The following is a 288,358-nucleotide window of genomic DNA, read 5'->3' as shown; positions in this document are numbered from 1 at the left end:
CTAATTAATTGTATTAGGCTAAACGTTATAACGGAAAATAGGATTCAATTCATAACAAAAACGGTTGATCTGCATGTTTGTCTTCGGCGTAATAATCAATGCATGTGTGTCTCACGCACAATTTGTGAGAGTTAGCAACCCTGCTTTGTCATCGTTGACACAAAAAAAGCCTTCACCTGATGAACATTTTCATCAGTAATAACCCAGCAAACATTTGGACGTCTTTTGACCATTGAAAAGACGTCCGTCCGACACGTCCCGTCATGGTTGAAAAATAGTTCCAAAATGAAAGTTGAACCGACGTCTTTGACATCTTCTGGACGTGAACTGCACGTCTTTTCTGCACGTCTTCTGGATGTCTAAATGCGTCGATTTCTGGACGTCGTCGTTTAAATGTTTAAATGCGTTGCTGCATAGTTTAAGTGTATGTATATATAAGCCTGCATATAAAATAATCATACACCCACTGTGTAACATCGTGAAAGGCAATCAATTATGTCTTGAGGTTTAACACATCTTGACAAAAGTTCTAGATCGGTCCAGTCAGACCTGAACGTTTATAAAACATCTTAATCAAGTGTACATCACAAACAATAACACATTATTTGTGGACGTATGCAAAAAAGAAGCATGTTCTGATTTAGCACATTTTATTGTTTTTGAACAGTTTAGCATCTTTTAACCAAACTAAAATACCAATTCAAAAATACTGAATTATTATATAAAGGGATCCCAGCAAACATTGGTCCGACGGCGACGTCGTGTGCCCGGGGCCAAAAATAGTCGCGGTAGGACGGCATAAATCGATAGAAATATGTAACAACAGAACATTTCCTAAAAATGCATTCAGATATGTTTGTACATGTCTATAGTTCTATGGGGTTGCATGTATAATTGTTACTTTGACTTTTAGCTGCGTGTAGTTCACTATTTACCCGTGTTGTGAATCGGTTGTGAGAGGACGTCACTATTTGACGTCTTTTACACGTGCATTACACATCCATCGTGACCCTCTATGAAATCCTTGTGGAAAATGCAAAAGCTGTGCTTACACCTTGATTAATACTGCAATAATTAATTTAAGTGCACCAAGTAGTTTTTAAGAGGTTTTAAAGAGGTTGTGAATAGACGTCCACTGACGTCTTTTACACGTCTCATCATGGTTGTGAAAAGACGACCAAGCAAGACTAACAAGGAAAAAAAAAATTTTTATACAAAGTAAATACATTTACTTTATCTTCTTTAAATAAATTATAATGACTAACTGCCCAGTGTGGTTAAGTGATTGCCATGCTACAATTTAGTCATCATTTCAACCTGTTTTATATATTCGTTGTTATTATTTTTATGGAATCTATGCATATACAGTACATGTAAAACAGATATATATCCGGTCACCATTTCGGTCTGAGTTGTATGTAATTGCCAAAACGGTGCTGCCAAGATGTAGACACAAAACACAGTAATATATTTTGTGATATTACAAAATCCCGCGATAGGATAGCTTATCTCGCGAGATCTCACGGTCTTCCGGATCCGGAGAGGACTCGAAGAGGACTTGAGGAGGGAGATGTATCGATATATATTATATAAAATCTACTGTTGGGTAAGTAACGTACATTTTGTATTATTTGATTAACGTGCTTGAGTTTTACTTGTTTGACACGAAGGAACCGAGAGAAATGATACCCACGTTGTCTACTGAAATTCACTGAGTATGGCTAAAATCTGCTAACGTTAGCAGGCTAAAAGTTACTTATTGATGTAATTTTTATTGGTACGCTTTAATTAATTATTCAGGGGACATCACAGCCCTCCTGTCTTATCAGAAATGCCCTGTTCACTTTCTCACAGTTACACACCCAGTTAAGGGTGTTTCTCAATGGCAACACATTAAAACACATCTTTCATACAATAAAAATAAAATCTAATGCATGTTGATTGCCTTTTTCTAATGTTTCATTTATGATTCATTCATCTTGTTCCAAGGTTTTTTATTTATTTATTTATTTATTTATTTATTTATTTTTAGCTGTAGACCATAAAGATATTTTGAAAATAAGTGAATGTCATTTATGTCAAATTTTTTATTTTATTTATTTTAAAGATAAATATATTCTCTTCCCTCAGCTGCTGTGAAGAGGTAGAGTCTCTGAGACTGATGCAGCGATGGTAGAACACCTGAAGCTCACTCCAGGAAGAGCTGAGGGTGGAGGTTACAAGAAATGAGCCAAACTACTGTAATGTGTTTAAGGGATAGTTCACCCAAAAATGAAAATAGTAATAATTTTCTCACCCTTATGTTACGATCATAATAATTTTTTTCCTACAATGGCAGTTAATGGATTGTGAGATCTGCTTGGTTACAAATATTCTTCCAAATATCTTTGTGTTTATAAGACAACAATGACAAGATTAATAAAGACATGATAAAAAGAAACCATCTTTTAACATTTTAGTCGAAAACACGTGAACGCATTCTCAGAAATGTAATATTTTAATTCATGCCGGTTCTATATAGTTTAACATCATTTACGCTACTTTGATTTGATAAATAGCAATGATTTCAAACATATTTTATGATGAGGGTCTTCTATGTTTTATGATTTTCTTGTCACATGACAACAATGGCTCCTGCAAGGTGGTTATGCCACATTCAAATATAATATTCTTAATATTATTTATATGATTAAAGTATTTAAAAATAATTACATTTAATAAAAACATTAATAAACAAATACTGCGAAAATAGAAATTTTTGACAATAATAATGGATAATGGAGTATTTCAGCACTTTTTATTCAGTGATGACCCTCATTAAATCATATTTCTGATGAAAATGGTAGGCCTGTAAACTTATTTCAGAAATCCAAAATGGCGAAATAAAAAAAATATGTTGTGTTTTAATGTGTTGCCGTTGAGAAACACCCTTAACTGGGTGTGTAACTGTGAGGAAGTGAACAGGACATTTCTGATAAGACAGGAGGGCTGTGATGTCCCCTGAATAATTAATTAAAGCGTACAAATAAAAATTACATCAATAAGTAACTTTTAGCCTACTAATGTTAGCTAATTTTAGCTATACATAATTTAGCCAAATTTTTTCCTGCTAGTCTTGCTTGGAGTCTTTTCACAACCGTGACAAGACGTGTAAAAGACGTCAGTGGACGTTTATTCACAACCTCTTTAAAACCTCTTAAAAACTACTTGGTGCACTTAAATTAATTATTGCAGTATTAATCAAGGTGTAAGCACAGCTTTTGCATATTCCACAAGGATTACATAGAGGGTCACGATCGGACGTGTAATGCACGTGTAAAAGACGTCAAATAGTGACGTCCTCTCACAACCGATTCACAACACTGGTAAATATTGAACTACACGCAGCTAAAAGTCAAAGTAACAATTATACATGCAACCCCATATAACTATAGACATGTACGTACAAACATGCATCTGAATGCATTTTTAGGAAATGTTTTGTGTTACATATTTTTACCGATTTATGCTGTCCTACCGCGACTATTTTTGGCCCCGGGCACACAACGTCGCCGTCGGACCAATGTTTGCTGGGAATGTCCTTAATTAAATTAACACTGGCTTTGAGCAGTAAGGCCCTGTGTCCACCAAAGCGTTTTTAGCTAGCTGAAAACGCCAAGCACTCTGCTGAAAACGCCCAGCTGTGAGCGATTGAGAGCGCTTTTTGTGGGCTGTGTTTTTTTCAGTTGAGACGCTTTAGTTGCTATGATACGGAATAACGGCTAAACTGTTACTTGTATCTGATTTGGTAGATAATTTGTTTCTGACTTAAATGCTCTGGATGCTCAGAAACAAGCAATATTAATTTTGCCCTGCCCCTCCTGCGCTCTGATTGGTTAGCTGTCTAGAAAGTGACAGTGATGAGCGCAGCGCTTTATCCAAAGTTGAACATTCTTCAACTCTCGGCACGAGAAATAAACACCGAACGCTCAGCACTCTGCATGCTCCTGGCGTTTTTAAAAAACGCGGCGATCCCATTGAGAACAACTGAAAAAATACGCTAGCTGCGGGGGAAAAGGCTTTGATGGACATGCGGCCTTAAGGTTACTAGATTTAAAATTATTTGTTAAATAAATAAAATAACGAGGATCACTCTGTCAGCCAATTACACAGCGACGTTGCGCCCGCAGTCTGTAAATTAGTGGTGGGCGACACTGCAAAATTTGGTATCGATCCGATACCAAATACATATAGGGTCAGTATTGCCGATACCAATACGATACTTTTTACTTAAAAAAATAATAATAATACTTTTGTGTAGGGGAGAGCAGTAGGTCTATGTCATTATTTCTGAGGTGAATGAATGATCAATTATTTAGGCAATATATTTTTATTAATGTATTGAAGTCCACAAAATTATTAGTTATTAGGCACTGTAGAATTAATTCTTCACAGCCTTTTTAAAAAATAAAGAATAACAAAAATCTCTCCCTTTTTCTGGTTTTAAAAGCAAATGAAATAAAGTGCACACAATTATTAATGAAGAACAAACAAAGAACAAATATACCTGTGAAATTACATTCCCTGAGCCCCCCTTCTGCACTTCAATGTGCTATCAGCGACGCTTACTCTGTTCGCTGCTCCTAGGCGCGTTGTGTCAGTGAGTCACGTGACGACACAACAACGACTCACAGCAGAGCAGCAGGAGGGGGAGGAGTAGCAAAGTGGGCCAGGATGTGAAAGCACTGCAGCGTTTGCTCAGGATTGTAGAGTTATAAAGACACGAGCAAAGTATAATGAACGTAGATGAGAGATATTTAAATTAAAATATCGATTCAATTACAATTGTATGGATTGTATGTTGTGCTTTGAATTACACCCATCCAAGTGCACACACACAGCAGTGAGTAGTGAACACACACAGAGGGCAGACATCTCTGTATTGGATGGGAAGTGACATTTAAATATTTTCATACAGTTATGTTATGTGAAAAAAAAAAATGGGATTCACACCTGATGGTTCATACTGTTATGGTCTGGTATTCTGTTAAAGAATACCAGATTTGGAGACAAGAAAATACCTAAAACCAAAAGGTGTGTTTATTCGCAGTTTTGTAACAATTGGTACTGGCAGGAGAGTGCAGGTAAATAAATATTCTTAGGTTAATCAATAAGGATACTGATGATAATTTTCTTTGCTTTTTTGATTGAGTCTGTGGTCGATGATCCTGGTGTGGCCATGACAACACTAGTAATTTCCTACTTCTAAATTCTGACTAAACAGTGTGTTAATTATTGGACCAAAACCTCTGCATGTTATAACCTAGAACACTGTCTAAGGCCATGTTCGCACGTACACAGGTATTTTTATAAACAGAGTTTTTCCTTCTTCCATTTAAAAAAATAATAAATAAAAAATCTCTGTCCACATGAAAATGCATGCTATGATGCACTGTCAAGAGCATGTCAAACCTACAGGTGGCGATACAATCTCAACCGTAAAGCCATGTTGGCCAGTCAGAAGCCTAAGAAAGTTTCCAGTAGGTGGAGACACAGTATAGGCTCCGACATCACAAGCCAAAAAATCTTTGGAAATTTTAGTTTTTTGAAAATCACCCTGGCAGGCACTTTCAAAAGTGTTCAGTTTCATTAACCTGGTGCTGCGTTTGAGTGTGGATGAACGGCCAAAATCATAGAAAGAGCTGTGGTTTTAAAAATAATCATGTTCATGTGGACAGGGCCTAACACGGGATGGCAGCTCTGTTAATTCTATGTCATCAGTTAGGAACCTGGGTGTGCTATTTGACAGCAATCTTTATAAAATAAAAAATCACACTTTTTATCTTAAAAGTATAATGTAATCTAAACATTAATACAATCAAATAATCTAAAAATCATGACCTATGTATGAGAAAAGATAATTCATGCGTTCATAACCTCAAGGTTTGTCAGCTATGCACTGCCTCCCTATTAAACATAGAATATATTTTAAAATATCTCTATTTACCAACCCTGAATGTTTTAGCTCCTCAGTATTTGAGTGAGCTCTTATCGCATTATAGTTCTTCACATCCACTGCAATGAGCCCCAGAGAACTTGTTTACTATTTTTTACTCTGATGTTTAAAGTGATAAAATATAACTTAATTCCCACCATATTTCTGATTTTATCTGTCAATCTAATCTGATTAATTTGATTGTTCGCTTTTATTATAAATCCATGATTGCAGCACACCAACAGTGCATTAGCATTAATTAGCATTTCCATTCGTGCCTATCACAGTTTTCTTTTTTCTTTTCTCCTCTTCTTTCCTCTCTCTCGCTACTTATCTTTTCTCACTCACTACATTTTTTCACTAGTTCATCAAACAACTGTGGTAAGAATCTTTGATTAATCACGGTGAGTAATGGCTTCTCCTGCTATTGTTATTTGCATCACTTGCCACATGTATAGTTTAGCTCACTCTGTCGGTGACGAGGAATTCACATGTGAGAAATGCAGGGAAATAGTTGGGCTGGCAGAGAAGATTTCAGAATTAGAGACACGCATTCAAACTTTAATTGAGGACAGTAAGTATGTGAGGGTTCTAGATATGGCTTTGGATGCGACTAGCTCAGGGAGTCCTGTACATTGTTCGGTTCCAGTAGCAGAGCCACTGCAGCAGGGCAACTGGGTGACTGTGAGGCGGCATATTCGCTGGTCAAAACACCGCTCTTCTGTTCCGATCAAAACATTAAACAGGTTCTCCCCACTCAGTGACACACCAACTGAGAAACCTGATGAAATTGCTCTAGTTATTGGTGATTCAATTGCATGGAACATGAAAATAGAAACACCAGCCACCATAGCCCACTGTTTACCGGGAACCAGAGCGCCTGACATTTTGGCAAATTTTAAAGTGCTGGCTAATAATAAACGTAAATACCGTAAGATTGTTATCCACGCCAGCACTAAAAATGTTTGACTTCGCCAGTCAGAAATCACTAAAAATTAAATTAAAGAGGTGTGTGAACTTGCAAGTACAATTTCAGACACTTTAATATGCTCTGGTCCCCTCCCTGCTTGCCGTGTTGATGAGATACATAGCAGACTGTCATCACTCAATGGCTGGATGTCTAAGTGGTGAAAAAGATGCCGTGGGATCAGCATTCATAGACATTCTGAACACTTTTGGGGTTAGACAACACGTTTCACGACCTACTCATTGTCAAAAATCATACTCTAGATTCAATACGGTCACATGGAATTGATGTTGATGGTGTTGAAATTATGCAGCCAAGCGATGATATCTCAGATCATTATTTAGTTTTGTGCAAACTTCATATAACTAAAACTGTAAACTCTGCTTTTTGTTACAAGTATGGTAGAACCATCACTTCTACCACAAAAGACTTTGTAATTAATCTTACTGATGTATCCCAATTCCTTATCATATCCAAAACCTACGACAACTTGATGATGTAACAGAAACTATGGACTCTCTATTTTCTAGCATTTTAAATATAGTTGCTCCTTTAAACTTAAGGAAGATTAAGGAAAACAGTCTGACACCGTGGTATAATGAGCACACTCGCACCCTAAACAGAGCAGCCCGAAAAAATAGAGTACAGCTGTAGGAAAACAAAGCTATAGGTATTTCTTATTGCTTGAGTGGGGGGGGGGGGGGGGGGTAACCTATTCTACAGAAAAGCAATAAAAACTGCTAGATCTGATTACATTACATTACAGTGTCTAAATTAACGAAAAATAAAGCAACAACAAGCATTGACATTTCACACAGCAGTAATGACTATGAACTACTTTACTTCTAAGCTCGATACTATTAGAGTTAAATTGTAACCATGCAGACGTCAGCTACAGTATCGCATCAGACAGTGCACTATAGATCATTTGAGGAACAGTTCCACTCATTCTCTACTATAGGAGAGGAAGAATTGTATAAACTTGTTAAATCATCTAAACCAACAAAATGTATGTTATTCCATCTAAGCTCCTAAAAGAGGTGCTTCCAAAAAGTCATAGATCCTCTTCTGACTATTATCAATTTGTCATTGTCATTAGGATATGTCCCCAAAACCTTCAAACTGTCTGTTATTAAGTCACTCATCAAAAAAACACAACTTGACCCCAAATAACTACAGACCGATCTCAAATCTCCCTTTTCAGTACAAGATCCTAGAAAAGGTAGTATACTCACAATTACATTCCTTTTTAGAGAAAAATAGTATCTGTAGGAATTTCCAGTCAGGATTTAGACCGTATCATAGTACTGAGACTGCTGTCCTTAGAGTTACAAATGACCTGCTCTTATTATCTGATCGTGGTTGTATCTCGCTATTAGTGCTATTGGATCTTAACGCTGCATTCAAAACTATTGACCACAATATTCTTTTGCATAGACTACAAAAATTTGTTGGCATTAATGGAAGTGCAATAGCATTGTTAAAATCTTACTTATATGACCGCCATCAATTCGTAGCAGTGAATGAAATGGTATTATATTTATAACAAGTGCAGTATGGAGTACCTCAACGCTCAGTACAGTACCGTTACCCTTCATGCTTTACATGTTACCCTTGGGAGATATCATGAGGAAATATACTTCTAACATCCAAATCCGATTTTTAGGCTGCATTAATTAGTCCAACCGGAACTGGGAACACTTCCTCTAACACTCGATGTACTTGCTATATCATTAGAAGAATGGCATCTACACTAATATTAGTCTGTTTCTCTCTTATTCCGAGGTCACCGTAGCCACCAGATCCAGTCTGTATCCAGATCAGAGGGTCACTGCAGTCACCCGGATCCAGTACATATCCAGCCCAGATGGTGGATCAGCTCCTAGAAAAGGACCTCTACAGCCCTGAAAGACAGCGGAATCCAGGGCAACTAGATGAGCCCCAGATACAGATCCCCTGTAAAGACCTTGTCTCAGATGACCACCGGGACAAGACCACAGGAAACAGATGATTCTTCTGCACAACCTGACTTTGCTGCAGCCTGAAATTGAACTGCTGGTTTCATCTGGTCAGAGGAGAACTGGCCCCCCGACAGTGTTGGGAAGGTTACTTTGGAAATGTAATAAGTTACAGATTACAAGTTACCCTATTTAAAATGTAATAGTAGTGTAACTTTTTTAATTACTTTAATAAAGTAATGTAACTAATTACTTTTGAGTACATTTTGATTACTTTTATAAATTTCTAATGAATGTTAATTTGCAACTGTTAATCATCTTGAACCATTTTACTCCATGCAGGTTTAACCTTACAGTAGTGCTCAATACTGTCAGACTTTCATCATTCTTCATTACCTGAATTGAGATGATCACATTTGAACACATCCACCACACAATCAGACTTTAGTACTGCTTTTTACTTAGAGATTGATCTGAAGTTCAAAGCAGATTTAAAATCAAAAGAAATAGTTTATAGATACTGTTTTTGAAACCAAATCTTTGCATAACTACAGACATCTAACTGCATTTAACAATGGTTTGGGGAAAAATAGTTAATAAAAAAATAAAAGCATATACATCAACTCAAATACGGTTATCTAATAAGCATGTGTCCTATTTTGTGTACTACTCCTGAAACATTGGTGTCTTTTTGAAACACTGCTGTCTCTTTGTATATGATATGATGATAGTTTCTCAAAATAAGTAAAAAATGCTCATGAAGTGACTGTTCTAGAGATTAATTTCCATGAGGGGCGGACTGGGAAAAAAAATAGGCTGGGAAATCTCCCACTCATACACCCACAACCCATTCTGAAACATGGACAACCCTATTATTATTTTTTTGGACCTGACATGAAAAAGATTTGAATCCTTAGGTTGGGGGACTTGCAACGTAATTAAGAGTTCTCTCCTGAACTGCACATTCACTTCCATGATCCATCCATCTCTCTCATGACTTTAATACTGAAGATTTTTATTTGACTTTTACCATGTTTTGTAAGTGCAATTTTGTTTTTTTGGCAAATGAATTACCACTTGTATTTATTTTTACTACAAATTCCATAGTTAAACCACGGTTAGTGCCATACCATAGGCTACATTAATTTTCCTAAGGGTTGTGTTTTTGTATCCACTAGCTCCCCCTAAACCTATGATAAAATATGATGATTTGTCTGCTAACTTACTACTGTAACATTACAAAAGATAATAATGACGTCGTTTATACAGTATTTTGAGTGATTGCGAGCAATGTGCTGCTGCTGCTTGACTAAGTAAACAAAGACAAAACTACATTAGCATATTTACAGATGAAACTGACCTGCACCTGAAACCCTGAACAGAAGTGTCGCTTCTCTGCTCCAGCTGTGCGCTTACACAGTTCACTCCGGTCTCTCTCTCTCGCATTGATTACTCGGAGTCTGATCCAAACCGTTCGGCGGAGGCGCGGAGAGCGCGCGAGCCCAACCATTGCCAGTCACGACTAACCGATTCATGATTTATTAGAGATTTAATTATCGAATGGCGGATTCGGAAATAATCGCTTTAGTATATTCGGCCTGCAATTATACAATAACAATATTAAAGTAGAAGGCCAAATCGTCTGCCAGGCCACCGGGAATAGTCCCGGTTCTCACGATGTCCAGTCAGCGCCTGATTTCCACAGACACGCAGAATGTGCAGGATTCATATTCAGTCTTTTTGCGGCTTAATATTTACAGACATCAGTCCATATCGGGTTTTGATTCAAGTGTACTGACCTACTTTTGATTTATTCGTCCAAAATGTGGCATATTGCGTCCGCGTTATAGGCTGAATTACATTTTTATGACTGGATCCTACGAATGTGTTTTCCGCGTCTCGGAGATTATGGGCCATATGTCTTAGTATGTGGATGTGTGTAAATAAGTAAGCTGTATGTGGATGTGTGTAAATATTCAAATGTAATCCTCTTTGTAATCGTTACAATTTTCATAAGTAACTGTAATTTAATTACTCATTTTTTCTTAGTAACTGTAACTGATTACTGTTACATTTTTTTTGTAATTAAATTACGTAACGCCGTTACATGTAACTAGTTACTCCCCAACACTGCCCCCCGACTGAGCCTGGTATCTTCTAAGGTTTTTTTCTCCACTTGCCGCTGTCGCCTCTGACTTGCTTAGTTGGGGACACTTCATTTACAGCAATATCGTTGACTTGGTTGCTAATGATTGCACAGATACTGTTTAAACTGAACTGAGATAGATGATGACATCACTGAATTCAATGATTAACTGCCTCTGACTGCCAGCATTACATACCGCATACTGTTTTTTTTTAATGCGCTATATAAATAAAGGTGACTTGACTGCTTAGATGCCCCAAATTCATATTTTTTAAGTACAGTTCTCCAAAACACTAGTGACTAGTGGAACTGACTTTTTTCATAACCCAAAAAATTATGTCCTCACGGTACTCACAAGAGAATGTTGAATACAAGCCCAAGCCTGTCACTAGTGACTATTTTGCAGAGAAGACAGAATGTGGCATGGCAAATACAGTATCTCCCTTAAAATATTACTTATAATGTAATAAATAATGTAATGCAGTTTTTCAGCACAGCACCATCTGCTCCACAATCCCTCTAATGCAGAGACACCACTGAAATTATGCATTAATTAAGCATATTATTTCTGATAAAGAGAATTTAATCTATATAACTCAGTATATTTTCCTGAGTTCTGCATCCAAGGGAAGAATGGTGTGAATGTTGAATTTATGCCCGAAATGCCTCAATATATTTATGCAGGCCTCTTATATTGTTGGGAGAGGAGTTGTTGTAAGGGCAATTGACTGATCACTTTCCATCTCCAGGGGGAAAAGAACGCAACAACTGGACTTTATTCAGAATGGTGGAAAGAACAACATAACAAACTAGATGTAGCCAGTTTTAAGTGAGTTGTTTTGTATTATTAGTAATATTAACATGTTAAATCCGAAATCCAGAAGTTCTTTTTTTTTAATTGCTGAATTAAGTATGCCAATGCATTTTCCCCACAACCTTTAGTTATTGTTACAATATACGATCACGCTAACTGCGTGCCACTCACCAGCCCTGCAAAGCAGACAGAGTGGTCACACTCACACCTGTCATGCTCAACCTCCTTTTTTGGGACTGTTTGGTGTGATGTGCCAGACCATTGTTTGATAGCATTACTTTGGGGCTCTGTAGAAGGGATGACATGATTTTGAAGGTCTAAACCTGGAAACAAGTTTTTTTTTTTTTTTTTTTTTTAGTTTTTTTTTTTTATCATTTCCAGTTCCATCGTGATTAAGGTAACATTTATATATTTATTTGTTTATTATTTATTTATCAATATATCATTGCATTTTATTCTACAATATAAAATGCATAAGTAATACCTCCTTGTATGTGTATTTTAACCTCTTAATTCCCTTGAATAGGTGTGTATACAGAGATTGTTTGGTATATTAAATGTCATACTAGTCCGCTTTCAGAGCTTCATTGTCAGAACTTCAAAGACTGCCAGACTTGTTAGAAGATTAATGATGGTTATGTTGTATTGCACATTTTGTATGTCTCCTCAATACACTGTTTTGCCAAACTAACAGAATGCATAGGTGATATTCAAAACTGGATGACTATTAATTTCTTACTGCTAAATTATATAATAAATAAATTAATTAATTAAAAATAAAAACAATTATTCGAGTAAAAACATCTGCATGTAATGACCAAGACAACACATTTTCACTACCAACTCATCACATATTGATGCTTGGTCAGAAAACCTTTGGTGTCCCTTTTTGATGCACACACAGGCTATCATGAATCCTGCCCATGAGCTTCCTTTCAGTCACCACCAGAGGACATTAGAGTGCAGCTGGAGAATTATTTCATATTGCTTTGTGGGAAAATACGCTATCCTACAGAAAAACATTAAAAACTGCTAGATCTGATTGTTTCTCATCTCTTTTAGAATAAAACAAACATAACACCAGGTATTTATTCAATACTAAATTAACAAGAAAATAAGCATCAACAGGTGTTGGCATTTCCCAACACCACAGCAGTAATGACTTTATGAACTACCTTACTTCTAAGATCGTTACTATTAGAGATAAAATTGTAACCATGCATCTACACTATCACATCAGATAGTGCTATAGACCCCCTGAGGAACAATTCAACTTATTCTCTTCTACAGGAGAGGACGAAATGTATAAACTTGTTAAATCATCTAAACCAACAACATGTATGTTAGGCCCTATTCCATCTAAGCTCCTACATAACAAATGTCTTCTGGCCCAGATTTGGGCCACTCAATGACTTTTCCCTTGGCCCAAGTACCGCAAAGAATGACAGCCCTGAAGTGGCCCAGAACTGGATTAAAGACTCGGGCCATACATGGGCCATAACCGGCCTGAATCCCAGCAAGTTAATTAGCCTTAGCTGTCCCTGATCTGGGCCAAAACAGGTTTTATTATTGGTGCCAATTCTCAGCCTTAAATAAACCAGAATCCCCAAATATGAGCCACACCTGAGCCTTATATAGCCCAGACCCAACCCAGACAGCAAGCAGTGTCGGCCAACACTATATTGCTGTCTGGGAATTTTAATATTACATATCATAACCTTGTATATTACTATGATCGCAATTATTCATTTTGTGACATGCTTTAATGTAGACACAAACTATGCCAATAAAGTACATTAAACTGAATAGAAAATCAGACTTAAAACCCACACATCATGTGACTGTGCAATAAAAGAAATTTATTGCATTGGTTTTTCTATTTATTTTTATAAAGAACAAATAAACCAATAAAGAGTAAGTGTATAAAGTAAACGGTCTATAAGAGAAACGTAACAGATAGACACATATAACTTAATCATAATAATTTATTACAGATGTAACAAAGAGCAGTACCACAGTAGTCCAAATGACAATGCATTGTAGTTGCAGTCCACTCTGGCAGAATATTATAATAGTGTACGGAGCAGAGCATAATTTAAGTTGTTAAACGCTGAAAATACTATCCTGATCCACTCCCTCAAGGCGCTTGTTTCTCATTCAAAGCCATAGACAGTAGTTCAAAACCAGGCGGGAAGGAAGTCGACCGGAAGTTGAAGTCGGCCGCGTGCCGCCATCTTGTAGCAGAACTTCACTTGCGTTAGCATCCCATTGACTCCCATTCATTCTGGCGTCATTTTGACAGCGAATAACTTTACATCTGAGGCGTTTAAAGACTCCATTTATCCATTATTTATTTCTAAAGATACACGACAATGTATAAAGGGCTCCATTACCTTTTATGTTACATTATGGCTCCGTAGAAACAGTTTTTGTAAAAATAGGCTAACGATTGCGTCATAACCACTCGACTCTCTGTCGCACAGTAGAGAAATTACTGTACAGACAGGAGGAGAAGCTTGCAGGCAATCGGGGAGACGTCAATAGAGAAGCCCATAGATACAAGCCCTGGCGTTACATTTTAAAATACTATACAAAATAATTAATCAGAATACTTACTCCTGCTCACTCACGCCAAAGAACTCCCCGCTCAAGCTCGCCGTCTCTGCAAGATTAATGATGGCAGTTTGCACGCACAGCTACTAGAAGATTTACATCTGTCAGACAGGTTGCTGACGACATCAAGCTTAGTTTGAGTCTGCGCGTCAGAAACGGAAGTGCTAAAAATCGCTAAAAATGGCCTTCACTTGTCTCAATTGAGTTCCAATGGGGTCGCTGTGTCCATTTCTTTTACGGTCTATGTTCAAAACACGCATCACCGGAAACACGGCATGTCGCAATCTCTGACGAAACCAACGAGAGCCAATGAGCGTCTGATATCGTTGCCATAAAACTTGTTGTAAAACTTCTTAACGGAACATTTTTAAATAGTTATTATAGCTACAGAGGAAAGAGATACACATCGCCAATGAATGAGGTTTGAATTAGGATCTGTTCCTCACACTAAGTATCAAATGGATACAGGATTTAAATAAAAATAAAATACTTTCATGATCATTTTATTTAATGCTTGTGCATGACAGCATACTAATAAAAATGATGTGCCCCCACTCTCTATTATAGATCAGTGTGTGTCCCATAGTAAACCAAATAAATATTACATGATAACGGTTAAATACTCTCTCTCTTTCTCTTTCTTTTCATGTAAGGATTCTAAGATTATTTGTACCAAGAATAATAATATACAATTTAATACTGACTAAAAAATACTGATTTGCTTAATTTTTAAATGATATGTTTCATTCTGTTTTGACTTGCCATTTCAAAGACTACATTTTAACAATACATTTTAACATGTTAACATTTTAACATTTTTACTTCATTAAATGTATGTGATAATTTAACCATTATCATGCAATATTGTATTTATCTTGTTTATCAAGGGTCACATAATATGCTGCCAGATCTTAGCCTGATTTGGGCCACATATCACCTGACTGATCTGGGCCACACTCCTCCCATCAACAATCGGCCCTCATGTTGTTTGCCGGATCCCCGCCGTGCTGTCATTGCCACACATGGCCAAGCTCTGGCTGAAAGGGTACATGCCATTGCCGTCAGGAGGCCAGCAGTGCCACCTTGAGGCCATATGTGGGCCAAGTCCGTTTGCTATGTGGGCTCCTAAAAGAGGTAATTCCAGAAGTCATAGATCCTCTTTATTAAGCCACTCATTAAAAAAAGACCCCAAAGAATTAGTTAATTACAAACCAATCTAAGATCTCCCTTTTCTGTCTTAGATACTAGAAAAGGTAGTTTCCTCACAATTATATTCCTTCTTAGAGAAAAATGGTATCTGTGAGGATTTCCAGTCATGATTTAAACAGTATCATAGAACTGAGACTGCTCTCATTATCAACTGATCCTGGTTGTATCTCTCTATTAGTGCTACTGGATCAATTTGAAAAACTAACGGAATGCATAGTGGATATTTGATATCAATCTTTCCTTTGGAAGCCATGTTTCTAGCATTTGTAAAACTGCATATTTCCATTTCAAAAATATATCTAAATTGCGACCTATGCTCTCAATGTCAAATGCAGGAACATTAATTAATGCTTTCATGACCTCAATGTGTCACACCCCTGGACACTTTGTTGTTTTTCCCCATGTTCTGTGTTACCCAGTTTCTGTCTCCCTTGATTGATTAGTCCCCAATTGTGTCTGATTAGTTCCTATGTTTGTCTCCTTAGTTCTTCATTTGCCTGTCTTTAAAACCCTTGTCCTTTCTGTTCAGTTAGGTCGGGTCTACAAACCACATACGTGTGTCTTCTCAGTATTCCATGTTGAATATACCCTGTGTTGGATTAATAAAGTCCTATTTTGCTTTCCTCGGCTCTGTGTTCCTTCTGGGAAGCGTAGTGTGACAGAAGACCCAACCGAAAAAACTATTTATTCTGTTTGTCTACCCCCCGTTTGTTTTCTGTTTTTTCCCAGTCTTTTTCTTTCCGTTGTGTGTGATGGATCCCCTCCTTCGCCCAGAATACCTCCTCCTCCTGCTGGATCAAGGAGAGAATTTGCTCAGGGCACACACCAGTCTGTTCAGGATCATGGCAAGCCTCACCAACTACACAGATGACATGCTCTGTGCGTTCTACAATGCCAGTTTGAACATCGTACACAGAGTGCCGTCATCCGAGGATGGTCCCCGAGTGAATTTTGCCACATTTGTGGAGTGGACACTGGCAAGAAATGGATCTCCGTTCCCCACCTGTTCCCAGGGATTGATTGCCAGTGCCACTCCCGACCCAGAGCCCAGCCCACCATCTCCCCACAGTACGGAGCATAAACCCCAGCCCTCCGATGATGGAGAGCCAGAGCGCAACCCGTCAAACCAGGTGCGAGAGCCGGCGACAGTGCCCACCACAAGGGAGCAAGCCATGGACGGTGTGAGTCCAGAATGGAGCTCTGCCCCCTGCATCGCGGCTGAGGGTGAGCAAAATATGGAATGCCAAAAGATCTCACTCCAGTGTCAGCTCCAGCCCCAGAGCTTGCTCCAGTGCCTGCTCCTAGAAGGTGCCCTCCAGTCCAACTTACTAGAAGGTCTTCTGGCAGCCCCTCTGCTCACCATCAGCCCACCATGGGAGCTCGCTGGGTCTGCCATCCTCCAGCATGGCCAGAGTCTCCCTCACCTCCACCTTCAGCCTCTGAGCCCTAGACTCCGCCTCGACCCGTTGACCCATGGCTCCTAGCTCCCTACCTTCCGCTGTGACCCGGCAGTCCACAGGTTCTGCCTGGCTCCCTCATCCGTCCAGCTCTGCCTTGGTCTTGCATTGTCCATCCTACACCTCGAGACTCCACTCCTCTTGCTTCGCCTCATCCATCCGTCTCTGGCTCCACCTCAGTCCTCTGTCACTCTGGCTCCACCACAGCCTTCTGGATCCACATCTCCGTGGCCATTCCTCCTCCATGGCTCCTCCCACCATCGGCTCCACCTTAGGCCATTATAACTGTGGCCTGGGTCCTGCTGGGCTCCTCTTGCTCCTTGTCTCCTCCCTGGCTTTCCCCTCTGTTGTCTCCTTCCTGGCTCCTTCCTCCTTGGTCCCTGTCTGCTGGCCCCCTCCAGGGAGTCTGTCCTTCACCGGAACCTCCTTCCCACCCAAGTTCCCACCCATTCCCCCTCTCCTCTGTTGTTTATACGGTGGGAGGAGATATGGATAGGGAGTAATGTGTTTCTGTTAGTTCTCTTAGTCTTGTTTGAGTTTATAGTTTTCATAGTCTTGTTTCTGTTTCTGGTTTTCATAGATTTTTTTCTTGCCGTGTTACTAGTGTTTTGACCGTTTTGCTCTGGATACTGGATTACCCCTCTTGCTTAGCCCTCTGGATATTATTTGCTCATCAAATACCCACACTTGTCCTAGGATTATTATTGTGTCTTGCCCCCTGTATACCTGTTTGCCAGTGTTTGACCCATGCCTGTTATGAGTACGTCTCTGCCCAATAAAAGCTTGCATATGGATCTGCATATTTCACGTTTCTGTCACTCCGTTACAGAATACTCAGCCCCACAAGGATCCAGCAGCTTTCCACAGGAACATTTGTCAGGTATGGAAACAAAAAGAATATTGTTTGCCCTTAAGCAAGGCCTACGATCACTGGAAATCCATATTATAGAATTTTTAGACATCACTGACTATTCTGATTTACATTATTTTGATTGAGTTTTTTTGTGATGGCATAGATCAACCCCTTCGGCCTAAGATTTTACGCGAGGGTCCACGTTCCTCACTCACCGCACTCACTCATGTAATGGCAGCCGCACTAGAGCACGATCACAAAATGGCGTCAACAGCAGAGCCCGATTGCAAAATGGCAGCCATAGTGGACCTTCACGAGTCAAGTCACTGTTACTCTTCACGAATCAGGTCAAGTCACAATTGATCGTCATGAGTCAAGGCAAGCTACAGCTGCTGGTCCAGAGTCTCATCACGCCTCTGCTGATCTTCCAGAGCCTCGTCAGGTCTCAGCTGATAGTCCAGAGCCTCGTCACAGCTCAGCCTATCATCCAGAGACTCATCAACAGCTGATCTGCCAGAGCCTCACCGCATCACAGCCAATCTGCCAGAGCCTCGTCACGTCACAGCGGATCACCCAGAGTCTTGTCTCATCCTTCCTATTTCAACCAGATATTCAAGGTCAGTCCTTCGGTATCCCAGTATGGTGTCTAGTGTGAGGAATACACTGCTGGTGTCTGCATGTGCAGCTGGTATCCCTAAACCCACTCACTCTAGCCATCCTGTTCCTGAACTGATTCCACTGTCTGATGTGCTTCCCATGATAGGGATCGCTTTTTGGTGTGTTTGGACCACATACACTACCACAGAACCTCCTGAGGTTGCGGCGTCCACTATGGTGTCTAAAGAAGTGGCAGCTGATGCTGCAGAACCTTCTGAGGTAGTGGCACTCGCTGCTGTGTTGCCCGAAGCAATAGTTCCCTCTGTAGTTTCTCCAGAGATGGCGGCACATGCTGCAGAACCTCCTGAAGCTGCAGGGCTCACTTCAGCTCCTTGTGTGGTGGTTGTGCCCAGCAATGAACTTTAAGCTGGTAATGTAGCAGGCGAAGGATTCATTGCTGAACTCTTCCTGTTCCCGGATGGTACTGCTGTAGAACCTCCAGAGGTGTAAGTGGTATTGACCTGTGAACTCTAATTCTGTCCTGTCACGGCTATGGGGGCCATCTATGAACTCTCTGTGTTCCCTGCCTCGGTCCCTGAGACCATGAATGCATCGCCTGTGTTATCTGTCTCTGCTTTCTCTAGGCCCCAGTCTTTGCCATGGGTCCCAGACCCATCTGCTCCGCCCTGATGGGCTTCTATCCCGTCTGCTCCACCCTGCTGGGTTCCTGCTCTGCTGTGGAAGTCTTCTGCTCCACCCTGGTGGGCTCCAGTTCTGTCTGCTCTGCCCTGGTGGGCTCCAGTTCCGTCTGCTCTGCCCTGATGGGACAACACTTTATCTCTTCTGTCGTCATCAGGTCATGGTCATCAGCCACGATCTGCTGGCCTGTTGCTCTGGCCTGGTGGTCTTTTGCTTTGTCTGCTCCACGGTGGTGGTCTTCTGCTCCTCTGTGGTGGTTGTCTGCTCTGTCTGCTCCACCGTGGTGGTTCTGTGCTCCGTCCTGAAGGGCTCCTGCTCAGTCTCTTCTGCCATGGAGGTCTTCTCCTCTGTCTGCTCCACACTGGTGGGCTTCTGCTCCATCTGCTCCGCCATGATGGTCTTCTGTCCTGCTCTGGTGGTCTTCTTAAATCCTACCGCATGTTTCATGTCCCTGTCACTCCGTTACGCAGACACACTCTGTTAGATTAAACTGTAATCCAGCACCCCCCATTATGGGACTCACAGCTGAACGTGTCCTACCTAATGTAAAATTGTAACAGTTCCTTACTTCAGTGTGTTACACACATAATTTTGGTGTCTTTGGAAAGAATACCCTTTGTGCTTTACTTTTTAATCAACCATATTTGATAAAAAATATTAAAATAATTTTTGTATTATTATTATTTCATATAAAAACACATAAAATCAGTCCTGGAGCAAACTAGAAAAGTAATGGGTTGAAAGTCATGTCTCCCCAGGTGAAAAAGAATTCTATTAAAAATATACTTTAATAAAGTGTACTAAGTATATTTTCTACATTTTGTACTATTTTCGTCAAATCCAAGTATAGTTAAGTGTATTCAATTATGTATTAACTTCAACTTAACATCTATTTGACTACACTTCTAGTGTAAATAGTATACTAAAATGGAACAACTTTTTTTAAACTTCAAGTGCACTGAAATACACTAATGAAAATCAAGATTCATGAGCAATTAAGCACACTAACAGTACAATTGCATTGTATTGCCATTCTAATGGAAATACACTTAAAAGGCATTGCAGTGCAAATTATAGTTGCGTTTAAGTACATTTTGTGCATACTGCTATCATACTTATAATTACTATAAACTGTTAATTTAGTATGCCTCTGTAACATTTCAAGTGATCTACAAATGTACTTCCTAACTATATTTAGTGCTTTTAAAGTGTGCCACTATGACAATAATAATGTTTTTGAAGTGAAGTTCAATTACAACCTAAACATCATAGACACGTACTTTGAGTGCAATGTTATTATAGTTTAAGGTAGAAACAAATTGAAAGTACATTTCATTTGTAATTTTATCCCCATTTTGTTATACTTTAGCATGAATGTTGGTATTACACTACAAGTGTATTATATTACAATTCAGTTCAAGTACATTAAATCAACAGATTACAAATTGCATTTCAGAAAAGGATCTTTATTATTAACACAAAAGTAACACACAAAAGCAGATATTGGCAAAAGGAGGAACCTTGAACAGTCGACTTTCTCTGAAATGCCGGGAACAGAACAATGGCAAAACAACTTACTACACATGCATATATCTAGCTCTGACTTGAGTTACTAGAGGCCTTGTAGCTCTCATTGTTGCACTTCCTCCGTAGAAGGGCCCGGATCTCTGCCACCTCAGTGTTGGGGAATCGCTCCCTCACTGCATCTGTGAAAACAGGAAAGAGACATGGGGATGAATTAAAACAGGATAGACAATGTATAACATTGAAATACAATCATTGATGATAATGGATTTGTTAAGCAATCATGACAATGGATTTGGATTCGTAACTATGACATTACTGTACCTATAATTGCGTTGGTTTTTTCTGGCTCAAGCTGCTCCTTCAGCTCGCCTTTTTTTCCTTTCCCTGTGAGGGTTGCCTTGGCCAAAGTTTCCCTGCCAAATACCAATGTGGCCAGTTCCTGTGTGAAGAGGGACATCCTCCTCCCACTCAGCCTCTGATAGAGGCGTTTTGGGACTTGCACTAATGAGTTGCCCAATGACACCTGTGAAAACACACAAGCAGATTAACACAAAAGGTAAATTACAAACACTTCTCAATGGGGCAGGTTGGCACGTGTCTTGGCTACAAGTGTTTTAACACAAACAGTAACTCGAGCTATCTTGTAAGATTTGTGTATGCTTTCTGCACCCAATCATAACAAAGACATAACAAGGATTGGTATAAGGTCCTTCAGTCATACCATGTCTTCTTCACTGCCAGTGTGACTGCCAGTGCGCGGTGATTCGCTTTGGCTGGAAATCATGGAAGACAAAGGTGAATCTTCCATTTTGTTTAGGACTGTTTTGAGTGAAGACACCAGTCCTGGCAGCTCTAAAATAAAGTTATAGTATAAACAGGGTCAGTATCACATTATGACACAAAGAATAAGTATCACATTGTGACACAAAATAGCACCTTATAAATGTCATTTTACAATGGCTAGATCTGGTTTAACTTTTATTTATTTCTGATTGGATGAGGGTCCTTACTCATACTTTTCACAGCTAGCATGCATGTTTGACATGAATGTTCCACTCACTCAAAGCCACAGGGCAGTAAATCCATTATTGAGTGTGAAGATGGAGTAGGGCGAATGTTCAGTTTAGCTTGTGTAGTAAAGAGAAGCAAAGGGTTCCCAAGTTAAGTCAAATGTAAAATTGCATGACTTTCCCATAAAAACAAATTGAACTTCCATGACCAACTATGAATGGTGCAATAAACTAACTGACCAAGGATTTCAAATCACCCTCATAGCGTTCAAGCATCTTTTACTTTTTAGAGTGGGAGATGAATAAATGGTCATTGAAATTTGAATTGAAGTTGGGTTAACCACAACTGCTCAAGCAAGCAGTAAAGATATTAACCAGATATACACCAATTTTGCGTGGAAATTTATTTGTATTAAATGTATTTTGGCAAGACAATTTTAAACTGCTTAAAGAAAATTCCCTGATATTCCATGATTTTCCCCCCAAAATTATCCTGATATAACTTTTCCTGAAAAACCATGATATTCCAAATATTCCATGACCTGTGGGAACCCTGCAAGCAACTGCTGCAAATTCTTATGTGAATAAGACCATATAGCCAGTCTTACTGGACCCTTCTCTTGACTGAAATGTTGCGTTGCTTGGCAACAGAGATAGAAGATTAGAACTATTTCTTGGAGTGGATGAAATAAATAAATCTACATAAATGATTGAAAACACAATTTTATATATTCAATCGCCATTGAAGGGGAACAGATGTATAAACGCAATATGTCTTGTGGTTACAGTATTGGTACCTGCGCCAATTTGCCAGAGGCCTTGTAGTTATATCCATACCAGGGCTGGGACGAACAAAGTTTCACGTGGAGCATTCTGAGATATTTTTTTTGCTGAATTACCGTGGAGTGTGATCACACAGCACTTGCCGTAGGCTACACATCCAATAATGACATGTCTGATTCACAAACTAATGACTCATTTGAACCGATTCACATAAATGAAAGGTTAAAACAACTGATCTGTCCAACACTGATCTCATGAGACATCTGAATCGGTGTATAACAAATCGGTACACTTTACAATAATGTTCCATTTATTAAATTCTAGTTACCTACATTAGTTTTTTTTTTTTTTTAAGAAAAAGGTGAGTGGCAGAGTGTATTACTTTACGTTGTTGTTATTTTTATGTGAATGAAGAATTAAAAGATGCACTTTTTTCAGGAAGCTAGGACTAGGCCTATGTGTTTTCAACAAATGTTAAATTCTGTTGGTTCAGGAAGGACACCATGAGAGGCTGCTGGCTCCCACTGTCGCTGTTAATTTCTATTTATTTTTTGTTGGAAAAGCACTCTCTGTATTAGCTTAAAGCCCTCAAGTTTACATTGGTTACTGTATTCTTTCAATTGCTCTAAACAAGTATTTTGGGTGACCTTTTTTTTTATTGAATGTTAGACATCAATTTGTTGTTATTTTCATCTGAAAGAAGAATTACAAAATGCACTTTTTTTAGTAAGCTAGGCCTATGTGTTTAAGGCTTCAAGGTTTTATCGAATGCTACCTCTGACTAAGAATGCATTACTTTGCACTTGTATAGTCTTTTATTTTGGACTTTTTTATAAATTGGTATTAGTCAATTAATGGGGAGATTATCGATAATCGCATCAAACCGAAATAGAATCGGACTGAAAAAAACAAAAAAAGACTTGTTAGATTAATCGATTCACCGAAAAATAATCGCTAAATTAATTGTTAAAAAAAATAATCCTTTATCCCAGCCCTTATCAGTAACAACCCACTGTCACTTTTACCATATTGCTTAATCAGTGAAATTCAAACAAGAAGTATTAACAGTAGTCAATGACGGCAAAAATTGCAGAGTTAAATTGATTTTCAAATTTGTAATCTGGGAAGTCAGGTCTGTATTCCAAGACATAACACGTAACTTGCATGTTCTTTAAATTAAAGGGTTAGTTCACCCAAATAGCAAAATTATGTCATTAATAACTTACCCTCATATTGTTCCAAACCCGTGAGACCTCCATTTATCTTCAGAACACAGTTTTAGATATTTTAGATTTAGTCCGAGAGTCCCTCCATTGAAGCTGTGTACAGTATACTGTCCATGTCCAGAAGGGTAAGAGAAACATCATCAAAGTAGTCCATGTGACATCAGAGGATCAGTTAGAATTTTTTGAAGCATCGAAAATACATTTTGGTCCAAAAATAGCAAAAACTACTTTACTCAGCATTGTCTTCTCTTCCGTGTCTGTTGTGAGAGAGTTCAAAACAAAGCAGTTTGTGATATCCGGTTCACTAACGAATCATTCGATGTAACCGGATCTTTTTGAACCAGTTCACCAAATCGAACTGAATCGTTTTAAACTGTTCGCATCTCCAGTAAGCATTAATCCACAAATGACTTAAGCTGTTAACTTTTTTAATGTGGCTGACACTCCCTCTGAGTTCAAACAAACCAATATCCCGGAGTAATTCATTTACTCAAACAGTACCCTGACTGAACTGCTGTGAAGAGAGAACTGAAGATGAACACCGAGCCGAGCCAGATAATGAATGAAAGATTGATTGGTTCTCGAGTCAGGGACCGTTTCTGTCAGACGTGTCTGATTCAAGAACCGAGGAGCTGATGATACTGTGCATGTGTGATTCAGTGTGAAGCAGACCAACACACAGAGCGTCTGAACCGAAATGATTCTTTTGATGATTGTTTCTGAACTGATTCTGTGCTAATGTTATGAGCGCGGGTAAACCGAAGGCTTGAATCAAGGGCAATCATCGCCAATGACGCCATTGTGTTGAGCGCAAAAGAACCGGTGAACCGTTTTCTTCAACCGGTTTATTGAATCGAACGTTCCGATAGAAGTCAATGTTTTGTTCGTTATCTGGCTCGGCTCGGTGTTCATCTTCAGTTCTCTCTTCACAGAAGTTCAGTCAGTGTACTGTTTGAGTAAATTAATTACTCCGGGATATTGGTTTGTTTGAACTCAGAGGGAGTGTCAGTCACATTAAAAAAGTTAACAGCTTAAGTCATTTGTGGATTAATGCGTATTGGAGACGCAAACTGTTTAAAATGATTCAGTACAATTTGGTGAACTGGTTCAAAAAGATCCGGTTACATCGAATGATTCGTTCACGAACCGGATATCACAAACTGCTTTGTTTTGAACTCTCTCACACAACAGACCCAGAAGAGAAGACAATGATGAATAAAGTCATAGTTTTTGCTATTTTTGGACCAAAATGTATATTCGATGCTTCAGAAATTCTAACTGACCCTCTGATGTCACATGGACTACTTTGATGATGTTTTTCTTACCTTTCTGGACATGGACAGTATACCGTACACACAGCTTCAATGGAGGGACTGAGAGCTCTCGGACTAAATCTAAAATATCTTAAGCTGTGTTCTGAAGATGAACGGAGGTCTTACGAGTTTGGAACAACATGATGGTAAGTTATTAATGACATAATTTTGCAATTTGGGTGAACTAACTTTAACAGTGGGATGCATGTCTTGAATACATAAAGTTGATTTCAGGACCTCAATGACAATGACTGCAGGTGTATGGGAGGGTTCAGATGGTGGCAGAGATAACCCTGGCATCACTAGCATACATATACACCCACCCACCTTTCAGAGCCTTCAAACTGTCCTCATCCAGTTCAACAAAAACTGCAGGCACTGTCCCTGGCCGCTGAGACTCCGCCTGAGGGATGGCGTCCTCCTCCTCCTCACTGGTGTTAATCACCTATGCAGAAAACATCAACCTAATTACCTTAAACAACAATGGCAGCTATACACTCCTTATCATACACATGCTAAAGCACAATTTTAGTGGTGTGAGTGTGTGTAGAAATTAACAGTTCATACACTCTTGAATAGTAACTCATTTTCACAAAAATGCAGTTCTGCTACATCACAAGCTCACTAAGGTTTGTAGGTTGGGTTTGGACTTTGGTACTGGTACATAATTCAATTAAAGTGCAAAATGTGATTGTACATGCATTTCAGCACAAATAGGCTATAATCCATCACTGTAAACTCTGTAACATTTTCTGGGGAACACTGCACATTTGATGAAGTCAGTTACATTTTTAAACTTACCATTTTTCGTTTTTTGGGAGGATCAAAAATATCACAACATGTGTCATCAGAATCAGACTCATATCTAGCAGGAGTAGAACTGAGTTGTCTTGTAGGTTGCTGTTTGAGGTCCCTCTTGAGCTGTTCGCCTATCTTGGCCGTCTGTGAACCAGACTGACAACATACATCTTGTTTAAGAGAATGATTTTGAAAATGTCCACACCACCACTTTAAGTAATGTCACACACCGTCGAGGAATAAGAACAGCAAACGAACATGTATTATTCAAAATAGACTTGATAATAATAATAAATGTTTCTTGAGCAGCAAATCAGCATATTAGAATGATTTCAGAAGGATTGTGTAACACTGAAGAATAGAGAAAATTCAGCTTTGATCACAGGAATACATTTTAAAATATATTCAAATAGAAAGTAGTTATTTTAAATCGTAAAAATATTGCACAATATTACTGCTAAATGCAGGCTTGGTGAGCAGAAGAGACTTCTTTAAAAAAAAAATCTTAAAGTTACATTCAAAAACTTATGACTGGTAGAGTAATCTCTCTTAAAATACCTTACTTTTATCATGGGTTATGATAATCAAAACAGTCCTGAGCTAGATTAAGCTTTGATCTCTGCAAACCAAACTATCACTTTAATCAAATATTTAATAATAATGTTTAATACCGTAAAGCTGCTTCATTTAAATAAAAAACTATAGACGTGACGTGAATGGTTTGCTGAGCTCGTGCAAACATCCACATCAGTGTAATAAGATGCATTTTTAACTGCTACTTTCATACTGCTGTGATTTTTGTTTTTGTTGTTATTTCGTTATTGAGAGGAAAGCGCGTGTCATATATTTTCATATCCAAACGCCATTCTGTTCGGCCCGGGTGCGTTTCTCTGAAGCAGCGCTGAGTGCTATTTCTCTTCTTCTCTTGAATTGCATCGAGGAGAGCTGAATTACAGTCTTGCGCTACAGCGCCACACTGTTCAAACCGCATTAGTGCAGGCTCTAAATTAGGTCAAGATAAATAAAACGTGTACTCGACAACAGAAATATTTGTCAACAATTTTTTTTTGTCGATATTGTCGACTAATCGTTCCATAACTGTTAAGTCATAAATCAAACTTACAGTCATTCCTAGCTTCACCACCCTCTTCTCCTGGCCAGACTGACTGGAAGACCATATATCCCCCCGTTTGAGGAAAGCGACACGCTTCTGGACTACTTCTTTGTAGTTTTCTGTGAAGAAGACACATAAAATACAAATTCAATGTGACCTTTTAATAATAAAAAAATATAATTTCAAGACAGCAATGTCACTGTCATTTAATTTATTTGTACTTTATTACTTTCATCAGTATTGGGCACTAATGTCCATAACCACCTTATGGCGGGAGTCCATCCCTCTGTACATTGAAAATGTCTCCTTGACACAACTGTATTTGTTCTATATTTTAGCCTGTTGCACCTTATAAATATGCTGTTCCCAACAACCGAATGACTTTAGTAACTTTGTCTTAACTAATTATAAGAATTTTCATTAAATGGTCATGCTGCATAGCGACGACGAATTCCATTATACTAACGTTACTAGCTAACGTTTAACCTTCACTAGAACCTAAGCCAAACACTTCAAAGATAAGCTATGGGTCTGTAAACGCTAGGGTTGGAGCGTTCTCTATAGGAGGACTTATTAATTATGGCGTTTTTCCATTACATTGTACCTGCTCGACTCGCCTCGACACACTGCCTCCGTTTTCCATTGCAGATTTTAGTATCTCCTCAAAAGCATGGCTGTTCGTCTTATATGCCGGCTCGACGGACACACCAGCACACAAGTAACGTTATAAACATTAGCCTATGTAAGTGGCCTGATGTTTATACTTGTGCGCTGGTCTGTGCGTGGAGCCGTCATGTGTGTGTGTACGTAGGCTACGGCGAAAGCTCTGCCTGGAGCCTCCGCGGAACTGTAAAAAAGCGGCGCCAACTGCCGTGACCTAACGCGACACACACACAGAACGTAGAAGGTGTGTTGTTGTTGCCACAGTCAGAAGACACGTTTTGTTTCAAATGATGCTGGAGGCAGCAAAAAAAAAAAAAAAAAAAAAAAAAAGAACTTTGTTCAGGACACCCCCACCCCACCCTTCGCTTTCACGACAAAGTTTGGTATTGTCTCAGCTCGCTTGGAAACTAACGTTAGCTGAGGTGGTAATAAAAAAGTACCTGTTAGCAGGTAACGTTAATGTTACCAGGTACTTTTTTTCGTAAGAGTCGAGGATGGAGGATGGAAAAGCGCCATGTTTCAAGCACTTCATCTTCAGTAACGTTTAATTACATGGCAGTACTCGGTTAGTTAATGTTACAAAGAGTATTCCGAATATTTCCAATGTTTTAGAACTTACCCGCCATGAACAGCAGTTTGGCTGCAACCGGCTTCGGATCTTGCCTGCGTTTAGCTGGCAAAATCACCTCTATCCAGCCTTCCTGGGACTGGATGTCTTCCTTGCAGGTCACTGTAACACCAGCATTTATATATGCATCCTGTATAATAGATGTACTCTCTGCAATAACGGACCCGTCTACGAAATAAAACAGCCCATACATGGTGCTAACTTTACCCTGTTACCGCCTGAGTTTCAGTGATGAATTTCAAACATTAACCGTTACTAAATGGCTACTGTAGCTAATTGCCGCTGAAACTTCTACATAGTGATTGGATGTCGATGATACTGCGCACACTGATTGGATGTGGGAACCGTCGGGGGGGGTGGGGGTAGGTCCAATTCCTGGGTCCATTCGTAGCCATCTATTGCTTAGTCTTGATTTTTGAATCTTGATCTGTTGCAGTGCACAACAATAGTTATTCAAATATGCCACCTGTACAATCAAACTACAAGTCCTACTTATTGGTCACTAATAAGAAAATACCAAGGACAACAGAATACAGACACAGGAAGGTAATTATAGTTTGTATAATTATTTTAAATTTTTTTATATGTTTTCTTGTTCTTCTTCTTATAATTATGGTAGTAGTCGCCTACTACTTCTACAATAATACTAATAATAATTATAATAATAAATAAAATAATATTAAGAAAGCCCTAATATAGCAGTACTTCTAATAATATTAATAATAAATAATAATGGAAATAATAGGATAATGATATACTGTCTTGAAATTGTCTTTTGTTTCAGGGAAAAGGCAGAAGACATAAACAGTACAAGCAGTACCTTTGCAGCACTGGTGTTGAAGTCCCTGACAGAATTTTAGGATGTCATGACAGAGAAGTATGCTAGCATATATGATGATGTAAAGATTTTATTTTGTGCAGTGACATGGATGGTGACAGTTGTTTTGCTTACAGCCTCCAGTTCACCATGATGCACCACTGCAGCCAACAGCAGGAAAAAGAAAGAGAGCTGACAGTAAGGTCAGGACACTGACAATGCATAATTCATTCCTTATAGCCTAACTGTCTATTCTTTACTTTTTTACTTTGTAACAATGTGACCAACAATTGTTGAATTACTTACATTTGGATGGTTTCCTAGACATTAGTAGGCCTGTGTGCCAGTCTATAGGCGAATGTAATGTTCTACCCTGTAACTACTCATGTCTGTACCTGATGTCTGTTTGGAAACTTACTGTAAACCCTAACGCTCAAAATAATCAATTGGTTTGAGTAGGACAAACTTAAATTAAACTAATTAGTTCAGTCAAATTAACTTTTATGAGTATTTAGCACTTTCTTTTTCTTTCAAGTTCACATAACTGATATATTTTAAGTAAACTGATCTGTTTCGTTGTTTTGAGTTTTATGAAATGATTTATTTTAATTTAAACAAACTTAAGTTTAACTGAAACGGCTGTGATGTCTGTTTCCCAGCACTTGAATAGAAGAGTAAATGCTAAAATTAAGTTAAATATATTGTTTTTTTTGTGCAAAATTATTGTTAAGTGGGATATTGAGTATTGATTAATGTTTTGTGCTAATTTAGAAGAATTTCTGTTCATGTTGGTTTTAGGACAGTAACTATCATGGTGACGTGGTGCATGCGGCTTGATTTGAGAGCAAATAAAATCTTTATATTGTTGCACTCATACAGCAGGTGCTGTATAACATATTATTGTTAGCATGATAACAAAATAGTATGTTAGCAAACAAGCTTGTTAAAATAAAGTTAATACTAATGAAAGTGTTCACATTGAGATTATAAGAAGGTTTAAAGTTAATTGTAGGAAATAGTGTATTCAGATTTTAATTGTTTTTAACTTGAAATCTTTAAGTATAAACTTTAAATCTACCAGATCTGCTTACTTAAACTTTGAATTTCAATTTGATGGAACAATGTATGATATTCACATAAATCATACACCAAATTGCTCAGGATGGCCAAGAAAAGTGGGTTTCTGTCTATATGTGTTTGTGTGTGCAATACAATATGGGGCAGAGTGTAGTACAACAAAATATCTAGTAGTAGTAACATATAGGTTAGTGGCAATAGTGTGCAGATTAAAAAAAAAACATGCAGGCCAGGACACAGGTATTACACATTTGTTCACCATGCTAGTTTATTGGTATTTTGTATTTTGAGGAACTGACTCCTACAACGTAACAAACTAGCTCACACATTTTTCTCATTTCAGAGTGGAGCGGTTGGAGCAAGTTGCTTTACTTTTAGTGTTTTAAGATCCCACTCAATACCAAAAAAACACCAGATTCAGTGACTAACTTGCCACATACTTTGTGCAAACTTCAGAATGGATCAGCTGCTGAGGACGATGTGGTTGATATAGGAGAGCATCAGACCATGCAAGAACCAGAGGCTGAGAGACCCAACCCAAATCCGTCACAGGTAAGATTACAATTAATTATAGGCTAGCATTTGCATTATAGGTTTCTTTACTTCTAGTGTTTTAAGATCCCACTCAATACCAAAAAAACACCAGATTCAGTGACTAACTTGCCACACACTTTGTGCAAACTTCAGAATGGATCAGCTGCTGAGGACGATGTGGTTGATATAGGAGAGCATCAGACCATGCAAGAACCAGAGGCTGAGAGACCCAACCCAAATCCGTCACAGGTAAGATTACAATTAATTATAGGCTATCGTTCATCTTTGTGCGTTTAGTTTATCTTTTACAGGAGTGATTTGCTATGATGACTCGATGCACACAATCTGAACAACAAATTTCATTCTTCTGCCATAGAATAGAATAGAATTACAAAGACTTTATTTTCATGTCAGGCACTTCCATTTTGCTCAGCAGGCCACAATAAAAACAATTTATCAAAACCCATCAGAGACTAATACTAAACTAAAAATGGTTAAATGAACCCATATGTAAAAGTGCTCGATCCCAAGGGTTCCCAGAATAATACATACATTTCATGTGTAATCATATTTAGAAAATAACATATCACAAATAATTATAATCTTTTACTAGTGTTAGATTTTGCTCAGGTAGTAGAGCAAAGTTAATGTGTTCTGTGTCATTCATATAGGGCATTTTTAAATAATTAGAAACTTGACAATATATGATAAACCTGAATACTAGAGAATGTTTTGTTCATTGTACTGAATGTTTTTTTCAATCTCAATGTGTCATTTTGTAGGATGGAAATTGTGGAGATGACCTTTTGTACCCTGGAGCACCAATTACCAAAGGTCAAAGTTTGCTCCTTCTAATGGCTTACGTCCTGAGGCATAACCTGACCGGGATTGCTCTGGACCATCTTTTAAGAATTTTTCATGAACTTTTCCCTGCACTGATACCAGCAACCTCATATCTCTTCCATAAATCCTATGGCCAATATGGCGAGTATGTGCCCCATTTCTACTGCCATCAGTGTTCAAATTATATTGGAACAAAAGAATGTGGTTTGACACAGTGTGTTCTGTGTGAGACAGAATTTGATGTGGAAGCTAGTCTAGAAAAGGGTTCATATTTTTTGGTTATCAGTTTGTCTTTGCAAATTAAAGAGATTCTGGAAAATCCCAACATCAAAATCCAAAGACATACATCAACTCCAGGTTTTATTTGTGATGTGCAATGTGGAGGGGAGTATAGGAGGCTTAAAGATAGTGGTGAAATAGGTGATGATGACATCAGTCTGATCTGGAACAGTGATGGGATCCCTGTTTTTAAAAGCTCTAGATGCCAAATATGGCCTATTCAGTGCCAAATCATAGAGCTACACCCTACAGAGAGGAAGAACAACATATGTGTTCCTTGTCTTTGGTTTGGAGAGAGCAAGCCTAATATACAGACTCTCCTAATTCCATTTGTAAAAGAGCTACAGGAACTTCAAAGTAATGGGATCACCTGGGGAGATGGTTGCACTTCAAAGGTGCATGCACTTGTATGTAGTGCAGATTCAGTTGCAAGGCCACTTCTCCAAAATAAGAAACAGTTTAATGGCATTTATGGCTGTGACTTCTGTTACCACAGAGGTGGAGGCTCCTATCCATATGTTATTCCTGAACCCCGTCTTCGTACAGAAGTTGAGCATTTTGACAATGCCATGAATGCAACACCTCAGCAGCCCATAATGGGAGTGAAAGGCCCAAGTCAACTAATGAAACTAGACAAATTTCAAATGGTGCAAGGCTTTGTTCCAGAATATCAGCATAGTGTATGCCTTGGAGTTACTAGACAGCTGACTTCTCTGTGGTTAGATTCCACAAACCATCAGCATGGTTGGTACATAGGCACCCAAACTGAGCAGATCGACGAAGTGCTTAAAAAAATTTCACCACCAACTGAGATCACAAGAGTACCACGATCTATGCAAGAAAGAAAGTTCTGGAAGGCGTCTGAGTGGAGGTCGTTTCTTTTGTTTTATGCTTTGCCTGTTTTAAATGGCATCCTCCCCAGAAAATACTGGAATCATCTTTTCCTTTTGGTTTTTGCAGTATATCATCTACTGCAAGAAAGGATCAGAGAGGCCGAGGTGGTGATAGCCGAGCAGGCATTGAAAAAATTTGTCAGGGAGTTTCAGGGGTTATATGGCACAGCAAATGTGTCATTTAATGTGCACCTCATGACACACTTGGCTGCGAGTGTGAGGAACTGGGGACCATTGTGGGCCACATCCACATTTTCCTTTGAATCTTTTAACGGTACCCTGTTGACATATTTCAATGGCACAACTCATGTCCCTGTCCAAATAATGAAAAGGTACCTTAGGGAAAGGAGTCTCACAAAGAAAGGAGCAACAGTTATGCATAATGCCAATGAGTATGTCAAAGATCTTTTCTATGAACTACAGGGGAGAAAGTGTTTAACTGACAAATCAGTTCAGATCAGTGCCCATGTCAGAGTTTTTGGTAAATCAGTACAGAAAGATGTCTCGGTTTTACACATGCTTGCAATAGATGACCTACTAGGTGTTAGAGTGAAACAAGCCTCCTGCTACAACCGTTTCATTGTGAATGGAATACTGTATCACTCTGACACAAACAACCGCCTACAGAAAAGAATCAACTCTGTTGTTGAGTTGCAGAATGGCACATTAGTCAGAATTGTGAATTTGGTCGTTTCTGGTGCAACACACTGTGTTTTGGTCAAGGAGCTTGTTAAGTCTGGAAGGAAGCTGTGCAGAGACACAACACTTAATATTGCATCAAGCTTTGTGTATGAAGTGTCTGAGTGCAATATAGTGTATGCCATCCATCCAGAGTCATTGACACGCAAATGTGTCATGGTTGAATCCAGGGAGAAGGTATATGTTATTCCTCTGCCAAACAACATTGAACGAGACTAATGTGGCATCAAGAAAATTGAATACTGCCAAGAAGTCCCAGAATTCCTGAGACCTATTGAATTGACTTGTAAATACAATATCTGTACTAAGAATTACGGTTCTTTACCTGTTACATAAAGTGACCCTTCTGTCAATCAAGTGTTTGTGCATTAATACAAGATGTAACAGTAAACAAAATGAGCTTGTCTTACTCACTGCAGCATTGTAGCATATGACCCTTTAAGAAATCAGCCTAACAATGTCAATACACTTTCCATTAGTTGCCTACAGTAAATTAATAAATATCTAAATTTCCACTAAAAGTGTTTGAATTTTAGCATATTTTATGACAGTACTGTGATATGCTAATAAATGTACACTTATATTTTAGTGCACTTTGTTTACAGTGTACTAGGATTACACTACAGATGAAGGGAAATCATTGTACACTTTAATAAATTATACTTTGTATTACAAATAAACGTACTTACTAAAAGTACACTAAATTACCACTATACATTTTTGTATTTTAACATATTTTATGAGAGTTCTCTGATATGCCACTAGAAATACACTTATTTTAGTGTGTACTGTATAAAGTGTACAGAAGTCACACTTCCAATGAAGTGAGAACATAGTACACTTTAAAAAAGTATACTAACAATTAATTTCCAAAAAATATACTTCCCATAAGTACACTGAATAGCCACTCTAAGTATGTCAAATTTAATATACTTAAAAAAAAATCTTCAATACAATTTAAAATACATTAACAACAAAGTACACTTTCAAAAAGTACATTTAAAAATAATTTGATTACTTATAATTTAGTAGACTTACTGTTTGGACTATTAAGTTGAACTTAACTACATCTTTTTTGAAGTATACTTTTAAAAAGTACAAATCAAATACTCTTTAAATAAAGTACAACAAGTAGAAGCATACTTGTTTTATAATTCATGTACTTCATTCATATTTCAAATACACTAAAGTATACTACTTTTTTACCTGGGTCATGAGTTTCTAATTGAAATCTGAACAAGATACCATGAAAAATGAGATTCCTGCAACCATTTTTTGAGACTATGTCTAGCCCCCCCCCCCACCCCCCAAATATATATATATTTTTTTTTTACCAACTGTATTAAGGGGTTCTACAAACTATTTTAGTAATTAAATATACCACTTTATTTGAGCACTAGAAAAATACAATAAGAATAATTTGAATAAGAAAAATTAGAAAAAAAAAAAAAAAAATTACAGAACATCCTGAGACTGCTAGAAATGCAGCATTTACAATGAATTAAAATGAAAATACGTGCTGATGGTCAGTTACAGAGATGGTAATAATACAAATGTGCCATAAAGTCAATAAATCACACTTGATTCATATTGACGCGTTCACATTGATAGCAATGATTACACCGTAATAGCGAGCTGATTTGCGCTCAAACAGATGGTAATCATGCAGATACAGGCACATTCAACATAAACCATACTCACACATACCGTATTTTTCGGACTATAAAGCGCATCTGAGTATAAGTCGCATCAGTCCAAAAATACGTCATGATGAGGAAAAAACATATATAAGTCGCACTGGACTATAAGTCGCATTTATTTAGAATCAAGAACCAAGAGAAAACATTAACGTCTACAGCCGCGAGAGGGTGCTCTGTGTTTTCAGTGGTAGACTACAGGAGCATAGAGCAGCATAGAGCGACCTCTCGTGGCTGTAGATGGTAATGTTTTCTCTTGGTTCATTTCTCTCAGTTCATGTCAAATTAATTTTGATAAATAAGTCGCACCTGACTATAAGTCGCAGGACCAGCCAAACTATGAAAAAAAGTGTGACTTATAGTCCGGAAAATATGGTATATGAAAACAGTTGAAAATTAAAACAAATAAAGAAAAATTAAATCGCTCTATCAGATGATACGTGCGTCACAGAGCGCATCATGATCCGCCACGAGAGAGTGCCAGAATTCAAATAAACAATCTTCACCTATCTTTCTCTTTTCTTTTTGTGGATCATCTCATTCTGTTTGTGGCACTGTCCGCTACAAAACCATGCTGTTTTTCTACTACCATTTCTACTACCAAGACGCAGTTTCTGAGTGTGAGTTATTCCATAACGGACACAAACAATAACTTTGTTGGACTAAACATGCTCCATAAGATTTCGTTCAGTGGAACCTTACCTTCCTAACTAAACCAGGATTTACAGCTGTGGATCTGTTTATGACTCGTTATTACGACAAATCTGGTATGTACTGCGTTTTCGTTCTTCATGTTTTGATGTGTACTGCTTACACAAATGTAGCAAATACATTATTTTTAAGCTTTCCATTTAAAAACAGCGATCTGTCATCAATGCTTGAGGCTTAGATCTTTATAATGATATATAGTTTGTCAAGATAAAAATTTTCCCGTTTCATTTAATCTACTCCGGAAATATTGACACATGTGAACACGGGGAGTTGAGGACATGGGCATCAGGGTGCAGGCTAAGAGGTTAAATCTAGGTTAAAGACCCATCTCTTTATCCAGGCTTACACATAACACACTAACACATTTCTAATATTCAAATCCGTAAAGGAATTTTAGGCTGCATAAATTATAATAACCTGAACTGGGAACATTTCCTATAACACACAATTTACTTGCTACATCGTTAGAAGAATGGCATCTACTCTAATATAAGTCTGTTTATTTCTTTTTCTGAGGTCACCGTAGCCACCAGATCCAGTCTGTATCCAAATCAACATCTCTGAATGTCAGCAAAGACCAGAACAACTGGATGAGCCCCAGAGACAGATTGACCTTGTCTCCTAGACAGCCACCGGGACAAGACCACAGCAACCAGATGAGTCCTCTGCACAATCTGACTTTGCTGTAGCCTGGAACTGAACTGCTGGTTTTGTCTAGCCAGAGGAGAAATGGTCCCCCGACGGAGCCTGGTTTCTCCCAAGGTTTTTTCTCCATTCTGTCACAGATGGTTCCTTGCCGATGTCGCCTCTGGCTTGCTTAGTTGGGGACACTTAATGTCCAGCGATATCGTCGACTTGATTGAACAGTTACTACTTGTATTTAAATGGAACTGAGCTGGATGATCACATCACTAAATTCAGTGATGAACTGTATTTAACTGCAAATTGAGTGTTTACTATTGTCATTTTGCATTATTGGCACACCATTTTCCTATTTAATACTGTATTGCTTAGACACAATCTGTATTGTTTAAAATAATATGTAAATAAAGGTGACGACATTCATCACCACAAGGACTCTCACAGTTTACATACTATCACAACCCGAACTAGATTACCCATCATGCATTGCATTGATTACATACAGGTATAACTCATCAGACACTCCTTATCATCCATGCACTTCCTCTTTCTGCTGAGTATTGTCACTGTTGGCGCTGTCTTAGCGCAGCTACTCTACAGAGTCTTTTCGTGAACCATTGCTCTGTTTCCAAGTCCTAGCCTTAGTCTAGTTTTGCCTTGCCTGTTCTCCAGTCCTTTTATTCTTGTCTGTGTGTATTGAATTACCCGTTTGCCTGACCCTGTTTTGGATACTGTTTGCCCCAGACTGGACTATTGCTCATGTTTACAGACTTACCCCTTTTGTCAAGCCCTCTGGATTTTGTTCACCGATCGATGACCCACGCCTGTGTAACACCTGCGTCGACTGACAGGCACTGACAATATACTAATATCTAGGTTCGGCTCAGAAGGCATAAATTAAACAGCTCAACTTTGTGGGGAAATAAATCTGTATTGAAAATAAATTGGTTCTTTGTAGAGAATATAGTGAAAAAAAGAAAGATAATAATTTTACAGAATTCACAGTTTCAATTGAATGACACTTCGTAATGACAAAAAAAAAAACTCATCCAATCATCCAATAACTATAGAGAATAGATAGACTGCAATCATATAACAAAGTTCACTATTATAACTTTTGACAAGATCAGTTAACTCAAAACAGGAAAAGAAAACATTTTGAAAATCAAAATGTTACAAGAGCAATTCATGAAATTTTGATTCAATAGATTCTGTTCAATAACTCTGTATAGTACATTCAATTTGCTAAATAAAATTCAAAAAGGTTTGGTTCAATAAATTCAATTCAAAATTCAGTTCAAGTGTCTCGGTTCAAAATGGTTCAGTTCGATAGATTCACCAGAAAAATTATTCGATTCCCCAGTTCTGCAAAACTCTGTGTGCAAACAATAAGGAACAACAACAACAAAAAAGTTCCGTCTTCAAAAAGACACTCCTTTGAGTGGTCTCTCAAAGGAAAAAAATGTTGCTCCATTTGTGTGAACTAGCAGGTAATCAGAATTTCCCTACCCGGTTCCTGGGTTAGATTAAACTGTTCAGCGTTCGTCTCGTGTGGGTTGACTCGCCATCTCGCATCATCCTCAAATTGAAATGATCGGAGTTCCTGCATAAAAAAAAACCTGACCTGTATATATATATATACAGGCAACATTAAGTTCACAAGCATATCAATTCACTGTTTCTAGTACAACCGTACAGATAGCATTTGTTGGCCTGCTAAGCATTTAAAAGTAAACTTTCACCGTGATTCAACAACTCAGTCGACATTACGCCATCTAATTAAGGAATAAATATCATCATCAAACAATATGAACACTTGCAACTCATATACGTTACTGCTTAGCCAACAAACCTCTTCTAACTTGTAATATACCAGAACTCATCAGTATCACATTATCTCTCACTCACATACATCTTTGCACATATCTGATTGCATATAGCTTAAATTATACAAATACAAAAAAATGTTGAACAAAATTTTTTTTTTGGGGGGGGGGGGGGGGGGGTATTTAGGAAAAAGTTGCCACATGGCAACAGTGTGAAACAATGGAAAATGGCCAAAAATGTAGTTTTTCTATTAAATTATGATTATCTTTTCTATTTAAATTGACATTTCTTTTAGATATTGATAGATTTTTATACTTGGAACTCATGCAAACCAAAAGTAAGTAGGTTCCTATCATTTAACCTTCAAAATGGTACTTAAAAGTACTATAATAATGCTTGCATACGGACAAAAAATGCTCTTTTGTACCATATATGCATATTAAATTAATCAACTGTTTATTGTTTTACATTCACAAAGTTTCCAACAACAAAAACAAGTCTTTTTGAAAGTATTTTATACAAGTTAAGTAAATTTATGGTAGCTTGAAACATGCACTAATACCATGTAGAACATGAAAACATAAAATGCAGGTATTACGATAGGCGGCTCCCTGAAATAAAGTAAAAAGTGAATGTTGTGACATTTGCCAAGTATGGTAACCCATACTCGGAGTTGGTGCTCTGCATTTAACCCATCCAAGTGCACACACACACACACACACAGCAGTGAGAAGTGAACACACCATGAACACACACCCGGAGCAGTGGGCAGCTATATATCCAGTGCCCGGGGAGCAACTGGGGTTTCAGTGCCTTGCTCAAGGGCACTTCAGTCATGGGTATTGAGGGTGGAAGAGAGCACTGTTCATTCAGCCCCCCACCTACAACTCCTGCCAGCACTGAGACTCAAACCTGTGACCTTCGGGTAACTAGTCCAAGTCTGTAACCATTAGGCCACAGCTGTGGGTTTTCCCCTGTCCATCCATGTGCATCTGTCTCAATGCAACTCATGCCACATTTCATGACATTCCATGAAACTTTAAAAAGCAGTTCCTTTCAGCTGTGATGTAAAGGTGCAAGTCACATTTGCTGCACTTCATGCGGATGATCCCCCTGCAGCCAGGTTATTTGCACTTCCCTTTCTTCGCCATTACAGGCCAACTCTGCACTCTTCCTATTGCCCTTTGCATAAAATATAGCTGTATTCATTTTCTGAAAAGAAGACATAATTTTGTTATTTATACATAAATACAACTATACTACAATAAACACTTAAAAATCATTAAATAACTGTGATAATTTTATTCATGCTACTATCTATAAATTATCCCAATGGGGAAATACATTACTGCAATTCCACTGTGGTACAGTGGTACCATATGGCAACACACCTATTTTTACATAGTGGTACAGAGTTGCCATATGGCAACCTTGATATATTCTTAATTTACAGTAAAACTATGTTAGACAAAATTAATTTGTGAATGAAAATATCTAATTTACTGACAAAGATGTTGCAAAAAAATCCCCCTTGAGAAAAAATCTTTAGAAATTAGGTTAATAGAGCAATTTCTGGAGCACTTCATCAGGTGTCTTCTGTGTCAGGGTGACAGTGGAAAAGGGAGTTTTGGGAGGACATTCAGTTATCATGTGACTTAAAAACAGCACATCATTGGCTACCTTAAGGCCTACCCTTTTAATTCCCATAATGTGATATATCGTAGTTTTTTCAGAATAACAAATAAATGGGTATAAATTAAGTGTTGCCATATGACAAAACTCCGTACCATAGAGGGTTAACATGATCCTTCAGTTACCCTTGGGCAGTATTAAGTCAGCTTTTGGTAAGTCAGAAAGACTCATGAAATAAACCACTGCCTCACTCAAGGACTGGAACAAGTTTTGGACTACTGAGGTAAGAGGATTACCCAACTCTGGGTAATGGAATAGTTTTGGAGATTTTGGTACCCTGTTTGATCATCTTAGGTTATGATCTGCACTTGACCTTGCATATGCATTAACTTTTTACATTTCTTCTTCCAGATCCTGTGCATCCTTGGACATATCCTTTACCTCCTCATCAACAGCTGTATGGGATGATGGTAAATATTCTCCTTCAATTTCGCTTCCTGTTGGTATAAGTTCTTGTAGTCCAGGATCTGTGGGTTCATGCATTTCGATCTCCTCTCCTAAACTTTCATCCCTTGGAAGAATGTTAGCTGGACTGTTTACAGTCTGAAGTATTTCTGTTTCACGAGATACTGTAAGTCTGGTTCCTGAGGTAAACAGGATCTCTGAGGCAAGTCTTTTTCTTTTCCATCAGCCATTTTTGACTTTGCGATGTCATAATCATAAGTAATCTTTGTTTTTTCCAGCAGGAATTCTACGGAATATGCAAATTTCATCCTCTGAATCCGATTGTTCCTCATTTAAAAGTTCTCTCTTTTTTTGGCTTCGTGTCTTAGGCTTGGAGATGTTTTCTGCATCTGGAACGCTTTCCTCCGGAGAAGCAAGGAAACCACAAGGTAATAATAGGTCCCTGTGCAATACTAGCACTGGAACATCACTGATTCGGACATTCCTCACAAGGACTTTATCTCCCACGTCAAGAGTTGACTCTTTCACTTGTTTGTCGAATCTGTCCTTATTCTTCGTTGCAGACTTTGAAGCATTTTGGGTGGCAGTTCGGTAACTCTCCTCAAGTCGGGCTTTGAGACTTTGGACATATTCGGAATGAGACTCATGGACAGGTTTTTCTACAGGTAGCCCAAAGGTTAAATCCACCGGCAGTCTGGGTTGCCTTCCCAACTTGAGCGCATAAGGTGTGAATCCAGTGCTCTCATTTTTTGTCCAATTGTAAGCATGCACTTACGGTTTCACAAAGTCTAGCCAATGCAACTTATCCTGTTCCTTCAAGGAACATGTTTAGAAGCGTCCTATTGAATCGTTCTATGGGATTAGCGCGAGGATAATAAGGAGTTGTCCGTACTTTGTGAATTTTTGCCATCTCGCAAAGCTCTTTGATAAGTTTGGACTCAAAGTCAGCTCCTTGATCACTTAGTATCCTCTCCAGGAAACCATAGTGGACAATGAATCCATCCCAAAGGCACTTAGCCACCGTCCTGGCTTTCTGGTTGTTGGTGGGTATGGCAACTACATACTTGGTGTAATGATCCTTCATGACAAGTACATTCTGGACATTACTTCGGTCAGGCTCAGTGGAAAGAAAGTATATACAGAGCAACTCTAGGGGCCGTCTAACCTGGATGTTGACCAAGGGGGCAGATTTTTCTGGCAAATCTTTCAGCTTAACACACCGTTTGCAGGTCTTAACCCTCTGGAGTCTAAGGGTATTTTTGGGGCCTGTAGAAGTTTTGTCATGCCCTGACATTTGTGCTTTTTTTAGTTTCTTATAAATATCTAAATGGGCAAAGTCTAATCTCACTGTAATCAGCACAAACTGGGCTGTAATAATATGTGAAATTATTGTACGTACATGATTGTGTTTTTGAGAAAAAAAAATGTTATGCGTGGTTAGTGAAAAACAAAAAATGTTAAAACACTTGAATAAGGCAAAAAAACACATAAAGAGCAATGGTTCCCGCGATTTTTGAGAACTGGAGCTTGTAGCCTAGAATTTTTCTTTCTAAATTATGTGAAAATCATCTTGCTAACTCACTTACAGAAAACAATATATTGATTTAAATTTTCTAAGACAGTTTTTGTTGGTAAAAGTCATATGCGAGTAGGCGTCAACTATCATGAATATCATTGTGATTTAAACCTGAGAAGACAAAGGCCTGCACAATGGGCTGCATAATGAGCCATTCAGTGTTCTGTGCCACTGAGAGGAAGGAGTTACAAGAAAGAATGTGAAGACAAAATAAATGTATATAATTTTATGTTTGTAGTTTATTTAGAATATATTTAATTATCCCACAACATAATTTAATATCCACTTGGGGGAGCAGTTAAACAGTTTATCAGGAACAATCAAAGCTGACTTTCAAACTAATTTTTTGCATCATTACTCCAGTCACACAATCCTTCAGAAATCCTTTTAACAATCGTATTTTCTACAAAAAAAATGTATTGTTATTATTATTATCATTATTATTATTAATGTTGAAACGAGCTGAGAATATTTTTTCAGGTTTTTTAGGGGGGATAAATTAAAAGAACACCATTTTTTGTTACATTTATTACAGTTACATTTATTTGTTACATTTATATTATTTACATCAAGCTTTTGAATGGTATATATTTAGGGCCCGAGCACTGCAGTGCGAGGACCCTATTGGAATTGCTCCGTTTCTTCTTCTTCTTCTTCTTCTTCTTCTTCTTCTTCTCCGTAATGAAGCGCATTTTTGAGGGCCTAAACATGCTCCAAAACTCACGAAACTTTGCACACGCATCAGGACCGGTGAAAATTTACATCTGATATAGGTTTCAGAAGTGGGTGTGGCAAAATGGCTCGATAGCGCCACCTGGTAAATTTCAACGGAGTGTCCCTCGAGCTACGTTTCACGTACATGCATGAAAATCGGTATGCACGTGTAACACACCAATACCTACAAAAAGTCCCTTGGTACAAAATCCAAAACCCAACAGGAAGTAAGTTATTTTGAATGACCTGTACGATTTTTGTGCAGTTTTTGCCGTTTCCATGCCTCGTACTTTGACGAACTCCTTCTACAGTTTTAATCGGATTATCTTCAAATTTGGTGAGGGTCATCATAAGACCTTTGTGACGTTAAATTGCGAAGCTTTTGAGTTTTCGTCTAGGGGTGTGTCCCTGGCGGCCTGACAAAGTTTGATGTTTCGCCGTGAAACAGGAAGTTGCTGTAACTCAGGCAAGCAATGTCTGATCTGCCCCAAACTTCACACGTGTGATGGGTGTTCTGTCCTGAACAAAGACCCATGACCAAATTCAGTTATAGTCATAGCTCCACCTGCTGGTAACAGGAAGTGACATGGTTAACACAGTTATGGACTCCTTGCAAAAATAATAAAAGGCATCAACAAGGGTTAAATAGGCTGGCAAAATTTTATAAGCATGCTAATTAGGGATGCACCGAAAATTCGGCCACCGAAAATTTTCGGCCGAAAATGGCATTTTCGGTTTTCGGCCGATAGACTTTTATCACCGAAACAACACGGCCGAAATGTTGTGATGACGCAAACAGAAACCGCGACCTGCACGTGCACCTGCATAGCGCAGACCACGAGCTCCCCGTGACATTCACTTCACACCAGTGAGAACATTCTCTCTCTTCTTATTCCTTTATTCGCAGCACTAAAGCGTCTCTGACTGATTGAGACGGACCACGAAGTGAAAACAAAGAAAAGTACAGTCTTATAGAGTCTGTTAGCACACGTCTCACTGAGATCTTTTCGGATCTTCTGCACTTCATCACGAATGTGCTTGATCCGCGTTATAAAGACCATTACTTGGATGCGGAAATAAGGTAGCGCGCTATGATCCAGGTCACGCTGGATGCGGAGAACCCGCGTGGAGACTGAGAAGCGCCAAGCGCAGGAGACTGAGATCAGAGCGCAGAAAAAAAGATTCATCTCTGCACCAGATGAGGCGCATGCACCCTCGGTGTCTGATATGTTCAGTGGAATTCTGCAAGAAAGTGCCTCAAATAATAATAATACGTTGGCTATTTAGTTCTTAGGCTACTATATATGTGACATTTTATATATATATATATATATATATATATATATATATATATACAGAGGTGGAAAGTAACGAATTACATTTACTCGCGTTACTGTAATTGAGTAGCTTTTTTGTGTACTAATACTTTTTAAAGTAAATTTTTAAATCTGTAATTTTACTTTTACTTAAGTATATTTTGTTTAAAGTATTGTACTTCGCTACATTTTAAAACACATTAATTACTGAGTAAAAAAAAAAATCGCTCCCTGGAAACTACGTCAGTAAATAATGGGCAGGAGGGCAAACTGGCGCTAAAATCAGAAGAAAGATGCAGACGGTAGTGGTGGAAATTATGATTCTTTCTAGAGATTCGTTCATTTTCAGTTCGTTCACCAAAATGATTCGTTCAGAATTGTTCACTGATTCGTTCAGTGATCATTTCTTGGTATTACACAAAATATGCCAGCAGGTGGCGAAAAAAGAGTGTATTATGTGTTATGTCTTTAGTCAACGAACGTATTCACTTGTTACAAAAACTGATCTGGCTTTATTAAAATGTGTGTATAATCGCATTCAGTATATAAAGTCTAATTAAGTTGTTCAGATGAACAAAGCACAAGGTTTTCTTGCCTAATTAGCATTTTAATTGTTTGGTCAGACAATTTGTATATTATATATTCACATTTTAAATCGGGGATCAAACGTGGAGTTGCTAAATATCAAAACAAGCGTATGTGCACAATAACTGTAACTGCGCTTTGCATTTTGCGAGATTGACATGCTAAATGGCAGACTAACCCAGTTTACTCTCATTCATTTTGTTCACAAACGAGATAAGCAATGTACCAGTTAATTTCATTCACGAACGACATGTATCCGTTCATTCAGGTTCACGAATGACATGTGTGCCAGTTCAGTCATTTCATTCACTAACGAGATGTACTAAATCATTCAACTCGTTCACGAACGATAAGATCTCTAGATCTTGTTCAGACTCATATGAAACTCGTTAATTGAAGGGCGTATTCGCTCACTACATTCAACAAATCACATGCTCTGTCAAATCTCATACTCAAAGGCTATTGGCTCGAGGTTGTAACTCTTTGACAGGATGAAATGGTTGTTACTCCGTTCACTGAGCTGCGCATGCGCTGCTTATAGCGCCGCACTGCTGTGGAGGGAGTAACTTCAGTGAACGATTCGTTCAACTAAAAGATTCGTTCAAAAAGAACGATTCGTTCACGAACGACACATCACTAGCAGACGGTCAAAACAGGCGTTAGTGGTGCAGACACCGCTGAAAACGAAACCCCGTCATATTCTGAAGTTGAACTCGAAGGAAATGAAGTGAACCCCTGGCCATATGTATGCTCTATTATGCAGTGTAAGCTGTACTTGCCTAGGGAGACCAAACTAGCAGCTTATAAAATCTCGACAAGACATCAACCCTTCGCAAGAATGTAGAGCTAAGCTAAATGATTGCATCGTTGCACTGGTGGTTAAAATGAAGCTTTGACATTTTAGCAAGAGGTTTTGCACAAATTAGCCAAAAAGACAGTGGTGAGGAGTGTGCTATATATATATAGTCTGCGATAATATCATATTTTTTGTTTTAATGATGTGCGCGCGCATTTATAGTGCGTTCTTTCAGCGGGGTCAAGTTGGTTTTGTTTTCGATATTCGTAACACATTCAGCGGTAAACGCCAATAACTCCAAAACGAATTGCCCTAAAAAAATCTGAGCAGTGTGACCGCCAAAAGGGCAAAGTTGATCATGTTTCACATCCTTCTTTTACTATATTTTCCCTCGATATAATAAGCACGGCCCCGTACAAGCCGTCGCAATGTGCAGAAAGCCGGGAGAGAACGCTCTCAGCAGAGTCTTCAGTTAGGGACCGTGGGGAAAGTGCAAACTTTCTTCGTTTTTTGCTATAGCTCAGTATGTGTTTTTGTAATAGCTTTTTAGTTAAAGGGCATTTAGACATGAAACCAGTGTCAATCAATAGTGGGGGACAGTGGACATTTTTAACAACCTTTCTTTTTACCACTACTGGTAGAAAAGGGAATTGCATGTCCAAAATTAACCTTCTTTTTGTAATAACTTTCTACAGCAGGAAGATAGAGACATGAAACCAGTGTCAATCAATAGAGGGAGAGAGTGCATATTTTTCACATACTTTCATTTTACCCCAAGTGGCTGATTAGGGAATTGCATGTCCAAAATTAACCTTCTCTTTGTAATAACTTTCTACAGCAGGGACACAGAAACATGAAACCAGTGTCAATCAATAGAGGGAGAGAGTGGACATTTTTCACAATTTTCTTTCTTTACCCCAAGTGGCTGAATAAGGAATTGCATGTCCAAAAATAACATTATTTTTGTAATAACTTTCTTCGGCAGGAAGATATAGAGATGAAACCAGTATCACTCAATAGAGGGAGAGAGTGGACATTTTTCACATCCTTTCATTTTACCCCAAGTGGCTGATTAGTGAATTGCATGTCCAAAATTAACCTTCTTTTTGTAATAACATTCTTAAGCAGGGAGACAGAGACATGAAACCAGTGTCAATCTATAGAGGGGGACAGTGGACATTTTTCACAACCTTTCTTTTTACCCCTACTGGTATAAAAGGGAATTTTATGTCCAAAATTAACCTTCTCTTTGTAATAACTTTCTACAGCAGGGACACAGAGACATGAAACCACTGTCAATCTATAGAGAGAGAGAGAGTGGATATTTTTCACATCCTTTTATTTTACCCCAAGTGGCTGATTAGGGAATTGCATGTCCAAAATTAACCTTTTTTGTAATAACTTTCTACGGCAGTGAGACAGATACATGAAACCAGCGTCAATCAATAGTGGGGGACAGTGGACATTTTTCACAACCTTTTTTTTTACCCCTATTGGTAGAAAAGGGAATTGCATGTCCAAAATGAAGCTTCTTCTTGTAATTACTTTCTACAGCAGTGACACAAAGACATGAAACCAGTTCAAATCAATAGAGGGAGAGAGGGGACATTTTTCAAAACCTTTCTTTTTACCCCTACTGGTAGAAAAACCTTCTTTTTGTAGTAACTTTCTTCAGCAGGAAGATAGAGACATGAGACCTGTGGCAATCAATAAAGGGGACAGTGGACATTTTTCACAACCTTTCTTTTTACTCCTACTGGTAGAAAAGGGAATTGCATGTCCAAAATTAACATTCTTTTTGTAATAAATTTCTACAGCAGGAAGATAGAGACATGAAACCAGTGTGAATCAATAGAAGGAGAGAGTGGACATTTTTCACTTCCTTTCATTTTACCCCAAGTGGCTGATTAGGGAATTGCATGTCCAAAATTAAGCTTCGTTTTGTAATAACTTTCTAAAGAAGTGAGACAGAGACCTGAAACCAGTGTCAATCAATAGAGTGGGACAGTGGACGTTTTTCACAACCTTTATTTTTACCCCTACTGGTAGAAAAGGGAAATGCATGTCCTAAATTAACCTTCTTTTTGTAATAACTTTCTACAGCAGGGACACAGAGACATGAAACCAGTGTCAATCAATAGAGGGAAAGAGTGGACATTTTTCACAACCTTTCATTTTACCCCTAGTAGCTGATTAGGGAATTGCATGTTAAAAATATCCTTTTTGTAATAACTTTCTACAGCAGGGAGACAGAGACATGAAACAAGTGTCAATCAGTAGAGGGGGAGAGTTGACATTTTTCACAACCTTTCATTTTACCCCAGGTGGCTGATAAGGGAATTGCATGTCCAAAATTATCCTCCTTTTTGTAATAACTTTCTACAGCAGGGAGACAGAGACATGAAACCAGTGTCAATCTATAGAGGGGGACAGTGGACATTTTTCACAACCTTTCTTTTTATCCCTACTGCTAGGAAAGGGAATTGCATGTCCAAAATTAACACCCTTTTTGCAATAACTTTCTACAGCAGGAAGATAGACACATTAAACCAGTGTCAATCAATAGAAGGAGAGAGTGGATATTTTTCACATCCTATCATTTTACCCCAAGTGGCTGATTAGGGAATTGCATGTCCAAAATTAACCTTCTTTTTGTAATAACTTTCTGCAACAGTGAGACAGAGACATGAAACCAGTTTCAATCAATAGAGGGAGAGAGTGGACATTTTTCACAACCTTTCTTTTTACCCCTACTGCTAGGAAAAGGAATTGCATGTCCAAATTTAAACTTCTTTTTGTAATAACTTTCTACAGCAGGAAGACAGCTACATGAAACCAGTGTCAATCAATAGAAGGAGAGAGTTGATATTTTCACATCCTTTGATTTTACCCCAAGTGGCTGATAAGGGAATTGCATGTCCAAAATTAACCTTCGTTTTGTAATAACTTTCTACAGCAAAGAGAGAGATACATGAAACCAGTGTCAATCAATAGTGGGGGACAGTGGACATTTTTCACAACCTTTCTTTTTACCCCTGCTGGTAAAAAGGGAACTGCATGTCCAAAATTAACTTTCTTTTTGTAATAACTTTCTACAGCAGGGAGACAGAGACATGAAACCACTGTCAATCAATAGAACGAGAGAGTGGACATTTTTCACAACCTTTCTTTTTACCCCTACTGGTAGAAAAGGGAATTGGATGTGCAAAATTAACCTTCTTTTTGTAATAACTTTCTACAGCAGGGAGACAGAGACATGAAACCAGTGTCAATCAATAGAGGGGGACAGTGGACATTTTTCACAACCTTTCTTTTTACCCCTACTGGTAAAAAAGTGAATCGCATGTCCAATTTAACCTTCGTTTTGTAATAACTTTCTACAGCAGTGAGACAGAGACATGAAACCACTGTCAATCAATAGAAGGAGAGAGTGGACATTTTTCTCAACCTTTCTTTTTACCCCTACTGGTAGAAAAGGGAATTGGATGTCCAAAATTAACCTTCTTTTTGTAATCACTTTCTACAGCAGGGAGACAGAGACATGAAACCAATGTCTATCAATAGATGGAGACAGTGGACATTTTTCACTACCTTTCATTTTACCCCAAGTGGCTGATTAGGGAACTGCATTTCCAAAATTAACCTTCATTTTGTAATTACTTTCTACTGCAAAGAGACAGATACATGAAACCAGTGTCAATCAATAGTGGGGGACAGTGGACATTTTTCACAACCTTTCTTTTTACCCCTACTGGTAGAAAAGGGAATTGCATGTCCAAAATTAACCTCCTTTTTGTAATAACTTTCTACAGCAGGGAGACAGAGACATGAAACCAGTGTCAATCAATAGAGGGGGACAGTGGACATTTTTCACAATCTTTCTTTTTACCCCTACTGCTAGGAAAGGGAATTGCATGTCCAAAAGTAACCTCCTTTTTGTAATAACTTTCTACAGCAGGAAGATAGACACATTGAACCAGTGTCAATCAATAGAAGGAGAGAGCGGATATTTTTCAGATCCTTTCATTTTACCCCAAGTAGCTGACTAGGAAATTGCATGTCCAAAATTAACCTTCTTTTTGTAATAACTTTCTACAGCAGGGAGACAGAGACATGAAACCACGGTCAATCAATAGAACGAGAGAGTGGACATTTTTCACAACCTTTCTTTTTACCCCTACTGGTAGAAAAGGGAATTGGATGTCCAAAATTAACCTTCTTTTTGTAATAACTTTCTACAGCAGGGAGACAGAGACATGAAACCAGTGTCAATCAATAGAGGGGGACAGTGGACATTTTTCACAACCTTTCTTTTTACCCCTACTGGTAAAAAAGGGAATCGCATGTCCAATTTAACCTTCGTTTTGTAATAACTTTCTACAGCAGTGAGACAGAGACATGAAACCTGTGTCAATCAATAAAGGGGACCAGTGGATATTTTTCACAACCTTGCTTTTTGCCCCTACTGGTAGAAAAGGGAATTGCATGTCCAAAATTAACTTCCTTTTTGTAATAACTTTCTACAGCAGTGAGACAGAGACATGAAACCTGTGTCAGTCAATAAAGGGGACCAGTGGACATTTTTCACAACCTTGCTTTTTGCCCCTACTGGTAGAAAAGGGAATTGCATGTCCAAAATTAACTTCCTTTTTGTAATAACTTTCTATAGCAGTGAGACAGAGACATGAAACCAGTGTGAATCAATAGAGGGGGACAGTGGACATTTTTCACAACCTTGCTTTTTGCCCCTACTGGTAGAAAAGGGAATTGCATGTCCAAAATTAACTTCCTTTTTGTAATAACTTTCTATAGCAGTGAGACAGAGACATGAAACCAGTGTAAATGAATAGAGGGGGACAGTGGACATTTTTACAACCTTTTTTTTTACCCTTACTGGTAGAAAATAGAATTGCATGTCCAAATTTAACTTTCTTTTTGTAATAACTTTCTACAACAGGGAGACAGAGACATGAAACCACTGTCAATCAATAGAAGGAGAGAGTGGACATTTTTCACAACCTTTCTTTTTACCCCTACTGGTAGAAAAGGGATTTGGATGTCCAAAATTAGCTTTCTTTTTGTAATAACTTTCTACAGCAGGGAGACAGAGACATGAAACCAGTGTCAATCAATAGAGGGGGACAGTGGACATTTTTCACAACCTTTTTTTTTTTAGCCCTACTGGTAAAAAGGGAATCGCATGTCCAAATTTAACCTTCTTTTTGTAATAACTTTCTACAGCAGTGAGACAGAGACATGAAACCTGTATCAATCAATAAAGGGGGACAGTAGACATTTTTCACAACCTTGCTTTTTGTCCCTACTGGTAGAAAAGGGAATTGCATGTCCAAATTTAACTTTCTTTTTGTAATAACTTTCTACAGCAGGGAGACAGAGACATGAAACCAGTGTCTATCAATAGAGGGAGACAGTGGACATTTTTCACAACCTTTCATTTTACCCAAGTGGCTGATTAGGGAACTGCATGTCCAAAATTAACCTTCTTTTTGTAATAACTTTCTACAGCAGTGAGACAGAGACATGAAACCAGTGTCAATCAATAGAGGGGGAAAGTGGACATTTTTCACAACCTTTCTTTTTACCCCTACTGGTAGAACCCCTACTGGTAGAAAAGGGACTTGCATGTCCAAATGTAACCTTCTTTTTGTAATAACTTTCTACAGCAGGGAGACAGAGACATGAAACCACTGTCAATCAATAGAGGGGGACAGTGGACATTTTTCACAATATTTCATTTTACCCCAAGTGGCTGATTAGGGAACTGCATGTCCAAAATTAACCTTCTTTCTGTAATAACTTTCTACAGCAGGGAGACAGAGACATGAAACCAGTGTCTATCAATAGAGGGAGACAGTGGACATTTTTCACAACCTTTCATTTTACCCCTACTGGTAGAAAAGGGAATTGGATGTCCAAAATTAACCTTCTTTTTGTAATCACTTTCTACAGCAGGGAGACAGAGACATGAAACCAGTGTCAATCAATAGAGGGGGACAGTGGACATTTTTCACAACCTTTCTTTTTACCCCTACTGGTAGGAAAGAAAAATGACTTTTCTTCAACAGTTTTGTTTCAACATACCGGTTGATCAAAACATACTTTAACATTACGACTGAAATTTTTATTTAGTTTTATTCATTTACTTTTAGTAGTTTTTTTTTTTTTTTGCAACACAACATTATTTGTATTTATTTATTTATTATCTATAATACATTTATTTTATTAATTTATTTATTTATTATTATTTATTTATTATATATATATATATATATATATATATATACATTACTCTTTTTTCTATTTTATTAAAAGGTTTTTAGAAGTAAATCAATAACTATTAACATTTTACAATATCTAAAGTCTAACACATATAAAAGCTAAAAGCTATTGAATAAAAACCAAAAAAGAGCTTAATTGGAGAAAAACAGGTGTTTGGCAGTAACATTAAAGTTACACACAGATTTTAAGATTTTGAAATCATGTGCCTCAAACTTATGGGACATATCTAATCAAAATGTAGCTATGTAAGAGAAAGGGACACATTAATATTTCCTGTTCATAAATGTAGGGGTGTAGTTAAAATCAATCTCGGCCAATACAGCAAAACATTTGCAAATTTACAAATAAAATATGAAAGATAAACACACACACACACACACACACATATATATATATATATATATATATATATATATATATATATATTCGAACATCACTATTTAAAAAAAAAAAATCCAAAATTTGTTTTTAAAATAAAAAATTATTTAACATTTAAAAATTATTTTATAACATGACATTTAGAGGTTACGGTTCGGGGCAGCCACCAGCCATTGGAAAGTACCCAAAAAATTATAATTATGATACAGTTTTAAGTTTACTGATATTTTATATTTTATGGGGGGTTTAAATAAATAACACAAGGATCTTGGTAAATATCTAATGTTTGAATACTTAAATGCATTTTTCAATTGTTTTTTGGTTTTGGGACATTACTTGGCACCAATTCTGTGCTGCTCATATTCATATCAGACATTTTAGTTGACAGATGAAGGCTGTGATACTGTAGTTGTTCACTAGATGGATTCTAGAAGATACAATGACCAACAAATACATAAATTATGTTAGTATGTACTGTAAGTATAGTATTATTACTGCACTACTAGATCATTAAAATAATTTAAATAATGTTTTTACATAATTACAAGTTTTGGTAGTATTTTAAAAATAGGTCTAATTTGTTAACACTATTTAATGCATTACTATACATTAACTGAATATGAACAATATATATTTTTGGAGCATTTATCAATCTTTTAATGTTTTAATGTTACTTGATTTATTTTTTTTCATGTTGATCCACGGTACATTAACTGATGTTAACAGATACACAACTGAAAGTTAATAATGTATTTTTAGTATGTAATTATAGAATTAATACTATAAAACATATTGTTCAAGTTAACATGCACAGTTAAGTACTGTTAACATATTAAAGGAACATTCCACTTTTTTGGAAATGGGCTCATTCTCAAACTCCCAGTTCATACCATTTTTGAATCCATTCAGCCGATCTCAGGTTTTGAGACCAGCAGAATGGCATTCAGAAATGACCAAAGAGTATGGATATTTTTCCTATTTAAAACTTTCCTCTTTTGTAGTTATATTGTGTACTAAGACCGGTGGAAAATGTCAAGTTGTGATTTTCTAGGCCGATATGATTAAAAACTATACTCATTCCGGTGTAATAATCAGGGAATGGTGCAGCCATAACATGAGCGCAGCAGTCGCAGTGATATCACTGCAGTAAAACACAACTTATTAACTCTGGGGGAGTTGGAGAATGAGCATATTTCCAAAAAAAGGGGAGTGTTCCTTTAAACCTTATTGCAAACCATTATTAAAGGTTTATATTTTGTTGTCTGTGTGCATGGTGTTTAACCATTTCATTGCTGTAACCCCGTAACCTGCTGTAAACCAGACTGCCAAACGGTTAAAATCAATGCATGCATGGATGGTGGTTGCACTAGTGACTTGGGCTCGTCATTGCAGCTTGAAGCATTTTGTACTTTAATTTAGTAATGGCATTTTCCACCAGGGAGATGTAAAAGCAGTGTCAGTTAATAGAGGCGGACAGTGATCAACTTACACAACCTCACATTCAATCCTTACTGTTGCACAAGGTAGTTGCATTTACAAATTGTACCTTATTTACATCCTGACAATTACGAAATTTATGTAATGCAGAATTATCCTGTTAATACTGTAAACTAATTTGAAACGACAACAGCCAACAGTACAATAGCCTTTTTGACTGAACTGGTATTTATGCACTGATCAAAAATTTATACTGATTTTAAAATTTACTGATTTTAACATTTATAAGGAGCTGATCAAAACAAAAACAACAACAAAAAAACATTCAAGAGTAAACAATATATTTTAACACCTACACTTGTAAAGTACTTTTTACTTATAGAAAACACACAATCACTTTCTCGTCTTCCATTTTTGTACCTCTTTTTAATTCATTCCGAGACAGACAGAGTGGTACCATTTTTTACAGTTGCTGCACTGAATCTAGTGGAAATAATAATTGTCACAAGTAAACTTAATTTTTAATTATATTGAACATATGTTACGTTCGGGAAACCAGGGAAACACAGGAGATGAGAGATCCAAACGCACTGTGAGTTTAATGGGTAATCCAAATTCAGAATCCAAAAAGCAGGGGTCAAAACCAAAAATCCATCCAAACAAACAAACAGGAATAGGAATAGGAACAGGAATAGAACTTGAAACTCGGAAGGCGAGGAAACTGGGTGACGGAAAGAAAGGACTCCATGAAAACAAACAGAAACAGACCGGTTAATATAGGCAGGGTAATGACTATCAAGTGAAGACACCTGAGTGCAATTAACAGGAGTGCAATTACTGTGATGAAGGGACAAGGCTTTGTGGGAATTGTAGTGCCTGCGGTGAGGTGCCTATGGGGAAGTGAGACCACTAGTGGAGACTCAGGGAAACAGAGACCAGACAGCGTAACAACATATTAAGTTAAAAATAAACTGTAATTCATTCTTTTATTACTCCATTATTAAGATATTAATTGTAATTTCAGCTAAAAATCATCAAATTGAAATATAGACAATTGAACAAACAGTAAAAATAATAAAACCTTTTGATCTGTATTGACCTAATACAAAATACTACTTAATATTTGATGTAAAGTCATTTCTGTATTAACTGCATACTAATTATCGGCATAATAATTATCTATTTAGTTGAAATAATTTAACATTTCAGCTCTACAGATTGTATAATACCTCATCTTCATGGGGAAGTTGTGGCCTAGTCCCAACTGCTCCCCGGGCGCTGCAGCATAAATGGCTGCCAACTGCTCCGGTGTGTGTTCATGGTGTGTGCACTTTGGATGGGTTAAATGCAGAGCACAAATTCTGAGTATGGGTCACCATACTTGGCTGAATGTCATGTCACTTCACTAATTACTAATTTCTCAATGAAGGAGCCTTACTTCCAACTGGACACTCTTTTCCACACAGGGAGCAATGCTGTTTGGGGTTAAATACTGAAAATACAATATCACAAATCAAAGTTTTATTTTAACCATTTGGTCAGACAGACAGACCGACCAGTGTATCGACAAACAGATAGACAGACAGACATACACTAACCTGAAGGATTATTATGAACACCATACTAATACTGTGTTTGACCCCCTTTCGCCTTCAGAACTGCCTTAATACTATGTTGCATTGATTCAATAAGGTGCTGAAAGCATTCTTTAGAAATGTTGGCCCATATTGATAGGATAGCATCTTAGAGATTTGCGGGATGCACATACAGGGCACGAAGCTCCCGTTCCACCACATCCCAAAGATGCTCTATTGGGTTGAGATCTGGTGACTTTGGGGCCATTTTAGTACAGTGAACTCATTGTCATGTTCAAGAAACCAATTTGAAATGATTTGAGCTTTGTGACATTGTGCATTATCCTGCTGGAAGTAACCAGCAGTGGATGGGTACATGGTGGTCATAAAGGGTGGACATGGTCAGAAACAATGCTCAGGTAGGTCGTGGCATTTAAACGATGCCCAATTGGCACTAAGGGGCCTAAAGTGTGCCAAGAAAACATCCCCCACACCATTACACCAACACCACCAGCCTGCACAGTGGTAACAAGGCATGATGGATCCATGTTCTCATTCTGTTTATGCCAAATTCTGACTCTACCATCTAAATAAATCTAAATACCATCATAAATATAAAATAGGTACATATAACAGTGTTCTTTATAAGTGGATAGCATGTTCTATCCACTAAATCAGAAAGATGTATTTTAATGTTGTCTCATAACATTTTTTTTCAGGTACCTTTATTTGTAATTGCATAGACATAAAACCATACATTGTTGACAAGGATTGTGCTATATGTAGTGAAGTGAAGTAAAGCAACACGATGGTGAAGTATAATAATAACAAATACTTGGAATTTGTGGAGTTTATCACTTCCACATGCACCTGGCATATACTTTGTATATTTACACAAAACTGCTGTCATTGTGTCAACAGTGTATGGTTTATGTCTATCCTTTATGTTTTTGTAAGCATAATGAACTCTTAACTCTACTTATCACAATTTGTTAGTTTGGACTTAGTCTGTCTTTCATACTTTGTCATCTGACCTATATTTTGTCTCACATTTTGATTACATAAGTTCACCTGTGGTGTTGCTAATTATTTCATTTGTTCTGTCTAGTTACGTTCTTGTCCTTTTAGTTTGACTTTGTCGGGTAATGTTTTTGACCTCATGACTGCTATCTGTGGATACCCTTTTCCTATGTCATGTGGAATAAATACCTTCTGAATCTTCTCCTATGTGCACCTTTTTCTACAACCTAGCTTCAGTGTGAAACTACAAAATATAAGGTTCTTTAAAAGTTTAAGTATCTTAAGAACTACCATCACCATGTTTCAAGTGAAAACACTTTATTAGTAATATGTAGTAACCAAACCACAATCAAATAAAATAACTATTCACTCATGCAAATTAAATACATGTAATTAATTAAAATAATTAGTAACACTATATTTCAGGGTCTATTAACCAGTTGCTTATAAGTATGCATATTTATAGAATATTAGCCATTTATTAGTAGTAAGCACATATTAAAAGAGGTGTAAAATACTTGAGTCATTTTACTTGATTACTGTACTTAAGGATTATTTTGGGGGATTTGTACTTTACTCAAATACATTTTAAACTGACTACTTGTACTTTTACTCGTTTACATTTCTGTGGAAAAAAACAGTGCTTTTTACTCCTTACAATTTTATTTAATCTTGACAAGTACATTATATTTTTATTTTATCTTATGCACATTAAATATGGTAAACAGAAAGTCAAACGTGTGTGCCTGACGTGGGAACTAATAATCATTGTTGTCATGCATCAAACACACACATTTCTACTTTAATTATTACTTTTGTCAGGTAAATGTCTGGCTTCAAAAGTTCACCATCAAATCTGAGGGAGCATATTGAGGTAGCAAAGTTGCGTTTCCCCCACAAAAAAAGTTTATTCCTTATTTGTTCTGTTTTGATAGAGCCATTAGCTATGATAAACTGAATGCACAAAATAGTGCAAATAAAATCTGTGATGAGAATTTAAATACTATTAATATTTTTGTGGGATTTTTTTCTCATTAATCTAATTAGTCACAAATAACAATTTAGATTTTGCTAGGAAAAACTACTGTATAAATGCCCAAAATAAAAATTGTAAAGATTAATTGTCCTTTTAGACAGTGATGCTGAATAGACAACACAAATAAAGTGGACTTTAAAAATTTTGTATGTATTAATTCTATGACTCTCCTCATTAATTGAACACATTCTTGTTTTCTGTTTGGAATATATTTCTAGCCTCTCTATCACATCTTGCTCTTCTGTCACAGTCTTGTGTCTTTCTGTCACTGTTTTCTGTGAGTGTTGTGTTTGTTTGGTGCCATGTGCTCTCTCCTGTCTTTTTTTGACCCCACCCATCTTGTTACCTCATTATTGTTTAGTTGCTCCACCTGTGTTTCTCAATTGCTCCCGGACTCATTACCTTCACTCTGCACAGCTGTTTCATCCACTCACACACTTACACACACACCTGGTGCCCATTGTCAATGAGTATATATTCTCCACTCTCACACCACTCTGTCAGGCTGTATTAATTGTGTAATGTAAATTGTGATTTGTAAGTGTTCCTGGATACTCGTGTTTTTGCATCTTGGCTGCGTCTGCTCTTGTCTCCGTGATTTGTTTCTGTTTTGTTTTGCCTTGTTGGCCTTTTAGTTCTCATTTATTAAAAAGTAATTTCTTCCCTGCACTTGGACCCAGACCCTGTTCTATCCACTGCTCCGTTTCTACCACGCCCTGACATCTTCAAAGGGATAGTTCACCCATAAATGAAAATTCTATCACCATTTACTGACCTCTGTCATCCCAGATTTTTATGACTTTCTTCACATGAAAACAAGCAAAAAAATTGTATTTTTTTTTTGAACATGCAATTCTCTAATCAGCCACTGAAAGGTTAAAATGAAAGGTTGTGAAAAATGTCCACTCTCTCCCTCTATTGATTGACACTGGTTTCATGTCTCTATCTTCCTGCTGTAGAAAGTTACTACAAAAATAATTCTTCAGGACATCTGAACTCCATTGTGAAGCCTCAGAATATAATGCACGAGTCATACGAAAAAATATCCATTCTCTCTCTATATAGATTGACAGTGGTTTCATGTCTCTGTGTCCCTGCTGTAGAAAGTTATTACAAAGAGAATGTTAATTTTGGACATACAATTCCCTTTTATACCAGTAGGGTTAAAAAGAAAGGTTGTGAAAAATGTCCACTGTCCCCCTCTATAGATTGACACTGGTTTCATGTCTCTGTCTCCCTGCTTAAGAAAGTTATTACAAAAAGAAGGTTAATTTTGGACATGCAATTCCCTTTCCTACCAGTAGGGGTAAAATGAAAGGTTGTGAAAAATGTCCACTGTCCCCCTCTATAGATTGACACTGGTTTCATGTCTCTGTCTCCCTGCTTAAAAAAAGTTATTACAAAAAGAAGGTTAATTTTTGTACATGCAATTCCCTTTCCTACCAGTGGGGGTAAAAAGAAAGGTTATGAAAAATGTCCACTCTCTCCCTCTATTGATTGACAGTGGTTTCATGTCTCTGTCTGCCTGCTGTAGAAAGTTATTACAAAAAGAAAGTTAAATTTGGACATGCAATTCTATTTTCTACCAGTAAGGGTAAAAAAAAGGTTGTGAAAAATGTCCACTGTCCCCCTCTATTGATTCACACTGGTTTCATGTCTCTGTCTCACTGCTATAGAAAGTTATTACAAAAAGGAAGTTAATTTTGGACATGCAATTCCCTTTTCTACCAGTAGGGGCAAAAAGCAAGGTTGTGAAAAATGTCCACTGGTCCCCTTTATTGATTGACACAGGTTTCATGTCTCTGTCTCACTGCTGTAGAAAGTTATTACAAAACGAAGGTTAAATTGGACATGCAATTCCCTTTTTTACCAGTAGGGGTAAAAAGAAAGGTTGTGAAAAATGTCCACTGTCCCCCACTATTGATTGACACTGGTTTCATGTATCTGTCTCTTTGCTGTAGAAAGTAATTACAAAATGAAAGTTAATTTTGGAAATGCAGTTCCCTAATCAGCCACTTGGGGTAAAATGAAAGGTAGTGAAAAATGTCCACTGTCTCCCTCTATTGATAGACACTGGTTTCATGTCTCTGTCTCCCTGCTGTAGAAAGTTATTACAAAAAGAAGGTTAATTTTGGACATCCAATTTCCTTTTCTACCAGAAGGGGTAAAAAGAAAGGTTGTGAAAAATGTCCACTCTCTCCTTCTATTGATTGACAGTGGTTTCATGTCTCTGTCTCCCTGTTGTAGAAAGTTATTACAAAAAGAAAGTTAAATTTGGACATGCAATTCTATTTTCTACCAGTAAGGGTAAAAAAAAAGGTTGTGAAAAATGTCCACTGTCCCCCTCTATTGATTTACACTGGTTTCATGTCTCTGTCTCACTGCTATAGAAAGTTATTACAAAAAGGAAGTTAATTTTGGACATGCAATTCCCTTTTCTACCAGTAGGGGCAAAAAGCAAGGTTGTGAAAAATATCCACTGGTCCCCTTTATTGATTGACACAGGTTTCATGTCTCTGTCTCACTGCTGTAGAAAGTTATTACAAAACGAAGGTTAAATTGGACATGCGATTCCCTTTTTTACCAGTAGGGGTAAAAAGAAAGGTTGTGAAAAATGTCCACTGTCCCCCTCTATTGATTGACACTGGTTTCATGTCTCTGTCTCCCTGCTGTAGAAAGTTATTACAAAAAGAAGGTTAATTTTGGACATCCAATTCCCTTTTCTACCAGTAGGGGTAAAAAGAAAGGTTGTGAAAAATGTCCACTCTCTCGTTCTATTGATTGACCGTGGTTTCATGTCTCTGTCTCCCTGCTGTAGAAAGTTATTACAAAAAGAAGGTTAATTTTGGACATGCAATTTCCTAGTCAGCTACTTGGGGTAAAATGAAAGGATCTGAAAAATATCCGCTCTCTCCTTCTATTGATTGACACTGGTTCAATGTGTCTATCTTCCTGCTGTAGAAAGTTATTACAAAAAGGAGGTTAATTTTGGACATGCAATTCCCTTTTCTACCAGTAGGGTAAAAAGAAAGGTTGTGAAAAATGTCCACTGTCCCCCACTATTGATTGACACTGGTTTCATGTATCTGTCTCTTTGCAGTAGAAAGTAATTACAAAATGAAGGTTAATTTTGGAAATGCAGTTCCCTAATCAGCCACTTGGGGTAAAATGAAAGGTAGTGAAAAATGTCCACTGTCTCCATCTATTGATAGACATTGGTTTCATGTCTCTGTCTCCCTGCTGTAGAAAGTGATTACAAAAAGAAGGTTAATTTTGGACATCCAATTCCCTTTTCTACCAGTAGGGGTAAAAAGAAAGGTTGAGAAAAATGTCCACTCTCTCCTTCTATTGATTGACAGTGGTTTCATGTCTCTGTCTCACTGCTGTAGAAAGTTATTACAAAACGAAGGTTAAATTGGACATGCGATTCACTTTTTTACCAGTAGGGGTAAAAAGAAAGGTTGTGAAAAATGTCCACTGTCCCCCTCTATTGATTGACACTGGTTTCATGTCTCTGTCTCCCTGCTGTAGAAAGTTATTACAAAAAGAAGGTTAATTTTGCACATCCAATTCCCTTTTCTACCAGTAGGGGTAAAATGAAAGGTTGTGAAAAATGTCCACTGTCTCCCTCTATTGATAGACACTGGTTTCATGTCTCTGTCTCCCTGCTGTAGAAAGTTATTACAGAAAGAAGGTTAATTTTGGACATGCAGTTCCCTAATCAGCCACTTGGGGTAAAATGAAATATTGTGAAAAATGTCCACTGTCCCCCTCTATTGATTGACACTGGTTTCATGTCTCTGTCTCCCTGCTGTAGAAAGTTATTACAAAAAGAAGGTTACATTTGGACATGCAAGTCCCTTTTCTACCAGTAGGGGTTCTACCAGTAGGGGTAAAAAGAAAGGTTGTGAAAAATGTCCACTTTCCCCCTCTATTGATTGACACTGGTTTCATGTCTCTGTCTCACTGCTGTAGAAAGTTATTACAAAAAGAAGGTTAATTTTGGACATGCAGTTCCCTAATCAGCCACTTGGGTAAAATGAAAGGTTGTGAAAAATGTCCACTGTCTCCCTCTATTGATAGACACTGGTTTCATGTCTCTGTCTCCCTGCTGTAGAAAGTTATTACAAAAAGAAAGTTAAATTTGGACATGCAATTCCTTTTTCTACCAGTAGGGACAAAAAGCAAGGTTGTGAAAAATGTCTACTGTCCCCCTTTATTGATTGACACAGGTTTCATGTCTCTGTCTCACTGCTGTAGAAAGTTATTACAAAAAGAAGGTTAAATTTGGACATGCGATTCCCTTTTTACCAGTAGGGCTAAAAAAAAAAAGGTTGTGAAAAATGTCCACTGTCCCCCTCTATTGATTGACACTGGTTTCATGTCTCTGTCTCCCTGCTGTAGAAAGTTATTACAAAAAGAAAGCTAATTTTGGACATCCAAATCCCTTTTCTACCAGTAGGGGTAAAAAGAAAGGTTGTGAAAAATGTCCACTCTCTCCTTCTATTGATTGACAGTGGTTTCATGTCTCTGTCTCCCTGTTGTAGAAAGTTATTACAAAAAGAAAGTTAAATTTGGACATGCAATTCTATTTTCTACCAGTAAGGGTAAAAAAAAAGGTTGTGAAAAATGTCCACTGTCCCCCTCTATTGATTTACACTGGTTTCATGTCTCTGTCTCACTGCTATAGAAAGTTATTACAAAAAGGAAGTTAATTTTGGACATGCAATTCCCTTTTCTACCAGTAGGGGCAAAAAGCAAGGTTGTGAAAAATGTCCACTGTCCCCCTCTATTGATTCACACTGGTTTCATGTCTCTGTCTCACTGCTATAGAAAGTTATTACAAAAAGGAAGTTAATTTTGGACATGCAATTCCCTTTTCTACCAGTAGGGGCAAAAAGCAAGGTTGTGAAAAATGTCCACTGGTCCCCTTTATTGACTGACACAGGTTTCATGTCTCTGTCTCACTGCTGTAGAAAGTTATTACAAAACGAAGGTTAATTGGACATGCGATTCCCTTTTTTACCAGTAGGGGTAAAAAGAAAGGTTGTGAAAAATGTCCACTGTCCCCCTCTACTGATTGACACTGGTTTCATGTCTCTGTCTCCCTGCTGTAGAAAGTGATTACAAAAAGAAGGTTAATTTTGGACATCCAATTCCCTTTTCTACCAGTAGGGGTAAAAAGAAAGGTTGTGAAAAATGTCCACTGTCCCCGTCTATTGATTGACACTGGTTTCATGTCTCTGTCTCCCTGCTGTAGAAAGTTATTACAAAAAGAAAGTTACAGTTGGACGTGCAATTCCCTTTTCTACCGGTAGGGGTAAAAAAAAGGTTGTGAAAAATGTCCACTGTCCCCCTCTACTGATTCACACTGGTTTCATGTCTCTGTCTCACTGCTGTAGAAAGTTATTACAAAAAGAAAGTTAAATTTGGACATGCAATTCCCTTTTCTACCAGTAGGGGTAAAAAGAAAGGTTGTGAAAAATGTCCACTGTCCCCCTCTATTGATTGACACTGGTTTCATGTCTCTGTCTCCCTGCTGTAAAAAGTTATTACAAAAAGAATGTTAATTTTGGACATCCAATTCCCTTTTCTACCAGTAGGGGTAAAAAGAAAGGTTGTGAAAAATGTCCACTCTTTCCTTCTATTGATTTACAGTGGTTTCATGTCTCTGTCTCCCTGCTGTAGAAAGTTATTACAAAAATAATGTTAATTTTGGACATGCAGTTCCCTTTTCTACCAGCAGGGGTAAAAAAAAGGTTGTGAAAAATGTCCACTGCCCCCCTCTATTGATTGACACTGGTTTCATGTATCTGTCTCACTGCTGTAGAAAGTTATTACAAAAAGAAGGTTAATTTTGGACATGCAATTCCCTCTTCTAACAGTAGGGGTAAAAAGAAAGGTTGTGAACAATGTCCTCTCTCTCCCTCTATTGATTTGAACTGGTTTCATGTCTCTGTGTCCCTGCTGTAGAACGTTATTACAAAAAGAAGGTTAATTTTGGACATGCAATTCCCTTTTCTACCAGTAGGGGTAAAAAGAAAGGTTGTGAAAAAGGTCCACTCTGTCCCTCTATTGATTTGAACTGGTTTCATGTCTCTGTGTCCCTGCTGGAGAACGTTATTACAAAAATAAGGTTAATTTTGGACACTCAATTCCCTTTTCTACCAGTAGGGGTAAAAAGGTTGTGAAAAATGTCCACTCTCTCTCTCCACTGATTTGACTCTGGATTCATGTCTCTGTCTCCCTGCTGTAGAAAGTTATTACAAAAAGGATATTTTGGACATGCAATTCCCTAATCAGCCACTTGGGGTAAAATGAAATGAAGTGAAAAATTTCCACTCTCTCTCTCTCTACTGATTCGCACTGGTTTCATGTCTCTGTCTCCCTGCTTAAGAAAGTTATTACAAAAAGGCAGTTAATTTTGGACATGCAATTCCCTAATCAGCCACTAGGGGTAAAATTAAAGGTTGTGAAAAATGTCCACTCTCTCCCTGTATTGATTGACAGTGGTTTCATGTCTCTGTGTCCCTGCTGTAGAAAGATATTACAAAAAGAAGGTTAATTTTGGACATGCAGTTCCCTAATCAGCCACTTGGGGTAAAATGAAAGGTTGTGAAAAATGTCCACTCTCTCCCTGTATTGATTGACAGTGGTTTCATGTCTCTGTCTCCCTGCTGTAGAAAGATATTACAAAAAGAAGGTTAAATTTGGACATGCAATTCCCTTTTCTACCAGTAGGGGTAAAAAGAAAGGTTGTGAAAAATGTCCACTGTCCCCCTCTATTGATTGACACTGGTTTCATGTCTCTGTCTCACTGCTGTAGAAAGTTATTACAAAAATAAGGTTAATTTTGGACATGGAATTCCCTTTTCTACCAGTAGGGGTAAAAGGAAAGGTTGAGAAAAATGTCCACTGTCCCTCACTATTGATTGACACTGGTTTCATGTCTCTGTCTCACTGCTGTAGAAAGTTATTACAAAAAGAAGGTTAATTTTGGACATGCAGTTCCCTAATCAGCCACTTGGGGTAAAATGAAAGGTTGTGAAAAATGTCCACTCTCTCCCTGTATTGATTGACAGTGGTTTCATGTCTCTGTCTCCCTGCTGTAGAAAGATATTACAAAAAGAAGGTTAAATTTGGACATGCAATTCCCTTTTCTACCAGTAGGGGTAAAAAGAAAGGTTGAGAAAAATGTCCACTGTCCCCCTCTATTGATTGACACTGGTTTCATGTCTCTGTCTCACTGGTGTAGAAAGTTATTACAAAAAGAAGGTTAATTTTGGACATGCAGTTCCCTAATCAGCCACTTGGGGTCAAATTAAAGGTTGTGAAAAATTTCCACTCTCTCCCTCTATTGATTGACAGTAGTTTCATGTCTCTGTCTCCCTGCTGTAGAAAGTTATTACAAAAAGAAGGTTAAATTTGGACATGCAATTCCCCTTTCTACCAGTAGGGGCAAAAAAGAGGTTGTGAAAAACGTCCATGGTTCCCCACTATTGATTGACACTGTTATCATGTCTATATGCCCTTTAACTAAACAACTATTACAAAAACACCGCCTACTGAGCTATAGCAAAAAACGAAGAAAGTTTGCACTTTCCCCACGGTCCCTAACTGAGGGCTCTGCTGAGAGCGTTCTCTCCCGGCTTTCTGCACATTGCGACGGCTTGCACGGGGCCGTGCTTATTATATCGAGGGAAAATATAGAAAAAGAAGGCTGTGAAACATGATCAGCTTTGCCCTTTTGGCGGTCACACTGTTTAGATTTTTTTTAGGGCAATTCCTTTTGGAGTTATTGGCGTTTACCGCTGAATGTGTCACGAATATCGAAAACAAAACCAACTTAACCGCGCTGTTCTTTCACTGTGTGATTCAGTCTCCTAAAATGCATTTAGAATGATCACAAAATTGAAGATATAGGGGCAGAAAATTCACATATTTATATAATTTCATATATTAAATCAAAATCACACAAAGAATGCCGTCTTTTCCTCCAAAAATCATCATGAATATATACATACATACATATATATATAACAGTTCAGTAAACAAGTTAATTAAGAGACTTGCGTTTTAGACACCATATTGCCTTTTTTAGCTCTATTTCTACAACAGAAAATAATTCCAAACACAGTCACCAAAGCACAGTTTTGGGTCTCTGAGCAACGTGACAGTGTTTCGTTCCTGAATGAATCAACCGTTTAAATGATTCGGTTCAGTCGCAATGACTCACTTATTAACAGTGACTTGCTGACACATACTGGCCATTTTAATTTCACATTTAAAGTATCATTTTTTAAATAATGAATTTCTTATCATTTCAAATGAGTATTCAACATTTTATGTCTTGTATATCAAAACATTATTCATGCATTTGTAACTGCAGGTTAAATGCATTCTTGTCCTGCACTAAACAGTGTAATACGTCTAAATGCCACTTCCAATGAATCTTCTGCATTTCCTCTGCATTAAAAGATGAGTTTGTTGATACTTATTTGCCTGGTAACAGCCCAAATGTTTTATTATTCTAAATAACTGATTCCTTTAATTAAAAACAACTAGTTTGAGATTAATAGACCTATCCCAGGGGTGTCAAACTCAGTTCCTGGAGGGCCGTAGCCCTGCAGAGTTTAGTTCTAACCCTGCTCCAGCACACATATCATGTAGTTTTCAAATAAACCTAAATAATTAGATTAGCTGGATCAGGTGTGTTTAATTAGGGTTAAATCTAAACTGTGCAGTACTGTGGCCCTCCAGGAACTGAGTTTGACACCCTTGGTCTGTCCCATTTTTGACTCCCTCCCACTGTTAAAATGTAACTAAGTAATTTTTACTCTGAGTAAATTTTAAATGAGCTACTTTTTACTTTTACTTGAGTTGATTTTTAGACTGGTACTTTTACTTGTACTTAAGTAAAATTTCATTAATGTAATGGTACTTTTACTTGAGTAGAATATTTTTGTACTCTTTCCACCTCTGTATGTATATATATATATATATATATATATATATATATATATATGTTTATATATATATATATATATGTTTATACACACACACACATACATAATATCAGATTGTAGCCATATTTCTGCTAGATTTCTGCTTTAATTTGATAAAAATGTTTATTTATGACCTGGCCCTATTTAAATACACTCTCTCGAATATTTCTCAAATGTCAGGCAGATGACAAGCTCAACTGCTCATCAGCTAGATGGTTATCTGTCTGAAGTCCCCATCCCCAGAAGTGATAACAGTCTTGCCTACTGGAGAAGTAATGCACTTTCTAGTCCTACAGAGAACAATTTCAAATGCACTTCACCTAAATGCACTTTGTTTTTATGAGAGAACAGTTAATTTTAAAACCTTTCTGCAGGCCAGTAGGCCTGTACATTATTATTTAATATACACATGAGTGGGATACATTTTTAGTTTGAATTTTATTTTAATACTGTGCATTGTTGCAATGTGCTTAATAAATATTTGCATAATTTGTAATTATGTATTTTTAGGTTTAAAAAAATAATAATTTATGTAATTGTAATAATCTTTGAAACTTTAATATTCATTAATGCAATTGCAATGTCTTAATTTTAGTATAGTTAGTACACGGTCATAGCAATAAATGCAATGGTACTAATAATTGGCATAATTTCTTTCGGTGTTTCGGTTTCGGTTTTCGGCCTTGGTTTTCTCTTTTTCGGTTTTCGGTTTCGGCCAAGAATTTTTATTTCGGTGCATCCTTAATGTTAATACATGCTAACAACATTTAGCTAAGTGCTAAAGCATGCTACTAATGCAGTGAAACAGGAAGTTGCTGTAACTCAGGCAAGCAATGTCCGATCTGCCCCAAACTTCACACGTGTTATGGGTGTTCTGTCCTGAACAAACACCCATGACCAAATGCTGTTATAGTCATAGCGCCACCTGCTGGTAACAGGAAGTGACATGGTTAACACAGTTATGGACTCCTAGGAACATATTAAAAAGTGCCAACAAGTGTTAAATAAGCTGGCAACATGCTAGTAACCTACTAATACATGCTAGCAACAATTAGCTAAGTGCTAAAGCATCATATTATTGCAGTGAAACAGGAAGTTGCTGTAAATCAGGCAAGCAATGTCCAATCTGTCCCCAAACTTCACACGTGTGATGGGTGTTCTGTCCTGAACAAACACCCATGACCAAATTCAGTAATAGTCATAGCGCCACCTGCTGGTAACAGGAAGTTACATGGTTAACATTGTTATGGACTCCTAGGAACATATTAAAAAGTGTCAACAAGTGTTAAAAAAGGCTGGCAATATGCTAGAAACATACCAATACATGCTAGCAACACTTAGCTAAATGCTAAAGCATGCTAGTGATGCAGTGAAAAAGGAAGATGCTGTAACGCAGGCAAGCAATGTCCGATCTGCCCCAAACTTCACACGTTTGACAAGGGTCCTGTCATAAATAAATCAACATGCCCATATTCGGTTATAGTCATAGCGCCACCTGCTGGCAACAGGAAGTGTCATTTTTAACACTTTTATGCACTATTTGCAACACAGTAAAATATGCCATTGTGTGCTAATCATGCTAGAAATATTTTCAAACATTCTAGCAACACTTAGTATGTGCAAAACGATGCTATTAATACTATAAAACAGGAAGTTGTTGTAACTCATGCATACAAATCCCCATCTTACCCGAACATCACATGTTTTATAAGAGTACTGGCCTGAACACAATTAAAGGCCAATATTCAATTCTAAGTATAGCGCCGCCTGCTGGCAACAGGAAATGAATTATTTTATACTAACTTAAACATGACTTGTCTGATCTGCCCGAAACTTTGCATGTTTGGTAAGAGTCCTGGCCTGAAGAAATTTACATGTTAATATTCTGTTATAATCATAGCGCCACCTGTTGGCAGCTGGAAATGTGGCATATTTTATAAGCATATGGCCCAACGTTCACTGTTCCTCCTATGGGCACCGGGTGGTGGTGAGCCCGAGTACGAGGGCCCTTTCATCGCTGCTTGCAGCTTTAATGTATATTGTTATTGAAACTTCATAATGTTTCACTTGATTATACATTTAGTCAGGAATTATAGTTTGGAAAAAGTCTTTGGAAAAAGTCTAACTAGTAAAATATTTACACGTTGTGTGAAAACTAGTACAAGTATATAAATAAATAAAAAGAGACTTACTCATGTTTATGATCTCTGCTGAATAAAGTACTTCATTCTTTTTTTTTCTGAGGAAATCCATTTCTCAAATCCTCAACCACATCACGTCTTTTTGGGGTTAATTATGTCTTATTCCTCTCATCGCGAAGCAAACAGTAAAATAAAAGAAATTGAAGAACAGTCTCGCTGCTTTTTCTTCTTTGTGGGCGTATTCAAGCCGCACGCTTCAGTTTGAATCTGAATAGCGTGTTCAGCGCGGGGGCGTGGTCACATTAGATTTAATGAAGGGAGACTTGAAAAACGGCCATCGCGTTGTTTTCATATGGATTACTTTAACACAGAATATCTGTTTTCGGCAGCACTTATTTAGTTTAAAAGTAGACATGTCAAGCTTTCTATAGATATCTCTCTCATGTCTCTTCGTTGAGTATTCACTGAGTTACAGTTCATTTTAATGACGTGTTTGTAAATGAAGATCAGCGCAGACAAATGCTGCAAACAGCACACCTTGTTTGTTATCTTTATTTTATAAGTGCACAAAGTTTTGTTGTTATGTCTGTATCCAACAAAGTAGACCCTTTACAGATTCGATTGATGTAATGCTCTTATCTGTACGATTAAAACTGAAAGTGTAATTTAAGTTCTTTTCGGGGTTATCAGGAGAAAATGACTAATAACGCGTATCCGCGTTAATCGACTCCAGAGGGTTAATCTTCCTCTCAACATCAGTACTCATCTTTGGCCAATAAAAGCGAGAACGGACAAGGTTGAGGGTGCGATCTACTCCCATGTGGCCCATCTGATCATGCAGGCTCTCCAGCACCATTGCACGGAACTTAACATGTAACACCAATTGGTAAGTTGTTTGATCGTCCAACTGTCGTCGTCTGTACAGAACTCCAACCCTCAATTCCAAGCGGTTCCACTCCCTCAACAACAAGGGCAAGTCTGGGCATTCATACCTCACCATCCAGAATGTCATCTGGCCTTCTTCTAAGTGGCTGATAACTTGGTTCAGTACTACATCTTCTCTTTGTTCATGTTGCAGGTCTATACCAGTTAAACTGGGAACTGCAGACTCATCTTCAGTCAGGTCTTGAGCAAAATAACCAGGTATAGCCCCTTGTTCCATTGCCAAGGACTCCAGTAGAGCAACAGGAGTTCCACATCCTTGCTGAATCAGATGCTTGTCCCACACATCTTGTACAACAGCACAGTCCAGGACAACACCTTTGTCTTCACCCAGATGCTTGGTGGTAAATTGCTGTATCCGATCCAGTTCCTTTTGTGACAACACATCATTAATCAGCTCGCCATGGGGACATCTTGATAACCCATCGCATCTTGGTTTTGCTTTCCTGATCTAAAGGTCAGATTGAAAGAGAATGTGCTAATGCTGATAGCCATCAATAATTTATGGCATCAAGCATTGCGGAGCTTAGAATGTAAGTAAGAGGATTACTGTCAGTTATGACAGAGAAGTGATTTCCATACAAGTAGTCAGAGAATTTCTCAGTGTACTGCCCACTTTAAAGCAAGAAACTCCAATTTAGGGGTGGGGTATCGAGACTCACTTCTGGAAAGACCTCTACTAGCGAAAGCTATGACCTTTTTCTCTCCATCTTGCACTTGATATAATGCGGCACCAAGACCTGTGGTGCTTGCATCTGTGTGGAGGATGTAAGGCAAGGTCGGGTCTGCAAAACCCAGCACAGGAGCACTGGTAAGTTTTGAGACAATGGTGTTGAATGCTTCGTCACAAGCCGTTGTCCATCTGCTCCCAAATGACTCTCTTAGATTACTCTTTTAGATTATTTGGTTTTGGCCAGGTCTTAAGAGCACTTATCTTTTCAGGATCTGTCCAGACTCCTGTCTCCGATATTATATGGCCTAAGTACCGGACTGAAGTTTGAAAGAACTTGCATTTTCTGGGGATAATTAAAGTACTTTTAGAAGCCGTTCTTCATGCTCCACGGGGGTCTTGATTAAATCATCAAGGAACACCAAGACCTCGGAAAGATGTAGATCCTCCATGCACTTTTCCATTAAGTGTTGAAATGTACTTGGTAATTCCTTGAAGCATCCGATTAAATTCCCAAAATCCTAAAGGACAAGAGAAAGCGGTTTTGTACTTGTCAGACTCCTCCATTTCTATCTGGTAATAACCAGACTTCAAGTCCAGAACTGAGAACCAACGAGAACCTGTTAAGGCAGAAAAAGACTCTTCGAGGTTAGGCAAGGCATAGGAATCTTTGACAGTCTGTGAATTTAGTCTTCTGTTATCCACGCATAGTCTCACGTCGCCATTCTTCTTTCGTACTACTACGATTGGGGATGCAAACGGAGACTTAGATTCCCGGATCACTCCTCTTTTAACTCTTGCAAGTGCTGTCTGACAGCAGCCAGATCCTGAGGATGGATAGGACGGCTCTTTGTTTAAATGGAGTTTTGTCAGAAAGCTTGATGTGATGCTTGACCTCGGATGTTCAACCAAAATCGAGGTCATGTTGCGCAAACACATCAGACATATCACTGAGCTTCTTGCTGATCCTATCCCGGCACTCTTTGGGCAGTGGGGATTCTCCAAAGTCAAAAGTAAGCACTCCCTCTGAGCAGTTCACATTTGCTTTTACACAAAGAGCAAACCTCTGCTGTGGTGGAATCACTACGGGCTCCTGGCTTTGTAGTCTCACCAATCCAAGGCATCCATTGGCATTATGTTTATGCCGTAATTCCAGAGTTTTAAGCACAGCACTGTACCCGTATCGTGGAGAATGGTGTTCAAGGATGTTCAAGTTAGAACGTTCAGCATACAAAGGATCAAGAGTATTCATCCCGATTAAGACTTAAGTTGTTTTTTCTGGTTTGAAGTCAGGAACAACTAGTGCCAGTGTGGAAATTTCAAACTCAGATCCAACCATGTCTTCTGGAAAAGTTACTGGAATTTCTACATACCCTTTGTATGGAACTGGCTGACCATTTGCTCCACTGACCTCAAGCAGAAGTTTCAGGGGCTTGATGGGATGATTATTCAAACAAGCTTGATAAAAGGACCAAGGAACTGTGGTCCCCTGCGATCCTGTGTCGAGTAAGCAATGACAATTTTGACTTGCGCTAAACACTTGGATCCAATCAGACGCTGAATACGAAATTTGTGGTGTAGGCCTGAGTTCTGGGGGGACAACCTTTAGGTTCACTCGTTCCAGTTTGTCCCGCAACTGGAACTGCTAGGCGTTTAAAGAAGCTGCACCAACATGACGGTTTTCTCTATCCCACTCTTGTTGCTTCAACCGCAGGTCATTTCTTTTCTTTTCAACTAGCCTTGGTTTCAGAGAATTTTCACAGGTTACCGATATGTCGCCATCTTCACCACATCTGAAGCAGTAACCAGGGCATGGTCTGGATTTTGTGACAGGATCACCGGTTGACTTAAACGGTTGTTTAGCAATAAACTCAGGAGTGGTAGGAGAGGGTGATGTCTTATGCTTAGGTTTGACAGTCTTTCTGGACTTTGGGAGGGTCAGTGATGTTAACTGTTCCTTTAGCTCAGCAATGTGCTTCTTCAATTCAGCTGTCTCAGACAACAACTTTGACTCATGAGGGGATTTGCTTGAAATGGAAGTATCTTGGCTGTAAGCATGAGCAGATCTAGGTGATGGCTGTGGTTTCTGATTAGAAGCACCAATGTGGCTTCTCATATGCAACAATTTCTGTGCACTCTTGTCTTCTCTGGTTCTAAGGGAACGCAGTAAGTCTTGGAACTCGATAGGGTCGTCTCTACGAGTTTTGAGAAACAGATGCAGCCTCTGCAAAACTGCCGCAGAAGATGATGGTGGGCCTCTGTCGATTTAACTCCACCTCCCCTGACTGCCTTGCTCAGAGTAGCTTGAAGCCTTTGGAGATAGCTAGATGTTTTCTTTCCATCATTCAGAAATGTGTTCATGATTTTTGAGAACAACTCATCACCATCATCAATTGCACCATAAGCTGCATCAAGCACATTAAAGGGATAGTTCACTTTCAAATTAAATTTTGGTATGTTTTAGCTTACCTCAAGGGCATCCAAGATGTAGGTGTCTTTGTTTCCGTAGGTGTTGTAGTTCCCATTTTTATATTTTTGGGTCAAACCGTTCTTGTCTGTGACTCCTCAAAAACACATCAAAGACACCTCAAAGAGCATGCACAGAGGAGTCCAAATTAAACAATTCCCCATTGTAAGTACATATTGATGACCTAAGACATGAAACGAGCAGTTTAGGTAAGAAAACGAACAGTATTTCTCAGTATTTCTCAGTATATCTCTTGCGCGTGAATGTCACTCATTGTTTACTGTTTACCACACAATACGTCACCAATCTGCACTGTCTGAAATATAATGCAGAAATTGTAATTGATTAATTTGTTTATAATGCACCCTATAATCGTTGCGACTATAATAAACACAACACATTACTCACTCTATTGACAGCGTGCCATTGGGTCCCTCTGGCATTGGACGTGCCTCCAGTTTATATGTGGCAAACAAAACACACTGTGCAAAACGCTGCGACTCAAGAGCGGAGAAAACTCAGGATCTTCAGTCAGGCAAATGTGTGTGAGTGTGATGTGATACTGTCAATGTCCTCGTCGTCGTCTTGTAGTTGTGGCATTGCTATGTTCCATTTGTGACAACATATGCTCTCCACTTCTGTTGGCATCTCACAACACTTGCTACTAAAACACCACCAATTTTGAAGAGATCTCTGTCTCTCTGAGGCTTGAAGACGTTGAGGTAACATACTCCGCAGCTTGGCAATGTTTGTAAGATGTAAGGATGCTGTTTTTGTCAAATGGGAAACATGATTTTGAAGTTGCTGTCTAATATAACACATATTTTTGACTGTCGAGGAAGTAACAGTACATCAGTCTAGATGCAAATTGTAATCTAAGAGATTCTGTGTACTGTTTTTTGGTCCAATAAGTTATTTCTGTTTTATCCGAATTTAATAGGAGAAAATTATAGTTCATTCAGTCTTTTACATTTTTAACACACTCTCTCATCTTAGATAATTTAGAAGTTTCATCTGGTCTTGTTGAAATATAGTCATCAGCATCATCAGCATTCCAATGGGAACTAATCCCATATTTCTAATAATATTACCAAGAGGCAACATGCACAATATATTGAAAATAGCAGAGAAACAGATACTTGTGGGACTCTATACTTTACTGGCATTTATTCAGAATATTCACTATTTAAACTAGACAAAGTGATAGCGATCAGACAGGTAGGATTTAAAGGTCCCGTTTTTCGCGCTTTTTTAAAGTTTTGATTGTGTTTACAGTGTGCAATATAACATGTGTTCATGTTTCGCGTGTAAAAAAACAGTATTTTTCACACAATTCGCCTATCTGTATACCGCTGTTTTCACTGTCATAAAAACGGGCTGATGACTTCCTTGTTCTATAAAGTCCCTCGATCAGAAATACGTGACGAGTACTGATTGTGCCAGCGGTTCCTGTGTTGTGATTCAACAGCAGCTGATCGCATGCTGCCCACCTGGGAACACGATTGGGCTAGTTTTGAGAAGCAAGTGGGCAGGAGCATGTGCTGGAGATGTACTTATAATCACAGGTGCGTTTTTACTGACGAGATGCACATGAAAATCGCATTTGATTTTTTTGCACAGCCCTAACATTTAGTTAACAAAGCTAAACAGCATTGCCCTTTGTGTAATAAGTTACAGAAACTGTTAAATGCACTAATTTAAATTATAAAAAACACTTACCGGTTGTGGTCCATAAACAACGCCTTCTCCAGACAAAGAGGGAACTTTTCCATCTTTCAGGAATAATCTTTGTGCGAATCCGGCATTAAACTGATTGAGAAAGCTGTCCTCAGCAAGCTGTCCTCAGCAAAATGTGCTGCACATAGTTTTACATGTGGATTATAATTTTTGGAAACCGAGTTAAACATAAATTGTAACCCTTAATCTCCAAGTACAGCGTCCCTAGGAAGGCCAAACGAAGGTGATTGGACAATAACAGTGTTTCGACGACATGTCGACAAACACAAACGCAGCTCTTCCTTCTCCGTCGGAACACATCAAGACCACGCCCCCCTGTTTGTGTTGTCATGTGGGTGGAGGTTAGTCAAAAAACTGTTTAAGTGACGTCATTACTGCAGGAACTAGAGGGATGTAGTCCAAACGGGTTGTTTTTTGTAGGCAAATTCTGTTAAATAAAATATCTCGCTTGGCATTGAACTTTGAGCTTTAGAATTTTACAGATATTATTTATACTCTAACAACAACATTACACACTAACTAAAGTTTAAAACATGGGATCACGAAGAACGGGACCTTTAAACTATCTTAAAGCCTGCCCTTGAATACCTGTATAGTTTTCTAATAGATCTATGTCATGATTTATTGTGTCGATTGTATGACCAAGATAAAGTTAAACTAGCAATAAGATGCAGCCTTGGTCTGACACAAGAAGCAAGTAATTTGTAATTTTAACAAGTGCAGTTTCTGTGCTATGAATGGGGCCTGAAACCTGACTTAAGTTCTTCATCGATAAAATATTTTGCAGGAAGGAGAATAATTGAGCAGACACATTTACATTTAGTCATTTTTCAGATGCTTTTATCCAAAGCAACTTTGGGGGATACATAAAGCGCTTCATCTTAAAGAGGCAAACAGACACAGGAAGTGCTTGTAATACCAAGTTTTAGACATTTTTCAAATAAGTACAAGCTAGCAAGAGAAGGAATAAACAAAGAGAAAGACTTTTTTTCATGAAGCCAAGTAGTTTCGAAAGAGATGAATTGTCACCTGTCGCTTGAAAATTGACAGGGATTTAGCAATCCGGATAGGGGTAGGAAGATCATTCCACCAGACAGGAATGGAGAATGAAAATGTTCTGGAAAGTGATTTTGAGCCACTCTGTGATGGTACCATGAGGCGTCGCTCACTAGCAGATCTCAGACCTCTGGAGGGGATGACGATTCGTAATAGTTATTGGAAGTAGGCAGGTGCTGAGCCTGTGGCTGTTCTATATGCAAGCATCAATGTCTTGAACTTGATGCGAGCCGCAACCAGTAGCCAGTGCAAGGAGAGAAGCAGTTCTTCTGCTACAGGGAAAAACTTTTTCAGTAATTTAGTGGGTATAGGATCTAATAATGTTGGTTTAGATGCAGTGATACGTTTATTTAGCTCTTCCTGTCCTGTAGTTGTAAAACACTGCAGTTTTTCTGTGGGTGCGACAAATGAAACTGAATTACAAGATGCTGTAGTTCTACATTTGCATTGCATTTTGGATATTTTCTATGAGTTAGCAGATATGCTCAGACCTGGCGGCTTTTAGGGTCTGTCTATATCTGGAAATATCCCTTTTCCATGAGAATAAAATAAATGTCTGCATATTAAATAGCTATCAGGACATTAAAATGTTAAATCCTTATTGAGCAACAAAATAATTCAGGCCTGCAATATTACAAGTGTCATCCATTATTCCATTATTATTATGACATGGTTATAACTGTATCAGTAACCTTATTCTGCAAAACTTCGTCTTTTATTTTTTTCCTTTTCTTCCTTCCTTCCTTTCATCCTTTTTTTTTCTTAGTTAAGACAAATTTGTCTTCGTTAAATCAAGATTCTCTATTAACCCTTAAATAGACTGCATAAGACTGCAGACGCAGTTGCTGTTATAGACATTGTACTTGAAGGTACAGTTGAAATAATATGGAGACAACAGTGCAGATCATAATCTCCTGTTACTCACTAAAAAATGGATTCTTATTGAGTGGATTCACCCCAGACCACCATCTCTTTCCCTTTGGTATCAAGAGATCTTCAGAATATTGGCTATGGAAACACTTACTGCAGTGGTCAGGGGAGACAGTACCATGTTTGAAGAGATGTGGAGGCCTGTTATGAAACATCTTCCAATCAGTTTACAAGAGATTATATTTGAGGGAAGATTTGTATTTGTATGAGATAGAATGACAAGGTCAAGAGGTTCATGATAAGCTGAGAATTGTATATTGTGAAGAGTTGGGCGGGGCCGAGGGACATGGGAGCGAGGCCGGTGGAGTGATTGGAGATGAACTACACCTGTTCGACCCGCCGGTCTCGAGGCCCATGGAGGAGATGGAAGGATATAAAACTGGAGCGACGACAGTGAAGGACGAGAGAGGAACAGGCCTGGGATTTTAGTTGTGTTTTGGTTTCATTTTATTTGCACGCACCAGTCGTCCGTGAGGGACTGGTGCGCTGTTTTGTGTTTTTTTTTGTAATTAAAGTTTCATTTTGATTGTCCGCCGGTTCCCGCCTCCTTCTTCCCGATGATTAGCAAGGTTTATATCATTACAGTGGTGCCGAAGCCCGGGAGAAGGAGGGACGCGCTGCTGAAGATCCCTCGCTGCTGTGGTGAATCCGCGGTGCCAACCAGCAGGCGAGGAGTGTGCCGCCATGGACGCTCGAGGCGGTGGGCTGGAGCGAGTTGCCGGGGACGGGCGAGCTCGCTACCGGCCGCCCACGATAGGGAGGGGCGGCTGCCGTCCGTGAGGGAGCGGAGGAGTCTGCGCCGTTCGCCAGGTGGTCAGAGCCTGCTGCCATCCGCCGGAACGGGGAGGAGCAGGGAACGGGGGACTCCTGCCGGCTGCCCAAAACCGGAGTAGTGTCGTGTTGTCCGCCGAGGGCCGTCCAGTGCCACCGCCAGGCACCGCGGAGGAGATCGCCCAGCTGGTGGAGGGCCGAGCAGCGGTGCGTCTGGGAACCGGATTTTTTTTTTTTTCTCTCCCCTCTCTCATCTCTGTCGCTCCTCCTTCCATCTCCTTTTCTCTCGCCTCGTCTGTCCTACCCCAGGTTCCCGCAGGTCCCCGTGAGCGGCCTCCCCCGGAGGGAGGGGGGGGGGGGTAGAGCGCAGTCTCGGGATTGGAGGTGGGGGTGGCCGTTAGTCTGCGCCTCCGTCATCCGCTAATCTTGGGAACGAATTGGCCAGCATTTCAGCAATTACTGGGGTGTTTGACAGCGGGTGCCGTCGGGGGAAAGAACCGGCCGAGGGTGGGGCGAGCGCTCAAGTGGGAGAATCTGTCCCAGGACCTAGCGGGGCGGTCTCAGGGGATCCGAGCGGCATGGCGAGGGTGAACCGTTCCAGTCGCGATGACTTTCCCCTGGAACAATCCCAGGACGAGACACTTAAACATGCCTTCGAGCAGGTCCGCTCTATCGATGGGCAGGTCCTCCACCCTGAGCGTCCGCTATCCCACCCGTATTTTGCCATTATCAAAGACGGGTTGTATCGAGTGACCCATGACGCTCAGACAAAGGAGGATACAACCCAACTGTTAGTAAAGTCGGGAAATGCTTTTCCAGACGGCACACTGTAATCCTATGGCAGGGCACTTAGGAGTAACGGCAACACTAAATCATCTAACGACCCGATTCTTTTGGCCCGGGCATTCACGAGAACGTGCGCAGGTGGTGCGCGTCTTGTCGGGAATGTCAGTTGGTAAACCCACCGGCCACCCCAAAAGCGCCTTTGCGCCCTATTCCTCTAGTGCAGGTCCCCTTCGAGCGAATTGGTATGGACCTCGTCAGACCGTTAGAACGATCGGCACGGGGACACCATTTCGCGTTGGTCTTAGTGGATTACGCGGCACGATATCCTGAAGCAGTGGCGCTCCGCAACATCTCGGCAAAGAGTGTGGCGGACGCCTTGTTTCGTTTAATCTCCCGCGTGGGAATCCCAAAGGAGATTCTCACGGACCAGGGCACCGCGTTTATGTCACGCATGTTAAACGAAACGGCATTTAAATGGTGCGTACCAGCGTCTATCACCCACAAACGGACGGACTGGTTGAACGGTTTAATCGCACATTAAAAACCTTGATCCAGAAGTTCGTACAGGAAAACGCGAAAAATTGGGACCGTTGGCTAGAACCCCTCTTATTTGCTGTGCGCGAGGTCCCCCAAGCCTCCACGGGGTTTTCCCCCTTTGAGCTTCATTATGGACGTCAGCCCCGGAGGGTGCTAGATGTCCTGAAAGAAACTTGGGAGGACGGATGCTCGGATATCAAAAGTGAAATTCAATATGTCTTGGACCTGCGCGCAAAACTCCATACACTGGGGCGGCTCTCTATGGAGAATTTGCTTCAGGCCCAGGGCAGACAAAGCCAGCCATATAACTCGTGTTACTGCCAACCTCTAGCTCCTAATTATTAGCCAAGTGGCAAGGACCCTTTGAGGTCACACGGCGGATAGGAGATCTCAATTATGAGGTAGTACGAACAGATAGAGCCGACTCACGGCAAATCTACCACCTCAACCTCCTTAAAAAATGGAGCGGGGAGGAGTCAGTGTTGCTAGCGACGGCAGTGAGTGGGGAGGAGGATCTCGGGCCACCGCTGGAGAAGAGGAAGGGCGGATGAACCTCGATGCCAAGGAATCAGAAATGTATTTCTCCATGGCCTCCCTCTCCGGAATAGATAGAGAGTAAAGTTTGCCTTTAGGCGGAGATTTACCTGGCACTAAATCTATAGCACAGTCGTAGGGATGATGCAGAGGAAGAGAAGCAGCACGGGACTTACTGAACACCTCCTTCAGGTCCAAGTACTCTGCGGGCACGTTTGATAACACCATGGTCTCTTTCTGAAAGACAACTTTCACTCCACAAGGTGACAGTGTTGGAACCCCAATCCACTTGTGGATTATGTTTGATTAACCAGGGGTGACCTAAAACAATGGGAGCTACAGGGGAGTCCATGAGGTAAAAGGATATGGTTTCACTGTGGTTGCCTGAGGTGAGCAGAGGAGAGAGTCAATGAAATTATCTTCAGCCCCAGAGTCCAGAAGGGCGTGACAGTCTTGAGTGTGGTTCTCCCACCTCAGTTTCACCGGAAGGAGAGTCGATGATGTGGTTGAGGACTTCCTGGCAGAGATCCCACCCGATATTAGCCTCAAACTTACTACCGGGCTGGCTCTTTTACCGGGCATGAATGGATGGAATGCTCCGAGCCACCGCAATATAAACACAGTCCTTGGGACCTCCGCCGCTCTCTCTTCCTCTGGGAAAGCCGAGCTCTACCCACCTGCATGGGTTCGTGATCATAGACGGCACTGACCATTTTCTCTCGACTCGAGCGGCACCTTTCCGGGGGGACATAATAGCATGTAGGACTGACTTGTATACCCAGGCGGTTAATCCGAGCGTCCACCCGAAGGGCCAGGTCGATTAGGCCATCGAGCGTTGAGGGCAGCTCAAGGAGGTAGATCTCCCTCTGAACACGGTCGGCCAGCCCATGCAGGAATCGATCCCACTGCGCCGCCTCGTTCCACTGGCAGGCGGCCGCCAGGGTGCGGAACTGAATGGAATAGTCCGCCACTGATGATTTTCCTTGTTTCAGGTCCGAGAGCTGGTGAGCGGCCTCCCTGCTGGCTGTGGCTCGATCGAAGACCCGTTACATCCCTTCGGAGAGGGAGTGGAATGAGGCGCAACACTGATGTTGATTCTCCCACGCCGTCCCCCATAAGGCGTACCTGCCAGAGAGCAGGGTAAGAGCAAACACAACCTTGGACTCCTCTGTCGCGAAGGTTTGGGGCTGCAATGCAAAATGCATGGAACATTTGTTAAGTAAAGTCTTGCAAAAGTTTGGCTCACCGGAGTAACTCTCTGGCGCCGGAAGTCGCGGCTCTGGCCGGAAGTGGTCCTGGGAGGTCTCCAGGGGGACGGGCAGCACAGGTGGTGCGGTGGGCACAGTGGGAGAGGTGAGTTGATGAATCTGCTGGGTGAGCTCGGACACCTGTGTCACCAGCGCTTGGATCGCGCGGCCGGTGTTCACGATGCTCTCCTGCTGCTGATCCATGCAGTTGACGCTGTGGTGAATGAATACAGACAGTGAAGTGGTGCTCGCTGCTTCCATGGTTGGTGGGAGCGTTCTGTAACGACTGGGTGAAGGAGTGGCAGGAAGCAAGTGCGAGATTAATGAGATTTAATGAAGACAATGAGACAATACAAAACTGAGACACAAATAACGCTGGGAGGAATGCACAGTCCAAGATGGTGATGAGGAATGACGAATCCACAAGGCAGAGGTGAGTTGGCAGCAGGAGAGGGTGACACGGGAACTGCGGGGAAGCGAGCCGAAGGTAAGTGGTGTTGCTTGGTGGTGGGTTGCGTAGAGTGGACGGGGTTCCGGGGAGACACGGACATCCAATGCAGAAACACACAAGAAAGCAAGATATAGGTTACAAACATGAAACAACGCTCTCACGAACACAAGACGCTAGGCACGCCAATATATAGGGATGAGTAATGAGTGACAGCTGTTGCTGATGACAATTAACGGAGACGCCCACAAACTAATCAGTGGTGGCGCATAACACACAGACTTCAAAGTGCAAAACCCAGAGATCACGGTTTACCAACCGTGACACTTCCATTAGATGATGAAACATGACTGCAAGGAATTGCTACCATTTCGATGTAAGCACGAGTGAGGTTATACTGTAATGTTGGACAATTGGGGGCTGGCATGCATTTGGGGTTCCAATCCATCCTAAAGGCATTCAAAGGTGGTTAGGCCTGGTACTGCCAAGATATGTGATTTTTTTTTGGACTTTTCCAGTTTCTGTTGATAAAAGCCTGAAACACATCAAGCAAACCTTGTGTCACATATTTAAAACAATGCAAGACATGAGGCTATGAAAAATGTAAATAAATACATAAATGATGCTCATTATTTTTGCTGACTGTCTGCCAGCACCTACCTTTCCACTTAGAGAGCTAGACTGTTACTGGTCTTTCTTTCTTTCTTTCTCTTTCTCTTTCTTTCTTTCTTTCTTTCTTTCTTTCTTTCAATGCATTTTCTCTGTTACCCACATCTTACTCTTATTCCTTTTTTTGTCCTACATTTATTAAAAACAGAACTGCGATTTTAGAGATTCTTGATTCAGTTCTTTCCCTTTCAGTTACCCAAAGCCATCGCAGCAGGACAGTTAAAGGTGCAATACAGAATTACATAGATCTGATTATTGCTCACCACACCTCCTAAGGCAAAGGTTACCTGTCTTCTCCTGTTAGATTTTCCTCCTACCTTTCAAACCCATTAGACAACAGTGCAGACAGATCCCTACATTTCTATATTTAATGTTAACCACAGATGTAAGGTGTGGACAGAGCTTGACTTTGTTTTGTTGACCTGCTGCCCTGGCAACAAGCATGCTGCTGCAGCCAGACATTTAGTGATCATTTTTCATTTTCAAATTTTTGTTCTGCATGTTTTAGTGTGAGAGTGTCATATTATTATTCTTTCTATCTTTCTTTCAGGTAGACATTTCAGGACATTCACTCATTCACTTTTAAATAAATGTGTACCGCCACTACTACCAGATTACGTGCCACCCAAACCTTAATAGGATTCTTGTTGACCCTTGGAAATGTTGAGTGATCCATTAATGGCTTTGGTCTAATAAACTCTAAAAGTTGCTATTTTAATGCTAGTGAAAACATTATATGAGTGTGTGCTTGCACATGTGCGTGCACATTCTGAACATGCCATCTCTAAATTTGTACATGTAGATAACAGAAACGATGTTTCAGTTTTGTCTCTAAGGAGTTCCCAAAAACTGTCTTATGCTTGAAGTAGCCCTGATCCTTTAGACTTCAGATTGAGGTGAACTCCCTGGTGATTCTACAGTCCAAGTATGCAACATGCAATACAGAGTTCCAAATAAAGTCCACCTTACACCATCTTTGAGTCAAGTTTCCGTGTGCTAAATTTGTTTGACACATGGCACATGCAATTCGCTATTGAATGCTGAGGTCACTGGCTCCATTGTTAAATAATGTCACTCTGACTGCTATGAGGAGCGTGACCACTATGAAACACAATATCCAAGGAAAATATTTGTTATTTGTATAAGCCCAATTGAGGACATATTGGGAGATTCCTGTGACCTGAGACATGGAGTATATGACCAGTGGAAAGACCAGTGCACAGTGTATTGATGTTAAGTGTAAACACAGATAAAGTTTTATCCATTTAATGAAAATGTTGTGCTGGAAACACCATTTTAACAAATATGAACAAGCTTTCATGCACAAAGCAAGGAAGCAATTATTCTCCTAATGGTTAAATGACATGAAATATTTCAGAGGTTCTCAGAACCTTCTTTGTGGTGTGACATGCTATATTCTTTATAAAACTATTTAAATAGCATTTTAAACAACTATTTAAACAGATGTTTTAAGAATAATTCAGCTGCTTTTGTCTATTCAATAAAAGTGTTGTTTAAACTTTTCCAACTTTAAAAAGCACTAAAATAATGCATACAATTATTATCCTTTTCAGTTAATCTCAGTGGATGTTTCTCAGATCAACTGGAAATATGTGATATGAAATCTGACATCTTTAAGACAACGTAATTTAAGCCAATCATCCTGTAAATGCCCAATGAGTGTTGAAGTAAACAAAAAACTCACATAATTAGTTTTATCAATTGAGCTGATACTTCGGAACCTAAGTTCTTGCCTAAGCTTTATTTTTGTATTTGATAAAAAAAAAAAAAAAAAAATTCATGTGCTGCTTATCTTTGTGCCATTGTTTTGCTTGTTGTGCATGTGGACTTCGAGGGCCTGTCCACATGAACGCAATTATTTTTAAAAATTGCAGCTTTTTCTACATGGTTTGGCTGTTCGTCCACATGTAAACACAGCGCCAGGATACTGAAACTCCTGCAAGGGTGAGGATTTTCAAAAACTCCGGCTGCAGTGTTATCATAGACAGTGAAAACTGACTTTTTGGCTGTTTACGTCAGACCCTCCACTTTTATCTCTGCCTACTTGAAACTTTTTCAGGCTTCTGATTGGCCAACATGGCTTTACCGCTGAGATTATATCACCACCTGTTGGTCTGGCATGCTCTTGAAAGTGCATCATAGTGTGCGTTTGCGTATTCATGTGAACAGAGTTTTTTTTTTTAAACGGAAGAAGTAAAAACTTTGTTTATAAAAATACCCATGTACACGTGGACATGGCCTGAGTTTGCAGTTTTGCTTGGTTCCTGTTTCCCCTTGTCATTACTCAGATTATTACCACCTGGGTCTACTTAGTCCTGTAAAAAAAAAAAAAAATTGAAAGTGATGTGACATACAGCCAAGTATGGTGACCCATACTCAGAATTTGTGCTATGCATTTAACCCATCCAAAGCGCGCGCTCACAGCAGTGAACACACACCCAGAGCAGTGGGCAGCCATTTATGCTGCGGCGCCCAGGGAGCAGTTGGGGGTTCAGTGCCTTGCTCAAGGGCACCTAAATCGTGGTATTGCCAGCCCAAGACTCAAATCCACAATCTTAGGGTTAGATGTCAAACTCTCTAACCACTAGGCCACGACTTCCCAAATCCAAATCCTTAATCCTTGTGTATGTAAGCCATTTCTGTTATTGATTTTTGGTTTATTCATTTATCTGGTGGTTTTGAAGGTGTTCTTGGTTTCTCATGCTTCATGTTTGTTGTATGCTTGATTATTTCTTTAATAAACTTTATTCTTCACATGGATTCTGCTCTCGTCCATCTTTGACTCACCAGTGTTACAGACCACCAAACCATAAATGGAGCCAGAAGCATTACCACCAGGAGTGTGTCTGCTTCTCTATCAGGGACACGTTCATAATTTCTTGAAGACCATATCTGTGACTTTTTAGACAAATCGAGACAACTTAATGGACCCCATTCAGTGGGGGATGTTGAGCCCAAAAACCATTTCAATTTCCAATAGTGACAGTGTTCCATATTCCAATAGTGACAGTGTTCCATAACCCAGGGTTTTACCCTAGAGGTGGCAGTACCTGCTCTTGATTGCTTGAAATGTCTTGAAGTGTCATTCCTGAACTCCCTGTGTTACTTGCTTGTTCTATTATGGCTGTCTATGCCATCTACGTCCCTGAGTCTGTTTGGTTCCCTGTCTCTGTTCCACTGGGGTGGTCTTCCACTCTGCTGTGGCAGCCATCTTGAGTTACTTGGTTCTTGTTCCTGTTGTCATTAGTAAGATTTTTTTTTCTGCCATAATTATGTTAATTCTCATATGGAGTGAACATACCTTGATTCATAATGTTCCTATGCATGCTTTTGGTGACTGCATTGCAACAGCCTTTGTCATGGCCATTGTTTGCACATTTGGAATATTTTGTACTATAGCCTGTACTACAGGTATACTAGTACAGTGTGCTATTTTTTTGTTTCATACAGATAATGTGATGATCATTGTTTCAGTCTTAACGAATGCAGTATTCTGCTTTTGATAGGAGGGTCTGCAACCTTGCGCTACAGATTCTCACATACAGCAAATAGTATGTCAGATTTCCAAACTGAATTATTTTTTTTTGAAGTTTTCTACCTTATATTTAATTAGGTAGTGTGTATACTCTATATATAGATTGGTTTTATTTTAAGCACTGTTTACTTGATTTTTCTCTTCACATCTTTATCTACTAAGTGATTACTTTAATAATTCTGTATTATATTTTAATCATTCAGGGTTTTTTTAATGAATTTTTGAGTTAAAATCAATTATTGAGCAAGTAAGCAAAAAACGGTGTTCAAAAGTGCCTCCTTGCCTTACCATGATACCAACAATCCCTCCAATCAATATACACATATAGGTGGCTTGTCAAAATCCCTATAATAGAACCCATCAAAGTGTATACTACAAATGCGCCAACAGGACACTTTCATATTAATGCTTTGTACTCTTTTATCTGCATCATAATTTGGGATTTGCATAGCTCAGTTGGTAGAGCATTGCATTATACAACGATATGCAATCATGTGATTATGAGTTTGATCACAGAAAATGCACATGCTTATAAAATGTATATGCACTGTACATTTTTTGTTGGAGGACAGTCTGCATGATACAAAATGGTATAATTATAATTTAGAATTTGAGAGCTGCCATATCATATTTTAAACAAAAAAATTGTTCAAAAAGGCAATGAGCACTGCAGGTCTTTCGGGGTGATGGGTTGTGACCAGGAGTGACTGGCTTGTACCCTGACAGGATCCATTGATATGCCACTGGGGTGGTAGCTCAGGATGTGAACATGAACTGGACATGTTGGACGAGGTCTGTCTGGTCCAAGTCCAATGGACCCCAGTCATCTTGGTTAAATTGGCAGTGTGAGTGAAGGAAACATTCTAGGTTCTGGCTGAGACACTTGGTTTGTCCATTGTATTGGGGATGATAACCAGATGAAAGACAGACAATGACATGTAAAAGACAGTGAAATGTTGAAAAGTCATTCTGAGGGTTGATTAGAGCAGGGGTTTTCAAACTGTGGGTCGCGACCCACTCGTGGGTCACGGAATGGAACAAGGTGGGTCGCACAAAGTCACTTGGCTGCAGCTAATTTTGCGTTTCAATGACACACAGACACTAACACAGTTCAGTCTAGGGCTGCACGAATGTGACGAGTGGGGCGGGGCCTAGTGCCATGGGAACAGAGCTAGGCCGGTGGAGTGATTGGGAAATGAGCAACACTCACCGGTCTCAAGAACCACGGAGGAGATCGGAAAGATACAAAAGAGGAGCGATGACAGTGAAGGACGAGAGAGGACCAGGCCTGGGTTTTATTTTGTGTTTGTTTTTTATTTGTGCACGGCAGTCATCCGAGAGGGGCTGTCGCGCTGTTTTGTGTTTATTTGGTTATTAAAACTTTGTTTGATTGTCCGCCGGTTCCCACCTCTTTCCACGAAGGAGTCATCGAGGCGGTGGGCTGGAGTGAGTTCGCCCCCCCCCCCCCCCCCCGGCAACTCACTCCAGCCCACCACATCGAGCACCCTCGGCGGCAGACTCCTTCGCCCTGCTCGATGGCACTGCGGATTCACCCCAGCGGCGAAGGATCTTCGGCAGCGCGCCCCTCCTTCCTCCCTGGCTTCGGCACCAGTGTAAAACATTAAAATCTTCACAATCACAGGAAGAAGGAGGCGGGAACTGGGAACCCACTCATCACAACGATATAGCCCACCAACATTAATAATGAACTGCAATATCCTTAGTGTGATTTTCAAATTGCAATTAAGTCCGTGTGCGTTGCGTGTTTTGAAGGTCTCAGAGCAATGTCATTAAAAGGTTCAATCGGTCTTTTTTTACCTATTTCACAATTATTTTAATCTCCAAACTGTTTTAGATAGTTCTGCTTTGCTTCTTATGCTTTTCTAAAAAAGTGTTGGATTGTGCTCCGTTCTCGCCGACACACACGGAAGGATCATGAATGCAACAAAACACAGCAGCGCAGATCACACTTCACTGGAGTGAGCCTGCTTCACGTTTTTATGGACACTACATATTTTAACGCCAGTAAACAAAAATTAAAACTTGTAAATTTGTAGTGAAATTTTCAGTTGTACTCTAAAATAAAATGGTTATTTTTCTTAAATACTTAATTTCTGTCATAAAAATTTTAAGTAAGATTAGGTTTAAAGTAATTTCACTCGTTGTTTTTTTTTTTTTTTTAATATTTTGGTGGGTCGTTAAATATATTACACTTGTCTAGGTGGGTCGTGGAATGGAAAAGTTTGGGAACCACTGGATTAGAGGATTTTATAGTTGGCTATGTCATTGTCAGGTAAGAGAACCAGAAATAGTTCTGGAATGATTCAATAGTTGCTTGGATGCCGGGGTGACCAGAACATAAGAAGGTATGAATCCATCTAAGAACTCGAGGCAGCATACAGTAACATTTAGAAAATGCATAATGTGAGAAGGTCATTCTCGAAGATTCAGCCTAGCTCTTGGCAGAACAAATATACTCCAAGTTATGATAGTCAGTTAGTATTTGAAAACAAGGATTACCAAACAAGGATTACCTCCCATTGCATGTATTGTGGAAGCTTGAAGCTGATTTGGCTGGGTCAGTGGCATGGGTGAGTTCGAAAGGAGTTTGCAGAGATCTTACTAATTTACAGATTTGCATGCACAACTGCTGATGATGACTGGCTAACATCACAGCCAGTGAAGTGACTCCAGCATGAATCTCTGATGGATCTTGTTCAGGCAAAGTTTTTTTGTGACAGTGATATTGTCCCTAGATGGGAGATATTATTTGCTCAATAATAGTCATAGTTCATTTTTAGAGAATATAAATTAAGTATTTATAAACTGTCTTGTTGTTTTTTGTTTTGTTTTAAAGCTTTGTTAAAAAATCTCCTCATGGATTAAACCATAAATGCATTATGATATTATATATATATATATAGAATATATATATAAAAGAGGCCTTTTTATTGTAGTTGTTTTCAATTTTCTCTGTGTACCGTGGATTATGGGATGCCCTTTTTTGAGGTAAGTAGTTAGTAAGTATAATAATTAATGACAAATGTGGGGTCAACCTCCTTTATATATAGGAGACATGCACACCTGTAGCTGTAGAAATGAATTTGGTTGCCAACAACATGCAAGTAAACCTTTCTATGACAGGAATACTAAGATATTGTCTGACAAAGCACATACACAGTATGTTTCCTTGGATATCAGTAAAAGTTTTTTTTTTTTTTTTTTTTTTTTTAGGTTAGACGGGAAAGCCCTTGTTCATTTTTCCCCATGTCACTCAGTAACACCTGTGATGTGGTGTTCATTTTCCTACTTGAGGCGATTAATTATGACATCATTGCGATGGGGAAATCAATGCAATGACAGATCAAGGGTGAAGTTCTCGAAAAACAGGCTTAAAGTCATTAAGCGATCAACCATGACTTCATGAAAAAGGATTTTGCTCATTTGCCTGTGTGTGTGTGTGTGTGTGTGTGTGTGTGTGTGTACAATTGAGGAAAAAAAAATTGATACATTGCAATAGAGCAATTTGTTATAGTAGCCCAAGTCTTGGCAATGTGAGGCGTTCCTGTGGGTGTGAGACATTTTTGTCTTGCTGCCAAAACAACTAATATAATACACCATCATGACATCCTAAGGTAAGTGGCACAAAAAATCCAGGAGAAGAAACGTAGACCCCAATTGATTTCAACTCAAAAAAAAAAAGTTTTCTTGTTAAAGTACTAAATATCTTAGCACAAACCGAAACATCACGCTATTGTTCTGAAGCCATTTGGTATATATAAAAAAGACTTGACATCACCACTTCATATAGTAACTACACAATGTTTCAAAACAGTTATGACTAAAATTGGATTAGATAATTATCTATTATTTGACAGTTTGTGCAAACTAAATCTAAAATGACTTGAGGTAAAATATAGTGTTACTCATAGGCTGTGTCTAACTATCCCTATCACTTTGGGAAGCAGTGAAAGTAAAAGATAATAGAAAATAGAAAAGACTATAGGATATCATTGATAAAAACAATGTGGCAGAATTGCTCTATTTTAATAATGACATTTAAGACAGTGAAGTGAATATATGTGAAGATTTAGGTTTTTTTTTCTTTATACTTCTCATAGCAGAAATGACAAGTGTTATACTATAGTAAGCTCAATAGGTGCCAGAGTCCCCAAACCGGGCTATGTTTCCCTAAAGTATTGTAAGCCTAAGTAGATTGTAGAAACCATTAGCACATTGCCTTAAACTGCTTTTAGGAAAAGCACAAATGTCAAGTTTTGTTTAATTTTTGGTTTGGGGTTGGCACCAAGGAGTTATATTACACCTAGAGAAAGCTATCCATTAGCATCCCCATTCTTTATATGCATCAGTGGATCAGTGTTCAGATAATTCATGAATTCAAACCAGCTCAATTTGGATATAACTTTTGAAATGGAGCTGTGGCAGAAATGGGAGGAATTCAGTTATAAAGTAACTCCACCTTTTATCTAACGCCCAGCATATGCTGCTCTTTCAGCCTCCCACCCCTAAACAATCTCAGCTCTTTAAAAGCAGCCCATGTTGCATTTTTTGGGCAAAAATTATCCAATTACTCTCTTTTTAACACCTGATTTCTCCTGCACATCCATAGTTCTTCCACTGAATATTAAAGAGGGACATCAATAGCAAAAAAAGAAGCGGAAGAGAGAAGACCATTCACAGAAATTAAAAAAAGAAAAAAAACTGCTGCTCTTGATCTGCTGAGGTTTTCTAAATTGGACAAAGATGGTTGCTTTACATTATTTACTAACACTTATGGTTATCATTCAACTCAGCCTATATGGCTCCAACTCCCTTGTATTAGGCTTAAAGAATATCTGTACATTGTGTAATGGGCCCTCAGGGGAATCCAAGGCCCACAGAGGTGAGCGTTTATCAGGGGAGGAGATCACATCTGTGTTGGCATTAGGTGAACCCTGTGGGGTTTACACTCTACCGTGTGCTCAGGGTCTTCGGTGTATCCCTCCTCTTGGAGAGCAAAGTCCCCTTCAGGCACTGCTTCAGGGACGAGGGGTCTGCAAAAACATCAAAATTACCTTTACTGACATCCATCCACCTACAGGTAAGAGGACTGATCTCTGTGCATCTCTTAAATTGATTTTGTCTGGTTACATTTTGAGTAACTGACTAACCTAAACAAACTAAACCCAAAAGTTGTGCATGTAGATGTATACAGTACACTAGAAAGAAAGTAAATACACTTCACATAAAATGTAGAATTTTTCACTTGGAAGTGTAAAATGATTTATAATCCACCAACACATTGCTAAAATACTTTTAAATTAGTTTTTGCATGTTTAAAAGGGATAAGAAACCAGCAAACGTACTGCAAAATGCTCATCTTGTACAATATAAGGGTATGATATTTTTTCTATTACGGTAAGAATATAGTTTGTATGTTTTCAGATTATCTGTTACTTCATTTTACAGTCCATGTAATTTTTGATCCTTTGTCCTGAATTAATATTTTTAGTACAACCACTTACAGTATCTGCCGTTCAATTGAACTAAAGCTATACTGCAATCATATTAAAACTACACATATTATTATTTCAGATTATCATCCATCAAGCAATGAAGACAATTTTGAAAAGGTAAAATTTTTGACTCAGTAAATTACTGTTCTATGTAAATATTTATCTAGTGTTCCTGTCTGATTGTAGTCAGAAATCAAAACATTTTTTACATTTAGCATACGCTTCTATCCAAAGCAATTTACAGTGCATTCAGGCTATATATATATAGTTTTTTTTTTTTTTTACCAGTATGATGTGTGTACCCCAGGAATTGAACCCACAACCTTTTTGCAGGGCTGACGCATAGCTCTACCACTGAGCCACAGGAAAACTTCTATTTATTATGTGTTTTGCTGCTGTAATTTCATCCTGTAGGGGCCTTGTCGCAAACTTCTAAACACAGTCCTCCAAAGTATAGAGCTCACAATTATTCATTCAATTCCGGACATCTACATCCCCAACTGTGACAGACAAGGGTTCTTCAGGAAGAAACAGGTGTGTAGAGTACACAAAATGTGTTGTGGAACCTTCTGTTAAAACAGTTCCCATGGTTCTTGAAAAGTTTTGTAAATCCATTTGTAAATCTGTATGAGGTCATGATGTACATTGTAACAATGTTATCTATTCTCTATAAACAATAATGTATTTCATACCTTCTTTTTGACATTCTTAAAAACAGTGTCGGTCATCAAGAGGAATGCAAAGAGGACATTGCTGGTGTGTTGATGAGAAAGGATCAAAAATTTCATCCCGTAAAAGGAGTGATGGAACTATCTCATGTAACAGTGCCTGAAAATTGTGATACAACTTGACATCTGATGTAAATATGGACCTGTTTAGTGGGGACTGAGAGAGAGTCAGCAAAAGAGATGACAGAAAAAACGATAATATACTCCCTGAGTAAATGTAACTAATGTGCTGTCTGATTTGAAATTTATGAACTATGCAGTAAAGACAGTACAGTATTTTATTTTATTTTCAAATTACTTATATTTATGTTGCATACATGTTAACTGCTTATGTATTAATATAATTAATTAATATATTAATTGTCCATTCTTTTTACATATAAACTCAGCAAAATGGAAACATCCTTCTGAATTCAACTGTCTTTATTTTCAATAACTTTCTTAACAGCTTTAAGTACTACAGTGCTACACATTCTCATGTTCTGCAACTGATTTGCTGGTTTTTGCTGTGAGATGTTGCCCCACTGTTACAACACACACCTCCACCAAGACATTTGAAAGTTCTTGAACACATTTAGGGGCACACATGGTTGCACATGGTTTGCCACTGCAAAGACCATCACCTGTTCTATCTCCCTGTAGCATTGCCTTATGTGTCTTACATTACAGACATTGCAGTGTATTTCTCTGGCCACGTTCGTAGCCCTCATGCCTCCCTGCAGCAGGACTCTGGGTGTATTTTATTTTTATTTTTTTTCCCCCAGAGTCAGTAGAAAGGTTTCTTTACTGTCCTTTAGTTATTGTAACTGTGACCTTGATTGCCTTCAGCCTGTAAACTGTTAGGGTTTTAAGGACTGTTCCACAAGTGCATGTGCAATAATTATTTATATTGTTTATAATTCATTGAACAAGTACGAAAAATATTGTTTAAAACCTTTCCAATAAAGATCTGTAAAGCTTATCTGAATTTTGCAAAATTGTCCCTAAAATACCTCAGCCTGCTACCCTGAAAAATGGACGTTTCTTTCTTTCTTTCTTTCTTACTGACACAAAGTAAACCCTCTTTATGTATCTCTCTGTGTATGTGTGTGTACTTGTTTATCCTACATTGTGGGGACCAAAAGTCCAAATGACCAATGGCCTGCAGTCCCCACAAGAAAAAATAAAAAATAAAATAGTACAAGATGTTTAGCTAAAAGTGTAACAATGCAAACAGGTTTTTTGTAAGGGGAATATTTAGGGTGTGTGTGTGTGTGTGTGTGTGTGCGTGCATGCGTGCCGTGCGTGTGTGCGTATGTACGTACATACGTGCGTGCGTGTGGAACATATTGCTCAAATAAAGAAATTGGAACACTTTATTTCAATCAGACAAGTTAAAGACAAGTTTAGTTTAATTTGAATTTACAACAGACAGAATAACACCAACATTACATTTGAACACCAACGTTCGAAACGATTAACGTACCATTACCAGTAGTTCTTTGGTCACTCAATTAATAAAGAAGACAGCCATGATGGTGGTCAATGGAGGAACAGTGAGGTCTGATATAAGTCTATATATACAAGCAAAACTTCAGAGATAGTATCAGAAATAATAGATTTTTTTTTTGTTTTTATCCTCAGTTTCGTCTTCCTTATTGCCTGCTCATGAATCTGTTGGTGTTCACTGCACATCGTCTTATAAATGAACACGTAAACACTGATTTCAGTCACTTGTGCATGACAGTGTGCTGCATGCATTCTTTGTTGTTGATTTGCGTATTCAGGTCAGTTCAAGACGTGAACAGTTCACACTTGAATCTGATAATGTAATGTGAACTTCAATTGAGTAAGAAGCCTCAGTAGCTTCAGTTTCACAAGGCACATCCACCACAGACACTCTCTCAGTAAGAACATAGCCTATACATCTCAATCTGTTAAAGATTAATTAATCTGGAAAGCATTTTTGTACAAACATCTGACAAACCCCTTAAAAGACCAGCTTTCATACATTCTAAACTTTTATTTTTTACATTTACAGTTGTTTTAGAGGCATATTTGCAAATGTATATAATATTGCAAACATTCTAAACAAAATGTGTTCTCCAAATTAAAACGTACTTCAAAATACGTAGACATCAAATAGACATCTTAAAGATGAAAAGATTGTGACCTATTTCGGTATTAGTTTAGGGAAAACACTAGTAGCATATATACAAAGTACCAGGGAGGTCTGCAGAGAGAGCTATCAGTTAGCTCTCCTATTTGTTTCAGTAGCAATTGCTTGTCTGGTGCACACATGTGCTATTTTTACTTCATGGCCTTTAGTTATTAAAAAACAAATATAGGTGCATTTCAATAAATTAGAATGTCATGAAAAATTAATCATTTATTTCCGTAATTCAACTCAAATTGTGAAACTTGTGTATTAAATCAATTCAGTGCACCCAGACTGAAGGAGTTTAAGCCTTTGGTTCTTTTAATTGTGATGATTTTGGATCACATTTAACCCTTTAGGCGCCAGAGGTTTTTTCCTAAAACGTTCGATTTTGACATCTTAATTTCAAAAGGCTATATCTTAAAAATGATAAAAGATAGAGACTTTCTGTCAATTATAGAAATATTAAGGATGACCAAATGTTTATGTTGGGATTACATTTTTCCATATAATTTGCATATTATGACGTCATATGGCGGCGGCCATCTTGAATTATAGTATTTTCATGAAAGGTCACGTTTAAATGATAAAATGCAGCATTTCTATCCCCCCAAAATGTCCCTCACCTTCTGTATGCTGTATTGCACAATACTGAATGCTCAGGTGAATAGTAATTAGTAAACAAACTGTGTAAATCATTACTAATAAATGGTAGAAACAAACCGAATGCCTGTAGAGGTTGGCCTTTTGCAGTAGAGATTTTCAATTTACTACATACAGCAGGCAATCTAATTCCATGTATGGGGCACATTTATACTATTCATATGACACACAAGTAGACAAGACCTGTTTAGTTCAAAAAGCTATGCTCCGTGTCACATCGTGCCAGATCTGCCTCGCGCACGCGCTGAGTGTGCACCGCACGAACTACTGTCATTGTCATTGCGACTCCCCACCCTGCCTCTACGTTGCCCCCTAACTGTCCTATGCATACTTCGACCTCGTCTAAAATACCCAGTGGCATTTGACAAAGTCTCCACTACAATACTGTCCCCATGATTGCGGAGAGGCACACAGTCAGAAGACAAAGCTACATGTCTAGCGCGGTAAAAATCTCCCGCCTCGTTCCTCGCAACACTAACACGCCTGCTAATTTAGTCAGGAACACTACGACCAGATATTCCCCTTCAGAATCAGGGTCCGCGAATAGAAGTCCCAACACTTCTTTGCGGGTAAGCTTTATTGATGCCATTAGATAATAATAATAATAATAATAATAATAATCTAATGCCAATACTCGCTGACGTTGACAATATTGCTCTGATAAAATGGCTCACTTTCACACTAGCTACGCTTTTGTTCGCACTGATTCAATGGTAAGCGACAAACATTCATTGCCAATGAAGCTGGGTGTTCACAGAGTGCTGTATCCAAGCATGTTAACAGAAAGTTGGGTGGAAGGAAAAGGTGTGGAAGAAAAAGATGCACAACCAATCTAGAGAACCGCAGCCTTATTAGGATTGTCAAGCAAAATCGATTCAGGAATTTGAGTGAACTTCACAAGGAATGCACTGAGACTGGGGTCAAGGCATCAAGAGCCACCACACACAGACATGTCAAGGAAATCGGCTACAGTTGTCGTTTTCCACTTGTTAAGCCACTCCTGAGACATCTTACCTGGGCTAAGGTATGGTAAGAGAAACAAATGTTAATGATAAATCCCCTGTGATGTTTGTACTGGCTACTGTATACAGGCCACCAGGGCACCATACTGACTTTATTAAAGAGTTTGGTGATTTTACATCCGAGTTAGTTCTGGCTGCGGATAAAGTTTTAATAGTTGGTGATTTTAATATCCATGTTGATAATGAAAAAGATGCATTGGGATCAGCATTTATAGACATTCTGAACTCTATTGGGGTTATACAACACGTTTCAGGACCTACTCATTTTTGAAATCATACTCTAGATTTAATACTGGCACATGGAATTGATGTTGATGGTGTTGAAATTATGCAGCTAAGTTATGATATCTCAGATCATTATTTAGTTTTGTGCAAACTTCATATAGCCAAAGTTGTAAATTCTACTTCTTGTTACAAGTATGGTAGAACCATCACTTCTACCACAAAAGACTGCTTTTTAAGTTATCTTCCTGATGTATCCGAATTCCTTAACATATCCAAAACCTCAGAACAACTTGATGTGGCAAAAACTATGGACTCTCTCTTAACTAGCATTTTAAATACAGTTTTCCATTTACGCTTAAGGAAGGTTAAGAAAACCAGTCTGACACCATGGTATAATGAGCATACTCGCACCCTAAAGAGAGCAGTCTGGAAAATGGAGCGCTGCTGGAGGAAAACAAAACTAGAGGTATTTCGTATTGCTTTGCGGGAAAGTAATCTATCCTACAGAAAAGCATTAAAAACTGCTATATCCGATTACTTTTCTTCTCTCATCAAAAAAAAAAAACACAACTTGACCCCAAAGAACTAGTTAATTATAGACTGATCTCGAATCTCCCTTCTCTGTCTAAGATACTAGAAAAGGTAGTATCCTCGCAATTATATTCCTTCTTAGAGAAAAATGGTATCTGTGAGGATTTCCAGTCAGGATTTAGACCGTATCATAGTACTGAGACTGCTCTCCTTAGAGTTACAAATGACCTGCTCTTATCATCTGATCATGGTTGTATCTCTTTATTAGTTCTATTGAATCTTAGTGCTGCATTTGACACTATTGACCACAACTTTCTTTTGCATAGACTTGAACACTTTGTTGGCTTTGTTCAGCCATCAATTCGTAGCAGTGAATGAAGAGGTATCATATCGATCATCTGTTTTATATGTTACCCTTGGGAAATATCATCAGGAAACATGGTGTTAGTTTTCACTGTTATGCTGATGATACTCAGCTCTATATTTCTTCGCGGCCCGGTGAAACACACCAATTTGACAAACTAATGGAATACATAGTCGATATAAAAAACTGGTAATGACGAGTAATTTCTTACTGCTAAATTCTAAAAAATCTGAGTTGTTAATAATAGCACCTAAAAACTCTGCATGTATTAACATAGAACACGGTCTAAGACTTGATGGCTGCTCTGTCAATTCTTTTTCATCAGCTAGGAACCTAGGTGTGCTATTTGATAGCAGTCTTTCCTTAGTAAGCCACGTTTCTAGCATTTGTAAAACTGCATTTTTCCATCTGGTTCAAAGTCATGTTTTCAGATGAGAGCAAGTTTTGTATTTCATTTGGAAACCAAGGTCCTAGAGACTGGAGGAAGGGTGGAAAACCTCATAGCCCAAGTTGCTTGAAGTCAAGTGTTAAGTTTCCACAGTCTGTGATGATTTGGGGTGCAATGTCATCTGCTAGTGCTGGTTCATTGTGTTTTTTAAAAACCAAAGTAACTGCACTCCTTTAACAAGAAATTGTGGAGCACTTCATGCTTCCATCTGTTGACCAGCTTTCTGAATATGCTGATTTAATTTTCCAGCAGGATTTGGCACCTGCCCACACTGCCAAAAGCACCGAAAGTTGGTTAAATGACCATGGTGTTGGTGTGCTTGATTGGCCAGCAAACTCACCAGACCTGAATCCCATAGAGAATCTAAGTGGTATTGTCAAAATGGAAAATGAGAAACAAGAGACCAAAAAATGCAGATGAGCTGAAGGCCACTGTTATAGAAATCTGGGCTTCCATACCACCTCAGAAGTGCTACAAACTGATCACCTCCATGCCATGCAGAATTGAGGCAGTAATTAAAGCAAAAGGAGCCCCTACAAAGTTTTGAGTACATGTACAGTTAATGAACATACTTTCCAGAAGGTTAATAATTCACAAAAATGAGTTACTCACCCGCTGTCTAAACATCTGATGCATATGGGACATAAAAGTGGAAACACTTCAGGAGTGTCGAAGTCGTCATCGTACTGAATTAATTTTACAGGATTTTTGGGAGACATGCGTGTTGCATTTTTTAACGTTCTGTCTGGAAACAAAGATGTCTTGAAACCAAACCCCCTCTCGAAAGCTTGTTTACATCTGTGACAACGTGCACTTATCAGGATCAACTAAACACTGGAGTTTCAAAAATATGTGAAATATTTAAAGTTTGCGGCATAGAATCTTACAAATATGTCAGAGTTTTACACACCAGTCTGTTATTGTGGCAACATTTCCATGCTCGAAACGTGACGCTGAATGAAACAAAATGTGATTGGCTGTTTGACAACTGACAATGAAAACTGCCATGAATTCCAGACCTACAGTCATCAGTCTGAAGGTCTGGCTATGCAAGAAACAACCCACCCCCAGACCAGCGTTCTGAGTTTGAAATAGTAGGTTTAAAAAAAGAAAATATAAATTGCAGAGAAGTTTGACTGATTATTGCATAATTGGTATCGATGTTCTTGGCATAAGCGGATTGTCTTGAGATCAGTCTCATGACAATAGGCAAAACTACTCAAAAATGTATTTTTTTCTTTATAATTTTTAACCAAAGTGTTGCTTGCCCCTTTAGTGCAAGGTGCCGATGACATACTGAGTTTCTGTCAATGTCTGTGTGTTGTGCCCATGTAAGGCCATCAGAGGGCACACTTCTTGGTTGTTGTTTGTTTCCCTGGACTTCAGTTCCCATCACCCTTTGCTTTGACAATCAAGTCTCATCTCATTCAGCTGTATCTCATTCATCATGTTAACTTATGCTGCGTTCCAGGCAGGTTTTTGAGCCCGTAAGTCACGATTTCAAACCACGACTCATGACTTTATAGCGTTCCAGGCAAGTCACGCCAAACTTCCTGAGCGCAAGCAATTGTAGCTAGATTATTAATTTTATTGCAATGTTATATTGTCCTAAAATCGTTTTTTCAACGTGCACCACTTGCGTAAACACTGCATCCATAGGCAATATTATCCGCAGAGGCTGCCATTGTTGTTTCGCAGGCTATGTGACGTCAGAGTTCGTAACTCGGAGTACATCTATCTAGTACGAGTTCACGGGTGGGAAGTCACGGGTTTGACTGCTGTTCCAGTGCACTTTCACGGGTAGAAGGTTGGAAAAACACGGGTTACGGGTTGCCTGGAATGCGGCATTATCATTTTGGTTCTGTACTTATAGTCGATTTGTTGGCCACCACTTCGGTTTCGCCTACCCCTCAATTGGCCCTCATTAAAAATTAATCTTGCTGCTGCGTTCTGAATTAATTGTAAAGGTTTGATAGAATTGGCTGGAAGACCTGCCAAGAGGGAATTGCAATAGTCCAGCCTGGACAGAACAAGAGCTTGAACAAGGAGTTGTGCAGCATGTTCCGAAAGAAAGGGCTTGATCTTCTTGATGTTGAATAAAGTAAATCTGCAGGATCGGACAGTTTTAGCAATGTGGTCTGAGAAAGTCAGCTGATCATCAATCATAACTCCAAGGCTTCTAGCTGTTTTTGAAGGAGTTATGGTTGATGTGCCTAACTTGATGGTGAAATTGTGATGAAACGATGGGTTTGCTGGAATCACAAGCAGTTCTGTCTTGGCAAGGTTGAGTTGAAGGTGATGGTCCATCATCCAGGAAGAAATGTCTGTCAGACAAGCTGAGATGCGAATAGCTACCGTCGGATCATCAGGATAGAATGAGAGGTAGAGTTGAGTGTCATCAGCATAGCAGTGGTATGAAAAGCCATGTTTCTGAATGACAGAACCTAATGATGCCATGTAGACAGAGAAGAGAAGTGGTCCAAGAGCTGAGCCCTGAGGCACCCCAGTAGTTAGATGTTGTGACTTGGAAACCTCACCACTCCAAGATACTTTGAAGGACCTATCTGATAGGTAAGACTCAAACCATTGAAGTGTGGTTCCTGAAATGCCTTTTGCCAGTAGGGTTGATAGGATGATCTGGTGGTTAACCGTGTCAAAAGCAGCGGACAGATCAACCAGGATAAGTACTGAAGATTTGGATTCCGCTCTTGCCAGTCTTAGAGCTTCAAAAACTGAGAGCAAGGCAGTCTCAGTTGAATGTCCACTTCTGAAGCCAGATTGGTTGCTGTCAAGGAGGTTGTTGTGTGTGAGAAATGTAGAGACTTGGTTGAACACAGCTCGTTCAAGTGTTTTTGCAATGAAAGGATAAGGGAAACTGGTCTGTAGTTCTCTAAAAGAGATGGATTGAGGTTGGGTTTTTTAAGTAGTGGAGTTAAACGTGCCTGTCTAAATGATGAGGGAAAAACACCAGTGTGGAGGGATGTGTTGATGATGTGAGTGAGTGCAGGTACAACTTCAGGAGAAATGGCTTGAAGGAGATGAGATGGAATAGGATCAAGCGGGCAAGTTGTAGGGTGATTAGAAAGGATGAGTTTTGAGATTTCTGCCTTAGAGAGTGAAGAGAAGGATGTAAATGAGTGTAAGTTTGCTGGTGATATGAGCTTGACTGATTGTGGTGTGGAAAATTGTGCACTAATGTGTTTAATTTTATTAATGAAAAACGTTGCAAAGTCCTCAGATATTAGAGATGAAGCAGGAGGGGGAGGAGGAGGACAAAGAAGTGAGGAAAATGTTTTAAAAAGCATGCGAGAGTTAGACGAATTGTTAATTTTGTTATGGTAGTATGTCATTTTAGCAGTGGAGACATTAGCAGAGAAAGAATATAGGAGTGACTGATACATATTAAGGTCAGTAGTATTTCTGGATTTGCGCCACACCCTTTCAGCAGCTCCAAGCTTAGAACAGTGTTCGCGTAGAACGTCAGATAACCAAGGGGCAGAAGGGGTGTTACGGGCTAGCCTGGAAGAGAAGGGGCAAACAGTGTCTAAACAAGATGTAAGAGTGGAGCAGAAAGTATCAGTAGCACTGTTAGCATCCAAAGATGCAAACAGTTTAGAGGAAGGAAGTGAAGATGAAACCATTGCAGAAAGCCGGAAGGGTGAAAGTGTGTGTAGGTTACGTCGAAAGATGACATGTGGAGGGGTAAGTGAAGTGTCAGGGACCATGTTGAGGTTAAGAGTGAGGAGGAAGTGATCCGACATGTGCAGTGGAGTAACCACAACATGATCAGTAGAGCAGTGTCATGTATAAATAAGGTCCAGTTGGTTGCCTGATTTGTGAGTAGCAGTAGTTGACACTCGGTTGAGATCAAAAGAGGCAAGCAGAGTGTGGAAATCAGCATACAGAGGTTTATCTAGATGGATGTTGAAATCTCCAAGCATAACTAGGGGAGTACCATCCTCAGAAAAGGTTGTGAGCAACACATCTAATTCATCCAAAAAGTTACCCAGTGGTTCTGGGGGTCGATAGACAACTACAAAATGTATTTTAAAAGGGTAGGTAACAGTAACTGAATGAGATTCAAAGGAGCTGTTGATACCCAAAGATGGTAAATGATTAAATATCCAATCATTAGAGATGAGCAGACCAGTACCTCCACCTCTTCCAGTCAAACGGGGGGAGTGGGAAAATGAGAAATTATTGGAGAGTGTTGCAGGTGTAGCAGTGTCCTCTGGTTTGATCCAGGTCTCTGTTAGGGCCATGAGATTAAGCTTTGAATGACTAATAATAGAAGTAATGAAATCGGCTTTATTTACAGCAGACTGGCAATTCCAGAGACCAATAGAAAAAGAAAGTAGTGTATTAGCAGATATAGGCAAAGTGTGCAGGTTGTTAAGATTGCGCTGTCTACATTGTGTGATGTGTGGTTTGCGAGTTGAAGTGATAGTAGGGATCTGGAAACACATAGTAAGACTTGGTTATAAACAAAAAAACAACGATTAATCGAAACAATGCTTATATTCCCTGTCGGTGTCCCTGCCCGGTGGAGTCGCACGGTAGAGTCGATGGTCTTTACACTCTTCGGTCTTCACACGAGGAGGGCTTAACTGGAGGGCTGCCGCAACCGCTACCGCGGTATACTAATCTTTTTTAAACCCGACAAAACGGAAATTGAATTCAGCTGAACGTACTTTACTGTTTATCACAACAAAGGTCTAAGCAAGCGCACAACACTGACAACGTAAGCGATAGAGTACGAGACCAAACGCAGCACGTCTCAACACAGTAAACAAACAAGTGTTTCCTAGCAACGACAACTGCGATAAACACTAATGAGACAAGAAATAAATACATTTATTTTAATTTTAATTTTAATTTTTCCAAACATAAAATTGAATCCATGGTATTCCTCCCTTTCTGAAAACCACTCTGATATGCAGGAAACAGGTTCTTGCTCTCGATAACATATGACAATCTACTCATGGGCATTCGTTCAATAAGTTTGCAAATATTAGAAGTCAGAAATATGGGTCTATAATTGATTGTCTGATACTGATCTTTTACTGGTTTGGCGATCTGCACCACAACCCTGTGCTTTCCCAAACCATATTAAAGAGTCCTAATATATTATTTAATGACACATCCGATAAATGTTTAATCATCTCATAACAAATATCATCTTTACCAGGAGAAGTCTGTTTAATCCCCACCAATGCTCTTTTAATCTCATATGATGTGAAATCTGAATCTAGCGTGCCTCCATCTGGATTCTTTTTTCCAGATATGGGAGTATTATCCATCACACACTGTTCCCTGTACCTCCTCATGTCCTCTGATACATTCGCATTACTATGAACCTTAACAAGTGTCTCCACTAATATTTCAGCTTTATCACTATCAGTTACTGCAATATTGTTGTCAATTAACACCGGAATGCTAGTATTCCTCTGAATTCCTCCCACCTTCCTGATCATACCCCACAGTTCATTAATTTTATTTCATTTAATTCTATTGCAAAACTCTCTCCAAAAATTTTTCTTTGCTCTTCTAATTTCTCTCCTCAATATTGCCTGAGCTCTTTTAGAATTAATAAAATCAGTGAACACTAGCGATTTTCTTGCTTTCCTAAGAGCTTTATTTCTGTTACAAACTAATTCACTGTATTTTTCATTCCACCATGGGACCGCTTTTCTTTTGTTTTTAGATTTGTTTTTGCCAATTGCCTCCTCTGCTGTATTTCTAAGTACATCACGTATTTTATTACTTAACTCATCTACACCCATATCCAAATAGTTAATTTCATCCGTTTTATTCTGACCCAGTTCTTTAAAGATTCCCCCATTCAGCAGTCTTAAACTTCCATCTTGGATTTCTCACCACTTCCACTTTTGTTATGTACACCCCAATTTTAACAACAATAGGAAAATTATCCCTTCCTATAGTACTTTGATTTATTATATTCCATTCACACTTTCCAGCAAAATTTTCAGACACTAACATTAAATCTAATGCTGAATCACACCCATGATTAACATCCATTCTTCTATTACTTCCATCATTAATGCATACTAACCTTCCCCAATCAAGCATATTCTCAACAATTGACCAATTCAAATCATTTTTGTTGCTCCCCCACAACATGCTGTGTGTTAAAATCACCACACCAAATCACTTTATTCCCTATATTGCCACCAATATTTTCCAACACATTTAAACTCAACTTCTCACATGGATTGTAGAAATTAATTACTTTATAACTTTGTTTCCCTTCCCATACTTCCACAACTACTACCTCTAGCTCCACATCTCTTACAGTATTTCTAAACCCATTTCTTTGTTTAATGAAAGTAGCTACCCCGCCTCCATTCCCTTGTTTCCTATCTTTCCGAATTATTGTATATCCCTGTAAAGTAAAATTAAACTGTGGCTTAAGCCAAGTTTCTTGTATACATATTATATCTGGGCAGCTTTCTTTCTTGGATATATATTCCTTAAATTCTTGACCATTTGCAATAAGACTTCTGGCATTCCACTGTAAAATTATAAATACCATTATTAAGATCCACCACATCCTGATTGTGAGCTTGTTACATATACTTTTAGATTTTCATTTATCATGTCTACCAAAATAACCTTTATCTCAAAATACTTTTCAGCTGCTTTGATTATTATCTTGATTTTTTCTGTCCGGCTATCAGTTTGAGCAGAACAGTTGACAACCTCTGCCATAAACGACACAGATGACACTTTGTCTGTTATTTTTGATATCGCTCTCTTGTCCTCAGGTTTGCTTTTCATTTTTTGTTCAGGTAATGGTACCCTACTACTCCCGACTTCATTCTTCTTTCCGACCTTCTTTAGTGCTTCAGAATACGATATCCCTTCATTGACTCTGACCGTCTGAACTTGCGCCGCCTGCTTCCTCACCTTACATCCTCCGTATCCCACACTGTGTTCCCCTCCGCAATTACAGCATTTGGGGCTAATTTCTTCCCCACATTTACCATTCATGCTCATCCCCACATCTTGCACATCTCTGTTTACCTCTGCAAACTGCCGCCACATGTCCATACCTTTGGCATGTATAGCATCTCAGAGGAGGAGGAACATATGGCCTGACCATATAACTTACAAACCCTAAGAAGACTTTGCTAGGTAGCTTATTTTCATCAAAGTGAATCATGACTGAGGTACTGTCCATTTCTTCATTGTTTCTATTACACTTCAACTGTTTCATGTCAAACACTGTCACTCCAGTGAACTTTTTCTTAATCATTTCAACTTAAACATCAGTAGATACTCCTGATATTATTCCTTTAACCCAACTTTTTTTGCTTCATTGTAATGTAGCCAGTTTAATACGAGGGCTTTTCCTATCCCATATATACCGTGAAACATGCATCAAGTTTGTTTCAGTAGCCAACCGGTGGGGCGAGAGGAATAATGGAAGAAAATAAAGACATGGGAAAATATTCATTTTAATCACCGATATATGAGCCTGAAGAGAAGTAGGAAGACGAGACCAATTTTCCAAATCTGTGGATACTTTGGCTAGAATACTATTATAGTTTTTTGAGAGAATTTCCTACAAGGAAGGAAAATCATCTATCCCAAAGTAATTCAGGTTTTAAACCAATGGAATAGATACAGAAAGGGAAATGGAATCAATTTTAGAATTGAGGGGAAGTCGACATGACTTCAATTAATTTTTAACCCAGAGAGAGATCCAAAATGGTCAAATAAATTCAACACATGAGGAATAGAATGTGATGGTGTCACGTAAAAGAACATGAAAACAGTAAATCAGTAACAACCACAAGACAGATAAAGACAGGATAGAACCAGCATCAGGTGCAGCCACGCTGATTAGCTCATCAGCCCAATGATTGCCGGAGCAATGCTGAATGAGCAATCAGACAGACAACAAGAAAACAGACATGCTGAATGAACACACAGATCTATGAACCGTGACAGTACCCCTCCTCCTAGGAGCGCCTCCTGGTGCTTCCAGAGGAACCTACATGGCGATTGTAATCATCGATAAGCGAATGATCCAACATGTCCCTAGCAGGAACCGAATTCCTCTCCTCCGGACCGTAACCCTCCAAGTCCACCAGGTACCGAAATCCGCGTCCCCTCCGCCTCGAGTCCACAATACGTTTTACCGAATAAGTGAGTCCCCCATCTACGAGTCGCAGCGGTGGGGGAACTGGGACAGGCGGATTAATGGTGACAGGAAAAATGGGCTTTAATTTGGAGACATGGAAGATGGGATGAATTATCCTGTACAGGAGGAAGGAAGGCGGAGGAAGAGGAAGTTTGAGGCGGACTGCCACTGGACTAATAATCTTGGTGACAGTAAACGGGACGATAAATTTGGGAGCAAGCTTCTTACAGATGGAACGGAGAGGAATATCTTTAGATGAAAGCCACACTTTTTGACCAACGGCGTAAACGGGTGGCTCAGACTGGTGGTGATCGGCCTGGGCCTTGGTGCGCCCAAAAAAAAAAAAAAACGACAAAATTCAAGAGCAAGCCAAAACAAAATGACGTATATCCCGGGTCATAGAGTGCCACCAGAACCGCTGTTTCACAAGAAATACTGTGGGATTTACCTCTGGATGACAAGCTACTTTGGAACAATGGTCCCAACGGATGACCTCGGACCGTAATTCCTCTGGCACATATAAACTATTCGGTGGGCATCCAGGCGGAGGCGTTACCCCTTCTAAGGCCCTACAGACCTTCGACTCGATCTCCCAAGTCATACCAAATACCACGATGTCATGTGGCATGATAGACTCGGGAGACAACGGGCATCAGATTTATCAAAAATACGGGACATGGCATCAGGTTTAATGTTCTTAGAACCTGGACGATAAGAAATTGAAAAACAAAAATGACTGAAAAATAAGGCCCACCGAGCCTACCAAGAATTTAACCTTTTAGCAGAACTGATGTATTCGAGGTTCTTATGACCGGTCCAGACCATAAAAGGTTCCTCCGAACCCTCCAACCAATGACGCCATTCTTCCAAAGCGGGCTTAACTGCCAGCAACTCTATTACCAATGTCATTCAGCAGGAGAAAAATGATGAGAATAATATCCACAAGGGTGAACCTTACCATCCGCGGAAGAACGCTGGGAAAGAACCGCACCAGCCCCCACCTCTGACGCATCGACCTCCACCACGAACTGACGGAAGGGGTCAGGGATGGGAGCTGAAACAAAGCAACTCTTTAATTTGCAGAACGCGGCTTCCGCCAAGCTAGACCACCTGAACATCATCTTGGGGGGAGGTCAAGGCAGTCAAAGGGGCGGCTAGCTGGCTGTAATTGCGAATAAAACGCCGGTAAAAATTGGCAAAGCCCAGAAACCTCTGCAGGGCCTTGCAGGAATCTGGGGTTGACCAATCTACCACAACCTGAACTTTGTTGGTATCCATGTGTAATCCCTCGGATGATACGATGTACCCTAGAAAAGAAACAGATTGTGCATGAGAAATGCATTTATCTGCCTTGACAAAAAGCCCATTCTCTAGTAGCCTCTGAAGCACTACCCTGACGTGCTGAACATTTTCCTGGAAAGAATGAGAAAATATCAAAATGTCATCCAGGTAGACATATATGAACTGATCGACCATGTCTCTCAGCACATCATTGACTAGTGCCTGGAAGACCGCGGGAGCATTAGAGAGCCCAAACAGCATGAACAAGATACTCAAAATGCCCCCTGGAGGTATTAAAAGCGGTCTTCCATTCATCCCCCTTTCTTATGCGAACCAAATGATAGGCATTGCGAAGATCCAATTTTGTGAAAAAGGAAGCACCCTGCATACTCTCGAAGGCTGAAGACATCAACAGCAAAGGGTAGGTATTCTTTACCACAATACTATTCAACCCTCAATAGTCGATACAAGGACGCAGGGAACCATCTTTCTTTTCCACAAAAAAAATCCCGCACCTGCAGGAGAAGAAGGACGGATGATCTTGGCTGCAAGAGAATCAGAAATATATTTCTCCATGGCCTCCCACTCTGGTCCGGAAAGTGAGTATAATCTTCCTTTAGGCGGAGAAGTACCTGACAATAAGGCCCAATCCCAATTCTACGCCTTAGTCCTTCCCCTTTCCCCTACCCCTCTGTTTCGAGTGTTCACGTGAAAGGGTAGGGGTGTCTCGATTCTCTTTTGGTTGGAGGGGTAGGGGAAGGGCCAGATAGCCCTTCAAATGAAGATTTTTCGGGACCACACTTCAAACGAAGGGGTATGAATTATCTCGGCAACATGGCTGCTACAGCGAACAAAAAGACACATAAATGTAAGCTTTTTTTGCATAAATAAAGATTTTAACGTAATTTAAAGTAATCATTTGTTTTATGTTACATTCAATTGTGAGTTCATATTAACGGTCATGTTACTCAAAGAAATGTTTGCAAAAAAAAAAAAAAAATCGCTAATATTTGCTAACGTCATATCATTACAGACTGCATGATAGTGCCACAGCATATGTCTGATCAGGGTGATAACTGCCGTAGCATTGATGGGGGCTAATCCCCCCAATAATTAGAAATCGCTAAACCATTTTCTCAAATATTGCCTATTAGAAAGAGAAAGAGAGAGAGAGAGAATTGGAAGTTGTGTATTCACGTCTGTGCGTTTATCTTTTTAGAGTGAGTTCACTTATAAACAGCGATTATATCCTCTCGTCACTGGAAAATATAATGTAGCGATTCAGTATTTAAACTGTATTTAATAAGAGTCGTGGACAGCATTGACAAGTTTATTTTCTTCTGGATGTGTGAGCTGCGCGATTTCCGATACGTGTGTGTGTCAGTAAGCAGCTCATTAATACAGAATGATAATTAAAGGCTCAATGCACACCAGCAGCACACTAGTATATGTGTGTATTGTAAGAGCTAGACGACGAATAATGACGTGTGATGGCATAGTAGTGGTGTCCCAGTCCTTAGGGGAATATTTTTTCCCCTACCCCTTGACACTCTGTTTCAAGGGACAAGGGGAAGGGGTAGGTGGAGGGGTAGGGTAAGGGGAAGGGGTACAAAATAGAATTGGGATTGGGCCTAAATCTATTGCACAATCATGAGGACAATGTGGAGGAAGAGAAGCAGCCCGGGACTTACTGAACACTCCCTTCAGGTCAAGATACTCCGCGGGCACGTTTAACAGATCCACATGTTAATCCTGCAACACAGAACAAGACACAGAAGAGCAAGCAGAAAACAAACATGATGCATGAAAATATTCACTCCAGGATGAGACTGTGCTTAGTTGCCAGTTTATATTGGGGTTGTGTAACACTAGCCAGGCGTGACCCAAAACCACAGGAGCCAAAGGGAAATCAGTCAAATAAAAAAAGAAATGGTCTCAGTGTGGTTGCCTGAAGTGATAAGACTCACCGACTCAGTGGCATGGGTGATGGGTGGAAGCGACTGACCACAGAGGGCACTGACTGAGATACGTGGACTAAGTGGGACTGCAAGAATACCCAGCTTAGACGCTGTCCCACAATCCAAAAAATTACCTTCTGCGCCAGAATCCACCAGGGCTTTACAAGAGAAAATGTCCCGGCCCCTCCGTATTTGAACCGAGAGCAGAGTTACCGTGGAGGAGGACTTCTGAGTGGTGACTCCGCCCATCAGTAGCCTCCTTACTGACGGGCTCTGGTTTTTACCGGGCACTGCGCAGCGATGTGACCCATGGCACCACAGTATAGGCACAGCCCCAGGTTCCTACACCTGTCCTTCTCTTCTCCAGAAAGGTGAGCTCTGCCCATCTGCATGGGTTCAGGATCGAAGCGGTGATCGTTCGTCCAGAAAGCAGAGTGATGATAAAAGCGACTTTGGACTTCTCTGTAGGAAAAGACGAAGGCTGGAGAGCAATTTGGAGAGCGCAAGTGGTCAAATGGGGCTCACCGGAATAAACAGTTGGAGGCGGTAGATGGGGCTCAATCCGTCGGTTGGTGATATCCACAGCTGAAACCGTCGGAGGATTAAGCACAGTTGGTTTTTGGGCAGATTCAGGAGATCTGAGACCTGCGTGACGAGTGCCTGCACTGCACAACCAGTAGCCATGATTTGCTCCTCCTGCTGTTCAAAACAACTATTGCTGCTGGTGAGAATGTCTCTCAGCTCCGCCATTCTTGCTGGATCCATCTTGGTCAGATCGTTCCGTCACGTAAAAGAACACGAAATCCAACTGAAAGTAGAAAAGTTTATTTGCCACAACGCAAAACAGCAGGGTACAAGAAAATAGAGCAGGTGAGCTGGTGAATAGGTGAGCTGGTGAACTGGAGACCTGTCTCTGTAACACGGAGACTATGAGGCACTGACCCGAACCAACCCAGAGAAAATTCCTTGTAACAGACGTGAAAGCACATTGAGCGATCTGCTCGGGTGAGAGCAAGAAGAGAGATCTAAGGACTAAGAGCAAGACCAGCATCGAGAACTATGAACAACGATCTGACAACATGCAGTAACAACCACAAGACAGATAAAGACAGGACAGAACCAGCATCAGTTGCAGCCACGCTGATTAGCTCATCAGCCCAATGATTGCCGGAGCAATGCTGAATGAGCAATCAGACAGATAATGAGAAAACAGACATGCAGAATGAACACACAGATCTATGAACCGTGACAGATGGCTTCTCTAAACAATAAGATATCATCCACAAACAAAGAAATATGATGAGTATCCCATAAAATTATTGGAGAAATAGTTTCAGATTGTCAGAATGTCAGATTGTTACCTACCTAGGGATACCTAGGGATTTCCCCTTGTTCATATAACGAATTACTAACTCCAGCTCCCGAAGAGTGCTCGGTTCAGAAAGGTAATTCAAATCCCCGTCTAACAGCCTAGGTAAATCAAGGTTAGACAGAAAAGATGCAATAGTGTCAGGATCACCATTGGTAGAAGTATAGAGGTTAGAATAAAAAGTTTGGAAGATGATATTAATTACATTAATGTCTTTTGGGTTTGTCATAATGAGCCCAAATTGGGATTTCACTGCTGAAATATTAGCAAACTTTTCACTGTTGCTAATCTTAGAGCTACAATGTGGCTTGGTCTACTTACTTGAAAGTAATAATTCTGCCTAGATCTTTAAATCAGGAATGCTGCCCTGTAGTGATGTCCGATTCGTGAACGAATCGTTCAATTTAACCGGCTCTTCTTAGTGAACCGGTTGAACCAGTTCACCAAATCGAACTGAATCGTTTGAAACGGTTCACGTCTCCAATAAGCATTAATCCATCCAATTACTTAAGATGTTAACTTTTTTAACGTGACTGACACTCCCTCTGAGTCAGAATAAACCAATATCCCGGAGTAATTCATTTACTCAAACAGTACACTGACTGAACTGCTGTGTACACCGAACTGAAGATTAACACTGAGCCCAGCCAGATAACGAACGAACACGCCCACTGCTGGAGCAGTTCTCGTTCTCGAGTCAAGAGCCGGTTGCATCGGTTTTCGGATCACCAGTACACTGAACTGAGAATCGTTTCTGTCGGACGCGTCCGATTTGAGAACCGATGAGCTGATTCTCGTTCTCGAGTCAAGAACCGGTTGCATCGGTTTTCGGATCACCAGTACACTGAAACGAAAACCGTTTCTTTCGGATGCGTCCGATTTGAGAACCGATGAACTGATGCTACTGCGCATGCGTGTAAATTATTTCGGAAAGTGTGATAAAAGATCTATATACATTTTTATTATTATTATTATTCTTTTTTTTTTAAGATGAATGTTTCTAATCTGTATATTGTAGATTATGTATAGGCCAGAGGGGGTTTCAGGGAAGTTGGACAATAATTAAGAACTCTAAAGACTCTATGTTTAATAGGAATAAGGGATGATTTATGAAATATGTGTACTGTATTTATAGTTAATGATGACACATTCACAAATTGAGTTTGTAGTAAACAGAACATGAACATGAGTAGAGCAGCTGATTATACTGAACTGCAGCACGTGCCAGTTAGAGTGATTCTCGTTCTCGAGTCAAGAACCGGTTGCATCAGTTTTCGGATCATCAGTACACTGAACCAAAACCATTTCTTTCGGACGTGTCCATTTTGAGAACAGAGGAGCTGATGATACTGTGCATGCGTGATTCAGCGTGAAGCCGACTGACTCACAGCGCGTCTGAACCGAACTGATTCTTTTGGTATTTGATTCTGAACTGATTCTGTGCTAATGTTATGAGCGCGGGTAAACCGAGGGCTTGAATGAAGGGGCAATCTGGCGAAACGTAAGTTCATTTAATAACAAATACATCGCAATGGTTTATGTATAGTTGTTTCTGCACTGATGACACCTAATTTATTTACTTTATATCTTCAAGACTTAAATCCTCATATGCACATTATTGCTGTTACTGTATTTGGGTGCGTTGTTGCAAAACTTTTCATGATTATGAGGTTTTTATCTGACTAAAGTTATGATTACTGACTTTATATATTTGAATGTTTGATAGACGTGACGTCATTACGTCATCGCCAATGACGTCATTACGTCGAGCGTAAAAGAACCGGTGAACCATTTTTTTCAACCGGTTTATTGAATCGAACCGTCCGAAAGAACCGGTTCGCGGAAAAGAATCGAACTTCCCATCACTACTGCTCTGGATCTCAGTAATGAATTGAGTTCGGACCTAACCGCCATTATTTTTGCTGAGTGTATTGTCCAGTTCAACTATCTTTTTGTGTCTGTATTTCTAAAGGAAAGAGGCATATGAAATTGAGTTATTCCTTATAAATCCTTTAACTGCATTCCAAAGTGTTAGCGGATCATCCACTGAACCTAGGTTAATTTCAAAGAACTCTGAATAAAATTCAAATTTATTTCTCAATTGACTGCAAAAGTTTTCATCCTGTAACAATTTAGGGTTAAAACACAATCTAGTGGCACGAGATGGCTGTGGTATTAAAGGTAATCTGCACAAATTTCCATCATGATCAGACAAAGATAAGGAATAGATATTGGCATCACGAACAGCTGAAGATAAAGAAGTAGAAATGAAAATATAGTCTATTCGCGAATAGGATTTATGAGTAGTAGAGAAAAAGGTGAAAGACTTAGCAGAAGGGTAAATGCCAACTATCCACCAATGAGGATGAGGTTACACATTGACAAAGTTTGAAGTGCGCATCAGTGTTCACCATCTTGTCCACCATATCACCCATGGTTGGTGGCTTGGATTTATTCTTAATCGATGGGACCAGTGCCCAGGGGCCCTTGACTACCAAGAGCCTGGGGGGGCCCATGGCTTTAATGTTGCGCGATACAGTTTGGTACGAAAAACCCATAACCAATTTAACAAAAAAGTTTATTTATGCTTGAATATATGTGTCCCTTAGATATACAGTGCATCTTGAACAAGGCTCTCTGGCACTCCTATGACTATTGGGCCCTGTAAATATGAAGGCCTCCCAATCTTTTATAGAACCAGGGCTGTAGCTGGAGTATCCGGGGCCCGATGCAGGTTGTTGCTGTGGGCCCCCTTGAAAATATGTTCCAGAAGCAGGGACCTTTCAAGCCTGGAGCTCCTAGAAATGTCACCACCTTTCCCCCGCTAGCAATGGCCCTGTGAAGAATAGGGTTGGGAATCGTTAGAAATTTTCTGGTTCCGATTCCAGTTCCGGTTCCGGTTCCACCTAACGGTTCCGGTTCTGATTCCGGTTCCATTAAAATCATTAAACAATTATTAAGAAATAGTGGTAAGGAAAAATGCACAATACTCAACTACTCAATGCTCAATACTGTTTATTACTTACTGTCAACTTAATTTAAAGGTTGGCAATGTCAAAATGCAACATATATTACAGTGTACAGATCTTCATAAGTAGGGTTGGGTATTTTTAGAAATTTTCTGGTTCGGTTTCACTTAAATGAACTATGTTTTTTTTATTATTTTACCTTCACTGAATGTAGCGTTGCTAGAAGGTAGTAAGTAATGTTGAGTAATGCTAGTCCATCAATCAGCATGTGTTTCAAAGTTTATGTTTTTTATACTATCAATAACGTTTTGCATTTCAAGCAGGAATAAGCTTGTTGGCCAAATAGTCCCTTGAGGACTGAGACACTTGTTAATTTCCCTTAATTAATGAAATATAAACGGTTAAACTTAAACATGTATACACACTCTCCATAAAGTCCCTATTTTACAAATAATAATGCAGTCAGGAGATGGTGTGATGCAATGAGTGGTTTTTCCACATTTTTAAACATTTAAAAAGCATTAAAATAAATTTGTTCTATAACTTTGTTTATCACTCTTGAAATTACCTGTACACTAAATAATCTAACCCTCATACTTGCATAACAGTAGCAGTCTATTTATTTATTGGTCCAAGTTGAAGCCAGTATGTATATTAATATTATTAACAATATGGGACAAATATAATGTAATTTAGTGGCAGCAGGTGCAGCGCGCTGCCGTTAGATGTACAGTCAGACAAAACGATGTGCAGTTATCAAAGGCGTGAGTGCACATACAGTCGCTGCAATCCACCACTTGGATTTATTGGTCCAAGTTGAAGCCAGTATGTATATTAATATTATTAACAATATGGGACAAATATAATGTAATTTAGTGGCAGCAGGTGCAGCGCGCTGCCGTTAGATGTACAGTCAGACAAAACGATGTGCAGTTATCAAAGGCGTGAGTGCACATACAGTCGTGGGAAACAATGTGTTCGGCAATTAAAGACGGGACAGCGCAACGAGTTTGTGGATGTGCATCATTGGAATCAATGTGCTCAGTAATTAAAGAGGCAGGGAGGCGTGTATGTTATTCGGTTCGTGACATCCTTTATGGCAGCGGCTCTCAATTCCAGTCCTCGCGCCCCACTGCTCTGCATATTTTGCACGTTTCTCTTTGTTAACACACCTGATTCAGATAATCAGCCCGTTAGAAATGAACTCCGTGTTAGAAGTGAACGAGAGGGTCGCTTCCCTGCGCCTTCAAGTCGGGGATAGGTCTCTCACTGTCGTTTGTGCCTACGGGCCGAACGGCAGTGCGGACTACCCGGCCCTCTTGGAGTCTCTGGGAGGGGTGCTGGAAAGTGCTCCGACTGGAGACTCCGTCGTTCTACTGGGGGACTTCAACGCTCATGTGGACAGTGACAGTGACACCTGGAGGGGTGTGATTGGGAGGAATGGCCCCCCTGACCTGAACCCGAGCGGTGTTCTGTTATTGGATTTCTGTGCTAACCACGGTTTGTCCATAACGAACACCATGTTCAAGCATAAGGGTGTCCATCAGTGCACGTGGCACCAGGACACCCTAGGCCGGAGGTCGATGATCGACTTTGTGGTCGTGTCATCAGACCTTCGGCCATATGTCTTGGACACTCTGGTGAAGAGAGGGGCGGAGCTGTCAACTGATCACCACCTGATCACCACTGGACAGACTCGGCAGACCCAAGTGTACTGTGAGGGTCTGTTGGGAACGTTTGGCCGAGCCCCCTGTCAGAGAGATCTTCAACTCCCACCTCCGGCAGAGCTTCGACCGGATCCCGAGGGAGTCTGGAGATATTGAGTCCGAGTGGACCATGTTCTCCACCTCCATTGTCGCTGCAGCTGCTCGGAGCTGTAGCCGTAAGGTCTCCAGTGCCTGTCGAGGCGGCAATCCCCGAACCCGGTGGTGGACACCGGAAGTAAGGGATGCCGTCAAGCTGAAGAAGGAGTCCTTTCGGGCCTGGATGACTTGTGGGACACCGGAGGCAGCTGACAGGTACCGGCAAGCCGAGGGGACTGCAGCCCGGGTAGTCGTGGAGGCAAAAAATCTGGCCTGGGAGGAGTTCTGTGACGCCATGGAGAAAGACTATCGGTTGGCCTCGAAGAGATTCTGGCAAACTGTTCGACGCCTCAGGAGGGGCAAGCAGTGCCCTACCAACACTGTTTACAGTGGGGATGGGCACCTGTTGACCTCAACTAGGGATATCGTCGGGCGGTGGAAGGAATACTTCAAGATTTCCTCAATCCCAACGACTTGTGTTCCGTTTAGGAAGCAGTGGCTGGGGACTCGGAGGAGGACTCGTCCATCACCCGGGCTGAAGTCATCGAGGTAGTTAACCCCTTACTAGTCACCCCCTTTTTTGGCATGGAGACAGAAATGACATATAACCAAAATAAAAAGGTTTCTGCTCATGATTCTTTCTGACTAGATACATAATCAACATTTGTTCACAAAGCTGACACTCCAAAGTTTACTGTTCAGGAATCAGAATCACTCAGACTGTTACGATAATAGAGATATATAAGCTCAAACATAAAAACAAAAATAAAAATATTAAAAACATATTTTTTTAAATGTATTTAAAAAATCGTTGATGTAGGATATGAGTTTGAAAACACAGTGTAGCTAAAGCCACAAGTCTTCCAGAATTTCATAAATAAATTCATAATCGAATATGTAAAACTGTGAATTTTATGAAATATTTTCTAAGGCCATGTCATGTGTGTTTTTAGAGAAGGCTAATATGATTGATTTATGGCCCTTGTTATCTCTGTAAGATCTCACATGTAAACTCTCCTGTGTTCTCTGTATGCGTGTTGGCTTTGAAAACTCCTCGTTTTCATGTTTCTATTGTTCTCACCAAACGAGTCTTTCACACCTCCGCCAGGTATAACACATTATCCGCAATATTCTTTTATCATTATTCTATTGTTTTTATTCCACCTTTATCAGCCTTTGTTGTGGTATTTCAGGCTTTACAAAGACACAAAGCAGCGATCTCACTTCAGTCTCTGTTTGCATTTAGCCCTTATTTATCAAAAGTCTTACTATAAAAATACAACAACACATTTTCTTACGACCTTATGTGAATTATTGTGACAAAAATGCATTATGAAGAAGAAATGCACCTGTTATTAGTAGCATTAGCTAACCTTAGCATCAAGCTACATCAGACAATTTATGAAATTATTAGTACACTTTTACTCAAAACTCACTTTAAACCCCGATCGAGTGTTTATGATAACTTCCTTTAGCGATCAGGGGTGGAATTTGGTCGTTTACTGTTGTAAAAATATGCTATTTATAGCCTTTTACATCGCTGCACAAGTTAGCATTTCAAATGTACATGTTCAATTTTTTTTATAAAAACGCCCCAAATCTCAAGAAAATCTCATACCAAGCTTTACTATCGTAATCGCAGGTTTATTATTCGGATATTTCGTGTGTAAAGAGGTGTTTCAGTGTTGTTTTGGTCAGATAACTACCAGGAAGTGTACAGGAAGCATGTGACACGATGTGGTGGTGTCCGGTTATGACACTCTAAGATTGACAAAGAAAAGGACCAATCGGAGTCTGACTGACACACACACGAGCTCCCAGCTCTGCACACACACACAGAGATCGCTGGGAGAGGCTGTTTATCATCAGATCGTGTAAATCAGTGAAAAATAAATAGAAATGACAATTCTGTCTGAAGAAATATTAAGTAAACATAAGTAAATATATCCATATATCCCCGCTGATATGCATCTTTGGTCTATAAATCCTTATTGACGCTGTTCAGTGAGTCTATGTGAACACAAATAAACCGCTGCTGACGTGACTGAATATGAATGAGTGGTGAATTTCTATTCAAAATGTGGCATAATACGGATTTATTATTTTGCACTCCTGACATAAATTACTAAATAACTGTCACTGCAACAATGTTTTATCAAAATATTGGTCAAATATCAAAGCTAGAGTCTTTAAACTTTCAATTGATGCACAGTTTGTCCAGATCAAGTAAGAGAGTGATGTTTAACATGCTGTGAAAGTGAAACAATAATAAACTGGGGCCGTCGGTGATGTTTGCACGTAAAGGGGTTAAAAAGCTCCTCGGTGGCAAGGCACCGGGGGTGGATGAGATCCGCCCCGAGTACCTCAAGTACCTCTTGGCTGACACGCCTCTGCAACATCGCATGTCGATTGGGGACAGGACCTCTGGACTGGCAGACCGGGGTGGTGGTCCCTCTTTTCAAGAAGGGGGACCGGAGAATGTGTTCCAACTATAGGGGGATTACACTTCTCAGCCTCCCCGGGAAAGTCTATGCCAGGGTACTGGAGAGGAGAATTCGGCCGATAGTGGAACCTCGGATTCAGGAGGAACAGTGTGGTTTTCGTCCCGGTCGTGGAACACTGGACCAGCTCTATACCCTTTCCAGGGTGCTGGAGGGTTCATGGGAGTTTGCCCAACCAGTCCACATGTGTTTTGTGGATTTGGAGAAGGCATTCGACCGTGTTCCTCGCGACATCCTGTGGAGGGTGCTCTGGGAGTATGGGGTCGGCGGCCCCCTGCTTAGGGCTGTTCGGTCCCTGTACGACCGGAGCAAGATATTGGTTCGCATTGCCGGCAGTAAGTCAGACCTGTTCCCTGTGCATGTTGGACTCCGGCAGGGCTGCCCTTTGTCACCGGTTCTGTTCATGATTTTTATGGACAGAATTTCTAGGCGCAGCCAAGGGCCGGAGAGTGTTCGGTTTGGGGACCATGCGATTTCGTCGCTGCTTTTTGTGGATGATGTTGTCGTGTTGGCCTCCTCAGACCAGGACCTTCAGCGTGCACTGGGACGGTTTGCAGCCGAGTGTGAAGCGGCTGGGATGAGAATCAGCACCTCCATGTCCGAGGCCATGGTTCTCAGTCGGAAAAGGGGTGGACTGCCCACTTCAGTTTGGTGGAGAGTTCCTGCCTCAAGTGGAGGAGTTCAGGTATCTTGGGGTCTTGTTCACGAGTGAGGGAAGGATGGAACGTGAGATTGACAGACGGATCGGTGCAGCTTCTGCAGTAATGCGGTCGCTGTACCGGTCTGTCGTGGTGAAGAAGGAGCTGAGCTGTAAGGCAAATCTCTTGATTTACCGGTCAATCTACGTTCCTACTCTCACCTATGGTCATGAGCTGTGGGTCATGCCCGAAAGGACAAGATCCCAGGTACAGGCGGCCGAAATGAGCTTTCTCCGTTGGGTGGCTGGGCGCTCCCTTAGAGATAGGGTGAGAAGCTCAGTCACTCGGGAGGATCTCAGAGTAGAGCCGTTGCTCCTCTACATCGAGAGGAGCCAGCTGAGGTGAAGAAGTGTAACGTCGGGGTGAAAGGAGTGGCAGGAAGCAAGTGCGAGTTAACCAGATTTAATGAGAACAATGATACAGGACAACAACAAGAGACAAAGATGATGCTGAAGGGAATATAAAGTCCAGGATGGTGCAGGTGAGTGAAGGATCCGGATGGCGGAGATGAGTTGGCAGCAGGAGACGGTGACACAGGAACTGCTGGGAAGCGAGCCGAAGGTAAGTGATGTTGCTGTTGGTGATGTGCAAAGAGTGGACGGGGTTCCGGGGAGACACGGACATCCAACGCAGAAACACACAAGAAAGCAAACATCAGACGAAGTACATGAAACAACGCTCTCACAAACACAAGACGCTAGACAAGCCAATATATAGGGATGAGTAATGAGTGACAGCTGTTGCTGATGACAATTAGCGGAGATGCCCACAAACCAATCAGTGCTGACATGTAACACACAGACTTCACCCACATAGTGCAAAACCCTGAGATCACGGTTTAACAACTGTGATAGTACACCCCCTCTAGGAACGCCTCCTGGAGTTCCCAGAAGGGCCTACCTGCTGATTGTAATCATCAGTCCTCGTCCCCTCTGTCTCGAGTCCAGAATACGATTTACCGAATAAGTTGGTTCCCCATCTAAGAGACGCAGCGGTGGGGGAACCGGGGTAGGCGGATTAATACATGAATAAAACATGGGTTTTAATTTTGGACACATGGAAGGCGGGATGAATTCTCCCATATGCTGGAGGTAGTTTGAGGCGGACTGTCACCGGATTAATAATCTTGGTGACAGGAAACGGGCCAATAAATTCGGGAGCTAATTAGTTAGAAACAGAGCGGAGTGGAATATTGTTAGTAGAAAGCCACACTTTTTGACCCAAAACGTATACGGGAGGCTTTGACCGGGGGCGATCGGCCTTGGCCTTAGTACGCTCCCTCATCTGGAGCAGAGTCTCGCGGGCTCTGGTCCAAGTGCGGTGGCACCTCTGGACAAATGCGTGAGCGGAGGGGACCGCGACTTCAGACTCCAGACTATGAAAAACCGGTGGCTGGTAACCTAAGCTGCACTGAAACGGAGAGAGGCCCGTGGCTGACACTGGTAACGAGTTGTGAGTGTACACCACCATAGAAATCTCTAAATCTTGGTTGGCTCGCTCAGACTGCCCGTTACTCTGGGGATGATAACCCGAAGACAGACTAACCGTCGCTCCTAACAATTTACAAAACTCTTTCCAAAATTTGGATATGAATTGGGATCCCCTGTCAGAAACCACGTCTACCGGGAGGCCATGTAACCGAAAGACGTGATCAATGACAGTGATCGCTGTCTCCTTGGCTGTCGGTAATTTGGGCAAGGGAATGAAATGTGCCGCCTTTGAGAACCGGTCCACTATTCAATTCAATTCAATTCAAGTTTATTTGTATAGCGCTTTTTACAATACAAATCGTTACAAAGCAACTTTACAGAAAATTATGTTTCTACAATTTTTAGTAGTAGCTAGTAGTTTGTACACGTTTGACAGGATTTTAGAAAAATAAAAATAATAATACAAGACGTAGTCAGCTAGATGATGAACTATCAATATTATTAATTAATAGTAATTATATGATGCAGTCACACATGTAGCAATATTTGTTAGTTCTGTTTGTTGATTCAAGGTTAGCGTCATCTGGGGTCCTCTGAGGGTCAGCATCATCTCTTCTCAGGTGTTCTGGATCCAGACTGGAGCTTGTGTAAATCCTAGTTACCACGGGATGTTAATCCCGTGGCAAAACATAGAAACAAAATAGAGACATCATTAGCATAGCTGCTGAAACTGAAGTAAAATTAGTTTAACCCAAGCTAAAGAATAAAAATGCAGATGCAACTACACTCACAATTTAAGAGATACATTATTCGAATGCTTGGCGAAAGAGATGCGTTTTTAATCTAGATTTAAACAGAGAGAGTGTGTCTGAACCCCGAACATTATCAGGAAGGCTATTCCAGAGTTTGGGAGCCAAATGTGAGAAAGCTCTACCTCCTTTAGTGGACTTTGCTATCCTAGGAACTACCAAAAGTCCAGCGTTTTGTGACCTTAGGGTGCGTGATGGGTTGTAGCGTGGTAGAAGGCTAGTTAGGTACGCAGGAGCTAAACCATTTAGGGCCTTATAGGTAAGTAATGATAATTTGTAACTGATACGGAACTTAATAGGTAGCCAGTGCAGAGACTGTAAAATTGGGGTAATATGATCATATTTTCTTGACCTGGTAAGGACTCTAGCTGCTGCATTTTGGACTACCTGTAGCTTGTTAATTGACGAAGCAGGACAACCACCTAGAAGTGCATTACAATAGTCCAGTCTAGAGGTCATGAATGCATGAACTAGCTTTTCTGCATCAGAAACAGATAACATGTTTCGTAGCTTGGCAATGTTTCTAAGATGGAAGAATGCAGTTTTTGTAACATTGGAAATATGATTTTCAAAAGACAAATTGCTGTCCAATATAACACCCAGATTTCTGACTGTAGAGGAAGTAACAGTACATCCGTCTAGTTGCAGATTGTAATCTACAAGATTCTGTGTGGTGTTTTAGGGTCAAAACGACCGTCATGCCATTAGAGGGTGGGAAGGCAGTAACAAAATCTAGAGCGATATGTGACCAGGGTCTCGAAGGGACAGACAGTGGTTGAAGAAGCCCATCTGGAGGTCGGTTAGATGACTTACCACTGGCGCAAACTGAGCAAGCCAAAACAAAATCGTGGACGTCGCGAGCCATAAGTGGCCACCAGAATCGTTGCTTAACTAAACCCTTAGTTCAGCTTATCCCTGGATGACAAGCAACATTAGAGCAGTGACCTCACTGAATAACCTCGGACCGTAACTCCTCCGGCACAAATAAATGATTCGGTGGGCATCCGGGCGGAGGCGTTACTCCTTCTAAGGCCGTCTTGACCTTCGATTCGACCTCCCATACGAGTGCTGAGATTACTTTTTTCTCCGGTAAAATACACTCGGGAGTCACCGGGCATTCGGAAGGATCAAAAAGACGTGACAAAGAATTAACATTTTTGGAACCCAGGTACGACAGAGTAAAATCAAAGCGGCCGGAAAAAGTGCCCACCGAGCCTGCCTGGAATTGAGTCTTTTGGCAGTTCTAATGTACTCTATATTCTTGTGATTGGTCCAAACAATGAAAGGTACCCCTGACCCTTCCAACCAGTGACGCCACTCCTCTAAAGCTAATTTGTCAGCCAACAATTCTCTGTTACCAATGCCATAATTGCGTTCAGCAGGAGATAAACGATGTGAAAAAAACGCGCAGGGATGCATCTTATCGTCCGAGGCAGCACGTTGGGAAAGAACTGCTCCTACTCCCACCTCTGATGCGTCGTCCTCCACCACGAACTGGTGGAACGGCTACTAGGATGGGAGTAGTTGGGGAGGTCAAGGCGGTCAGAGGTGAGACTAGTTGGCTGAAATTACGAATAAAATGTCGATAAAAATTGGCGAACCCCAGAAACCCAGCTGTAGGGCCTTACGGGAATCTGGAGATGGCCAATCTATCACAGCCTTAACCTTGTCAGGATCCATACGTATTCCCTCGGACGAGACGATATACCCTAGGAAGGGAATAGACTGTGCATGGAATACGCATTTCTCCGCCTTGACAAAAAGACCATTCTCAAGTAATCTCTGGAGCACTCGTCTGACGTGTTGCACGTGTTCCTGGAGAGATGAAGAAAAAATCAGTATGTCATCCAGGTAAACATATATAAACTGATCTACCATGTCTTTCAACACGTCATTAACGAGTGCTTGGAAAACTCCTGGCGAGTTGGAGAGCCCGAACGGCATCACCAAATATTCAAAGTGCCCTCTAGGGGTGTTAAAGGCAGTTTTCCCTTCATCCCCCTTCCTGATGCGGACCAAATGATAAGCATAACGTAAATCCAATTTTGTGAATACGGATGCTCCCTGTAACCTCTCGAAAGCTCAAGACATCAATGGCAAAGGATAGGTATTCTTTATCGTGATGTTGTTCAGCTCTCGGTAGTCAATACAAGGTCGCAGAGAACCATCCTTCTTACCCACAAAAAGAATCCCACCCCCGCTGGAGAAGAGGAAGGGCGGATGAACCTCGATGCCAAGGAATCAGAAATGTATTTCTCGATGGCCTCAGTAGTACTATCATACCCTTAGTCTCCAATCTTGATGATTTATGACCCTGATTTATGGCCTGATTTATGTACGTACAGTCAGCGTTGACTGACAGGTAGTCAAATGTCAAAAGTGTACATGGTCAGTTTGGATTGATTTATGACTATATGGCCTGTCTGTCACAGCGGTTGCCATGTCACTGGGTCCTGTCACCCTTGATTGACATGACAGAGGTGTGTGTAAATCAAAAGATCAAACAGATCTCAGATTTGACTTGTGTTGCATTTATTACTGGATATATGATGGTTGTATCTGTAACCAGAGCTGTGGGGGTTTCTGTGGAGTTTCTTCCTGACCTGTTACTCACTTCCTGTCAGGAGGTGTTTGGGTTCTTCCTGGAAAAAAAATGGCTGAGTAAAAGTGACTGTATTGACGCCTTGACAGGATCAATGTTTGTTTGATCAATATGGTATATGTTAAAACCTAGACACCTACAGACCACATGCTCCCCATCTACATCCACCTCTGAAAAGGAGGTTGTCTGGGCCTTTGGCTTTCATGTTTGTGTTTTAGGTCAACACCTTTGGTGGATTGGTTTCTAGACACCAGAGACCAAAGCTTCTCCCCCTGTCTGTTTTCCTCCTGTGATGTAGTCTGTGTCCAGTATAATGTTTTAGTATGTTTGTTAACGGTAATGTGGTTTATTTGGTGGTGGGAGGATATCCAGACACGTGACCATCTCAAGCCTCTAAACGGTTCAGTTCTGCTTGATCTATAGGCTCAATATCGATAGCTAAGCCATCACGGCTTTGATTGTTTTCAACAATACTGGAATGCTCTGGAAATATGTATGTGCAACATATTTTCCATGTCAATAAAGCTCCTACAAATTGAAAACTGAAACATAGAATTAAAGAGTTCACCATGAACATTACCCATCACACTTTCTATATGGTTCTGAAAAGGTGTTATGTTTGGCCATGTTCTTTCTACCTCAACTGTATGTGTGTATGCTAACACCTCTGTAGGTTTAGTACAACCTGATCTGTAGGTTGAATAGATAAACTTATGACGAGTCTTAAGTTAAAAAATGATTCAACATCCTTGCTCATAGTCCCTAACCACATCACCTAACAATTTACTTCTGACTTTGAAGGAGGTTGTGGGGCCTAACTGATAGTGGATGCGAGTATCATCTATGTGCTTGTGTTAATGGCTTTACAACATCCACCTCGTATCATATGCACAGATTCATGCTTTAGTTCAGTTCATAAAGCCCAATAAAACAATAATGGTTGGTCATGATGCTGAACAATATTGCTTAAAATAAATCAAAGTACATGACATGACAAGACAAAACCACAAGCAGTGGTTTAAAAAACTGTTTTTACTTTTTGTTGTTTTTTAAGAAATGTTTTCATTTTAATATAGCCTGTGATAGTATGTGTACTGTAAATGAACAAATATACATTTAGCTTAAACTCAGTAAAATAATTACACCTACCATTTTAAACATGTTTAAAAGATTAAACACATTGTGTGTCACTAAAGCAAGGCACACTGTCTATTGTCTTAATTATTTTTTAAATAACCTGATGACCAGCATTGTTTCTTAGATCATTTATGCACACAAGTGCTTTTTTCACACGAGTAGAAAACTCTTTGGATGTATTTTACAGAAACATAATTTCTACATCAGAAAACTTTTTTAAATGCATGACTGAACTTTTCTCATTCGACAGAAATACTATTTTCTAATTATTTACCCAGGCTTATAACACCTTGTGTAAATGATCTTACCTAGAACAGAAAACATACACTTTAACTATTTGACTAATTTGTAGGCATCATGTAATGTTAAATGGTTTACTAAAAAAATTTAAGCACCAGCAGCTTTGATTTTCAAAATGAAAGAAATGTACAAGCTGAGGATGTTTCAACTATCATCATTTCCTTTTAACCCTGATAAACCGGTAATGAATTTTCTATGCAAGTGACACGACAGTTCTCATACTATTTGTGTTAATAGCTGTGCTAAAACATTTATGACTATTTTTGCATGCCAACAGATTATGTCAAGGGTGTTTCACATCTAAGAATCACAATGTTTTGTGAGATTTAGCCATATCAAGATTTTGGACAGCCATTCACAATTTGTTTGTTGGACTGTACGTTTTTAGGTGATCTTTGTGTGGTGTCATCACAATAGGAATAAATGAAAATTAAGAAATTAAGTTACAGTTTTTCTCTTTGAGATATTTATTTTAGTGCAACTTTGTGTCTGTCCAAAATGTGTGATCACATGAAGCATCAGCACAAAAATGAAGTCTAGCTGTTTTACACTTAAAACTGTTACAACCTCAACAAATCAAATGGTTCCACTGAAAGCTGCACACTCGTTTATGTTTGGGCAGGTTAAAGTTTCCACACTCTTGTGTATATAGATTTTATCCATAACCTTTTGCGTATTCGAGCGACCAAATCACTAAGAAAGAGAGTATAGCAAGAAAACAAATGTTTACAATTACAATGCATATAGAATTCAGAATACAATTGTTAAAATTTTTAAATGTTGATTTGTAAATTATATTTTTATTAATCCACTAGATTAAGTCATCTTGTTCAGATAGCAGATGACACAATTCACGTTTTGTTTGTTTGGCCGTTTTTGTTTTGAGACTCCTGTAAATTCATGCTAATCCTTGCATGGGAAAGAGAGCAGGGTGAGCACATCCTATTCATTTAAGAAAAATTATTAAACATTTGACCGAACTTTTTTATTATTTTGACAAAACACAACACAACAACATTAAAGATTGTTATCAGTTCCTATCGCCATCTTCTTTGATTCAAATAAAACAACATCTCTGGTGTACGTAAGCATCTACAATGTGTGTATGTGCTAAACATCTTTGTTTCTCCACTTCTGCCAAATTTGTTAGATGGGCTACTCTTGTAATACAAACACATTTGAGAACTACGATGTTCTCACTTTTGTAATGGTTATAAAAAAATTCAAACATAACTTTTGCATATGGATTATCTGTGAGCAAAACTGACTAAAAAATCACTGAATTAAGAAATGCAAAAGTGTGTACGGCATTTGGCAAAACAGGATTTAGCTGTAATGAGCACATAAGACAAAAATTGTCAATGTGTGACTTGTAAATATATATAATTTTATTTTATTTATTTATTTATTTTTACCAGAGATAGTTGACTGATCTGTTTTCTTATGAAGAGTTTTCTCTGACTGTGGTCAAACATACAGTGCCTGTTCATAGGAATTTACGAACAACTACAGCATAAAAATATTGCCCCTACATCTAGAGCTCTTGTTCATTAAAGCTGATGACGATGGTCACATTTTTATTTGTCGTACTCGTTTGTTTCAACATTTCCGCTTGACATTAAAGAGTAGGCCTATGTGTACTCCCCTTCGGTCATAAGCATTAGCATCTACTGTGTGCTAAGATTTTTCTGCTGTGTCCATTTTTGGTGGATTTGCTAGAGGGACTATGTCACCTTGTTGTAATGTGATTACGTTTAAGATCCATAAGATTGCACTAAACGCCCTTGAATAGATTATAGACATATTCTTTTATACAGGAAATATGTTTCCACAACAGAAATATGTATCAGAATAACAAATACCTAATAGTGAAATCCTCTCTTCTATAAACTATTGTGAAAACTTTTAATGTTGATCTGGCCCACCAGCTGTGTAACTTTTTCATTGTTTTTTAGATAAAGACTATTCTCAGAGTTTGGTCAAACAGGCAAAATCATGAACAAAATAGAGTACAAGATGATTAAATGATTGTCAAGAGAGTGTTTAAACTGAGATTGTGATGCAATTTAGAGCTTTTTCTGGTCTACCTGTGTCACAAAGACACATAATAGCCACTACCTCAACTTGAAAATGAGTCCTGCCATTTTCTGTTCTGACTGTTACACTTAATACAAACCCGTCTATTACACTTAAAGTTAGACATTAAAAGTCAAGGATGCCACAGGAACTATTTCCTTTGTCTGTGTCTCTAAACATCACACTGGTAAATAAACCAGAGATGACATGTAGAAAGAATTCATTGAAAGGGGCATGTTTTAGTCCGTTTTAGATGCTCTGCACCATCACATGTTTTAGATGTTTTAGGTATTCATCAGACTAAAAGGTTTGATTCGGGAAACACACACGACTGGAACTGCGTGTTGTCATGACTGTCTTTATAATTGATCTACTTTTACTTTAAAACAACACAGTGCGAAATTACGGTCTTCGACAGCATGGGCCCCTGAAATGTTGTAGTATATCTTTATTGTTTTCACAAAATATCTAAACAATTTATCTATCCTAAAATATTAGTTATTACATGTTTACAAAGTTGTCATGTCCGACGTTTACATTTTTAAGAACATCTGATATAGTTTATCATCTTTTTAAATTTTATAACATATATTTCACAGAACCTTGAGGCCTGAAAAGCGGGTTTAGCATCAGTTCACATTTCAGCTGTTAGCCAGAAAATGCAAGTGAGCCGAGATTTCATTATTGAGATAATCTACATAATGTGAAACTAGCGCACAGTTACATTAGAGTTTTGGGTTCTAGTCTATGTTGAATAGTGTTTGTTACTGTTCCACATGTTTAACACCGCATTACTCCATTGTGAAGACATGTACTATCTAAAGCATTTTTCAAAAATTAGCTTGAGTCTTAGTTGTAGCAGAATTAAAATGTTTTCTTTTTATCTTTCCATGATTTGTTCATATTGTTCTGAACCACGGTTTCATTTTTAACATCACAATTCATATTGTATTGTCCTGTATTGATTGTAAGTTTGTTGTGTGAGTGTCTGTTTTTTTGTACTGCTGTAAAGTTGGCGAGCTCTTTGTGTTCTCTGCTTTACTGTGTTTATATACGTCAGTATTCTTTAAATTTGCTCGATAAAAGTAAGTATTTAACACAGTTTTGGGTAATATGTGTGTGTGAATATAGAATGCGTCACAAGGATCTTTAAAAATATTTTTTCTTGAAATATCCATGTAACACTCGGAATCGAGACTGCGTCTTTTAAATATAATTAACACATTTTTCATGAGCTTAGACCCATTGTTTCATAAACCACAAAATATTAAAATGTGATTCAACATTTTATTTCAACTATACATTTTTGAATATACATTTCATACATTGAAGTAGTGAAGAAAATGGTCAAATTGACATTACTAACAAACAGTAGTAATGACATTACAGGTGGTCTAGCCAGAAAAGAAAATCTCTACAGGCCAGCATGTTTTGTTCTAGTATGTAGTTGACATAAGTTTGAACAATCTCACATGTCATGGAACCATAATTTTTTGAAACCAACAATGTACATAAATCTGTTACACATGTACACAGACAGAGAACCTCGTTAATGTCCATCTCATCGTCACATTCAGACATCACATCCAGAATTGTTCTTGTCGTTACACAGACTGATTTTTTACTGGTAATAAACATACTAGTCAAATCAGGCCATGGGTTATTTTTATAGGCTTCTTACAACATTAATTTCATTCTTAAGATTTTTTACACACTTGGTATCCCCGGTACAATCATGATTTGGATTGCGCGCCTTCTCTATGACCGCCAGTGTTGTGCCAGTTCATACTTAAAAAGAACTAGCTCAAAGTTCAGTTCACACAGATGATAATGAACTAGTTCATGTTCATAGTTAATTTTTTTTTTAAAAATGAACTAAGTTCACATATCTAAAAACGAACTAGTTCACGTTCATTTGTTAAATTCTTTTTAAGATAGGCCACTATCTTACTCAATAGAACCTCTTTACCATCCATTACCAGCTGCAAATCACTGCCACTCCAAAACTAATCAAAATTATTGTACCAATAAACAAGAGACAATTATTATAGCCAGGAGAAAAATAATGTTGAGATAGAGAATATATTTACCCCTTAAATAATGTGTAATCATGATATGTAGAAATTGGAAAATACAAGGTGCAGTCAAGGTATACTTTATGTTCAGTGAAACTTTTATTTAGCCAGCATGAACCAAATTACCCAGGACTTTAAAAAAAAGTATATTCAGGTTAATAGGGAAAAGATCAGTCTACTGACAAAAATCCAGCATATTCTGAACGGCAGTAACTACCAGACCAAAGTAGTCATGTACAGTAATGTCAAATTAGCTTGGGCTTACCCTGCTCAATGTGCAATACTCAACCAACACATTTTCACACCTTCAAAAGGACGTAAACAGTGAGTAAACAATGAAAATGCCATTTACATTCATTTATAATAAAACAATCTTCCTGATTATATTTGTCTAAAGAAAATGAACAGCTAGCAGCTGAACAACTTAACTTAAGATGACCTTACCCTGCTCAATGTGAAATACTGGACCAACACAATCTAGCATCCTCATAATATGAACGGTTAAGCATTTTCCTCCCATAGAAAACCATTATAAGAACGCTTAATGTGGCTTAATGCAGATTAGAATGTCCCCTTATTTTGTCGAAATAACGAGATATCGATACTAGGCTACTGTGTCCACCGTGGTCTCCTTTTTGATCAGCGGAAACGATTTTTGCTTGTTTGGGATCTGACTGTCCAGCGTATTTGAAAAAGTTAAGCAAACTTTCCTGTCTTTTTGACATTTTTCCCCTGCGTGAAACGATCGAGGCTAACAGCAATCTCAACTAGTACAACAAGCGCACAAGTCATGTGTCACAAACATTGAACACTACACAAACAGTAATTTTTTTTTTTCATTTAGGCAATTAATTTTAGTGACATAGGAGGTGCCGGATCCAATGTCGGAGGTGACGGAACATGTTCCGGCTCAAATTAAGCCCTGGTAAAACCTGACTTTTCAAATGAGCGTGAACGTGAACTGCGCGTTCTGTTCATTCCTGCCAGAGTGAGCGCCGCTCTCGTTCACGTTCATTGTATGAAAAGTGATTCGTTCAGTTCAGCGTTCGGCGAAAATATGTACGTTCATATACGTTCAATACGTTCACTGAACGCGTTCATGCACAACACTGATGACCGCATGCATCCATTTGATCATGTGTTCTCGGTAATGCTGTTTAAACATAGTGTCTATGTAGTCTGTTACATGACACGCTTCCCCCGGGGTGCAGTCGCACTTCAGCTGATCCTCCGTAGCGGCGCCAGAACTCCAGTTGCACTCCATCTGCTTTTGCGCTGTGTCAGACATCCTTTTCAGAATTTAATTCAAGAGATAAACTTTGTACCCTAAACAATATAGAATGTTGTCACCATTTCCCAGAATCTGGATTGACTGTATTAATCCACGACGATCCAGGCCTTGTGCAATTTCAGTTTCAATTTCTGGTTTTCTGGTTCAGATCCGTTGAAGCCTTATTATTTGAAAAATTAGAGAGTGCATCACTTTCAGACAAATTTGATTTTTGAAGCGGATTCTGTCAGTCCACGTAGATAATGTTATGATCAACAAGATGCTGCAGTAGCTCTGTCGACCGTTCTGTAAAACCCTTGTTCGCAGATCTAGAATAGCCTGTGATAACTGCAGAGTTTATGTGGTCAGCCGCTCACAGGGCATGAAGACTAGCCATAGTCACGAGGAAGTAGTGGTGGATAAAAATGGGTGGTCTTGTTTCTACATTTCAAATGTTGCTTGGTTGGTTGTTGAGATGGGGGTGTTGCACTCAAAAGTGGAGGTGGGTGAAGGGGCCTAATTAGGGATGTGTTTTGACCGGCGACGCCTAGCTTATGTCACCAAAGGTAATTCTGTCATTTTCACTAGAAGATATATTGATTAAAGATTACGAAGTTTATTAGAATTTTTGTTAAGACACTGGCAATTTGTTTCAAGTAACGGTAATGTATTGTTGCTTGGGAAAACTTAATCCAACAGCCATTTATTAAACATAGAGCAAGGAACACATAGATGGGTGAGTAAACACCGAAAAAGAAACATTACAACATCATTGTTCAGGTTTGTTATACCGAATACACTATTATCTGACCGATCATTCGGTTTTAAAATAAATTTAAATTGACTGAAACAGCTTGTTTATCATTGAAAAAAATTGTGTTCAACATGGGTATGTCACATTGCTCAAAATATAGTCTCTTTTTGCAGCATTCGTAAGGGTTGACCTCAGGAAGAGGCCAGTCACGATCAGACTCATCAGAGTCAAAGTTTGTTTCAAAGTCCTCCCGACATTTATTTACCAACATGAGATAATTCTGGTCATGAAGCGTTTTGTTCCAACAGGATGCTATGGATATGTAGTCTGGTGGCTTGCTCGCATGGTACCGCATACCAGGCGTTGTACCATCCCACTGGAAAATGTACCAGATGTTTTCATCCATATTAAAGTTTCTCCAAATTTTATTGTAGAAGTATGCCCAGTCTACGGCGGTCCAAAGCAGGTAGTATTTGGATGTATATTCTTCGTAAGATTCCAAAACGTAGAACTTCACAATCTGCAACTCTTTGTCAAACACAAATCTCCCCACACGATCATAAGACACGGTGAAATCTTGTTTCACAATATCTTCATCTTCACTGAGAGCCTTTCTTATGCTCTTCCCTTGATTTTTCCTCTCTTATTTCAACAGAACTTTTTGGCGGTGTTACACACATCATTCTTCTAGATGTTTCAGGACTGTTTGGAGCAGCGGCAGCCATTGTAACAGGAGCATACAGAAAGTCTTCTGTGGTTAACTATATGCCCCTAAACCTTTTTTAAATATCACACTTGGAATGTAGGTAGGAACCCACAGGTGTGAAACAAACAAGGATGTGACACCTTCAGTAGTCATAAAACATTGGACTTTCAGTGAGATTATTTTCTCTTGAACAACGTATGTTTTCCTTGCGAACAAAGCATTAAAATGATCTCGCTAGTAAATCTAAAGCACACTGTTGCAAGGTAGTTTTGTTTAAACCTTAAGTTTGTGACAACCACTAATATAATTTAATAATGTACAAATCGGCCGAGAACTATAATTATTATTAATGTTTATAATTATTAACCTTAATCGTTAGCTTGTCATTAGCGTTTTCATTCGAACCTATCGCTGTTTTCTTTTCTCCTCTCCCTCACTCCAGTTTTTCACAAGTTCATCAAACAACCGCAGTAAGAATATTTCATCAAGCACGGTGAGTAATGGCTTCTCCCGTCATTGTTACTTGCACCTCTTGCCACATGTACAGTTTATCTATCTCTGTCGCTGATGAGGGATTCACATGTGATAAATGCAGGGAAATAGTTAGGCTGACAGAGAAGAGTTCAGAATTAGAGACACGCATCCAAACTTTAATTGAGGAAAGTAAGAATGTAAGGGCTCTAGATACGGCTTTGGATGCGTCTAGCTCAGGGATTCCTGTACATTGTTCGGTTCCGGAAACAGAGCCCCAGCAGCAGGGCAACTGGGTGACGGTGAGGCAGCGTAGTCGTGGGTCAAAACACCGCTCTTCTGTTCCAATCAAAACATTAAACAGGTTCTCCCCACTCAGTGATGCACCCACTGAGAAACCTGATGAAAGTGCTCTAGTTATTGGTGATTCTATTGTACGGAACGTGAATATAGAGACACCAGCCACCATAGTCAAATGTTTACCGGGAGCCAGAGCGCCTGACATCTTGGCAAATTTAAAAGTGCTGGCTAATGCTAAATGAAATAAAGTAAGATTGTTATTCATGCCGGCGCTAATGATGTTCGACTTCGCCAGTCGGAGATCACTAAAAATAACATTAAAGAGGTGTGTGAACTTGCAAGCACGGTGTCAGACACTGTAATATGCTCTGGTCCCCTCCCTGCTTACCGTGGTGATGAGATACATATCAGATTGTCATCACTCAATGGCTGGATGTCTAAGGGGTGCCCACAGAATAACATAGGTTTCATAGACAATTGGACGAGCTTTTGGGGCAGACCTGACCTGTTTAAAAGAGATGGTCTTCATCCCTCCTGGGGTGGCGCCACTCTTCTCTCTAGAAATATGGCAAATAGTCTTAGTGTTTATACTTGACTAACTGGGGCCCAGGTCAGGAAGCAGACAGACTGGCTAAACCGACCATCTGCTAGCTGCCTCCCGTCACAGAGGTCAGTTAATTCTCAGCACATAGAGACTCTTTCACCTAGATATCACACTATAGAGACTGTGTCTGTTCCCCGAACTAGAAAATACAAAAAACGTCCTAACCAAGTTAAGATTAACAATTTAATTTAGGTTCAACAAATAAAAAACAGAAGCAATATGGATAAACAAATGATAAAGCTTGGCTTATTGAATATCAGATCCCTTTCTACGAAAACACTTTTTGTAAATAATATGATCACTGATCATAATATAAATGTACTCTGTTTGACAGAAACCTGGCTAAAACCTGATGATTACATTATTTTAAATGAGTCCACCCCCCAAGATTACTGTTATAAACATGAGCCACGTCTAAAAGGCAAAGGTGGAGGTGTTGCTTCAATTTATAACAACGTTTTCAGGATTTCTCAGAGGGCAGGCTACAAGTATAACTCGTTTGAAGTAATGGTACTTCATATAACATTATCCAAAGAAACAAATGTTAATGATAAATCCCCTGTTACGTTTGTACTGGCTACTGTATACAGGCCACCAGGGCACCATACAGACTTTATTAAAGAGTTTGGTGATTTTACATCCGAGTTAGTTCTGGCTGCAGATAAAGTTTTAATAGTTGGTGATTTTAATATCCATGTTGATAATGAAAACGATGCATTGGGATCAGCATTTATAGACATTCTGAACTCTATTGGTGTTAGACAACACGTTTCAGGACCTACTCATTGTCGAAATCATACTCTAGATTTAATACTGTCACATGGAATTGATGTTGATGGTGTTGAAATTATTCAGCCAAGTGATGATATTTCAGATCATTATTTAGTTCTTTGCAAAATTCATATAGCCAAAATTGTAAATTCTACTTCTTGTTACAAGTATGGAAGAACCATCACTTCTAACACAAAAGACTGCTTTTTAAGTTATCTTCCTGATGTATCCAAATTCCTTAGCATATCCAAAACCTCAGAACAACTTGATGATGTAACAGAAACTATGGACTCTCTCTTTTCTAGCACTTTAAATAAAGTTGCTCCTTTACGCTTAAGGAAGGTTAAGGAAAACAGTTTGACACCATGGTACAATGAGCATACTCGCACCCTAAAGAAAGCAGCCCGAAAAATGGAGCGCAGCTGGAGGAAAACAAAACTAGAGGTATTTCGTATTGCTTGGTGGGAAAGTAACATATCCTACAGAAAAGCATTAAAAACTGCTAGATCCGATTACTTTTCTTCTCTTTTAGAAGAAAACAAACATAACCCCAGGTATTTATTCAATACAGTGGCTAAATTAACGAAAAATAAAGCCTCAACAAGTGTTGACATTTCCCAACACCACAGCAGTAATGACTTTATGAACTACTTTACTTCTAAAATCGATACTATTAGAGATAAAATTGCAACCATTCAGACGTCAGCTACAGTATCACTTCAGACAGTGCACTATAGACCCCCTGAGGAACAGTTCCACTCATTCTCTACCATAGGAGAGGAAGAATTGTATAAACTTGTTAAATCATCTAAACCAACAACATGTATTTTAGACCCTATACCATCTAAGCTCCTAAAAGAGGTGCTTCCAGAAGTCATAGATCCTCTTCTGACTATTATTAATTCCTCATTGTCATTAGGATATGTCCCCAAAACCTTCAAACTGGCTGTTATTAAGCCTCTCATCAAAAAACCACAACTTGACCCCAAAGAACTAGTTAATTATAGACCAATCTCGAATCTCCCTTTTCTGTCTAAGATACTAGAAAAGGTGGTATCCACACAATTATATTCCTTCTTAGAGAAAAATGGTATATGTGAGGATTTCCAGTCAGGATTTAGACCGTATCATAGTACTGAGACTGCTCTCCTTAGAGTTACAAATGATCTGCTCTTATCATCTGATCGTGGGTGTATCTCTCTATTAGTTTTATTGGATCTTAGTGCTGCGTTTGACACAATTGACCACAACATTCTTTTGCATAGACTTGAACACTTTGTTGGCATCAGTGGAAGTGCATTAGCATGGTTTAAATCGTACTTATATGACCGCCATCAGTTCGTAGCAGTGAATGAAGATGTATCCTATCGATCACAAGTGCAGTATGGAGTACCTCAAGGCTCAGTACTAGGGCCGCTACTCTTCACGCTTTATATGTTACCCTTGGGAGATATCATAAGGAAACATGGTGTTAGCTTTCACTGTTATGCTGATGATACTCAGCTCTATATTTCTTCGCAGCCCGGTGAAACACACCAATTTGAAAAACTAATGGATTACATAGTCGATATAAAAAACTGGATGACGAGTAATTTCTTACTGCTAAATTCTGAAAAAACAGAGGTGTTAATTATAGGACCTAAAATGTCTGCTTGTAATAAACCAAAATCCAACAGGATTCTTGGAGACCAAACATTGCAACACCCATTCCAAATCTTGGTTGGCTCTGTCGGTTTGACCATTACTCTGGGGATGAAACCCTGAGGACAGACTTACAGTTGCTCCCAGTAACCTACAGAATTCTCGCCAAAATTTGGACACAAATTGGGGTCCCCTGTCGGAAACCACGTCTATTGGGAAGCCATGTAAACGAAAGACGTGATCTACAATGGTCAACGCTGTCTCCTTGGCTGAGGGTAATTTGGGCAAGGGAATAAAGTGGGCCGCCTTCTAGAACCGGTCCACCACTGTCAAAACTACCGTGTTGCCCTGGGAGGGTGGGAGGGCGGTAATAAAATCTAGAGCGATGTGGGACCAGGGTCTCGAAGGGACCGGCAGCGGTTGAAGTAACCCATCAGGTGGCCGATTGGAAGTCTTACCAGTGGCACAAACCGAGCAAGCCAAAACAAAACTGTGAATGTCGTGAGCCATAAGTGGCCACCAAAATCATTGCTTGACCAAAAATTTAGTAAGGTTAATTCCTGGATGGCAAGCCACGTTAGAGCAATGTCCCCACTGGATAACGTTGGACTGTAATCCCTCCGGCACAAATAAGTGATTCGGTGGGCACCTGGGCAGAGGTGTAACCCCTTCTAAGGCCGTCTTGACCTTCGATTCGATCTCCCATGTGAGAGTGGAGACCACTAATGTCTCAGCAAAAAAACACTCGGGAGTGGACGGGTTTAATATTTTTGGAACCTGGGCGGTACGAGATAGTAAAATCAAAATGTCCGAAAAAAAGTGCCCACGAGCCTGCCTGGAGTTCAACCTTTTGGCAGAGCTAATGTATTCTAAATTATTGTGGTCTGTCCATACAATAAAAGGAACCCCCGATCCTTCTAACCAGTGGCGCCATTCCTCTAATGCCATCTTCACTGCCAACAATTCTCCATGACCACCTGAACGTAGTTTTGGCAGAGGTCAAGGCGGTCAAAGGTGCGGCTAGTTGGCTGAAGTTGCGAATAAAACGCCGGTAGAAATTGGCAAACCCCAGAAACCTCTGTAGGGCCTTACGGGAATCTGGACTTGGCCACTCTACCACAGCCTTAACCTTCTCGGGATCCATGCGTAGTCGACACGATATACCCCAGAAATGGAATCGACTGTGCATGAAACTCGCATTTCTCCGCCCTTGACAAAAAGCCCATTCTCTAGCAACCTCTGAAGCACTCGTCGAACGTGCTGCACATGTTCCTGGAGAGAAGAAGAAAAAATCAATATGTCATCCAGGTAGACATATATGAACTGATCAATCATATCTCGCAGCACGTCGTTGACGAGTTCCTGGAAGACCGATGGGGAGTTGGAAAGCTCGAAGGGCATAACCAAGTATTCAAAGTGCCCTCTGGGGGTAACCCTCTGGAGTCGATTAACGCGGATACGCGTTTTGAGTCATTTTCTCCTGATAACCCCGAAAAGAACTTAAATTACACTTTCAGTTTTAATCGTACAGATAAGAGCAATACATCAATCGAATCTGTAAAGGGTCTACTTTATTTGGATACAGACATAATAACAACAAAACTTTGTGCACTTATAAAATAAAGATAACAAACAAGGTGTGCTGTCTGCAGCCTTTGTCTGCGCTGATCTTCATTTACAAACACGTCATTAAAATGAACTGTAACTCTGTGAATACTCAACGAAGAGACATGAGAGAGATATCTATAGAAAGCTTGACATGTCTACTTTTAAACTAAACAAGTGCCGCTGAAAACAGATATTCTGTGATAAAGTAATCCATATGAAAACAACGCGATGTCTGTTTTTCATGTCTCCCTTCATTATATCTAATGTGACCACGCCCCCGCGCTGAACGCGCTATTGAGATTCAAACTGAAGCGCGCGGCTTGAATACGCCCATAACAGAAGAAAAAGCAGCCAGACTGTTCTTCAAGTTTTTATTTTACTGTTTGCTTTGCGATGAGAGGAATAAGACATAATTCACCCCAAAAAGATGTCATGAGGTTGAGGATGTGAGAAATGGATTTCCTCAGAAAAAAAAGAATGAAGCACTTTATTCAGCAGAGATCATAAACATAAGTAAGTCTCTTTTTATTTATTTATATACTTGTACTAGTTTTCACATATAATGTAAACATTTTACTAGTTAGACTTTTTCCAAAGACTTTTTCCAAACTATAATTCCTGACTAAATATATAATCAAGTGAAACATTATGAAATTTCAATAACAATATACAATACTATACCATTCAAAAGCTTGATGTAAATAATATAAATGTAACAAATAAATAACTGTAGGCTAACAAATGTTAAAACAATGCTGTTCTTTCAATTTATTCCCCCTAAAAAACCTAAAAAATATTCTCAGCTCTTTTCAACATTAATAATAATAATGATAATAATAACAACAATACATTTTTTTGTAGAAAATAAGATTGTTAAAATGATTTCTGAAGGATTGTGTGACTGGAGTAATGATGCAAAACAATTTGTATGAAAGTCAGCTTTGATTGTTCCTGATAAACTGTTTAACTGCTCCCCCAAGTGGATATTAACGTATGTTGTGGGATGATTAAATATATTCTAAATAAACTACAAACATAAAATTATATAGATTTATTTTGTTTTCACATTCTTTCTTGTAACTCTTCCCTCTCGGTGGCACAGATGACTGAATGGCTCATTATGCAGCTCATTATGCAGGCCTTTGTCTTCTCAGGTGTAAATCTCAATGATATTCATGATAGTTGATGCCTACTCGCATATGACTTTTACCAACAAAAAGTGTCTTAGAAAATTCAAATCAATATATTGTTTTCTGTGAGTGAGTAAACAAGATGATTTTCACATCATTTAGAAAGAAAAATTCTAGGCTACAAGCTCCAGTTCTCAAAAATCCCGGGAACCATTGTACTTTATGTGTTTTATGGCCTTATTCAAGTGATTTAACATTTTTAGTTTTTCACTAACCACGCATAACATTTTTTTTCTCAAAAATACAATCATGTACATGCATGCATTTCACATATTATTATAGCCCAGTTTGTGCTGATTACAGTGAGATTAGACTTTACCCATTTAGATATTTATAAGAAACTGAAAAAAGCACAAATGTCAGGGCATGACAAAACTTCTCCAGGCCCCAAAAATACCCTTAGACCCCCGAGGGTTAAAGGCAGTCTTCCATTCATCCCCCTCACTGATACGGACCAAATGATAAGCATTGCGTAAGTCCAGTTTTGTGAAAATCGACGCTCCCTGCAACCTCTCGAAGGCTGAAGACATCAACGGCAAAGGATAATTATTCTTTACCATGATGTTGTTCAGTCCCCGGTAATCAATACAAGGTCGCAGTGATCCGTCCTTCTTCCCCACAAAAAAGAACCCCGCCCCCGCTGGAGAAGAGGAAGGGTGGATGAACTTCGAAGCTAGAGAATCAGAAATATATTTCTCCATAGCCTCCCTTTCCAGAACAGAAAGTGAATATAATTTGCCTTTAGGCGGAGACTTACCTGACAGTAATTCTATGGCACAGTCGTAGGGACGATGCGGAGGAAGAGAAGCAGCACGAGACTTACTGAACACTTCCTTCAGGTGGAGGTACTCCGCGGGCACGTTAGACAAATCCACCGTCTCCTCCTGTAACACAGACATAGACGCAGATGAACAGGCAGACACTAAACAAGACTCATGACATCCTTTACACCAGGTTAGAATGAAGTTAGAGGACCAGTCTATTTTGGGGTTGTGGAGGAGGAGCCAAGGGTGACCGAGGACTATGGGTGCCAGAGGAGAGTCAAGTATGTGGAAGGAAATGGTTTCAGAGTGAATGCCTAATGTCTTCAGTGACGTGAGATATGACCGGGAGTTTCTGTCCATTGAGGGCATGAACCGTGATGTGGTGCGGAAGGGCTCTGAGGGGAATGTGTAGTCTGTGTGCCAGTGTGCTGTCCATGAAATTACCTTCTACCCCTGAGTCCAGTAGTGCTTGACAGTTGTGGGTCTGTGCTGACCATCTTAGTCTTACCGGAAGGAGCGTAGAAGATGATGAGGTCTTCTCGGCGGAGATCCACCCGATAGTAGCCTCATACGTACTACCGGGCTTGGCCTTTTATCGGACAGGTGTAAGCGTGATGTCCGGTTCCCCCGCAGTAGGCCAAGGGACCTCCGCCTCTCCTTCTCCTCCTGGGAAAGCCGAGCTCGCCCTACCTGCATGGGCTCGCGATCGTAGGAGGGGCTGGCCGCGTCCCCCCCGCTGAACCGCACTTCAGTCGGTGTCCTGGATGTGGAACTGGGTAAGCTCCGCCTCTCCATCTGCGTCAGACGTGCGTCGACCCGCAAAGCCAGTTCGCGGTCAGTACACGGTCAGCCAGCCCATGCAGGAACATGTCCCACTGCGCCTCCTCGTTCCAATGACACTCCACCGCCAGGGTTCGGAACTCGATGGAATAGTCCGAGACGGATCTCTCATGCTGACGTAGCTCAGCAAGCCTCCTGGCTGCCTCCCTCCCAGCGACGGCCCGATCAAAGACCCGTCTCATCTCGGCGGAGAGTGACTGAAACGAGGCGCAGCATGGGTCCTGGTTCTCCCACACCGCTGTTCCCCATAATGCCGCCCTCCCAGAGAGCAGGGTTAACACGAAGGCCACCTTGGCCCTCTCATTGGCGAAGGTTCTGGTTTGGAGGGAAAAGTGCATGTCACAGCGGGTTAAGAAAGCTCTATAAAAGTTGGGCTCACCCGAGTAAGACTCCGGAATAGGGAGACGTGGTTCCGGCTGGGAGGGGGTCTCTGATGGTGCTGGAGGAACAGGCGGTGTGAGTGGCGCAGTGGGAGCTCGTAGTAGCTGGAACTGTTGGGTGAGCTCGGACACCTGCGTCACAAAAGCCTGAACCGCGCGACCAGTGTCGTTAAGATTCCTCTCCTGGGAGTCCATCCTCCGAACACTGGCGCTGAGAAAATCTTAAAGGGCGGATGGTTGATTACTCGCTGCCTCCATTGTTGGTCAGATCGTTCTGTCACGCTTGTAATGGAGGACAGGAGGCAAATGCAAGTAAATGAAGTTTATTGAATGGAGGTTGTGATGAATGGATGCTGGAGAATGACGCAGGGACCTCGACGGCAGCACAGACAGGTGAGTGGGTGATTTGAGTGCGTTGGAAGAGGTGATGGTGGTGGTGACAGATTCGTGAATGGTGGCGGTAATCCAGAAGCGACCGAACAGGAAACAGAGCATGAGCAGGAACGCTGAAGGACGAACAGACATGAACACGGAGGACCTCAAACAACAATCTGACAAACAAGAGACGAAAGACAGGGCATTAAGTAGGCTGTTGGAATGAGCTGCAGCTGCCGCTGGTAACACCCACATGGAACAATCAACATGACGTAACATGAACACAGCAGGCGACGGTGCATTCATGAACCGTGACACACACAAAAAACTTTTTACAATCACACAGGACAATACAATATGAATTGTGATGTTAAAAATGAAACCGTGGTTCAGAACAATACGAACAAATCATGGAAAGATAAAAAGAAAACATTTTAATTCTGCTACAATTCTGCTTTTTGTTTGGTCTGGTTTCAGAGTTGGACTTTTACAGTGAAAAATGCTTTAGACAGTACATGTCTTCACAATGGAGTAATGCGGTGTTAAACATGTGGAACAGTAACAAACACCATTCAACATAGACTGGAACCCAAAACTCTGATGTAACTGTGCGCTAGTTTCACATTATGTAGATTATCTCAATAATGAAATCTCGGCTCACTTGCATTTTCTGGCTAACAGCTGAAATGTGGACTGATGCTAAACCCGCTTTTCAGGCCTCAAGGTTTGATGAAATATATGTTATAAAATTTAAAAAGATGATAAACTATATCAGATGTTCTTAAAAATTTAAACGTCAGACATGACAACTTTGTAAACACGTAATAACTAATATTTTAAGATAGATAAATTGTTTAGATATTTTGTGAAAACAATAAAGATATACTACAACATTTCAGGGGCCCATGCTGTCGAAGACCGTAATTTCGCACTGTGTTGTTTTAAAAGTAAAAGTAGATCAATTATAAAGACAGTCATGACAACACGCAGTTCCAGTCGTGTGTGTTTCCCGAATCAAACCTTTTAGTCTGATGAATACCTAAAACATCTAAAACATGTGATGGTGCAGAGCATCTAAAACGGACTAAAACATGCCCCTTTCAATGAATTCTTTCTACATGTCATCTCTGGTTTATTTACCAGTGTGATGTTTAGAGACACAGACAAAGGAAATAGTTCCTGTGGCATCCTTGACTTTTAATGTCTAACTTTAAGTGTAATAGACGGGTTTGTATTAAGTGTAACAGTCAAAACAGAAAATGGCAGGACTCATTTTCATGTTGAGGTAGTGGCTATTATGTGTCTTTGTGACGCAGGTAGACCAGAAAAAGCTCTAAAGTGCATCACAATCTCAGTTTAAACACTCTCTTGACAATCATTTAATCATCTTGTACTCTATTTTGTTCATGATTTTGCCTGTTTGACCAAACTCTGAGAATAGTCTTTATCTAAAAAACAATGAAAAAGTTACACAGCTGGTGGGCCAGATCAACATTAAAAGTTTTCACAATAGTTTATAGAAGAGAGGATTTCACTATTAGGTATTTGTTATTCTGATACATATTTCTGTTGTGGAAATATATTACCTGTATAAAAGAATATGTCTATAACTTATTCAAGGGCGTTTAGTGCAATCTTATGGATCTTAAACGTAATCAAATTACAACAAGGTGACATAGTCCCTCTAGCAAATCCACCAAAAATGGACAAAGCAGAAAAATCTTAGCACACGGTAGATGCTAATGCTTATGACCGAAGGGGAGTACACATAGGCCTACTCTTTAATGTCAAGCGGAAATGTTGAAACAAACGAGTACGACAAATAAAAATGTGACCATCGTCATCACCTTTATGAACAAGAGCTCTAGATGTAGGGGCAATATTTTTATGCTGTAGTTGTTCTTAAATTCCTATGAACAGGCACTGTATGTTTGACCACAGTCAGAGAAAACTCTTCATCGGAAAACAGATCAGTCAACTATCTCTGGTAAAAATAAATAAATAAATAAAATAAAATTATATATATTCAGAAGTCACACATTGACAATTTTTGTCTTATGTGCTCATTACAGCTAAAATCCTGTTTTCCCAAATGCCGTACACACTTTTGCATTTTTTAATTCAGTGATTATTTTAGTCAGTTTTGCTCACAGATAATCCATATGCAAAAGTTATGTTTGAATTTTTCAATAACCATTACAAAAGTGAGAACATCGTAGTTCTCAAATGTGTTTGTATTACAAGAGTAGCCCATCTAACAAATCTGGCAGAAGTGGAGAAACAAAGATGTTTAGCACATACACACATTGTAGATGCTTACGTACACCAGAGATGTTGCTTTATTTGAATCAAAGAAGATGGCGATAGGAACTGATAACATTCTTTAATGTTGTTGTGTTGTGTTTTGTCAAAATAATAAAAAAGTTCGGTCAAATGTTTAATAATTTTTCTTAAATGAATAGGATGTGCTCACCCTGCTCTCTTTCCCATGCAAGGATTAGCATGAACTTACAGGAGTCTTAAAACAAAAACGGCCAAACAAAAAAAACGTGAATTGTGTCATCTGCTATCTGAACAAGATGACTTAAGCCTTGTGCGTTATTGGGGACGTTTTTGTCCACTAGGGGGTAAAGTTGAGTCTTATTTTGGCCACAACTTTCTCTGTGTTTGAGCTAATGGAATGATTTTTGGTGACAAATCTTATTTTGACCCATATTTTGGGAAAATGCTTTGAAATTTTTCAAAAACTCAACGGTACACTGTGGGCAAATTCACTACCCTTTCGGGATGTTCGTGGATGAAAACATCCACTAAATTAAACTGCTGTAAAAATGTATCAGATAAATACTTTTTTAATTTTTTTTTGCATAAATCTATTAATCAACCTCAGTCCTGATCAAAACTACCAAATTTTAAAAAAGAAATTCCAAGATTTTAACTTTTTAATTACCAAGTTCATAAATGATGTCACTGATTTGGGAAAAAAACACACAAAATTCCATATTTTCAAAATAAAAAGTGATTGTGGACTGGATTTTTTTTTTACCTTTTATCACAGTCTTGGGCATGTCAAAGATTAGTAACAAGATTGGCTTTTATGCATTGTTAGTTTTTGTGCAGCATTAGATTTAAAATTTTTCTCCCTAATTTGCTGTTGGTGGCTGTTTTTGCCACATTGACTTCCATTATAACGACATGTTTTGATTGCAAAGCCATGACACCATATAATCATGCATTCTTGATTGTTTGTGGTTTTCACTTTTGGGAAGAGGTAAAAAAAATGTATTTTTACAGTTGATCACTAGGTGGGACCATTAACCCTTTAAATAGGCCTGTGCAAAAAAAGGCTTGGTTTCTGGCTTGTATATGGAGTTATATGGAGTATAACAGCAAATTATAGTGTTTGTGTGTGTGAGATTCTTGATTGTTGGTGGTTTTTCCCTGTTGGGAAGAGGTAATATTTGTTATTTTTCAAAGTTGATCACTAGGTGGGACCATTAACCCTTTAGATAGGCCTGTGCAAAAAAGGCATAGTTTCTGGCTTGTATGGAGTTATATGGAGTATAATAGCAAATTATAGTGTGTGTGTGTGTGTGTGTGTGTGTGTGTGTGTGTGTGTGTGTGTGTGTGTGTGATAGAGAGAGAGAGAGAGAGAGAGAGAGAGAGAGAGAGAGAGAGAAAGAGAGGGTGTGAGAGAGACCTTTGTGCACTTACCTTGATGTACAGTATTTGAAAAAATCAAAATATGCACCTCATGCTCTCAGAACTACATGGAGTAAACAATAAAAAAAGAAGTGTGTTTATGCACCTGCTTCCTTTTGATGGTGAAAAGTACAGCTGGCCTATAAGTGAAATGCTCCTCTTTTCTTGATGGTAAAGCCAGTTTAAAACCTTAAAATCCTGTAAAAAAATCTACTTTGCATCACATTTATGAACATAATATGTATTATGAACCAAAATGCAATACCAACTTCAAATAAGCTGCAGCTCGCTGGAGGGGTCACGCTACATAATCATTTCTAAAACTTTGGTTCAAGTCAAGCCCTTTCTCGTGTTGCTTGCTGCTCTTCTCACCATTAAATATCCAGCATGATGGCATGCAAGTGTTTAAATCCATGTACTTTGCTTTTGTTTAGTCTATTCGCTTGTTAAGTCTGATGTCACGTAGCAGCGCTTCCGTGTCCAAACGCTCTATCAGTTACCACGAGAAAACAACAAAAGGTGCTAATATAAACTCACAATGTGATAGAATACTAGCGAAAAAGTTATAATATTAACCTTTAACTCCATACCGAAGTACCAGATAGCCAGACACTGAAAAAATATCTAAAAATTATTTGTGTTTGGGACGCTGTGAGCACGGAGAATGTAGTGTATATCGTAAGTTTGAAAGTGTTTAACTTAAATTATCAATATGAATAAACAGTGCTCATAAACGGCTGCTGAGGTCATATTCTCAAGTGAAGCGAGTTGAGGCCTGGACCCGGAAACAGCGCTTCTTACGTCATCACTTACACATCACATTAAAAGGCAGCAGGTGCATAAATACACTTTTGTTTACTCCATGTAGTTCTAAGAGCTGAGGTGTACATTGTGATTTTCTGAAATACATTAAGGTAAGTGCGCAAAGGTCTCTCTCACACACACTCTCTCTCTCTTTCTCACACACACACATACACACTCAATATAATATGCTGTTATACTCCATATAGCTTCATATACAAGTCAGAAACTAAGCTTTTTTTGCACAGGCCTATCTAAATGGTTAATGGTCCCACCTAGTGATCAACTGTAAAAATAACAAATGTTACCTCTTCCCAACAGGGAAACCCACCAACAATCAAGAATCTCACACACACAAACACTATAATTTGCTGTTATACCCCATATAACTCCATATACAAGCCAGAAACTAAGCCTTTTTTTGCACAGGCCTATCTAAAGGGTTAATGGTCCCACCTAGTGATCAACTGTAAAATTAACAAATTTTACCTCTTCCCAAAAGGGAAAACCACAAACAATCAAGAATGCATGATTACATGGTGTCATGGCTTTGCAATCAAAAAATGTCGTTATAATGGAAGTCAATGTGGCAAAAACAGCCACCAACAGCAAATTAGGGAGAAAAAAATTAAATCTAATGTTGCACAAAAACTAAAAATGCATCAAAGCCAATGTTGCTACTAATCTTTGACATGCCCAAGACTGTTATAAAAAGTAAAAAAAAATCCAGCCACAATTACATTTATTTTGAAAATAAGTCATTTTGTTTTTTACGGCAGTTTAATTGAGTGGATGTTTTCATCCCGAACAACTCGAAAGGGTAGTGAATTTGAACAATCCACAAGGGTTAATCTAGTGGATTAATAAAAATATAATTTACAAATCAACATTTAAAAATGTTAACAATTGTATTCTGAATTCTACATGCATTGTAAACATTTGTTTTCTTGCTATACTCTCTTATATACACTATACACTCGAATACGCCAAAGGTTATGGATAAAATTTATATACACAAGAGTGTGGAAACTTTAACATGCCCAAACATAAACTAGTGTGCAGCTTTCAGTGGAACCATTTGATTTGTTTAGGTTGTAACAGTTTTAAGTGTAAAACAGCTAGACTTCATTTTTGTGCTGATGCTTCATGTGATCACACTTTTTGGACAGACACAAAGTTGCACTAAAATAAATATCTCAAAGAGAAAAACTGTAACTTAATTTCTTAATTTTCATTTATTCCTATTATGATGACACCACACAAAGATCACCTAAAAACGTACAGTCCAACAAACAAATTGTGAATGGCCGTCCAAAATCTTGATATGGCTTAATCTCACAAAACATTGTGATTCTTAGATTTGAAACACCCTCGACATAATCTGTTGGCATGCAAAAATAGTCATAAATGTTTTAGCACAGCTATTTACACAAATAGTATGAGAACTGTCATGTCACTTGCATAGAAAATTAATTACCGGTTTATTAGGGTTAAAAGGAAATGATGATAGTTGAAACATCCTTAGCTTGTACATTTCTTTCATTTTGAAAATCACAGCTGCTGGTGCTTAAATTTTTTTAGTAAACCATTTAACATTACATGATGCCTACAAAATAGTCAAAGTGTATGTTTTCTGTTCTAGGTAAGATAATTTACACAAGGTGTTATAAGCCTGGGTAAATAATTAGAAAATAGTATTTCTGTCGAATGAGAAAAGTTCAGTCATGCATTTAAAAAAGTTTTCTGATGTAGAAATTATGTTTCTGTAAAACACATCCAAAGAGTTTTCTACTCGTGTGAAAAAAGCACTTGTGTGCATAAATGATCTAAAGAAACAATGCTGGTCATCAGGTTATTTAAAAAATAATTAAGACAATAGACAGTGTGCCTTGCTTTAGTGACACACAATGTGTTTAATCTTTTAAACATGTTTAAAATGGTAGGTGTAATTATTTTACTGAGTTTAAGCTAAATGTATATTTGTTCATTTACAGTACACATAATATCTACAGGCTATATTAAAATGAAAACATTTCTTAAAAAAACAACAAAAAGTAAAAACAGTTTTTTAAACCACTGCTTGTGGTTTTGTCTTGTCATGTCATGTACTTTGATTTATGTTAAACAATATTGTTCAGCATCATGGCCAACCATTATTGTTTTATTGTGCTTTATGAACTGAACTAAAGCATGATTCTGTGCATATAATACGAGGTGGATGTTGTAAAGCCATTAACACAAGCACATAGATGATACTGTAACATTGTAACATTGTAACATTTTTTTTTCTTTGTCCATTGATGTTTTTTAGTAATTATATATAGCTTATTGTTTATAATTTAGTTTTTCCTTTTTTTCCCTTTTCTCTACTTTTATTCGAATATTGTGTTCGAATGATGTGTTATTTGTATCTGATGTGAAGCACTTTGGACACCTTGTGGCTGCTGTAAAGGGCTATAGAAATAAAGTTTGATTGATTGATACTCGCATCCACTATCAGTTAGACCCCACAACCTCCTTCAAGGGCAGAAGTAAATTGTTAGGTGATGTGGTTAGGGACGGTGAGCAAGGATGTTGAATCATTTTTTAACTTAAGACTCGTCATAAGTTTATCAATTCAACCTACAGATCAGGTTGTACTAAGCCTACAGAGGTGTTAGCATACACACATACAGTTGAGGTAGAAAGAACATGGCCAAACATAACACCTTTTCAGAACCATATAGAAAGTGTGATGGGTAATGTTCTTGGTGAACTCTTTAATTCTATGTTTCAGTTTTCAATTTGTAGGAGCTTTATTGACATGGAAAATATGTTGCACATACGTATTTCCAGAGCATTCCAGTATTGTTGAAAACAATCAAAACCGTGATGGCTTTGCTATCGATATTGAGCCTATAGATCAAGCAGAACTGAACCGTTTAGAGGCTTGAGATGGTCACGTGTCTGGATATCCTCCCACCACCAAATAAACCACATTACCGTTAGCAAACATACTAAAACATTATACTGGACACAGACTACATCACAGGAGGAAAACAGACAGGGGTAGAAGCTTTGGTCTCTGGTGTCTAGAAACCAATCCACCAAAGGTGTTGACCTAAAACACAAACATGAAAGCCAAAGGCCAGACAACCTCCTTTTCAGAGGTGGATGTAGACGGGGAGCATGTGGCCTGTAGGTGTCTAGGTATTAACATATACCGTATTGATCAAACAAACATTGATCCTGTCAAGGCGTCAATACAGTCACTTTTACTCAGACTTTTACTTTTTTTTTTCCAGGAAGAACCCAAACACCTCCTGACAGGAAGTGAGTAACAGGTCAGGAAGAAACTCCACAGAAACCCCCACAGCTCTGGTTACAGATACAACCATCATATATCCAGTAATAAATGCAACACAAGTCAAATCTGAGATCTGTTTGATCTTTTGATTTACACACACCTCTGTCATGTCAATCAAGGGTGACAGGACCCAGTGACATGGCAACCGCTGTGACAGACAGGCCATATAGTCATAAATCAATCCAAACTGACCATGTACACTTTTGACATTTGACTACCTGTCAGTCAACGCTGACTGTACGTACATAAATCAGGCCATAAATCAGGGTCATAAATCATCAAGATTGGAGACTAAGGATATGATAGTACTACTGGCCTCCCTCTCCAGAATAGAAAGAGAGTAAAGTTTGCATTTAGGCGGAGACTTACCTGGAACTAAGTCTATAGCACAGTCATAGGGACGATGCGGAGGAAGAGAAGCAGCACGGGACTTACTGAACACCTCCTTCAGGTCCAAGTACTCTGCGGGCACGTTTGATAACACCATGGTCTCCTCCTGAAAGACAGAAACAGGCACAACAGGACAAGCAGAAACCAGACAAGACTCATGACAACTTTCACTCCACAAAGTGACTGTGTTGGAACCCCAATCCACTCGTGGATTATGTTCGACCAACCAGGGGTGACCTAAAACAATGGGAGTGACAGGGGAGTCCATGAGGTAAAAGGATATGGTTTCGATGTGGTTGCCTGAGGTGAGCAGAGTTATGGGTTCGGTGTAGTGAGTGACGTGTGGCAGTTCCTGGCCATTGAGTGCGGTGACGTGCAAGGAGAGAGTCAATGAAATTACCTTTGGCCCCAGAGTCCAGAAGGGCGTGACAGTAGTGAATGTGGTTCTCCCACCGCAGTTTTACCGGAAGGTAAAAGAGTCGTTGATGTGGTTGAGGACTTCCCGGCGGAGATCCCACACAATAGTAGCCTCAAACTTACTACCGGGCTGGCTCTTTTACCGGGCATGAATGGAGGGAATGATCCGAGCCACCGCAATACAAACATAGTCCTTGGGACCTCCGCCTCTCTCTTTCCTTCCAGGAAAGCCGAGCTCTACCCACCTGCATGGGTTCGTGATCGTAGACGGGACCAACCATGTTCTCTTGACTCGAGTGGCCCCGTTCTGGAGAGACGTAGTGGCGTGATGGGCTGTTTTGTTTACCTAGGCGGTTAATCCGGGCGTCCACTTGGAGCGCCAGGTCGATGAGACCGTTGAGTGTTGGGGGCAACTCGAGGAGGTAGATTTCCTTATGAACACAGTCGCCCAGCCCATGCAGGAATCGATCCCACTGCGCTGCCTCGTTCCACTGGCACGTGGCCGCCAGGGTGCGGAACTGGATGGAGTAATCCGCCAACGACGATTTTCCTTGTCGGAGGTCTGAGAGTTGGTGAGCCGGCCGCGGCTCGATCGAACACTCTTTTCATTTCTTTGGAGAGCGTGTTGAACGAGGTGCAACATGGATGTCGATTCTCCCACATCACCATCCCCCACAAGGCGGCCCTGCCAGAGAGTAGAGTAAGCGCAAATGCAACCTTGGACTTTTCTGTCGCGAAGGTGCGGGGCAGTAATGCAAAATGCATGAAACATTTGTTAAGGAAAGTCTTGCAAAAGTTAGGCTCACCAGAGTAATTCTCTGGCGCCGGAAGTCGCGGCTCTGGCTGGAAGTGGTCTTGGGAGACCTCCCGGGGGACGGGCGGCGCAGGCAGTGCGGTGGGCGCAGCGGGAGAGGTGAGTTGATGGATCTGCTGGGTGAGCTCAGACACCTGTGTCACCAGTGCTTTTTTCAGATTTAATGAGAACAATGATATAGTTCAATAAAAAGAGACAAAGATTACACTGAAGGGAATACACAAGTCCAGGATGGTGCAGGTGAGTGAAGGATCCAGATGGCGGAGATGAGTTGGCAGCAGGAGAGGGCGACACAGGAACTGCGGGGAAGTGAGCCGAAGGTAAGTGATGTTGCTGTTGGAGATGTGCGAAGAGTGGACATGGACATGGACATGGACATGGACATGGACATCCAATGCAGAAACACACAAGAAAGCAAACGTCAGACGAAGTACATGAAACAACGCTCTCACAAACACAAGACGCTAGACAAGCCAATATATAGGGATGAGTAATGAGTGACAGCTGTTGCTGATGACAATTAGCGGAGACGCCCACAAACCAATCAGTGCTGACGCGTAACACACAGACGTCACCCACATTTCGTTTTAAGATAATGACAGTATATTTATTGAACAAAAATTTATTCTTTTATTTTTCAATATAAGCAGGAAATAGTACAAACTTTGCTGAAGTGATAACTTTGAACAAGTATTAACTTATACATTATAAAAAAATAGCAACAAAAAACAACAACAAGATTATTTTAGCTGAAGTATTTTAAGTGTGGGGTAAGAGGCCCCCTTGCCACCTCATTCATTTATTAGATTTTTAAACAAAATAACAAACTTTCATTATTTATTTCCACACAAAACATTTTGCTCCATTAATGTACAATACAACGTATATATTTTTTTTTCTGCAATTACGCGCAGTGAATAGCACATTTTTTCTTAAGGTGGGCCTTTAGCCCCATTAAACCCTGTTATTATACAGTCTATGGTTGAATCCTGTTATTCAGTCTATGGTTGAACCCTACTATTTGTCACAATCAGAAAGAGATTTATTGCCATTGCACACACAATATTTATTTTTTTTGGTTACAGAAAAAGCTTATAGTGCAGACTCTAAGAAAACAATGGTACACAGATAGTAAAATAAAAAAATTAAGATAAAGATAAGTGAATAAGGGGCATAGAGAGAGCAATTGAGTCTGTTAATAAATATAAAACATTTGGGCAAAACTTACTTGGGGGCCACAGAACGTACTCGGTTACTAACGTAACCTCGGTTCTCTCTAGAAGAGGGAACAAGTACTGCATCTTAGCTAGGGAAAAGTCTCTTTTCACGAAATACTGAAGCAAAAAATTATCCTTAATTTTGAATTATTGTAAAGCGCATTTGCAGCAGCACACAGCCATAGGCGAGACGGCTCGCTCACTCATTGGCTGCTCTGCGGCAACTGCACAAGCCTATCGAGTGCAGGCTTCGCGCCCTCCATGCCACTTCCCGCCAAAACGGGTGTGGCCTAGCCCTATAAAGGGAGCTCGAAAAGGCTGACTCACCTGATTTATTTCATTGCCGAAGCGAACCAGAGTGAATCGTACGCACGGCAGAGAACGCAGTACTCATTCCCTCTTCTAGAGAGAACCGAGGTTACGTTAGTAACCGAGTACGTTCTCTTACGAGAGTTCTCTCGTACTGCGTCTTAGCTAAGACGCTATGGGAACCCCATGTAAAGCGCCGTGCGCGCAGGGATCACACACCAATAAACCTGGAAGCAACGCGCAGGATTTACAGTGCACAGTCACCAGAGGGACTCACAGAGAGTCCAGAACAGGAGGGGGGGGCCTCTGTCCCATATCTAGCAGCGTCCATAGACGGGTCTTACGCAATACTGCCCATATAACAGTCGGCAGCGCATAGCGCTTGCGATCTCAGAGTTCCAATCAGTGCCCTGATTCGACTATACCGACAGCAGCCCTGCTTGCAGGGCGGGAACCTCCAGGTTATAGAACCTGATAAATGTAGATGGTGAGGCCCATCCTGCCGCTATACATATATCCTGTAAGGAGATCCCATTAGACCACGCCCACGACGAGGCGATGCCTCTTGTGGTCACTGAAGGCCCCTGGAAGCGTAAGCTAACGCTATGGCGTCAACTATCCATCTGGATAGGCTCTGTCTCGAAACAGCCATTCCCTTGGAACATCCACTGAACGAGACAAACAGCTGCTCAGTCTGTCTAAAGACAGCGGAGCGAGACACATAAGCTCTTAAAAGCCCTAACGGGGCAGAGAAGACTCGAGTCTCCATCCTCTCCTGACACCGACAGGGCAGACAGGGAAATAACCTGAGCCCGAAACGGCGTGCTGAGGGATTTCGGCACATAACCGTGCCTAGGTTTGAGTATGACCCTTGAGTCATTATGCCCAAACTCCAAGCACGTCGGGCTCACCGAGAGCGCGTGCAGGTCACCCACACGCTTCACTGAAGCGAGAGCCAACAAGAACACTGTCTTGAATGACAGATGTTTGAGGCTAATCGTTCGGATAGGCTCGAAAGGGGAACCTTTCATGGCCTCCAAAACCATCAAGAGGTCCCATACAGGGACTGACGGAGGTCTGGGAGGATTCAGCCTCCTAGCTCCTCTAAGGAAGCGGATGACCAAATCGTTCCTTCCTATTGACTGACCGAGCGTTGTCTCAGAAAACGCTGCGATAGCCGCCACGTAAACTTTGAGCGTGGAGGGGGCTCTGACCTTATCCAACAGCTCCTGTAGGAAGGAGAGAACCTCCGTCACCTCACAACTAAGGGGTGAACGTCCCCGAGCTGTGCACCAGCTGGAGAATACTGACCACTTTGAGGCATATAGCCGTCGAGTCGACGGAGCTCTAGCCTGAGTGATAGTATTTAGCACTCCCACTGAGAGGTCAGCGGGTAACCGTTGAGCGCCCACACTTGGAGGGACCACAACTCCGGTTGAGGGTGCCAAATCGAGCCCCTGGCCTGCGAGAGGAGGTCCCTCCTCAACGGCACTGGCCACGGGGCAGTGTCTGCTAACTGCATCAAATCTGGAAACCATGGTTGGTTCTTCCAAAGTGGTGCTACAAGCAGTACTGAGCATCTTGTTTCCCTCACCAGTTCCATCACCTGCGGAAGGAGGGAGACGGGGGGAAAGCATAGAGCGGGCAGCGCGGCCACCTTTGTGACAGCGCGCTTTCGCTCTTGGAAAAGAACGCGGTCCACTTCCGCCCTGCCAAATCTCTCCCACAGCAGCTGGACTGTCTGTGGGTGTAGAGACCATTCGCCATTGGGAATGTTGTTTCTGGACAGTCTGTCTGGACCCAGATTCTGTAGCTCAGGCACATGAACTGCTCTCAGCGAGCGCAAGTTGCACTGAGCCCAAACCAGGAGGCGTTCCGCCAACCTGTAAAGGTTTCGGGACCTGAGACCGCCCTGGCGATTTATGTAGGACACCACAGACATGTTGTCCGAACGGACTAAGACGTGGTGGCCCTTGATTCGGGGACAAAAGCGCGTCAGCGCGTTCTCTACTGCCAGTATTGCCAGACAGTTAATATGTTGGAGCTTTTCCCGTTCTGACCACAGGCCAAAGAACGGTCTGCCCTCGAGCAGCGCTCCCCATCCCGAAATGGAGGCATCCGTTGACACCATTTTCACTTTCGAGGAAGTCCCCAGGCTTACACCTGATTGGTACCAGTCGTTCGCTGTCCAGGGTTTCAAGGCTGTAACACAGCTCTGATTGACCTTGAGACGCAACTGACCGGATATCCACGCTCTGCGCGGTACTCGCGCTTTCAGCCAGAACTGCAAGGGGCGCATGCGGAGCAGGCCCAACTGAAGAACTGGTGATGCTGAGGCCATGAGACCTAGCATCTTCTGAAATTCTCTGAGCGAGAAGGTCGCGCCGCAGCGGAGAGAGCTCGCTGAGCGCTGAATGCCCAACGCGCGCTGTGGCGACAGCCGCGCCGTCATGGAGCGTGAGTCCAGAGCTATACCCAAAAACAGTATCGTCTGACTGGGGTTCAGCGAACTCTTCGTCCAGTTGACACTGAGACCAAGTTTCTCGAGGTGATCGAGTAAAATGGCCTTGTGTTCAACGAGCTCTGATCGTGACTGAGCCAGAATCAGCCAGTCGTCCAAATAGTTCAGCACTCGCATGCCTCTGAGTCTGAGAGGAGCGAGCGCTGCGTCCATGCACTTCGTAAACGTACGAGAAGCCATGGACGAGCCGAACGGCAGGACTGTATACTGGTATGTCTGGCCCTCGAAGGCGAATCTCAAGTATCGCCTGTGACGTGACGCTATCTGTATTTGAAAATACGCGTCCTTCAGGTCTATCGACATGAACCAGTCTCCTCTGCGAATATGCGCGAGGAGTCTCCTGGTTGTAAGCATTTTGAAACTGCGTTTCGCCAATGCTTTGTTCAGCTGTCTTAGATCCAGTATGGGTCTGAGACCCCCGTCTTTCTTGGGCACTAGAAAGTATTTGCTGTACAGCCCCCCTTCGCTTTGAGCTTGAGATACAGGCTCCACAGCCCCTCTGCTCAACAGTTTTGATATTTCGGCTCGAAGTAGGTGTGCTACTTCTGTTTTGACCGTAGTTTCGACGCGTGCTAAAAAGCGCGGAGGGCGTCGAAAAAACTGTAGCGAGTAGCCTCCCTTTATAATGTCTAGCACCCAATCCGAAACCCCTGGAAGCGCTGACCATGCGTCTGCATGAATGGCTAGGGGTTGGATGCGAAGCGCGCTCTGTTGGCTGGGCAACGGCAGCGCTTCGATGTGCTGTAACATGGGCGTTAAGCTTGTGACATTTGAGGCAGGGAGCGCGCTGATCACAGCGGGCAGATCGCTCGTCCTCGACCCCTCCACGGTGCTTAACTGAGTGAGGGAGGGCTGAGCGGGTCCCGTGGGACTCGTGCTGTCTGTGAGTAATTGTGGGCTGTAAGCGTGCACATTTACTGCTTTTGACTCGCTGTCTACCTGGGCAGAACGAACGTGCACGGGTTTCGTTTTTACAGAAACCACATGACGTGTGTGACAAAGTGTTTACAGGCACTGAGGAGTGGGCACGTTTACTATGTAGTGCGCGCGATCGACTTTATAATCGACATAAAAGCGAGTCGCTTTTATGGGCGCGAGCCCTGTGTGAAGGGCTGTGCTTATATGTGGAGATGGGCACTGAGCAGTGGGCATCGTCACTACATTTATGGCACCATCGGCCGTGGCCGGGACACCAGAAATTACACCTTTTTAGGGAAATATCTGGGTAGGCGTGATAACGGTTTTTGTGTGCAGGCAAGCGGGCAACTGTATAGTCTTGCGCATTGCAAAAGACGCTGAGACAGTCACAATCCCTGGAACTGAAACAGCGGCGCGCTTGGGTGAGAGGAGGCGGGGCCGGTCTAGCACGACTCGCTGCAGAACCGGAGCGCTTGCCATGTCTGAGAGCGTCAGCCATAGATGCCTCTCAGCCACCGTAGCGGAAGCCATAACTCGTCCCATGGCCTGTGCAGCGGATTTAGTAGCGAAGCACTCCTCAAATCCGCGAGACAGATAGCCTCAGGTCCCATCTCATCCAGCTTATGGAGGAGATCACCCTGGAATATCTGCAGCCATCGTGTGTAGTGTAGACGCAGCCTGCCCAGCAGCAGAAAAGATCCGCGCGAGCAGAGATGGCGTCATGCGGCAGGCTTTAGATGGCAACACCGCTTTCGTCCGCCGTCCAGCAGAGGGCGGGCAAAGGTGCGTCGCTATCGCCTGCTCCACCGGCGGAAATGACTGGTAGTTCCTGTTTTTAGCATCATCCAGTGTGGAGAATGCTAGTGAGACAGACGAACGAGTTTGCGCTGAATATGGAGCGTTCCAAGCCTTTGCCACCTCTTCGTGAAGCTCAGGAAGAAATGAGGCGGGCTTTGAGTTCGGAGAAGTACGCTCATCCGAAAGGAAACTACCATCCAGCCGGGAACGAGAGGGGGGCGCTGGTGCAGACCACTCGAGGCCGAGGCTCGTCGCGGCCAGCGTGAGCACTCGCATCGGCTCCTTCTCGATGTCAGCTCGTCTGCTGGGCTTCTGAGCAGAAGGCGCGAGATCCCCGGAGCTCGCCCAGCCCTCACTGCCAAAAGCTAGCAGAGAGCACGTGTCCTCTTCCCCCGACGCAGCCCTGAGATCAACTTCCTCGGAAGACGCGGCGGAAGACAGCGGGCGCTGACCATCGGGAAGCAATGCAGGGGAGGCCAGTGAAGCAGGGCGAACTCGGTTGAGCTGAAGACGGTTCCGGAATCCGCTGGAAGCGGCGCTTTTTACGGCGCCTCAGCACAGCGGAGAATGCAGGCTCAGAGAAAAAAGCCAAGCGAGTCCTCAGAGTCACCATTGGCAACAGCTCGCAGTGAGGGCATCTGCCGTCAGCGAGCGCAAGCGCTGCATGATCTTCACCCAGGCAGGAGACACAGATGACGTAACGGTCTCCCTGGCTGAGTGGGGCTCTGCACGAGACGCAAGAAGGCATTTTAAAAAAGACGCAAGCTATTTTACGAGTGTGTGTCGCAGGGCGAACACACACACACACGCATAAAGAACAGTTGGATATAATAGAATTGAAAAGGATATGGGCGCCGGAACGCGCAGCAGGAACGGCAGTGGAAGGCGGCATTGGCCAGCGGCTTCAGAAATAGCTTGTCCCGCTGAGATTCTATCTGACGGCGCTTGCTTCTTCTCGTGATCCAACGATGCGTGAGCTTCGCTGAAGAGATGAAAAATCAGGTGAGTCAGCCTTTTCGAGCTCCCTTTATAGGGCTAGGCCACACCCGTTTCGGCGGGAAGTGGCATGGAGGGCGCGAAGCCTGCACTCAATAGGCTTGTGCAGTTGCCGCAGAGCAGCCAATGAGCGAGCGAGCCGTCTCGCCTATGGCTGTGTGCTGCCGCAAATGCGCTTTACAATAATTCAAAATTAAGGATAATTTTTTGCTTCAGTATTTCGTGAAAAGAGACTTTTCCCATAGCGTCTTAGCTAAGACGCAGTACGAGAGAACTCTCGTAAGAGAACACATTTTTCCATTCCAATGCACTATTTTTACACTGTTTTTCTATGTAAACAAGTGATAGACAGAGATGTATACCTGTTGTGCTCGCGTCTTGCAGTCTTTTGCAGCATCTCTCACTTTCAAATGTGTCTCTAGACCAAAAACGCTTTTTACTACCATTACACTCCTCGCTTGCGTTTTTCAAAGCAAAAACGTTCTGTGTGAATGTGTCATAAAGCATTTGCTGATTAATTTAGTTAATTGCAACATTTCTAGTGTTAATCAAACAATAATGTAGGCTGTTATTGTCAAATCAGGTCTTAAAAACAAATTAGTTCGTTCTGGGCAAAAATGCTAATTTTCTTCTCGTTCCGGTTCCATAGTTACCTGTTAGAACAAAATATAAAGCTTTATTTATTCTGAAACAAAAGTATTTACATTTGTATTTGTTTATTTTCATTTTAATTTGATGAGTTGTGTAGAGGCTGTGCAGAGCTTTTGATGACATGAAACATCAGGTCATAAGTCTGGCTGGATAGACAACATGGTAGTGTAACTGTACCAAGTGAGTGTAACTTGCTGCCACTGTATGCTATTAACTTTGTTATGTTTGACACATTTAGGTCTTCCCATTTTCGCAGGTGCTGAAATGTGTCTATATCCATTACTATATCCATTGTCCGCTTTTAGTTCCACCAGCTTGCCATATTTTTGTAAACTGCTGTACAGTTCACTTTTTTGTGTTAGGTTGGACATGGAATCAACAGACTCTGCAGTTACTCCGTCAATGAAGAACAATTCACTCCCTTCAATGTTTGTCTGGTCTGGTTCAACATTTTTGGTATAACAACGTTTTGCTTTTTTGCTTGAGTGGACCTACAGCATTTTTTAAAGTGGATCCACTTCTTGCAGCCGTTGAATTGTTGACCAAATGCAGGATATTTATCTCTTTTGGCTGGGTGGTCACTACCACAATTGTTACAGTTCTTTATGCCATCTGGTTTGTCAAAGTCAAAGTCACCTTTATTTATATAGCGCTTAAAAAATACATTGCGTCAAAGCAACTGAACAACATTCATTAGGAAAACAGTGTCAATAATGCAAAAATAATAGTTAAAGGCAGTTCATCATTGGATTCAGTTATGTCATCTCTGTTCAGTTAAATAGTGTCTGTGCATTTATTTGCAATCAAGTCAACGATATCGCTGTAGATGAAGTGTCCCCAACTAAGCAAGCCAGAGGCGACAGTGGCAAGGAACCGAAACTCCATCGGTGATAGAATGGAGAAAAAAACCTTGGGAGAAACCAGGCTCAGTTGGGGGGCCAGTTCTCCTCTGACCAGACGAAACCAGTAGTTCAATTCCAGGCTGCAGCAAAGTCAGATTGTGCAGAAGAATCATCTGTTTCCTGTGGTCTTGTCCTGGTGCTCCTCTGAGACAAGGTCTTTACAGGGGATCTGTATCTGGGGCTCTAGTTGTCCTGGTTTCCGCTGTCTTTCAGGGATGCAGAGGTCCTTTCTAGGTGCTGATCCACCATCTGGTCTGGATACGTACTGGATCCGGGTGACTGCAGTGACCCTCTGATCTGGACACAGACTGGATCTGGTGGCCACGGTGACCTCGGAACAAGAGAGAAACAGACAAATATTAGCGTAGATGCCATTCTTCTAATGATGTAGCAAGTACATAGGGTGTTATGGGAAGTGTTTCCGGTTCCGGTTTACCTAATTAATGCAGCCTAAAAATCCTTTAACGGATTTGGGTATTAAAAGCATATTAGTATGTTATGTGTATGCCAGGTTAAAGATATGGGTCTTTAATCTAGATTTAAACTGCAAGAGTGTGTCTGCCTCCCGAACAATGTTAGGTAGGTTAATCCAGAGTTTAGGCGCCAAATAGGAAAAGGATCTGCCGCCCGCAGTTGATTTTGATATTCTAGGTATTATCAAATTGCCTGAGTTTTGAGAGCGTAGCGAACGTAGAGGATTATAATGTAAAAGGAGCTCATTCAAATACTGAGGTGCTAAACCATTCAGGGCTTTATAAGTAATAAGCAATATTTTAAAATCTATACGATGTTTGATAGGGAGCCAGTGCAGTGTTGACAGGATCGGGCTAATATGGTCATACTTCCTGGTTTTAGTAAGAACTCTTGCTGCTGCATTTTGGACTAGCTGTAGTTTGTTTACTAAGCGTGCAGAACAACCACCCAATAAAGCATTACAATAATCTAACCTTGAGGTCATAAATGCATGGATTAACATTTCTGCATTTGACATTGAGAGCATAGGCCGTAATTTAGATATATTTTTGAGATGGAAAAATACAGTTTTACAAATGCTAGAAACGTGGCTTTCTAAGGAAAGATTGCGATCAAATAGCACACCTAGGTTCCTAACTGATGACGAAGAATTGACAGAGCAACCATCAAGTCTTAGACAGTGTTCTAGGTTATTACAAGCGGAGTTTTTAGGTCCTATAATTAACACCTCTGTTTTTTCAGAATTTAGCAGTAAGAAATTACTCGTCATCCAGTTTTTTATATTGACTATGCAATCCATTAGTTTTTCAAATTGGTGTGTTTCACCGGGCTGCGAAGAAATATAGAGCTGAGTATCATCAGCATAACAGTGAAAGCTAACACCATGTTTCCTGATGATATCTCCCAAGGGTAACATATAAAGCGTGAAGAGTAGAGGCCCTAGTACTGAGCCTTGAGGTACTCCATACTGCACATGTGATCGATAGGATACATCTTCATTCACTGCTACGAACTGATGGCGGTCATATAAGTACGATTTAAACCATGCTAATGCACTTCCACTGATGCCAACAAAGTGTTCAAGTCTATGCAAAAGAATGTTGTGGTCAATTGTGTCAAACGCAGCACTAAGATCCAATAAAACTAATAGAGAGATACACCCACGATCAGATGATAAGAGCAGATCATTTGTAACTCTAAGGAGAGCAGTCTCAGTACTATGATATGGTCTAAATCCTGACTGGAAATCCTCACATATACCATTTTTCTCTAAGAAGGAATATAATTGTGAGGATAACACCTTTTCTAGTATCTTGGACAGAAAAGGGAGATTCGAGATTGGTCTATAATTAACTAGTTCTTTGGGGTCAAGTTGTGGTTTTTTGATGAAAGGCTTAATAACAGCCAGTTTGAAGGTTTTGGGGACATATCCTAATGACAATGAGGAATTAATAATAGTCAGAAGAGGATCTATGACTTCTGGAAGCACCTCTTTTAGGAGCTTAGATGGTATAGGGTCTAACATACATGTTGTTGGTTTAGATGATTTAACAAGTTTATACAATTCTTCCTCTCCTATGGTAGAGAATGAGTGGAACTGTTCCTCAGGGGGTCTATAGTGCAACAGCTCGCAGTGAGGGCATCTGCCGTCAGCGAGCGCGAGCGCTGCATGATCTTCACCCAGGCAGGAGACACAGATGACGTAACGGTCTCCCTGGCTGAGTGGGGCTCTGCACGAGACGCAAGAAGGCATCTTAAAAAAGACGCAAGCTATTTTACGAGTGTGTGTCGCAGTCTGATGTGATACTGTAGCTGACGGCTGAATGGTTGCAATTTTATCTCTAATAGTATCGATTTTAGAAGTAAAGTAGTTCATAAAGTCATTACTGCTGTTGTGGTGGGAAATATCAACACTTGTTGAGACTTTGTGTTTCGATTTGGAATGTCTGTTCTTTCCTGTTGCAAGGTCTTTACTGTGCTGTTCAGTTTGTTCATAAATCTGGCATGCTGAGATGGCATAAGTTGAAGTGAGTTCTGGATCACGCAGGAGTGATTTTCTCAGAATGTAATTGTGTACTCCATAAACTAGTCGATCACAAATAAGCTCGTCTTGTAATGCACCAAATTTGCAGTTTTTTGCTTTTAGCTTTAAAACGCTAATATAAGATTCCAAAGTCTCACCGGGAGAATGAAAGCTTGTGTTTGACGTGGTTTGTTTCCATGAGCTGCTGCAATGAAGATATCAACCTCTTGTTCAAATATACGCCATTTCTCTGCAATATTTTCATTGAAAACGAGAGGATCCAGTCTTTGGAATTCCCCTTCCATAGCAGTTTACGTAGCTTAGCAGCTAGTTAGTTTTTCACGTCACGAGTTGAGAGACCTGCATGGAAACTTTTCCAGCGTAGACAAAACTCACTTTTGTGTCTACATTCCTCTAGAGCTAATTTAATGGCTAGGAGCTCACAATTTCCCACGTCATAATTCTGCTCCACCGGGGATAACTTCTTAGAGTAGAATGCACATGTATGGAGCCATGGAGGGTCACCCTGCCGCTGAGAGAGGACTGCTCCGACCCCAGTTGCCTAGGCGTCAACATCCACCAAGAACGGCAAATCTGAATTTGGATGAACTAGGACCGGAGCGGATAGGAAGGCCTGTTGTAGTTGGGAGAAGGCTTCTCAGGGCAGGTGTTGTCCATGATAGAGACTTGGGCCGGTTCTTGAGTATAGATGTGAGGGGAGCACTAAGAATACTGTACTTGTTAATGAAGCATTGGTAGAAGTTGCGCTGAAGTTTCACACTTTCACAGTGTTGGGTAAGGGCTACTGCAGGATGTATATCAGGGTATCGTCTGTGTAGATGATGACAAAGCAATTCAAGTACTCACGGAAGATCTCATTCATGTAATTCTGGAAGAAGGACGGAGAGTTGGACAGGCCATACAGCAATTACTCAGTATTCGTAGTGTCCTGACGAGGTTTTGAAAGCAGTCTTCCATTCGTCGCCCTTTCTAATACGGATGAGATTGTAGGATTGAGAGTTCACGTGACGGTAGTCAATGCACAACCTCAAGCCTCCATCCTTCTTGGCCACGAAGAAGAAACTCAAAGTGGCAGGGGACAAAGATGGATGAATAAATCTCTGGTGCAGGGCTTCCTGAACGTACATCTCCATGGCCTTCTGTACCAGGATGGACAGTGGGTAGATCTGACCCTTTGGGAGGGTTGCTCCAGGCAGGAGGTCAATGGCACAGTCCCATGGCCGATGAGGTGGTAAACGTGTAGCCAACCGCTTGCTGAACACATCCTGGAATGCCTGGTAGACTGGTGGGATTTCCACTTTCACATTGGTCTCTGGACTTTCCACAGATTTGGAGAGAACAGGAAGATGATCAGAGGTTGTGGGAATTCTAGGTTGGGGCTTTCTTGGACGAGTAATACACTTCTCAAAACATTCATCACTTCATTTGAGAATTTCACTGGTTGTCCATTTGATGTGCGGCTGGTGGGCATTTAACCAGGGGCGTCCCAGGATCATGTCCGCAGTTGACTCCTCCAGCACCATTAACTTGATGTCATCCTTATGCAGGCTGCCAACATGGAAGGATAGTGTGGGGGAGTAATGACTGACACGACCTCTACCCAGTGGCTTTACCTGGATGGTGAGTATTCTCAGGTTGACAGGGCATCTCTTCCGACGAACATTTCATTCTTGGAGGATTTGGGTGCTAATGAAGTTCCCAGCCGACTAAGAATCGATGAGGGCTTGCGCTGAAACACAAGCATGAGAATTACCGACATGGACCAGAGTCTTAGTAAGTTGAGAGGTATGAGGTGGTAATTGGAATGTACTCAGCGCTGGGTGTAGAGGTCAGACCGAACAGTTGGAATCACGTGTCCTTCTCCCCCAGAATAAAGACAAGATTATTCATCTGTTGTTGATGCTACGCGTTGGTAAGATGGTTTGAGTCAACCTGCATAGGTTCAGGTGCAGGAGCGGCGACAGCTGCTACAGCAGGCAGAGGATTGACACTGGGAGTACTCATGTGGCAGGCATACAAACGTTGTGACACTCTGATAGTTTTCTGAGTAAGATTCTCAAGTCCCGTGGTGTCTTCGTAAATGACTATTAATTGTTGAACCTTCTTTTGCAGTCCCTTACGAAAAGCAGTGATCAAAGTAGTTTCATTCCAAACACTCGCCGAAGCCAGGGTGTGAAAATCGGAGAACATACATACTGACTGACGAATATGATATAGCTGATGGTGAACTGACAGTTCGGCAGTATGTTGACCAAACACTTCTTTCATGTGGGCAAAAAAGGCAGATAATGAGGCAATTACTGAAGCGTTTGTCTCCCAGAGAGGTTGAGCCCAGTGTAGCGCTCATCCAGAGAGAAGTGAAATGAATGCAACGCGACCAGGTTCATTCTGAAACAGGTGAGAGTTGGCCTCGATGTAGAGCGAGCACTGAAGCAAAAACCCACTGCAATCCTCGGCCGCGCCGCTATATGTCACTGATCGGTCCACGGGACTGGCAGAGGCAGCGGCCGAAGTGGGCATTGTTGCAGGTGGCTGCTGGAGTGCTTGCTGTACGGCCGTGATGATCTCAGGGTGAATGTGGGTTGTGCTTGTCGTGGGTTGTGGTAGTGAGGACCGTACAGCGTGAACCTGTGTAGCAAATGAATCCGCGTTGTGGTCTCCATCTGTGTCCAGAGAGCTCTGCATGAGGTCTGATCTTCTGTCAGACACAGACGGGAACACAGAGGTAGGTGAAGGTATATACAGTGTTTTATTGTCACAGAGGTTTCAGACACAGGTGAGGTAATAGGAAATATCTTGACTCAAAGAAGAATATAACTTAGCTCTGGTCGTAATGTCTCTTGATAACAGGATCAGAAGAATGCACAGAGGAACTGACGAAGAACAGGAACGATAGGTATCCAGGGGAGCAGCACAGGTAACAAGAATATAGGTAAGTTCATGGAGACAAATGCGAGATCATACGAGGAGTGAGGCTAAGTGAAAGTCCTTTTATAAGATCCTGGTGATGATGAACAGGTGATCAGAATTCCGGTGATTGTGAGCGAGTAGGCGTGGCGTCTGGAAAAGGTGAAGGCTGTGACTCCGTGACACACATAGTGGTATGTTCCCTGTCTTGTGTATGGACATTTATTTTAAAGAGTATTTTCTGTCCCTATTGTTCTGTGTTTTCATTTCTTGTTTGCCTTTGGTTCCACTGCTTCTTTGTTTGTTGCCATGGTTTTTCATTAGCTCCACCCTCTCCTTGTAAACTTATCTTGTGTATTTACAAATAATGTGTTTCTCTTATTTTGGAAATACATGGATATATTGTGTGCCTGTTGTCACCTCTGTTTTATAACATGTTCTTGCCCATTTTCTTCACAGTTTTGGCTATACCATGCCTGGATTTATGTTTATTACGTTTGTTTGAATAAATGTTGGTGACTGCACCTGGAGCCTGCTTTCCCTCATTCTGAAACAGCCATGTTACACATACAGCATACTCAAAATACATCCTAAACAGCAAATCTAAAATGCTTGATTGTTTAGCCTATATCATTGCACAATGTGAACTACAGTATATTATTGCCTAGCTCTAATCTGCTTAATGTGGTTACAATGAAGATTAATATCATGTTTTTCTGTACAATTTCTTTGAAAATGTGTATTGTAAAAAAAATAAACAAATACATTTGATGACCTATTTTGAAATATTTCTTGTCTATTTATATTCTTTTATATTATAAAGAACAGTAGCATGCTGCTTCTTACATGTTTTAGAAATGTTAGAGTTATGTGAGGTAATTGTGCAGATACAGTAAAGTACAGCAGATACACATTTGACTGTGTAATCATAACTAACTACCTCACTTGCTGCCACAGCACACACAGTGGACAAGAATCTTTTGCTCTTTTAGCAGCACTGAACATATAAAAAACTCTCATTAATGAAAATAGTTTTTTGACAATTATTTGTCTACGAGGGTATATTCATCTACAAGAAAAACTACTCACTTCCAAATTAAATTCTGATCAGGCATGTGACTGTTTTGGATCAAGTTATGTCAAGTTTAATTCTCTCCAGTTTCATTTGGAGCAAGTCAGCGGAGCAGTTTATCCTCTACTGTATGGGTTCACTGGGTTGCAGTATTTATATCCTGGAATTTCAAGACATTCATCATCACAACTGAGGTGGCAAGTTGTTGTTTTGGTCTTGATTATCTGGGTACATTTCTGCAGTTATGTCTTCTCCTGGTAAGACAGGAGCAGTTTCAAGCTCAGCGAGTAGGCTTTCACGAACAAAAAGCAAGAAAAAACATTTTGTACATCAAAAAGTGGAGGTATTCTGGGCAAGCGATCCCATACTGACAGTTTTTATGTGGGGCATCAATCACACGGTATGTTATTGCAAAAATGTGTTTTATATCTGAAAAACATATTTAAAAAATGTTCTCAAGTACTTGAAAATGATATGTTGCTTATTTGCTTAAGTATAATGCAATTTTTTTTTATTCTTGTTATGCGGTGGGAGAATGATTTTAATTGATACCAACACCAACATAAAGCATTACAACTTTTCAGCCTTCCTTGACATTTTAACCTGCATTTTACCATTGTAGATAAACGACCTCTTTCAAGTGCCTATGCCAGTAATGCTACTTCCAGATGACTTCAAAGCCAACATAAAAATGAAAGTCAACAACCATTTATTCAACAAGTATGTATTCAATAATTTTACTACATTTAGCACAGTTGACTCATCATGAATTAATATTTGGCAGTGGTTTTGTTTAGTGCGGTGCTGCAGTCCAAAAGTTAGAGATGACAATATACGGTTGGCTGCATTTACATAGGTACATGGCAAATATTTGTTTATTTTTTATTATTAATCTAGACATATCTGTTGTCATAGTCACAGTTTTTAGACAATTTTACATGGCTGCACTTTGAACTGCACAAAGCTTTTTAAAACTCATAATCCGCCCTGGTATGGAGTTGTTGTTTTTTTTTGTTTTTTTTTTAATATTGGTTGGAGTGGGGTTTAGTGACAAAACTTGTGACTTCACTAAAATGCAACCTTAGTCACAGTTCTTCTTATTAATTAGCAATTAGATGAGAACAAAAATATATTGTTTATTCAGACACACATGGCATGACTATTTGTAAATATTCAATGCTATACTGTAATCTTGACAGTATATGTGATTGTAAGTGGTTTGTGCAGTAAACATGAAGTAAAACAAATGTATACTTTATTTATATTAATAAATAAATAAAATACATTTGAATAGATTGTGATGTAAGTTATCACTGTCAATTCGCTATTCACTGATTTAATTAAAACAAACTCAGGTGAAATTGCTCTGTTAGTGCTGTTTATTTGAATAAGGGTGAACGCACTCATCGGAACCTCAGTGAGCACTAAACAAGCAGCTGAGACCCACCTTCTCTGAGTTTGACTAAAATATAGACACAGCATGAACCAAACTCATTACAGTTTGGAACCGCCATCTCCTTGCAGCAGATCTCTCTTCTGTTAGCTCTGTCACAAAATATGCATCATAAATTCTGTCCAGTCAGGCTGTATCTTTAGGTTCAATGTTACATATGACTAAATATAACATTTTATTTTTGGTCTGACCAAAAGAACAACTATAAGCATTAACAGTCCCCTAATGTCTTAAAGCACCCAGTGAACAAATAAATATATAAAAATAAAATATAATTTATTTATTTATTTATGTATTTATTTATTAGTGTTTTTTATGTTAAGTGAATTTATTAGAAGTATTAGAGGGGTTTTGCACTGTTAAAATCCACATTGTTTATTTATTTGTTAATTTTCAGGGAAAACCTCCCTGGACATTTTAAGTTTAAGGAGTACTGTCCACTGGTGTTCCGGAATCTAAGAGAGCGATTTGGAGTTGAACATCAGGATTATCTGGTATGAATTTTTTGTACAGTTTAAGTCTAAATGTATGAAAAGTTGAAAGATTTCTGTGATATTTTTGAACATGGTTCTCTGCTGTACTTTATCTGTACTTTAAAAAATTACATGTGAGTAAAAATCAAGATTCACACATCACAATTGTTCACACAATATTTTGCTGTGAGTTTGCAAAAGCCTGAATTTGCATGAATCAGGTCAGATAGGCCTAGTATACAAAAGGACTTCATGGGTGTTTTTAGGTCATGTGATCAAGTACATTTGCATGGTGGCTATCATTTGCTTTTATGTTTGCATGAGGCAATTGTCGGTGTATTCTGCATTTAGTCCATCTGTTCATAAAATGTGCTTGCTTAGTTTATTTTATTTTATATTTCTTTATTTGAATGCGTTATATGGAGTTTTATGTCACTGTGTGCTGCAAGGACCTTGTAACCCACACAAAATCTAAATTTTAACCACAGAGCAAGTTCCATAGAATTTACTTTATTTTCTTTTAATACTTGCATACTCCTGTGGATCAGCATCCTACACCACTTTGTGTTCAAGGATTTTGACTCCTTTCCCATTGTATTGCTATCCAGCACGATCAGTGGAAGATGTCACCACAATTGAACTACTCACTAGACCACTTTTAATGTAAATACTGTATCACTAACACAAACCTTTTTGCAGAGATGTCACAAGCTCACCAGTTTATGTCTTCCTGCCTGTCACAAGACCAGTCACCTCTGCTCATTACATTTCCCAGAATCCTCCCTGGCTCACACCAACTCATTGTTCCCAATCACTGCACCTGTCGGCCATCAGCCTTATCAGTGGGTATTTATAACCTAGCACTAAGCACCCACACATTGTCTGGTCTCATCTACGCCTCTATCAAGTTGGAGTTACCCCTTTGTAACAAGTTCAAGTCTACTCCGACCCCAGAATTCAGTAAAGCATCAGAGTATGCATCAGAGCCCACTCTAACCCCTGAATCTTTAGCTTAACCCACTCGTACCAGTGAGTTAACTCTACGTTTATCTACAGTCCAAAAGCCCATACAAGAATACCATCCAGACCATGCATCCAGATCATGGGTGGTTCTAGCCAGAGTCGAAAGAAGGCTTATGTTCCCGAGTTTATCCCAGAGAGGGCTTCCGTCTCCGAGTCTAGCCCAGAGAGGGCTCCAATCCCCGAGGCTCACCCCAGTTTGGCCCAGAGAGGTCTTTTGTTCCTGAGTTTAGCCCAGAGAGGGCTCCTGTCCCCAAGTTTAGCCCAGAGAAGGCTTCTGTTCCCAGAGTCTAATCCAGAGAGGGCTCCAATACTGAGTCTAACCCTGAAGAGAATCCAGTTCCTGAGTTTAGCCCAAAGAGAGTTTCTGTTACCAAGTATAGTTCAAAGAGGGCTTCTGTTCCCGAATTAAGCCCAGAGAAGGTTTCTGTTCCAGAGTTTAGCCCAGAGAGGGCTTTTGTTCCCCATTTTAACCCAAAGAGGGCTTCTGTTACCGAATTAATCCCAGAGATGGCTTATGTTACAGAGTTTAGCCCAGAGAAGGCTTTTGTTCATAATTTTAGCCCAGAGAGGTCTTCAGTTCCCGAGTTTGGCTCAGAAAGGGCTCCAGTCCCAGAGTTTAGCCCAAAGAAGTCTTCTATTCCCGAATTAAGCCCAGAGAGGGCTTCTGCTCAAAAGTTTGGCCCAGAGAGAGCTTCTGATCCAGAGCTTGCCCCAGAGAGGGTATTTGTTCCAGTCCAGTGCAGGCTCCAGCCCCTGACCAAAGTCCAGTACAGGCTTCAGCCAACAAGCTCAGTCTAGCGCTCGACCTCGTTTTAGAGCTATGCCAGAATCTGCTCTAGTCAATGGATTTGCTCCAGAGTTTGCTCCTAGTCCAGAGTCTGCTCCAGAATGTTCTCCAGAGTCGGCTTCAGAATGTGCTCACTTTACAGAGCTTAAGCAGGAGCCCGGTCACTTCACAGAGCTCAATTCTGAGCGTAGCTCTCCTTCATCGTCCCTGGTCCCATTAAGCTCCTCATTGTCTCCTGAGTTTCCTTCGTCTCTGCTGGCCCCATCCAACTCTTCTTCATCTCAGTTTGCCCCGTCCAGCTCTCCTTCATCTCCATCTGTGTATATTGTCAGTAAAGCCGGTTCTATGATTAGTAGTAAATCTCCAGCACATGCTTTCAGACGGAGCAGCATTTACTACACAGAACCATAGTTCACTGACAAGCTATGCAAAATCACGTTCATAATCACATATGGTTTAATCACGCGATTATGAAAGTGAAGAAATCGTTCTGGAATTAAGAAAGCTGTTTGCATAGCTTGTCAGTGAACCACGGCTCTGTGTAATAAATGCTGCTCCATCACATGAAAATACCACATTTAATAAAATGTTATTAAAATACCACATAATAACATTAATTTCACTCAAAACTCACTTCATAACATCATTCGAGCGTATGAAGTAAATCCTCCTGTGGGATGATGTGGCTTCTTACACAGAATAAGACACGTAACATATTTTATAGTATTCTAAGCAGTGATAAAGGCTATGTCGATTAGCATTGCATTTTTATATACGTTATTACAATAAATGTCATAATACAAACTCAGATAACCCATACATTGTCATAGTCATATCTTAATTAGTCCCGATGAATTAATGAAAGCAGTTAAATCTTCTGTTTATTCAGCAACCACTATTGGCATTTCCTGGGTTTCTTCTGCGAGGCGTATTTGGCCTTCGGATGGAGATTTACTGCTGATCACAGAACCGTGCTTCACTGAAAGATATGCATGACAATTGCAGCTTCTGCCTAATCACGATTTATCGCCTTTTAATTTAATTTTCATTAATCATGCAGCCCTGCCCTCCTGTGACCGCTCCTCCAGAGCGCTTCCCAGTGTCTGCTCCTCCAGAGTGTACTCAAGTATTCTATGCTCTTTTACTCAACATGGAGCCTACCTTGGTCACCTTGGCAGAGCACAGTCCTGTGATTGTCCCCAAGAAAATTCTGGGTGAGGGATTCTCCCTCATCAAGGCCAGTGAGGTCATCTGTGCGCCCTGTGCTCCTGGCTCCTTCAGTATGACTGCGGTGGTCATCTGTACGCTCTGTGCTACCAGCTCCTTCGAAATTACCGTGGTGAATGTCTGTACTCCCTGTGCTCATGGTCACTTCGATACAACTGTGTTGGTCGTCTCTACTCCCTGTGATCCTGCTTTCTGTAGTATGGCAACGGCAGTGTTAATTTTGACAGGCATTTTTGATTTAGTCTTAGAGTCCTATTTTAACGATCCAAATGCAAAGTGTAAAGCGCACAGCGCAGGTGCACTCAGGGCATGTCAGAATCAATTTTTGCTATTTTAACGACGGAAAAACAATTGGCGCGCCCGGGTGCATGGCCTAAAAGGGTTGTCCCTATTCTCTCAATGAGCAATGGGTTTTTTTGGGCGTAACGTGCGATAAACCAATCAGAGTCTCATCTTCCATTCCCTTTAAGAGCCAGTTGCGCTCGTGCCATGATGGATTTGCTATTTACATGGCGGAATTTGGTGTCGGGTCTCTGGGCTAATCACCTGCCTTTTGGTGTGTGTGTGTGTGTGTGTGTTGGGATGGTTTGACAGCTCACCGCGTCTGCCTGTTTGTGTTTTCCCTGCCTCCCTTGCTTCTCCATTGTTAACCTTAATTGCTCGCCACGTGTTCTCTATGTCCTTCTAATTTTTTCCCCTTTATTATTCCCTGTGTTTCTCTGTCTATTGTCAGACTGTTGTTATTCGTACCAATAGCTCCGATCATCTAGCAGCTCTTTGTACTCACCTTGTCGTGTCTTGTCCTCAGGCTCCAGTGTGTTTAGCTGATTCCTCTGCCCTTGTTCTTACAAGCCTAGAGCTCCTAGTAGCTTCCAGCTGTTCATCCCTCCGGTTCGGCGGTTATACGTACTTCTGTGAAACGTGACTCATCTGCTACTCATCCTGTCACTGCGAGTGAAACCTGTGAAACGTGACTCATCTGCTACTCATCCTGTCACTGCGAGTGAAACCTGTGAACCGTGACTCTTCTCCTCTGACTCCTCTGTTTTGAATAAAGCCAATTCTCCTGCGGGAATTGGATAGACTCTTTAGTCTTGCGCTCCGTAATGAGGGTCGTCTCAGCCGGCGCCGCAAACAACGGCAAACACCCGCCCCGTGGCGCCACCTAGAGTCCTCCTCTGCCAGTTCAGCCGGCCGACAGCCCTCGAAGGAGGAGCCCATGCAGTTGGGTCGTCTACGGCTTACACCACGGCAGAAGCAGGAGCGTCTGTCGTCGGGGCCGTGTCTATTCTGCGGCAAGGGAGGCCACTTCGCCCTTCAGGGCCCGTTAAAAGCCAGGGCCCACCAGTGAGGCGGAGAGTCCTGGTGGGCACGGTTCTCAGCTCAAGCTCTCCTGCAGCACGCACTCAGCTGCTGTTACAACTCTCCTTCCAGACTTGTTTACACACTGGACTCGCCCTTGTGGACTCAGGGGCTGAGAGGAACTTCCTTGATGCTGCCTCTGCTGAACGTTGGAGAATACCGCTTGTCCCTTTGGTTAGTCCCGTATCAGCATGGTCATTAGCTGGCCGTCCCCTTACCACAATCACCCACGTCACTCCCAAGATAGATCTCCATATTGCTGGCAGCCATCATGAGCGGATTGAACTGTTTATTATTGATTCCCCTAAGGCACCTTTAATTCTGGGACACCCATGGTTGCACAAGCACAATCCCCACATTGATTGGGTCAGTAATTCTGTTTTATCCTGGAGTCAGTCTTGTCACGTGTCATGTTTGGGTGCTGCTTTTTGTCCTGTCTCTGTGTCTTGTGTTCCTCAGGAGGATCCCTCTGACCTGACTGGTGTTCCGGCGGAGTACCATGATCTTCGGGCGGTCTTCAGTAAGGCCCGGGCCACCTCGCTACCTCCGCATCGCCCTTACGACTGTGCCATTGATCTCCTCCCGGGCTCTTCTCCGCCTAAGGGTCGTTTATATTCCCTTTCAGGTCCTGAGAGAGAGGCCATGGACAAGTACATACGTCACTTCAGGCTGGGTCACTTCAGGCTGGGCTCATCCGCCATTCCTCCTCTCCCGCTGGTGCAGGGTTTTTCTTTGTTCAGAACAAGGACGGCTCCCTGCGCCCCTGTATTTATTACAGAGGTTTGAATGACATTACTATCAAGAACAGGTACCCCATATCCTTTAATGTCTTCTGCTTTTGAATTATTACAGGGAGCTCGGGTCTTCACCAAGTTAGACCTGCGCAACGCCTACCACTTGGTGCGCATTCGGGAGGGGGATGAGTGGAAGACGGCATTTAACACCCCTTCGGGACACTACGAGTACTTGGTTCTTCCGTTTGGTCTTACCAATGCTCCAGCAGTTTTCCAGGGACTCGTCAACAGCGTGTTGGGTGACATGATTAATCAATTTGTCTTTGTGTATTTGGATGATATTTTGATTTTTTCCTCTTCTCTCCAATTACACACCCAGCATGTCAGACGGGTTCTCCAGCGGTTACTAGAGAACCAGTTGTTTGTCAAGGCAGAGAAGTGCGAATTCCACACTGAGTCAGTTACGTTCCTTGGCCACATTATTTCTACGGAGGGGACCAAGCCTGATCCCGCTAAGATTGAAGCTGTTGCCCAGTGGCCGGTCCCTGACTCCCGGAAGGCTCTGCAGCGTTTCCTGGGTTTTGCCAACTTCTACCGGCGATACATCCGGAATTTTGGTCAGACCGCTGCACCGCTGACAGCCTTAACCTCCACTAAGGTGTCCTTCAGGTGGAACCGGGAAGCGCAGGTAGCCTTTGACATTTTAAAGTCCCGTTTTGTCTCTGCACCTGTTCTGATGGTTCCAGATCCGGAGGCCCAGTTCATTGTCGAGGTTGATGCTTCGGACATTGGGGTTGGCGCAGTTCTATCTCAGCATTCCCTCCATGATGGGAAGGTTCATCCTTGTGCATTCTTCTCTCGTCGTCTCAGCCCTGCAGAACGTAACTATGACATCGGCAACAGAGCTGCTGGCGGTACGATTGGCCTTGGGTGAGTGGCGTCATTGGTTGGAGGGGTCAGCGCAGCCCTTCTTGGTCTGGACGGATCACAAGAACTTAGAATACATCCGTTCGGCCAAGAGGCTGAGCTCGCGTCAGGCCCGCTGGGCGCTCTTTTTTGCCAGATTCAACTTCACCCTCTCGTACCGGCCAGGATCTAAGAACACAAAGCCCGATGCCCTCTCTCGCCTGTTCGGTGCTTCGGGGGGGGGGAGTTTGCGGCCGAGGCCATCCTTCCTGAGGGGGTGGTGGTCGGGGCCCTTTCATGGGGTATCGAGCAGCGAGTTGAGGAGGCCGGTCGAGGGGTGCAGGTGCCGGGAGAGTGCCCGGCGGGCAGGTTGCCGGCGCCGGTGGCGCTGCGCTCTGAGGTCCTTGAGTGGGGTCACTCATCCAGGTTAGTCTGCCATCCAGGTATTCGGAGAACGTTGTCTGCCATCCGACAGCGTTTTTGGTGGCCTACTATGGCCGCAGATGTTAGACAGTTTGTGTTGGCCTGCCCCACATGTGCCCAAAGTAAGCCTGTCAATCACCCTCCTGATGGTCTACTGCATCCTCTCCCTATCCCTTCCCATCCTTGGTCACACATTGCCCTTGATTTCGTCTCTGGGCTTCCTCCGTCGAAGGGAAACACTGTAGTTCTCACCGTGGTGGATCGCTTTTCCAAAGCGGTTCATTTTATTCCCCTGCCCAAGCTGCCTTCCGCCCGGGAGACCGCCCAACTGGTGGTGGATCACGTCTTCCGTCTCCACGGGTTACCGGTGGATGTGGTTTCAGATAGGGGTCCCCAGTTCGTCTCCCGGTTCTGGAGGGAATTTTGTAGACAGATTGGGGCCTCTGCAAGTCTGTCTTCTGGTTTTCATCCCCAGACCAATGGGCAGTGTGAGCGGGCCAACCAGGATCTAGGAAGAATGCTCCGCTGTCTAGCATCCAACAATCCGAGTTCCTGGTGCCAGCAGCTCTCCTGGGCAGAATATGCTCATAACAACCTTCCTGCGGCCGCGTCAGGTATGTCCCCTTTTGAGTGTGCTGTTGGTTATAATCCACCTCTATTCCCATCACAGGAACCCGACGCAGCGGTTCCATCCGCCCTGGCTTTCGTCCAGCGCTGCCGTCGCACCTGGGAGAAGGTCAGGAGGATTTTGGTCCAAACCTCTGGCAGAACCAAGGCTGCAGCTGATCGTCGCCGGTCCTCTCCTCCTGCCTATGTGTGTGGTCAACGGGTTTGGCTTTCTACCAAGGATCTGCCTCGGCGATCAGGCTCAAGCTCCCTCGTCTTGTGGATGGATCTCCTACCTTTACGGTTAAGAGATTACTCGATGAGCGGCGCCACGGCAGGGAGTTTCAGTATCTTGTGGACTGGGAGGGGTATGGTCCAGAGGAGAGGTGTTGGGTGCCGTCCCGGGACATTCTGGACCGCTCGTTGATTGAGGACTTCCGGCGGCATCGAGGTAGGCCCCTTCCTAGAGCGCCAGGTGACGCGCCTGGGAGGGGGGTACTGTCGGGTCTCGGGGCTAATCACCTGCCTTTTGGTGTGTGTGTGTGTGTGTGTTGGGATGGTTTGACAGCTCACCGCGTCTGCCTGTTTGTGTTTTCCCCGCCTCCCTTGCTTCTCCGTTGTTAACCTTAATTGTTCGCCACCTGTTCTCTATGTCCTTCTAATTTTTTCCCCTTTATTATTCCCTGTGTTTCTCTGTCTATTGTCAGACTGTTGTTATTCGTACCAATAGCTCCAATCATCTAGCAGCTCTTTGTACTCACCTTGTCGTGTCTTGTCCTCAGGCTCCAGTGTGTTTAGCTGATTCCTCTGCCCTTGTTCTTACAAGCCTAGAAGAACAAGCTGTTCATCCCTCCGGTTCGGTGGTTATACGTACTTCTGTGAAACGTGACTCATCTGCTACTCATCCTGTCACTGCGAGTGAAACCTGTGAAACGTGACTCATCTGCTACTCATCCTGTCACTGCGAGTGAAACCTGTGAACCGTGACTCTTCTCCTCTTACTCCTCTGTTTTGAATAAAGCCTTGAGTTTACCCGAATCTGAATCCAGCCTGCTTTCTCCTGACATTTGGCAAGCACAAAGACAGAATGCATCTCCGAGATGAAACAGAGCTGCTCGAGTACGAGCCAATAGATAGCCTAATTCTGATTCATGCAATGATGTTTATATTTACATTTATTCATTTAGCAGACGTTTTATCCAAAGCGACTTACAAATGAGGACAGTGGAAGCAATCAAAAACAACCAAAAGAGCAATGATATGTAAGTGCTATAACAAATCTCAGTTAGGTTAACACAGTACCAATAAAATGGGCTTTTAAATAATATAATAAATAAAAAGAAAATTTATAGAATAAAAAAAGAATAGAGCAAGCCAGTGTTAGAGGACTTTACACACACACACACACACACACACACACACAGTTTCATAATAAATGAAAAGAATGTAAATTTAGATAGATTTTTTTAAGAATAGAATTAGAATAGAGTGTTAAAGTTAGAGGGTCAAATAAAGATGGAAGAGATGGGTTTTAAGCTGATTCTTGAAAATGGCTAAGGACTCAGCTGCTCGGATTTAGTTGGGGAGGTCATTCCACCAGGAGGGAACATTTAATTTAAAAGTCCGTTAAAGTGACTTTATGCTTCTTTGGGATGGCATAATCAAGCAACGTTCATTTGCAGAACGCAAGCTTCTAGAGGGCACATAAGTCTGAAGTAACAAATTTAGGTAAATGGATGCAGAGCCAGTGGTAGTTTTGTAGGCAAACATCAATGCCTTGAATTTTATGCGAGCAGCTATATGAAGCCAGTGCAAATTAATAAACAGAGGTGTGACATGTATTCTTTTTGGCTCATTAAAAATGTATCTTGCTGCCGTATTCTGGATTAATTGTAAAGGTTTGATGGAACTGGCTGGAAGACCTGCCAAGAGGGCATTGTAATAATCCAGCCTGAACAGAACAAGAGCTTTAACAAGGAGTTGTGCAACATGTTCCGAAAGAAAGGGCTTGATCTTCTTGATGTTGAATAAATCAAATCTGCAGGATCGGACAGTTTTAGCAATGTGGTCTGAGAAAGTCAGCTGATCATCAATCATAACTCCAAGGCTTCTAGCTGTTTTTGAAGGAGTTATGGTTGATGTGCATGCCTAACTTGATGGTGAAATTGTGATGAAACAATCGGTTTGCTGGAATTACAAGCAGTTCTGTCTTGGCAAGGTTGAGTTGAAGGTGATGGTCCATCATCCAGCAAGAAATGTCTGTTAGACAAGCTGAGATGCGAATAGCTACTGTCAGGTCATCAGGATGGAATGAGAGGTAGAGTTGAGTGTCATCAGCATAGCAGTGGTATGAAAAGCCAGAAAAAAATGTTTCTGAATGACAGAACTTAATGTAGACAGAGAAGAGAAGTGTGTACGCATGTTGCACCTATACTAACACACTCTGAATAACAAAGAAAAAACATTGGGCCAGACTTTAGACCAGGTTTGAGTTGGTCTATCTCTCATCTAGTTTTAGTCCACGAAAAAGTCGTTGCATTTTCGTAAATTTTTAGTCATTACTTTTAGTCAAACTGCAATTAGCAACATTTATTTTTGGTAGCTATTTTATTTGTAGTTTTCAAACAAAAAAAATATTAATTCTTCTCTCTTTCGACCAAATCAATTAAGCTTATGAGAAATTTGAATCAAGGATTGCCTTCACTAACTTTAAAATAATCGACAACAAATTGTGACTCCCGGAAAATATGGGATGTCACCTCATCCCTACCCCTTCGGGTGCTGAGGCCATTGTTTCAGATCGTTTGTTCGCGTTTTGGTAGTATGTCCATCCACTGCAGCTGCCATACCTTGACTAGATGTGCGAAAGCCCTTTATCCGATTTCAATCCAATGACAGGGATGCACATTTTGAATGTCCGGTAGTCCTCAAATAACATTATAGTCATGTTAACCAAGACGCAGCATAAATTTTGTTGTAGTTTTTATCATCAGATATTAGTTCCCTTTCAGTCGGTCACGTTCGACGTTACGAATGGGATCTCGTCCGAGAGCCCAATCACCTTCGAGTGGTACAAAACGAGCCAATGATTTGCATCGCGAGCTCCGCCCCGCAGAGCGGGTATATAAGGAGCAACGCGAGCAACTCGCATTCAAGCTTTCGCTTCGGAGCCGAGCACATCGCTTGCTGCAATCACTGGAGTGTTACAAGCAAGAGCTGGTGTTGGTGTGACGGCGCGATTCAGCCGTTCGCCTGGGTTTCCTGCGACAGCTCCCGCGTTCCCCTGAGCGCTTCAACACCCCTAAAAGAGCAATTTCTCTCACAAAAGAGATACGGGCTGATTTGCGTCTTTTTAAAGATGTCATTTCGCCCGTGTGTTTCTGGGTGCGGTCGATATATCGCTCCTCGTTACGGTCAAGATCGCTGTGTCTCGTGTCTGGGCTTCCAGCATGCTGAGACTGCGTTTGTGGATGCCTCATGTTCTCATTGCGGGGACATGACCATCTCAGCGTTGAGATCGAGACTCGATTACCTTAAAAGGTATACAGACCCCTCTGCCACACCCCGTTCTAGCTCTTCTTCTCATAAGAGGGCTACTTCGGCTGGTGGCCAGGGTGATCTGAGGGTTACTGTGTGGGCTTCCCCGACGAGCGAACCTCCTCGGGCCACACCCCCCTCACATATGCCGCAGCCGGTCGAGTTTCCGGATGAGTTTGCTGGACCCTCTCAGGCTCCTGACATCTCATTCGGGGCTCGCGAAGAGGACCGTATGTCGATCGCCGCATCACAAGGCGGGCTTGAGTCCTCGGGAGATGAGGATTCGGCTTAGTTGCCTCCCTCGGGAGTGCCAGCATTGTCCGAGTCCGATCCCGAGCTGACGGCCATGCTTTCCCGGGCAGCGGAGAGCATCGGGCTTGAGTGGAACCCTCCACTCTGTCCTGAGCGCTCGAGGCTGGATGATTGGTTCCTGGGGGCTGCTCATGCGGATCGCCAGCACCCCCCTCTGGTTCCTTTCTTCCTGGAAGTGCACCAGGAGGTAACCAGTTCATGGAAGGCACCTTTAACTGCCCGAAACCGTTCTGGTACTTCCTCCGCCTTCACTGCCCTCGATGGCGGGGAGGCCAAGGGGTATCCTGGGATTCCCCCGGTGGAGCGTGTCCACAGAGCGCCTCCGCTTGGCGTGGTGGTCCCAAGCTGCCCTCCAAGGCCTGTAAGTTCTCATCCACGCTTGTGGCCAAGGCTTACAGAGCTGTGGGCCAGGCCGCTTCTGCCCTGCATGCCATGGCCTCACTTCAGGTCTATCAGGCCAAGCTGCTCCGGCAGCTGCACGAGGGTAGTGCTGACCCAGGGGTTTTGCAGGAGGCGCGCACTGCTACTGACCTCGCTCTACGGGCGACGAAGGTCACTGCACGTTCCTTGGGTCAGGTGATGTCCACTTTGGTGGTCCAGGAGCGCCACCTATGGCTGAACCTGCCAGACATGAGGGAGCCTGACCGGGCTCAGCTCCTCAACTCCACGGTCTCCCAGGATGGCCTCTTCGGCGACGCAGTAGAGAGCTTTGCCCAGCAGTTCTCTGCCGCCCAGAAGCAGTCCGAGGCCATCAAGCACATCCTGCCCCGGCGGCCCTCTGCTGCCTCCACCCTGCCGCCGGCGCAGCCGCCTCAGCCTGCTCGTCGCCGAGGGCGCCCCCGTGCGGCCCCCTCCACTCCTGCTCGGCCACAGCAGCAGCCTTCAGCCCGGCCGCAGCGAGGAGATGGCCGCAGAAGGGCGGCGCAACCCGTCTCTGCCCCTAAGCCTGCCAAACGCCATGCCAAGCGGCATTCCTGAGACGGGCGACCCGGAGTTGGAGATGTCAGCTCGTCAGGAGATGGTAGCAGGACCACTCCTTCCCCCGGAGGAGGGCCGGGGGAGAATCCTTTGTTCTCGTTTTCTTTTTGTTCCGCCACTGGCCCTGCGGCCGGTGGTACCCAAACCTTCACTAAAAGAGCTGTTTCCTCTACCTCCGGGTCCCAAGATGCCACGAACGACAGTTGGCGACGTGCTTCCTCGCTGCTCTCGTTCCCCTCTCCCCTTGCCAGTTTCCAGGCAAAGCCAGCCCGAGAACGCTCCGCCTTCTCATGCCCTCTTTGCTACTTGGAGTCAGACGAGTGCCCGCACTCCGCCCCCGCTAAGGGACGCGATGCCTCCCATGCCGGGGCTGTCTGCTCCACCACGCTGCCCCACCGTGGGTATGCCTGTAGTCCCCTTGACCCCGCTGGTTCGGTTTCTGGGAGCCTGGCTAGAGCTCCCCAGGCCTTCCCGCTGGCTCATCCGGACCCTCAGGCTCGGCTACGCGATTCAGTTCGCCCGGCGTCCCCCCAGGTTTTGGGGTGTCCACGTGACGATGGTGGACAAAGATGCCCCTGACATGCGCTCGGAGGTCACGACCCTTCTGGCAAAGGGCGCGATAGAGCCGGTCCCTCCAGCCGACATGAAGTCCGGCTTTTACAGCCCTTACTTCATAGTACCCAAGAAGACAGGTGGGTTACGGCCAATTCTGGACTTGCGTGCCTTGAACCGAGCTCTGCACAGACTCCCGTTCAAGATGCTAACGCCCAAACGCATTTTCGAATGCATTCGTCCGATGGATTGGTTTGCAGCGATCGACCTGAAGGATGCGTACTTTCATGTCTCCATTCTTCCTCGACACAGACCGTTTCTTCGGTTTGCTTTCGAGGGGCAGGCATATCAGTACAAGGTTCTCCCATTCAGGTTGGCCCTCTCTCCCCGCGTCTTTACGAAGGTCGCGGAGGGAGCCCTGGCTCCTCTCAGGGAACAAGGTGTCCGTATCCTCAACTACCTCGATGACTGGCTGATCCTAGCTCACTCTCGAGAGCGGTTGTGTGAGCACAGGGATCTGGTGCTCAGTCACCTCGCCCGACTGGGTCTTCAGGTCAACTGGGAAAAGAGCAAGCTCTCCCCTGTGCAGAGGATCTCTTTTCTCGGTATGGAAATAGACTCGGTCGCCATGTTCGTGCGGCTTACGAGACAATTCGAGGGCAAGAGAGCGGTTCCACTGAAATTGTTTCAGAGGCTCCTGGGGCATATGGCGTCCGCAGCGGCGGTCATACCGCTCAGGTTACTCCATATGAGACCGCTTCAGCACTGGCTTCATGACCGAGTCCCGAGATGGGCATGGCAACAGGGCACGCTCCGAGTGACCATCACTCTGGCCTGCCGCCGAAACTTCACCCCGTGGTTGGACCCCTCGTTTTTACGGGCCGGCGTGCCCCTAGAACCGGTGTCCAGACATGTTGTTGTGTCAACAGATGCCTCTGCCACAGGCTGGGGTGCCATGTGCAACGAGCATGCTGCGTCGGGCTCCGACAGGACAGGACCCCAACTTCAGTCGCATGTCAATTGCCTCGAGTTGCTAGCAGTACTTCTTGCTCTGCACCGCTTCAGGGCCCTGCTGAAGGACAAGCACGTTCTGGTCCGCACGGACAACACTGCGACCGTAGCATACATCAACCGTCAGGGTGGTCTACGCTCCCGCCGCATGTCGCAACTCGCTCGCCATCTCCTCTTGTGGAGTCACAAGCATCTGAGGTCGCTTCGTGCCATTCACATTCCGGGCAGGCTCAATCGTGCAGCCGACGAGCTCTCACGGCAGCAGTCTCGCCCCAGGGAATGGAGACTCCACCCCCAGTCAGTTCAGCTGATTTGGGAACACTTCGGAGACCCTCAGGTAGACCTGTTTGCCTCTCCAGAAAATTCCCACTGCCAGTTGTTTTACTCCCTGACCGACGGCACCCTCGGCATGGACGCCCTGGCACACAGCTGGCCGCTGGGCCTGCGCAAGTATGCGTTTCCCCCAGTGAGCCTTCTTGCACAGACGTTGTGCAAGATCAGGGAGGACGAGGAGCAGGTCCTCATGGTTGCGCCTTTTTGGCCCGGCCAGACCTGGTTCCCCGAACTGGTACTCCTCGCGACAGCCCCTCCCTGGCGAATTCCTCTGAGGAAGGACCTCCTTTCTCAGAGATGGGGCACCATCTGGCACCCACGTCCCCGATCTGTGGAACCTACATGTGTGGGTTCTGGACGGGTCACGGAAGGTTTAGGTACCTTGCCACCACAGGTGGTAGCTACCATCACTTCAGCTAGAGTCATGTCCACCAGGCATGCCTATGCTTTGAAGTGGAACCTATTCGTCACTTGGTGTTCCTCACGGCGTGAGGACCTCTGGAAATGTCCGATTGGGTCAGTGCTTTCCTTTCTTCAGGAGGGGTTGGAACGAAGGCTGTCTCCTTCCACCCTCAAGGTCTATGTGGCCACCATTTCGGCTCACCATGACCCTGTTGAAGGTAAGTCTCTGGGGAGGCACGATCTGATCATCAGGTTCCTGAGAGGAGCAAGGAGGCTCAATCCGCCTCGCCCTCAACAAGTCCTCTCTTGGGACCTCGCAGTGGTTCTATCAGCACTGCAGAGAGCTTCCTTCGAACCCTTGCTCTCAGTAGAGCTAAAGTTTTTATCTTTGAAAACTGCGCTCCTGACGGCTTTGGCTTCGGTGAAGAGGGTCGGGGACCTGCAGGCATTTTCAGTTGACGAAGCATGCCTGGAATTCGGGCCGGCTAACTCTCACGTTATCTTGAGACCCCGGCCTGGGTACGTGCCCAAAGTTCCCACCACTCCTTTTAGGGATCGGTGGTGAACTTGCAAGCGCTGCCCCTGGAGGAGGCAGACCCAGCCCTGGCGCTGCTCTGTCCAGTACGTGCGCTCCACACCTACGTGGACAGAACTCGGTGCCTTAGGGCCTCAGACCAGCTCTTTGTCTGTTACGGAGGCCAGCAGAAGGGAAAGGCTGTCTCCAAGCAGAGCTTATCCCACTGGATAGTGGATGCTATTGTCCTGGCTTATCAGGCTCAAGACCTGTCATGCCCCCTAGGGGTGAGAGCTCACTCAACTAGGAGCGTAGCTTTCTCCTGGGCGCTGGCGCATGGCGCCTCGCTAGCAGACATCTGTAGAGCTGCGGGCTGGGCGACACCTAACACATTCGTGAGATTTTATAATCTCCGTGTAGAGCCTGTGTCCTCCCAGGTACTCGCCTCTTTGGGCCAGTAAGGACCTGCTCGGTGTCAATCCGCTTGCTGCGCCATTCCACTCCGCGGACTGGATGTGTGCGCTATTTCCCTCAGGTGAGTTCCTCAGTCAGAACCCTGGGTTCCTCCAGCACTGTTAATGTCCAACACTTGTGTACATGCCCTTTGTTCAGCCCTGTGTGCGACTAGGTGCCTCCATGTGTTGTGATTCCCCTTTCTGGGCAATCCCACATGTGTATGTCCACAGTAATTCTCTCCGCAGCATGTGTCTTTCCCTTGGCAAGCCCCTTGCCAGCTCTGTCGTTGAAACTTCCACCCTGCGGGTTGGGTACCTCAGAGTTCTTATGTATCACCACCTTGGTAGATACCTGCCTTCTGTAAGTCCTCCCATGGGCAGGCAGCCTGCTAGCATACGTCCAGCTGGAATATGCTACCCAGTGTATTCTGTGTGAGCTTAGGCCTTCACTCATGCTGGCCTCACGACAGGGTGCTATCACTCACACGGGTCGCTGGAAGACAGGCATGTGGCATTTTGTAAGGGACCCCATTCGTCTCCGTTCCCTCCTTCAGGGAACGAGGGTTACATACGTAACCAAGACGTTCCCTTTCAGTCGGTCACGTTCGACGTTACATCCCCTTGCCCCTTGCCACACCGCTGTTCCGCTGAACGACCGGGTCACTGGCTCGGCTCCTCAGCGAAGACTTGAATGCGAGTTGCTCGCGTTGTTCCTTATATACCAGCTCTGCGGGGCGGAGCTCACGATGCAAATCCCACAGACCAAGGTACTTTGTGTACCATTGGCTCGTTTTGTACCACTCGAAGGTGATTGGGCTCTCGGGCGAGATCCCACTCGTAACGTCTCTGTTCCCTCCTTCAGGGAACGAGGGTTACATACGTAACCAAGACATTTTAGCTTGTCAACGTCTCACCTTAGTTACATAAAAAAAGGTTTGTTAATGAATATTTTTCGTCCTCGTCTTCGTTGATGAAATTAACACTGGGCCATGGAGGCCTTCTACCAGATCAGGCTCCCTGAGTTACCTCATTCACCATGGCCTCATGAATGGACGACGCCCTTCTTGGCCTCCTGAATGGCCGGTGCCTCCATGGCTTCCCGAACACTCGATGCCTCCCTGGCTCCCGGAATGGCCAGCGCTGCCCTGGAGGTATCCTAACCTGCAAACACCTCGTTATTCACCCGTCTGTTTCCTGCCACAACTCCAGGACAAACAGCTCTCCCTCCTCTTTTGGACTCCTTTTTGTGCAAGGTCATGCCTTCCGGAAGGGGGAGGTACTGTCACAAGCTCACCAGTTTATATCTTCCTGCCCATCACAAGACCAGTCACCTCTGCTCACTACATTTCCCAGAATTCCCCCTGGATCACACCTGCTCACTGTTCCCAATCACTGCACCTGTCTGTCATCAGCCTCATCAGTGGGTCTTCATAAGCCAGCACTAAGCACCCACACATTGTCTGATGTCATCTATTCCTGTATCTATTTGGATACCCCTTTGTACTCACCTCTCTTCTCTTACCTGTGTTCCCATATGTCTTCTTCTGTGCTCCAGTGATCGTTGCTCCTCAGCCTTCTGAAAAAAAAGAAAGGACTCAGGTTATTCACCCCAGCTAAGTTCCATTGCCTGCTCCACTGAACTGTTGTTACTTACCTAGGCTTGACGTCTTGATCTTCTGCCACTCTGCAAAATAAACCACTGTTGTTGCCACTTACCTGAGTGTTTCCCTTGTGTTTTGCTGACAGAGTCCTTGGTATTAGTTAATACTGTCAGTTAATGATTTTTATGTGGGTTCTATCTCTGCACCTGACAGATACAGTTATGGAAAAGATGAGGTCTAAATATTTCCCTGCTTTGTGGCATGTGTTTCTCTGCTAATGTCAAACATTTTGCAAGGGCCAGAAAAGCTTTAGTTGAGTTTTGTCCTGGTGAATGTTGAAACAACCAAGGACTACTATAGGGCGCTATCCTAAAGGGAAAGAGGACAGGAGAATGCTCAGCTCCTCAAGGAAGTTGCCTAGCTTACCTAGAGGATGATAAATAAGGGATAATGTACATACAGCTGGTTGTGCTTACAGAATAAACCATGACAGAGTGATCAGAACTTTTGTTATGTGTTATGGTTTAACTGGTAACCGTGTTATCTGGTGATCAACTTCCTGGTTCAGGTCTCCGCTCCAGATGTGATGGAACGACCGCAGCAGATTCGCCGATTCTGAAAGCACAAACTGACTTATTAAGATATTAAGTTGTCTAATAAACACAGACTTTCTTATTGCATAATTTTGATATTCTTGTTAACATTACAAGTTATTGGTATGATCACCCATAGTAAGTGGGATAAACAAAACAATACGATTTCTGGATTCAAGACAGGACTCTCGGCATCACATTGTGCAGCTGGTTGAATCAAGAAAATGTGACCGTGTTAACTTTTGACCTGTGTTTACCTACTATGAAAATAAACCATAGTAGAGCGAGGACTACATTTTATGGTTTATGATGTTGAAGAACATTTCATGACGTCTCAGACAAATTTGTGGATACTGTGGTTTAATTATAAACTCTATCGTTAACTTATATTTACCATTGTAAAAACATGGTACATTTTCTTTAGAGACTGGTATTTTATTTGATTATAGAAGTATTTTAAATATTAGCTTTATTCTGTAATAAAACAATCTGTATATAAATGTAATACTTTGTACCTTGAGACTTGCGTTCACTAGCCAATTACTTTAAAAATTATAAAATATAAACTGTATTTTCTGTTTGTGAATATATTTGCAAACAGAAAATACTGTTTATATTTCATAATTAATATTTAGTTATATAGTTAATATTTCAAATACTTGTATAATCAAATAAAATACCAGCTAGTGAACGAAGATAACAAGTTAACACATTTATAAAGTAATGTTTATATGCAGCATTTCAGCTAGCATAATCTTATACGTTTACACTTCATTCAAATCAAGTCATGTTTCCAAAGTAATGCTATGAGAAAATAACAGCAACGTAGAAACAACGTTAAGTTACATTCATGTAATGAGACATCAGCAGTTTCTAAAGAAAATGTGCCATGTTTTTACAAGTCAAGTCAAGTCAAGTCACCTTTATTTATACAGCGCTTTAAACAAAATACATTGCGTCAAAGCAACTGAACAACATTCATTAGGAAAACAGTGTGTCAATAATGCAAAATGACAGTTAAAGGCAGTTCATCATTGAATTCAGTGATGTCATCTCTGTTCAGTTTAAATAGTGTCTGGGCATTTATTTGCAATCAAGTCAACGATATCGCTGTAGATGAAGTGACCCCAAATAAGCAAGCCAGAGGCGACAGCGGCAAGGAACCGAAAACTCCATCTGTGACAGAATGGAGAAAAAACCTTGGGAGAAACCATACCCAGTTGGGGGGCCAGTTTTCCTCTGACCAGACGAAACCAGCAGTTCAATTACAGGCTGCAGCAAAGTCAGATTGTGCAGAAGAATCATCTGTTTCCTGTGGTCTTGTCCTGGTGGTCATCTGAGACAAGGTCTTTACAGGGGATCTGTATCTGGGGCTCTAGTTGTCCTGGTCTCCGCTGTCTTTCAGGGATGTAGAGGTCCTTTCTAGGTGCTGATCCACCATCTGGTCTGGATACGTACTGGATCCGGGTGACTGCAGTGACCCCTCTGATCTGGATTCAGACTGGATCTGGTGGCTACAGTGACCTCGGAATAAGAGAGAAACAGACTAATATTAGCATAGATGCCATTCTTCTAATGATGTAGCAAGTACATCGGGTGTTATGGGAAGTGTTCCTGGTTTCGGTTTACCTAATTAATGCAGCCTAAAAATCCTCTAACAGATTTGGATATTAAAAGCATATTAGTATGTTATGTGTAAGACAGGTCAAAGAGATAGGTCTTTAATCTAGATTTAAACTGCAAGAGTGTGTGCCTCCCGAACAATGTTAGGTAGGTTATTCCAGAGTTTAGGCACCAAATAGGAAAAGGATCTGCCGCCCGCAGTTGATTTTGATATTTTAGGTATTATCAAATATGAGTTTTGAGAACGTAGCAGACGTAGAGGGTTATAATGTAAAAGGAGCTCATTCAAATACTGAGGTGCTAAACCATTCAGGGCTTTATAAGTAATAAGCAATATTTAAAAATCTATACGATGTTTGATAGGGAGCCAGTGCAGTGTTGACAGTACTGGGCTAATATGGTCATACTTCCTGGTTCTAGTAAGAACTCTTGCTGCTGCATTTTGGACTAGCTGTAGTTTGTTTACTAAGCATGCAGAACAACCACCCAATAAAGCATTACAATAATCTAGCCTTGAGGTCATAAATGCATGGATTAACATTTCTGCATATAATATAAGTATGATTTAAACCATGCTGATGCACTTCCATTAATGCCAACAAAGTGTTCAAGTCTATGCAAAAGAATGTTGTGGTCAATTGTGTCAAATGCAGCACTAAGATCCAATAGAACTAATAGAGAGATACAACCACGATCAGATGATAAGAGCAGGTCATTTGTAACTCTAAGGAGAGCAGTCTCAGTACTATGAAATGGTCTAAATCCTGACTGGAAATCCTTACATACCATTTTTCTCTAAGAAGGAATATAATTTTGAGGGTACCACCTTTTCTAGTATCTTGGACAGAAAAGGGAGATTCGAGATTGGTCTATAATTAACTAGTTCTTTGGGGTCAAGTTGTGGTTTTTTGATGAGAGGCTTAATAACAGCCAGTTTTAAGGTTTTGGGGACATATCCTAATGACAATGAGGAATTAATAATAGTCAGAAGAGGATCTATGACTTCTGGAAGCACCTCTTTTAGGAGCTTAGATGGCATAAGGTATAACATACATGTTGTTGGTTTAGATGATTTAACAAGTTTATACAATTCTTCCCCTTTACCATGGTAAATATAAGTTAACAATAGTGTTTATAATTAAACCAGAGTAGCCACAAATTGACAGTTGTCTGAGACATCATGAAATGTTCTTCAACATCATAAACCGTAAAATGTAGTCATCGTTCTACTATGGTTTATTTTCATAATAGGGTAACACAGGTCACTTGTTAACATGGTCACATTGTCTTGATTCAGCCAGCTGCACAATGTGATGCCGAGAGTCCTGTCTTGAATCCAGAAATATGTAGCTGAATCAGTGTATATTGTTAGCTCGATGGTTCATTACTGTCATCTCATGGCGCACCGTCTTTTAGCGCGTGTTCAAAACCCGTGCCAACACAGACTTATTTTATTTTTATTGTTTTGTTTATCCCACTTACTTCAGCCGCTATGGGTGATCATACCAATAACTTGTAAGGTTTACAAGAATATCAAAATTATGCAATAAGAAAGTCTGTGTTTATTAGACAACTTAATATCTTAATAAGTCAGTTTGTGCTTTCAGAATCGGTGAATCTGCTGCGGTCGTTCCATCACATCTGGAGTGGAGACCTGAACCAGGAAGTTTGTCACCAGATAACACGGTAACCAGTTAAACCGTAACACCGGCACAAAGTGTAGTGGTTCAAGTATCACCCTGATGTGGTGATGCAATGATTTTCAATAACTATTATTTGTGTGTAACCGTGTTATCTGTGTGTTTCAGGTTTCTCTTACACGTAGTCCTCCAGCAAAGGATGGCAAAAGTCAGGAAGCAGGATTGGTGTTGACATCATATGACCGAACACTAATTGTCAAGCAAATATCTAGTGAGGAGGTGGAGGACATGCACAACATTCTTTCAGAATACCACCAGGTACTGACTACTGTTTCTTAAGTCAGGTTGTTTAATTACAAGTATTTTTAACTTTTGTTAAATTAAATCTCTTAATTACTCTTAAAGGATTAGTTCACTTAAAAATCGAAATTATGCAATCGCATACTAACCTTCATATCATAACAAAACTATATGATATTCTGTCTTCCACAAAAACAAACCTTTTGAATAATGTACTGGTTGCTTTTTTCCATACAATTACAATGACTGACAATTTATCCTTAAAGCAGTGCTTACGGTACATGCACTATTAAGTCTTTTGAAGCTTTATGATAGTTTTGTTTGATAAAAAATGAATGTTTTAGAATTTCTGCATCTATAAAACTGTGAACTACAACTGGATCATTAAACTGGATCTGATTCTGATTCACTCTGATTTGTGAACTAATCAGTCAAGGCTGAATGTTCTTCATGGTGCTTGTTTGTCATTTTGGAGCTTGACAGCCTGATAGTTAATTAATTTCATTATATTGAAAATAGTGGCCGGAATATTCTTCCCAAAATTTTCTTACAAGGATCTCACTTTTTTTAAGTTCAGGGGTACAAGGAAATAAAAAGGTGGTACAAGCAACATTAGCATTAGTAAATGGCATATTTAGGGCCTGAGCACCGATGGTGCGAGGACCCTCTTGTATCTGCTCCATCTATTCTTCTTCTTCTTATTCTTCTTCTTCTTCTTCTCCCAAATGAATCACATTTTTGAGGGCTTAAACATGCTCAAAAAGTCATGAAACTTTGCACACGCGTCAAACCTAGTGAAAACTTTCATCTGATATAGGACTCAGAAGAGGGTGTGGCAAAATGGATCGACAGCGCCACCTATACTAAGAAAATCAACAGCCTTCCAGCTGTGTCTCACGTACATGCACGAAAATTGCCACACACATGTAACACACCAATACCTACAAAAAAGACTCTTGGAGCAAAATTCTAAACCCAACAGGAAGTCGGTTATTTTTAATATTATGAGCAAATTTTGTGTAATTTTTGTCATTTCCATGCGTTGTATTTTAGCGAACTCCTCCTAGAGATTTATTCAGATCAACACCATATTTGGTATGCCTAATCTAAAGGCCTTTGTGATGTTAAATTGCGAAGATCTTGACGTTTCGTTAAAGGGCGTGTCCATGGCGGCCTGACAAATGTTGATGTTTCGCCATGAAAAAGGAAGTTTGCTGTAACTCAGACATACAATGTCCAATCTGCCCCAAACATCACGTTAGATAATACTTCTGCCCTTAACAGATCTACATGCCCATATTCAGTTACAGTCATAGCGCCATCTGCTGGCAACAGGAAGTGACATGTTTTATGCTGCGACAAACTACTCCTAGAAAATTTTTGACATAAATGTATTTTTTGAGGTCAGTCTAATCTAAAGGCCTGTGCAATGTTAAATTGTGGAGAGTTTTTGTTAAAGGGCCTGTCCATGGCGCCATGACAAAAATTGATGTCTCGCCACAGCAAGAGAAGTTGTTGTCGTAATGAATGGATAGAGGGGACAATAGCAAGTAAAACAGATCTTTATTAGAATGAATAGCACCAGTCTCAGAGTGAATAGGGAAGCAGACACAGTTCTCAGTAGTGCTGGAAGATCGCAGATGCAGTACACAGATCCTTCTGAGTGTGATGGTAATCTCCGATGATGATGATGACTAGGCAGCGCAGGCTTGCATGGACAACTCGATCCGATGGTCAGACGTGAAGTGATGAACCCAGTGTTGGTGAAGAGTGAAGACATAAACTGCAACGGCGAACTTCCAGCCGGAGACAAAACAGGAGACACGAGGAGCCGAAGAAACAGGAACACAACAGGCAACATCCATAAAACAACGATCACACAAGACACATGAGGTGAGTATAAATAGACAGTGGTAATGCACAACACCTGTCGCTGATTTCCCAGGAGGATAATCAGCGACCACGCCCACACACACACACATTCATTCATAAAATACACACACACAGTGCAAGGGAGCGTCAATGAAATCCTCAACCGTGACAGTACCCCTCCCCCTAGGAGCGCCTCCTGGAGCTCCCAGAGGAACCTACCTGTTGATAGTAATCATCAATAAGGGACTGATCCAGAATGTCCCTAGCAGGAACCCAACTTCTCTCCTCTGGACCGTAACCCTCCCAGTCCACCAGATACTGAAATCCGCGTCCCCCACGTCTCGAGTCCAGAATTCGATTTACCGAATAAGTGGGTTCCCCATCTACGAGTCGCAGCGGTGGGGGAACCGGGGCTGGCGGATTAATTGGTGAATAAAATACGGGTTTCAATTTGCAAACATGGAACATGGTATGAATTCTTCTGTACGCAGGATGGAGTTTGAGGCAAACTGTCACCGGACTAATGATCTTGGTGACAGGAAATGGGCCAATGAATTTGGGAGCTAGCTTATTAGAAACGGAACGGAGTGGAATGTTCTTAGTAGAAAGCCACACTTTGGAACCGACGACATACACGGGAGGTCTTGACCGGTGGCGATCGGCCTTAACCTTGGTGCGCGCCCTTACTTGGTCTCACGGTCTCTGGTCCATGTACGGTGACACCTCTGGACAAAAGCACGAGCAGAGGGGACCGCGAATTCGGATTCCAGACTAGGAAAAATAGGTGGCTGGTACCCTAAGCTACCCTCAAATGGAGATAGGCCTGTGGATGACACAGGTAGCGAGTTGTGAGCATACTCCACCATTGAGAGTTGTTGACACCAAGAGGAAGGATTCTTGGTGGCAACACATCGCAACATTCTCTCCAAATCTTGGTTGGCTCTCTCGGTCTGCCCGTTGCTCTGGGGGTGGTAACCCGAAGATAGACTGACAGTGGCCCCCAGAAATTTACATAATTCTTGCCAAAATTTGGAGACAAATTGGGATCTCATGTCAGAGACCACGTCCATCGGGAGACCATGTAACCGAAAGACATGATCGATGACAGTCACCACTGTTTCCTTGGCTGAAGGCAATTTGGGCAAGGGAATAAAATGAGTCGCCTTCGAGAACCGATCCACTACGGTTAAAACAACCGTATTGCCTTGGGATGGCAGGAGGGCGGTTACAAAATCTATCGCTATGTGGGACCAGTCAAGTCACCTTTATTCATATAGCGCTTTAAACAAAATACATTGCGTCAAAGCAACTGAACAACATTCGTTAGGAAAACAGTGTGTCAATAATGCAAAATGATAGTTAAAGGCAGTTCATAATTGAATTCAGTGATGTCATCTCTGTTCAGTTAAATGTGCATTTATTTGCAATAAAGTCAACAATATCGCTGTAGATGAAGTGACCCAAACTAAGCAAGCCAGAGGCGACAGCAGCAAGGAACCGAAACTCCATCGGTGACAGAGAGGAGAAAAAAACCTTGGGAGAAACCAGGCTCAGTTGGGGGGCCAGTTCTCCTCTGACCAGACAAAACCAGTAGTTCAATTCCAGGCTGCAGCAAAGTCAGATTGTGTAGAAGAATCATCTGTTTCCTGTGGTCTTGTCCTGGTGCTCCTCTGAGAAAAGGTCTTTACAGGGGATCTGTATCTGGGGCTCTAGTTATCCTGGTCTCCGCTGTCTTTCAGGGCAGTAGAGGTCCTTTCTAGGTGCTGATCCACCATCTGGTCTGGATACGTACTGGATCCGGGTGACTGCAGTGACCCTCTGATCTGGATACAGACTGGATCTGGTGGGTACGGTGACCTTGAATAAGAGAGAAACAGACAAATATTAGCGTAGATGCCATTCTTCTAATGATGTAGCAAGTACATAGGGTGTTATGGGAAGTGTTCCCGGTTCCGGTTTACCTAATTAATGCATCCTAAAAATCCTTTAACGGATTTGGATATTAAAAGCATATTAAGTCAAGTCAAGTCACCTTTATTTATATAGCGCTTTAAACAAAATACATTGCGTCAAAGCAACTGAACAACATTCATTAGGAAAACAATGTGTCAATAATGCAAAATGATAGTTAAAGGCAGTTCATAATTGAATTCAGTGATGTCATCTCTGTTCAGTTAAATGTGCATTTATTTGCAATAAAGTCAACAATATCGCTGTAGATGAAGTGACCCAAACTAAGCAAGCCAGAGGCGACAGCAGCAAGGAACCAAAACTCTATCAGTGACAGAATGGAGAAAAAAACCTTGGGAGAAACCAGGCTCAGTTGGGGAGCCAGTTCTCCTCTGACCAGACGAAACCAGTAGTTCAATTCCAGGCTGCAGCAAAGTCAGATTGTGCAGAAGAATCATCTGTTTCCTGTGGTCTTGTCCTGGTGCTCCTCTGAGACAAGGTCTTTACAGGGGATCTGTATCTGGGGCTCTAGTTGTCCTGGTCTCCGCTGTCTTTCAGGGCAATAGAGCAGTGATTCTCAAATGGGGGTACGCGTACCCCCAGGGGTACGTTGCGATACTGTAGGGGGTACGTGAGATTTATAAAAAAAAACAAAAAAAATTAAATTAATACATTTTAATAAATTAATTTAAGAGATACAAAATCATCCATGATTACGAAAATAAGTTTAATAAAATGTTAACCACATCTTTAAATAAAATATTTCTATTTTAAATGTGATTGTAAATACTTAACATTAAATCAGAGAAGAAGAATTTTTTAATCACGCCGAGCGGGAAATCAGTTGCTTAGCTGCTAAATAAACAGGCATAAATGAAATCCTGGTTAAAACGTAGCACTACTACAGCGGAGAACAGGGAGGATGAAGAAAAAAAGAAAGCCAAAGTGGACCCAACAAAATACCGTCAATATCAGGAGGGGTATGTTTTGATGGGATTCACGGCAACAAACGGCAACCCTCCCCAAGCATTGTGTTTTTTCTGTGGGGAGAAACTAGCAAACAGCTCGATGAAACCGGCGCACCTGCAGAGACATCTCAACACCAAACATCAGTGTCATGTTGGAAAGCCACCTGATTTTTTCAAGAGAAAACTTGCTGAGTTTAGATCATCGCAGGAAACAATGCGAAAAGTCTCCACAACATCAGCCAAAGCACTTCAGGCGTCATATGCGGTGTCACTGCTCGTGGCTAAAGCAAAAAAGCCGTTCACGATCGCTGAGGACCTGTTACTCCCAGCCGCCGTTGTATTAACTGAGACAATGCTGGACAAAAATGCCGCGGATAAAATAAAAACGGTGCCTTTGTCTAATGACACCGTTTCCCGCAGAATAGATAGAATGGGAGCGGATATTGTTGAACAAGTTGTGGGAAAACTTGGCGAAGCATTTTCACTCCAGCTTGATGAGTCGACCGATGTCAGTGGCAAGGCACAGCTCATTGCGTTTGTGAGGTATGTGGATATTGACGACATTTATGAAAATGTACTTTTCTGCAAGAGCTTAGAGGGGAAAACAATGGGAAAGGACCTTTTTAATGTTGTGAATAATTTCTTCATTGAAAACGAGCTGGACTGGAGAAACTGCAAGAGTGTATGCACTGACGGAGCCGCGTCAATCACAGGCCGTGTTAAAGGGCTCATGACGCGTATTAGAAGTAAACATCCAGAAGTGCAGTGGAATCACTGTATCATACACAGGGAAGCACTGGCATCCAAAAATATAAGTCCTGTTTTGCATGAAGTTTTGAATGACAGCATTAAAGTGATTAACTTTATTAAGTCAAGGCCACTCAATGCACGACTGTTTGACCGCCTTTGTGAGGACATGGGAGCAGAACACACGCAACTGCTGCTACACACAGAAGTGCGCTGGCTATCTCGAGGGAGGATACTGAGCAGGCTGCTGGAACTACGGGTGGAGGTGCACACCTTTTTGTCAGAGCAAAGATCTCCATATGCCACCCTGTTTGAAGATAAAGATTGGCTTGCAATGCTGTGCTATCTGGCAGATATATTCAGTAAATTGAATGAGCTGAATGTGTGTCTGCAGGGCAAGGACACCCACATTCTGAACCTGTATGATAACGTGGGTGGTTTTCTGAAGAAAGCAGAGTTGTGGAAACGGGCATGTGTACAGGGGGATCTCACCTGCTTTTCTCAGGTGGATGCTTTCCTCTCCAGGGAAGATGTGGAGAGAGCACCAGTGAAGTCCATCATAGAGGAACATTTGGCCAACCTGATTGTGAGTTTTAACTCATACTTTCCTGATATGGAGGAGAAATCTGCACAGCTCAGTTGGGTGAGAAACCCATTTCTTTTGTCAGAAGAAAGCCGAAACAAGCTCCCTCTCTGTCACCAGGAAAAACTCTTGGATGTGTCATCTGACTATGGCCTACGGATGAAATATGAAAACTCCACTGTAACACAGTTTTGGGTGTGTGTAAAAAAGGAGTACCCTGAGCTGGGAGAAAAAGCTTTGCAGCAGCTACTGCCCTTTGGATCCACATATTTGTGTGAGGCCTCATTTTCTGCAATGACCGTGATCAAAACAAAGCAGAGAAACAGACTGGGCCTGGAAAAGACTCTGATCACTGCTGTTTCCTCCCTACCACCGAGAATGACCAAGATCCTCAGTGAAGCACAAGCACATGTTTCGCACTAAATTATAAGTGTAACTTAGTTTGTTGTTTATTTGGTACAAGTGTTTTTGAGCTAAAATGTTATACACATCATATATACATACACACACACACACACGTATATATATATATATATATATATATATATATATACACACACAGTGTATATATATTATTTATATAGGTTTCTTTTATCAAACATGTTTGGGGCCAGTCAAGGGGTATACTTAAACTGCGTAAACAGTAAAGAAAATTAAAAGTACAACTTAGTTTGTTGTTTATTGTTACAAGTGTTTTTGAGCTAAAATGTTATACACATCATATATACATACACACACACACACACACACATATATATATATATATATATATATATATATATACAGTGCATATATATATATATATATATATATATTATTTATATAGGTTTCTTTTATCAAACATGTTTGGGGCCAGTCAAGGGGGATAACTGCGTTATCAGTAAATATACATTGTTAATTATTGCAAATGTTTATTGCAAATGTTTTATTATTTACATTGTTTAATAAATCTCATAATCTCACTACATCGTAGTCATAGCTTTTTTTTCCATCTCAAATAATTGGGGCCGGTCAGGGGGTACTTGGCTGAGAAAAAATTTGATAGGGGGTACGTTATTGAAAAAAGATTGAGAAGCACTGCAATAGAGGTCCTTTCTAGGTGCTGATCCACCATCTGGTCTGGATCCGGGTGACTGCAGTGACCCTCTGATCTGGATACAGACTGGATCTGGTGGCTACGGTGACCTCGGAATAAGAGAGAAACAGACAAATATTAGCGTAGATGCCATTCTTCTAATGATGTAGCAAGTACATAGGGTGTTATGGGAAGTGTTTCCGGTTCCGGTTTACCTAATTAATGCAGCCTAAAAATCCTTTAACGGATTTGGATATTAAAAGCATATTAGTATGTTATGTGTAAGCCAGGTTAAAGAGATGGGTCTTTAATCTAGATTTAAACTGCAAGAGTGTGTCTGCCTCCCGAACAATCTTAGGTAGGTTATTCCAGAGTTTAGGCGTTTATTCTGTGGGCACCACTTAGACATCCAGCCATTGAGTGATGACAATCTGCTATGCATCTCGTCACCATGGTAAGCAGGGAGGGGACCAGAGCATATTACAGTGTCTGACATCGTGCTTGCAAGTTTACACACCTCTTTAATGTTATTTTTAGTGATCACCGACTGGCGAAGTCGAACATCATTAGCGGCGGCATGAATAACAATCTTACTGTATTTACGTTTAGCATTAGCCAGCACTTTTAAATTTGCCAAGATGTCAGGCGCTCTGGCTCCCGGTAAACATTTGACTATGGTGGCTGGTGTCTCTATATTCACGTTCCGTACAATAGAATCACCAATAACTAGAGCATTTTCATCAGGTTTCTCAGTGGGTGCATCACTGAGTGGGGAGAACCTGTTTAATGTTTTGATCGGAACAGAAGAGCGGGTTTTGACCCACGACTACGCTGCCTCACTGTCACCCAGTTGCCCTGCTGCAGGGGCTCTGTTGCCGGAACCGAACAATGTACAGGAATCCCTGAGCTAGACACATCCAAAGTCGTATCTAGAGCCCTAACATTCTTACTGTCCTCAATTAAAGTTTGGATGCGTGTCTCTAATTCTTCTCTGTCAGCCTAACTAATTCCCTGCATTTATCACATGTGAATCCCTCATCAGCGACAGAGATAGATAAACTGTACATGTGGCAAGAGGTGCAAATAACAATAGCAGGAGAAGCCATTACTCACCGTGCTTGATGAAATATTACTGTGGTTGTTTGATGAACTTGTGAAAAACTGGAGCGAGAGAGAGGAGAGGAGAAAAGAAAACAGCGATAGGTTCGAATGAAAACGCTAATGACAACCTAATGAGTGCTAACGCTTTGCAGGTGTACTGCACTCACGGATATAAAATAAAAGTGAACGATCAAATTTAATCTGAATAGATTGATCGATAATATCAGAAATATGGTGTGAATTAAGTTATATTTTATCACTTTAAAAAACAGAGAGTGATAGTACGATAAAGATTGTAGAGAAAAAAAAATTATAAAAACAGCTACACAGAGCTACGACTAGCAACAGAAGACCAACAGGAAGTAGAGAAAACACTGTCCAACAGCAGAGTCTCGAAGGGACAGACAGCGGTTGAAGAAGCCCATCTGGGGGTCGATTGGAAGTCTTACCAATCGCACAGATCGAGGAGGCCAAAACAAAATCTCGAATGTCGCAAGCCATAGATGGCACCAGAATCGTTGCTTAACTAGAAACCTAGTACGATTTACTCCTGGATGACAGGCTACATTGGAACAATGACCCCACTGAATAACGTCAGACCGTAATCCCTCCGGCACAAACAATCGGTTCGGTGGGCACCGGGACAGAGGCTTTACCGCTTCTAAGGCCGTCTTGACCTTCGATTCGACCTCCCATCGGAGTCTGGAGGTGAATAGAGTCTCCGATAAAATCCACTCAGGAGTAGCCGGGCGTTCGGATGGATCAAAAATACGAGATAAAGAATCGGGTTTGATGTTTTTAGAACCCGGGCGGTACGAAAGAGTAAAGTCAAAACGACCGAAAAAAAGAGCCCACCGAGCCTGCCTGGAGTTGAGTCTTTTGGCAGATTGAATGTATTCTAAGTTCTTGTGATCACTCCAGACGATAAAAGGTACCCCCGACCCTTCTAACCAATGTCGCCATTCTTCCAATGCTAACTTGACTGCCAACAACTCCCTGTTACCAATGTCATAGTTACGTTCGGTAGGTGACAAACGATGAGAAAAGAACGCGCAAGGATGCATCTTGTCGTCTGAAGAAGAGCGCTGAGAAAGCACTGCGCCTACCCCCACCTCTGACGCATCGACCTCCACCACGAACTGACGTGACAGATCAGGGGTCGTAAGAATGGGAGCCGAAACGAAGTGGCTCTTCAGGTTGGTGAATACAGCTTCGGCTGTTTCGGACCACCTGAAAGTCGTTCTGGGAGAGGTCAAGGCAGTCAGAGGTATGGCTAGTTGGCTTTAATTATGAATAAAACGTCTGTAAAAATTGGCGAACCCCAGAAACCTCTGTAGGGCCTTATGGGAATCTGGACTTGGCCAATCCACCACAGCCTTAACTTTGTCAGGATCCATACGCACTCCCTCAGACGAAATGACGTAACCTAGGAAAGGGACAGACTGTGCATGAAAAGCGCATTTCTCCGCCTTGACAAAAAGCCCATTCTCTAGCAAGCTCTGAAGCACTCGTCTGACGTGCTGAACAAATCAATATGTCATCCAGGTAGACATAAATGAACTGATCGACCATGTCTCTCAGCACATCATTGACGAGTGCCTGGAAGACCGCTGGGCTATTGGAGAGCCTGAAAGGCATAACCAAGTATTCAAAGTGCCCCCTAGGGGTGTTAAAAGCGGTCTTCCATTCATCCCCCTTCCTGATGCGAACCAAATGATAAGCATTACGTAAGTCCAGTTTTGTGAAGACGGACGCTCCCTGCAACCTCTCGAAGGCTGAAGACATCAACGGCAAAGGATAAGTATTCGTTACCGTGATGTTATTCAGCCCTCGGTAATCAACGCAAGGTCGCAGAGAACCGTCCTTCTTCCCCACAAAAAAGAACCCCGCCCCCGCTGGAGAAGAGGAAGGTCGGATGAATTTGGATGCCAGAGAATCAGAAATATATTTCTCCATGGCCTCCCTCTTGGGAACAGAGTATAGCTTGCCCTTAGGCGGAGACGTACCTGGCAGTAGATCTATAGCACAGTCATAGGGATGATGCAGAGGAAGAGAAGCAGCTCTGGACTTACTGAACACCTCCTTCCGGTCGAGGTACTCAGCGGGCCCGTTTGACAAATTCACCGGCTCTTCCTGCAAGACAGAACAAGACAGAGACGAACAAGCAGACACTAAACAAGACGCATAACACTCAGTGCTCCAGGCAGAAACAGAGTTATGTCCCCAGTCCACCCTGGGGTTATGCTGCACCAACCAGGGGTGACTGAGGACAATGGGAACCTGAGGGGAGTCCATGAGGAGAAATGACAGTTCTTCAGAATGATTGCCGGATGTAATGAGTGTTATCTGACAGGTGGTGTGAGATACTGTGGGTAACTGTTGACCATTGAGTGCGTTGACTGAGATCTTGTTAGTGAGTGGTATGGTGGGTGTCTGAAGCTGTTGTGCAAATGACCAGTCCATAAAGTTACCTTCTGCCCTGGAGTCGAGAAGAGCTTGACAGTGATGTGACCGAGTTGCCCACTGCAATCTCACCGGGAGGAGGGTGGAAGAGGTTTTCTGGATGGAGACCCCGCCCGACAGGATCCTCTTCTTCACTGCCGGGCACTCTCTTTTACTGGGCAATTATTGAGAAAATGTCCAGGTCCGCCACAGTAGAGGCACAATCCTCGGGTTCTCCTTCTCTCTCTCTCCTCCCGGGAGAGCCGGGCTTGACCCACCTGCATGGACTCGTGATCGTCGACAGAGCAGACCGCATCACGAGCGTTGAGTGGGGAGATCCCAAAGCTCCTCTATGTAGGTGTCGTACGAGTGTGTTGTTCCAACCGATGCAGGCGTGCATCCACTCTTAAGGCCAGTTCGATCAGATCGTCGAGCTTCCCTGGCAGGTTCAGGGTATAAATCTTGTGTTGGATGTGGTCAGCCAGCCCAGGCAGGAAGATGTCTCATTGCGCCTCCTCGTTCCAGCGGCACTCTGCGAAGAGGGTGCAAAACTCGATGGAATAGTCTGCGACGGATCTTTCTCCCTGGCAGATGTCTGCGAGCTGGTGAGCCACCTCTCTGCCTGCGACTGCCTGGTCAAACACCCTTCTCATCTCCTCCGAGAGTGCCGCGAACGAGTCACAACAGGATCGATGGTTCTCCCACACCGCCGTCCCCCATAGCGCCGCACGCCCGGACAGCAGTGTAAGCACGAATGCCACCTTCGAATCTTCAGTGCAAAATGTCTGGGGTTGGAGAGCAAAAAACATCGAGCACTTGGTCAAAAAAGCTCTACAATAACTTGGCTCAGCAGAATAACTCTCCGGCGTCGGCAGACGCGGCTCATGTTGACGGACGGATGCGGGGGAAATCGGCGGTGGGTTGGGCGCAATGGGCTGTGTCAGTTGTTGGATCTGCTGGGTGAGCCCGGACACCTGCGTTACCAATGCCTGCACCACTCTTCCAGTTACGGCGAGATTCTCCTCCTGCCGCTCCATACGGGCTGTGTTGTGTGCGAAGTAATCTGTGACTTCAGATCCGCTTGCTGCCCATTGCATGGTCAGATCGTTCTGTAATGAATGGATAGAGGGGACAATAGCAAGTAAAACAGATCTTTATTAGAATGAATAGCACCAGACTCAGAGTGAATAGGGAAGCAGACACAGTTCTCAGTAGTGCTGGAAGATCACAGATGCAGTACACAGATCCTTCTGAGTGTGATGGTAATCTCCGATGATGATGATGACTAGGCAGCACAGGCTTGCATGGACAACTCGATCCGATGGTCAGACGTGAAGTGATGAACCCAGTGTTGGTGAAGAGTGAAGACATAAACTGCAACGGCGAACTTCCAGCCGGTGACAAAACAGGAGACACGAGGAGCCGTAGAAACAGGAACACAACAGGCAACATCCATAAAACAACGATCTGACAAACACAAGACGCATGAGGTGAGTATAAATAGACAGTGGTAATGCACAACACCTGTCGCTGATTTCCCAGGAGGATAATCAGCGACCACGCCCACACACACACACATTCATTCATAAAATACACACACACAGTGCAAGGGAGCGTCAATGAATTCCTCAACCGTGACAGTTGTAACTCAGGCATAAAATGTTCAAACTTCCCCAAACTTCACATGTTTGATAAGAGTCCTGGCCTGAACACATCTGAAGGCAAATATTCCATTATAATTATAGTGCCACCTGCTGGCAACAGGAAGATTGGCACATATATGGAATATACTTTTATATATTCACCTTATATTTATGACTTTAAATGCATATTTTTTACTAAAGCCACTCGCTGCTGGTGAGCCCGGGTGCGAGAGCCCGTTCATCGCTGCTTGCAGCTTTGATTTAATTATGGAATTTTCCTTTAATCCTTATTTATTCTTGATGCCCAAACCACCACAGATCTGGCTTAATTCATGAAACACGAACAGAGTGAGATATGTTTTTACCTGTTATTTTATTGTTATTTAATTTTTCTTGCAGGCAGACTCATGACACAACATTCTAATAACACTTTATATAATATAATAATATTTCACACATTTGTTTGCCCATATGGTTAGGTAGGCTTTAAGATATTTGCTAAAACTTACTTGACTTGCTGTCCTCAGTGAAGTGGTTTCACCTCAAGCTCTAATAAACCCCCAGGGATATAAGTTTAAGGTATAAGATGCATTTGTAAATCTTTAGGGAAGGTCTGTTTTATGATCAAATTACTCTGTATTTACTCATATAGTTATGGGCATTTCATGAATGAGGTCCACTGTGTGCACCTCATTGCACTTTAGACACCTTTGTAATTCACAGGGTCTCAATATCACTATAAAACAGAAAAATCAGAATTTTGCATTTGACAGATTTTACCACGTGGCAGACTTTTTTTTATAATATACAATAAATCATTACATTTATAACACTTTACTCAATACTAAAGTGTGCAGTATTCACTTGGATGATGCAACAGCAGCCACAGTGCACCAGAACACCTACCCCACAAGCTTATTGACGGAGAGGAAAGTGTGATGAAGCTAATTAGTAGATGTGAGGATGATGAAGGAGGCTATTAAACCAATGACAAGAGGGTAGATTTGGCCAGGATACTTACAGGCTTTCATTTTTTTTTGGGGGGGGGGGGGGGGGGGGGGTTAATACCCATACAGAGAGTCAGGACCTCAGTTTAAACTCTTCTTATGTGTCCAAAAGCATTCCCTATTCTCTATCAAGAGCACTATATCGAGTGTTGACCATTTTTAGTGGTGTCTGAATTCTGAGTGAACAACTTAATTTTCTCAAATTACCAAATAACTATGATCACACTTTATTTTAAGGACCTAATTTTCACTACTTATTAGTTGCTCATTAGCATGCATATTAGTTATTGACTGTTTATTATACTTTAAAGCACATATTACAATACGGGGTAAATCCAACATGGAACACAGGAGGAAGACACATGTACTGACTAGTTTGTAGACCCGACCAAAACTGAACTGAAAGGACAAGGCTTTTAAAGACAGGCAAATGAGGGACTAAGGAGAAACACCTGGGAACTAATCAAGGAGGGACAGAAACTGGGTCACACAGAACATGGGGAATGGAACACATGCAGGGAAATCACAACAATGAGTCCAGAGGTGTGATATTACCCCCCCCCCCCCCCCCTCCTGGAAGGTGCGACCTCGCAATGTAGAAACAACAGAGAGAGGTGTGTGTGGGAAATTGGGAGGAGGTTCTGGTGGAGGACGGACTCCCGGGAGGAGACCAGCAAACAGAGACCACGGAGGAAGGAGTCAGGGAGGAGACAGAGGGAGGCTCTGCGGCGATCCTCAGCTCTGTCACTCTGTGCGGCGATGGCTCGTCGGTCATGGCGGGCTCTGACTTTCCATCAGCAGTGGACTCGGGCATGCGCTTCGCACATGGGGGAGATGGTGGGCTGGACTCTGGGTCTGGATTGGACCTGGTGCCAGAGTCCACTCCACTAATGCGGTGAATTCATCCCGAGGACCATCTTCAGACTCCGGTGCTCTGCACACGGTGTTGAGGCTGGCGTTATAGAACGCACAGAACTCATCGTCCGGGTAGGGGGTGAGATGGGCTAGCAACAGGAACTGTCTTGTATAGTCCTCGAGAGAACATCCTTACTGCTCCAGCAGGAGGAGGAGGAATTCGGGTCGAAGGAGGGGATCCATAAAACACAACACTACGGAAAAAGAAAAAGACACCGAAAACTGGAAAACAAATGGAGGGGAGACATGCAATTTAAACTTTGTAGGTCAGGTCAACTGTAACAATATGCTGCCAGAAGGAACACAGAGTCTAAAATAACTGAGAAAGTCTTTATTAATCCAACATGGAACACAGGAGGAAGACACACGTACTGACTAGTTTGTAGACCCTACCAAAAGTGAACCGAAAGCACAAGGCTTTTAAAGACAGGCAAATGAGGGACTAAAGAGACACACCTGGGAACTAATCAAGGAGGGACAGAAACTCTGATTAACACATCTGGAACAATCAAGTTCTATCTGTGAAGACAGTTATGCCTGTGAAGTAATGTACCTGTGATGCCCAAGTCAGAAAAAGTGAACATTAGAAATAAATCCTTGTTCCTGTTTCTTGTGCTGGTCTTCAGACAATTCCTTCTTGTCATTTTCAGTGAGGCTCCCCACTGTCTGAATATCCTGCCACTGTTTCTCTGTTTGCTGCATCTCCTCGTGTCCTCATGTCCTGTCCTCCAGGACCCGTTTTAATTTTGTCTCTATGCCCTCTATGTTGCATTGCTACATTGGTTCTCATTTTCTTTTATAGTTGCTTGGCTGCTTTGCTTTTTGGGTTGCTTCTTTATAAACTGCTAAAGTGATCATTCTCTTTGTCTGGTTTCTTTCTAACCATTTTTGTGACACCGGTAGTCATGATCCTAGTAATCTAAACAAAACAAATTAAATGTCAGTATTCTAGATACAACAGCACTTAGTAATATGCTGTTTAACACAATCCTTTATTTTCAGACGTAACATACTAAGAAAAAAGGACCTACTAGCTGGTCTTGGGATAGCCTCACTGTGTCAACCAAGCAACTGATATTTAGATAAACTTGAATTATGTTTGGATGGATAGAGTTCTCCAGACACACCAAGCATAAACCAAAGATAAAGCTAGATAAAGATATTTATTGAACCAAAATAGGGCAGTACTTTTTATTCCCTTTTCTGTCATATTAAAACTTTTTTTTTCACCTCAGCACATCGTAACATGCCATGGTAGCACACTTCTTCCCCAGTTCCTTGGCTTGTACCGTGTTACTGTGGACAATGAAGACACATACCTTTTAGTCATGAGAAATATGTTCAGCCACCGACTAACTGTCCACATGAAATATGACCTCAAGGTAAACAAATTCTTTACTCTTTGTTTACCTTATAAATTACTGATTTATTAATTTGTTATTGAGCTATCATAGTGAGAAATTAGAGCCTTGTTTTGTTATGGTGACTTTTCAGTCAGTTTGCACATTTAAGGCAATCTATTACATTTAATTACTAATTTATTTAATTATCATTTGTAGCATTACTGTTTCATATTCATGTAGATCAACTATTAGTTTATAAGCATTATTAATTATTGTTATGCATCTTTATATGGCATTCCATTTTATAGGGGTCATTGGTTTCTCGAGAAGCAAGTGATAAAGAGAAGGTAAGAACACTACAACATAACGTACCACAAATCATGCTGATTTTGTCCAAAACATTTACATTTATGTTCCAGATAAACATACTCTATACTTTTTCTGTAGCAACTAACAGCAAAGATACAGTAACAACAGGCGTTCAAGTACCTAAAATAGAAGAGAAACAAGCTATGACAAGGTTATATGTTCAGTTCCCAGGGAATGCATGTAAAATGTATAAATGAAATACAATGTAAGAGGATGACATAAGTATGACAAAAAATTTTTAACTTAGAACAATCTCATAAATCTTCCTACAAATTACTTTTGAAACATCCATACACAAATTTAATTGCTCTTAAATACATCTTGCTTTGTAATTTACACATCATTTTAAGATTACGTGCACATGAATGAGCAGTTTACCTACAGCAACTACAGAACACCCACAAGCAGTGTTAGATGGTTTGACATGCTTTGAATGCAGTATGAAAATATGACAGTGGATAGGTGAAACAAGATCATTTATTAATTAATAGAATTCTCCGTAATGGTAAATAAAGTGGGAAAGTAGACTGCAAACAAACAGATATACTGAGATAAGTGGTAAAACTAAATTAGTTTTGCTTGGCAAGTTTTTTGAAGGTTGCACACTTTACAAAAAATAAGTCATCAAATACGAGATAAAAGCGACACTTTACATGAACATTTGTTAACTTTGCATTGACAAAGGTGACATCTGAAACATTCCCCCCTTTGTTTTCAGTAAATATTGCTTTTATCATATATTTTTTTTGGTAGAGTTTGCTGACAATATGTGTTTTACAATTGGGATTTTTTTTTGTCTACACACCTCATTTGAACTGGTTTAAAGGTGAGGTGATTTCCTGGCTATTCTTGCACTGAGGAATAATCAGCGACCTTTTCAACTGAATTGTGTGCTCAGACCTTGCTCAGGGATAAGCTGCATTACAGCTTTCAGGGTCTGTGGGTTTTGCAAGGGAGTCAGTAAGCACATTTTAAACGGATATCCTCTGTCACCTAGGAAACAAAGAATGCAGATAAGAGAATTAGAATGTCTTAATTCTATAATTTGCACAATTGAACTTTAGTTGCAATAGCCCTGACTTCTCTTTAAAAGGGTTCTGTAGCAAGCAACCATACAGTGGTGTACATCTAGGTATGCAAGGCAAGTACATATGGGCCCGGGCAGATTGGAGGCCTGCCAAGCCGTTTAATTTAAACTTTAAATTTTTTTTTTTTTAAATAACCAAGTGGCCAGTGGTAGACAGTGAGTTGAGCATATGTTTGATCTATTTAAACTTCTCAAATAAACACAACTTGCCAAAAATAAAATCTATAGAAATAAAACATTCATGCATTTCACAATATTAATTAAAAAATGTGAGATAAATGTTCACTATTAGGCGCATATCCAATCATTTGTGCGGAGAGTGAAAGTTGAAGTGTAAACTTAGTCATTTTTGCTCATAAAGATAAGGGTAATACATCATTCAGAACTGCAAAGGGTCTTCTTTTATTAGTCTGCACTCACAATATCAACAAAACATTGTGCTTTTGTAAAATAAAGACAAACAGGATGCATTTTGCACAGTCTCGATTTTGACAGGAGTGCTTCACAAAAATTTACCAAAAACTCAGCTAATACTTGGCTCACAGACATAATAAATATATCTATAGAATGCTATAAATTACTATTTTAAAACTAAATAATTCAAATCTAAAACAGAAACTCTTTCATTATGTAATCTGTAAAGATTCATTTCTCCCAAAAAGCGCATCCAGTGAGGAGATGATGGCGAGTCAGGATCATCAACTTCATCTTTGAGAAACTGACTCAGAAAACATTAGTTTATTAATGGCGCTGTGCCAAGTTTATGTTTGCATGCAGTACAAATAATCTATGGCAGCATTTTAGCACCACGTTGAAAAACAAATATCTAACTAAATAAATGAGATTAACGTCATAATATTTTAAGAATAAAGTGCGATTATGAAGTGGCTTGCATGTTCAATGTTCTATATTATTTCCAAGCATTTACACATAATTAAAACAGCTTGTGAATAGTCATATAACGTCATTTGCTTCAGAAAAATTTGTTACGTTTCCAAGTAGGAGCCCATAACTATTTTTTGGGGGGGGGGGTGCATACAATTTTTTTGCATATGGGCCCGGGGCTGTTTTTGCTACACCACTGCAACCATATCATAGACAGAACTTTTACTTTTACTGAAATTTTGACTAGTTTTTATTCTCAAGGATGTGATGGAGCTGTAGGCATATGTTTAAAAGGTACAGCCTACTCTTGGAAGATGGTATCGACACATTATCATGGGCCAAGAAATCTAAGCAATATTGGAACACAGGCTCTCTGAATAATGGTAGGCAGACTTATAAACAAATAATTCAAGTTTATTTGTATAGCGTTTTTTACAATACAAATCATTGCAAAGCAACTTTACAGAAAATTAAGTTTCTACAATATTAAGTAATAGCTTATCAGTGGCGACTGTCAGTTTATGTGCATATGGCAGAAATTTTCAGAAAAATCAATTAATCATTCAACGTAGCCAAACGGAGGATGAACTCTATTAACAGCAATTATTATATGATGCAATCACACTTATAACAAAATTTGGTAGTTCTGTATGTTGTTTCAGGGTTGGCATCATCTGAGGTCCTCTGAGGGGGTGACATCATCTCTTCTCAGGTGTTTTGGATCCAGACTTAAGCTTGTGTAAATCTTAGTTACCACAGTATGTAAATCCCGTGGCAAAACAGAGAAACAAAGTTTAACCTAAGCTCAAGAATAATAATGCACTTTTGATCAGATATAACTGCAGTCCAAAATTATGAGATGCATTATTTGAATGCTTGGAGATTTAATCTAGATTTAAACAAAGAGAGTGTATCTAAAGCCCAAACATTGTCAGGAAGGCTATTCCAGAGTTTGGGAGCCAAATACAAAAAAGTTCTATCTCCTTTAGTGGACTTTGCTATTCTAGGTACTACGAAATGTCCAGCATTTTGTGACCTTAGGGAGCGTGGTGGATTGTAGCTTGGTAGAAGGCTAGTTAGGTACACAGGATCTAAACCATTTAGGGCCTTATAGGTAAGTAATAATAATTTGTAACTGATATGAAACTTAATAGGTAGCCAGTGCAGAAACTAGAATTTGAGTAATATGATCATATTTTCTTGACCTGATAAGGACTGCATTTTGGACTACCTGTAGCTTGTTTATTTAAGATGCAGGACATTTTTCTAGCAGTGCATTACAATAGTCCAGTCTAGAGGTCATGAATGCATGAATTAGATTTTCTGCATCAGAAATAGGTAACGTTTCGTAGCTTGGCAATGTTTCTAAGATGGAAGAATGTTGTTTTTGTAATATGGGAAATATGGTTTTCAAAAGACAAGTTGCTCTCTAGTATAACACCCAGATATTTGACTGTAGAGGAAGTAACAGTACATCCGTCTAGTTCCAAATCTTGGTCCAATAAGTTATATCTCTCTTCTCCAAATTTAATAGGAGAAAATTATTGGTCATCCAATCTTTAGCATTTTTAACACACACTGTATTTTCTAATAATATTACCAATGGGCAACATGTATATTCAAAATAGCAGCAAAATAGATGCAACTGACGCCAGGGTCTTCCTCGAGGTCGGGGGGCCGGCCTCTCTGGATGCGTCCGGTGAAACTCCTCAGTGAGTGTAGGGTCGAGAATATCATCTGCATTAACCCAAGAACGCTCCTCCGCACCGACTCCCTCCCAGTCGACCAAGTACTGCAGCGAACCCCCACGGCATCTGGAATCGAGCAACTCATGCACACGATGCGCCTTCTCGCCGTCAATCTGGATAGGAGTGGGGGCCTGGGGTGCAGCACCTTCCTCCGTCGTTCCTCTCGGACCCCCAGCAGGTTTGAGTAGGGAAACGTGGAAGGTAGGGGAAACACGATAATTAGCGGGCAATTCCAAACGAAATGATACGGGGGTAATTTGTATAATAATTTTGAACGGGCCAACATACCTGGGACTGAGTTTCTTGCAGGGTAATCTGAGGCGGAGATCTCTTGTGGAGAGCCAGACCCATTGACCAGGGGCATATGCTGGAGCAGGGCGACGGTGTCGGTTAGCCTGTTGTTCCTGTCGTCTGACTGCATGGAGCAGATGGGTATGAGCCCGATCCCAGATGGCCTCGCTGTTCTGCAGACATTCGGTTACTGAAGGCAGGTCGGTGGGTTCACCTGACCAGGGGAATAGTGGTGGTTGGTAACCCAGGATACATTTGAGAGGTGTCATACCTGTGGCAGGCTTGGTGAGGGAATTCTGGGCGTATTCTGCCCAGAACAAATACCAGCTCCACTCACTTTGATTTTGTTGAAAAGTATGACCTTAGGAACCGGATAACCTCTTGATTGAGACGTTCCGTTTGTCCGTTTGATTCCGGGTGATATCCGGATGTGAGGCTGACATTGACATTGAGATGTTTAAAGAACGCTGTCCAGACTCTGGAGGTGAATTGTGGTCCTCGATCTGACACAATATCCTCGGGGAGACCATAGAACCTGAATACTTGATTGCAGAGAAGTTCGGCGGTTTCCAAGGATGTTGGTAGTTTAGGTAGGGGAATAAGGCGGCAGGCTTTGGAGAAATGGTCAATGATGGTGAATATAGTGGTGTTACCCTGTGAGTTGGGTAAGTCAGTGATGAAGTCGATAGCAATGTGTGACCAAGGTCGTTGTGGTGTGGGTAGCGGGAGTCAGTGTGTACCTGGGTCATGAGTTGTTTGCGTAGGGTCTCGGGGACATAGATGAGGTTGGCCGGACATTCGGCTGGAGGTGGTTCTTGACTGCTAAATTGTTCAATTTCTGTCAGGATATCCCATTGCACTGGGGCTACGAGCAGACTTTCCGGGATGATATTCTCAGAAAGGGAGGTGTGAACCGATTCCTCCGTTTGGCGGGATAGAGCATCAGCCTTCGTATTTTTGGATCCTGGACGGTAGGTCACAGAGAAGTTAAATCGTGTAAAGAACAGTGCCCACCTGGCCTGACGTGGATTCAAGCGTTTGGTTGAACGGAGATATTCCAACTTTTTGTGGTCGGTGAGTACAATGAAGGGGTGTGTGGATCCCTCTAACCAATGTTGCCACTCCTCAAGGGCCAATTTCATAGCCAGAAGCTCACGATTGCCCACATCATAATTGCGCTCGGCATCAGACAATTTGCGAGAGAAGAATGCGCATGGGTACATCTTGGCCGGTTGTCCATTATGTTGTGATAGAACTGCCCCTACCCCTGTGCTAGAAGCGTCGACCGTAAGTTGGGCGCTGAAGTGAATCTGATCTTTAGTTCTTCGAAAGCCTGACGTGATTCTGTGGACCAACTCAGACGGGTTGTATGACGTTTTGTCATGGTGGTTAAAGGTGAAGCAATTGTACTGAAGTTCCTGATAAAGCGGCGGTAAAAGTTGGCGAATCCTAAGAAACGTTGGAGCTCCTTCACTGTTTGAGCTAAAGGCCATTCCAGAACTGCACTAACCTTCTTGTCCTCCATGGCGACTCCCTGCTGACTGATCACATACCCCAGAAATGATATACTGGTCTGGTGGAATTCGCATTTCTCAGCTTTGGCATAGAGTTGATGCTGGATGAGATGATTTAACACTAACCGGACATGACGGATATGTTCCTCCATGGTGTTAGAGTAGATTAAGATGTCGTCGATGTATACTATTACCCATTTATTTAGCATGTCCCGGAAGATGTCATTCATGAAATACTGGAAGACAGATGGACTGTTGGCTAGGCCGAAGGGCATGACAAGATACTCATAGTGCCCACTAGTGGTCGAGAAGGTGGTCTTCCACTCATCCCCCGCACGAATGCGGAGGAGATTATAAGCATTGCGGAGATCCAATTTGGTGTAGAATTTGGCCCGATTGAGCTGTTCTAACGCGGCCGGTACCAGTGGCAGTGGGTAATGAAATTTCACAGTGATATCAATACAGGGCCGCAATCCCCCATCCTTCTTTTTAACAAAAAAGAACCCGGCTGAAGCTGGTGAAGATGAAGGTCTGATGAAGCCCTTGGCTGATTCTTCCTCGATGTAGCGTTTCATTGCTTCAGATTCTGGTTGTGAGAGAGGGAAGATTCTTCCCTTAGGCGGTGTGGTACCGGGTATTAGGTCAATAGCGCAGTCTACAGAGCGGTGTTCAGGTAATTAAGATGCTTTTCTCTTGCTGAAGGCCTCACTTAAGTCAGAGTAATCGACTGGCACGTTTAGGCTGTTAACGTCCGGAACAGAAGGGTCAGAGGCCTTGCTGTGGATTCTTGAAATCTTTGACAAACAGCGAACTTGACAAGAGGGGTCCCACTGGATATTTTGATTCTCTCTCCAGGAGATGTGAGGGTTATGGGTGCGCACCCAGGGTAGTCCAAGGATAATGGAGTGAGCGGATGAATTGATGACATAGAATCGGATGGTTTCTGTATGCAAGGTTCCAATGAGGAGCGTGGCTTCCTCCGTGATCGGGAGAATCCTCCCGTCACCGAGGGGTCGTCCATCTAGCGCCTCCACTGCCAAGAGTGAGTTACAGGGAGTTAGGGTCAATTGGCACTGAGTAACAAACTCACTTGAAATGAAATTCCCCGCTGCCCCTGAATCTACGAGTGCTGAAGTCAGAAATACTTTGTTCTGAGTGATTAACTGAGCTGGTAGATTAAAGCAAGAGGAGGAGGGGGTGTTCTTGGTTTGTTGACTCACCGTTTGAGACCTTGTCAACGGACATACAGGGCAGGAAGTCCTCATATGTCCCCGTTGACCGCAGTGAAGACAGAGGTGATTTTGCATACGACGTTCGCGTTCCTCAGGCGTGATGTGGGTCGTTCCTAGTTGCATTGGTTCCTGATTCATGGCCGCTTTGTGAGACATGTGGACTGGAGCTTGTGTTGGGCGGCGTGAGCGGATCAAATTGTCAATTCGGATGGTGAGATCAATGAATTCATTCAGATTCCTACCCTCGTCACGGCAAGCCAATTCGGACTGTAACTCTGGTCTTAATCCTTTTCGAAACAGCAGTTTCAGTGTGTCCTCGACCCAGGTGGTTTGAGCTGCGAGTGTGCGGAATGAGAGAGCATGCTCCCCAGCCGAGCTCCTCCCTTGAGTAAGGGTTAATAGCTCCTCTCCAGCATCTCCTCTCTCTGTAGAATGTTCGAATACCTCACGGAACTGTTGAAGGAATGCCTCGAATGAGGGGAAAGCAGAACCATCCGTCCTCCAGACTGCTGTTGCCCACTCTAACGCCCTCCCGGTGAGCAGCAAACAAACAAATGCTATACGGCTGGATTCCATGGGGTATAATAGCGGCTGTTGATTGACAAAAAGAGAGCACTGTAACAGGAAACCCCTACACTTAGTCGGAGTTCCGTCAAACAGTTCTGGGAAGGCGAGGCGAGGGCTGACCGGGGAAGTCTTCGAAGATGAAAGGTTACTTGGCACTGGCGGTTGGGCAGCCATGGCGCTGTTTGTCGAATGACGGATACCTTGCAATGCTTGAACTAGCTCCTCCGTTAGAGTTGTCAGTCGGTTCAGCTGATGCTGTTGTGATGCCAGCTGAGATGCTTGGGCGGTCAATTCGGTGGAGAGTTGCGCGAAGGCCGCTGGATCACTAAACGGCGAAGTCTTCTGTTGTGAAGAACCAGACGGAGTTTGATCCATTTGCAGCTCTTTATTTGGGATAGTCAAACAGACGGGGTCAAACGACAGCAAACTGAGCAATAGGGGACAGAGTCGGGAAATCAGGCAGAAAGTCGAGGCAGGCAGAGAACAATCAATAACGTGAAACAGTCCAGGGTCAAGGGAAGAAAACAAAACACGGGTAATAACGCTCAGAACTGACAGCTGGGGCAAATCAAGACTTCGCAATGAGTGTGTGTGTGTGAGCAGCTTATATGGGTGTGGAAATGAGGTGCAGGTGTAAGTGTAATAAGTCCCAGGTATGAGGCCTTGTGGGAAATGGAGTTCATGGTAAAACTAATATTCGGGCGATGGCTCCCTCTGGTGGTGCAAGGGAAGCGGTACAGGAACGTCCTCTGTAACAAAACCTGATTAAAATTCTTCATACAGATTTTTTTTTATTGCAGGAAGGAGCACAATAATGATCAATAATCACAAAAATAATCACAATCACACTATTAATACACGTCATTCCCTATTATTTTTACATTTACTACATCATTAATTATTATCAAGTTGTGTACACTTGAATCTGTAGTACAAGTAATTGGTGAAAAAATGCTCACTGGTGTCTGAGTGCAATAATTTTGTAAAAATATTTGTAGCATTTTATTTTACTGTCCTGTTCCTCATGTGCATACTATGTGCTTATTATAGAAATGATAATAACTAGGTTATAACTACTAACCCTGAACCTACCATTAAACCTAACTCTACACCATGTAATTATTAGATATTACCAAAAGTTTCTTAGGTAGGTACACTGTAACTACATGTATATACACGTTCTGTAAAATAAAATCCAACCATGAAACCCATAGAATTTAAGATCAATATGATCACACATGCATTTTATAAAATAGGCCCTTCATGATTCTTTATTTCACTTTTAGTATTCCAGAACTTTTTGATTCAGAATGAAATATATCTGAAAAACAACCAAATCAGGAAATAAAGATAAATGATATTGACAAAATTACTCACATCTAAGTGTTATCTTAGCACAGGCCTTTGATCCAAATAATGAAGCACTTTCTATAAACATCAGTGAGTTTTCTGCACCTCTGTAATGCTAGTGCGGCCCACTCCACTTGTGCAAACTGCTCATGTTCTCCCATATTAAAGGTTGCCTCCGCATTACTACTCTCCACAATTTTTCAATTAGATCTATACTCCTAGACACTTCAGAACAGTAATTTTTTTTCATGTGATTTTACAAAAAAACAAAATTCTATATGATTTTCTCAAAGATCAATCAAAAAAAGATTTTTCAAGATCTCCAAAGCAGGTTTAATTATGCACTCAATCCTTGGTTGGGGCTCCTTTTGCACAAATTACTGCTTCTGTGCGGCGTGGCATGGAGGTGATCAGCCTGTGGCACTGCTGAGGTGTTATTGAAGCCCAGGTTGCTTTGATAGCGGTCTCCAGTTCCTCTGTATTGTTTGTCAGATGTTACTTGTCTTCCTCTTCACAATACCCCATAGATTCTCTGTAAGGTTCAGGTCAGGTGAGTTGGTTGGCCAATCAAGCACAATAATACCATGGTCATCAAACCACTTGGAAGTGGTTTTGGCATTTTGGGCAGGTGCTAAAGTCCTGCTGCAAAATGAAATCAGCATCTCCATAAAGCTTGTCAACAGAAGGAAGTATAAAGTGCTCCAAAATCTCCTGGCAGATGGCTGCATTGACTTTGGACTTGATAATACACAATGGACCAACACCAGCAGATACCACAGCTTCCAAATCATCACTGATCTTTGGATTCTGTGCCTCTCCAGTCTTCCTTCAGACTCCAGACCTTGATTTCCAAATGAAATGCTCAATTTACTTTCATCTAAAAAGAGGAATTTGGACCACTGAGCAACAGTCCAGTTCTTTTTCTCCTTACCCCAGGTGAAATGCTTTTGACGTTGTTTCTGTTTCAGAAGTGGCTTGGTAGCTCTTTTTCTGAAGACGTCTGAGTGTGGTGACTCTTGATGTGCTGAGACTGGCTTCAGTCCACTCCTTCTGAAGCTCTCCCAAGTTCTTGAATCGTCTTTTCCTGACAATCTTCCCAAGGCTGTGTGATCCCTGTTGCTTGTGCACCTTTTCCTACCACACTTTTTCCTTCCAGTCAACTTTCTATGAATATATTTTGATACAGCACTCTGTGAACAGTATGTATGTATATGTGTGTGTGCATGTGTGTGTTTCTGTTTGCACACAGTTTTTTTCTGACAAACAAATAAAAAATCTAAACATCAGGTCAGGAAATGTTGAGACTGTCGACTTCCGATGCCTTTCTCCCTTTGCGTCTCTGCAGCACAGCAGTGTAGCACACATTGATTGGCATATGTGCATCACAAACAGAGAGCTGCAGAAGTGAAGCCCTCCCTCATTTTCCAGTTGTGTTTGTCTTGGTGTGGAGGTGAGTGTTGATGAACAACAGACTAAGCTGCCTGTGCCTCAAATGTACAGCTAATTATCCTATCCATGACTCATTAAGAGCTACCATGTAAGTTAGCTAAAATATAGCTAAGGCAATATGAAGTGTAGTACTGTAGGTTAGACCAGTGCACGTTCTTTCACTGCATTCAGTTTATTTACAAACCTGATTCCAAAATGTGAGTAAAAAAGGAGTGGAATAATTTACAAATCTCATATACTTATATTTTATTCACAATAGAATATAGATAACATATCAAATGTTGAAAGTGAGACATTTTGAAATGTCATGCCAAATATTGGCTCATTTTGGATTTCATGAGAGCTACACATTCCAAAAAAGTTGGGATGTCCGTGATCTTCGGGCCCTTAGACGGCACTGCATCACATACAGGAATGCTACTGTAGTGGAAATCACAACATGGCCTCAGCAATACTTCCAGAAAACATTGTTGATGAACACAGTCCACCGTGCCATTCGCCATTGCCGGGTAAAACTCTATATGTCAAAAAAGAAGCCATATCCAAACATGATCCAGAAGTGCAGGCGTTTTCTCTGGGCCAAGGCTCATTTAAAATGGACTGTATTCTTTTTGGAAAACTGGGACGCCATGTCATCCGGACTAAAGAGGACAAGGACAACCCAAGTTGTTATCAGCGCTCAGTTCAGAAGCCTGCGTCTCTGATGGTATGGAGTTGCATGAGTGCATGTGGCATGGGCAGCTTACACATCTGGAAAGGCACCATCAATACTGAAAGGTATATCCAAGTTCTAGAACAACATATGCTCCCATCCAGACGTCGTCTCTTTCAGGGAAGACCTTGCATTTTCCAACGTGACAATGCCAGACCACATACTGCATCAATTACAACATCATGGCTGCGACGGAAGAAGGATCCGGGTACTGAAATGGCCAGCCTGCAGTCCAGATCTTTCACCCATAGAAAAAATGTGGCTCATCATAAAGAGGAAGATGTGACAAAGAAGACCTAAGACAGTTGAGCAACTAGAATCCTGTATTAGACAAGAATGGGACAACATTCCTATTCCTAAACTTGAGCAACTTGTCTCCTCAGTCCCCAGATAATTGCAGACTGTTATAAAAAGAAGAGGGGATGCCCTTAAAATCATACATTTTCTCAGTTTAAACATTTGATATGTCATCTACTGTATATTGTATTCTAAATAAAATATTGAAATTTGAAACTTCCACATCATTGAATTTTGTTTTTATTCACAATTTGTACAGTGTTCCAACTTTTTTGGAAATTGCATATATTTATATCATTTCATATAGTTATACAGTATCACGTGAAGACTAACGTTTTTTCCACCTAAAATATTACAAAATTGATTTTATACAGTAGATCAATAAACAAGAATTTAATATTAAAGGGTTAGTTCATCAAAAAATCGAAATTATGTTATTAATAACTCACCTTCATGTCGTTCCAAACCCGTAAGATCTTTGGAACACGGTTTAAGATATTTTAGATTTAGTCCGAGAGCTCTCAGTCTCCCCATTGAAACTGTGTGTACGGTATACTGTCCATGTCCAGAAAGGTAAGAAAAACATCTTCAAAGTAGTCCATGTGACATTAGAGGGTCAGTTAGAATTTTTTGAAGCAAAAAATATGACTTTATTCAGAATTGTCTTCTCTTCCGTGTCTGTTGTGAGAGAGTTCAAAACAAAGCAGTTTGTGATATCCGGTTCGCGAACGAATCATTCGATGTAACCGGATCTTTTTGAACCAGTTCACCAAATCTAACTGAATCATTTTAAATGGTTCGCATCTCCAGTACGCATTAATCCACAAATGACTTAAGCTGTTAACTTTTTTAATGTGGCTGACACTCCCTCTGAGTTGAAACAAACCAATATCCCGGAGTAATTCATTTACTCAAACAGTACACTGACTGAACTGCTGTGAAGAGAGAACTGAAGATGAACACCGTGCCGAGCCAGATAACGAACAAAAGATTGACTCATCGGATTTCCAATCATTACAAGTTCTTTCGGACAGTTCGATTCAATAAACATGAGGGTGAGTTATTAATAACATAATTTAGATTTTTTGATTAACTAACCCTTTAAAGGTGCCATGTGCAAAAATTGAGGTAAAAATATACAAAAAATGACCTACACGCATCAAAAGTATGAGAAGAAATAAGGGCGATGATGTCATTACAAAAATGTCAAGTTATAGTGCTGCAGAGATATCAACCTTAATTAGCAGTAGCATTACTAGCCCCGGCCCGACAGGTGTCGTAATACCAGTTTCGGCCATGGGAGGCGGTATGCGGGCAACATAACCACCAGCCAACCTGCAATACACGAATAACTCACACGGCTTGTGGGCGTAATCTAACCTGATGTCAATCGTGTGGAAAGTACAGCCCACTACTTCACTTCAGTTCAGGGAAGAGAGCGGAAGGATAACTTAAGCCCTTGGCAAGAGACCACCACCCGCTACAGGGAAACAACCGCGCTCGGAATCACAAATCAAATCCGATAAGAAAAGGAGCCGAACCAGAGTAAACATCGGCACTGCTTTCAATCGCTGGAGACAACTGATGGACCTGAAAGAAATGAGGTTCGACACCGAACTTGCAACATTTCTTTTGGATTGGTAAGTTAGATGCTGTTAGTATTTCGCTAGAAGTTTGTTTTATATGTTTGTGTATTTTTTTTTCGGGAAGTTATAACATAGAAATGTATCGAAGGCTGTTCTATAAACGTGCTAATGTTAGCGATGGCTAACCGTAGCTGCGTTTGATAATTAGCTAGCTATAACTTACCCATTTTTTTATATCATAAGTAACCTTCTCTGTCTAGTCTGTAGGTCTCCGTGTCCTCTTTGCTTCGTGGTTTTTCTGTACGTGAGAAAATTGATGTGTTGCATGAAAGCGTGTGAAAAGAGTCAATAGCGTGTGTCTCACGGTGAATGCTTGAGAGTTGGCAGCTCTGGTTACGTTGGTTGGCGCTAGCTTGGTCAACATCAGCTGTCTGATGTTGACCAATGATGTTGACAGAATGCTGTCTGTCAAATTAATTTAATTCAAATAATGTGTATATACAACTCAACGTAATATGAACAAAACGAATATGAACATATTCACTGGTAAAGGTGAGGGGGAGTAGCTTGAAGATGTCATGTTTCAAAATCACTTGACATCACCCAACGATCCTCTGGAGGCAAAACGTCCTCTTATAGCAGCGGTTCTCATTTCCAGTCCTCGCGCCCCACTGCTCTGCATATTTTGCACGTTTCTCTTTGTTAACACACCTGATTCAGATAATCAGCTCGTTAAAAAAAATGAACTCCGTGCATGAACTGTTTTTCAAATGTTCATTGCTCCCTACTCTCTGAGCAGGGGAAATCTGTTGAAGTTTACCTCACATCGAAACATTCATTCACTGATTTGTGCTGTGCAGCGTCTTTAAACATGGACGACTGTGACATCATATACCTCTGTAAATCAATACAATTTAAATTCACGTCTTGCACACTTCAGTGCACTTTGATTGGAACATATAGCTACGTTCACTTCGAACTGGAATCATGGCTGAATATCCTGTGATGTCCACTTCGCAGGGCACTTATGTTCGAATAGAACAAATGTCTGAAGCGCTAAGAGAAACGTTCAAAATGTGCAGAGCAGTGGGGCGCGAGGACTGCAATTGAGAACCGCTGTCTTATAGGCTTCGGCTATGCTCTAGGGTTGTTGTGAAGGCAGGGGCGGAGCATAGAGACTGCCGTTTCTCGTTTGTTACTCTAGAGTAGACCAATTCACTTTATTGAGGCATACTGCCCCCATCTGGTATGGAATGTGGAGTATGACTTGATTTTTTTGCCAGATATGACAGATGGCACCTTTAAGAAACTTACGTTTTAGATACAATATTGAATATTTTTGCTCTATTTCACCAGCAAATATAATTTCAATTTGCGTCTCTGAGCAACATGACGCTGTTTTGTTCCTGAATGAATTAACCATTTAAATTATTCGGTTCAGTTGTAACGACTCACTTAGTGACTTGCTGCCACCTACTGGCAATTTTACATTTACATTTACATTTAATCATTTAGCAGACGCTTTTATCCAAAGCGACTTACAAATGAGAACAATAGAAGCAGTCAGGTCAACAAGAGAACAACAACAGTATACAAGTGCCATGACAAGTCTCAGTTAGTCTAGTATAGAACGCATAGGCAGTTTTTTTTTTTTTTAATTAAAAGACAAGAAAATGAAAAGTGCTAGTGTTAGTTGGTTAAGTGCAGGCGTAAAAGATGAGTCTTTATAAATTTTAAATTTTAAAATGTGAAATTTTAATTTCACATTTAAAGTATCTTTTAATTGAATTTTTTTATTTTATTTTTTATATACAATTGTAAATATCAGTATTTAACGTTTTATGTTTAAAATATCAAAACAGTATTAATGCATTTGTAACTGCAGGTTAAATTCATTCATGTCCTGCATTGAACAATGTGTAAAATGTCCCTTCTAATGTAGTTTCTGTGTTTCCTCTGCATTGCAAAGATTAATTTTCTCAATGCTGAATTTGGACTGGTAACATCCCAAATTATTTATTATTCTAATTGACTGATTCTATTTTAAAAAATTGACTTAAAAGATGATGCACAATTCAAAAGGCTTTATAAAGGTAAAAATGCTCATAAAAGGTAAAAATATATTTAAATTTATTGGAAAAGATTAATTTCTATCACTGCTGTGAACTGACCACACAGAATATGAAGAATATCAAAAACTTTAGGAATCAGCTGTCCACGGTAGTCCTTAAGATATCAGCACAATAACACACTCAACAAAATATCTTCTACTTATCGTTATATAAGATAAAATCCCAGAAAATATTGAGATAAATATATAATATTGCACACCCCTAATATATTTAACTTTTTGTTTAGAAAATAATTTAAATAAATATAAGAAGTGCCCTTTTTTTCTACTTGAGCCCCTGCCCCTCAAAATGTCTGTGCATGTCCCTGTTCTAGTTTTTTGTCCATGGAGTGGACATTGAAAAAACAATATCATCAGAAGAGCCAGTGTGGTGGGCTTAGACTTTAGACTTTAGACTCAGAAATATCTACACCTACCACATTTTCCCTTCTTTTGAATTCTTGTTTTCTCTTTTTTTTCATGTTGAAAATTGGTTGTTAGACATTGTTTTGGCTACTTTTAAAGTTACTTCTATACAGTATGCATTTTTCATGTTATCTTGTTGCAGAGACATACAGTTTTGGTTCCTTAATGTATTTCTTGAAGAAATTGTTTACATGTGATCACTACAACTTGATATTTTGTCTTATGTATATTCCATCTTTTTTTTTTTTTTTTTTTTTGAGTTTTGTCTTTTATTGAAGCATTTGCAGCATTTTATGCACTTGTATTGTAATGCCATATGCTTCCCTGACATGGCTTTCTCAAAAATTAAACATTTTTCTTGAATATAATTGCTTGAAAATCATTTGGAAATCCAGGTGAAGGAACTGCCTACCTTCAAGGATGTCGATTTCAGAAATAACATGCAGCGAGTGTACATCAGTGAAGAGGGAAAAGAAAAGCTTTGGGATAAACTGAACAGGGACACAGAGGTGAGATGATTTACATATTATTACATTCGGCTTAGATATACTTATAACTATATCGTGTTCTATGTGAAAATATTTATTTCTAGTTTTTACCCCCTTTTTAAACTGAGAAGCCGAGCTCTAAAAACATGATAAAGCAGTGTCCAAGACCTTAAGAAACATTCTCATCTGCAAATAGCAAAATATAGTTTTACATATGTAAGAAAATTTTTCATAGACTATTTCTTGATTGGTATACAAATATGAAATTGTACCATATATGCCCTTTTGCATTAAGCAGAGGAGGAAATATTTTTTATATTGAACATGATGATATGGTCTGCTACCTATATTATTTTTCTATAGCAAGAAATCTATATAGAAGAACTACCGTTTAATAAGGGACATATTGATACTAACAGCATGTTTGTATACCTGTATGTGTTTTGGCAAGTTTCTTGTACGTTTGAAGATCATGGACTACAGCCTGCTGCTGGGCATTCATGATGTCGAGAGGGCAGAGCAAGAGGAAGTGGAAGAAATGAAAGCCCCTTTAAGTGAAGAGGAGGAGGATGCAGAGAATGACCTTTCGCTTATGGCTGTGGGGTCTTTTGGCACTTCCCCTGAGGGCATTGCAGGGTACATGAGCTCTTACAAACCAATTGGTCCAGGAGAGTTTGACCCTTATGTTGATGTGTATGCCATCCAGAGTGCAGCTGGTGAGTCACATTCCAGTAGATAAGTTTAATAGGTCAGCATTATTTACATGTCAAGCTGTTCATGAAATAATTCAAATAAATAACGGATAATGATAATTAATGCAAACCACATAAATACCAATCTCAACTTTCTATAATCTTGAAGCCATTCATCTTTTCATGAAGATAATTATAAGTTATAAAAACAAATGTCCTTTACTAATTTTGTGCTGGTTTTCGATGCAGATTCAGATTGATCAAATTACATCTGCTTTGAATTTGTTTAAATCCTTAGAGTCAATGTTTTATTCTTGTGTTTGTCTCTCCTTAATCTAGGTTCCACACACAGAGAGGTATACTTCATGGGTCTCATAAACATTCTGAGCCAGTATGATACCAAGAAGAAAGCAGCCCACGCAGCAAAAACAGTCAAGCATGGAGTAAGTGACACTGAGGCTTTGTGTAGTTATTTGAATATATGTTTTTTACACGTTTATTGTAAAAGGATTCAACTGAGCTGTAAATGTATAAATGGGTATTACTGTTTGTCTGTCTGTTTTGCATTGGTAAATTTTTCAATATATATATATATTTTTTTCTTTAAAGGTTGGGGCTGAAATCTCTGCAGTTCATCCTGAACAGTATGCCAAACGGTTTCGAGAATTCATTGCAAACATCTTTGCCTAATTGAGAGCATTTTAAATATACTCTTCCAAATCTAGTGCACAAAATGGTAAAAAACAAAAACAAATTGGATACAAAAACCTTTATTTGGAGCTGGTGATTTGTACAAATTAAATTATTTGAAAAGCATTATTTAATTCAGTTATTTAATGTTTAGCATATATATGTGAATGATAAAAATTGTTGTAAAGTTTATCACTCTAATTTGCAGTAAAAATGTAATAATGCAAATATAAAATGTATACAATAAAACTGACTCCATGAAATGGATGTGCAGTTATAACTGTTAAAATAGTTTAGAATGGGACATTTTAGTCTGCAGGATTTTCAAATGGTGAAGATTTCAATTATTTGTATGCATTTTCACAAAATAAATATGACAATTTGTTTGTCATTTAACCCCTTTTGACTTTTTGATGTACTGTTCATATTATAGCCTTGAGTGTCCATCCAGTAAAATGGTTTCCAAACTTCCACAAAAGCAAATCTGCCCTTAATACTGCACATTTTTCCAGTGCCTGATTTTCCATTGTCATTAATCATTCTTAGTGTAAACGCTTTTTCTCTCTTGAAGCATATTTCACCACCAGACACATCCTTTTTTTTCTTTTCTTTTTTTTTGTCTTTAGAGTTGAGGACTTCTATTTCATTCCATACTTTAAAACGGAAATACATTTTTGATTAACCCAATTCTTCTTGCTCTTCCACTTATCACCTTTTCCCCAACTATTACACTAATACAGGTCAATCTGCACATGTTTTGGCACAGTACTGGAGAGAGTGGTTCCCTCTCATATATATATATATATATGTGTGCGCATGTGTGTGTGTGTGTGTGTGTGTGTGTGAGAGAGAGAAAAATGAATGTTTGGAAATTAAGAGAAAAAAAAGAAAAGAAAATCAAATCAAATCAAATTATTTATATATATATATATATAGAGGGAACCACTCTTTCCAGTACTGTGCCAAAAAAAACACACACACACACAAATGTACAATTGTGCTCAAAATTATTCATACCCTTGGTATTTTTTATCAAAGAAGGCTATTAAATAAGTCTGCATTGTTTATCCATTTGATCTTTCATTCGAAAATGTAAAAAAAAAAAAAATTCTAACCTTTTTTTTTTATTGAAGATAAAAGTGTCACGGTTGGTAAACCGTGATCTCTGGGTTTTGCACTTTGTGGGTGAAGTCTGTGTGTTACGCGTCAGCACTGATTAGTTTGTGGGCGTCTCCGTTAATTGTCATCAGTAACAGCTGTCACTCATTACTCATCCCTATATATTGGCTTGTCTAGTGTCTTGTGTTCGTGAGAGCGTTGTTTCATGTTTGTGACCTGTGCTTTGCTTTCTTGTGTGTTTCTGCGTTGGATGTCCGTGTTTCCCCGGAACCCCGTACACTCTACGCAACCCACCACCAAGCAACACCACTTACCTTCGGCTCGCTTCACTGCAGTTCCTGTGTCACCCTTTCCTGCTGCCTACTCACCTCCGCCTTCCGGATTCGTCACTCATCACCACCATCTTGGACTGTGCATTTCTCCCAGTGTTGTTTGTGTCTCAAGTACTGTCTGTATCACTGTCTTCATTAAATATCGTTTATCTCGCACTTGCTTCCTGCCACTCCTTCACCCAGTGGTTACAGAACGCTCTCACCAAACATGGAAGCAGCGAGCACCACTTCACTGTCTGAATTCATTCACCACAGCGTCAACCGCATGGATCAGCAGCAGGAGAGCATCGTGAACACCGGACGCGCGATCCAAGCACTGGTGACACAGGTGTCCTAGCTCACCCAGCGGATTCATCAACTCACCTCTCCCACTGCGTCCACCGCACCGCCTGTCCCTTCGACGATCACGAACCCATGCAGGTGGGTAGAGCTCGGCTTTCCCGGAGGGAGAGAGAGCGGCGGAGGTCCCAAGGACTATGCTTATATTGCGGTGGCTCGGAGCATTCCATCCATTCCTGCCCGGTAAAAAGAGCCAGCCCGATAGTAAGTTTGAGGTTACTATCGGGTGGGATCTCCGCCGGGAAGTCCTCAACCACATCATCGACTCTCCTTCCGGTGAAACTGCGGTGGGAGAACCACACTCACGACTGTCACGCCCTTCTGGACTCTGGGGCTGAAGGTAATTTCATTGACTCTCTCCTTGCACGTCACTTGAACCTTCCAGTCCTTCCTGTGTCTCATCCCATCCATGTCACCACACTCAATGGCCAGGAACTGCCACACGTCACCCACTACACTGAACCCATAACTCTGCTCACCTCAGGCAACCACAGTGAAACCATATCCTTTTACCTCATGGACTCTCCTGTAGCTCCCATTGTTTTAGGTCACCCCTGGTTAATCAAACATAATCCACGAGTGGATTGGGGTTCCAACACAGTCACCTTGTGGAGTTAAAGTTGTCATGAGTCTTGTCTGGTTTCTGCTTGTCCTGTTGTGCCTGTTTCTGTCTTTCAGAAAGAGACCATGGTGTTATCAAACGTGCCCGCAGAGTACTTGGACCTGAAGGAGGTGTTCAGTAAGTCCCGTGCTTCTCTTCGTCTGCATCGTCCCTACGACTGTGCTATAGATTTAGTGCCAGGTAAGTCTCCGTCTAAAGGCAAGCTTTACTCTCTTTCTATTCCGGAGAGGGAGGCCATGGGGAAATACATTTCTTTTTTGTGGGTAAGAAGGATGGTTCTCTGCGACCTTGTATTGACTAACGAGAGCTGAACAACATCACGATAAAGAACATCTATCCGTTACCGTTGATGTCTTCAGCTTTCGAGAGGTTACTGGGAGCATCCGTATTCACAAAATTGGATTTACGTAACACTTATCATTTGGTCCGCATCAGGAAGGGGGATGAATAGAAAACCGCCTTTAACACCCCTAGAGGTCACTTTGAATATTTGGTGATGCCGTTCGGGCTCTCCAACTCGCCAATTTCAATCGACGTTTCATTCGTAATTTCAGCCAACTAGTCTCACCTCTGACGGCCTTGACCTCCCCCCCAGGACTCCGTTCAGGTGGTCAGATGCCGCTTCGTTTCGGCTCCCATCCTTGTAGCCCCTGATCCCACATAGCAGTTCGTGGTGGAGGTCGACGCATCAGAGGTGGGGGTAGGAGCAGTTCTTTCCCAACCTGCTACCTCGGACGACAAGATGCATCCCTGTGCGTTTTTCTCTCATCGAATATCTTCTGCTGAACGCAATTATGACATTGGTAACAGAGAATTGTTGGCCGTCAAATTAGCTTTAGAGGAGTGGCGTCACTGCTTGGAAGGTTCAGGGGTACCTTTCATTGTTTGGACCGATCACAAGAATTTAGAGTACATTAGAACTGCCAAAAGACTGAATTCCAGGCAGGCTTGGTGGGCACTTTTTTTCGGTCATTTTGATTTTGCTCTGTCGTACCGCCCGGCTTCCAAAAATGTCAAACCCGATTCTTTGTCACGTCTTTTTGATCCCTCCGCCTGCCCGGTGACTCCCGAGTGTATTTTACCTGAGAAAATAGTCATCTCAGCATTCGTATGGGAGGTCGAATCAAAGGTCAAGACGGCCTTTGAAGGGGTAACGCCTCCGCCCGGTTGCCCACCAAATCGTTTATTTGTGCCAGAAGAGGTACAGTCCGAAGTTATTCAGTGGGGTCACTGCTTTAACGTTGCTTGTCATCCAGGGATAAGCCGAACCAAGGGGTTAGTTAAACAACGATTCTGGTGGCCACTTATGGCTCGTGACGTCCACGATTTTGTTTTGGCTTGCTCAGTTTGCGCCAGTGGTAAGTCGTCTAACCGGCCTCCTGATGGGCTTCTTCAACCACTGTCTGTCCCTTCGAGACCCTGGTCACATATCGCACTAGATTTTGTTACCGCCCTCCCGCCCTCTAATGGCATGACGGTCGTTTTGACCGTAGTGGACCGGTTCTCGAAGGCGGCACATTTTTATTCCCTTGCCCAAATTACAGAAAGCCAAGGAGACAGCTGTCACTGTCCTAGATCACGTCTTTCGGTTACATGGCCTCCCGGTATACGTGGTTTCTGACAGGGGATCCTAATTTATATCCAAATTTTGGAAAAAAATTTGTAAGTTGCTAGGAGCGACGGTTAGCCTGTCTTCAGGTTATCATCCCCAGAGTAACGGGCAGTCTGAGCGAGCAAACCAAGATTTAGAGAGAACGTTGCAATGTTTGGTCTCCAAGAATCCTTCTTCCTGGAGCCAACAACTCTCTATGGTGGAGTATGCTCACAATTCGTTACCAGTGTCAGCCACGGGCCTCTCTCCGTTTCAGTGCAGCTTAAGTTACCAGCCACCAGCTTTTCCTAGTCTGGAATCTGAAGTCGCAGCCCACTCCGCTCACGCAGTTGTCCAGAGGTGCCACCGCACCTGGACCAGAGCCCGCGAGACTCTGCTCCGGATGAGGGAGCACACTAAGGCCAAGGCCGATCGCCACCGGTCAAAGCCTCCCGTTTACGTCGTGGGTCAAAAAGTGTGGCTTTCTACGAACAATATTCCTCTCCGTTCCGTTTCGAACAAATTAGCTCCCAAATTCATTGGCCCTTTTACTATCACCAAGATCATTAGTCCGGTGACAGTCCGCCTCAAACTAACCTCCAGCATACAGGAGGCTACATCCCGCCTTCCATGTGTCCAAAATTAAACCCTTGTTTTATTCACGTATTAATCCGCCTACCCCGGTTCCCTCGCCGCCACGTCTCGTAGATGGGGAACTGACCTATTCGGTTAATCGTATTCTGGACTCGAGACGGAGGGGACGAGGATTCCAGTATTTGGTGGACTGGGAAGGTTACGGCCCGGAGGAGAGGAGAGGTACTGTCAGTCGTTACAAAAAGTGAAAGTAGGGGGAAATCACATTAAAAAATAAATATTATTCTCTTGTACACAGTGGGCACAATTATTGGTACCCTTAGAAATTCTTCTGATGAAAATATCTAAATGTTTTTATATCACACCAGGGTGACATAAAATTATCCAGCCCTGGCATCCCTTTTCACAGGAATTTAAATATGAAGGAACACAAAGGCCAAATTCCTTTAATCATTGATTACAATGAGTAAAATCAATGAATATATTTCTGATGTGCAGCAAAAATAAATTAGAACGTGGCCGTAAGAAAAGAGCTAAAGCATTAAAAATCCCCATTTCCACCATCAGGACAAAAATTTCCAATCAACAGGAAAAAGTTACAAATCTGCCTGGAAGAAGATGTAGGTCTGTTTTGTCTTAAAGCAAGGTGAGGAGGATCGTTTGAGTGGCTAAAGACTCCAAGGATCACAGCTGCAGAAGACAGTTGAGTTTATTTTGTTTGTTCAAAAAAATGAAAAACATTTAACAGGTCTCCACAAAGACCAAAAGCAACCAGGAGATGTACAAAGCTGTTGATTAACAATATGATTAACAGGACACTATAATTTATAATAATGAGGGTGTCATTTAATTTTCATTCATGCATTTCTCTATGCACCATGCATTCCACAACTGTGCTTAAGCCTTAACCTCTGCTTTACTGATATTAATTTCCATTTCATATGCAATAATGAACTTGAATGAACGAACACACTTAGTTATGCCTTCCATGGTTTGCGGAAGCAACTCAACCATCTTGAGCAAGAGAAACAGATATTTAGCACGAGCATAGATATTTTACTGACACCAGGTGGTGCTATAACGTGAATTTAGTTTGCTCATTTAAAGTTTTCCCATTTCTGACTCAATTCTTGGCTGTTTTTCTGATTTTCACAAAAATAAACTGACATAGAGACTCTCTAGAAGGAAAAAGAAAGAAAGAAATTTGTCTAATCATCCCACAAAAATAAATAAATGAAATAAACCAGGAGTGTTCAGTCCTGCTTCGGGAGGGCCACTGTCCTGCAGTCAGCTCCAGCCCTAAACACACCTAAACCAGTCAAGCAGGTCTTCAGAAAACGTTCAGGCAGATGTGTTGACACAGGCTGGAGTTAAACACAGGACTTTGACCCTCGTGACTGACTCTTTCTTTTTTTTTTTTTTTTACTGCACTTTTGTTATGTGCTTTTGCTAAGCTGACATATTTAAATACATTAAAAACAAACAAAACAACAACGACTAGGCCTACAGTCATATAGTCTAAAAGAATGATCCAACAATTGAGCAATTTCAGACCAGTAATGCAGATTTTAAAATGATGCAAATTTGACTGGAATGTCTTGTGAATTGAGCTGCTCAACCTGATCCTAGCAGATCTTCAAGAAACAAGACACGTCTCATCTACACTTGACACTCTAATAATAGCACTCTAATATTCTATTTCTATTCAGTCTACTTGTTTTCTTTTTATTTATTTAAAAAATAACAATTGACCATCTAAAACTAATACTCTTGATTCTATCTCTAATCTAGCCTATCTTCTTTTTTTTCCTTTTTTTTTCTTTATAAAAAAAAGATCCTCAAAAACTAGTGTTCCCTGTTCTTTTTCTATTATTTTTCTTTTTCGGTTTCTTTCTAATAACTTTGCCTTGTTCTATTTATTTATTTACTCTACACTATAGCCTCCTGCGTTAAAAAAAATATATAAAAAGGTAAAAATAAATAAATAAAGTAACATTTTATAAAATTTAATAATTCTTTTGATACCAACCTAATCTCTTATTCGCCATTATGGATGCTTTATTTTTTTATTTGTATTTATTATTTATCTTGACTTTCAAATACTCTACCATATAATAAATAGCCTAAATAAAACAAAAATTATATGAACATGAAAAACAAAAGTGCACACACATCAGCCATAAATTTCTAATGATGACATTTTACTACATTTACTGAAGAACCTTTTCTAACTTCAGTAGAGATTCAGGAGTATATAATGAGTAATAAACGCACTGGAGTGAACTTCACTGATTATTTGCATAATTCATGAGCCGATTGTTCACAGTTGGCGCGCGTCCCCGCTGCTGAGCAACAAGATGGCGGCCGCCGCCGGATCAGGTAAATTTATGAAAAACTGCCTTTGTATTATATCGTTTCTTTCTTTCGTATCCAAAACGAGTGTTATGAAATGTTAAGACGCGGAAGAAATATACTTTCATTGAAGTATTCATGCATGTTGCTGTGTTTAGGGTCTCCGTATTCATGTGGGTGTGTTTGCACAACATTAGCCTGTCAAATCAGTGACATTTCTCGCGTTTAATGTCGATGGTGCTTATGTTTGAGTCGGTCTTAAATAGTTTAACATCCATATACATCGCTCCTTATGTGTATGGATTAAACTACAATGGGGTTTTACTATAATTGTACTATTCCGTTGATTAGCCATGTAGCTTATTCAACTGCAGCGTCATGATAGAGAAACAACACCAAACACTGGCTGTGTCTCAATCCTTGTGCTGCCTAGATAGACTGCAGTTTTGTGCACCACAGCCGCGTTCCGTGTCAGTTGAACTAACTTACGTTAATGTTTTAAACCTGCTTTTATTGTTGTTGTTGGAGGTTCGTTACTGTAGGTTTAAGAATATGTTTGCCAAAATGCCGTATATGTAGTCAGCTCGATAATTTAAGACACGGCCATTGATTTAGGGATGTTAAAAATCCTCACATTTCATAATCTCTTCCATTTAAACACAATAACTAACATTAATAATGTCAGTTCCTTTGCGGACCTCTTGTTGAAAATATCAAGTACATAGTCTTACTCTTTTATTCTTTTCCATTCATTAAATCGGTGGTTTGTAGCACATTTATAAAATGTTACACCTCTAAAAAATACTTTTAGAAAATACACTTGTTAAAATTTGCCCTTTTTTGGAGCTAATCATTTTCTCTTGTTATATTGAGTGCAGCAGTAAAATGCCATTCGTATTCTTCATAGTGGATGTGATTTTCAATGATAATTTCTAAACCTTTATAACATACAAGCTGTGAGCTACAAGGTATTGATGCTATAAGTTTGTTGAAGCCATTAGTCTGCATTTTTAAGTAACTGTTTAACAGTGGAATTTCCTGTGAAAAAAAACTGTGATTCTGCAGAGAAATCTCCACCGATCTCTTATTGATCCAGTCTTTTAATCGATACTAATCAAAATTGCACCAAAATGTATATGAAGCTAATGACACAATAGATCCAGTCTACTTATGCTGACACATTATTTAAATAGTTGTGTGTGCATATTTTGCAATAAATGTAACCTATATTGTTTCAATATACAGTCAACATCTTTTAATCAATAGTTTTATATATATGCATTGTTTGGCTTTTTTTCCAGTTTTTTTATTTTTTTATATTTAGGCCTTGTGCTTGAAATCAAAGTTTCTGAAGTTGTGGTTCACGTCGTAGATGGTTTGCTTGGCTAATGGCTTATAACTCTTAAAGATCTTTTTAAAGTCCGTATGGGGAAAATTTAATGGGGGGAAATTCTTCCATAATTGTTACCAAAGGCATTGTTGCACTTTTTTGTTGCTCATATTTTGCTGCCGAAGAAGACCGTGATTAAGTATTGTGATTGACTGAGGATGTCAAATATTTCAGTTTCAATTTCAATATATTCAGTTCAAATATAGATTTTTTTTTTCTTTTTGTTTTTCATTGGCTTAGAAAGATATTGAAAACCAAAATTAAATACAACTCTTATAAAGATTTAAAATTACATTTCTAGCCATATATCAAATACAAACTCATAGAATTTTTATGATCAAGCATTTTTCACAGTTGTCTTTCTCTCCATTTCTCCTGCTAGAAAACTGTTTTGAACATTATTTCAGCAGCAAATGTTTGTTTCCACAGGCGTGAAAGTCCCACGTAACTTTCGGCTGCTGGAGGAGCTTGAGGAGGGTCAGAAGGGTGTTGGAGATGGGACGGTGAGCTGGGGTTTGGAAGACGATGAGGACATGACCCTCACACGCTGGAGAGGAATGATCATCGGACCCCCTAGGGTCAGTTCTACTGGCCTACTTGGCTCCATTGAATTCATATGTTAAGATACATATTCTTATGCATGAGTAAAACTATCATTTTTTTTCCCCACATGTTCTTACTCAGAAAGTTTGTGTTTAACAAACACACCAAATGCCAATAACAATATTATTGGGGAAAAGGCACATCACTATGTTTGATGTGTGCAATATGTATTATCATCATTGTTGTTTTTACTGACATTATTGAGAATTTCACTTACTTTGCAACCACTAATATCTTCAGAGTGCAGAGTGCCCTTTGTGGTCTAGCCTGTTAGAATGCCCCCAATATTCAAGATTCAAAATGTAAGGCCGGTGACACACTGGCTGCGTGGCGTGAGCGTGGTCGTTTCTGCTGCTTGTCAGTTGCGTGGCGGCTGCGTCGTGTTTTCTGTGTCTTTACACACCAGAACCATGCCTGACGCGGCGCTGGCGAGCTGCTGGTACTGTAGGTGACATAGAGGGAGGTGCCGACAGACCAGGCTCTTGTCTTCACAACAACAATATCTAGATTTCATGTGGAGCATAAATATAAAGCCTACTGATGAAGGACACCGTCAACAGTATTGACGGCAAAATAGACTATGTTTGACAGGTGCAAAATTTGAAAATCAATAATTATTTTATTTTTTAAATTACATTTAGATCTGAATTTGTCAACCTATAGACTTTCAAACATCAAAATGTCATGAATTAATATGTATTTGTGTACAAAATGACATATAAACATACAACCCGAATTCCGGAAAAGTTGGGACGTTTTTTAAATTTTAATAAAATGAAAACTAAAAGACTTTCAAATCACATGAGCCAATATTTTATTCACAATAGAACATAGATAACATAGCAAATGTTTAAACTGAGAAAGTTTACAATTTTATGCACAAAATGAGCTCATTTCAATTTTGATTTCTGCTACAGGTCTCAAAATAGTTGGGACGGGGCATGTTTACCATGGTGTAGCATCTCCTTTTCTTTTCAAAACAGTTTGAAGACGTCTGGGCATTGAGGCTATGAGTTGCTGGAGTTTTGCTGTTGGAATTTGGTCCCATTCTTGCCTTATATAGATTTCCAGCTGCTGAAGAGTTCGTGGTCGTCTTTGACGTATTTTTCGTTTAATGATGCGCCAAATGTTCTCTATAGGTGAAAGATCTGGACTGCAGGCAGGCCAGGTTAGCACCCGGACTCTTCTACGACGAAGCCATGCTGTTGTTATAGCTGCAGTATGTGGTTTTGCATTGTCCTGCTGAAATAAACAAGGCCTTTCCTGAAATAGACGTTGTTTGGAGGGAAGCATATGTTATCTAAAACCTTTATATACCTTTCAGCATTCACAGAGCCTTCCAAAACATGCAAGCTGCCCATACCGTATGCACTTATGCACCCCCATACAATCAGAGATGCTGGCTTTTGAACTGAACGCTGATAACATGCTGGAAGGTCTCCCTCCTCTTTAGCCCGGAGGACATGGCGTCCGTGATTTCCAACAAGAATGTCAAATTTGGACTCGTCTGACCAAAAAACACTATTCCACTTTGAAATAGTCCATTTTAAATGAGCCTTGGCCCACAGGACACGACGGCGCTTCTGGACCATGTTCACATATGGCTTCCTTTTTGCATGATAGAGCTTTAGTTGGCATCTGCTGATGGCACGGCGGATTGTGTTTACCGACAGTGGTTTCTGAAAGTATTCCTGGGCCCATTTAGTAATGTCATTGACACAATCATGCCGATGAGTGATGCAGTGTCGTCTGAGAGCCCGAAGACCACGGGCATCCAATAAAGGTCTCCGGCCTTGTCCCTTACGCACAGAGATTTCCAGTTTCTCTGAATCTTTTGATGATGTTATGCACTGTAGATGATGAGATTTGCAAAGCCTTTGCAATTTGACGTTGAGGAACATTGTTTTTAAAGTTTTCCACAATTTTTTTACGCAGTCTTTCACAGATTGGAGAGCCTCTGCCCATCTTTACTTCTGAGAGACTCTGCTTCTCTAAGACAAAGCTTTTATAGCTAATCATGTTACAGACCTGATATCAATTAACTTAATTAATCACTAGATGTTCTCCCAGCTGAATCTTTTCAAAACTGCTTGCTTTTTTAGCCATTTGTTGCCCCCGTGCCAACTTTTTTGAGACCTGTAGCAGGCATTAAATTTTAAATGAGCTAATTAAGTGGATAAAAGTGTAAAATTTCTCAGTTTAAACATTTGCTACGTTATCTATGTTCTATTGTGAATAAAATATAGGCTCATGTGATTTGAAATTCCTTTAGTTTTCATTTTATTATTATTTATTATTATTCTATTTTGCCCGGAAACACTTCCAACACGCTTGCGTGTCGCGTGAAAAATAGGCATCAGTTCTATTTCTAGCATGCACGCGTTTTCCGCGTGTCTCACGCGGGCAGTCTGCAAGCTCTAACCTGTTAACATTTAAAATTAAAAACAGACACGCCACACAGCTGAGACACTTACGCCACGCATCCAGTGTTTCGCCGGCCTAAGATTGTAGGTTTTCATGAAAATTTGCTTACAAATTTGCATGATTACAAATGTTTACTGAACTGTTTTATAAAAGCCATATCACATGAATTTAATTATATTCTGTAGTGTTATATTAAGATTACAACGAATGAGCATAATCCAGAATAGCCTTTTAATTATAAATACGCAAGGAATAAACACAGGAGCATTGCAGGAGCAAACACAGCGCACACAATTGTAAAGTAAATAACTGGCAGAGAACAGAACAAAACCAGAGCAAAACCGACGAGAAGATACCCCTCACAATGTAAAGTGCTTTGAGTGACTAGAAAAAAAAGCTGGAAAACGCTGTATAAATGTATTTAATAATTCAGAAATAATTTGCCGTTTCTCTTTTTGAACACTGATTAAAAGTTTGTGTGCCTCTTTTAAGACTTAACAACTACCTTTCTAACTATTAATAAGATGCAAATGACAAGATTGAGGCAAAAGTCATAGTTAATGGTTTGTAAATGGTGAGAATTGGACCTTAAAATAAAGTTTGACTCCATATTCTGACTGAGGTCTTGAAATCCACCCTTTACTTTTCAGTAAGGTAAAGACTCTTGAGAAAAGGGTTTTTTTATGAAGGAAAGGATAGGTTTTAGAGTAATCACAGACACATTTTAGAAACCCCTTTAAAAGCCTGTATCTATATATTTTTTCTGTCCATGAATATAGTCATGGTAGCTGACATGGCATTAAACTATAAACAAACAAGTGTCTTTGCTTATTAAATCATATTTATACATGTGGGACTGTTGAAATCTAGTTAATTATATTAATCATTATATTAAATCATATAGATGATTATATTAGGGATGCTCCCAACCACAGGTGGACAGTAGAGAAGTGTTTTTACTTTACAAGTAAATTTATAAAGTATCTGTACATTCCAAAGCATAATGTTGTACTTTTTACTGTATTACATTTTAAGTAAGAGTTTTTTTTTTGTTTACCTTTAATACTTAAGAACATTTAAAATACTTTCTTGTACTCATGTAAAACTTGCTTAAGTAAAAGAAAGAAAGTATATACTCGATATGAAATGCAGTGCAGTAAAAAGTACAATATTATGCTTTGGAATGTTGTGAAGTAAAACTTTTCTAAAGAAAAACACTGATAAAGTCATGATTTATATTAGAGTAAAATACTTCACTACAGTCCGCCTCTGCCCCCAGCTAAAGATTTTTCTAGTCAACGAGTAGTTGATTAATCACATGTTTATATTAATTTAATTCATTAAATATTTTCTGGGGGGTAGACAACTAAACCATAATGAGGTTTTAATATGTAGCATGTACCACACTTAAAGCTTGCCAAAAAATGCACCAACTAACCAATCAGAGTTGTTGGGGAAAATGGCATGGAAATATGTTAATTATTTATTAATAAAATAGTGGGAAATGACAAAACCGTAGCAACGAAACAATATTATGCGTTGGTGTGGATGCTGTTATAGTTGTTATAGTTTGAACAGGTCAGTTGTGGTATTGTTTTAGAATTGTACTTTATAATGTTTTTCTGTTGTTGTTTGTTTTCATGAAGACCATCTATGAGAACAGGATGTACAGCCTAAGAGTAGAATGTGGACCAAGATATCCAGAAACACCTCCTTTTGTTCGTTTTGTGACAAAGATCAACTTGAATGGAGTGCATAACTCGAATGGTGTGGTAAGTTCAACTGAGCACTGAATATTCCGGTTCTTTCTCATCTGCTGCTTTTATTATATCATTTTTGTCTCGTTAGGAGCTCTATCCTTTGTTTACCATATTGTCGGTCTACACTTTAATAGGAGTTATGGATCGCTAATAAACTGAACTTGCCTAAAATGTACAAACCAAATATGTCAGTGTTTAATATTGTTTTTAGCAAGAAAGGGGAGGAATAAAAAGAGAGACAGGTTTTTTATTTATTTATTATTGATAGCACCGAAAGGGATGAGTTTTCAGCTGTCGCTTGAAAATTGTCAGGGATTCAGCATTCATGGTTTCTCAAATTGAATAGACGTATAGGTCCGTTCTGTAGGACTGTCTGAAAAAACCTCCTAAACAAACCAAATTCTCTCTGTCTTTTTTTGTTGTTATTATTATTATTGCACAGTTTAATGGGTTTGTCTGCATGTTTCTGGTTGACTCAGGTCGACATGCGAGCTGTATCCTCACTGGCCAAGTGGCAGAATTCGTACAGCATCCGTGTGGTCCTGCAGGAGCTGCGACGACTCATGATGTGCAAAGAGAACATGAAGCTGCCGCAGCCTCCCGAAGGGCAGATCTACAGCAACTGAGCTCAGAGCTTCTCCTTCATCCTCTCTACCTTCATCCGGAAAACATTCACACACGCAAGGCTGAGCATTCCTTCTCCTCCTCCTCTCTGGACTCATGAGAATCCCTCCCTGTTCTCCTCTCTGTTCCTGACCACTCCCCATGTGCTGCAGCAACCAATGAGCAGTCCTGCTTCAGGAGCTCCCATTGGACAGATACGATGGATGTAGTGGTGTGCACAGCAGAATACTGTACATCATTCTAATCTTTTTTTTTTTAAAGGTTTATTTGTTATACATGCAAATTGTAAAAATAACAAATGATCTTATTGAGTGTAATTTGAGTGCCCTCATTTGAGATTAGTTCTGCAAGTGAAAATGAATTTGTGCTATCATGTAACATGCTGTGTGGTGGGAATGTTAAGATTTTCTCTTTTTTTTCCATCTTTTTCTAGCCTTTGAGTCAACGGTCTTGACTGTTTAATCCAAGGCTTCTGGCCTGACCAGTCAAGGTTGAGTCTTGAATGGTGTCTCGCTTCCTTCAGGCTCTCAGCTTTAAGTCACTTCAGTTAGTTAAAAGCAAAATAATAACATAAGCTCAATAATAGAACTTGTTTGCAACAGCAAAGATGACGTGTGCGATTTGTTTTATGATATATTCTATCCCATTTTAATATGCAGAGAAAACAAGGCAGATGGTTGTAGGTTGATGGCTCATTATTTTATTATTATTAATTTTTTTTTTTTTTTTAGTTTGCTGCTAGGGCTGCAGATTACACAGTTTTAGCATTCTATGTTCCATTGAGCTGCTGAGAGCTTTGATACCATGGACATTATAAATAAATTTTGTGGTCAATACATTCTAGACCAATTAGATCAATTGTTCATTAAGATCTGTTGCACTTCAGGTTTTATAAAATCAACAAGGTGCTTATTGTTTAGTTATGCTGTGCAAAATCTTAACAGAAGCCAACAAACGTGCTGCATGTTGCTTCAACTTCAGTGAATAGTTGTGGGCAGTAAAAGAAGAAGGGGAGGGGGTGTGCTGCCTTAAATAAGCTATTTCACTTAATAGATGTTTGAATATTCTACACAAGGATTAAAAAAAAAGAATAACTGAATGGAGTCTCAACTGTGAGGAAAAACTTGATTTCAGTTATTTGAAGTCATTGTTTGAAAGGGTTCAAATATGCAGAAGATGCTGGAAAAACAATGAAAATGGGACTAGGGGGGTTTTCATAAAGAACAATGGCCAGTGTAACTGCTCAGGGTAATCGAGGGTCTCATGAACAATCACGAAACAGACAACCACTGATCACTCAGCTTACAACAGTATGAGGAATCAAAGGGGTGTACACTTTTTAACTACTTCATTGTTTAAATTCTGTTATTACTTTGTCCTGTGGACTCCGTATCTGTGTTGTGAAATAGAATATTTGTGTTAGTATTTAGTAATTGAATTTCTATCGGAAATGATTAGTAACATTTGGCAGGTTCTGCAAGGTGTATAAACTTAAAAGCACAACTGTAACAACACCTTACAAAAATAATCACAAGTGAACTCGGTTTTCTGATTTTACTCTATGTTCAGACAAAAGATTGTTTCTTCAGGAGAACAGATTTGGAGAAATTTAGTTCACTCACTCTGCAGTGAATGGGTGCCATCAGAAAGATGGTCTGAATGATAAAAACCATAGTAATCCACTCCAGTCCATCAACTAATGTCTTTTAAAGAGAAAAGTTGCACGTTTATAAGAAACAAATTTCATCATTAAGGCATTTTTAACTGCCTCTGGATCAGGATCAGCAGAGGATGTGTTGCAGTGGATTATTGTAATGTTTTTTATCAGCTGTTTGGTATCTCATTCTGACGCACTTATTCCCAGAAGAGCTGTAATGCTACATTTCTCAAAATCTGATAGAGAAACAAACATCTACATCATGGATGTAGTACATTTTCAGCACATTTTCCTTTTGGGGTGACATTCATTGGATCACTTGATGCACTAAATAGGTGACCACATGCACAGAATTAAATTTTTGAAAACTCAAGGCTATAAAAGCAGACACACATGAGAAATGAATTCAGGTTTATTGAGCCACATTTCTCCTCATGTAATGACAAAAATGTGGAGCAATGTTTACCTGAATTAAATATATAACAACGTATTTTATAATGTCAAAATGTGCCTAGAAGCATGATGTTAATTTTTGGTGCCATTTGGCTTTGACATACAAATGCAATGACGTTTCTGCCATGTCTATAAAAAATGAATCGGTTGAATCATTTATGAATTTGCTAGATAGGTTTATCTAAAGAGATTTACTTTGCATTCAGGCTATACAGTGTGTTTCCACTGAAATCGAACCATTTCTGGTGTTAGCACCAAGCTTGTTTGAAAAAAAAAATGTTAGTCTAGTCAGACAGTATATGCCTATGTGTGATGTTTGGCGCGTGCGCTCTCAAAGCCGTTATCAAACAGCCATGTTGAGTCTCTGAGACAGAAATGACTCAATATTCCATTGAAATAAGGATTAATATCTCCACGACGGGCTGAATATTAGCTTCAACACGGCTGCCATCGAAAAGGTAAATGTGTCTCTGCATGCCGTGTCATTTGTGTAAAGCTGTAGTAAAGAAGACTGGTGTTGAGATGAGGAAGCCGGCACTCCTCATGGGTTCTGTGGAGAAAACTCATCCTATTTATTACACTGTGCTTTCAGAGGTGTGTTTGCATCACTGCTGTAACACATGATAGGATCACTGAGTATTTGGTGCTAGTAAATTCATCATATCTTTTAACCAATAGATCATGGTATATCTCTTACTTAAAAAAAAAAAAGACAATATAATGCCAAGCAGGTTGAACATCTAAGCACTTGCAGAAATGAATTATAATTAATATAGGCTATTTCAATTAAAATTATTTATTTATTCTCGGTCAAAATGCTTAGTAAAAAAAAACTTGCATTTCTAATGAAGTTCATTCCAATGTTTTGTAGCCTATATAAAATGCAGTTTCTATAAAAAAAATAATAATAAAACGTTATTTAATTATTGATGATAGCCTATGTAAGTAACTGAATTTTTACAGTTTTCTATAATTGACTCTGAAAGCAATGACCGATATTTATAATTGATTAATTATTGAAACGTGACTAGCCGTGCATCCAGGTTGTTACCCTGCGCACGGCCCGAGATGCTCGGATAGGCCTCAGCATCCTTGTGACCCGACACTGGACCAGCGGTTTACGAAATGGATTTCAATGGAAGTTCTTACTAGTAACATGTCGATGCCACAACAGTTATTGCACTGTTATAAATGCTGGCCAAAGGTATAAAGGGCTTCTTTTCCATCACAAAGAAGATTTTTTTTTTTTTTTTTGTAACTGCTTTATTGTCAACGAGTAGCATGTACAGTGCCATATCACACTATATCACAAAACATTTCACATGCCTCAAAGAACACAGAAACATAAAATAAATGAAAAAATAAAAGAGAGGGAACATAAACATCAGTTTACAGACAAATATATATTACACATATATTTACATTTCCATGGGATATTACAATGCAATTTTAATACAGAAAAATATGCTTTACAGGTCAGCACCATTATTTATTATTATTTATATGAAATATTTATATTACTGTATTATTTATATATATTATTATGTGTAAGAGCATATATTAATCGTTTTAATTGTTCTGCTATTTTTAGATTTTGGCATCCCATCTACATACATTTTAATCTCTTTTTCAAGCACCATAAAAAGATGTTTGCCTTTTGTAAACTTGCATTTCTGAATGTGAAATTTACTAGTATTAAGAGGTTGTTCTCACTGGAATTATTTCAGTAGCCAAACTCATTAATCAGTGGTGTACACAGAATTTTGCCATCTATAATTGATAAGTTGTGATTGATTAAATGTTAAACGTCCTTGCCATATAACAGCACTGGAGACAGAAACACCTTCAAATTCATTCAGCTGCCTCTTTTGATATTTTATTCTTTAAAACAATTTTATTCTGTGTATTTAAACATCATATCTGCTCATCTACAAAACTTCCACAATTTAAATTTAAATTTATTTATTTTATGAAACATTTCACTGTTTTCAAGCATTAATTGTGCAACAAATGAGGTAGGGCATGTCTAAGCCGAACTAAATTTGCTTACATAAAATAGAAAGAAAAACATCAAGCTTTTCAATAGCCAGGGCCTATTCATAATCCTCCTGATCTTCATATTTATGTAGAAACCATTTCAGAGAAGAAAAAATGAAACCCTAGAAATGTAAAAATAAAAAACCTGTACAGTAATTTATTTTTCTTAGATGACTCATGAACAGAGAATCATTGATCGTGATGTGATCCGGGTGCTAGAAACCAAATGAGCACAGAACCTACCAAATCAAACATATATATAGACATGTCACAATTTATATACCAGTGCTATATTTATTTAGTGCTATTTATGATGTTTCTTCTTGGTCGCGATGTGTTTTGGCATTGAATCATTTGCCGTGCTAATGGCTGCAAATATGTTGCGTGAGTTGGAAGAAGTCATGTGACTGAAAAAAACGTTTTATCTATCATACTGCAGTTATGCAGCATAAATAATATGAATGTAACTTTGGTCTTTGTGTACCCCAGTTGTATCTGGCACTTTTAAATGTTAAATAGATGTAAAATGTATGTAAATCAAAACAACTATTCCTGACTTAAACCTGCATTGTTAGAATATTCAGCAAAGACTCGGTGCCATAATAGCCTGGACAGCTGATGATGTCATACATTTTTCCTCTTCCTTTTCTGAGAAAAACGAGGGGGGGGAGTTTTTATTTTGCTTTTTTCAAGTACTAGTATTTTCTTGAGACTTTTTTAAATATCCTATAGGGATTGACAACATGTTCTTAAAAAACACTGTTGTACTGTAGTTCTTATGTAGGATGTCATTATACTGAATCAAATACAGTAGAGAGAGTTTACCCCCCCCCCCCCCCCCCCAAAAAAAAAATATGAACAGTTTGTCATCGTTCATTCATCCTCATGTCATTCCAAACATGTTTGACTTTCGCTCTTTGTGGAACAAACAAAAAAGTTTTGAGAAATGTCTCAGTGGATTTTGTCCATATAATGGAAGTCAGTGGTAACCAAAAATTCTTATTTTTTGTTTTTTGGTGTTCCCCAGAAGAATGAGGGAGAAAAAATAATGAATGAATAATACTGGCCGTTTAAAGTCAGGTTTCAAGTTTTTAGTTCAAACACAACCTAATGAATGCAAAGCTTTGCTGCAGATGAAGTGTGTGCAAAAGTTATTCACCACACACACATAAAAATATAGCCTATATGTAGTCCTCTTGACAGTGTCTCAGATTTCCCATTTTATTCACCTTTCCCCACAGCCATCCGGAGACGCTTCCATCTTCTATGGCCCCTCTCCTGTAGCCAGCACTTTCTGCAAAACTGTTCTCATCTGATTTTTAATTGGCAGTACAGTAAACGCAGATCTGAACTGTGCATCATGCCAGGACCTGTGGCGAGTCGCGCCAAAGTCTACACTGAGGTCAACACACAACGGCCCAGAGAATACTGGGATTATGAATCACATGTTATTGAGTGGGGGTATGTATCTCTATACATACTAAATATGTCTATTATATTATTTTCATGTGATATACAATATATGGTCTATATTGCAAACACAAGCATTCTTTCTTCTTTTATTTTACTGTACATTTTGCTCAAGTAGTAACACCATTAAAGTTGCGAACACAATCAATTTGCATGTTTCTTTACTTTTATGTTGTGTTTGTGTTACTTTTTTTTTTTTTTCTCACCCTTGAGGAAAAGCTCCAGGAATGTCACCAGATTCTAGCTGAAAGAGGCGATGAGCAGGGGCCTGCACACTTATTTAGTTTTTCCTCTTCAGTTCATTGATAAAATGCTTCTGCAGTTCTCAATGTGCTCTTTTTACTGATGTGGTACAGACTGTGCAGTTAACGCTTTTAGAAGAGCTCTTTTGACTACTTTGTATATTGTTGGCTGATCACATGCTTTTTTCAATACTAGGTCACTTTCAAAACTCCTCACATAGTGAGCACAACAGTAGTCTATATGGGCTGAACTGTGGATCATTTATCTTTGCTTTGGCGTAGAATACATTCAGTGACTTAGTCTTTCAAATGACATTAATTCTTTTCTCACTCAGACACAACTACCACTAAAACTATATGAACCTACAGGCCAGTTTGCACATTAACGTGCTCTTTTCATTACTGTTAAACTTAAATTCAAAACATAATATAAAACTGAATAAGACAGCCAGCAATTTGCTACATTTGAGTAAAATCTAAAAATATTAAAGCAATTAGATGAAGCTAAACGCACACGCACACAGGTGTTAAGTCTTCAATTACATATGTACAGAAGGAGAACACTTAGCTATAATGTTTGCAATTCAATCATGGACCATCTGACATATACTGCAGTGACATTCTTGTTTTTAAAATACATTTCACAACAGAAAGCATAATGCAGCCTGTTTGTGGTTTTAGGTCAGTGTTTTATGAATGACAAAGTGAGGGAAGTGGGAAAAAAATGAGTTGATGAAATGAGTATAAAGTCTTTTGGTAATTTTTGTGCACTTTAAATGTGAAATTACTGTATGTGCTGTGCTAAGCTAAAAGTTGGTAAGGAGAACTGTGTGAAGAGTTTTAAAAAAGTGACAGAAGTATTGAGATTGTAAAAGCTGAAAAATGACCTAAAGGCTGACAAATACTTTTAACACATATTTTCCAGCAATCAAGATGATTTTCAACTGGTCCGCAAGTTAGGAAGAGGAAAGTACAGTGAAGTGTTTGAAGCAATCAACATTACAAACAATGAGAAAGTAGTGGTTAAAATACTAAAGGTAAGACCAGTTCCTCTTGATTCTGTAGTTAACAGAAAGGGGCAATGCAAGTATAAAAATGAAGGCATTTGAAGCCATGTTTTTCTTATTTGTCAAATATTAAAGGGTTGGTTCATCCCAAAATCAAAATTCTGTCATTAATAACTCACCCTCATGTCATTCCAAACCCTCAAGACCTGTGTTCATTTTCATAACACAAATTAAGATATTTTTAATTGAAACCAGAGAGCTATCTGACCTTCCATAGACAGCAATGCAACTGAAATGTTCCCAGGTCCAGAAACATAGTAAACACATCTGTAAAACCATTCATGTTACACCAGTAGCTTCACTTAAGTTTGGCGATGCTACAAGAATACCTTTTTTTGCGCAAAGAAAACAAAATGAACATAATTTACTCCACCATTCTTCTCCCCTGAGTTTACTTCTTCTGCTATTCTGGAGAGTACCAGAGAATGTATTAGACGTAATCAGCGTTGTTTTCATTTAGGGGGGAAGTGTGCACATGAATTTCATCTGCGTAATAAGCATTGTTTATGCTTAGGGGAAATCATGCATATGCTTTGTAATACTCTCTAAAATGGCGGAATGGTTGAGTAAATTATGTTATTTTTGTTTTCTTTGTGCAAAAAATATTCTCGTAGCATCACAGAACTGAAGTTAAGCCACTGATGCCACATGAAAAGTTTTACAGATTTACTATGTTTCTGGACCTGGGAACATTTCAGTTGCGTTGCTGTCTACGGGAGGGTCAGAGAGCTCTCCAATTTCATCAAAAATATCTTAATTTGTGTTCCGATGATGAACGAAGGTCTTACGGGTTTGGAACGACATGATGGTGATTAATTAATGACAGAATTTTCATTTTAGGGTGAACTATCCCTTTAATGTGGCAAGTTGGTGTACCTGTCCAGAGTTATCTGTGCCTTTAAAGAATATATTGTTGTTAACACAAATACTTCTCAAGATAAAAAAATATAAAAACACAGTAACACTTTATTTTAATGTGTCCTTGTTACACGTTAAATGTACTTTCTATTATAATAACAATTAAATATGCATAATTACATGCAATTAACCCTGAGCCAAACCCTAATCATATAGTAATTAAATGTAGTTAATTAAAATTACTCAATTCTTAAGTGTATAGTTAACAAAGACACCTTAAAATAAAGTGTAACCAAAAACACAGCCAGAGGTGCAAAGAGGTGACACAGATGCAAAAATAATCTACTCTTATTAACTTGATTCTTTTTTTTCTTTGATGTAATCCTTTCTAGTATTTAAAAAGTTGTTACAGATCTAATAGTTTGTGGATCATTAGGAACTCTCTCTTTTTAAGCCTGTGAAGAAGAAGAAGATAAAGCGTGAAATAAAGATTCTTGAGAACCTTCGCGGAGGTCCGAATATCATCACCCTCCTGGACATCGTCAAAGACCCAGTGGTCAGTATTCAGAACCCTTGCTGTTTGTGATATTTGTAATGCAAAAACAACAATCAATTTATACTGTAAAAACTGATTTTAGCACTTAAGTGTATTTCTTTTGTTTGATGTTGATGTTGTTGTACACACATTGCAGTCCAGAACACCTGCCTTGGTTTTTGAACATGTGAACAACACAGACTTTAAGGTAAAAACCTTATTCTCAATCTCTGATAACTTCAAAAACAAAAACCTGTTATGTAATTAGCTCCATCCTTGCTTTGTTTTCATCAGCAACTGTATCAGACCCTGACAGACTTTGACATTCGCTTCTACATGTATGAGATTCTGAAGGTGAGATTATGGTACCTGAAACTCTTTTAAAAATAAATCTTCACCAGAGACTAGCTTACGTTTACAAATGATGCTTTCAAGTCATTTCTTTAAATGTATATTTCCCATGAATTCAATAAATAAATAAATGTTTGTTAGACCTTTTTCTTACAGTTTAGGAAGAACATTTTGGTTAAAGGTTGAATTCAACACTACAATTTGTGTAAAAATGAGAAAACTGAGCAAGATTACATACCTGTCTTTCCCCCATACTATAATTAGCATTTTACATTTTGAAGTGTGAAGGAAATCAAACTCAGTCTAGCGCATTAGATATGTACAGTGCATCAGATTAGAAATCAGATATTGTATTGTCATTCAAGTAAATCCTTTTTTAGAGGTTTTGATATGATCTCATGTGTACTGTATGTCTCGAGGCTTTGGATTTCTGTCACAGTATGGGAATTATGCACAGAGATGTCAAGCCACACAACATCATGATTGATCATGAGCACAGAAAGGTAATCAGCCAACACTGCTTAATATTCACATAAGAAACAACAACACTGATTTTTAAGATGAAAGTATGTTGGAAACAATTATCGAAAACAAAGTATAAAATAATGCTGCATAGTTCTAGGAATGGAATGTTGGAGGTTTAAAGCTTCATTAAGCCATTGACATTTGCAGCATGTAAACTTATCATTATTATGTATACAGATAGACAAACAGGCCGATGTTGAATGACTGTTGGATGCTGTCGTGTTTCAGTTGCGTCTCATTGACTGGGGACTGGCTGAATTCTATCACCCAGGACAGGAGTACAACATCCGAGTCGCCTCTCGCTACTTTAAAGGACCAGAACTACTGATAGATTACCAGGTCAGACCTAACATCTGTTCATATACACATGTCCAACTGAAGTTGTTTTCACATCTTAAATTAAGATGTCTAGTCAGCCACTTCAGAAGTCTTTAGCTTTTGAGGATTTACCTTTTGAGATTTAGATTTCTGAACATGGAGATACAACTTGTGAAAACTTTTGGAAATCTGAAACAAATCTGTCATTCCAGATGTATGACTACAGTCTTGATATGTGGAGTCTTGGTTGTATGCTGGCCAGTATGATCTTTAGGAAGGAGCCATTCTTCCACGGACATGATAACTATGACCAGGTGAATATAATCAGGAACTTGTTAAATGGAAAAGAACAGTTGTTTGATAACCAAAGGAATATTCAGTGCTTTTATAAGATGATAAGCCTCACATAAATGAAACATTATCCCTATTTACTTTAACCATTTGAAAAATGCCTTACTTTAACCTTGATGTTTGTTTTAAAATTATAATAAATAACAAAGAAATTAATTAGAGAACCAGAACTAAAGGCCTGTTAACACCAAGGACAATGACTATAACATTAACGATAACACTTTATTTTACAGTCCTGTTCTGCTTGTACATACTACGTACTGTAAGTATTCAAAAAATTATAATAACTGGGTAATAACTAAGTACTAACCCTGAACCTGCCCCTAAACCTAGCCTTAACCATGTAGTTACCTTATATCACCCAGTACTTTCTTGAGTTCTGTAAAGTGTTACCACAATAACTATAATTATAAAGTTTTGATAATCCTTCTAATTCCATGAGAATAATGACAAAGAGGAACCATTTGAAGGAATCACTTTCATTTTTTTATTTTCCCAGGTAAAACAATAAAAACACTGAGAGCCAATTAGAATCCACCTAACTTTAAAAACTTTACCTAACTATATATACTGCAGTGTGTGCTCATTATAAACAGAACAGGATTGTCCTTTGGTGTGGACACTAATATAATCATATGGTTATAGTTATTGTTCTTGTCATGAACAGGCCTTAACTGGGTACTAAAAATAAATGAATCAGCAGTGCTTTCGACAGTGTTAACTATTTATTATATTATAGCCACTATTAATGCAGTCTTTTTTACAGTGTCTTTGATACACATTACATTACTAATAGCCTATTAATTATTATAATAAAAGCAATAACAATACGTAAGTTCAAGTATCTCTCATATAGTAACATGAGCACTGTAACAAATGAATGCAGTTGTTGGTCTTTACTTTTGGAGTTGAATTGACTGAATTGATCACAATGTTCCTATTTCTTCAAAGCTGGTGAGAATAGCTAAAGTTCTTGGAACAGAAGATCTTTATGATTGCATTGACAAATACAACATTGAGCTGGAGCCTCGGTTTAATGACATTCCGGGAAGGTGAGCCCTCCTTAATAATCTGACATTGTTAGCACTGTCTTCTGTCATTTGATTTCAGCCAATTTACATTTACTTCATGTTAGACATTCCCGTAAGCGATGGGAGCGGTTCATTCACAGTGAAAACCAACACTTGGTCAGTCCTGAAGCTCTTGACTTTCTGGACAAGTTGTTGCGTTACGACCATCAGAGCAGACTGACCGCGAGAGAGGCCATGGAGCACCCCTACTTCTGTAATAGCATTTGAAATATTACATTAGCGACAGGTCTATTGAATTACTATGGAGAGAATTTCATTTGATTCTATTTGTGTTTTTAATTAATTCTGAAATCTTGCCCCTTGCCTTAGACCCTGTTTTGAAAGATCAGACTCGCATCGCAGGATCAACTACTGTGCCAACAACTATCACTGCAGTGAGCTCTGCCACTATGATCACAGGTGAGCTAACTCTTTGTCTCCTTTAAAATTACATTATAATGATATTAATGATTCAAGCACACATCCACGTTTTTGTTCAATTCTGTCCATAGAACTTGGCATGCTTTAAATAAGGGGACATTTTTTAAGCACAGGTCACAGAATCAGGAACATTTACATTTAATCATTTGGCAGACATTTTTATTCAAAGTGAATTACAAATGAGAATAATAGAAGCAATCAGACCAATGAGAGAACAACAACAGTATACAAGGACCATGACAAGTCTCAATTAGTCTAGCACAGAACACGTAGAACACGTAAATGTCATTTTTTTTTTTTTTTCAAGAATAGGATAGACAAGAAAAGGTAAGTCAAGTGCTGGCAAAAAAAGATAACCTTTAAATGTTTTTTTGAAAATGAGTAAAGACTGTTCGAATTGAGATTGGGAGTTCATTCCACCAAGAACAACAGAATTACAGTACAATTTAATTCTAATTAAAAATTATAAGCAAATGTATTTGTACTTTACAACTTTGTGCCAATAAGTGGACCTGCCAGCAGACTGATCAGAAGTTTGGAATCAGAGAGGTTTTTCGTAGTTGTTTGTTTATTTGCTTGTTTTTAAAAGAAATGTATACTTTTATTTAGCAAAATATGCATTAATTGATCAAATGACTCAAAGGTGATCAAAACACTGTTGCCTTGGTACATTGGTACCTGATGAATGCTTTCCAACTCGAATTAAGTTTGTTTCTGCCACAGAATGAAAAAAAGGTGGGAAAAAAGTAAAGAAAAAGAAAGATGAATGTAACTTTTTTTTTTATTTCACAACTCTGACTTTGTTCTCGCAATTCTGAGTTTGCGAACATAAACGTAGAATTCTGACTTTACCGAGTGTACAGCTTCTGGCTTTTTTTTTTTTTTTAGTTCCGAGTTTAGGTCTCGTTGGTTGTTTTTTTCCTTCATGAAAATGTATAATAATAATTGCTTTGTATCTCTTATTTCAGACTTTTTTTTTTCAGAATTGCTAGAAAGAAATCTAAATTGTGAGATAATTGTCTTTTTTTAATCTCTTGGCAGAAGTTTCCATAGTGCATTTAAACTTTATTCATCAAGCATTTTCTTCAAAGAGCCCTGAATGAAAATGCATCATGGTTTCCAGAAAAGTAAAAGGCAGCAGCTGTTTTCAAAACGGATAATAAGAAATGTTTCTTGAACGCCAAATAAGCATGACCAAGGTTGAGGAGAGCTAATGTGTACATCCAAGGAATTGTTTGTGTCACTAGAGTGTTTAAGATTCCTCTTTTTCCTGACTGCTTCACCAGGAATAGCTGCGCTTCCAGCCTCCACAGCTCTAGGGCCCCTGACGGGCTCCCCCATTCTCATGGCCCCCAGCAGCCTAAACACTCCAGTGCCTGCAGCCACGGGGGCCGCTCAGTGATGCACCGTACCTGTCAGTCCTGTCACACCAAACCTGCTGAGGATCTCTGGGACTGTTGTTAGATCGAGCTCCTCAGCACCACCACCCTTCAGTTTACCTCGCAGTGCAGCATGAGTTTATCTAAAACTGCATGCACTTCATCATGAGATGTTCACTTTAAGCAGAAGTGTGCAGGATATGTTTGAGAGCTTATTCACAGAAAGAGAATAAGCCTGTGTGATCTTAAATACATTGTCCTGCCATTAAACAGCTTAGCTTTACTTGAAAACAGATGGACTGTTTCTTGGAGCAAGTGAAGCATGCAGTAGCACAGTATTTCTGTCAGCAGTCAATAAGCAAATCCTCTCTCAAGTGTGAAATGATACTGCCGTTATACAGCTGTGGCCGTAGTTCGGAGTGTTTATTGGTGCTGTTTACTGTAGCTCACATCAGGTCACACCAATCGCCTTGACTCAACACACAGCAGTGTCTTTTGCTCCTCTCACCGTGGACGTCTCGTGTAAATGGCAATGCTGTGGCATATTTTATTTATTTATTTTTATAAATACAGTAGTCTATAACTTCTGTATACCCATAATACAGTAATAAAGAACCATTGCTCATCCAATCTTTGTATTCAGTTCATTTGACTGAACCAAAATTAACAGTGTGGCTATGGAAATATACCAACAGCTTTTATTCGACAAGCAATTCTGATGGGTTGCAAATAAAGAAATATTTTTTTTTTTAAGATTTAAATATCATACTTTGAACCTTTATAAATTAGAGCACTGAAGCAGGCAATCATGTAGCTCAAACAGTTCAGTTCCCAAGGAACGCATAACTGAGCAAATATATATCCTGAATGCAAAAAAAGTTCCAACATATGAATGTTAAATGGTTTCATTGACTATTTTAAAATTCATGCAAACCAATGATAGTGTTTATAAACATGTTGTATTTAATAAGAAAGGGATTTTATTTTGCACTGTGCCCTACTTTTCCACTACAGTGCACATTTTTTTCTTCTTCATTGAGCTGCATAGAAGTACATATCAATTCCAGAAATTTCATTTATTGAAAAAAATACATGAAAAATTGAAGATTTTCTCTATATCGTTGTTTATTTGTTCTGTGCGCAATTCCACAGCTCATCACACATCGTTTAAACAATTTTTCAATAATTTAAATTGTAAATTTTTAATGTGCTCTGACACATTGATTTTATCACACACTGCAAAAACCATAAAATGAGAGTCAGGTAGGTGTTAATGTATACTTATTCCAAATCATAATTACAAAAGTATTTCAAGATTTCATAAAGATTTGTCACTAGTAAATAAAACATGCATGTGAACCAAACCATGTGAATCATAGTTCAATAGTTTCAGAAATACCTGTATATAGCCATTATCATTAAAACACTGAACAAAATTATCCAGAGAACAGATTGATCCATATTGATGGTCAGCAGAGGGATTTCATAACTTTCTGCTTCATGTCATGTTGTTGTGCTTGTCAAATGAACTCTCTGATACCCTATGGAAAAATGTCTTCTTTGGAAAATATTGCAGAATTCCTCAGATTTTGATGCACTGACTTGATGTTGTCAGATATTGCTGAATTGCATCAAGCACAAGTCAGAGTCCATTACTATTCCAGTTCTTTCTGACCAAAATGTTTTACTTCAAAGGAAAATCGTAGTGGACACCAACTGCATGAGAGATGGTATAATAGCAAGTGCAAACATGTACCTCCATCCTGCTTGGACACCAGAGAAAACATAGTTGAGTGCGCAACAAGTTCCCAACTGTAATTCCAACTTCGTACAGGGTAACCATCAACCCTCTGTGTCGGGAGAAACCATCTCAGAGATAAAGATGCAGCAGCTCATGGAAGTAATGCTCATTGCAAAACTAATGATGGCCCTACAACCACCAGTGCCAAAAAAAGAGATAATGGTGCCTCCCAGGATGTGGAGATTACTGAATGTCTTCCTGACATGACGATCAATCAGCCAGCCATTAATCACAGATGCTGACAATGATCTGATCAGAAGAGCGCTAACCACGGCTTCCTGCTGGACACAACCCAGAAAGAACTGAGCTTGAAGCTGCGGCAGAGCGCCGGATATTATTCCGAGCTCATGGCCGAACATTATGCCATCCAAAAGTGGATGCAGTGATAGTGAGCACCAGGACAGAGCGACCTAGAAAAGAGAAAGTAGCACACAAATAACACAGAAGATAACTTTGCAGCTGGGATGGCCTGCTCTTATACTCCTCCGCGTCCGCTGCATTCATAAAACAATTTGATAATACCTAGAATATCAAAATCAACTGCGGGTCGCAGATCCTTTACCTATTTAGTGCCAAAATTCTGGAATAACCTACCTAACATTGTTCAGGAGGCAGACACACTCTTGCAGTTTAAATCTAGATTAAAGAACCACCTCTTTAACCAGGCTTACACATAATATCCAAATCCGTTAAAGGATTTTTAGGCTGCATTAATTAGGTAAACCGGAACCGGGAACACTTCCCATAACACCCGATGTACTTGCTACATCATTAGAAGAATGGCATCTATGCTAATATTAGTCTGTTTCTCTCTTATTCCGAGGTCACCATAGCCAACAGATCCAGTCTGTATCCAGATCAGAGGGTCACTGCAGTCACCCGGATCCAGTACGTATCCAGACCAGATGGTGGATCAGCACCTAGAAAGAACCTCTACATCCCTGAAAGACAGCGGAGACCAGGACAACTAGAGCCCCAGATACAGATCCCCTGTAAAGACAAGACCACAATAAAACAGATGATTCTTCTGCACAATCTGACTTTGCTGCAGCCTGGAATTGAACTACTGGTTTCGTCTGGTCAGAGGAGAACTGGCCCCCCAACTGAGCCTGGTTTCTCCCAAGGTTTTTTCTCCATTCTGTCACTTATGAAGTTTTGGCTCTGGCTTGCTTAGTTTGGGACGCTTCATTTCCAGTGATATCGTTGACTTGATTGCACAGATAACTGAGCTAAATTATGACATCCTTGAATTCAATGATGAACTGCCTTTTACTGAATAATTAGTGTTTACCATTGTCATTTTGAATTTTTGACACACTATTTTCCTATTAAAAGCTGTTCAGTTGCTTTGACACAATCTGTATTGTTAAAAGTGCTATATAAATAAAGGTGACTTGACTTACAAAAATAAAGGTTCCTTATTAGTATCTATGATTCTGTGAAGAAACTTTAACATATATGAAACCTTCACTGCACAAAGGGTTCTTGAGATTTTTTTATATTATTAGCACTAAAAATGGTTCTTTTAAGAATCCTAACAGAAAGGTTCTTTGTGGAACCCAAATGGTTCTTCTTTTGCATTGAACCATTTGCATTCAAATCCCCCTTTTGAACCTTTTAATAAGAGTATACAGTGAACCAGAATTATTTTGGTGTTCTGATCTGCTCAGGACCCAGAGCAGGTTAAAATGTCATGTATAAAATTACTACTAACTTACTAATGTATACCATCCGATAAATGTTTTAAAAATGTAAGTAGCAAATCTCGTTGGGCAGGATGTGCTGCCACCATGGGTAGCATATTTTTATGAGGCTGGACTAACCTACAACTCTAACTTCACTCCTAACATTGTGAGGGTAGATCATCCTGATAGATGGGTCAGGTTTTCAGAACACTCGTCAACTTAAAACTATACAAATGGTTCAAAAGTAGAAAAGTCATATTTCAGGAAACATACATAAGGCCATAAACTATAGGCCTACTGCATATTACGTATAATAATAATAATAATAAGTTATTTATACATGTTCAAGCAGCATACAACATCACAATAACTATTTCTATAACGGGCTACAAACAATCAATTACAATACTTCGTTTTTTATTTTTCTTAAAAATTACATGCTAAAACACATAAGCATCGAACAGGTCTGACACTTAGCTACCCATATTTAACAGAATTTACAGACGCTTGCTCGTCAAATACGCAACAAGTCGGTCTCGTCCGGGAATATGATCTATTTCCAAAACTAAAAACATAGCGAATGGGAACTACGAGTTTAAAGACTGCAGTCACGCCAATTCTAATCATCGGGACTGTCCGCTTCATCAGAACGCTGTCACAATGACTATTGGTTTCATTAGAGCAGATCACTTGGCCCTTAGCTGCAAATAATCGGCAGTTGATGTTTCTAAATAGCAGTCCTGTCCTCACAGAACTTGAAATACAACTAAAAAAAAATTAATCCACAGGACATAACAAGGGTAAGTTCTTTTACAAACTGATTGTTTCTTGTAAGTATGACATTTTTTGTAGTAGGCTCCTAAAAACAGCCATGTTGAAGTTAAAAACCTCAAACAAAAGGAAAGGAATTTAATCTAAGGAAATTAGATGTAAAAACTTCAAACGTAATCATGGACTTAGTAGTATTTAACATGTAAAAATTCACAATTGTATACAAATAAAAAAAACAATGCAGAAACAAACAATGGTAACTAAGCATGTGCTTGATGCTCATATGCTACTGACTCATAAGTCGCTGGTTTTAGCTCAATAACACACAAAATAACCTTTATAAATGTCCATGTCCCTGGGTTGTTGTCCTAATCCTTAAATTGCATTTGAATGTTTTCCCCTGCAAATAACAAATACACCATCTATGACCTAGTTATGCAGCTGGGCTAGAATCTATGCCCCCTATTGCTCTGGTATAGTAACAGGACTGATGATTTGATGCTAATATGCTAATTTCTAGCTAACAGGTCAATATCAGAAAGTCACATGGTATGTAATTTGAAAGGTTATTACTTTTAGATTTTGGTAATATCAGGATTAATAAATAATTGTTTATATGTACACTTTCAAAAATGGTAACAGGACTGATGTTGTATGCTGACCCCTCTCTAACAACCCTGATAAAACATGAAAAATAGAATATTTAAGAAGAGAGAAACGTACCCTTGCTTGCACTGTGGAAACCACTTGCTCTAAATTATGTCACCTCCATGAAATAATGTCACTTCTGGTTTGTACCATTATTTTATAGGGGCGTTTTGGTGTTAGTAACAGGACTGATATGAAATTAGGGGACAATGATAAAATAAATTATATTTCTAAGAAAAAAATTTTTTTTATATATATATATAACGTACAGACCAAAAGTTTGGACACACCTCATTCAAAGAGTTTTTTATTTTATTTTCATGACTATGAAAATTGTAGATTCACACTGAAGGCATCAAAACTATGAATTAACACATGTGGAATTATATACATAAAAAAAGTGAGAAACAACTGAAAATATGTCATATTGTAGGTTCTTCAAAGTAGCCACCTTTTGCTTTGATTACTGCTTTGCACACTCTTGGCATTCTCTTGATGAGCTTCAAGAGGTAGTCACCTGAAATGGTCTTCCAACAGTCTTGAAGGAGTTCCCCGAGAGATGCTTAGCACTTGTTGGCCCTTTTGCCTTCTGTCTGCGGTCCAGCTCACCCCTAAACCATCTCGATTGGGTTCAGGTCCGGTGACTGTGGAGGCCAGGTCATCTGGCGCAGCACCACATCACTCTCCTTCTCGGTCAAATAGCTCTTGATGCCTTCAGTGTGACTCTACAATTTTCATAGTCATGAAAATAAAGAAAACTCTTTGAATGAGAAGGTGTGTCCAAACTTTTGGTCTGTACTGTGTGTGTGTGTGTGTGTGTGTGTGTGTGTGTGTGTGTGTGTGTGTGTGTGTGTGTGTGTGTGTGTGTGTGTGTGTGTGTCAAAACCATTGCTTAACAATGAGATTGCACTTGAAACAATACACAATAAATTAGTGTTTGTCAACTATCTTTTTAAAGGACAATGAATATAGCCTACTAACGATACTAAAATGTGGGGAAACACAGTAAGACAGTTAAAAAAAAACGATTATGGATAGGATAAAGTTAAGAACGGTAGGTGGCGGTATGCGCTTGTGTTTCTAATAAAAGAAGAAGCGTAAGCAGAATTATGTTTCCCCCGGAAGCAGAGAGCACGTTGCTGCATGTCATAAGGTCAGACTGGAACATGGCCCACTCAGACTCCGTGAAAGCGAGTGTACCGTCGTATTTAAAGGAGGCACAGATGATTAAACAGGGCGCTGAAGCCCGTGTATTTCGAGGGACGTTTCTGGGTCGGTCCGTGATCATTAAAGAGCGATTCAAAAAATTATATCGCCACCCAGAAGTCGACGAGAAACTGACGCGCCGCAGAACCACGCAGGAGGTGCGATCCATCCTGCGATGCAGGAGAGCAGGTCAGTGCACAACCACCTAATATATCCCCCTCACTTCAGTCAGAATATGCTCACATATTCACAACAACAAGAATAGGTTTAATCATGCAGACTCGATAAATGTCAATCAATGCAAATGTATTTGACTAATCAAAGACTGCACAGTATTTAAATAAGCTCAAGAAAGAACAACCTAACCTTAACCATGATTGCAATTAGAGTTCAAAATATTAGTATTTGGAAATTAAAATAGTAATTATTTACTCACCCTCAAGTTCCAAACCTGCAAGAATTTTAGATGTTGAACGCAAAATAAGTTATTTTGAAGAAGAGTGTAGGTAACCGAGCAGTTGCTGGAAGCCAAGGACTTCCACATTATGGAAAAAATACTGTGGAAATCAATTTCTATTGGCTACCGTCAACTTCTTGGTTACCAGCATTTTTTAAAATATATTTTGTTTTCATCAGAAAAAGAACAGGTTTGGAACAACTTCATGGTGAGACGATGATGACAGAATTTTCAGTAAGAGGCTTCAATAAGATTATTTTTAAACACCTATTTGCCTCATAGTTCATTAAAATCTGCTAATTGAACTAATTTAAATGTAATTAACATCTCTCAATGATCGATGACTTTCCTTTGTCCCAGGTATCAACGCACCTGTTGTTTATTTTGTTGACTACACCACTCATTGCATTTTCTTGGAGGATATTATTCACTCAGTGTCAGTAAGAGACCACATCGCATCGGCTCAAGCATCAGAACAAAACCCACAGCATCTCCAGACTCTAGTAGACAAGATCGGTGAAATCCTGGCTCAGATGCATGATGAAGATGTCATCCACGGTGATCTCACCACCTCCAACATGCTTCTGGTCAGTGGAGCTGAAGACCACAACATGAAGCTGGTTCTGATTGACTTTGGGTTGAGTTATATTTCTGCTCTACCAGAAGATAAAGGAGTTGATCTGTACGTGTTGGAGAAAGCTTTTCTCAGCACTCATCCCAAAACGGAGACTTTGTTTGAGAGACTTCTGAAAAGTTACACTGCTTCATCCAAAAAATCACCTGCGGTCATCAAGAAACTGGATGAAGTTCGGTTGAGAGGACGGAAGAGGTCTATGGTGGGATGAAGTGCATTACGGAGTGTGTTCTGGCATTGAAATGGGTTCACACAGGATTTGCTACGAGTTTAGAGCAGTACTTTGATGTTGGAAATGTAATCATCTTTGTAGTACATGAATGTGAGGGTTTTTTGATGCACTGAACATGAATGATTCAATCTCAGATTCTCCCATTCAGTGTGGGTGCATAACACACATGCAGTTGGAAATCCACTGATACCAGCTGATGTCTGGCCCACCTGATAAATTTTGAATGTTTTTTTTTTTTTTTCATGCTGTACCATTTCATCTATAGTTCAATATAATTAATACTAATTGCCATAAAATGGCAGTTGAATTTTTGGGTCCCTATTAAAAATGCATGTGATTTTAAACATGTAAATCATCATGTTCGGAGTGATTTGAAGAACTGCGAATGAAACCAATAAAAAAGTGCATTCAAGTTTTGCTTTTGTAATGTGCATTTAAATCAGTAATATATAGATTTTGGACAATCTTGACTGATTGTCAAGTCAAATTAGCATCATTAATATACAGTAGCACTTTATAACACACAGATCGTATAAAGAATAGTGAAAAAAGATGGAGATGCAGAAACCAGGTTCAGTCAAGTTCTTGTCATGTAGCCTCATCATCAACAAATCAGAATTAAGGATTAATATTATTCAAAGAAATTGCATCCTTCTGCTTGAAAATCGGGGAACATCAGACCAGCTTTAGGTGAGAAGGACGAGTTGTAGTCTGTACAGCAGGTTGACACATGACGGTAGAGCTGATGTGATGATATAAAATCAATGACAAAAACATGCAATTATAATAGTGTTCATGATCACTTTTCAGTTTAAGTGATCTCCAAATAAAATAACTTAAATATATTCATGTTAATTCATTGTATATATAATACAATAATTTCCCTGGTTTTACAAAAATACGACAATTGATAATTAACCAAAATATATTTGCATCCTTGATGATCAGAAATAATGCTTTTTGTCACTCCTTGATTTTATGATGAAAATATAGCATTTTTTTATACAAAACAAAACCTTAAAGATACAAAAAATAGAAAGATCGGTATGTTTTGCCTGATCAACAGAGATAAAACACTGTTTCAGCATAAATCACAAGTATAAACACACCAAAATAAAAAATAAAAAAAAGTTTTATCTAAAGCAGTAAGCAGACGTGGAGGAAATATAAAATACATTGTCATTTCAACCGATGGCACAGAGAACATCCTAACACATGCTGAGGTTATTAGGCAAAATGATCCAAAAATAAAATCCATTAAAACTCAAATAAATAGGAACAAAAAGCAAACAGTATTTTTTATAATAGCATCAAGGCTCTTTAAAAAAAAATGTTTTTAATGATTTTCATAGCAATGAAATAGAACAACCTTTATTTTAAAAGGTGTTCTGCCGAAATGCGTCTAGGTGAAGTCTCTGTTGGTGAGAATCATAGGAGCGACCAGACTCCAGGTGTATAATGACAGACAGACCCAGCTGGAGGAGATCTTCACCCACACTGATGTCCACTTGCTTGTCATGGCATTGTAGTCTGCATCAGGACTGGTTTGACAATAAAAATCAATGTTACTGTTTTGCATATAATTATACACAGTGCCTGCTGTTGCTTGTGTTTCTACTTTTCTATTCAAAATGTTAAAATTCTTCTTAGTGATCATTGGGAAATGCACACACCTGTACCAGTTGGTGAGAGTCATCATGATGTAAAGAGACGCCAGGAACAGCATGAAGTGAAAGAAAGCGTAGCTGTACTGAACAGTGTCTCTTTCGTTGTCCTCCACAATTGATGTTGTGACCTCTTCTGCTGTCTCAAGACTTACTGTGTAGCTTTCATCCACGACTGTGCTATCTTTAGCTGCTAAGGTTAGTTTATTAACTTGACTGGTGTTGGAAGAGCGTATACTGTGAGGGGAAAAAATGCATAAGCATTAAAAATGGCATAAGCATTAGAACTTTAGTATGTCCCATCTGGATACATGTGTTGTGTTCAATATAATGTCTTCAGGGATGTTTATTAATCTATTTAAAACTACCAGTCAAAAGCTTGGACACAAGTGCATGCTTTACAAGTTTAAAAAAACAAATCCATTATGCAACTTACCCATAAAAAACTGTATATGGTAAAGGTAAATAATGTACATTTATTCAAGTATGTCCAGAGTTTAGTAGTGGTTCCTTTGCATTTTTTTTCTTTCATATAATTCACAATTTACTCTAGACTCTTGAAATTAAAACATTTCAACAAAAAGAGTGCCAGACAACGACTGCATATATCACAGTAAAATATTGTACCTTGAATACAAAATGCAGAGAACAAAAATGGCCAATCCGACGATGCTTTGAGCGTCCCACCACTGCAAATACGGGGCAGTTGGCACCGTTTCCTCTGTGTCTACAATGATGATGGCCGTCTGGTTCTCGACCTCCAGTGGTGTAACTGTGGAGGACGTGATCTGCTGGAAGATACTGATCAGTCTTGGGTTGCATGTGCGGTCTTGAGATGAGGGATGGACAAAAACAAAATAACAGATCTTCAAATTAAGAATTTCTGAAACAAGTTTTTCCAAGCCACAAAGGTAATTGAAAGCCACAAGGTAAAAGAAAAAGATCAAACATCCTGAATATCAACTAAGTCATGTGGTCTAATTTAAGAAAGAAGACCGATAAAATGAATAAAAAGCTTTGTGAAGCTGCTAACCTGGCTCATTGGTCATGGCTGACCAGGTGAGGTACATGGTGTACAAAGTCATAACGGATGACTGAAGAAGTCCAGATCTGGGCTGGTATTCCTGGAATTACACACAGTCTCTTTGGACTACAAATCTTTGGACTACAAATCACAAAAGGACCATAACTGATTAACTAACACTAAACATGAAATACAGTTAAAACTGCATGGCTTAGTTATGTTTATACTGTATGGCAAATGCAGCAAATGTCTCAGAGAAAACACATTCTCTTGGCTAAATACCTGAATTCTGGGCAGTACAGACAGAGCAGAAGCTACGACACATAATAACATGTTGAAGCAGATGAAGAACTTGTTAAGCACACATCCTTCTGTCGGAGTGTAGATGTTATAGCAGAGAACTGCAGCCATGAAGGACAGAATATAGTTCACTCCTGTTACTGACAGCAAGGCTAGAAGGAAGGAGCATTAAATTACTCAACATACATATTAATATTAGTGCTGTCAAATGATTAATCAGGATTAATCGCATCCAAAATAAAAGTTTTTGTTCACACAGTATATGCATGTGTACTGTGCATATTTATTATTTTGATATAAATACACAACCATGCATGTATATATTTAAGAAAAATATGTTACGTTTATAATTTTATATATTTATATATAATATAAATTATGTGAATATAAATATATGTAAATATTTTCAAAATATATGCTATATGTGACCCTGGACCACAACAGCAGTCATAAGTGTATTTTTTTTTTTTTACATTGAGATTTATACATCATCTGGAAACTAAAAAAAATAAGCTTTTCATTGATTTTTTTTTTATGTGATTAATCGCGATTAATCGTTTGACATCACCAATTGTAACAAAAATAGGTTTACACACGTAACATATTTACCTACCTATATACCACCTCTTTCTGTTTTCTTTTTCCATTTTATCAAGCCAGGATTCGTTCCACGAGTGGGCAAAGTCAATAAGCAAAACCAGCTGAATCAGAATAAAGAAAAATGCTCCACAGCTTCCCACAATAAAGCACACTAAAGAAAAAGACATAAATTAACTTAGATTTCTTGCAAGCAGAAACTAAGCTGGGCATAAAGAATGAAGAACATACTGTACGATTCATGGCCTCCTAAAACTTGCAAACAAATATCCCTAGAGGTGATGCTCAAGCAATGCTTGATAATTTATTACATTATTAATAATAAACGGAATAAAAATTTAAAATAAAAATCCCCTGCAAGCACAAATTGCTCAAACAATAGTTAAGTTAAAATAGTTAGAATGGTTGTTTGGTTGCTTACTCCCATTAACAACATTAAAGCTGTGGTGTGTGATTTGTGCAGAACTGAGCCTCACACTAACGTCATTAAGATGCTTATCACAGTGAAAAGAATCAGATCAGATCCGGTCCAAAAACATCCATAACACTCACTATACTCTGAACTCTTTAGTTATCATATAATATACTACTATCTACTAGTCATCTGTACACCTCATCATAACCTAAATCAATATTTAAATGTTTTGTAACAATAATTTACCTTAGGACAATTAATGTCTTTACTGTTGCTATACATGTGTATTTAGGAATGAGGGCTGACATATATTTTAATTGATAGCATGCAATGATTTAAACACACAGGACTTTCATATACTTACACTAGAAAAGTCAACAACCTGACAGTATGACGAGATGGCAAGGGTTGTACCTTGTGATTTTTTTGCCTTTTGAAAGGATAGTTCACCCAAAAATTAAAAATCTGTCATCATTTTCTCACCTAGTATAACTGACTTATGCTCATGTTCAGAACACATTGTAGTCCATTCACTGAAAGTCCACGCAAACAAAATTTTCATCATTCTTACAAAATGATAAAAAAGACATAGTAAAAGTATTCCACATGTATCAAGTGGTTTATTCAAGTCCTCTGAAGAGACTCCATTGCTTTATATAAAGAACGTAATTAATTTGAACATTACAAACATTGATTAACACACATATGGTGAACAGACACTCAAATGTGCTTCCCTGAAGCATCTTATAAAGCAAGTGTTTCTGTTCAGAAGACTTGGATTAAACCACTCAGATATTAATTTCGCAATGTTTTCTAATAACTTCCTAAAGTTCATAAAAAATATAAAATAAATCTTCATTTGTGTTTCGAAAATGAACAAAATACAAAGGTTTAGCAAAGGTTTCAGTTGCAAAATAAACGATTTCCACAAAAACTTAAAAATTATTATTAACATGGAGTCTCATCTTTGAAAAAGACTCACCTGAAAAAATATTCTTTACAGAGCATAGACAATCACAGAAACAAGAGTGACTTCTAATATACTATCTCCTATTGCAGTGATATCTGATATATGACAGATATCAACTTAGACATTGTATTCATGACATATATATGAAAAACAATAACAAAAACATTAAATATACAGTAGCTTTGCATAATTGCCAACCAATCAGATCAGATTTATATGAGTTCAATTCTTACTTCGGGTAAAAGGCCCCTCTGGAATATAGAAGGCACCAACAGTGACAGCAACCATGACTGCAATCTTGACAATCCAGAACCTAATGAAACATAGAGATGTCTCACTAGTTTCATAAAATGACCCAATTCTATAGTATTTCTTCCACAAACTGTGGTTTAGCAATAAACAGATTATACATATTGTAAATCAAATCAACAAGGAGAACAAGTAATCAACAGCTTGATTTTGAACAGAAAATGGGTCCGCATCATCTTAATGGACTAACCCATTGTGAATTGCAGCTCTGGGATCTCGGCTGTTCTTCACATTGATGGTGAGAAGGGAGAACATGAGAAAGAACAAACTCATGCCACAACAAACCCGGTACACAGCCTTGTAGCCGAGAAAAATCTCACATTGAACATTAGCCTCAATTCCTGGTATACTGGGTCCTGCTCCTCCATTACAGAAACCAGGGATCTAAGAATGAAGAAATTCAGATCAACTTTCAAATGAACTACAAACAGGATTGTTCTCACAGCATCAGAGACAAAAATCTAATCATTTCAACACAATATAAAAACCCCATTTGGTCTACATTACTTGACTTATTGGATTATTTCAAACTCTACTAATGCTTCAGAATAATTCATTCTTACTCTTTTAAGCTGTTGTTCAACACCAGGTGACAACATGACACAGGCAATGATGGTACCAAGCAAAAGGATGAAGGCATACATGATTCGGGTTACAATAGACTTCTTGATCTGTGGGCAGCATCTGCACCTAAAACATCCTGCATGGCTGCAAAGGCAACAAACCTTAAGAAAACACAAGAAGAAGAAAAAACATTTCCATCTGGAGCGCTTTTATAAAGAAGAATGATTTAAAAAAAAAGACAAATCAAGAGGATAGGTAATGGCTGAAGGGTGCACGCAGGATTCAGAATTGACAGATATTAATGTTAAGACCGTTAGACTTACTTTCTCCAGCAGCAGCAGATGTTTATGAATTAAAGCAGCTGATGTGAGATCTGAGCTCAGTCTGTTGTAAACAACTTAATACTACTGTCACCTTGAGAAGTGATGTTCACAACGCATGCAAACTTAACCATGTGCTTGATGTTATTATGGCCAACACTAGAGTACACCAGAAATTAAAAAATAAATAAATAAAATAATAATAATAATATATATTATTAGCATAGTAGCATGTGCTTAATAATCTCCAGAATATTCTTTATAGACTTGTTTTATATACAGAGTAATAAAATGTAGAACATGTATAATTCGCATGTTTAATAATATTAATTATATTCTGAATAGTGTCTGTCAAGCATGGTCGTGCTCGTCTGTCTCTATTGTCTGACACACTCATCCACTGTGTGCAGTGCTGAACTACAGATCATGATGGAGAACCACTTCAATAAGTGTGTAAAACCAAAGTTGGCTATTGTGTAGAATGCATAAGTTCAATAAAATTCTCAATATTTACCTGTTTAATATTATTCTGTAGATTTGATCTGTTGTTAATATTACTCTGAATTACTCGTCTTTATTAAATAGTATTTTTAACCTTTCTATATACCCTGTAGACGCAGTTGACGTGACGTAAGTGAAGCGCCCCGCTGCTGACTGTCAGAGGAAACAATATAATCCTGTTAAGCAGGAGCGTAAATAACAGCTGATTCTCTTGACCTGTCCTGCTTTCATTACACATTAATCACATTTCTTTGATTCATGGAAAATTTCATTATATTACAATCTGAACAAAATGTCAATTTATAGTACTACATAAAAATCCAAATTGACTTACCCAACTCGCCAGGGTCCCTGACACAGCACCCATACTTTCAGCAAGAGACACAATAGCTCTAATCTCCTGTTAGTGTTAATAACGAGTCAATTCAGAATAAGAGGCAAATAAATAAAAACAGGAGCGATCCCTTAGAAATTAACACAGCATGCAGAAAAATACCCTTGCTGTCTTTAATGCAGGTGTCAGGTCCGATCCGCCTGTATTTGAGTTCTGGAATGACAGGTGAGATCAGTCACGTGACCAAACATCACTCATATTAATGACGCTCCGTGACGTTTTCCCAACAGACCTCATTGATTGGCTGGAAGAGAGACGTCCCCTGAAAAACTAGCCAGTTAGAAGAACCCTGAAAAGCCTAGCTCATGAATATTAACTACTCTCTCAATCTGAACGCTCCAGGAAGATTGTCAATGACCTCGTTAATATTCTAGCAAAATGTAAAAATTCATTTTCATTTATGGATTTATTTAGTACAAATAAAGTGGAATCATATTTAAAATACGCTAATTACAATCTTCTTCACAACTGTCACAGTAATGTCAAATTATGCAGCCCCGGGTTATGCATTAAACACATTTTTCACTACATTTGAATAATGCACTGAGATTTCAGACACCGCTGAAAACACCAGAGTTATAGAAAGAGAACAATTCAGTGAACAATATAATGTAAATAAACGGTATGATTATTTAATAAATGTATCAGTTTCACTGCTACAAGGATGTGTGTACTTAAACATTACACAACAGTTAACAAGAACTACCAATTCATTTTTATTAACAAGAATGGGACAGCATAATGAAGAACTGACATTATCATTGTCTAACATCAAACATGATGAAAAAAATATCTGAAAAGATTCATTATTTCACTATACATAAAGTAATTTTTAACAAGTTACATGTGCAGATGGTAATTTATACAACCTTGTTATAATGTGTTACAAATCATAAACTCACTTGTGTGAGATATTTGGACAACTTCTGTAAAATGCGTCTTAACTAACAGAAAATACATAATCTATGTGCCAAACCAATTAGCAGTAAAGCTAAACACAACCCTAGTGCAATGAAGGCAAGAAAAAAAAGAAATTTTTATAGGCTATTAAAAATCAAATCTTTACTATTATAGTACAATATACAGTGTTAAAACAGTGTTAAATTACAAAAGGTATAATGTTCTAAAATATATTCTCATTTCTCATCACCTTTATTTTCTGAGCTGTGGTCTTCAAGTTTCAGTTTTACTTGGGGAAGCATCCCAGTGATTTAGCAGGATCATATTAACCTGATTTTTGTGTGTGATATGGATCTACACCCAGACAGAGATCAGTTTTAGGTTAATTAGGAAGTACATATAGCTACAGTAAATATCACTACACAGAATGCAGCTGGAAATACACTTTATCCTGTATATTTCATTCAGCAATAATAAAATCTGGAGTATGAATGTCTATGATGGAGCGAGTAGCTGCGGTTTCGAGCAGTGCTTATCAAACCCTGGGTCATGGCCCTCTGATGGTTTGCGAGACTTAGAAAATGGGTCGCCACAAAGTGATTTAAAGTTTAAGACTCAGGGAAGTAGGAAGTGGGAACCAACTAATATCTTTAATAAAAAATTGAAATAAATAAACAAATGAAAGTAAGTGGCAGACTCTAACAGTGCGTATCTGTCTAGCTTCAAAGGTTTCTAATTACAACTTGTTTTACATTGTAGTCAATCACAGATGTACCTGTTGATTTCTTAAATGCGAAGTTACGAAATTACGAAGACAGAACTCCTGGTGATTCCAGCTAACCCATTGCTTCATCACAACTTCTCTATACAGCTGGGCTCATCAACCATTACTTCTTCGAGGACAGCTAGAAACCTAGGAGTTGTGATGGATCATCAGTTAAGCTTCACAGACCACATTGCTACAACGACCCGGTCCTGCAGGTTTGCCTTATACAACATTAGGAAGATTAGACCCTTCCTGTCAGAGCAAGCAACCCAACTCCTTGTCCAAGCTCTTGTTCTCTCCAGACTGGACTATTGTAATGCTCTCCTGGTGGGCCTTCCTGCATGTACTGTCAAGCCTCTGCAATTGATCCAGAATGCAGCAGCGAGGGTTGTCTTCAATGAGCCAAAAAAAGCTCACGTTACTCCTCTCCTCATCAGGTTACACTGGCTACAAGTAGCTGCTCGCATCAAATTCAAGGTACTGATGCTAGCCTACAAGACGACCACTGGCACGGCACCAACTTACCTAAACTCATTGGTTAAATCTTATGTGCCCTCCAGAAGTTTGCGCTCTGCAAGTGATCGACGCCTTGTGGTACCATCCCAAAGAAGTTCAAAATCACTCTCAAGGACCTTTTCCTGGACTGTGCCCAGCTGGTGGAATGACCTCCCAATCTCAATTCGTACAGCTGAGTCTTTACTCATTTTCAAGAAACAGCTAAAGACTCATCTTTTTCGCCTGCACTTAACCAACTAACACTAGCACTTTTCCTTTTCTTGTCTTTTTATTAAAAAAAAAAAAAAAAAAACTACCTATGCGTTCTATACTAGACTAACTGAGACTTGTCATGGCACTTGTACACTGTTGTTGTTCTCTTGTTGACCTGACTGCTTCTGTTGTTCTCATTTGTAAATCGCTTTGGATAAAAGCGTCTGCTAAATGATTAAATGTAAATGTAAATGTAAATGTAAATGCAGAGACCATTCAGGGGTGTTTCAGTTCGTCCGAATCCACTGTCTGCTCAAAACTCTGGAGTTTTTCTTCAGTCCTGAATTTATGAAAGATAATCCTCTCATTATAACAACAAAGTGTAGACACGATGTACAGTAAATACAATAATTTTGTGCAGTGTAGAGAGATCCATTGATTATAACAGAATTTTCTAAGATTGCGATAAAATAAAATTAGTGCTCAGGGATTATTAAAGGGATAGTTCACAAAATTAAAATTCTGTCATTAATTACTCACCCTCATGTCATTTCAAACCCAAAAGACCTTCGTTAATCTTTGGAACACAAATTAAGATATTTTTGATGAAATCTGAGAGCTCTCTGACCCTCCATAGACAGCAAGGACTTTCTCTAAAATTTGTTTGATATTTATGGCATTTTAACTGGTAACTAATTATATTTGATAATTTTTAGGAATTTCAAATGAATTTTGTAACTGTCAATCATTTTCAAAAATGTTATGCAGGCAGGGTTAATGTCAGAATTGCATCACTTTATTAAATGGCCTTTAAACTTCAGGAGCCATCGTGTACATCAAAAACAGGCAAATAAGCATAAAACATATCCTAGCTTTTACCTAAAATATTCAGATCCAACCCCCTTTATAATCTTTAATATTTTCTTATGTAACTATAATTTAATTAAAAAAAAATCTCAGTAACTTTAATAGATTACAGTTATATTTAATTTGTTATTAAATTGTGTAATCCAATTTAATTTAACTAGCACTATGCACTTGTGCAATTTAATGTAAGTGACAGTAAGAAAACCATTACCTACTATAAATATATTTTTCTCCATAATTACTAAAAAATGTATTTCATAATTCAGAAGGGAGTTACAGATGCAGATGCTTGCACGCTGTCACTGATTATATATTTACCTTTTGTACCTATGTATCTTTTAAATGATGAATTAAACTTGCATTGTCAGGTATTGCATTTACTGAAGATATTAAAAAAGTGCATTTGCCGTAGAACATTATCATCTTGTCATGTGCAATATAATATATGTAAACAAGGTGTTAGCTCGCTCATGAAGTTTGAATGTGAAGAGGTTAGAAAGACAATAGTGCATACAACTGCAAGATAATTCTTGAGGGACAGAGAAAATCCTGTTGCAAGTGCTTTAGTGAGACAAATGCAAAGATAATGTACCATCAAATTCAAAATTTATGGAAATTTTAGATTCATATTCAACATACTAGTCTATGAAAAAAAAAAAAACACAAGAAAGTAATCTGTCCCTGTCCTACACGTTTTTGCATTAAAAGTAGAGTTCACACAAAAAAGAAAATTATGTAATTTCATTTAATAACTGAGTGACTGTCATGTCTTCCCAAACCTGTGATAATGTTGTGTTGGTCCTGACTGACTTTCACTGGAACAACAATGAATGAATGAATGAATGAATGAATGAATTTGTTTATTTATTCATTCTGGGTATGAACTATCCCATTTACACTTTAAGTTAAGTTTCCCTCAAGTTATATAGGCTACTTTAAATGTAACCAAAACCTTTAAAAATCATACAATCACCCCCCAAACTTATTATATCATGTTTTTACATGATGATTATGTTATTTATGGAAAAATTAACTATTGTTGGAGCCACTTACATCTTAAAACCTGTGGTGGACCAGCTTTCCACCAGCATGAAATTCCTTCATTGCATCTTTCGCCTTTACCCCGCTGTCTAGGAAATTCAAAGAGGAATTATTTTGTTGCTGTTGTAAAAATTTAATAATAAAAAAAACAAATAATAACAACCTTTTTAACAGCTAATTAGCTTCTGCCAAAGTCTGTTCCATGATTGATCTTGTTATTCTATCATGTATGAGTCAAGGAAGGATGAAGAATTGTTTTTCTGGATGTGGTGATTTATGAAAAAACACTTGTACTGCACAACAACCAAATAAGAAATTAAACAACGACATTTTTGTGGCAAACTGCTTTAATATTTGGTGTTGAATAAAAGAAGGTGTTTTGATTTCCACACGTGAATCATTTCTGTAACATTCACTAAAGACATTACTGAAAGTTAACGTAGAAGCATAGCAGATGAGCAAAACAATGAAACAAATGAAGTTAAACATTAGCATATTAGTGTTATGTAAAGCAACTGACGCATTAAGCCAAACTTTACAAATTCGTCTAAGGGACTAGTAGTTTTCAAATAAATTATTAATTAAATCCTTTGTTGCTCCAATTTATAAATTTCTAATTCATTTACTTTGTCCAGCGATTACTTTACTTTGTCCAGGTGATTTTGTATGGTGTGACAGTGTGTGCTGTGCATTCATATAACTACTATTTAAAAACGCACCCTAAACACACTTATTTTAATTACTCTTACCTTAAAAAGTCGAAAACTCCCTTGGATCAAATGCAACTGAATTAGGGATTAAATGCACGCTTTTAAAGCGTTACATGCAGCCTAGATATCTATCATATGTGGATTAACCATAGACTGTATAAAACAGGGATTAACACGCAAGTATGTTACAACCTATTACAAATTATGCATATATTTTTATACAGTCTATGGTTTGAACTTGTGCAGGTCGTATACATGTGGATAACTACGCCATGATGTACGGAAAACATTGCGTCATGACGTTTTAGGAAAAAAAAAATGTCAACCACTGAAAGCGGTAGTTGAATGCCCAGGTTAATACCCCCAGAGGGCACTTTGAATACTTGGTTATGCCCTTCGGGCTTTCCAACTCCCCAGCGGTCTTCCAGGCATGATGATTGACAGCTGTCAGAACATTTGGCGTCTTAAATACGATTACGAGAAGTGAGTATTTTTAAGATTATTCACACAAAGTGTTGCAGATGTAGTAGGCTACTATTTAAACAGAAAAGGCATCCATAGCTCAGCGCTAAACATGAGGTGTTTCCATTAGTTTCTTGATTTGAAAATGTGTAGTATTGTTGATCAGCTGTCAGTGTTGCACGTGTATGTGTCGTCACAGCGAAATTAATGTTTGTTCGACAAAAAAAAAAGTTATTTGCATACATGCATCTGTATTGTCTTTCAATAGTGAGAGTAAATGTGGACTGACATGTTGTGTATCAGTTTTTGTAGGATTTGGGCAGAAGCAGACTGATCATGAGCACAGAGACTCATGTGAAGGACATTAAACCTGGACTCAAGAATCTCAATGTCATCTTCATTGTGCTGGAAACAGGTGTCCAAACCACACATTACCTAAATGAACAGAAGGAAGATTCAAGATTCAAGATTTTTATTCGTCACATACACAATTATATAGAGCATATATAACCAGCAGTGAAATGTGAGTCAGGTCCGCTCCATGGACAGTGCAATTATTAAAGAAAACAACAAAGATGAAAATATACATTAATATAGCTATATAAGAATGAAATAAAAGTAAACAATAAAAATATAAGAATAAAATATAAAAAAGATGTATATTGTAGAATTAAATATAGAACGCAAAATAATGTGCATGAAAGTAAACTGTAGTCGTAAATATTAAGATATACAGGGATGTACAATGTGCATATGTGCATTATACTGTAGTCTTAAATATTAAGATATACAGGAATGTACAAGAAGCAAATGTGCAAACAGGGTACACTGTCAGTGTGTCAATGTGAGGCAGTGAATGATGAATATCTTACTGATAGAGTGTACATTAAGCGGAGGCATGAGGATGTTAAGAGGCTGGTTTTGAGTTTAGGAGCCTGATGGCCTGGGGGAAGAAACTCCTCCTAAGTCTCTCGGTTTTTGCCATCAGGCTACGGAAGCGCTTACCAGATGGCAGCAAAGTGAAAAGATGGTTACTGGGGTGGGTGGAGTCTTTGATGATTTTAGCAGCTCTACTTCTGAAGCGTTTGAGGTAGATGTCCTGCAGAGAGGGGAGAGCAGACCCTGAAATGCGCTCAGCTAAGCGCACAACTCTCTGCAGGGCTTTGCAGTCTTGACTGGAGCTGTTCCCATACCACACTGAGATACACTGAGTCAATACAATTTCTATAGCCCTAGAATAGAAAGTTTTCAGTATTGCTGGTGAGACCCTGAATTTCCTCAGCTGTCGCAGATGGTACAGTCTTTGCCTGGCTTTATTAACCTGTATTTGAATGTGAGTAGTCCAAGTCAGGTCCTCTGAGATGTTTACACCAAGGTACTTGAAGCTGCTCATCCTCTCCACAGGGGTCCAGCTCATCATAAGAGGACTATAGGGCTGCTGCCGATAGTGAGCGAGGTTTGTAGGCATTCTTAAACTGAGTGTAGCAATGATCCAGTGTATTCGGTCCTCTGGTTGGACAGGATACATGTTGATAAAAATTAGGCATGACTTGCCTGACTTTGGCTTTATTAAAGTCCCCAGCGATGATAATAGCAGCGTCAGGATGTTTGTTGATGTTGGCGCTGAGCGCATCGTGAAGCTCAGACAAAGCCAAACCGGTGTCTGCTTGTGGTGGGATGTAAACAGCAGTAATGATGAAAACTCGATGAAAACTCCCTAGGCAGATAGAATGGGCGGCAAATAATGGATAAATGTTCCAGATGAGGCGAGCAGGAGCGCGACAGAGTGGAGATATTCCTGGGGTCACACCATTTCTTGTTAATCATGAAACACACTCCCCCGGCTTTGGATTTGCCGGCCTCGGCTGTCCTGTCCATCCTTAAAACAGAGAAGTTTTCAGACAGCGTTACAGCAGCATCCGGGACCAAGGGCGTGAGCCACGTTTCAGACAAACAAAGGATGTTACAGTCCCTAATGTCCCGTTGGAAACTTATCCTGGCTCTAAGATCGTCCATCTTATTCTCCAGAGACTGGACATTGGCGAGCAGAATGCTCGGTAAAGGAGGGCTGTGTGCTCTTTTCCTTAGTCTGTTGCGAATCCCAGCACGTTTCCCGCTGTGTTTCTTGATCCGTCGCCTCGAGTGGTTATTCAGGTGGCCATTGTTCATCTCGGCGTTCCGGAGAATCTCAGATGGCCACGATGGGTTGGAGGATAAAGTGTCCTGAAACAGGTCAGTGAAGCGATGTCCAATGTCCAAAAGTGTTTCCTTTGCGTATACGATCAGTGCAGAGGTAATGTGTGTAAAAAGAGAAAGCAGAAGTAGGTAAAAAAGTAAATAAAAACATAATCTAAGCGGAGCAACCTGGACCGTGACCGGACTCGGCGGCGCCATCTTGTTGATGCATGGCAAATAAACAATGCACGGCAAAAACGAGTGTACAACTGAGTGTACAACGGCTAGAGATAACCCATAATGCACTGTGAGAGTCGTGCGCCGAATCTAATCCCACGTCTCGCCAGAAGATGCTGACTCATTTGACTCATCCATTAATTTTAGCATAATACAACAGATGTACAAATTCATTGTAAATTGATTATGCAATTGTTTAACTATGGTTTATACATAATTTCTGTGACAGAGTTCAAGATAAATCCTTTAATCTTACTACTGGAGCTGCCATTTTAAATGATTATTAAACAGCAAGCAAACTATACAAAAGCGGTAGTCCTTCTGTTGCACTCTGTGTTCGAATTCAATCATTCGTTTTCATTCACTCCTTCAAGTGAACTGTATGAGTGGACTAATGTAGGGTATAGTGATTAGTGAATGAGGCTATAGGGGGCTATTTCAGATATAGCCAGAGTTTCCCCAAAGCAGTGCGAGCAAAGTGTATTGATAGGGATCCGGTGTGTCACATCAAAGTGGATTTTATCATGGCTGGAATGCTTTTTCTGTCGTACCTATGTGCTTGGTATTTATAAAGTACACAAATACCATAATGTTTAACATATAGCTGTTGAAAACTTTTCCAGTTTGTATTTAGTATTAAAATTTTATTTATTGTGAAAATGTTACCTTTTTTTTATACTTTACTTGTTCACTATTACTTCAAAATGTCGCCAGACGTACAATATTTATCATATTTGCACAATAATTTTGACCTCTATACGATGTACTGTAATGATCGGTGAGGTTTTGGAATGGTCTTTGACCTAAAGCTGGACTGAGGGGTTACCTTTGTTAATTTACCATTCCAGAACCTCACTTTAATGGATTATCACCCACTTTGGATTGTATATACACTGGTGGACACTTCTCACATTCACATTGGGACTTACAGCACACAGGAATTCTTAAGGACTGTTTTAATGGTATGGAAAGAAAAGACTCTGTGCTTTTGACAGCCTAGGATTACTAGTTTTATTGTGTTGTTTTAAGTGTCTTGTGAACATTGTAAATACATACTGTATTTGATTTTCACTTTTACTCTTGTTGTTTGACTCATCTTTTTAAACACTCAAATCCCTCACACAGTTTAATCTGACCCCATTTTTAAATTAATGTAATTTAATGGTAATTTTCAGGTCATGTCAAAAAGTTGGTGGTAGATAAATAGCTGTATTCTGTACGTTTGACTCATATACAATAATTTTCTTCCAAATACGATAATTTTGAGCTTCTGGTATGATATTTGGACATTTACAATCTTGCAACACTGTTACTTAACTGAACTATTAAAATGAAATCCACAAGTAAAAAGGAAAGCAGCCTTAAAAATGCAGAGGAACTGTCAGAAAAAAATTAAGCAAAAAAAAAAAAAAAAACCTGGAGAATGCTGATATATAACATGGTAAAGAGGGTAGATGTTCCATATTACATGCAAACAATCACATATCCCAAGAAATGTAGACATTAGTAAATTTTTTATCATTATTTAGATGTCTACATTCGGATACATACATTTGTCATTTGTTTTTCTCCAATGTGTTTACTCCAATTAAAAAATGTAAAAAATATTTTGCTTAAAAATACATATTGTTCAACTCTACTGTAGTTAAAAGTATGAAATGATGATTAAAGTCTACTAGAACTGTTTACTGATAAACAAATAAAAGCACAGTGTTACAGCAAACAATGAATGGCAAAAGTGATACTGTGACACAGTTGTTTGTGACTCAAACTGTGTGTAAATTTGTGTAATTTAGTTTGTTTAGGTTAGGTTTAGGTTAATTAAAGTTCTAAAAATTTTACGTATTTCAGTATTTATGCCTGTAAAATAAGATTTCAATATGCAAAAACCTAGAAGCTCATAATCTGTGAGTGTGAAACATTTATTTGATGAAAATTTATTTGATGGAAAAAAAGTTTATCAAGCTGAGATAAAAGTGAAATGATAAATTCATATTTAGAGTACCCACACAGCAACACATTTCTGTCCTTGTATACTATAGTATAATGCTAAAACAGTAGCAGATATTGTAGTTACTTTCTTAGGCTACATATAAAGGAGTAATTCAGCACATAATGGAATGGTGCAGTTAAAGATGTACTGTATTACAAATGAATATGTCACAGTATATACTGCATGATGCTAAAACAGAAGCATTGTATAATACTGTACAATAAAAAATACATTCTAATACCTTCTGAATCGATAGGAGGAGTTCAAAGTCAAAAGAGTTCAGTGTATTATCTGGTGTCCACTCAGCTCTATGGTTCCTCTGTGATCAGCTGTTTAGGCACGGTTTTGGACAAGGGCTGATGGGATGCAGAAATGCCACAGTGCTTCATCAGACTGATGGTGCCAGCAGAAAAAGGCATCATTGTGGAAATTATAAGAGCCAAGCAGTCTGCCACATCTTTGTTCGGTGCGCATGCCAAAGCCGGAATATGTCCTAAAATGTCAAATCAGTAAAATGTGTCAGAGATATCAGCAAAGTAGCATTTTTTTCACAATCGGCTCTTATTATTGTAAATAACACAGTTAGAAAACAGCTGAGTTACTGTCACACTGCTGATAAAATGTCATTTAGTATCTTTGTTACTTTCATTTAATTTCTACTGAACACTGACACTGTATTTAATATACATATTATTCTACTAGTTTAAGTTATATCCTAAGAAGACACTGTGACAAGTTTGCATTATTCTTATCTGTAAACATTTTTCTGTCCACACTAAAAGTAAAAATGCGGCTTGATATGCAAAATTGGATTTTGGGCCAATGGGATTCCTTTGTTTGAAGGGCTACCTAAGTTAACGTGGCAATTCAGAAATACAAACAAAGTGACTGAATGTAGTCACTTGTGGTTGAGAAATAAAGCTTACATGGCACACCATGTTAGGACACGATGAATTAGAAAATCATTGAAGAGATTATTAAACTAGCAGTTGGTGAGCAGTTGGTTTGTGTGTCTCTTCACACACAAATTCTACTGTACCTACTAGTCAATGCTATTGGTAAATTATTATTAGTAAAGTTAATAGTTTTGGCTCTCTCTCTTGGCAATATGATGGGCATGGGGAAACTCACCATCTTGATCAATGGCCAGAACAATTGCACCTCGAGTAAGCAGCACCTCAACCACAGTGGCTAGACCATTTCTTGCAGCAATATGCAGAGGTCTAATGGTATGTAGATAGAAAAACTTGTGAAAACAACCAAATAATCGATGCATATACACCTATGCAGATGTGAATGCTCACGTTTGAAGTGCCGTGTTTGTGCTATTGATGAAAGCTGGGTCATCAATCTCGGCCAGAATGAGAAGAGCACACATTTCATGACTCTGTTGAGTTAAACGTGATGATCATTTATAATGAAAACTCATTGCACCCAGCATGCCGTTTAATAGGAAACTATGAGTGATGGGGTAATTACTCTTATACAGGCGATATGAAGTGCTGAGTTCCTGTTGATGTCCAGCAGCATGAGGTCTGCCCCGGCCTGATGAAGCAAGATATCTGCAACCAAAAGTCTGAGCTGATCACTTAAGACTACTCGATAAAGATAACACATGTACTACATCTTTTAAAACCAGTGTTATATACAGTATGCAACAATTCTCCATGATATAAAGCTCTTTTGACAATACAAGTTTTAACAATACAAACCCACAGCAGAAGTATGCCCATTCTCAGCAGCAAGCATTAATGCAGAGCGCCCTGAATAATCGACCGCGTTTACATCTGAGCCGCAGGTCAATGCCAACTGCAGCGCTGCAACATTTCCTGCATACGCAGATGCATGTAAAGGAGTCCTGCAGATAAAATAATAAAAACAACAATAGTAATTCTGAAATATTGGCGGCTTTTTGAAATCAGCTTTTAAAAAGGGAGCCTCTTATTTGTCTAAATTTGCTACAACAGTATGTTTGGAAAAAGATTTGAAGTGGACAACAGACATACAGTACATACCTTCCTTTGCCATCTATGAGGTTCATAATTTTTGTTCCCATAGTTTCAATAAGCAGTCGAGCAGCACCATCGTGACCAGCAATTCTGTGGCAAAAGGAAGAGGAAATGGATCTTATCATGGAAAGTGTTCACAGACATTTTGAAGATGAGGTGAGGATCACTCACAGTGCACAGTGCAGTGGTGTGAAGGTGTTTCCTTCCTGAAAGCTTGATGGCCTATATTCAAGTAAAGCTTCTAGACAGTCACTGTGCCCTAAAAAAATACAAAAAATACTTATTTTTAAGTTGCAAACAAGAGATTTGTAATTCATTAGTATAATACTCAGCTGATGTTTCTCTACTGGAATGGAAAGTCATCTTACCATGGTAAGCAGCCCAGTGAGTAGGTGTGTAGGCACTGTAGTCTAGCAGAGAGTCAAGGGGGTCTGAGAGTGATGCCGCTTCAAGTAAAGGACGCAGCAGCCATGCGTGACCACAAGAGGCAGCCAAGTGCAAAGGACTTCTGCCATAAACGTCCCTGCACAGAGAGAAGGCTCCATGCGCCAGCAAAGCCGAGACACACTCTTCACTACCAACTACTGCCTGGAACACACAGAGGAGACCTGAATAATACAGAGGAGTTTTCTGAATAATAAATTATACTTTTCAAGTATTTTTGGTAGTCCCACATTTGATTTTATCACATCGCTAAAGGAATCTACAAATTTTGCAATAGAAAGTAAGTCACTACTCAGGAAAAGGTTGAAATACAATTCAGAAAGAATGTCTTGAGTAGCCATCTAAATTTAGTCTCCTGGTCAACATAATGTTGAAATAGGTTAATGACTAAAATAATTTGGCAACTAAATCTTTCATTTTAGGATCTACCGTATTGATTCCCACATAATTTACATACAAACATACATTAGTATTAGAATGTTTTATTATAAGAATGTATTATTATACTACATTATTTTAGAAAGTATAATTTGATTAAAATTCTTCTGATATTCATTCAGTACCTGCTGACTGTATCCTCATCTTATTAAATGTATTCATTTTATTTTAGCTGACGCTTTTATTATAAAGCTGCTTCTAACTTGACAGTAGGAAAAAGCACATCTTTAACATGAATATAAATGAATGTTTCAGCTGTCATCACAGAATGGGAGGTGGCTTGTAAATCCAGTCTATTCACAGAAGTCAGTAGACCTATTTTTGTCTTCAGTTCAGTCAGTAGTTGCGAAGCACTCCTATATTAAGTTGTGGGGCCAGCAAGGCTAGTTGAGCTACTTTGGCATGTCATTAATTGTGAAAAAATATTTAATCTAACCTACTTCCTACGTATGAACAGTATGGCACTGTAGATTACACATCAGTAACAAACCACCTGTACTTGATTTGCATGTCACGTAAAACCCTACAACTGTATTTGTCCACCAACCAATTGAATGAAATAAGCTAAGATAACTGAATACAAGCAACAAGGCAAAACACATTTTAGTGGAGTAAAGATTTTGTGATTTTTTTCTCTTCATCTTATATATTATTTAGGAGGAGTTCAAAGAAGTTACACTAGGAGTGAAAAGAAATAAGGGGAACAAGAATCTCTCAAAATAGATAAATAAAGTGAGAAATAAATGGATATTTCACATTGCGAGAGCAACCTATTACAAATTACTTTTGTAGCTGTGGTCTGTGGTCAGATGAGATTCAATCGTGATTTGATCACAGAAAACACACGCCAGTGTTTTTCACAAAGCACCCCTTCAAATCCTTTGCAAAGCCCATGACTCCTATAATTAGGCCACATGTGTTGACCTGTCCTCACTACAGAGCTTAGATCTGCTGACATCTTTCCCACTTTTAAACCCAAGTGTCCAAAGTTAAGTTTGGAGATGATTCCAATTCACAATATGTTGCCAAATGTGAAACATAGAAGGGCTGTTAAAATGAAATGGATATCTTGTGGGATTAGTTAGTTGGAATGACTGAACTCTGGGGTTGTACCGTTTAAAGACCAAAGAATTCAGTTTTTTAGTACTGCCTACACACCTTAAATTCCCTGCAAATATTCAGATACACAAACCAAACACATGGATATGTACTGTATGTGCAAACCATAAACTTACTGCGCGATGCAATGCAGTGTGGCTTCTTCTGTCTCTAGTGTCTGGATTACTTCCTCTCTCAAGCAGCATGTGGACACAGTCAATGTGACTGCCCAGTGTAGCCAACATCAATGGAGTCCTACAGATACCATCAAACTATGTTTATAATAGCAATACTTCAAACAATTCAAAAAAGGAACAAAGGGAGAAAAAGGGGGAAACAATATATTAATGGATTCTCAAGCATAGAACTGAACGTTGAGACAGGAAAAGACTTGAATGTGCAGTTTTGAATGCTTGGCATTGTAAATGGATATGTGAGGCTTGCATGCAGCTGCTCGGCCAAGGAAAAACCCATTCCATGAAGCTCCCAGTGGACAGCTTTGGCCAGTGGAAATCTGGAAGCAATGAAATCTGCAGAGCATTGGGGACTATTACGCACCATATGCTTCAGCACTCGGTGATCCCTCTCTGTGAATTTACCTGGCCTTCTGCTTCTGCTCCACTTTCCAATAATACAATGTACAGGCTATGAAAATGAACCATTTTATTTACGTTTGTAAATCCAGACTGCTTGGTTTGGTGCTTGATTTTACCTGTGGCAATGGGTGTGGTTGAAACACTTGAATATACTGTATATATAAATATATATTATATATTAATATATAGATTTTTGTCTGAAAACAGCCAGTGCGCAACACAGAGATCTGATCTGATCATCCTCAGTCTGTCTGGAAGGACATGAAGAAACAAAACAAACTGACAGACTCAATCCAGAGAACTGTGGCAACGTCTCCAACATGCTGCATTCGTAATTTGTGCCCTGCCATTTTTACAAGTCTGACACTCTGACATTTTTACAAGTCCGACTCTCTTACCATTAGGTCACAACTTCCCTTAGGAATCACCTAAATTCTACCAGCATGTTACTGTCCCCACAAGGCACAGCAGTAAACAATCATGTCTAGACTGATGTACAGGATGCTCAGAGATGAACACTTGGAGACTAATGATCTAGGAATACTTAGAGACCCTCAGCGCATGTGAAAAGGGCTGAAAGAACAGACAGCAGTTCTCCTTTTACTGCAAAGAACAACATTTTTTTGCATGTTTTGAGGACTAACAGCACCCCAGTCATGAAAATGAACTCACCAGCAGATGAACAGGAGCTAACATCAGCTGAAGTAAATAGGGCTCTGCAAAGAGTTTAACCCATGCAAGGCTGCTGGCCCAAATGGCACCCCCAAATGGCTGAAAGAACCCTTGATCTAGCTGATTGATGTCCTTATGAATATCTTTTAACTATTCGTTAGTACAGTCTGTTGTGCCAGCATACTTCAAAAATGCCACCATCACCCCATGGCATAGAAATAATCAATAACCTGCCTTTATGACTACGACCCTGTGGCACTCACACCAACTGCCATGAAGTGCCTCGAGCAGCTAGTCATGACTCACATCAAGACCATCATCCCACCCACACTGGACCTTTTACAGTCTGCCTTCAAGTGCAACTGCAAATGCCATATCATGTCACATCCTCTCAGGCACAAAGTCAGAATGCTGTTCATTGACTTGAGCTCACCCTGCAACTGGATCCTGGACTTCCTGACTAACGGAAATGAGTCTGAAATAAGGCCTGTGTTCTCAGCACCTTGATGTTCATGTTACTCATTCTTGATGACTGTGTTGGCCAGTATCAGAAAAAACACATTATCAAGGCTGTTAGAGTCCACCATTATTATCCAAAATACATATTATAAACATACGTTTTTAGCTGAGTTTTGAGGGTTGACAAAGAAGATATATTACGAAGTGTAAGGGGAAACATAGCAGTCGTCATTTACTTCCGACATCTGAGCCGCTGAAGACGCAGTGGATTACATTTGTTTTTTAAGGGAATGTGGATCCCGTACTACCTAAATATGTTTATGTTTGAAAAAAAAAATTCTTGTTCACCAACAGAAGAAGTGAGTATAAGGTTGTTTTATGAATCTTCCTTGAAAATCGCCTTTTCTAATAATGTGCTAATTCCATGGCTAAAGTTAACAGTCTCTTAAAAGAACTTGTTGCACCCGAGCGGCAACCTCTCGCTCTCTCTCGTGAGGGCAACAAGGAAGTGACTAAAACTGCAATTCATAGACTGGCCGCTTGAGGCTGGCTGCAAAAGGGAGTCAATCCCATAGACTCCCCATGTTAAAGGTGCTCTAAGCGATGCCGGGAGTCGTAACTTCTTGTTGACGTTCAAATTGTTGTCAAACAAAACGGAGGCTAGCTAGACCCCTCCTCTTCATCCGTGCACTAACCCCCCAAACCCCAACCCCAAATCTTTCTTGTCGGTTATTGGCTGGAACAGTTTCTTATGTTTTGTGGTGCGGGTGAGCCCAGTTTGTTTTTATTGTTGTTTGTGGAGCCTGTGGTGTCTAGAGACACCCCGTTTTTTTACAGTGTGTTCAGGGGACAAGCAACTAGCGGATAGTGAGGAGATGTTTGCTGGATGTGACAAAAAATGTTTTGGCCTAAAAAATGTGTGACATCACTTAGAGCACCTTTAAAATGTCCAACTTTACAGCAGAAAAAATTTTTACAGCCTGGTGCAAAAAATGATTTTGCCCTTCACGACAACTGTGAGGAGGGTGAATTTTTTTATAACTCATCCGTTTAAATTATATTAATCCTTAAAGTTCTGCATAATTAAGGGTGTGGCCACTAGAGTGACAGGTGGATTGCCGCTGCTGTCACCGCTGTCGAGCTAGGTGGGCGTGGCTTCAGCAACCAGCTCTTGCCTTTTTGCCTATTTTTGATTACCCTGGAGTGACGCGTGGTGACGTGCTGCCAAGATGCTGCCAAGATTATTTGTTTTACACTACCATTGAGAAATTTCAACCAAAGTATGTTATAAACTTTTCATGAAGACCCTAAAGAATCATAACAAACTGTGGAAAATGGGCATCTGATGTCCCCTTTAAAGCAGTACTGGGGTGATGCTTGCTTGTAAGTCGACTTCCCTGTTCTGTTTCTGTGATTTTCTGCTTAATTTTGTAATTTTGTAAATGCAGTATATGATCATGCTATATTGTCATGCTATATCACTGAAGTGAATGTTGAAATGGCACTTACTGTGCATGTATGTCCATGAGGTCAATTATGTCATCTTTTTCGTCTCTTTTCAACATCATGAGCAGGCAGTCAGTTTGACCATTGGCAGCTATGAGGAAAAATCAGTGGGTTAAAGTTAAAAATGTGATTTGGCCCTTCCACAGATCTGCAATGATGTATGTCTAACTGAGCTTTAACAAACCAAACATTTGATTCGACTGTCACAACCAAAATGATTAAAAAATAGTTTGAAAACTAGTTTCAATTACACAGTAATTTATCAAATTTATAAAATTATTATGCTATATAAGTAGAGTGCCTTTACTTATTGAACCTTTGAACTAACTTCTCAGTCATTACCCATTACAAATTCTTTGTTCCTTTACATGTTAATATCTTTACACACCTGCAGCATGTAGTGGTGTCCATCTGTGGCTGTGCTCTCTGATGGCATACGACGCTCCTTGAAGCAGCAGCAGCTCCACACAGGGGCCGTGACCTCTCAGAGCAGCCATATACAGAGCTGTATGACCCCTGGGATCCTTTATGTCTACATTAACCAGTGTTTCGGACAGCACCTGAAGAGCCTCACTGTGACCATTATACGCCTGATAGAAACAATTGATCAGGGTTGGGCAAAATTCATATCTTGGTTTACTATCAATTCATGAGTAACTTAAATAGAATTGGCTTATCTACACAGGAAGTTTTAATTGGTTTTTGAATCGAAATAATCGATAGAGAGAAGAATTTACTGGATTACTCCAACTGGCAAAGGCTTATTTTTTTATGTCTTTGCAAATTTCCCCTTTCTAGTTAACAAAAAATACATTTGTATCAGTTCCATTAATTTCAATTCATTTTAATTCTACTTAAATTAAAAATCCACTTTTTAATGACAACTGCATCAGAGAAAAAGAGAGAAAAGAGATATGACTGGAGATGGAGTACTCACCGCTAAGTGAAAGGGACTCACTGGAACACAACTTTCCACATCTTCCACACATTTGAAAGACATTTCTATGAGCTAATAAGAAATGTTTATTGTGAGTTCACTCAAAGTGACAAACAGAACGAGGTAAAAGTAGCTTAGTTGTGTGCCAGCCAGTGCATTAGATAACAAAATACCAAAGAAAGTGGCATCAGCAAACAAATGATTTTCCAAATAGATTTTCTCAGACATAACATTGGTAAACCAAGCTAAGATACTCAGTTTCTTCTAAAGAGTACCCACAGTTATAGTTTCCCTTCATATTAATTATAGTCATGTTCCATGTTTCATTAAAGGGGTCCTATTATGCTCTTTTACAAAGGCTTGATTTTGTTTTGGGGGTGTACTAGAACAGGCTCTCATGCTAGGTTGTTCGAAAAAAACACATTATTTTTCGCATATTTTACATTATTACAACACGTCTCTCCCCAGTCTGGCATGAACGGCTCAAATGGTTCCTGTATCAAATGAAGGCCCGCCTTCTGAAATACAAAATGTGCTGTGATTGGTTAGCTGGGTCAGTGTGTGTTGTGATTGGCAGCACTTGGTGCCTGGTCAGGAAAAATCACGCCCCTTACCATAGCCGCCGGCTGCAAGCTTCAGTGTAAATACTTCGTCAAAATCAAATAAATTTGAGCACAATTTAAACCCAATTCAATGTTAATCTGCCTTGGGAAAGCTAGCATGTCTCTGACAGTGATAACACTCACTGCCTTGTCCAGTGCAGCTCAACCAGCTCTCGTCCCATTCGTCGGTCTTTGTGATATCACGAATCCTGGAAAATATTTGTTGTAGTCCAAACGAATCGTTCATTGTAGTTTTTGAAAAGTGATTTCTGTTCAATAAAATATCTCCTTTTGCAGATCTTTATTTACGGTCAAACAGCAACATTACAGACTAACTAAAGTTGAAAAAGGACCCCTTTAATGTTTAACAATAACATTGTGTCTCAAATCTACTGAGCCCCGCACATGACAAGCAAGAAAAAATTAATTGCACGCATAATTTACAAATTCATTCCCTCGATGTACTTAAACGTGCACACAGTTAATATTTTGTTCCCTCGATTTTCTAAATCATTCCCTCAATTTGCTAAATCGTGTGCACAATTTATAAATCTAGAGAACTAAATAGTAAATCATGCACACAATTTAGCCTAATATATTTTTCCTGCATTCCATATGCTGGGCTCAGTACAATTCTTTTTTTTTTCAAAAAACAATACTTGTTTACTTGTAACATTTTAACACTATGGGTCAGATTTACTAACAGCTGTCCTTATTGCTGTCCTAATTGCATAGGCATTTGTATATGTTTCCCCTTCAGACACAACATCTATGGGAGGAGAGTATTTAAATGAGTCATGCACTCTGATTCACTAAGGTTTGTGATAGTCTATTTACTGCTATGTGCAAAATTATTTAACACTGCAAAAAACAAGTCTTAACCTATTAAAAAAAACATGCACCTGTTCATCATAAGATCTGCTGTAACCCTATAATATTCTGCATTTCTGTATGGATTCCAGATGATTTCCAAAGATTTCCCGAATCGTTATGGAAATGATCAGGCTTTATCCGCGTCCTTTAATGTGCACATATCAGTGCAGAACACTTCCATTTGGGTTTTTATGGGATTGCAATCTCATGCTAATCTATTTCCATCATATCAAACTTAAGAAACTATTGGTTTCACTTTATTTTGATGGTCCCTTTAGCTCATCCTGTTGACTATATGAAATGCTGCACTTACATGTTCACTAAAATAAAAAGTGCTTAAATTAAAATAAAGTGCTACCACTACTTTTGTGAAATGATTCACTTAAAATTTCTGCTTGTGCTATATTTATTTAAAATAAAAGCCACTTCATTTAAAGTCGACATGGAATGGAAATTAATATTTATTTCTAATTGCATTTTGCTGATCTCTCCTGTAAACGATTCATCCATGCATAGTTTTATCAAAATAAAATAGTTTTGACATTCAAATGTCAGTTTTGATGTATGCTTTTTCCACTAGACAGAACTGGCAGGTGTGAAAACTACATATCAAACTAAAAGCCACACAAAATTCTACTCATATATGGTATACCATGAAAAGAGTTTTCTCACCAATTTTAGGTTGTGTCTGTGACCACAGGCAGCTGCGTAGTGGACCGGACTGAAGCCTTTACTGTCACGCAGTGTTGGGTCAGCACCACTACGCAAAAGAAACTCCAAACACCTGTAAGAACATGTAACACATAAGGGGTCATGTACAATAAAGCTTATTAACAGTTAGTCATTTTATTTTCAAATCCCAAAAGATGTTTACCACTGAGCTTCTTCATCTGTCTCACTGTCAGGACAGTTCTGTTCAACTCTGTTGGAGAAAAAATATACACAAAGTTAAGTCATATTTGAAATTAGTTGAATAAATAAATATGAATTTGTACTGGTATAAACAAACAGAAAATAATGATCATTTTAGTCTGTTCCTCACACAAATCTTTTCCTATGGCTTCTGACGACTTGAAATACACTGAATTCATTGTATGGACTATTTATGCATTGTATTCATTAAAATTGCACAGAATAGGCTGTCGGGTGCTTTCATTTAGAGTTTTCCTTCCGCAGATGAAACACATAGTTCTATAAATAATGACAGTATTAAAATTTTTGGTGACACATGGAAAATGTCAAAACACCCAAATAAATGAGCCTACTGATTCTACCCACTACACTTCAGCTTCAGTCCTGTGTTTATTGAACAAAAGAGCAGAACAACAGTCTGAAAGTGAGTCGAGGACCAAAATTAAGGGTCAATATGACTAAGAGAGCTACCAGAGAGAAATCACAGAGAGAGTGCAGCATCTGGGCACACACACATGAAAATTAGAGAGCAGGTGGACAGAGAATGGCAACAGAGCTTAACAGGACTGGACAAGACAAGACTAGCCTGGACTTAGTCAGCAAAAAATAATCTTGTAAAGGAACAAAAGACTAGATGGTAATAAAAAGCAGAGGAACAGTATAGGGCTGACATAACAAAATGTGGAAAAATGCAGGGGTCTGAATCCTTTCCAAATCAGCTGTTTGTAGGGCAGTGTTATAAGTGTTATGCCTGTGTGAGATTTGGGCAGCAGCTGCGTAGTGCAGTGGACTGCATCCATTCACATCCAGTTCATTAACATCAGCTCCAGCTTTCACCAGAGCCACTGTACACAGATATGAGCCGTTCACTGATGTGTAGTGCAAAGGAGACCTGTGAAGAATTCAATAAAAGATTTAACACTCTTTCTAGGTCACTAAGCTTTATGTAACTTTATGACATTGTTCATTTTAAAAATAAATCTGATTTCCCTGTTTGTATTAGTGCTGTCAAAGGATTAATCGCATCCAAATTAAATGTTTTTGTTTACATTATGTGTGTGTACTGTGTATATTTATTTTGTATATATAATTATATATAAAAACACACATGCTACAGTATAATATATTCAAGAAAAATATATTGTTTATATATTAAATATATTTACATACAATATAACTTATATGAATATAAGTATATACATGTAAATATTTTCTATATATATATATATACTGTATGTGTATGTATTTATGTATACATAGATATATGTAGTGCATTCCCATAAATTATGTAAACAAATTTTTTGTTTTGGATGTGCTTAATCGCAGCACTAGTTTGTATTACAGCATATTAGATGAGTTAAAATGCTCTTTGAAAAATCCTTTAAACATACTGAGATAATACAGATCATAGGTGTTCTGTCCATGCCAGCTTGAGTGCATTTAGCCATTACAAAATATTATCTGAAGCATTTTCACTATTGGTTTTTATGAATCTGCGTGAAAATATGTAACTATATACATACATTTTATTTATTAATAAAGACTTTACCTTCCAAAATTGTCCTTTTTATTCAAAGCAGCACCACTTTTTAACAGCAATTTAAGACATTCAACATTTCTGTCAGTGAACAAATTGAAAAACAAAGTATGAATAACAAAATTGTTAATTAAAGAAATATAGCTTACAAACTACAAGCACATAAGTGGTAGACATTTAGCATACCCGCCTGAAGCAGCTGCATGCAAACATGTCCTTCCCAGGCCGTCCACGGTGTTTACATCAAACCCTGCCAAGAGTAGATGTCTGTTAGACAAACATACATTCTTAGATGGGTGACATATATCTGGTTTAATGTCAAAGCAATGGGATAGTGCTCATGCATTATTTTGGATATAAGCATCTGTCATATGTATATGATTTTTACCTGAGGAAAGTAACTTTTGACAACAGTCTGAAAATCCGTAAAACACTGTCAAGTGCAATGGAGTCATGCCATTAATGCCTCGCCTATGAGATGGACAGTTATTGTAAAAGCATATTACGATTTAATAATAAGAATTGCATTTTTAAACATATTCTCAAGATAAACTGTAGATATGTCATGACTGAAACCATCAAATTCGTGCTGTAGCCAATAATTACTTTCAATTCATTCATAGGCTCATTCAAAAAATATAGCAACATAATATTTAGGAAGGCTTAGATTTAAGATAATTGAACATTTTAATTACTGACTAAGCATGACTAAACTGCGTGAATCCACATACATGCAAACTGCAATAAATGGAAGTGGACACAGACTCAAAAGAGTCGGTTCTGCTGAGGTAGGTCTCTGTATTTGAATGGTTTTGTTAAGACACACCTGGCCACATCCGCACCGTTATTCAAGAGTGTAGTGATGAGCAACTCATGACCACGTTTAGCAGCAGAGTGAAGAGGAGTATTACCATATTTATCAACACACTCCACCTCTGCACCTGCAAGAGAAAAAAAAAAAAGAGACATTTACAATTGTGATGGTACTGTAGTGTGTCATGGTGTCATTTATGACAGTGTAAGAATGTTTAGTTAATGTGCGTTAACAATATGAAGTAATCCTTTACAATTACAAGCCTTTACATAGCACTGCTAAGCTAGTCCACCAGTGAGTCAAGTAAAGTCATTTCTAACCCTACAGAGCTTTTTACAGTGTACTTTTTTGAACAGTAGCTCAACAGGAAATTACTGCTGTAAAACTGTACTGCTGTGAGTGTGGCTTTACCATTTTGAAGGAGTATCTGGGAACGGGTGAAGTGTCCGTGAATGGCAGCCACATGCAAAGGACTCTTCCCGGATTTATTCTGAAATCAAAGCAAGAAAGGTCAAAGAGAAACACTGCGACAATCGCCAGCTCATTTCGAGTTCATGTCTACTGACCGGAATGTGAACATTTGCCCCGTTATTGACCAGCAGCTCCAGACACAAGGCTCCTTCAGCGGAGGCAGCAGACAGGTGCAGCGGTGTACAGCCACGCACGTTTGATCGGTTAACACTGGCACCACAGTTAACCAGCTCATTAGCTACAGCCCTTTGCCCAGCGTAACAAACCATGTGGAGAGCACTGTTACCAGAGCCATCTGCTTCATCGATCTAACAGACAAAACTTAAATCACAATGGATTCTGTCTCATTTCACTCATCATTCAAATTATTTTATGACATGACACCCATATCTGCTACTTGCCTAAAAAGACAGGTTTGTGATGCTCAGCCATGGTGACCATGTGACAAGACAATGAAAACATGACACATAAACAAGCAGGAAACAGAGATCTGGCACTAATATATGAGCCCTCACCTCTGCTCCATGTTTCAGCAGGTACTTGACCACTTCAGTGTGTCCCCCAAGAGCAGCCGCATGTAGAGGGGTAAACCCCTGCTTGTCCCTGCAGGACACATCAGCGCTGCACGCTACTAAGAGCTTGACAACCTCCAGATGCCCTGAACAACAGACACAACCACATAACACACTGGTGAAATGAAATATATTCAGATCAGACTTCTATATGTGACTCTGGACCACAAAACCTGTCATAAGCGTCTTTATTTTTTATTATTGAGATTTATACATTATACATAAATAAGCTTTCCGTTGATGTATGGTTTGTTAAGATAAGACAATATTTGGCTGAGATTCCAGAGAAAATCTGGAATCTGAGGGTGCATAAAAATCAAAATACTGAGAAAATTGCCTTTAAAATTGTCCAATTGAAATACTTAGCAATGCATATTACTAATCGAACATTAGGTTTTGACATATTTATGGTAGGAAATTTACAAAATATCTTAATTTATAATTAATATACTCATGATTTTTGGCATAAAAGAAAAATCTTTGGGTCCCATTTTGACCCATGCAATGCATTGTATATGCCTGTGCTACTTATGACTGGTTTTGTGCTCCAGGGTCAAATATAATAAACATATTAACTGAGGCAGGAATTCAAAGTCAGAGGAGCAGATACCTAGATAAGAAGCCAAATGGATAGGCTGTCTGTCCTTTATGTCTCGGGCACTCACGTTGGCTCCTTTATTTAGGAGCATGGTCACTGTCTAAGAACATTATTATTAATTAGTCTTCAAGACTGTTTTTCTTCTTTCTTAACATGCACACCTGAAGGAATGAAGTGTTTCGGATAAATCCTGCTATTCAGTATCAGCTCTTGCCAAACCTCTGCGTGTCCACTGTGGACAGCATGATGTAAAGCGCTTCTCCCGAAGCGATCAGCTGCATCCAGACTGCTCACGTAAGGAATCAGAATCTGGACACACTTCATGGCTCTGTTGGCTGCAGCTACATGCAGCGGCGTCTGACAGAACCGGTCCTGTGCATTCACTTCAGCTCCCTTTCTCAAAAGCAGCCCAACAGACTCCTGCATTTAAAGTAATACAAAATGAGAGACAAAAACACAATAAACAGCAAAATTATTTACTTACTTCATTCTGAGAGGCAGCTGCTCGATGCAGAGGAGTCAGCCACTCCTGGTCTTTAGCATTGACATCAGCACCTGAGACCACAACATCACAGGCAATCAAAGACTAAATACAGTGTTAAAGGCTAAACATTCAAACACTTCAGTATAGCAACCAATTCTTTATATTAACTAGTTGCTTATTAGCATGTCTTTTATTAACATATTTGCTGTTTATTAGTACTTCTAAAGCACTTATTCTGCATGAGCATATTCTTCATTCCTTCATTCCTACAATCCTACACAATACTGAAACTTAACAACTACCTTACGAACTATTAATAAGCAGTAAATTAGGAGTTTATTGATGCAAATATCGTTGTTAATAGATAAGTTAATGGTGAGAACTGGACATTTAAAATAAAGTGTGACCCAAAATGAACTTCGTTAATTCTTTTTTTTTATGAAGAAGTCTCTTATACTCACCAGGGCTGTATTTGTTTGATCAAATGCAGTAAAAAGAGTATTGTGAAATACTATTACAGTTTAAAAGAGACGTTTTCTACTGACGCAATGGCAAAGCTGAATTTTTAGCATTACTCCAGTCTTCAGTGTCATATGATCCTTCAGAAAGTATATGTTAAAGTTATAATTATGTTAAAGAATTATTTGAGAATTTATTATTATAAATGTTGAAACAAGTTGTGCTGCTTCATATTTTTGTGTAAACCGGAACAAACTGCGATTAAAAAATCTGTGGTAATTACAATAAAAATAAAAATAAACAATAAAAAGAATACCCTTATTCTGCAAGGACATTGAATTAATTAGAAAATAAATTTAATAAAAAACTGCAAAAACAGTTTATTATTATTCATTTTTAATTCCTTATTATTAAAACCATTATAAATAACTGAGCACAAATAACAACTGATAATAAGTGAACCACAAATCAGCATGATTTCTGAAGGATCATGTGAGTAACAGCTGCTGAAATTTCAGCTTTATGGCAATACATAAAAATAAAACTACAATTTAAAAAAATAATTCTGATTATTTCGATTATCAAATTATTTCATTATTTTAAGTTGTACTACTAATGCACAATAAATCCTTTTTATTGTATTTGTGGTGAAACTTGTCAAAACATTGACTGGTATTGTAACTTCTGCAATAAAGCACAATTAAATGAATATCTTTTTATACATGTACAAGGACATACAGTCATGTAAAACAACCAGTGTGGTTTGCTGTCCATGTCTGTAACTGTTAGTCCATATTCAAACCTCCGATCGTGAAAATCCTGATCTCACCTGAACTGATGAGGAGGTCCATGATATAAACACCACCAACATAAGCTGCAGCATGCAACGCAGTGCGCCACTCGTGGTCCTGCAACAACAAATGACTGTATCTCACGTTATAAGGTAAAATGTTTGTATTCACTCTACATTTTAAATCAAAAGTATTTCATAATTTTAGTAATCAGGATTTATGGTTTCTTACAAAGAAATAAAAGGATTAAAGGAATTTTGAAAAACCAAAACATTTCTGCAAATGAGGAAAATAGTTCTTTGCGTACCAGTTCATTGACTTCTTCATTTTGCTCCAACAAAAATTCCACCATTTCAACATTCTGGCTAAAAACTGCCTGGACCAGGAGTGACTAAAAGAGAGAAAGACAGACAGATTCAGGATCAGGATCAGAGTAGCCACACTTTAGCAGGGCTGGGAATTCTGCTTCAAAAACATAGCTCTGGATTTGAGTATATGAAATATAATGGAAGTTAAATTGGAACTTTTTATGGTCCCCACAAAACTTTGTATCTTTTATGCTGCTGAAGCCAAAGGGGATCATCAACTATTCTGTTACCAATATTCTTCAAAATATGTTCTTTTGTCTTGGGCAGAAGAAAGGAATCCAGGAACAACTTAATGGTGAGTAAACATTTTTTCATTTAGGTGAAATATCCCTTTAAGCCTTTGGTCAGTTTCATTTCTGTTTGTTTCTATTCATTTAAAAGTTCTGAATCAAAAACAAATGTTTTGTTAACTATATAAAAAAAAAGCTTTTGCCATTTCAGAGGCAAAACTAGTAATTACTTTTTAGTACAATGTTAAGTAAACATACTCAAAAAAAAAAGGTTGAAAAGTTTGCATGTATACACATATAGCTATATATCGCAAATTATTTCCGTCCACTAAAGCCAGCTAATGACCGACATATGGTTGTTCACTGACAGCGCAATTTTACTATTACGAGACAGGTTCAACCAGAGCCGAGATCTGGGTATAACTAGTTTTACAGTGACAGTTTTCCTCTAGCTGTATTTAAGGGAAGTATATAAAAAAAACTGAAACTATATAGACTACTAGAGAGAGCAAGTCATACTAAGACTGCCCTTCCATGCTGCTGACAAAACTAAAGCGAAAAGCAGTTCTGGACGCTTACCTGCTCTCTTATCTTTAATATTCCCATCTCGACAGATTAGTCAGGTCGGAGTTTATTCATTAGGATATGATCGTGAAGAAATGATTCTATGTTTTAGGCCGTTAATAGTGAACGGATTCACTAGAAGAGCAACTGCGCTGTAACATGAAGCCGCTGCTTTACAGCTCCATCTACAGTCAAACAGAGCATCATCCCGTTCAGCAGGCTCGTGCACTGCAGGGATATTTTTATAAAAATATAAAGATACTGTTCACTTTCACTACCTACACTTTTCTTTTACATTTTATATCAATATGGCACACTATTATCCTATTTAAATCAATTTGATAAATGAGTAAGGTCAAAAGTAATGTTTTTTTGTTTGTTTGTTTTTGTACCTAAAATGTAAAATGTAATTGAATACATTCCTGAAGACAATTTTTGTCATGGGATTTGGAATCAATAACGGACTACAGTCGTGGCCAAAAGTTTTGGGAATTACATAAATATTGGAAATTTGAAAAGTTGCTGCTTAAGTTTTTATAATAGCTATTTGCATATACTCCAGAATGTTATGAAGAGTGATCAGATGAATTGCATAGTCCTCCTTTGCCATGAAAATTAATCCCCAAAAAAC

The 288,358-nt window shown here is 40.0% G+C and overlaps 9 protein-coding genes and 1 long non-coding RNA gene across 14 annotated transcripts; 6 read left to right on the top strand and 4 right to left on the bottom strand.

The window, feature by feature from the left end:
* Window positions 1-20,880: 20,880 nt before the first annotated feature.
* On the bottom strand, window positions 20,881-28,656 carry LOC132126244 (uncharacterized). Its single transcript, XM_059537370.1, has 7 exons — window positions 28,341-28,656; window positions 27,068-27,177; window positions 25,948-26,100; window positions 25,474-25,591; window positions 21,536-21,666; window positions 21,136-21,337; window positions 20,881-20,993 (listed from the first exon to the last, which is right to left on the bottom strand). Exons 1-7 carry the CDS (start codon window positions 28,540-28,542, stop codon window positions 20,881-20,883), a joined length of 1,029 nt encoding a protein of 342 aa, XP_059393353.1. The 5' UTR covers window positions 28,543-28,656.
* A 7-nt stretch (window positions 28,657-28,663) lies between these two features.
* Window positions 28,664-33,766, top strand: LOC132126380 (uncharacterized). The gene is made up of 6 exons (XM_059537595.1): window positions 28,664-28,895; window positions 29,134-29,226; window positions 29,304-29,369; window positions 30,700-30,795; window positions 30,931-31,026; window positions 31,560-33,766. Exons 1-6 carry the CDS (start codon window positions 28,809-28,811, stop codon window positions 33,708-33,710), a joined length of 2,589 nt encoding a protein of 862 aa, XP_059393578.1. The 5' UTR covers window positions 28,664-28,808; the 3' UTR covers window positions 33,711-33,766.
* A 55,542-nt stretch (window positions 33,767-89,308) lies between these two features.
* On the top strand, window positions 89,309-91,118 carry LOC132126625 (insulin-like growth factor-binding protein 5). Its single transcript, XM_059537998.1, has 4 exons — window positions 89,309-89,794; window positions 90,289-90,326; window positions 90,624-90,743; window positions 90,928-91,118. The coding sequence occupies exons 1-4, from the start codon at window positions 89,458-89,460 to the stop codon at window positions 91,039-91,041; spliced, it is 609 nt and encodes a 202-aa protein (XP_059393981.1). The 5' UTR covers window positions 89,309-89,457; the 3' UTR covers window positions 91,042-91,118.
* Window positions 91,119-163,494: 72,376 nt separating this feature from the next.
* pip4k2cb (phosphatidylinositol-5-phosphate 4-kinase, type II, gamma b) lies at window positions 163,495-219,834 on the top strand. 3 transcript variants are annotated; one of them, XM_059537249.1, is made up of 11 exons: window positions 163,495-163,655; window positions 163,717-163,854; window positions 164,077-164,174; window positions 165,305-165,401; window positions 186,168-186,317; window positions 201,838-201,984; window positions 202,254-202,292; window positions 217,964-218,077; window positions 218,508-218,772; window positions 219,088-219,191; window positions 219,358-219,834. In XM_059537249.1, exons 2-11 carry the CDS (start codon window positions 163,834-163,836, stop codon window positions 219,436-219,438), a joined length of 1,116 nt encoding a protein of 371 aa, XP_059393232.1. In that variant the 5' UTR covers window positions 163,495-163,655; window positions 163,717-163,833; the 3' UTR covers window positions 219,439-219,834. The 3 variants fall into 3 exon arrangements, with proteins under 3 accessions (XP_059393232.1, XP_059393231.1, XP_059393230.1); XM_059537248.1 differs by having other exon boundaries at window positions 163,527-163,854; window positions 218,526-218,772; XM_059537247.1 differs by having other exon boundaries at window positions 163,527-163,854.
* A 6,462-nt stretch (window positions 219,835-226,296) lies between these two features.
* On the top strand, window positions 226,297-234,026 carry ube2v1 (ubiquitin-conjugating enzyme E2 variant 1). The gene is made up of 4 exons (XM_059537474.1): window positions 226,297-226,414; window positions 228,207-228,355; window positions 232,451-232,576; window positions 233,044-234,026. Exons 1-4 carry the CDS (start codon window positions 226,393-226,395, stop codon window positions 233,188-233,190), a joined length of 444 nt encoding a protein of 147 aa, XP_059393457.1. The 5' UTR covers window positions 226,297-226,392; the 3' UTR covers window positions 233,191-234,026.
* Window positions 234,027-235,461: 1,435 nt separating this feature from the next.
* Window positions 235,462-246,572, top strand: csnk2a4 (casein kinase 2, alpha 4 polypeptide). 3 transcript variants are annotated; one of them, XM_059537934.1, is made up of 13 exons: window positions 235,462-235,756; window positions 238,577-238,796; window positions 239,973-240,084; window positions 241,427-241,528; window positions 241,665-241,715; window positions 241,802-241,861; window positions 242,278-242,361; window positions 242,612-242,722; window positions 242,914-243,015; window positions 244,004-244,104; window positions 244,188-244,336; window positions 244,453-244,542; window positions 245,850-246,572. In XM_059537934.1, the coding sequence occupies exons 2-13, from the start codon at window positions 238,696-238,698 to the stop codon at window positions 245,963-245,965; spliced, it is 1,179 nt and encodes a 392-aa protein (XP_059393917.1). In that variant the 5' UTR covers window positions 235,462-235,756; window positions 238,577-238,695; the 3' UTR covers window positions 245,966-246,572. The 3 variants fall into 3 exon arrangements, with proteins under 3 accessions (XP_059393917.1, XP_059393918.1, XP_059393915.1); XM_059537935.1 differs by lacking the exon at window positions 235,462-235,756 and having other exon boundaries at window positions 238,374-238,796; window positions 244,453-244,546; window positions 245,821-246,572; XM_059537932.1 differs by lacking the exon at window positions 235,462-235,756 and having other exon boundaries at window positions 238,375-238,796.
* A 950-nt stretch (window positions 246,573-247,522) lies between these two features.
* Window positions 247,523-250,973, bottom strand: LOC132126524 (uncharacterized). The gene is made up of 3 exons (XR_009427409.1): window positions 250,923-250,973; window positions 249,910-249,981; window positions 247,523-248,153 (listed from the first exon to the last, which is right to left on the bottom strand). It is a non-coding gene; the product is annotated as an uncharacterized LOC132126524 (long non-coding RNA).
* Window positions 250,974-251,959: 986 nt separating this feature from the next.
* Window positions 251,960-253,596, top strand: LOC132126114 (EKC/KEOPS complex subunit TP53RK-like). The gene is made up of 2 exons (XM_059537172.1): window positions 251,960-252,242; window positions 252,871-253,596. The coding sequence occupies exons 1-2, from the start codon at window positions 252,014-252,016 to the stop codon at window positions 253,353-253,355; spliced, it is 714 nt and encodes a 237-aa protein (XP_059393155.1). The 5' UTR covers window positions 251,960-252,013; the 3' UTR covers window positions 253,356-253,596.
* A 706-nt stretch (window positions 253,597-254,302) lies between these two features.
* Window positions 254,303-260,592, bottom strand: LOC132126708 (serine incorporator 1-like). The gene is made up of 10 exons (XM_059538159.1): window positions 260,375-260,592; window positions 259,219-259,380; window positions 258,846-259,039; window positions 258,580-258,659; window positions 256,978-257,115; window positions 256,347-256,516; window positions 256,074-256,164; window positions 255,668-255,869; window positions 255,050-255,277; window positions 254,303-254,917 (listed from the first exon to the last, which is right to left on the bottom strand). Exons 1-10 carry the CDS (start codon window positions 260,405-260,407, stop codon window positions 254,779-254,781), a joined length of 1,437 nt encoding a protein of 478 aa, XP_059394142.1. The 5' UTR covers window positions 260,408-260,592; the 3' UTR covers window positions 254,303-254,778.
* Window positions 260,593-270,257: 9,665 nt separating this feature from the next.
* LOC132126193 (serine/threonine-protein phosphatase 6 regulatory ankyrin repeat subunit C-like) lies at window positions 270,258-287,916 on the bottom strand. Its single transcript, XM_059537327.1, has 29 exons — window positions 287,743-287,916; window positions 286,873-286,956; window positions 286,604-286,682; window positions 285,316-285,386; window positions 285,051-285,251; window positions 284,844-284,931; window positions 284,177-284,319; window positions 283,757-283,969; window positions 283,602-283,680; window positions 283,203-283,317; window positions 282,765-282,847; window positions 282,563-282,626; window positions 282,389-282,457; window positions 281,497-281,731; window positions 281,202-281,257; window positions 280,802-280,849; window positions 280,600-280,711; window positions 278,453-278,524; window positions 277,904-278,105; window positions 277,519-277,606; window positions 274,420-274,537; window positions 272,671-272,890; window positions 272,474-272,561; window positions 272,309-272,392; window positions 272,006-272,151; window positions 271,773-271,855; window positions 271,598-271,680; window positions 271,425-271,516; window positions 270,258-270,786 (listed from the first exon to the last, which is right to left on the bottom strand). The coding sequence occupies exons 1-29, from the start codon at window positions 287,767-287,769 to the stop codon at window positions 270,602-270,604; spliced, it is 3,228 nt and encodes a 1,075-aa protein (XP_059393310.1). The 5' UTR covers window positions 287,770-287,916; the 3' UTR covers window positions 270,258-270,601.
* Between the last annotated feature and the right edge of the window lie 442 nt (window positions 287,917-288,358).

Source organism: Carassius carassius, chromosome 44, assembly GCF_963082965.1.
Source record: "Carassius carassius chromosome 44, fCarCar2.1, whole genome shotgun sequence".
NCBI lineage: Eukaryota > Metazoa > Chordata > Actinopteri > Cypriniformes > Cyprinidae > Carassius > Carassius carassius.
This window is presented reverse-complemented; position numbering and strand designations above follow the sequence as displayed.

Excerpts from the sequence above, each read along its gene's own strand:
- LOC132126708 (XM_059538159.1), bottom strand. The coding sequence starts at position 260,407 with ATGGGTGCTGTGTCAGGGACCCTGGCGAGTTGG. Across the intron at positions 257,116-258,579 it reads AGAGGGGCCTTTTACCCGAA|TGTGCTTTATTGTGGGAAGC; the intron begins GTAAGAATTGAA and ends CTTTTTCTTTAG. Across the intron at positions 255,278-255,667 it reads CTCTGCATTTTGTATTCAAG|TATACGCTCTTCCAACACCA; the intron begins GTACAATATTTT and ends TTCCCCTCACAG.
- LOC132126114 (XM_059537172.1), top strand. The coding sequence starts at position 252,014 with ATGGCCCACTCAGACTCCGTGAAAGCGAGTGTACCGTCGTATTTAAAG. Across the intron at positions 252,243-252,870 it reads CCTGCGATGCAGGAGAGCAG|GTATCAACGCACCTGTTGTT; the intron begins GTCAGTGCACAA and ends CCTTTGTCCCAG.
- pip4k2cb (XM_059537247.1), top strand. The coding sequence starts at position 163,699 with ATGTCTTCTCCTGGTAAGACAGGAGCAGTTTCAAGCTCAGCGAGTAGG. Across the intron at positions 202,293-217,963 it reads AAGCAAGTGATAAAGAGAAG|GTGAAGGAACTGCCTACCTT; the intron begins GTAAGAACACTA and ends TTGGAAATCCAG. Across the intron at positions 218,078-218,507 it reads AACTGAACAGGGACACAGAG|TTTCTTGTACGTTTGAAGAT; the intron begins GTGAGATGATTT and ends TGTTTTGGCAAG.
- LOC132126625 (XM_059537998.1), top strand. The coding sequence starts at position 89,458 with ATGGTTGCTTTACATTATTTACTAACACTTATGGTTATCATTCAACTC. Across the intron at positions 89,795-90,288 it reads TGACATCCATCCACCTACAG|ATTATCATCCATCAAGCAAT; the intron begins GTAAGAGGACTG and ends TTATTATTTCAG. Across the intron at positions 90,744-90,927 it reads GGTTCTTCAGGAAGAAACAG|TGTCGGTCATCAAGAGGAAT; the intron begins GTGTGTAGAGTA and ends TCTTAAAAACAG.
- ube2v1 (XM_059537474.1), top strand. The coding sequence starts at position 226,393 with ATGGCGGCCGCCGCCGGATCAG. Across the intron at positions 226,415-228,206 it reads GGCGGCCGCCGCCGGATCAG|GCGTGAAAGTCCCACGTAAC; the intron begins GTAAATTTATGA and ends TTGTTTCCACAG. Across the intron at positions 232,577-233,043 it reads TGCATAACTCGAATGGTGTG|GTCGACATGCGAGCTGTATC; the intron begins GTAAGTTCAACT and ends TGGTTGACTCAG.
- LOC132126244 (XM_059537370.1), bottom strand. The coding sequence starts at position 28,542 with ATGTATGGGCTGTTTTATTTCGTAGACGGGTCCGTTATTGCAGAGAGT. Across the intron at positions 25,592-25,947 it reads CTCCCAAAAAACGAAAAATG|GTGATTAACACCAGTGAGGA; the intron begins GTAAGTTTAAAA and ends TTTTCTGCATAG. Across the intron at positions 21,338-21,535 it reads CTGGCAGTGAAGAAGACATG|GTGTCATTGGGCAACTCATT; the intron begins GTATGACTGAAG and ends GTGTTTTCACAG.
- LOC132126380 (XM_059537595.1), top strand. The coding sequence starts at position 28,809 with ATGCCACCTGTACAATCAAACTACAAGTCCTACTTATTGGTCACTAAT. Across the intron at positions 29,370-30,699 it reads GAAAGAGAGCTGACAGTAAG|AATGGATCAGCTGCTGAGGA; the intron begins GTCAGGACACTG and ends TGCAAACTTCAG. Across the intron at positions 31,027-31,559 it reads CCAACCCAAATCCGTCACAG|GATGGAAATTGTGGAGATGA; the intron begins GTAAGATTACAA and ends GTCATTTTGTAG.
- csnk2a4 (XM_059537935.1), top strand. The coding sequence starts at position 238,696 with ATGCCAGGACCTGTGGCGAGTCGCGCCAAAGTCTACACTGAGGTCAAC. Across the intron at positions 238,797-239,972 it reads TCACATGTTATTGAGTGGGG|CAATCAAGATGATTTTCAAC; the intron begins GTATGTATCTCT and ends CATATTTTCCAG. Across the intron at positions 244,337-244,452 it reads CATGGAGCACCCCTACTTCT|ACCCTGTTTTGAAAGATCAG; the intron begins GTAATAGCATTT and ends CCCTTGCCTTAG.
- LOC132126193 (XM_059537327.1), bottom strand. The coding sequence starts at position 287,769 with ATGGGAATATTAAAGATAAGAGAGCAG. Across the intron at positions 274,538-277,518 it reads CTCATGGACATACATGCACA|GACTCCATTGATGTTGGCTA; the intron begins GTAAGTGCCATT and ends TGGTATCTGTAG. Across the intron at positions 271,856-272,005 it reads TGGGCATACTTCTGCTGTGG|ATATCTTGCTTCATCAGGCC; the intron begins GTTTGTATTGTT and ends TTTTGGTTGCAG.